Genomic DNA, 282767 nt, shown 5'->3' with positions numbered 1-282767 from the left:
TAAATATCACCTTCCCTATTCACAAGGGCAGATTGCCAATTTCCTTTGTAAGTGATAACAATGGTAGGACATGATGTACTAGTACATTAAGGGATTTTAATTTTTTTGTGGGGGGAGGGTGGGGTTGCGGGGCAAATGTGGGGAGGGGAACAGGGTCTCACTTTGTTACTCTGGCTGGAGCTTAGTAGTGTAATGTCGGCTCACTGCAGCCTCAACCTCCTGGGCTCAAGGGATTCTCCCACCTCAGTCCCCCTCCAAGTAGCTGGGACTACGGTCACAAGCCACCCTGCCTGACTAATTTTTTCCTATTTTTTTGTAGAGGTGGGGTTTTGGCATGTTACCCAGTCTGGTCTCAAACTCCTGAGCTCAAGCAATCTGCCTGCCTCCGCCTCCCAAAGCACTAGGATTACAGGAATGCACACCATGCCCAGCCTAGGAACTTCAATTTCAAGTGTTCATCTTCAATGTTAACTTCATTTATGGAAATACTAAGCTTGATATCACTACCTACAGCTTTTCCTGGCACATAGAGAGTGCTCAATTATCTGTCGACATCAGCAGATGATATGAAATGAAAGATGTCAGCACATTTCTTACTCGATTTTTCTCATTTCTAACTGCTATAATCCTTTCTAAGGTCGGCATTAAATGACGTGGCATATCAGAATGCTATATTATGTGCTATGAAAGTAGAACCAAAATAGAGGACTAATAGCCTTTATTTTTTATTTGTCCTCAGACATGCCATGCGTTAGACTTAGAAGGTTAAAAAAATCATAATGAGTGGCAAATTCTGGATTTGGAGAGATCTGTTTGACATCAATCATGAGGTGTTAATCATTGTGTTATATTATTTTCTAAATGATCTTATATAGGTAAAAATTTAAAAAAAAAAAACCTATGAAAACCTATGGGATCTGCCTTCACAGCAAACCAGTAAACCAGTGTCCAATCATTCCCATCATAGGCATAGACAGACAAATCTCAGTGCGGCATCTTAGCAGGAATTAAGTCAGGGAAGGAAGCCAACAATTTCTATTAAACATTCCTGGAAGTCAAGAATATTGTTTTTCATTCACTACCCACTCTTTTGGGATCATCAATATTTTCTAAATCAATAAAGTATATACTTGAATATTTTAAGGAAGGAGACACTTATAAAAGTCATGTAACCAATGGTTTGCACATCAAAAAGTCCTTGATGGAAAAATTAGTAAAATCTCCAAGAGAATCACCATATATCTCTAGCTGAGACCAAGGTTGCTGCTGCCCAGATCACTGGGGAGGAAGGGAAAGTTTGTCTATTTCCAGCCCATTGATCCAATATTGGAAACAAGCTCCAAGTTCGTTATACATTAATATATCAAGCTTAATATGATGAATGTGTTTAAAATGTGAAAAGAAATATCTTAGTCTTATACCCTTAGGGGAGAATAATTAAAATTGATTTAATATTTTATAACAGCTCAAGCTAAAGTGACTTATGGTTAGTATAATAGAAAAGACTATTTTAGCTCAAAAGCAAGCCCACTTGAAAGTAAACTTTACATGTAAACAGAATTAGGAGAAAACAGTTGTTTTTCTAGCCTAGTGATCAACACAAATCTTTTTATCTATGAAACATGAAGTAGAGAAATATGAATTTTAGAATCTCCCTTGGTTTCATACAAATTTGACTCTGGCAACATGTTTTTATCAAGTAGAGATTAATAATCTTGCCACTTGGGAGTCATGACCACAGTGACACTGTGACAAAAGTTAAAAGGAACACAAAGGTAGATTACAGTTTCCTACTTAAATATCCTTTTCTTCATGATTGTATCAGAAACTTCACATTTCAAAGATCAACTGGTATACTTGTTTGTAATGTAGCTCTACTGATTTTATTTTCCATGGAGTAAAAATCCCTATGCTATAACCAGAAACCATAATAGCATATAATTTATAAGATGAAGATGGAAGATTTCACTAATCTAAATAACAGTATGAATCCAAATGGCAATTTTTTTAAATCAGAGTTAAGCCAGGTTTTTTTTTTAGCCTCATGATAATTGAAACACAGGTTTAATGTACTTCTATATTATTGTAAGAACATAAAACTTACAGTGAATCTGGGGAAAAATCTGCAGATTTATGAATTCTTATCTCATCTAGAATTCCAGCACTGCTTCGCAATCACCAATCCTTTATTATATCTCCCTTTCTGATATGCAAGAGTGGACAGATCTCTGGAATTCTTCCCTTGAATTTAACATTACCTTTGTTTTTGCTCTTCTCCTTTAGATTGTTTTTCAGTCTCTCTTACTAGATCTTCTTTTATATCCTGAGTTTTCCACTTTTCATTTCTTATTATTCTGGAATTGGGACTATTTTCTTCTTCTGCACGTTCTTCCCAAAGTATACCGAGGTAGTGGCTTCACTTAACCTCCCAAATCTATATTGGCACATCAGCCTCTCTATTACATACCATCTTTAATTATTTATTTTAATTAATTAATTTATTTTTTTGAGATGGAGTCTTACTGCGTCATCCAGGCTGGAGTGCAGTGGCACGATCTCGACTCACTGCAACCTCCACCTACTGGGTTCAAGCGATTCTCCTGCCTCAGCCTCCCGAGTAGCCCGGACCACAGGCGTGCTCCACCACCCCCGGCTAAATTTTGTATTTTTAGTAGAGACGGCGTTTCACCATGTTGGCCAGGCTGATCTTGAACTCCTGACCTCAGATGATCCACCCACCTCGACCTCCCAAAGTGTTGGGATTACAGACGTGAGCCACCACACCCAGACCATCTTTATTTTTTTAATAGTAATTGTAGCTAACATTTCTTGGGCACTTATACTCTGTGCCAAACCTACGTGGAACGTTTGACATGCATTAACTCATTTAATCTTTCTGTGTATCTATGCATTTATTTATTATTTGTACAAACGTATGGGATACATGTCAAATTTTGTTAAAATATATAATGTCTAGTGATCAAATCAGCATATTTAGAGTGCCTATCTCCTGAATACAATATATTTTTGTTAAACTACCATCACCCTACTCTGTTATCAAACATTGAATTTATTCCATCTTACTGCATGTTTGTACCTTTTAACCTACTTATCTTCTTCCCTCCTTCCCCTAACTCACCCTTCCCAGTCTCTTTTCTCCATCTTTCCACTTTCTGCCTCCATGTGATCAGATTTTTTAGCGCTCACAAATAAGTGAGAAAATGTGGTATTTGTCTTTTTGTGCCTGGTTTATTTCACTTAAAATAATGATCTTCAGTTACATTTATGTTGCCACAGATGACATAATTTCATTCTTTCTTATGACTGAAGAGTATTCTAATATGTACACGTAAATTTTCTTTATTGATTCATCTCTTTCTGGGAACTTATAATTGAAACACAGGTTTAATGTGAAAGATGTGATTCCACATCTTTCCTATTGTGAATAGTGCTGCAATAAACATATGAGTGCCAGTATTCTTTAATATATTAATTTGTTTTTCTTTGGATGGATAACCACTAGTGGGATTGCTGGATTTAATTGTAGTTCTATTTTTAGCTTTTTGAGTAATCTCTATACTGTTTTCACTAGTGGTTGTACTAGTTTACATTCCCACTACAGCCTGGCCAACATAGTTAAACCCTGTCTCTAAAAAATAAAAATAAAACAAACAACAATAAAGAGATAACTAAGAAAAGCTCTAAACTGTAACTTCCCTTCACAATTTTTAACTTTGTTGCTTTTATTTATCTTATTACACTATGCCTTAAAAAGTTGTTATAGTTAATGTTTTTGATAGGTTCATATTTTAGTCTTTTTATTCAAGACACATGTAGTTTGCATACAACAATTACAGTATCATTGTATTGTGTTTTTCTGTGTACTTACTATTACCAGTGGGTTTTACACCTTTAGATGTTTTTTTCTTTTCTCATTAATATCCTCTTCTTTCAGATCTGAGAGCTCTCTAGCATTTCTTGCATAAAATGTCTGGAGTTGAAATTTCTCAGCTTTTGTTTTCTGCAAAAGTCATTATTTCTCATTCATGTTTGAAGGATACTTATGTTGGATATAATATTCCAGGATAAAAGTTTTTTCTTTTCTTTTGTCATTTTAAATATATCATGCCACTCTCTCCTAGCTGTAAGATTCCCACTGAGAAATCTGCTTTCAACTGTATAGGAGCCCCTTTATATGCTATTTTTTTCTTCAGCTGCATTTGGGGCTCTTCGTTTATTCTTGACCTTCTGGATTTGATTATTAAATGTTTTGAGGTAGTTTTATTTTTATTTTTTGAGATGGAGTTTCGCTTTTGTTGCCCAGGCTGGAGTGCAATGGTGCTATCTCGGCTCACCAAATCCTCTGCCTCCCAGGTTTAAGTGATTCTCCTGCCTCAGCCTCCTGGGACTACAGGCGCACGCCACTGCACCCAGCTAATTTTTTGTATTTTTAGTAGAGATGGGGTTTCACCGTGTTGGCCAGGCTGGTCTTGAACTCCTGACCTCAGGTAATCCACCCACCTCAGCCTCCCAAAGTGCTAGGATTACAGATGTGAGCCACCGCGCCCGGCCTGAGGTAGTTTTATTTATGTTAAATCTGCTTGGTGTTCTATATCCTTCTTGTATTTGAATATTAATATCTTTCAGTAAGTTCAGAAAATTACCAGTTATCTCTTTGGATAAACTTTCTACCCTGATCTCTGTCTCTACATCCTCTTTAAGGCCAATAGCTTTTAGATTAGTTCTTTTGAGGCTATTTTCTAGATTCTGTAAGCATGCCTTGTTATTTTTTATTCTTTTTCTTTTGACTCCTTGCATATTTTCAAACAACCTGTTTTCAAGCTCACTAATTCCTTCTTCTGATTAATTCTGCTATTGAGAGACTCTGAAGAATACTTTAGTCTGTCAATTAAATTTTTCAGCTCCAGAATTTCTCCTTCATTCTTTTTAATTATTTCAGTCTCTTTGTTAAATTTATCTGATAGGAATCTGAATTATTTCTTTGTGTTACCTTGTATTTCATTAAGCTTCCTCAAAACAGCTATTTTGAATTCTTTATCTGAAAGATCATGTATATCTCTGTCACTCTGGAATTGGTCATTAATGCCTTATTTAGTTTTTTTGGTGAAGTCATATTTTCCTGGATGGTCTTGATGCTAGTGGATATTTGTCGATGTCTGGCATTGAAGAGTTAAGTATGTATTCTAATATTTACAGTCTGAGCCTATTTGTACCCATCCTTCTTGAGAAGTCTTTCCAAGTATTCAGAGAAAATTGAGCATCGTGATCTAAGCATTTGGCCACTGCAGCTATATGTGCTTTATGGGGAACCACAAGCCCTGGAACACTGTGACTCTTGCAGAGTTGTAGTTGTGCCATTTTGGTGGTCTTGGATAACACCTAGGAAATTTCCCTGAGTTGCCAGGCAGAGTTTCTTGTTCTCTTCCCCCAAACAAATAGAGTCTCTCTTTTTGTGCTGAGCTGCCTGCAGTTGGGGGAGGCATGATGAAAGCACTCCCATGACCAGCACAGCTGGGACTGTGCTGGGTCACCCCTGAAGCCAAAACAGGTGGTCTCACCCAACAGCTGTGATGACTATTTCCTAGTTAATACTGATGTTTATTCAAGACCCAAGGGCTTTTTAGTCAGCAGGTGATAAATCCTGCCAGGACTGAGTCTTTCTCTTCAGTGCAACAGGTTTCCTTTTGGCCCAGGGTGGGGTCTAAAAATGCCATCCAGTAACTAGAGCCTGGGACCAGGGTCTTTAGGAGTCTGCTTGGTGCTTTATTTTACTGGGACTGAGCTGGTACCCAGGTGGCAAGACAAAGTCATTTTTACTTTTTCTTCTCCTTTCCTCAAGCAGAAGGAGTCTCTGCCTTTGGCCACCATCACCCCTAGGCCTGTGGAGACTCCAGGCTGGCGACCGCTGATGTTTATTCAAAGCACAAGGGCTCATTAGTCCGCAAGTGGTGACTCCTGCCAGGCCTGGGTATCTCCCTTCAGGGCAACAGGTTCCATTCTGGCCCAGGGTGGGTCTAGCAATGCCCTTCAGGAGATAAGACCTGAAATCAGGGACTTTAGGAATCTACTTGGTGCTTTATTTTGCTGTGGCAGAGCGGGGACCCAAGTTGCAAGACGAAGTCCTTTTTACTCTTCCCTCTCCTTTCCTTAAGCAGAAGGAGTCTCTCTCCATGACTACCACAGCTGGGAATGTGTTGGGTCACACCTGAAGCCAACACAATATTGGGTCTTGCCCAAGGCCCATGGCAACTGCTGCCTGGCTACCACTGATGTTCATTGAAGGCCCAAGGGGTCGTTAGTCAGCAGATGGTAAATTCTGCCAGGATTGGGCTCTTCTCGTCAGGGCAATGTGTTTCCTTCAGGCTCAGGGTGAGTCTATGTCAGGAGCTATGGCCTGGAAAGAGGGCTTCAGGACTATGCTTGGTGCTTTATTTTACTGTAGCTGAGCTGGTATCCAAGTTGCAGGACAAAGTCCTCTTTTCTCTTCCCTCTCCTGGAGCTATGAGCTCCACTGCCCGGAGTTGGGAGATGGGTGATGTAAGCACTCCCTGGGCTTCCCCAGATGGTGTTTATCTCACTGGGTCACATGCACCCCAAGTCCACTGATTCTGAGCCCAGCACAGCACCAGGACTTGCCCAGGAATTGTAATCCTTGTGGCCCAGACTGTCTTTCAAGTTGATTTAGGACCCCAGAGAATTTTAGCCTGTGGTGGTAGGGCTAGCTGGAATGCAGACTCCTAACTTCTGGGATAAAAAATTCTCATCTGGGTAGGGATGTTCTAAATGTTCCCTTTATTGGCACCAACTGAGTTCTGCCCTGCGTTGCTTTCTGCTGTGACAGGATAGCACCAAGTTTCAATGCAAAGTCTCACAATTGCTTTGCTCTCCCTCTCCTGAGCACAGAAATTCTCTCTCTGAGCCATGTTGTTCTGCTGAAGCATGAAGGAGGGGTCATGTAGGCGATTCAAGACTGTCTTTCCTACCCTCTAAAGTGCCTCTTTTCTTTATATGATGTTAAAACAAGGTACTGTGATTGCTCATCTGATTTCTTCTTCTTATGTAGGTGATTTCTTGTGTGAATGGTTGTTCAATTTGGTGTTCCTGTTGGGGGAAAATTGCTGGAGGATTCAATTCTGTCCTCTTCCTCCCAGTGAACAAACCTATTTTTATTTTTAAATATCAATACTTACACAGTTGTCCCATGAATATCTAAAACTAAATATATTGAAAACGATTCACCTCTTTGAAATGCAAATTTCCTGGCTCAGTTACCACATGATGCAGTTGACCAAGCTGTAAATTTCAGAGTTATCTTTGACTCCAAAATCCCAACTATCCAGTCAGAGATAACTGATTCTGAATCCAAAACATCTTTGAGGTATGTCTTTATCTCTATTCTCACTGTATAGGATAAACCTTTCCTGTATACGATTGTCTAGTTTATTCCTCACTGTCTTCCTATTTCTCATTCACTATTTTATTTTTATGAGTTGATGCTAAAGTTATATTTTTGAAATTGAAATCTAAGTATAGGACACACTGAGATCTTAGAAATCATCTGTTATATTATTTTTATAAGTTCAGTGATTTTCCAAAGAAAGTGCCCTTGGGCCATGTGGTCTTCCCTGGAGCATGGTGATGGACAATTAAAACTTCAACTTAGGTTGCAGTTTGGACAAGAAATAGGGAAAAATGACCTTAATGCATGTAGATCACAATATATGAGGTGTGCGTCTGAATAAAACCAATCAAATTTGCAATGCTCTTGAGTGAATTTAAGATAACCCATGGGAGTAATATCAAGAGTATGTGATTCAAGTGAGGCATTTCAGGGTAAGAGTTTATGCTTGTATTAGTTTCTTGTTGTTGCTATAACAAATAACCACAAATTATTAGTATAAAACAACACAAATTTATTAACTTACAGTTCTGGAGGTCAGAATCAGATAGACTGGACTAAAATCAAGGTGGTGGAGGGCTGATTCCTTCTGGAGATTTGAGAGTGGAACACATTGCCTCATCTTTTTCAGCTTGTAGGGACTGCCTGTATTCCTAAACTTGTGGCTGATTCTCCACCTTCAAAGCATATCCTCTAATCTCTGTTTCCATCATCACATCCCTTTCTCCTTTTATATAGATACATTTCCTTGTTTCCTTTTTATCTAGACACTTGTGATCACATTTAGGTCCCATTCAGATAATCCAGGATAATTTATCTCAAAATCTTTAATCACTCCTGCAAAGACCCTTTTCCTGAAGAAGGTAATACTCAGGTGCTAGGGATTAGGGCCTGGATAATATGGGAGTCCCATTATTCAGCTTACCACAATGTTCCAGCCCCCAACATAGCTTTCCACATACACAAAATATGTGACTATAAAGAAAAAAACCTGTGTACCCTTTAGTTTTACTAACCTTGCCAAATTACTACTCAATCTTCAAAACTAAGCTGAAGGATCACCTCCTCCATGAGATTTCTTATGCCCTTCACTGCATTACAGACAGACAGTCCCTTCATGTCATCCTATTGAACTTTGTATATATTTCAGTGATATGACTTGCTGGTATATATCTCTTGCTGAACTCTAGGCTTCTTGCTCTTTTTCATCTTTGCAACCTTAACGATGAGCACAATGAATTACCCAAGATACAATAATACAGTAAGATGTAGCAAAGCTTTGCCATAATCAATAAAGAAAAACATAAAGTGATTTCTAGAATTTCACAAACCCTGTAGAGGTATGCAGAACCCAGGTAAGAACTTCTGAATTAAAAGAAGATAAAGCACAGCTGGATGGTTTAATATACTGCTTTTACCAGTAATATTAGATGTCAAAAAATACTTTGAAAAAAAAAAACCTTAACCCAAAAGAGTAAATAACTGTTGATAAATTTTACATGCTATTTTTCTAAGTCATGTTTTACAATTTTCCACCATAAAGAGAAACTAATAACAAAAGCAGCTGAACATTTTTACTTTCTATAAACCTAATATGAAGTTAATCTCGGCTGGGCATGGTGGCTCAAGTCTGTAATGCTAGCACTTCGGAAGGCTGAGGCTGGTGGATCACCTGAGGTCAGGAGTTCGAGACCAGCCTGGCCAACATGGTGAAACCCCATCTCTACTAAAAATACAAAAATTAGGCAGGTGTGGTGGTGGGCACCTGTAATCCCAGCTACGTGGGAGGCTGAGGCAGGAGAATCATTGGAACCTGGCAGGCAGAGGCGGAGGCTGCAGTGAGCTGAAATCACGCCACTGCACTCCAGCCTGGACAACAGAGTGAGACTCCCTCTCAAAAAAAAAAGAGGACGTTAATCTCTTCCTCAAAACCATTTTTATTAGTGTGAAAGTTATTTGTATGTATGAAGGTATTTGTAGGGGTATTTCCCTTAGAGTCACTGTAGTCTCATTTACTATACTTTTCATGCTCACTCTGAAGTCCTCAAAGTTGCATTAATTGACTGAAAGAGTTAAGCACTTGATGTGCTACCAGCAAGGGATATTTATAAAACAAAGATTCTAACTTATTATACACAATTCTTTCTAATCTTTGGTTTGTAGTATTACAAATTATCCATTCACAATATCATTTGTCAACATACTATTATAATAAAGAGACTTGGTAATATATCATACTTTCAAATTATGTCAGTGTTTTAAAGCAAAACAAAAACTTCAGTTGTTTCCACAAACATTTATCATCTTTCTGTTCCTGAATATTTTCTTCATGAATAATGGTTAGATATAAAAGAAACTGTATAATCACACAGGCTTGCATTTTACTTGTATATAATAATTGATAAGAATAGCATAATGTCTTAGATGAGGCATATTTTTTAAACAGTGTTTATTCATTCGCTCGTCATGTTAAATATTGCTAGGAGCTCTATTTCTAACACATCTGTGTAACTAATCAACAGCCGTAAGGCTAAAGCAACTAGTACACAATGTCTCCTCTATTGAAAAGTGGCAAACTCCCTTGTGTTAATGATTAAAAATGTTTTCTCACTTCTTCTGTGAGAGAATAATCTTGATGTCTTGAAAGTTATTAGTCATCTCATTCGGAAAGTAGGATGGAATGAGCACCTAGACACTACATTTTTGTTGTTGTTGGTGGTGGTGTTGTTGTATAAATATTTATCAGGGAATAGTAACAAAAACAACAAAAATTCAAAAAACATAGTCCATACAATTCTAATTTTAAAGTATACCCTATCAGTGCCTAAAATGGAACCAATCAAGATTACATGCTGAAAAAAATATTAACGAAAGAAAATATTTCTCAAATACTAATTGCTTCAAGCTTTTAGCTCAGTTGGAAACAATGGGTGTTAATTAGCTTTTGATCCCCATAAGGGTAAATTAAATTTATACAAAGAAATCTCGGATCCCTAGGCACAGATTACACCCTAATATCTCAGCTGGTGATCCAGTAAATGCATTCAATTGATCACCAAGGGATTCAGTGTGGGAAGTTGGATGCTTATTGTAAATTCATTACTAACAATGTAAAAATAACTTGAAAAGACTTCCAACTCACAGTGGGTAAATCATATCATTTTCATATACAGAAGAACAAGTTGAAGAATATGTTTGGCAAAATACAGCAATCAAAGTAACAGACTTTGCTTCTGAGTAACCACAATAAAAATCATGTATGACAACAGATCAATAGCCTATTCAGAGACCCTACAAAACAAATTTGTTTTCAATTTCAAAAAATATCAAATTACATCTATCGTGAATATTAAATGACTGTTATGAACCTACATTGGAACTTATAGATATGCATGTGCAAGCAAACAGTTACTTTTTAGTTGCGTACAATGTGGATACATAATGATGCATGCTGAGAATATGGGCTTTCTTCACTGAACACAATTAAAATTTCACATGTATGCAAAAGAAAGGAATGAAAAATAAGCAGATAATTGGGGTGAATTAATGAGCACCTTATTAATTTCAATGTACTCTTTTAACCTTAAAATCATTGGGTACTTCAGATTTTTTTTATATTATACTAAAATGTCACTTAAAATCAAGTGCTATTTTTTAAATATAATGATCTGCGTTCTTCTTAGGCATATAACGGTTTTCACCTCAACTGAATAGCTTCTCTTAATCTATAAGAATTTACTCACCAATTAAGTTAAGAAGTTTAATAGCTTCTAACTTTTACTCATGATAGAAAAGTCAAGGTCCTGATTAAGCAAATATGGAGCTGTAATTTGATTCTTCAATTTTCAAAAGAGAAAATAGATTCAGAAAGTTATGTAGCATGCCCCACATGTAACCACCCAACAGGTTCACGTTGCCTGCTGCCTAGACAGAGCTGATTTATCAAGACAGGGGAATTGAAATCGAGAAAAAGTAATTCACACACAACCATCTGTGCGGAAGACTGGAGTTTTATTATTGCTCATATCAGTTTCTCCTATCCAATATCAAAGTCTTTAAAGATCATTTTGTAGTAAGGTCTCCGGAAGTGGGGAGTGCCGATTGGTCAGGTTGGAGATAGAATCATAGGGAGTCGAAGTAAGATTTTCTTGCTGTTTTCTGTTCCTGGGTGGGATCACGGAACTGGTTGAGACAGATTACTGTTCTGGGTGATGTTAGCTGATTCATGGAGTGCAGGGTCTGCAAAAGACCTCATGCACTGATCTTAGGCTTTATAATAGTGATGTTATCCCCAGGAGCAATTTGGGGAGATTCAGACTCCTGCAGCCAGAGGCTGCATGACCCCTAGATTTCTAATCTTGTGGTTAATTTCTTTGTCCTACAAAGGTAGACTGGTCCCGAGGCAAGAAGTGGGTCTTTTTGGGAAAGGGCTATTATCAATTTCATTTCAGAGTCAAACCATAAACTAAACTCCTTCACTAGGTTAGTTTGACATACACCCAGGAATTAACAAGGGCAGCTTAAAGGTTAGAAGCAAGATGGAGTTGGTTAGGTCTGATCTCTTTCACTGTCATAATTTCCTCAGTTATAATTTTTGCAAAAGCGGTTTCACAAATACTCAGTTATTAGGTGAAGGCGAGATTCAATCAATGAGTGACCATAACAAATTTTTTTTTCTAGTATACCTATCTGCCTTCTAAAGGGCCTTCTTGTCCCTGTATCTCTCCTCCTCTCTCTCTAGCATTGAGGCAAGCAGTTATCCATGTGGGTTCTGCGTGAGGCATAAAGATCTAGGTAGAATCCCATATCCATTGCTCAGCAGCTGTGTGACTTTGAAGAAGTTACTTATTTCCCTCAGTTTTGTTATGAGCCAAATAGAAATGGTAATAATGGTTATCTCACAGAGTTGTGGGAAGGATTAAAATTACATAGTTCCTGTAAAGTATGTAGCACAGTGGCTATCACATATTAAGTACATGATAATGCTAGCTGTAGCTATCATGTAAGTAGGCAATAATGCTAGCTGTAACTATAAACACCCGTGTGAGTTTGGGCAAATTATTTTACCTCTCTCTAGACTTTGATGTCCTCATTAATAAACAAAATTAGAGTAATGTTCTCTTCCATAAGCCTATTACTTTTGCTGTAAAAATAATAGCAAGCAATAACGTAATTATAATTAAGTAAATTAACATTTTAACAATTCTTCATGGAACTATATTCAGTACAAAACAATCAGTTTTGTGTCCCCAACTAAGGGGCTGATTCTTACATTTCAAAATGAACTTAGCCATTGAAAAGAACATTGGAGAAGAAAGCAGCTGAGGTATTTCTGTAAGTATTACATAATATATTCTGTAAGAGAAATAAGACCTTAGTATGCAATTATTTTAAAGGCTATGTGTGATTAATAGAGTTGTACGTACTAGAGAGAAGCCCTATTCCTATCCTAGAGACTCATAAAATATTTGATGAGAAAAAAACATATACAATATGCAGAATATTATAACAATGATTAGTTAATCAATGAATTGATGGTATTAATTACTCAATATATGAAGTCTTTGCCTTGTGATCACTCTGTCCCACCCACATTGCAAAGATGCTTTCCTAGAAGATGCTGAACAAGCTCCTGCAGTAAGGCCTTTGAATGTGGAATTCTCTGCTTGATTAAGTCTTGCTCCCTATTTTCTACAAGTCTTTGCTGAAAATAAAGCTCTCAAAGTTCTTCTCTGATTAACATACGTAAACTTCTTCCCCAATGAGGTACTCCCTTATCCCCTTTTTCTTTCAACACCTTGATCTCCTTAAGAATATTTTTAAAATCTGTACCTCTTGTCACTGTTTAACATATCATGTATTTTACTTATTTATTGTGTTTATTGCCTCTTTCCTTCTCTTGAAATGTAATTTTTTAAAGATTTTTTCTGTCTTTTATTTCCACTGCAATAAACCAGTGCTTAGAACATTGCCTATCTTATAATAAATAGGCACCCAGTAAATATGTTAGAAGAGTAAATAAAATAGCTCCAAAATATTGCAAAATAAATAAAAATAAAAAGAGGCAGTAGTTATCACCAAGCAGTGTTACTAGAAAGCTGTGGTATAAACATGGAAGAAAAATATACTCTTAACTTTATTTACTTTTCTACTTTTTGAATCAACAAATTCAATTGCATGCATTCATATTCAAAAGTAAATATTTTAGAAAAAAGGGTGTCTCGCAGAAACTCTAAATATTGGATATAATTAAGAGAAATAAGTTGGCTGACCTCAGATTAATCTTCCACCTATCTTTAAATCACCACCAGATTTTTCTAAATGTTTATAACACAAGTAATTTTATTTCCTTTATTTTTATGGTTTTTATATTTTTGTGAGTGGCTGTTTCTCAAATAATAAACATAAAGAAAATTGTTTATTTTAACTCTTTTGGGTTCTTGAAAAAATCAATTCCTGTGAAATTCCATCTGCGTGTTTTGGCAGACTTTTTGATATCAACATTTTACTTTTTATTCCCCAAGAGAGTTGGGAAAATGAGCTTTTGTTCACACCTACATTTTTTTCTCAAGATAAGTTTTCCCTTATACCAAAAAAAATCTCTTTCAATTACATCCAGGCCACAAGATACAAGAAATAGCAAGTTCATGCCAAAGGTATCAAAAGTACATTGCAGTGGGAACTTAAAAGTCTTTTTCTGAATCCCTGTGAAGTGGCACTATGCAGGTGATACTAGCCATATGCAGCTATTTAAATTAAAACCCAATAAAATAAAAGATCAAGTTTTAGTTGTACTAGCCACATTCCAAATATTCAATAGCCACATGTGGCAGATGACTACCATATTGGAGAGTATATCACTACAGCACTGCAAGAATGGTTTTCCTGTCCTACCTGAGGCTATGGCAAGAAAAGAAGATTAGAAATCTAGAAAATATAAATATGTAAACACATATGGAATTGGCTTTTTCAAAGCAAGAAGTAATCTTTTTAACTGCATCCTGGCCATTCTTTGGTCAAATACTAGAGGATAAAACGCTGATAAGAGCCTCCAGTAGAGTGCTTGCACACATTGTACTTCCTAGGTTTTCAATAAATACATGCTGAAAGAATTAACTGATTATTATTTTATGACGGTTTTTCATGTGCAAAACACTGTTTAAGACCTTTGCAAGAATACACACACACACACACATACACACACACACATCCTCCCAGAAATTATGACTTTAAAGCAATTATTTTATTCTCTGTTTTTGAGTCATGTTAATTAAAATTTGTAGAAGGCCATTGTTTTGGACTGAGCTCCTGCACTAGATCCCAATAGACCAAACTAAAGCAGAGCGAACTGAACTGTAAGGAAGTAGGAAAATCCTCGGACAGACAAGTTTTTGTCTGAAAACAGGAGCTTCAACAACCAATTGGAAAGAACTCAGTCAACTTCTGCTGAAATAATAAGGAAGTCACTGCTTTAACTCTTACGAGTAAAATAACATGAAGTACCTGGTATTAACCAATTTGCTCTTTTGACTTTCTTGTTCCTACCTTACGAAACCCAACTGTTCGCCTATGTCCAACATAGCACCTCTCTATTTTTATATGAGATGCTACCTGATTCACGAATCTCAACTAAAAATCAATAAGATCAATGAACTAAATTTGTCATACTTTGGTTTTTGGATAGTCATCACTTGGAAAAAATATTGAGTCAGAATTGTCTGACTCAATTTCACTACATAACTATTTAAAATGAAGAGAAAATTCTACTGTTGGTTTTAATTCAGGGCACAGGAACATAAGCACACCAAATTTTTTTGGTCATACCAAATTCTTTCATTTCTTCATATATGTCTTCCTAGCAGGCTTTGTGCCTGCCCTAAATCTTCTCAGATACTTCACTCTTATTCCTTCTTTAGAATTTAAATCAATTGCCATCCTTCTAGGTAAGCAAGTATCTCCTGGCCTTCTCAGCTCTATGAGACTCATTTAAAATTATTTCATAGCATTGTGTACTTTGCCTTTACATTTGAGTTTGCACTTAAAAATTTAATTTTGTTGTTTGACAAAAAGCCTACTTTTTTTCACTAGAAAATGGGCTTCAGGAAGGCTTGGACTATGACTATTTTTGCTCACCAATGTATTTCCAATAATTGGTAGAAGGTTTACATACAGAACACTATAAAAAAAAAAAGAATGAAAAAATGAATGCTACCCCCACCCCTTCATGACAGCCATCTCTTTCTACACTCCTGGTTTACTGAAATTTACTTAGGCTGTAGTAATAATTCAAGTGTGTGGGTGGCAAAAGAGACTCATTTTGGATCATTGCCTTAAATGCTTCCTTTCTCACAGCAGATTTCAATCTCCTCCTGTTTAAAGATTAATACCACACTGTCAACATAGTGTAGTGGAAAGTATAAAACTGTAGAAATCAGAATACTTCTGTTCTCCCTTATGTTATTTACCTGCTTCATGACCCTAGGAACTGAGCTTCTGTTTTCTAATCTGTGAAATGGGAATAGAACCACCTGTCTTACTTCACTCATACTTAAATAGTTTGTGTAAGGGTCATATAATACAACTGTGTAAAAATATTTTTTGATATCCAAATTATTATACAGAACTAGAGAAGACACTGAAGCTTCTGAGTGATATAATTCTTATGTTTTCCTCACTCTCTGCCAAATTTAATTTTTCCTCTTCAGTGACTTTCTTTTTATCTGCCTTCAAACACGGAGAACTCTCCTTCACCTCTCTTGCTGTATTTGGTTCTCCATCTGTCTATCATCCCATTACTGTTCTCTCTTTTACTGCCAACTTTTTGCTTTATTTTCTCATCAGATGAGTTATCTGTAAAATCCTATAGTCTTGCCCCTTTCCTTATCACTTTACCAAATCCGTACTTAAATGGCCTTTTTCATGCCATATGCTATAGCCATTTTATTATGTTGGTACTAACTAAAGCCGAATTCATGCATTCAGTAGCTTCTCCCAATTGCTGAACATATAATGACAGTGCTTATACAGTTAATCTACAGTCTAATCTCAGTATTGTTTCTAAGTTTCTATTTAAAATCCACATTAAAATAATTAGTTTTTTTGTGTATAAAATGATGTACACTAACATTTGACAATAAATTATGAAGTAAATGATTAGCGCACTTTGAGATAGCTCTTGAGTCACCGGAATGATTTAAGTGAATTGCTAGTTTTGTTTTTTTTGTAATAGGAAAAAAGCCACCGCCACCATCACTACAAAGAATAACAAAAGCTGATCAAAAACTAAGTCTTAAAATCAATATAAATCAATATAAAATCAACATGGTCTATTACTCCCCTAAGCAAACTTGCCTCTTCTATAGATGGGTTGCTAAATATAATATGATACCTATTCAATTGATGAATATATATGCATATATATATAATTTTTTTCTTAGAAATAGATTTTGTGGGGGGGGGGGCGGTAGCCACAGCACTACTTTTGTGGTCTTTAAGCAAGTCAGTCGCTTATTAAAAACAATATTTTTTGACCTCCTAATGTATAACAGTCACTGTTAAAAATGTTTATATCCACTGATGGAGTAAAAGGCACAAGTCTATCTTCTTACAGTTTATCTGCTTAGAGAGATAATAAACAAGAAAATATACCCATAAAATTTAACATAAATATTCATATAAAAATTCATGGTAGTTGCTACAAAGAATACACACAAAATGCAATGATAAAAAATATCATGGGTTAGGTACCCACTAGAATCATATAAGTGGGATATTAACAAGGAGGCTCCTGGAGGAGACCAGACATAAGACGGTGGTCATGTGTTCAAGAAAGAGGCCAGTAAAATTGGGGAGTAACTGGCCTATTTGAAATATAGTTAGGAAGCAGAAACAATGGGTCTTACAGAAAGAGTAGGAATATGGGGTAAAGGAAAGGTAAGAATTAAGGATAGAATAGACGTTGCTTAAAAGAAGACATTCAAATAGCCAACAGGTATATGAAAAATTCTCAACTCCTCTAATGATCAGAGAAATGCAAATTTCCACAATGAGATGAGAAGTCAAATAAGATGAAGACTGAAACATGGTCACTGGATTTGTTTACCTGAAAATAGTTTGTGTAATAAACAACAACAGCAACAACCCCCCACACCCCCCATCTATTTGAATGGTTGAAGCAAATGTTAGATTGTAATGGGATTTTGTGTAAATGCTGAGTGCAAAAAAAAAAAAAAAAAAATCCCTAAAACCAAAGCCAAACAAAGCCAAACAAAAAAAATAAACAGCATGCATAGACAAATTTACAAGTCTGTGAAAAGTTTGTGAAGATGAGTAAATTAAAGAAGATCTTTAAAGAAATCTTTTTTGAAAGTGATGCAATTTCACATATTTCTACCCCAAGAGTGGCACAAAGTAATTAGGATAATTTTAGGTGGGAAATATTTCAACAATTATATACCTCATAGGGAAATATTTCTGTAATATTAAAAGACTTTCATGGGGAGAAAATAAATATGGTTAATTATTATCCAATTAGCCCGAAGTATTTTCGTGGGAAAAACAATATATGTGTAAAATAATTCATTTATATGTAGGTCCTTAATATCAATTACAAAAGTGTAATACTGTATACTTTATTTACATAATCAAACTATCAGCATTATTGTTTTTCATGAAAAAATAAAACTTCAGACCTTTAAAATCTTAATTCATTAAGAGGAACTTGGCTTCTTCTCAGTTTTCTGTCATCCTTAACATTAGAGAATATGGTTCTGCCACACAATTGCTTCCTTGGTAACCAGGATAGAATATCAGGGCTAATTTATGATAGGACAAAAATAAAGTAAGTTGTTTTAATATTCAAATGGTGATCGTCATTTGCTCTACTATGTATTTAAATTCTTTCTGCTGTAATTCAGCCTATTTCTTTCTCTCCTAACATGGTTAAAAATATCGTTTCTAGTCATCAAACCCATGGTTAAAGGCTTAGGCAGGATAACTTTTGCTGCATTTCAGATCTTCAAAGCAGGGCCTCTGTCTCTTTGAGATGCATATTAATTAGAGAGACTAAACGTTGTTACTTTAAAATGCTCTAAGACTCTTTATCCTCAAAATTAGATTCCCTTGCCACCTCTTCCATGCTCCTTCCATGGCAGTCCAAGGAAATACAACTTACAACTTTTTCTATCATAATATAAGGCATTGACTTGTTGCACTTCATATCAGAATAGACTTTCTGAACATAGAAACTTTACTTTTGCTATTTAGCCCCTAAAATCAACGATTTTGAAGTGGGTGCAGCCTGGAAATGTTACTCAGCTACACCTGTTAATGGCGGTCTTTCTGTTCTATGGAATAAATAAATCCTCTTTCTTAGCATACTCACAGCCTTCTTAGGTGAAGACAACATTTTTCCAATTATTTCCTTTTTCATGACTGACCATTATTTTTCAGATTTTTCTGTATTCTCTTTCAGCCTGAAATCTGACTTTGTTTAGTTAAATCGGAATCTTGAGGGGCAAGATCCAGTCTTTGGCATTTTTGAAAATTCCTGAAGTAATTCCATTTTGGGAACCTCTGGTTAAGGTCATTTTTGATAATTATAACCTCTTTAAGTAATATTGATTGAATATGCCATGTATAAAACATATTTTCACAATGAACCTAAAATATAAGATATTATTAAATACATTTTGCTATTATAGAAATGCAATTAGAAGTTAAATGCTTGAAAAAACCACCAAATATTGGTTGAACAGAGATCAGACCCTATCCCAGCTGTGGTTCCCAAGCCTGCACACTCTCCATCCTTCCAGCTGCCCTGTGGCAGGAGCATGAAACTGTTTGCATGTCGTCTTATCTTTAAAATCAAGTTTTCTCAGATCTCAATGTCTTGTCAACTTTATGCGCCTACACCCACACAGCCTCCCATTCATTTACTTTTCAGAATTTGACTCCACATCACCATCTCCAAAACCTCCTATTACTTATTAGACTGAGTAAAGTACACTCATGTAACAACTTGTCCTTTAGACTTATCATTTTAAGTTATAAAAATGCTGATTGACTTATCTCTCTACCTCAGCTAGCTGTGAGATTCTTAAGAGTATAAGGGGGTTACATTCGTTTCTGGATCTCCAGGGAGTAACAATCAATGAATATTTATCAAATGAACAGCAGTGTGGCAAAGCCACTGTCTCAAATTTAGAGGCAGAGGCATTCTAAAATCTTTCATTTCTTGAACATTTTTCTTTTATAAATCCGTGTAAAAATTATGTAAGTATATAATTAATGAGGGTTTAAACATGTGTGTGTTTGTACATGTGCATTTTCTGGGCTTCTAAAACATCTTGCAATCACTAGATTTTGCTAGATCATAAGGAGTGAAAGCATAGTCCTGATTCTATTAGCTAGATTCTTGCTGCCCAGGAGTGCAAAATTGGGTCACTGCAAGAGGTTTGTGACCTATTTCAATGTAGCAAATTTAGAGTGCTCTATTCTAATACACATTCGGCCAGCACAGGTATCTATTTATCACACTTGGTAATAATATAGAGCTTTGTTTATAGATAGTTATTTTGCAACGTACATTTCCATAAAGATTTGCCCTTAGTGGATCAGTTTCCTGCAAACAGACACTGTGAAAACCTTGCTGATGTACATCAACTTGTAAACATTCTTCTCCTGCCCATTCTTTTTCCAGCCCTTTATGAGTCTGATACTAGCAACCCCTTTTAAGCAGTGTCAGATTGCATGTTGACTCTGTGATGCTCAATCAAAGAAGCATTAACACATTTATTTTCCTTTCTACTCTGATGTTCTACCATTGGAACCTAAGTCTCTAGAGATGAGGTATATTCCATCTTTTCCTTCTCTTTTGATTAGGGTGATAGGCAATACATAAGATACAAATCCTTGCTAGCCAGTGCAGCTTCTAAAATGCCTCCCATATTAAATTATCAGATAAACCAATAGCTTTCTATCCTCAAGAAGTAAAGGTTTGAACCTTAACATGCAGCTTGCAGGCCACTCAACAAAGTCATTATATAATAGATTTCACTCAAATAGAATTGCTTCCAGAACCCAAGCTGCTAGTTAGCAGATATAATACTCAGCATCCCTCAAGAATATGCTTCAATCAAAACAATGTTAAAAATGAGCGAAGTAAATGAAGATATATTTTATCATTGGGCAGTATCAAAACAAATGGGGGAGCTACTGCTCATTGTGCAATTCATGAGACTGATGCCTTAACTGTTGATTTCCTACTCACTGTCATTGTAAGACGGCATTTTATTTTTGCCTATGTCATAAATCCGACTTTAAACAGTGTAAGAAGCTTTTAGCAAGAAAATTTTACATCTGTTTATGCCTGAAATTAAAACCACCAGAATTGAAAGGAAGAAAAAATAACCAAGGGGGTTTTCAAAAATTTAAAACTCCATCATGCATAAATGGAGCTCATCAAAGAAAGTAATTTCCCTGCAGAAAACACTCCATCTTTTGTTTTATGTAAGTTATCAGCATGAATATTTTATTCTCAATGAAACTGCCTTTTCCCCTTTGTGTTTCAAAGTTTTCACATGGTGTCTCAAATAAATAGGCTTCCTTCCTTCCAGCCCACTCTATTAGCCAGGTCAGTTGCGATAAAATATCTTCCTTGCTTACTGTAAGTAGTAATTATAGATTAAGCTTTACTAATTCAGTATTTTTTATTCTTAGTATTGTTATGTTTTGGAAACTAGAAACACTGACCACTTGAATTTTCCTGCAGTAACAGAAAATCATTTGTTTTTTCCAGATTGGAGCACATTATCTAGTGTACCTATCAAATTGGAAAGTATATCTTAGTTTATTTTCATTCTTGATCCAAACTATGGCATAACGCCTCCATGGAATGACAACTCTAGTTGTGCAATTTACTGCAGCCAGTCCAATCAGCCTAACTGGACGCTATAATCATTGAGTCTCATTTGCCTAGTACTGCACTTTAATGGATGGTTTTTCTGCCTCCTCACCTACTGACTTAACATTCAAGTCACTTACTGTTTCTGCTTGCTCTGACTATACCTGGGGTAACTACATCGTGGTGTATGCAACATCAATTTTTTTATTTGTAGATATATCAAAATAATATTTTATTGTTGTTTACATTAAAGTTTCCAGTCAGAATTAAAATGTACTGATAACCATTGACTGAAAAACTAAAGCAAAGATAGCTATTATTCCTATCATCTGTGAGTCTAAGAGATAAAATTAAAAAATTAATTTTAACCCAGAATGAAAATATGTTTATAATTTTAAGCTTTTGAATGGTAATATATAAGTTCGCTCCCTATGTTTTCAGATACTCAGCTAAATAAGAAGTTGTTGGTTAGGTTGAAATTCCTATAGTTCAACTTAGAAATAATCTTACTTATAAAAGTTTCAAGTTATCAAGCCCTCATAATTTATAAGCAGAAATGTTTTTCACATTGGCGATAATTTCCTTATATACCAGACCATAACATTCAAATCTTCACACAACCATTTAACATCTCAATTGCATAACTGAAGAGAGTATTCATAATTTATTTGATATTAAAAATTACTCTGATTATAGTGGATGCTGGTAGAACCCAAGCTGAATATTTGCAAAGTAATTCTTTTCAAAGGAGAATAATGAAAACGGAAAGCACTATGCATTCTTTAACTTCTGCATAACTTTATATAGCTTGCATCTTATAGCCATCTAACCAAAAAATGAAACACTGAAAAATAATAAATAGGCAAACATCAGTCATATTTGTTCTTGCTAGATTAGCTTACTCTTAAATAAAGCCCTATAAACAGGGCAAATAGTCAATGATCATAAACTATGTCAAGGCTGAGTTTTTGACAAATATGACTTTCAGCTTCCTTCAGTCTCTGGTTTCAGTATAGCATTGCCCTTTAAAAATGCAACCATAAATCAGTAGCATTACTTCACTGTAATGTAAAAAATGACAAAAACTATAGCATAACTCACATAAATAGAATGTTATGCTAATACTCAAATCCCTCACTCAAGGCAATAGAATTTAATTTTGAAGTAAGGCAGTCATTCATCCTTTCCATTAAGTACATTCCAAAAAAAAAAAAAAAGTGATTAAGGCATATTGTCCCTATTTTATCCTGATGATCTACCATTATAAATATTTTTCACCACCTCTTAGCTCTATCATTCACAATATAAATATAACAGCAGCTACTGTGAAGACATAATTTCACAAGTAACTAGATTTTTTCCTAATGTTATATTTAGGGCTATTCAATAAATTATAACTATGAAACCCCATCTTTACTCAATCCTTAAATGTAAGTTATACATTGGAGACATTTCAATTTAATTTTTCTTAGTAACATCTACCATGTGGTTTCTTTTAAGGATAAGAGCAGTGATTTATTAAAATGTTTAAAGCAGAATAAAAATTTAAGAGCTTTATAAAATTTGCTTTTGAATCATTAAAGACAGTTCAAATTAGTTATAAGGTGTATCATCTATAACGGGTTTTACTAAGAGAAAATGGTTTGGAAAGCTAAGGTATTCTCACCAAAAAATGAAAACATCTTAAAACTATGGGAGAAATAGTATTCCTTATCAACATTTGCTTCATTAGGATGACTTAAATTTCAGCAAATACATTTTAAATGATACAATTTAATCAGACATAAGGGGTTATAAAATCATCTAATAAGTTTAGCTTAATTCTTAGTTGGGCTACTAATAAGTACTCATGCAAGTCTGGCTATGAATAAAGTACTCAAGCATAATAGGTCAATAAAATTAAATGTAAGCAAAACATTTTTATTTGAAAATCTCCATAGCTGTCTTTAGTCTTCAGACATGTATATTTATTGGGTTCCAAACAGATTAAACAATTTTTAAAAAACATAAAAATGTGCTATTCCCTGTGATCAATTGTTTCTAAGTAGATTTAAGTTTGGGAAATTCAAAACTAAGCTCAGATGCAATAATTAACATTTTTTGTGTTATTTGTAGTTTAGCTATAGCTCCTCACTCTCATATTCATTACTTTTAAATTTATCATCCTTTAAATATGAACTTTAATTTATATATTTTAAAGAAATATTTAACTTCAGCATCCACCAAAGGATATATATAAACTTTACCATATAAACATAGCTTTAGCACTCATATCTCTTATAAATTTTTTCAAATATTTAATGTTTCACAAAATACAAATATTTTTTCTCATGCAAATTCAAGTGTACCACCAAACAAATGTTAGAATATTCATAAAATTTGCATTATATTTGTTTATATACAATAGTACAAAAAATGAAGAAGTGAGGCAACTGTTAAAGTAATTAACAGTTTGGCCTAAAGTAATTTAGGCCAAAACACACATACTTTCATTTAAAATAAGTGTCAGATTTGAAAAATTTCGGTTTAGTTATTTTTTTTTTAATTCTGCATGGAAGGTGTGCAGAGTGTTCTAAAATAACTAAAGAAAAATAATCACAAAGACTTTTGAAAACATAACCTATAAAAGTTTAAATTAGCACAATTTGCAACAGATTATTATAATTGATAATGTGCAATTATTACTTGTGATAAATAGGAGGCTGTTGCTCTCCCATTAAGGGTTTATATTTTACAAGAAAATAGTATTAAAAAAGATGAGGCCAACAGTAATTAAAAGTGATATTATTGACATAATGATGAAGTATCAGGAGCCAACATTAATAGTTTATATCTATATTGACCTACAATTAAGCATGGATATTTGCTAAGTACATTTTAACATTTAATGAACTGTTCTACACCTAAATTTCTGTAGATTTCATCATGACTTTCTACGCCAATTGCTGATATCTTACTCTATTTCTATGTGTGTTGCCTTATAGTTGAAGTATTACATTGTTTTAATCAGGTCTTTTTTGTTAAAGATAGGATAATTGTTGGAAAGAACTAAGAATTCTGAGTGAATAAGGCCTAAAACTCATTGTAAGTGGAAATATAGAATAAATACGTTTTTGTCAGTGCTAGAACAAGCTGTCACTGACATTCTCCTTGCATAAAAGATAGCGTGAAGAATCACTAGTTTTTTGTTTGTTTGTTTGTTTGTTGGTTGGTTGGTTGGTTGTTTTTGAGACTGAGTCTTACTCTGTCACCCAGACTGGAGTGCAGTGGCATGAGCTCAGCTCACTGCAACCTCCGCCTCCCGGGTTCAAGCAATTCTCCTGCCTCAGCCTCTGGAGTAGCTGGGATTGCAGGCTCCCACCATCGTGCCCAGCTAATTTTTTGTATTTTTAGTAGAGACGGGGTTTCACCGTGTTAGCCAGGATGGTCTCAAACTTCTGGCCTCATGATTTGCCCACCTCGGCCTCCCAAAATATGGGGATTACAGGCGTGAGCCACCGTGCCTGGCCGGAATCACGAGATTTTTATATTCTGTGTCACCAGCCCTGGTAGACCCAGTATTGGGCCTATGCAAAAATGAATAAGCCAACTAAGTATATAACTTTACTTTGGGGAAAATGTCTAGAAATATTCCACATATCCACCACAACTAGTTACCAAATCTTTTTAATTCAACTGGAATTAAATTAGTAATTTCATTGAAAGCATCACTTTGACAGAGCCAGTAAACTAGAAGTCATTGCCTCATTTGCAGAGTAAGCCGAAAAACCCATAAAAACTAAAAATGAAACAACAAGTACATTTATCTCATGGAAAAAATAAGAATTGATGATTTAGTAGAGTAAGTATCTTCTCTATTTTTTTTTCCATCTGATGGGTTATCAGATTAATCACTGTTAGCTTAGAAACATGAAAAGCAAAACCTAGAAAGACTGAGATATAGAAAGAAAAAAGATAGTGAAGAAGATGATTCCCAGAAGATACCAGGATAGAGATCAGATGTGGTAGAAGCAGGTTATATACCCTCTTTAATTCTGAAAACGATGCCACACCTAAGGAAGAGAGTCACCCTGTTAATGATGATAAAAATTAATATTTTGGCACAATGATTTTAAACAATTGTCTCTGGAACCTCTGCCATCACTGTCACAGACACTGTTATCAAATAAATTAATTTTCAAATGAATGTAACCAACATTGAATACATACATACTTTAAGTAGATTGGCACCTATTACATCAACAAAACTAAGTCATGCTATAATATTTGATAGTATGATTCTTATCTTAATTCAATTATCAATTCAGATTTAATATAAGAATTTCTTGCAAGATGCTTAATAAAAATATTTTAAGAGACATTCACGGTTGGGCATGGTGGCTCATGTGTGTAAATCCAGCACTGTGGGAGGCCTAGGTCAGTGCGTCACTTGAACCCAGGAGTTTGAGACCAGCCTGGGCAACATGGTGAGACCACGTCTTCACTAAAAATATAAAAATTAGCCTGGCATGGTGGTACATGCCTGTAGTCCCAGCTACTTGGGAGGCTGAGGTGGGAGGATCACCTGAGCACAGGAAGTCAAGGCTGCAGTGAGCCAAGATTGCACCAGTGTACTCCAGCCTGGACAACTGGAGTGACATCCTGTCTCAAAAAAAAATCACAAATATTTGCTGTTTTTGACCTTTCTTTCAGGAAAACAGGAAGAGAACAGGTAAGAGTCTCTGCAGCTCAAGCCTCTGCAGCTACACTGTTGGGAAAAAATGGAAAAGGAAATCTGATAGTGGTAATGAAAGATACAGTCAGGGAAAGGATGTACCAAAAAAGTAAGAGCAGTGCTGAAGCATAACAACAAATAACATCAACCAGGACCTGTTTCATGGGCAGAGACCTACGCATTGCACAAGGCCTCACACTTACAAAGGTTCCACACTTGGTTCTGCTGCTGCCATCATGAAATTATGAATAATTTTTGAACAAAGAGTCGATATTTTTATTTTTCACTCAGCCCCAGTCCTAGAACTGGCTTAAGTAAAATGTGTTTCCTAAGCAAAGAGAACAGGCAAGTTGAGAAGTCAAGAAGAGCTCAGAAACCACAACAGGAAGCCTTCCAGAAAGGGAAGAAGGCTATTTAGAGATCAAGGCACAAAGACGGGGGTTGGTTCATGGTATTTGCCGAAAATGGTTGTTCTGAAGATTAAAATTTTAGATAAGTGCCAGGATTCATGGATAGGAATATGAACAGAAACTATCAATAGGAAATATGTAGGTGAAGAGATGATTATTGGTACTCCTCAAAATTTTAAGGGAGATTTTTAAAGAAGTGTCATTTCAAAGAATAACAGGTGCAACACATGGCAGTAATACTAATTACAGAGTAACACTAATTAACAGAAGCACACCATTTCAATGAGCAAATAATGTTTTATCAAATATAATGAAAGTATACCCAGTTGTTTGATAGATTTTTGGCATTTAACATTCAGAATGGAGCCTCGGAATAGATAGAGTCTACTTTAAAATTTCAAGGGGAGTTCCAAGGTAGTGTCTTCAGTTTTTCTTTGACTTTGTGTAAATCAAACATGACTATAAGATTTTAGTAATTTCTTTGAAAATAGAATTCTTACTTACATTCTATGTTAATATATGCTTTTTATTTCTGATAAGCTTTTATAAAAATTCTATAGAGGATCATCTCAAAAAATAATAGTTCTTGCAGCATCTCCCATTTTCACAAAAACATTTCTATGTAAACTTCTCTACTTGGAGATTTATTTATGGGAAACAAAAAGTAGACTAACACATGTCAAAATTATGTTTATGAACAATTTTTGTCTTAAAATTACTCAGTGCTGTAGTCTAAAAGAATTTTCTGTCAAGTATCAGAACATGTTGGAAATGAAGATGATTATAATTTTATTCTAAACAATAAATAGACTGACATTACATTAAGGCAAAGTGCCAATGTAATAGAGGCTAATATAGTTGTATCAGAAAAGAAATTTCATTTACAAATACATAATATACAGGCTAAACCTCCGGTTCGATAAAAACCTAAGGGAAAAAAATGAGGTAGCATAAGAAATAACCCCACATGTTAAACCTAATGATCGACCTGTTTGCATGAATGTATGTGTTGGTTAATTGTTAAATATGAAAATCCTACAGAAGATGTAACACTTCCTATTTTGCTTCATCCTTGTCCAAAATATACAACCTGGTTTACCAGTAAAAATAACTGGTAAAAATAAGACAGAAATCCAAGTAATCATTTATTTTGTTACTCTCTACCAAAAGTGCAATTACTAATGGCAAATTGAATAAATTATTTTCTCACTAAAAATATTGTGTTCTGGATCGATGGGTGGACGGATGGTAGGCCTGTAAGAGCAAGGAACCTCCTTGAAGGCCACAGGTTTTGAAACTGAACACATACTTGAAATGTACCTGGAACATCCTCAATTCCTGCTTTATGTTGGAAATCTATATATCATCTCCAAGTCTCAGATTTCATACCTATAAAACAGGGTTCATAAGCTCAGATTATTGCAAGAAATAAGATTACCTGGAACATAATAAATGTTGAATAAAAATAAATCTACATTGGCTTATAAATATAAATCTACATTGGGTCTGATTGCAACAGACCCCATACCTGAAATGGAATTTTATAAGAAAAAATCTAAATGATGGCATTTAAAAATCTAGAATTAATTTCAATTTGATATGTGAAGAAATATAGGGTTATGAAAGAAGTAGAATATCCAGGAGAAATAGTCTGATTTTATATGAATATTTGAATTATTCTAAAGTAAGTGAAAACTGGGATACTTTAGACAAAATTTTAGACATAAGTAAACTCCACATGTTTCGACTTAGATAAATAATCACAAATAACTATGATGGCTAGAGCTTGTGTTCATTTCCCCATGCAAAATCAGAATAGTCCTTGCCCTTATCTCTGTCATAAGAATATTATCATAAAACATGCTTGAAAGCACTTTGAACTATTTGAAAGGTTAGACACATGTGTTTGTGTACATAAGCTCCTCTTCCTCCTGAGGGGCTATGGTATTATTTGGATTATTTCTTCAAGTGGTGTTCCGGGATGGGCTCTCTTGGACTCTTTACCATCACTCTAATAACTTTGTTGCTGAAAATTACTTCTTGTGTCTGGTTCTCCAGCAGTAATGATTAAATAGCTCACATAATTCAGAATCATGAATTCCAATGTTTTATTTGGACTCTATCCATGCACAGAAACTTAAATGAGTGGGACCAAAAATATCTTTATTTATACTATAATAAATTGCTTTACCCAGTAAGGTCAAATTACTCTCCTTGTGGCATTACCTTGAATACACTTAAAGAATTAAATAAATCACAGATGACCTTTTTTTTTTCCTTTCCTCCACTTATCTGATTAAAGTCACACCTCATTTAAAAAAAATCATACTTTGGAAGTTTTATGAACTCATCTGAGTATGTCAAATACAGATTTTGCCAAAGTCAAAAGACCCTTGTTAACAAGCATGGAAGTCTAGGATATTGATGATGACTTCAACAAGCAGTAATCAAATTCCAACAGAGTATAAAACAATGTAAACTCTCTTGATGTTAAAATCCCTGAAATGCCTCCCTTCCTCTTGATTTGGACCATGTTATAAGACCAAAATTTTCTTTTTAAGGCACTGAAAGCTCTTAGGTGCTTTACAATGGGGTATATAAAAGTATCATTTCCTCAAATACATAAGAAATAATTCAGATGATCACAAACACTAGCAACTTTTCTTTTATTATAGCCATGATAACCAGATCATTGTCTCAAAAGAATTGCAATGACATTCATTTTTTTGCATGGTTTTTGTTCCAGAAAATAGTATCCAGAGAAATCCCTGGTATTATTTGCCATCATCTTGACATATTACTACTTCTACACATAGAAATATTTGCATCATTGACATATACCTCCATAGACTTGCTAGCTTATTTCGTTTGACATTGTAACATCATATCCATGGGTTTATATTATAAGAATCTCATGAGAATGTCAATGACATAAAATTCCATTATGTTGGAGGGCAATTAGTGATTTTAGAAAAATATTGTGAAAAATGACTGGATATTTCATTTCTGGGAAACTTGCTTTATTAAAATGAAAAGGCTCATTATTTAAACTAATTTCTATATGATTTTCTCTTTTAAAAATATTGTATTTTCATGTTAAAAGATAAACTTAAAGTAGCAAAATGCGTTGGCTAAAATAATTGGGCATTTTTTTGTCTTGGTATCTTAATTTATTTGACAATTTTAATGACAATGTTACTCAGACCAGAAAAGGCAGGGAGGGAGGTTGTCTTCACTTGTCACTTGCTGCTCCAGAGTACAGCTCCACAGCATGAGTACAGAAAAATCTGGTAGGGATTAAGGCAGAGTATTGAAATCTTAAGCCAAATACTATTTCTGTTACTAATAAATTAGAATTCACTAGGTTGATTTAAAAGCCATCTGGGGATAAAACTCAAGTACTTCAAATTTCACAGTAGATAAAAGGGCCCTTTTTTAATTTATATTTTTATCTTATTTTATTTTAATTCCATTTTGAAGTATGACATCCTGTCTCATCCCTTGGTTACACCATGGGGCAAGTTATTTAGTGACAGCTACAGGAATAGCCTCCACTGCAGTTACTTTCATTCATAGCATGAAGGAAAATGAGTTGGATGCTTTTCAGCTGACAGGGCAGAACTATGAATCTTTCAGATGTTCCCAATTTTTTATGCTGCTAGCCAAATCATTTTTATTCTCCTTACTGATATGGATATTAATGTGTAAGGTTCCCTAGAGTCTCTTGCTTTTATGCAAAAGAAGGGCTGGGTGTTTTGCAAAAGTGGGATCCTATATGAGTTTTCTTTCTGACTTTATGGAGTTTAGGAGTACCTCACATCATTTATAGCTCAGCTGACAGGGGCACAATGCACATTACTAGTCATCTGCTCGGTGATTTAAAATCACCTATTGGCGACTATTGCTGATATTAGCTCAATTATTTTGTTAGATGTATTGCTTATAACATATATGTATGATGAAGACAAAAACCTTTTGTAGATTTCTAATCTTGAATCTTTTTTAAAAACTGGAAAATTTCCATTTAAGGACAAGTTCAGTTCTCAGTAGTTAAATGATGGATGTGCTATTTTGATAACAAATCATTGTTATTTGGGCCTTCCGGGTGGAAAGTGAACAGCTTTTGTAATCAGGCAGAAATGACAGGGAATTGTAGTCCTCTATTTATTAGCTGGGAGACATCAAACAATGGAAGGAATGGAATCAGTTTTTAGGATAACTTTGAGAATTAAATGAAATAGTTCCTATACAGCTGTGATGGTTAATTTTATACATCAACTTGACTGGGCCTGGGGATGCCCAGACAGCTGGTTAAACATTATTTCTGGGTGTTTCTATGAGGGTGTTTCCAGAAGAGATCAGCCAGTGAATTGGTGGACTGATAAGCATCATCCAGTCCAGTAAGGACCTGAGTAGAACAAAAAGGAGGAGGAAGGTTGAATTCACTTTCTACCTTAATGCTTGAAGTGGGACATCAACCTCCTGCCCTCAGTGCTTCTAGACTTCAGACTCTCTACATCATTGGCTCTCTGGCTCTCAGGCTTCAAACTTCACCACTGGTTTCACTGGATCTTCAGCTTGCAGATGGTGGGACTTAGCTTCCACAAACACGTGAGCCAGTATCATGTGTGTATATGTATATGTGTGTATATACATATTTCATACACACACACACACACACACACACACACACACACACACACATCTTTTATTGGCTCTGTTTGTTTGCAGAACCCTAATACAACAGTACCTAGCAGGGGCCTGCCAGACATGTACAAAAGTATCTCCATTCATGAACATTTGGATTACCTTTTTCACAATAGTTTCAAGAAGAACAAGTGTTCATTTTTGCAAATAACAGTTTTCTCAGTAATTAAAAAAAAAAGCTTCCTACTTTAAAGCATCTAGATGGTCTAGATATTATAGTCCAAGTCTATTGTGACTCAGAATTTGAGTGAGACTCAAGCATCAGTATCAAAATTTTAGATGCATTTTAAAGATTCATTTATTCACGCTTGTCTTCTAATTGCTCTTCTAACCTCTTCTTTTGGCATTCCTAAAACTTTGTCCCCATTGAAGAGGAAGCATGTGTTTCCAAGAGTTGTCTATTTTTATTACCTATAAGTTTGCAGAAAAGATGGAACAAGAGTGAGACATAGAAAAATACTTTCTCAGCCTACGTATATGGTGAGAGAGGTGGTGTTCACAAGGTTTACTTTATTTTATGTTAGCCATTTTACCCAAAATATTTTCTTAGACACTATTTTTCTTTCCTACTTATTGATTTGAAATACATTTTACATGATTAATGTTTTTTATAAAATAATGTTTGCTTTGTTCATAAATATTTGCCTTATGAATTATGTGAAAATGGATCTAATTTTTGGAGGACTGAGAGAAATTATATTTTTCACCTAAATCAATAAAGACATTTTAATAAACACATTCTACTTTAAAATTAATGATGGTGTTAAGTGGCAAGGATAAGTAGTATATAAAGTACTCAAAGGAGAAAAATATATTTTATTGGCTCATTGCTGCCATCTGCTAATGAGCCAAAGAGTTTGTGTGAAAACATACTTTTCTGTCTCTGCTTACAGCTCTTCCATCTCTAGGAGTCAACCTGAGAAGAGATTTAATAGATTACATCAAACTCAGACGCCTGCGTTATTTGATTTAACATATAAAATATTAAATATATATACACATATATTTTATATTACACATATTAGATGTACATATATAATATACAATTATCTTATATATAATACGTATAATATATTCTTTCAGTTATAATGAACTGTTGAAGTAAAGCCTAGAATTTAATTTGAAGTCTTTTTATATCAGTCATTATAAGTTTTATATTGCAATAACCAATAATTTTCTGTATTTTAGTAATAGAGTGACACATAACATCATCCCTTCTCACACTAAATGCCCACCAGGTATACACTGTAGGCTCTTTGTATTGTCATTGTCTTCACTCTCAGAATCAGGCTGACAGAATAGCCCCACCTGGAGCATTTCAGTGGTAGAGAGAAAAAGATGCTGACTAATCACGTAATGACAAATACTCAACCTAAGGTGACACTTGTCCTTGAAACTTATTGGACAGAACTAGTCACACACATTAGACAAAGACAAGGAAGATAGGAAGTGAAATTCTTACATACACCCAGCAGAACTGGACCATTTGGAAAATGGCTCTAGTTACTATTAAACTATAAACTAAGTTGTTACTGGCAGCAAGAGCATCTTGAACACATGTATTTACTCAACAGCTGCCACAGAGCTTGGCACTAACAAGGTGCCCAGAAAATGGATACCGAGTGAAGAAGATTATTGTTAAAAACAAAATTGAATGTCAATAATTTTTAAAAGCTATCCTCTCAGTAACCTTAAACTACCTGTTGAGGAAAGATGGAGATTTGCATTACATAGACTCAAATCAAATTGGCTTGTGCTTCATGGCAAGTTGTAATCAATAACCTCTAATTCCTTATTTTTAAAATGCAAATGAAACCACCTGCCCTAGGGTAGAATGCAGAAGTACTTTTTAAACTGCAATATGCTTATAATATTAAATAGATCTCATTTCTGCCATACAGAGATGAAGCCATGCAAGAAAATCCAGCTGGGATAGGTTTATAATCCAAATAAAAAATCAAAATTGCAATTATAAGCACAGATGGAAATATACAGCTCTGGATAGTGTCAGTAAGTATAAATCCAGGAACAATTTTGAAGCAAAAAAAATATTGATTAGGGAACACAGATTTCCTCAATTGGACAATCTGGAATGCCTGCCCAAATTCCCTTGATTTTTCCCATGCCTTGCCTGCCAGCATTACATGTCATCTTGTAGTCAGTTCACTGACACCCTGTAGCTCAGCTGAATAAATAAATCAGTAAACAAAGAAAAATATGCTGAGGCATGCTGTCACTTAAGAAATAAATGTAGTTGAGTAGAATTATAGAGAAAGGAAGCAGGGTATAGAAGTATAAAAAGAAAGAATGTGTAAGTGATTAAATGTGAGGTCATGCACAGGGAACTGTAAGACAAGTGAAGGAAGAATTATTACAATGGAGACGTTTAGACTAAGATGGACAAGGTCTGTGTTCAAAGTACAAATGTGTATAATTTTTTTAAAGCAACCTTTGTTTTAGGTAACCCATTAGGTTCTATAAAGCTAATGACTAACCAACTCCAAAATATAAACTATTAGAGAATCCACATATAGGAGCTTTGAGGTTCAGCCATACTACTGCTATGCTGAGGACTAGCAATATTCCTTGGATAATTGGATTGCATTGCCTGCTGCTTTTATATCTCATCTCACTTGGGCATGTATTTGATATTCAGAGAAAATTTAGGGTAACTAATGAATACTGCAAGCACAAATGAATATTATTTTCATGCAGATTTTTTGGCAACTGCGTAAAACATTTGGAGAGAGCAACCCAACATCAGAAGCATGGATGGAGGATGGAGGCTTTGCATTCTAATCATATGCCCGCCTCTAGCTCCATACTTAATCTCCTTGGGTCTTCCCTCCGTCTCCTGGCTGCACCATCTGGCTAACTGAACTGAGAGTTCTCATTGTATATGTTATCTGACAATAGAATAGTGATCATTTAAAATTCAAATAAAGAACTGTCAAAGAATTGAGTCATAAATCAAAGTCCCTGTTTTTGTCTTATAAACATTCTGAACTTCTAAGTAGCTGTTGGGCATTTCATTTACTTTCTAGATCCCTTTAGAAGGCAGAAAGATATAGCTAAAATACACAGAGAATTTGAAGCCAGAAAGTATTAGGCTTTGTTCTAACAATTACTAGCAGAACTAGAATGAATCACTTCATGTCTCTTAATGAGCGGTAGTTACATCAAATTTTAAAAGAGTACAGCAAAGTATTCTTTGCTGTCTGTGGGATTATATGAGTCATTCACTTAAACATTTTATGTATTGTACAGCAATATACAAGCATAAGAAAATGCAAACTTTAGCACACGGTTTCAAAGAAATAATTCTAGAAAATCATAAAAATGCCCAAATATAGTAATATTTTTAATATTTCCAAATCAGTAGAAATCTCACATTTATCTAAAATATGGATGCATGATCATTGCATAACAAATGCTTTGACAAATACACTGATGGTTGAGTTCATTAAGGAAGGTGAATCTTGATGTTAAAATGGTTGGAAATCAGTGGTGTAGGGAGTCCTTGTTGTATATACCTTAACATTGTGAAAGTTGATCATACAATTTGGTTTATTCTTGTCATACTCAACTAAAAAGAGAGTTGAGGCTGGGTGCAGTGGCTCACGCCTGTAATCCCAGCATATTGGATGGCTGAGGCGGGTGGATCACTTGACTTGAGGTCAGGAGTTGAAAACCAGCCTGGGCAATAAGGTGAAACCCCGTCTCTACCAAAAATACAAAAAAATTAGCTGGGCGTGGTGGCACATGTCTGTAGTTCCAGCTACTCAGGAAGCTGAGGCAGGAGGGTTGCTTGAGCCTAGGAGACGGACGTTGCAGTGAGCAGAGATTGCACCACTGCAGTCCAGCCTGGGTGACAGAGTGAGACTCCATCTCAAAAAAAAAAAAATAACAATAAATAAATAATTAAAAATATAAAAATAAAAATAGAGTTGAGAAGCCACTGGTGAAAAGCATCAGGGCACAAAACATTGCTTCAAATATGTAATTCTATAAACCTAGCTGCTGAAACTGCCTGCTGTAACCTGAAACCAGTTTTAACCAATAGCTAATGAAACAACCAGCTGCAACTCTAAGAACAGTTCTGTCCACCACCATCACTTACCAATGAGAGCTTGCTGGCTCCTCAAAACCTTGCTAGTGCCAAGACAATTTCTCAAAGAGTAATAAATAACATTTCTCCTTTTTTGTAAAATGTCTAATCTTCTCTTTGTCCTTCAGACATACCAAAGACCACCTGGTTTGTATGTATGCCCCAAATTGTAATTATTTCTCCCTAAACAAAATATTTTAATTTTAGAGATTTATCTCTATATTTTACTTGACTTTGACAACTCTAACATCTTATTGAAAAATATGAACAATCTATGAGATAGCAGGAGAGTAACTTTTATATGCCTCCTAATGTTTATGCCCTTTTTTTGAAAAGTGTTTAATTTCCTGGCATAAAACTTTTAGGTTCATATTCCATTTCAAAGATAGTTTATCTTGTGTTAACTATAACAGTATTTAATATTTGTCTCAATAATGGAAACATCCACAGAGATAAACTAGTTTTTGTGTAAGCTCCTTCATAAGGAAAACCATAGCTAACATTTATTACATTCTTCCTATGTCCCATGTACAGAATAAAGACTGTGTGTGTGTATGTGTGTGTATAGTTTTATTTGAATAAGAGTTATGTAATGAGGTAAGCAGAGACTTGTTCAAGGTCACTCAATGCAGATGTTTTGTCTCCAGTGCCTTATTCAGTTGACTAAGAAACTCCGTACATAACACAGTACTTTGGTGGCTAGCCAGCAGGATATTGGCATATGTCACAGATTTAAAGAAAAGAAAAAGAAAGAATGGTTTTTCATATGTTATGGTATGCCTCAAATAAACCACAATAAAGTGCCAAACAGAAGGTGAATGTTCACTTTGTGGAATGGATTTTATACAGAGGACAAAGGGACTCAATTCATATTCAAAGCAAAGCACACATTTTAGGAACAGTTAAATGCTGATTACTTTTCTGCAATTCTGTTTTAATTAAATACTACCATTAAGCACCACACTAAATAATGTGCTAACATTTCAGTTTGCAGATAAGATATTAATCTGAGGTTCACCACCACAAAAGTGTTAGAAGATTGGACTTAGAAGTCTAGTGGTTTTCACAGGACTGTCCCACTACAACTTTGTGTTTATAGAGACATCTGCACCTAAATTGTGTTCACCTACAACTGTGATGAGCCAGCCTCTTTCAGTGCTGCATATACACAAATTCAAATGAAGAACACGAGTGATTAGAATTATGTAAATGGAAACATGAGTTCTGTTATTCTTTTGGCTCTGACACTACCGGTTTTGAAACATAATATGCTATAAACGATGACACTGCAGAAGAACAGAAAGTTTATAAGAAACCCCTCATTTGACAGATTATAAACTGAAGTTTGGAGAATTGAAGGTGTTTTCAAAAGATCACACAGATAGTTGGTGGCACAATAAGATGACATCCCAGCTTTGAGCAATTCATGTTATTTTTACGGATATTAATTCATTCTGGAAAACAAAAACTTCAACAAGAATACTACTTAGCTACATCTCACACAAAGGGCTGTAGGTATTGTTTAAAGTTTCAAATGAAAATTATATGTATACAGGAAACAATAATCCAAGAGACTTAGACTTCACAGTTAAGCGACCCAATCTCTCAGAGCTGTGGTTTCCTCATATTACACAACTGTGTGTGTGCGTGTGTGTGTGCACACATGTGAAAGTTCATAGAATATAAAGTTGGTGGAGGTATCTTTTGATCAGCATTTCAAGAGATCTTTGATTGTATAAACTTAATATTCTTCATATATACTATTTGTTTAGAAGACACTGATATAGTCAGTTAAAATATAAAACTTTACAGAGACAAGAAGTCAAATTCTTTTTATTACCTTGCTTTAGAATAAGTAGTCATCAGAATTTTACGGTATGGCAGACTTTAAGGGAAGATTAAAGTCTTCATTTGCTTATTTATCACATGAGTGCCCAGCAAGCATAAACATAATCACAAATTATGTATTAATCTATAAAATTAGAATGCTAGCCTCCTATTAATTAGTCACTTAGTGCATTAAGCAATTATTAGATCTATGAAAGAGTCAGTTTCTTCATCTGTAAAACTGAAATATTAAAACCTCTGTTAGGACTTCCTGAGAGGCTAACCAGAAACAGTATATATAAAATACTCAGGATAATGCCTTCTGCAGAGTAAACAGCAATAAATGTAAATGTTATTACTACTTTCATCAATAACTATACATTGAAATATTATATGTTCAATTTGTTTTACTGTAACTTGAGTGAAATGTAAGCTTGATGTCTCTTTTGCAATTAAGCCCTAAATCCATAATAGGAACATAGAGATTAAAAAGCAGCAGTATTGGAAAAAAAGTATTTCAGAAAGAATAATGAGAATCAAAAATATACACACTCTTATGAGGCAGATGATATACTTTGGAAAGAATGATGAAGAGCAAAAACATAAGAATAAAGAAAAAGTTGTATGGAAGAAGTTATTTATTATTAGGTTGGTGTACAAGTATGTGTGGGTTTTGCTACTAAAAGTAATAATAACTATTTTGTATTTCCTTCAAAAATAAAAAAGAATTTTTTGCTCTAGGAATGTCGGACCTCAAAGTTTTCTTCCCGTTTCTAAATTTAAAACCATCATTGTGTGCAATGACAGACTCGCTCCCCAAAGTCTGTATTATCATCATTATTATTGCCAATAACATCTTCTAAATATCTGGAGAAAGCAAAAACAACATAAACTGTAGCTCTATAAAGATGCTCTTTGCATATCTGTACTCAAGTTTAAGCAGTATAAATGACAGTCATATTAAAACAAAGCAAAACAACCAAGGGTAGAAAAATAAAGACACTTGTGTCCCAAAACTGAAAAGAGAGAGATTTTTTTGAAGGGTTCATAATTTAGTATTGCTGAAGGGGTTAACCATTAAGATCCACGTCATAAAAAAATCCATTTCAATATTGCCTTTTCAATTCCATTTGGCTGAAAATAAATAAATGAAAACTGCTGTTTGTTAAGAATGTCCATTACTTCAATATACGTGTAAATTGAATGTTGGGAAAAAGCTTGCAGTAGGGTTTCAAGAATTGAGTAATTTGCATTCTTATATTTCAGGGAAAGTTGGTTTAAGCAAAATATTAATGTGACAAGTAACTATGAGCTTGGAGGTAGAAAAGCATATTAATGTACAGATCTTATTTCACTGAAGGAATATGACACTTCTGGACAGCTCAAGAGATTGGCTGCAGTATATGGAAGGAAAGAAAGGTGATCACTGAAGCCACACTGTGCTGCTTTATGACACTCAAGTCATAGCAGACATTAATAAGTCACTAGCTATTTTCATATGCTTGTCATAACCTTCGTGTCACAATTTCAGTGAAGAGGCAATATAAGACAAAGAACTTCAGGGAGAGAAAGTTAAAGCAAGCCTGTCGAGGATCAGCAGGCCCAAATTTGATCTGCCTTCTGTTTTTCTCACTGTTCCCTGAGAAGCTTGTGTCAATCTCACTTGGCCAAATTTTCGAACATGGCACCTAATTTGGGAAGTGTCTGAACACAATCAAGTTGTCACAGCCCATCTTGTGGGCATTCTGACTTTCTGGTAATGATACTAATTTGGAAAACAAAATTTAGAGTATTATGCTTTTATTAGCCTCTATGAAATTAGAATTGATATTTTGCCTTTTAAAGTTGTAAACATAACATATCTTAAGAAGTGCTCTGAAATTAGTAAGACCCTTAAAGTAATATCAGTTCTTGTGTATGACTTTGTGATGCTCTCAAAACAACTGATGGGAGGTTTATCCACAGACTCTTTAGTCACATATAAATAATGAATAGGAGATTAAAAGCAAAAAGCCTAGGACACTGTGTAACATTTTTGGGATAAAGACATTTTAATTAAATAACTATTACTATGAATATCATAGTAATTTCTGCATAGCAAATGCTATGCAGAAATCAATATGTATCAACCACTAAGAAATTTTAAAAATATTAAATAGGGTATCCTTTCCCCATTGCTTGTTTTTCTCAGGTTTGTCAAAGATCAGATAGTTGTAGAAATGCAGCGTTATTTCTGAGGGCTCTGTTCTGTTTCATTGATCTATGTCTCTGTTTTGGTACCAGTACCATGCTGTTTTGGTTACTGTAGCCTTGTAGTATAGTTTGAAGTCAGGTAGTGTGATGCCTCCAGCTTTGTTCTTTTGGCTTAGGATTGCCTTGGTGATGCGGGCTCTTTTTTGGTTCCATATGAACTTTAAAGTAGTTTTTTCCAATTCTGTGAAGAAAGGCATTGGTAGCTTTATGGGGATGGCATTGAATCTGTAAATTACCTTGGGCAGTATGGCCATTTTCACGATATTGATTCTTCCTACCCATGAGCATGGAATGTTCTTCCATTTGTTTGTATCCTCTTTTATTTCCTTGAGCAGTGGTTTGTAGTTCTCCTTGAAGAGGTCCTTCACGTCCCTTGTAAGTTGGATTCCTAGGTATTTTATTCTCTTTGAAGCAATTGTGAATGGGAGTTCACTCATGATTTGGCTCTCTGTTTGTCTGTTGTTGGTGTATAAGAATGCTTGTGATTTTTGTACATTGATTTTTATCCTGAGACTTTGCTGAAGTTGCTTATCAGCTTAAGGAGATTTTGGGCTGAGACAATGGGGTTTTCTAGATATACAATCATGTCGTCTGCAAACAGGGACAATTTGACTTCCTCTTTTCCTAATTGAATACCCTTTATGTCCTTCTCCTGCCTAATTGCCCTGGCCAGGACTTCCAACACTATGTTGAATAGGAGTGGTGAGAGAGGGCATCCCTGTCTTGTGCCAGTTTTCAAAGGGAATGCTTCCAGTTTTTGCCCATTCAGTATGATATTGGCTGTGGGTTTGTCATAGATAGCTCTTATTATTTTGAAATACGTCCCATCAATACCTAATTTATTGAGAGTTTTTAGCATGAAGGGTTGTTGAATTTTGTCAAAGGCTTTTTCTGCATCTATTGAGATAATCATGTGGTTTTTGTCTTTGGCTCTGTTTATATGCTGGATTACATTTATTGATTTGTGTATATTGAACCAGCCTTGCATCCCAGGGATGAAGCCCACTTGATCATGGTGGATAAGCTTTTTGATGTGCTGCTGGATTCGTTTTGCCAGTATTTTATTGAGGACTTTTGCATCAATGTTCATCAATGATATTGGTCTAAAATTCTCTTTTTTGGTTGTGTCTCTGCCAGGCTTTGGTATCAGAATGATGCTGGCCTCATAAAATGAGTTAGGGAGGATTCCCTCTTTTTCTATTGATTGGAATAGTTTCAGAAGGAATGGTACCAGTTCCTCCTTGTACCTCTGATAGAATTCAGCTGTGAATCCATCTGATCCTGGACTCTTTTTGGTTGGTAAGCTATTGATTATTGCCACAATTTCAGAGCCTGTTATTGGTCTATTCAGAGATTCAACTTCTTCCTGGTTTAGTCTTGGTAGGGTGTATGTGTCCAGGAATTTATCCATTTCTTCTAGATTTTCTAGTTTATTTGCATAGAGGTGTTTGTAGTATTCTCTGATGGTAGTTTATATTTCTGTGGGATCAGTGGTAATATCCCGTTTATCATTTTTTATTGCGTCTATTTGATTCTTCTCTCTTTTTTTCTTTATTAGTCTTGCTAGTGGTCTATCTATTTTGTTGATCCTTTCAAAAAACCAGCTCCTGGATTCATTAATTTTTTGAAGGGTTTTTTGTGTCTCTATTTCCTTCAGTTCTGCTCTGATTTTAGTTATTTCTTGCCTTCTGCTAGCTTTTGAATGTGTTTCCTCTTGCTTTTCTAGTTCTTTTAATTGTGATGTTAGGGTGTCAATTTTGGATCTTTCCTGCTTTCTCTTGTGGGCATTTAGTGCTATAAATTTCCCTCTACACACTGCTTTGAATGCATCCCAGAGATTCTGGTATGTTGTGTCTTTGTTCTCATTGGTTTCAAAGAACATCTTTATTTCTGCCTTCATTTCGTTACGTACCCAGTAGTCATTCAGGAGCAGGTTGTTCAGTTTCCATGTAGTTGAGCGGTTTTGAGTGAGATTCTTAATCCTGAGTTCTAGTTTGATTGCACTGTGGTCTGAGAGTTAGTTTGTTATAATTTCTGTTCTTTTACATTTGCTGAGGAGAGCTTTACTTCCAAGTATGTGGTCAGTTTTGGAATAGGTGTGGTGTGGTGCTGAAAAAATGTATATTCTGTTGATTTGGGGTGGAGAGTTCTGTAGATGTCTATCAGGTCCGCCTGGTGCAGAGCTGAGTTCAATTCCTGGGTATCCTTGTTGACTTTCTGTCTCATTGATCTGTCTAATGTTGACAGTGGGGTGTCCTATTTAATAAATGGTGCTGGGAAAACTGGCTAGCCATATGTAGAAAGCTGAAACTGGATCCCTTCCTTACACCTTATACAAAAATCAATTCGAGATGGATTAAAGACTTAAACATTAGACCTAAAACCATAAAAACCCTAGAAGAAAACCTAGGCATTACCATTCACGACATAGGCATGGGCAAGGACATCATGTCTAAAACACCAAAAGCAATGGCAACAAAAGCCAAAATTGACAAATGGGATCTAATTAAACTAAAGAGCTTCTGCACAGCAAAAGAAACTACCATCAGAGTGAACAGGCAACCTACAAAATGGGAGAAAATTTTCGCAACCTACTCATCTGACAAAGGGCTAATATACAGAATCTACGATGCACTCAAACAAATTTACAAGAAAAAAACAAACAATCCCATCAAAAAGTGGGCAAAGGACATGAACAGACACTTCTGAAAAGAAGACATTTATGCAGCCAAAAAACACATGAAAAAATGCTCATCATCACTGGCCATCAGAGAAATGCAAATCAAAACCACTATGAGATACCATCTCGCACCAGTTAGAATGGCAATCATTAAAAAGTCAGGAAACAACAGGTGCTGGAGAGGATGTGGAGAAATAGGAACACTTTTACACTGTTGGTGGAACTGTAAACTAGTTCAACCATTGTGGAAGTCAGTGTGGCGATTCCTCAGGGATCTAGAACTAGAAATACCATTTGACCCAACCATCCCATTACTGGGTATATACCCAAAGGACTATAAATCATGCTGCTATAAAGACACATGCACACGTATGTTTATTGTGGCATTATTCACAATAGCAAAGACTTGGAACCAACCCAAATGTCCAACAATGATAGACTGGATTAAGAAAATGTGGCACATATACACCATGGAATACTATGCAGCCATAAAAAATGATGAGTTCATGTCCTTTGTAGGGACATGGATGAAATTGGAAATCATCATTCTCAGTAAACTATCGCAAGAACAAAAAACCAAACACCACATATTCTCACTCATAGGCGGGAATTGAACAATGAGATCACATGGACACAGGAAGGGGAACATCACACTCTGAGGACTGTTATGGGGTGGGGGGAGCGGGGAGGGATAGCATTGGGAGATATACGTAATGCTAGATGATGAGTTTGTGGGTGCAGCACACCAGCATGGCACATGTATACATATGTAACTAACCTGCACAATGTGCACATGTACCCTAAAACTTAAAGTATAATAATAAAAGAAAAAAAAGACTTTCTGCAAAAAAAAAAAAAAGAAATTTTAAAAATATTAAGAGAAAGAAATTAGGTAAGTCCTGTGTATATTTATGATACTAATACTGCTTATTTTTTATTTGCAGATCTGAACTTACTGCTGAAATTTGCATTAATGTTACTAAGCACCTAGATCATCTTCATGCCTTTAATAAAAGTTTTAATCGAAGTCTAGAAAGAGATTAAAGGTTACTTCATTAAGCCTAGGCATGTAGAAAATAGCTACACAACACTGTGTAAAGAGAGAACAGTGAACACACATTTACAGTTAGTAATTTTTAATCTATTTATGTTTTCTACAACAGAATAGTTTATATTAAAACATTTTCTACCAAAAAAGAAAAATAAATTTGGAATTAATTTTTAAATAATTATATCTGTTTTTCTTCCTAATTGCATCACGTATTTTTGTTAAAATTGCAAGGATTTCTTTCGCCTTTCATTGAACACAAAACATATTAACTAAACTAGTATCAGTAGATTTTAAATGTATATGCATACATATCATGAGGATTTATATTTTAATTGTATTTTTAATAATTTTTATGAAATAGATACAAAAACACATGCACCCTTCAAATTGTATTCTCCTTATGTTTCAGTTCCAGTTTAGGTTTGTCATCTGCATAAATGTATTAAGGACCCAGGTTTCTTTTGACTGTTTTTACTCTATAACCCCATTGTTCCCATCTAGTTGTTTGAAGCTGCTTATTCTACCAACCCCAAGAAAGGAGAAAGAGAAGAAATAAAGAGGAAGCAATAGTCTGTTAAGGAGTTGGCATCGGATTTGTCTGTTTGGCAGCTGCTTATATTTTTTAATACTAAGCATAACTTTAAAATTCATATAATAATTCTCTGAGATGATTTTTTAAATACTGATTCTCTTTTCTGCTTGTTTGATTTTTGTGTCCAACTTTTAGGTTCAAGGGGCACATATTCACGTTTGTTAACACAAGTAAACTAATGCTGTAGGGTGCTGGTGTACAGATTATTTTGTCACCCAAGTAATGAGCATATTACCCAACAGGTAGTTTTTCAATCCTCACTCTCCACCGACCCTCCACCATCAAGTAGGATCTTATGTCTATTGTTCCCTTCTTTGTGTCCATGTATAATCGATGTTTAGCTCCAGCTTACAAAATGGAATATGCAGTATTTGGTTTTCTGTCACTGTGTTAATTTGCTTAGGATAATGGCTTCCAACTTCATCCACGTTGCTGCAAAGGACACGATTTTGACTTTTTTTTGTGGCTTCCTAGTATTTCATGGTGTATGTGTACCACATTTTCTTTATCTAGTCCACCATTAATGGGCATCTAGGTTGATTTCATGTCTTTGCTATTATGAACAGTGCTGTGATGAATATATGCATGCATGTGTCTTTTTGGTAGAATGATTTATATGAACAACTTCAATAAAGCTTCAGGATACAAAATTAATGTACCAAAAATGTAACATTTCTATACACCAATAACATCCAAGCTGAGAGCCGAATCAAGGATGTAATCACATTCACAACAGCCACAAAAAGAAAAAATACTTGGGAATACAGCTAACCAGGGAGTGAAAGATCTCTACAACAAGAATTGTAAGACATTGTTGAAAGAAATTAGAGACAACACAAACAAATGGAAAAACATTTCATTGTCACAGACAGGAATAATTAATGTTGTTAAAATGGCCATACTGCCCAAAACAATTCATGGATTCAGTGATATTTCTTTCAAAGTACCAATGATATTTTTCACAGAAATAAAAAAAAACTATGCTACAATTCATATGTAACAAGAACAAAAAAGCCCAAATAGTCAAAGCAATCCTAAGCAAAAAGAACAAAGCTAGAGGAATCACACTGCCTGACTTCAAACTATACTACAAGGCTACAACAACCACAACAGCATGGTACAGGTAGAAAAACAGACACATGGACCAATAGAACATAATAGAGAACTGAGACATAAAGCTGCACAACTATAACCATCTGATCTTCAACAAAGCTGACAATAACAAGCAATGGGGAAAGAATTCTGCCAAGTCTGTCCTGCAGACTCTGGCCGAGCGACAGATGAAAGCAGTACTCAGACACAGGTATCCAGTGAAAGAGCAGGCTAGGGGACTGCCAGCACTGGGGGCTGAAGAGAGTTAGCAGCCCCCCATGGCAGTGATGCTTGCATTTATTTAGTAGAGATTTAATGACAAAGGCCTGGAGCAAACACAGTTTTTGGGTAATTAACAGTGTCGACCCCTGAGTAGAGAGCAGTCCTGCATGTGATTGATCACAGGTTGGTTTCTGGAGACCAGAATAAACAAATTTATCTAGATAAGTTCCTTTACATTCCCTTGTTATCTACCCTTTGCTTTCAGGCTCCTGATAAGAGAATCTGGCTGCCTTCAGCCAAATCCTCTTTCGAAGCTTTTGCAAAACCTCCCAGCCTTCCAAGAAGGTTCACATCTTTCCTTTTTTCTTACAATTTCTCCTACCACCCTGACCGATCTCTCACAGGACTCCATTTTGAACAAATGGTGCTGGGATAACTGGCTAGCCACATTAAGAAGATTGACTCTGTATGCCTTCCTTACACCATACACAAAAGTCAACTCAAGGTAAGTTAAAGACTTAAATGTAAAACCTAAAACTATAAAAACTCTCGAAAAAACTTAGGAAATACTATTCTGGTCAAAGGCCTTGCAAAGATGTTATGACAAAGCCTCCAAAAGCAATATTAACAAAAACGAAAATTGACAAGTGGGACCTAATTCAACTGAAGAGCTTCCACACAGCAAAAGAAATTATCAACAGAAAACGTAAAACCTAAAACTATAAAAACTCTTGAAGAAAACCTAAGAAATACTATTCTGGTCAAAGGCCTTGCAAAGATGTTATGACAAAGACTCCAAAAGCAATTTTAACAAAAACAAAAATTGACAAGTGGGACCTAATTCAACTGAAGAGCTTCCACACGGCAAAATAAATTATCAACAGAGTAAATAAACAACCTACAGAATGGGAGAAAAATATTTGCATACTATGCACCTGACAAAGGTCTAATATCCAGAATCTATGAGGATCTTAAACAAATTATCAAGCTAAAAACAGACAACCCTATTTAAAAATGGGCAGAAGACATAAGCAGATACATCTCAAGAGAAGACATTCATATGACCAACAAGTATAGGAAACAAAATGCTCAACATCACTAATTATTAGATAAATGCAAATCAAAATCTCAGTGAGATATCATCTGACACCAATCAGAATGGCTATTACTAAAATGTCAAAATGACAGATGCTTGTGAGGTTTCTGAGAAAGGGAACATTTATACACTGCTGGTGGGAATGTAAATTGGTTCAGCCACTGTAGAAAGCAGTTTAGATATTTCTCAAAGAACTTAAAATAGAACTACCATGCTACCCTGCAATCCCATTGCTGGGTATATACCCAAAGGAATACAGATTGCTCTACCATAAAGACAGATGCTTATTTTCTATTAGTGAGAAGTTAGTAACATGTGAATAGACAAGGAAAGCCAGGAAATATAGTCTCCACCCGGATTCCCATGGATCATGCTAAAACAAGATTGGAAAGGGGTGGTGTGAGAATAGGTACTAGGGCAAGTTAGCAAGCTTTGCTGTATTGATGCATTTTCTTTTTTATTTCAATTTATTTTTTATTTGACAAATAAAAATTGTATATATCGTGTAGAATATGTTTTGAAATACATATACATGGTAAAATGACTAAAGCTAATTTACATATGTATTACCTCACATACTTCTTTTGTGGTAAACAAACACTTAAAGGCTACTGTCTTATCAATTTTTAAGAATATAATACATTGTCATTAACTATAGTTACCATGTTGTACAATAGAGGTCTTGAATTTAGTCCTCTTCTCTAACTGAAACTATGTAACCTTTGATCTACATCTCCCCAAACCCCGATAACCTCCAGTCCCTGGTAACCATAATTCTACTCTCTACTTCTGAATTCAACATTTTTAGATTCCACATATGAGTATGGTATAGTCATGCATTGCTTAACAACAGGGTTATATTCTAAGAAATGTGTCCTTAGATGATTTCCTTGTTATACAAACATTATCATCTACTTACACAAATCTAGGTGATATAGCTTACTACGCTCCTAAGCTGTATAGAATGGCCTACTGTTCCTGGGCTGCAAATCTGTATAGAATGCTACTGTACTGAAGACTGTAAAGAATTGTAACAGTGTAAGTATCTGTGTATCTAAACATAGAAAAGGCCCAATAAAATATGATATAAAACATTAAAAAAATGGCCTAACTACATAGGGTATTTATCATGAATGAAGTTTTCAGGACTGTTGTTGCTCTGGATAAGTCAGTGAGTGAGTGGCGCGTGAATATGAAGGCCTAGAACATTATTATATGACACTTTGCAAACGCAAACACTGTACACCTAGGCTACACTGAATTGATAAAAAATATTTTCTTTCTTAAATAATTAACCTTAATTTACTGTAACTTTTTTTTTTTTTTTTTTTGAGACGGAGTCTCGCTCTGTCGCCCAGGCTGGAGTGCAGTGGCGTGATCTCGGCTCACTGCAAGCTCCGCCTCACAGTTTCATGCCATTCTCCTGCCTCAGCCTCCCAAGTAGCTGGAACTACAGGCACCTGCCACCACGCCTGGCTAATTTTTTGTATTTTTAGTAGAGACAGGGTTTCACTATGTTAGCCAGGATGGTCTTGATCTCCTGACCTTGTGATCTGCCTGCCTCAGCCTCCCAATTTATTGTAACATTTATTTCCACTTTAGAAACTGTTATTTTTTTTAAAAAATTTGATTCTTGTAATAACACCTTAAAACACAAATACATTGTACAGCAGTAAAAATATTTTCCTTCTTTATATTTTTAGTCTATATGCTTTTTCATATTATTTATTTATTTATTTTACTTTTCAAATTTTTTTGTCAAAAACTAAGAAACAAACGCACCCATTAACTTAGGCCTACACAGGGGCAGAATCATTATCACTGTCTTCCACCAGTATATCCTGTCCTACTGGAAGGTCTTTAAAGGAAATAACATGAACGTGGTTGTCATCTCCTAGGATAACAATGCCTTCTTCTGGAATTCCTCCTGAAGGACCTGCCTAAGCCTGTTTTACAGTTTGCTATTCTTTTAATATGTAGAAGGAGTATGCTCTAAAATATTGATAAAAAGAATAGTATATTAAATATATAAACCAGTAATATAGTCATTTATCTTTATTATATTATGTATTGCACATAACTATATGTGCTACTGTTTATACTGCTGGTAGCCCAGCAGGTTTGTTTACACCAGCATCACCACAAATACGAGAATAATGTGCTGCACTGCAGTGTTAGGGTGGTGACTATGAAGTCACTAAGGAATAGAGATTTTTCAGCTTCATTTTCATCTTATTGGAACTCATCCCATATGTGTCCATCATTGACTAAAAGATTATGTGGTACATGACTATATTTGTTTTCTGTCCCTGGCTTATTTAACATAACATCCTTCCTATTCATACATGTTATATTAGTCCATTCTCACACTGCTATGAAGAAATACCCAAGACTAGATAATTTATAAAGAAAAGACATTTAAGTGACTCACAGTTCCACATGGCTGGAGAGTCCTCAGGAAACTTAGAATCATGGTGGAAGGAAAAGTAAACATGTTCGTCTTCACACAGTGGCAGGAGAGAGAAGTGCCAGCAGGGAAGATGCCAGATGCTTATAAAACCATCAGATCTCACTCACTCACTATCACAAGAACAGCATGGGGGAAACCTTCCCCATGATCCGATCACTTCCCATTGGGTCTCTCCCATGACATGTGGGAATTATAGAAACTACAATTCAAGATGAGATTCGGGTGGGGGTACAGCCAAACTATATCATATGTTAACACAAATGGCAGGATTTCCTTCTTTTGTGGCTGAATATTATCCCACTCTGTGTATACACACCACATTTTCTTTATCCCTTCATATGTGGAAGGACATTTAGATTGTTTTTGTATCTCGGCTGTTGTGAATAGTGATGTAGTGAACATGGGCATACCTTTGAGATGCTGATTTTGTCCCCTTCCAATATCTACCCAGTAGTTGGATTGCTGGATCATATGGTTTTTCTATTTTTAATTTTTTGAGGACCCTCCATACTATTTCCATAATGGCTGTACTAATTTAAATTCCCACCAACAGGGTGTGAGGTTCTCCTTTCTCCACATCTTCTCTAACACTTTCTGATTAGAAAATTTTAAAATATCCATCTTTTCAAGTAAATCCATAAGTACTTTGAAGTTGAGAGTTCCTAGGCATTATTACTCTTTTAAGTTAGTACTGCTTAAAACTTAATCTGGTGAAAAATCCTTCCTCTCTGTGGCCTCTTGCTTTATCAGAATTAAAGCAGTTATGAGCTCAGATCCATTGCATGTGTTACACAGTCCATGATGGTAACGGTAATAAGTGGCAATATTGCACACCTTTTTGAAAGGAACTGGTCAGTGACACTCCCCTTTCTGAACATTACATGGCAAACAAAGAATTCCAAATGATTTATAAATAGCAGTAGATTGTAGCATGGTAACAGAATGGAGATTAGAATGCAGAATATATTTGACAAGATCACAGAAAATATCAAATCATAATCCCATAATAAGAAAATATGAATTCTTATTTAATTCACAACACAGCAATATCCCCATACAGTGCAATTAAAACTTTCATATGTAATCATTCTGACTTGTCTTGGATGCAAGTGTCTTACGTGGATCTGCTGTCGTAAAAAAAAATAAGTGGAATTAGTGTGGGTTATAAAGGTATAACTTCAATTTATGAGATTAAAAAGTTTGTAATTTGGTTTCTAAAATCTTTAGGTTCTAGATTGGCATGTCCCATTCAATTTATTTTTATAAATTTTTAAAATATTTGGCAAATAATTGTTAAAGGCTTAGTTTAACTATTGAGGAAATACAATTTGCTTACTTGAGAAGGGTCCCAAATTTGTGAAAATCACTATTTACAGTTGACAGAATGGCAGGATCAAAGGACGAACACTAATTACCCCAAAGTAAAGAACTTGGATATAAATAGGTTAATGTATATTTGTCCACAAAGCAGATGGCTTTATGGTTCAAGAAATGGATAGTATAGTGGACAAATTGTCAAGGATCAAAACGGTATTCAATTACTCAATTGCTTCTTGCATGCATTATTTGTTCCTCTGACAGAAACAAAGAATTTAGCAGAGGGAATAAAATAGTCTATTCCTCCATGAAATTTAAATCCTAGAGAGAAATATCAAGACAATAAACAAATAATTACAATTTTGATGAATGTCATGAAGGGAGATACAGAGAAATTATTAACTGAGGCACCCTATCTACTCAGGGGAGATTCACAAAAAAAAAGTGAGATCTTAGTTAATACACAAAGGATGATGTAAACCTACCTATGTGTAGAGGTAGTGGTGGTGAACAGGAGTCCTAGGAAGAAGGATTTCCTGTTTTAATGTCTCAGTATGAAAAAAAGTAATTCCATTTGCTTGAAGCATAAGTAAGAGAGTAGAGAGGGGTGAGAGATGAACTTCAACATGTGTAGAGACAAAATTTTGTAGGATATCTTTTTTCCATACTAAGAACTTGGTACACCTAAAAAATGGCAAAGGGAAATTATTAAAGGGTTTTTGGTAAGGTGAAGGTGTAATTAGACTTGCATTTCTAAACAATGACTCTGTAACAGGGAAAAGTGTAGATTAAAGAAAGATTGGATCTGAACTATAAAGAAGGCCAAGGGGCTCTATCCCTAGTTTGGGCAGTAAAGGGCAGTGGGTGTCTGGCTTACAGCAACGGCAATGGAGGTGAAAAGAAGTTGACAAAATGATGGAGAGGGTGTGGATCATTAACATTTGGTGAGTAACTAGTAAGTTAAATTTTTTATTAACACAAAATAATAACATTTGTTGAAGGAAGAGTAAGGAAAAGAGAAGAGTCAAGGATGATTCCAAAACTGCTGGCTTCAACAACTTGGTGTATATAATTATCATTTAATATGTTTTAAAACAGCAGAGGAAGGATAGTTGGGAAGGTGGGGGAGGGTTATGAAACCATTAGTTTAAATTGTGTTTAAGACATAAAAGTAGAACTATCTAGTAAGGCATTAGACATATAATTTGTAGTTCAAGACAAGTTCTAGATTGAAGATAAAAATTCAAGGGTTCTCATCCTATCTTTGGCAGCTGAATCAATGACAGTGGATGAGATTACTTAGGGAGAATATTAATGGACAACAAGTACACATTAAGAAAAGTTAAATCAAGACACAGAATTAAGTGAATGATATTCTTTCACTTTACTAAACAAAGGGCTTATACAAAGTTATTCACATACTTCTCCATTATTAGCATATAACTAGGATCAACAAAAAAAGTAATGATTTTTAAATAATAATTACTGGTTTCAAAGACAAAATCAGCTAATTTAAAAGTTTGAAGAATTATAAAATATAACAATTAAATAATATAAAATTACTTAGTAATATAAATAAGTTAATTAAAATAAAAATGCCCTAAAGAAGACATTGAATATAACATTCTAGGACTATAAAAATGATTATGTGTCCTAGTAACAGACTGTCTAGTTAATGACACTAAATGCCCCTTATTAGATAATATATTAAAAATTATTTACCTAAAACCCAGTTGTTATTCTGCATGTGACTGTCTAGAGATGCTCAAGAAAAGTTCAGGTGAAAATCTGAAACAAAGTTTCAGGTTGTATTGAAGTGTTTTATTGGGCACAATAGTTCTCATAATAAGAAAATAAGAAGGCACATGTGTACATTTTTGTAGGAATTAACTTTCTCTCTTTAAGACTCATCTTTACTCCTCTTGCTAATACTTAGAGATACTTTAGTTATTAAGTTTATGATCCTAAAAAAGTTGGTAACTTTGCCTTAAAAATTAATGTGAAGTAATCTTGGGAGAGGAGAAAAGGATACTAGAGTTACAAGACCTACATTTACATCCTGACTTTACCATTTACTTAAATTTTATGAACTTCAGTGATTTCATATGAAAAAGTTATAAAAGATACTTCTATTACTGTGCAAACCAATTTGTGAAGAATAAAAAAAGATGAGATAAGTGATTTTATTACAATATTCAAGGCGGCTTAATTGCTACTTGGAATTGGATCATATAAATAAGGAGAACTATTATCACAAGTTTCAAGGAGAAAAATAAAAAGGAATCTATCTGTGACATAATAAATTTATTCCGGGGCACTCAGGAGTAAAGAAGAAAAGTCCCAGCTACTAAGCCACTGATAATACTTCTTGAAGACAGCCACACTGACATCAAAGAATAGTATTCTCCTCCATTTTTTACACCTCCACGAAGGGGAAAAAAACATGAAGTAAGGCATAACAGTGGGAGCATAGTACACTTGCATAATTGAAAAGTAAATATTAAAATATTATATGAATGTCCTTGAAATGTTGAAACTCTTTGAAGATCTAGGAAGTATCATTTTAGGCAAATGTTAGCTTTGGAAATCTTACATACAATGTAATAGTTGAAGAATCAGTTAAATATCCATAAGTCAATGTTTTAAATTAAATTAGTCTTTTATTTTTATAAAATTTGTTAATCTAATAAGTAGAACTGACTTGGTTTTCTAGGAAGATGACTTATTAATATAATCAGCAATTTCTAAGTTAATTTTTCCCACTTGACTAGTCATTGCTCACACTGGCATTTTTTTCTATGCAATATTCCTTTGGCTTTTTCAGATTGGAAGTCACAGAGTTTAAAAGTTTAAGTAACTAGTTGTCCTGAAACTTTTGCTATAATTTTATATCAATATTTAACTCGACACTACAGACAAGTACCCTTACAAGAGCTATATGCAATGTGTGACAAGTGTCTGCAGTATATGGCAAACACAAGTGAAATTAGCTTTCATTTCTCAAAGAAGTCATTAAATAGTAGATGTGAACAATATAAATTACTTCCTATCATCTTTTACATTTGATCAGTTGAAAGATCCTTTCTAAAATGTGGGGAAGAGGAAAGATACTGGAAGTGTGACACCCCTTTATGTTCAATTTGAAGATTTGTTCAGTTTTATATTCACACTACTTTCTGATGGTCTGTCTTTTCAAAATGGGATTCTTTTGATAGTCAAGCATCTTATATCTTATTCCTCCAGGCTAAGATCTCTATTTTCACTGCTTCCTTTGGAAAATTAGAATTTCTGTCTTCCACAATATTAAGTAGAGACTTTTTAAAAGTGCTTATGACTGGACAAAAAATGCATTAGCTGTGAAAACTGACAAGAATTTGTGCTTGTGGAGACAGCAAGAAGCAGCAAAGCCTCTATTACTAACATATTGCTTTTTATTATAAAATATGAGTCCCATTAGTTTTGGGCTACAGCCAAATCTCTTCTCATAGTTTAAAAAGGAGTTACCTTGACAAGATTCAACTTAAATCACATCTTGATCTATATTATGAACACAAAAGAATCCTTTCTGCATTAAAGTGACAATAAGAGTCTGATTTATAATCCTAAAGCAAAGAAATTTGAAGTAAATCAAATGACTTAGCACTTGTTCCTAGGGTTTTGTTTTTTTTTCCAAGGGTGTGAAATCTAAGAGGAAAAAAAGAATAAATGTTACACCAAGCATTCCGTCTGTATACTCAAGGTATTATGTGGGTATATTAAACGTGCATTTTCAGTTTAGCGAATTTCAAAGAGATAATTCGAAGTTAGATAACTGTCTTTTCAGAACTACAATGTAATTTGTGGTGTTTCTGTAATTTTGAGTGTGCCTTCTTCTTCCTTTTTTCCTTTCCCTTCCCTTCCTCCCTCCCTCCTTCTGTCTTTTCCTTCCTTCTTTCCTTCTTTCCTTCCTTCGTTCCTTCCTTCCTTCCTTCCTTCCTTCCTTTCTTTCTTCCCTTTTCTAGAAGCATATTGTGGAAATACATGCTTCATAATCTTAAATACTCTCCAGAAAATTTATTTCTGGTTAACTTAGGTTAACCACCTAGTATTTCCCTACGCATCTAAGCATAATAACCGCATGTAAAAGAAAGTATCTCTCCAGAACAAAAAAAGAGACAAACATTTATTTATTTAAAAAATATTCAATCAGTATCAAAAACTGTTCTGAATGCTGGCAAATGAGATGAAATCCATGCCCTCATGGAACTTACATTAAGGGTGAGTCTGCCATAAACATGACAATTATATAATATTTATCTCCTGTGTAGGAGGGTAGATCAGAGAATGGAAGAAAAAGATGGGGCCATGATATTGGGGGAAAACTTTTGAAAGAAAAATTATTAAACTGTGCTTTTGGGGTATACTGGGGGCAAAATACGCTCTAAGCTGAAGAAATGCCATGAATAAAAGCCTGTCTTGAGGAAGTATGAAAAAAGAGCAGCTCAGGAAAGATGGTGAAGAGACGTTATGGCATATTAAGCTAGGCATTTGAGATATCTAGGGTAAGTGCTACTTAGACATAGTTTTGAAACCATAATTCAAGACTTAGGATGACATTCTCTGTAAAAATACAAACCATCTGAAAAATGATGAGTATGGACAGTAAGAATATCTTCATTCTTCCTCAGACACCACATTTCACAGGCAAGAGGAGAAGTGAAACTTCATTCACTTTTTTTTCTTTATTTTGGTCCTCGGACATCCCCCAATCTCTCTAATACGCACATGGATAAATGCTCTCTAAATACTGACTTAGTAGAAATAACTAAAAATAATACAGTAAACTAAATTCAATACTCTTAATATTTAATAGATTGATATGCAAAAAATTTTACATACTAGTAAAATCTGTAAATATTTTTGCAAAATTTTGGTAATACTATAAGTTTTTTTGTTATTATTTTTTTTTTCTTAGAAATGTTTAGAGGATGATTTCTTGGTCAGCACTCTGCTAAAAGTCATATTACAATTTGAAAGTGCTTAAATAGTTTCATAAGCAATATAATATGTTTTTAAATTATTAATGCTGCTTCTATGTCTTATTAAAATTAACAAAACAAAAGTTAGTATTTGAATTAAACTGCCAACACTGTTCTGCAGTGGTACTACAACTATTTTGCTTGTGAAAAATCTAATATGATACCTTTATTCTAAATTACTATGATATATATAGAGTTCCACATATTTACTTACATCAAAGTGAAATATGAGACCTTTACTTTGCTACTATATAGTTTTTTATCATGGAAATATTATGTTAAAGTTAACGAAAAGAAATACAAAGAAAGTAAATTATGAATAACTGTGTTTTGTCATTATTTTTAATGGAAAAAACTGCAATTACTTTTGCACCAAACTAACAGCAGTCCTTCTTACTACTACCAATACAAGTGTATATTCTAATGAACATAAAACACAGGAACTAATTAGGATTGGACCCAAATTCTCAATACAAGGATTAGGACTAACTTTTGTTTTACTTGTTTTTAAACAATAAACAGGGAGCCTTTGTCATGTTTATATAAAATCAATAGATTTTACTCAAGCAAACAAGTCTACAGTGAAAGAACTGTTGAAGTAGAAGATAATTTTTAGGTGATGAAACTCCACACTTTTCAGGAAGCATGTTTTATAGATTGAGAAGCTAAGATTCCCCCATAATTTGTTAGTGCCAGAGCTGAGACCCCATCCAGCTCTTACCTATAGTGCAGGGGTTTATCCACCACATCACACTGAATGATATACCTTGGGACTGCAGAGTTCGTGTTTAACACTGTGATGATGACTATAATAACATAGCTTTTACCAAGGACAGCCCAAAATGATAAACCATATCTCTGCCATGAACATTTTTAACGCAACTCAGTGAAGGATTCTCTCCTTACCTTTGAAGGATTCTGCCTTATGTTATGCTACTAGATGACGTAGGTATTATGAAGAGAAAACCTGAAGAAATATACAAATATAAAAAATATACAATGAAATTATTTCCCTCAAACACATAATAATAACTGTAATATCATAATTATAATAAACTATATTTTAGTAAGAAATTATCTAGTATTATACAAGCAGATGAAGGAGACTCAATTGGATTCAAGACTGCTTTTGACTGTTAGTTTAACACTGCTACAACTGCGTCTACAAGCCACCAGCTTAATTGATTAATAGTCAATCATGTGTCAAATAGTTTAACCAAAATTGTTGCTTGACTTAGTGTATGAAATAGTTGATTGAGGGAGAATAATTAAAGTTGTCAAAGGATATAATCAATTACTTTTCCATAAAAAATATACATATCCCCAAGTATTTTTAGTAACTGTAAAGTAATACAAATAAGAATAGGCTCGAAAGTATAAGGTAAGGTTGAACCCAAGTTCTATCAATTCCCAGTTAAATGTCTTAAGCTAGGCTGTTAAATTGTTTGTCAAGTGCAGTCAGCCTTACCTGATTTATACGCCACAAGTTTAAGAGATTAATATGATAACATATTCTAAGTTGCTTATAAACAAAAACATAGTATATTTGCATTGGAGGCTATATGAATTGGTTGAAGAAATTGAAATAATCAAGGGGCTGGCAAAATGACTGAATAGGAACAGACCCAGTCTACAGCTTCCAGTGAGACCAATGCAGAAGGTGGGTAATTTCTGCATTTCCAACTGAGGTACCCAGTTTGTCTCATTGGGATTGCTTAGACAGTGGATGCAGCCCACGGAGGGCAAGCAGGGGCAGGGTAGGGTGTTGCTTCACCTGGGAAGTGCAAGTGGTCTGGGAATTCCCTCCACTAGCCAGGGGAAGCCATGCGGGACTGTGCCATTAGAGACAGTGCTATCTGGCCCAGATGCTATGCTTTTTCCAAGGTTTTCACAACCTGCAGACCAGGAGATTCCCTCAGGTGCATACACTACCAGGGCCCTGGGTTTCAAGCATAAAACTAGGCAGCCATTTTGGCAGACACCAAGCTAGCTGCAGGAGTTTCTTTTTTCTTTCTTTCTTTTTTTTTTTTTGTACACCAGTTGCCCTGGAACACCAGTGAGACAGAACGATTTACTCCCCTAGAAAGAGGGCCAAAGCCAGGGAGCCGAGTGGTCTCGCTCAGCAGATCCCACCCTGATGGAGCCCAACAAGTTAAGAACCACTGGTTTGGAATTCTCACTGCCAGCACAGAAGTCTGAAGTCAACCTAGAATGCTCCAACCTGGTGGGGGAAGGGGTGTCTGCCGTTACTGAGGCTTGAGTAGGCAGTTTTCCCCTCACAGTGTAAAGAAAGCCGCCAGGAAGTTCGAACTGGGTAGAACCCTCCACAGCATGGCAAAGCTGCTGTAGCCAGACTGCCTCTCTAGATTCCTCCTCTCTGGGCAGGGCATCTCTGAAAGAAAAGCACCAGCCCCAGTCAGGGGCTTATAGATGAAACTTCCATCTCCCTGAGACAGATCACCTGGGGGAAGGTGCGGCTGTGGGCGCAGCTTCAGCAGACTTAAACGTTCCTGCCTGTCAGCTCTGAAGAGAGCAGTGGATCACCAAGCACAGCACTTGAGCTCTGCTAAGGGATAGACTGACTCCTCAGGTGGGTCACTGACACCTATGCCTCCTGACTGGGAGACACCTCCCAGCAGGGGTAGACAGACACCTCATATAGGAGAGCTCCAGCTGGCATCTGGCGGGTTCCCCTCTGGGACGAAGCTTCCAGGGGAAGGAGCAGGCAGGAATCTTTGCCATTCTGCAACCTCTGCTGGTGATACCCAGGCAAACAGGGTCTGGAGTGGACCTCCAGCAAACTCCAGCACACCTGCAGAAGAGGGGCCTGACTGTTAGAAAGAAAACTAACAAACAGAAAACAATAGCATCAACATCAACAGAAAAGACACCCATGCAAAAACCCTATCTGGACGTCACCAACATCAAAGATCAAAGGTAGATAAATCCACAAAGATGAGGAAAAGCCAACAAAACAGGCTGAAAATTCCAAAAACCAGAATGCCTCTTCTCCTACAAAGGATCACAACTCCTTACCAGCAAGGGAACAAAAATGGATGGAAAATGAGTTTCATGAATTGACAGAAGTAGGCTTCAGAAGGTGGATAACAACAAACTCCTCCGAGCTAAAGGAGCATGTTCTAACCTAAGGAAAGGAAGCAAAGAGCCGGGCCTTGATAAATGTTACAGGAACTGCTAACTAGAATAACCAGTTTAAAGAAGAACATAAATGACTTGATGGAGCTGAAAAACACAACACAAGAACTTCATGAAGCATACACAAGTATCAATAGTCGAATAGATCAAGCAGAAGAAAGGATATCAGAGATTGAAGATCAACTTAATGAAATAAAAGGTGAAGACAAGATTAGAGAAAAAAGAATAAAAGGAACGAACAAAGCTTCCAAGAAATATAAGACTACATGTAAAGACCAAACCTACATTTGATTGGTGTACTTAAAAGTGACAGGGAGAATGGAACCAAGTTGGAAAACACACTTTAGGATATTATCCAGGAGAACATCCCCGACCTAGCAAGGCAGGCCAACATTCAAATTCAGGAAATACAGAGAACACCACAAAGATACTCCTCGAGAAGAGCAACCCAAAGACACATAATCGTCAGATTCACCAAGGTTGAAATGAAGAAAAATATGTTAAGGGCAGCCATAGAGAAAGGTCGGCTTACTCACACAAAGGGAAGTCCATCAGACTAACAGCAGATCTCTCTGCAGAAACCTTACAAGCCAGAAGAGAGTAGGGGCCAATATTCAACATTCTTAAAGAAAAGAATTTTCAACCCAGAATTTCATATCCAGCCAAACAAAGCTTCGTAAGCGAAGGAGAAATAAAATTCTTTACAGACAAGCAAATGTTGAGGGATTTTGTCAACACCAGGCCTGCTTTATAAGAGCTCCTGAAGGAAGCACTAAGTATGAAAAGGAAAAACCAGTACCAGCCACTGTAAAAACATATCAATCTGTAAAGACCATGGACACTATGAGGAAACTGCATCAACTAATGGGCAAAATAAGCAGCTAGCATCGTAATGACAGGATCAAATTCACACATAACAATATTAACCTTAAATGTAAATGGGCTAAATGCCCCAATTAAAAGAACAGACTGCCAAATTGGATAACGAGTCATGCCCCCTCTGTGTGCTGTATTCAGGAGACCCATCTCATGTGCAAAGACACACATAGGCTCAAAATAAAGGAATGCAGGAATATTTACCAAGCAAATGGAAAGCAAAAAAAAAAAAGCAGGGGTTGCCATCTTAGTCTCTTATAAAACAGAATTTAAACCAACAAAGATCTAAAAAAGACAAAGAAAGGCACTACATAATGGTGTAGAGATCAATGAAACAAGAAGAGTTAACCATGCCAAATATATATGCACCCAATACAGGAGCACCTAGGTTTATAAAACAAGTTCTTAGAGACCTACAAAGAGACTTAGAGTCCCACATAATAATAGTGGGAGAGTTTAACACTGCATTGCCGATATTAGACAGACCAACGAGAAAGAAAATTAACAAGGATATTCAGGACTTGAACTCAGCTCTGGACCAAGCAGACCCAATAGACATCCACAGAACTCTCCACTACAAACCAACATAATATACATTCTTCTCAGCACCACATAGCACTTATTCTAAAATCAACCACATAATTGGAAGTAAAGCACTCCTCAGCAAATGCAAATGAATGGAAATCATAACAAACAGTCTCTCAGACCACAGTGCAATCAAATAGAACTCAGGATTAAGAAACTCATTCAAAACAGCATAACTACAGGGAATATGAACAACCTGATCCTGAATGACTACTGGGTAAATAATAAAATTAAGGCAGAAATAAATAAGTTCTTTGAAACCAATGAGAACAAAGACACGCTGTACCAGAATCTCTGGGACACAGATAAAGCGCTGCTTACAGGGAAATTTATAGCACTAAATGCCCACATGAGAAAGCAGGAAAAATCTAAAATTGACACCCTAAAATCACAACTAAAAGAACTAGAGAAGCAAGAGCAAACAAATTCAAAAGCTAGCAGAAGAGAAAATATAACTAAGATCAGAGCAGAACTGAAGGAGATAGAGAACTAAAAAACCCTTCAAAAAATCAGTGAATCCAGGAGCTGATTTTTTTAAAAACATTAACAAAATACATAGGCCACTAGCCAGACTAATAAAGAAGAAAGGAGAGAAGAATCAAATAGACACAATAAAAATAATAGAAGGGATATCACCACTGATCCCACAGAAATACAAACTACCATCAGAGACTATTATAAGCACTTCTTTGCAAATAAACTAGACAATCTAGAAGAAATGGATAAATTCCTGGACACATGCACCCTCCCAAGACTAAACCAGGAAGAAGTCAAATCTCTGAATAGACCAATAACAAGTTCTGAAATTGAGGCAGTAATTAATAGCCTACCAACCAAAAGAAGCCCAGGAGCAGATGGATTCACAGCCACATTCTACAAGAGGTACAAAGGGGAGCTGGTACCATTCCTTTTGAAATTATTCAAAACAATAGAAAAAGAGAGACTCCTCCCTTATTCATTTTATGAGGCCAGCCTTATCCTGATATCAAAACCTGGGAGAGACACAACAAAAAAAGAAAATTTCAGGCCAATATCCCTGATGAACATCACTGCAAAAATCCTCAATAAAATACTGGCAACGAATCCAGCAGCACATTAAAAAGCTTATCCACCACAATCAAGTTAGCTTCATCCTTGGGATGCAAGGCTGGTTCAACATGTGCAAATCAATAAACGTAATCCATCACATAAACAGGGTCAATGACAAAAACCACATAATTATCTCAATAGAGGCAGAAAAGGCCTTCAATAAAATTCAACAGACTTTCATGCTAAAAACACTCAGTAAACTAGGTATGGATGGAATGTATCTCAAAATAACAAGAGCTATTTATGACAAACCCACAGCCAATATCATACTGAATGGGCAAAAGCTGGAAGCATTCCCTTTGAAAACTGACACAAGACAAGAATATTCTCTCTCACCACTCCTATTCAATATAGTATTGAACATTCTGGCCAGGTAAATCAGACAAGAGAAAGGAACAAAGGGTATTCAAATAGGAAAAGAGGAAGTCAAATTATCTCTGTTTGAAGATGACATGATTGTATATTTATAAAACCCCATCGTCTCAGCCCAAAATCTCCTTAGGCTGATAAGCAACTTCAGCAAAGTCTCAGGATACAAAATCAATGTGCAAACATCACAAGCATTCCTATACAACAATAATAGACAAACAGAGAGCCAAATCATGAGTGAACTCCCATTCGTGATTGCTACAAAGAGAATAAGATACCTAGGAATACAACTTACAGGGATGTGAAGACCTCTTCAAGGAGAACTACAAACCACAGCTCAGGGAAATAAGAAAGGACACAAACAAATGGAGAAACATTCCATGTTCATCGTGGGAAGAATCAATATCGTGAAAATGGCCATAATGCCCAAAGCAATTGATAGATTCAATGTTATTCCCATCAAGCTACCATTGACTTTCTTCACAGAATTAGAAAAATCTACTTTAAATTTATATGGAATCAAAAAAGAGCCTATATAGTCAAGACAATTCTAAGCCGAAAGAACAAATCTGGAGGCATCACGCTACCTGACTTCAAACTATGCTACAAGGCTACAGTAACCAAAACAGCATGGTACTGGTACCAAAACAGATATATAGACCAATGGAACAGAACAGAGGCCTCAGAAATAGTGCCATACATCTACAGCCATCTGATCTTTGACAAACCTGACAAAAACAAGCAACGGGGAAAATATTCCTTATTTAATAAATGATGTTGGGAAAACTGGCTAGCTATATGCAGAAAACTGAAACTGGACCCCTTCCTTACGCCTTATGCAAAAATTTAACTCAAGATGGATTAAAGACTTAAACATAAGACCTAAAACCATAAAAACCTTAGAAGCAGTCCACAATATTTCTTGACAAGATGTCACCAACAATGTTTCACCAATCTTTGATGCTAATTCTGTGAGATTAGAAAGCCAAAATAAGGATAATGGAAAGATCAACATGAAAATCTTAGCTGTAGATTACAGTAAAACCAAATAGCAGCCAGGAGATATGTTCTGGAGAAACTGAAACTACCTGAAATTTCCATTTCTCCACTGTATTAGGAATTTGAGGACAGAGGTCAAAATTTTGGGGAAATAAAAATAAATAGTAACATGAATTCCACAGTGCTGATTCCATAGTCACTTGTATTTCTATGAGAAATACAATGCATGGGTTTTTTTTTTATTAGGATTGATCTTTATTTTTATTTTTACTTGTTTGAATGTGATATAGTAAATAGATGATCACATTAGGTAATGATTTTGAGGAAGTAATGTTCCCAGCACCTAAACTATTCCTGGATCTTGGGAAATTGTGATTGCATTTCTTCATTTTTAGATTACAATGAACCAAGTTACTTAAAAACAGAATATATGCTTTGAAATGTTTTGTACACAAGAGTGGGCACTGATGGTTATAGGTACAAATCACAGTTCCATGTTTAATGTTAGTCACTATTTGAAATTATCTAAATTCTCAAACCAAATCTCAACATATGCTTTTCTTACACAACAAACCAGAATTTGATTTTCATCTCATTTATCAAAATTTTACTCCATTGCCTCTATGTTTTGCAAGCCAAATATCAGGGAGGTGGGGAGTTACGCATTTAGCTTTTAAAACTAAATGTTAAAATAATCTCAAAGCATTTGATTGGATTATAAGCAATAACTCCCAAACTGAGTCAATCTAAATTATTAAAAATAATAGCTTTCATTTGCTTTTCTACTTAAAACAATGTGGTGTTAGAGAATGGAAATGTAGTATCAAGTCTGAAGAAGGCAACTTTTGAAAACAGAGGTGCTCCATCTATAGAAAAATCTTTTCAATTAAATCTGAACTATTTTATGGATGCTGAGAGTTTTCAGAACAATATAAGTTAATGGCTTAAAATTAGGACTTTAACAATATAATAACATACCATGACTAATCATTTTTTTATTCTTGTAAATAAATCATCTTGTAACTCATGAAAGTAACAGATATTGAAATGGCAACTAGGGAAATAATTTAAATTCCTTAAATTATATACATATATTAGCAAAGTGACTCAAGATTGGATTATTGGGCTACAAATGTAATTGATAAACTAAATCCATGTGGGAAGCTATTGCTCATTTGATATAAATTATTTTATTCCATGATATTTTTAGATAAGAGCCAAAAGAATTTATTAAAATTTGAATTCTACTGCTAACCATGTTTTCCTTTCAGATACACTATTTTTATCAATCTAAATTAAATTTTAGGTAAAGAAAATATTGTAAAACTTGATTGAGGGTTTTAAATGACAGGAACAAATTATTTCTATGAATAAACACTTGGTATAAAAAAATATGTAATCTTTTAGTTCATGTGTAAGCGAAGTACATTGTTAACAATAATGATTTGGGTGGTGTTTAATTTTTAATGTAGTTTCTCTGTTTACATAAATAAAAATTGTTTCATCTTATTTAAATTTCTTGGTCGTGAAATCGTGTTTTTAATATGTTTATGTGATAGTTTAAAAGAATTTGTCAAATTCACATAGTTTCTATGTGATTGACATTAAAGCTTTTATTGCTAGTACTTAATGAGAGCTTTGGATTAGATGTGTCAGAAGTACCTTCTAATTAAACAATAAAATAGAAGAGTTGATTGTAGCTGAATGGATTTTGTTAAAATACTTAAGATTTTGCTTTCAAAGAGTTATATGAAGACTTACATAATTTAGTAAGTGTAGTTCTAGTACAAGGAAGAAAGGAATAGAGAATAGAAAAAATATTTTCTTACCCTACATAAAGTTACAAATATTCTCACTGCCATATGTTATATTTCTTTTGCTTGTTTGAAGTGTCTGTACCTCTTCCTCTAAACTGTACTTGTATAGTGTCGCTTCAACCGAGAATGCATTTTTATTGACAATATGTCACAAAATGTCATTACATTCATCTTGGTATCACAATACTTTGCTGAGTGAAGCATTATAAAGAGAAGGAGAAGGGAGCTTAGAATGCAGTGTAGACAGTATCCATTGGTTTATATAGATTACCTGATGTACTTACTCAACTGAAGAAGAAAGTATTTTCTTGGGGATCTTTTTATTCCAAAATTTTTAGGACAATTTTAAAAAGTGATAGACTCTTCTTCTCTAGTTTTTAATTAAAACAGTAAATTCTCAGTAGCTTTCTATTCATTCATCTGCTCATTCATTTCAAAAATATTATTGAGTACCTATTTCAAAAAGGCATTTTCCAAGATACTTATGATAAGAGAAATGAAAGGAGCTTTCATATTTCTGGTCCCCATTGCGCAGGTAGATGGTAGTGACATTAATCCAGGTAGGGGATGCAAGAAGGGGAATAAGAATTTTTTAGCAATATTTTTCTTTGACCTCTTACTCTATTTATAACAGTTTGCTTGAGAGCCAAAAAAGTATAATAAATTAAACTTGTTAAATTAGCTTGGAAGGTCTAAAATTATATTTTTCTTGAGTTTATTTCATAAAGCTTTAATTATCAAGATATTTATGGATTTCCTCTCTCTTTGTTACTTGTAAATTTCTGTAGTTTTGAATGAGCCTGAAACTCCAAAATGAAAATCCGTATGTAACCAGCAAAAGAGTCTGACCGCTCACCACTTTTAGAAAGAAGCCAAAATAATAATAGATGTGATTAAAAAAAAAAAAAAAAAAAAAAAAAAAGAGAGAGATCAAGACTTTTTATTTGTGCCAGCAAGGGGAAGAGCAGAAAACAACTCCATTCTTCAACTTGTAGAGGGAATGCAGAGGTTTTTAGAGAAAGGGTCGCAGGTAGGTACTACGAGGTGCCAAGTGGTGTGACTCGCTCAGATGGCTCATCTTGCGTTATTGTTCCATCTGGTGAAAGGGCTGGCACCATCATGGTCCTACCAGGTTATAAATTAATTATAGTCAATCTTTCATTTATTTTTTTTTTTATTTTGTTGTTGTTGTTGAGATGGACCCAGGCTGGAGTACAGTGGCGTGATCTCGGCTCACTGCAATCTCCGCCTCCTGCGTTCAAGCGATTCTCCTGTCTCAGCCTCCCGAGTAGCTGGGATTACAGGCATGAACCACCACGCTCGGCTAATTTTTTGTATTTAGTAGAGAAGGTTTCACCATGTTGGCCAGGCTGGTCTCGAACTCCTGACCTCAGGTGATCCACCTGCCTCAGGCTCCCACAGTGCTGGGATCACAAGCGTGAGTCACAGTGTCCCGCCAATCATAGCTAATATTGTAATCAATCTTCAGCTGGGAGTTGGTTCCTGCATTGAAGTAATCTTTTGTTGGAGAGAGAATTCAGCGGTGTCTTGTCCATATCAGGATCTGACCCTTGAAGCTTCTAAGGAAATAGATGACTATATAAGTGAGTATGGTGTGTGCTTAAAAAAAATCTAGGTAAATAAATGTGCATAAGTCATGGGGGCATAAAGTGGAAAAGGGAAGGGAAAGAAAACATTTCGGGGTTGTAAGGTTTATCTCAGAGCTACATCTTGAAACTGGGTTAGGGTTAGGTGGAAAGGGGAAAGGAAAAAAAAGTTTGAAAATGCAGTTTGAGGCTAAGTTGCTAAGCTTTTCAGTTACACATATATTAAAGGAAAATATTTTACCTGACCCTATTCCAAAAAAATTAAAGACACACTAAGAAAAGTATTTTTCCCTGCAGATACTTTTAATTTGCTCTCCCATCTTATTTAATTTTCTTTGGTAGTGTCAGATTCTAGATCTTAGGAAAAAGTTATTTAATCTCTTCAGGCTTAGATATTTTTTCTTTCAACTTTAGCAAGACATATAATATTTACAATTACAGTAGTACACAATTTCGTGAAATTGTTTAAATGTAGTAGTAATGCTCATAATATACGGTAGATTTGCATTAAACTAAACACATCTCCCTTTTATTTCACATGGTTACTAGAGTTGTAAGTAAGGGACACATCTAGAATAACTGAACTTGATCATACCATAAAATGTGCCTCCACAGTGTCTTGTGCATATAAAACCGTAAAATAATTTATTTTTCTTTCAATTTGTGATATACTTTAACACATAGATGGTGCTTAATCCCTCTGACTCTCTCATCAATCAAAGAATATGGATCAAGGGCACTATGAGGCCACAGTACTGGAAGACAGACACTTTAGATACAAATGAAGATTAAATCTTCCTATATTCACATAACGGGACCAATTTTAATTCCCTCTTTTAAACTGTGCTTTATAGCTGATACAGGAAGAAGGAGAACAAGAAAGATCAGGAGAAAGAGATGGAGGCACAGGAGGAACAGGTGGAAGAAAAAGGGGAGGAGGAGAAGGAGAAGGAGAAGAAAAAAAAGAAAAAGAAAAAAGCACTTGTAATGGGCTAAGTAATTTTCAGGCATCACTAAATTATATTTAATCCTCATTAGAAAATGATATTATTATTGTAACTTAAAATGATAATTAGTGTTGTAATATTCACTATATGCTAGAAATGTTCTAAGGAATTTACATGTGTTAATTGAATGTAATTTTGCAATAATAAGTAGGTACTATTGTTATTCTCAATGCTGTAGTCATCATAATGCTATATTGCACAGTATTCATTAAAAGTGTAGACTCTGAACTTCCTCCATAGGACGAGAGAAATAAGCAGGCATTCCCAGGTATGACTTTTCTTTCTATTATGTAATCTTATCTTTCTTATTGTCTCAATCTTTGCAGGGGTCACTGCTCATTTATTCCCCAAAATGTAAAAACCCAAAGACTGTGTGACTGCATCAGACTTATTGAATTGTTGAGCTACCAAAAGAGAAATAAAACATGGAATGGCAATGTTTTATGCTAATGAACATAATGTTCATATTAATGGCTATTAATATGACTGTCTTGGGGAACAACTGAAAGGGAAAAAAGTAGATCTTTAAAACAGATGCACTTACATATACATTAATTTCTAGCCCTTTGTAATGTCTTTAGCTATGCCACCTATGGAAATACTGCCTCCTTCTTCAAAATTCCTTAGCATTGAATCTTTACCTGTCTTTAAAGAAACCCCTAGGGTTGTTGCAGTTCAAGCTCACCCTTAGGCATGAATGTATATGCTGCAGCTTATTCTGTTATTCAACTTAAGCCCTTCAAGTATAGCTCTCTGAATTTTCTCTGCCAAAAAAAGTAGATATGCAGGCTCATTCTTTTTGACTGTAAGTTAACTAGGACTTAACACAAAGCAAGTAAACACATGTGCATGTGTACACACATTTCTAAAGGAAAAATATAATTCTCAGAAATAGGACTATGACAACTCATTAAAAAAATTCTTTCTGTATTGTATACATTTAAGGTGTATAACATCGTCTTTTGATATTCTTAACATACACATACATAATGAAGTGATTACTACAGTCAGGCAAATTAATATATTAATCATCTCATACAGTTACCCTTCTTACAGTGGAGTACCTAAAATCTACTCTCTTACCAAATTACCAGCACATAACAGTATATATTAATTATGGTCCTCATGTTGTACATTAGGTCTCTAGACATATTTACCACCATAACTGCAACTTCATAGCTTTTAACCTATGTCTTCCTATTTCTCGCTGCCTTTCACCACCTCCCAACCACTACTTTACTCTCTGCTTCTATGTATTCAATCTTTCTCTTTTTTCTTTAATTCCACATGTAAGCGAGATCATGTATCATTTTTTCTTTCATCCTTTCCTTTGTGTCTGGCTTATTTCACTTATAAAAAAGTCTTCTAGGTTCATGCATGCTGTTAAAAATGGGAGGATTTCCTTTTTTAAGGCAGAATAATATTCTGTTATTTACATAACATTTTCTTTATCCATTTATTCCTTGATGGGCACTTAGTTTGTTTTCTTATCTTGGCTTTACAAGGTGTCTTTACAAGATGTCTTTACAAGGTGCTGATTTAATATCCTTTTGTATATATTCAGCAGACGGATTGCTGGGTCACATGATAGTTCTACTTTAAATGTATTTACAGACCTCCATACTGTATTCCATTGTGGCTGCACCAATGTACATTCTCACCAACGGTGTACAGGATTCCCTTTTATCTACACCTTCACCATCACTTGTTATTTTTTGTATTTTTTATAAAAGCCATAAAGGAAAGTATTTTCTAACTGCAATGTAGTCTGCCCAGTTTCTCCTGCCCACTGCTGAGATAGAATTTTATGTTTTATAATAGTAATAATTATTATTAGCAATGGAAGCTTATTTCCGTTCATCTTTCTTTCTTTACATTGAGATTTTTAGGTACATTAGAATATATCAAAAATCAAAACACTAGAGATATCTACCCTTTGATAACAACCCCTTAGTTATACAAATATTTAAAATTATTTTTTAACTTTTTGGGCCATTTCGATTTCTCTGAGAAAGACTTCCGTGGTAAACTTAGTTTATGGGAATTAAACACTGTGAATATCCACTATATTTTCATTCAAGAAGCCCACAGGTATTATGGGAGAATTTTCTTTCACATACGTAGTTTTACAAGGCATGTATCCTATAGAGCTATTTGTTGTTGTTGTTGATTGATTCATTCATTGGAGTGCTGGTTAAAGTAGATGGTCTAATTTAGTGATGCTAAGCTAATTCTGACAAGGCGAGAAATTCTGCCTTACCTTTCTTTGAATGCTTCAAAATAGCTGGCATGTTGCTTTGCATATAGTAGAATTTTAATGACTACTTATTCATTGAAGGATGACCCATTGCCAGAATTTTGCTCTCTGAGGTGTCAATGTGAGTTGTTGATGACTGTGAGGATAATGAAGAGATTGTAGGTAGGGATCCTTAGAGGCAGCTCTTACACTCTTGCAATAATCCAGACAATAAACTACTTAGCCCTGTGTTAAGTGAAGCAATGTCAACAAGAGTGAGAAGAAATGAGGGAAAGAAACAAGGAGATAGAATTGAGTGTACTCATCAGCTGAGTGGATATGGACCCAAAGAAAGAAGAGAGACCACAAGCAATATGAAAGTTTTAAAAATGAGTGCCTGGTAGGGTGGTGATGCCTGTAACCAGAATGGACCCTGAGAGGACGTTTAAGAATTGGGGAAGATGAAGCACGTCAAGTGTTGGGTATGCTGAGTTTAAGGTGTCAACTATCACCCATATAGAAATGCCTAGCATATAAAAGTGCTCACCAGGCCAGGTGTGGTGCCTCATGGCTGTAATCCCAACACTTTGGGAGCCGAGGCAGGTGGATCACTTGAGACCAGGAGTCCAAGACCAGCCCGAGTGACATGGTAAAATCCCATCTCTATTAAAAATTAAAAAAAAATTATCTGGGTGTGGTGGCATGTGCCTGTAATCCCAGCTACTCAGGAGGCTGAGGCAAGATAATCTCTTGAACCCCAGAAGTGGAGGCTGCATTGAGCTGAGATTGCACCACTGCACGCCATCCTGGGCGACAGAGTGAGTCTGTCTCAAAAACAAAACAAAACAAGTGCTCACCTGAATTTTGTTTAAATGGGTGATAATAGAACATAGAGTTGGATTCAGTCCTTGTATCATTCACTTATTGGCAGTGTGATTTCAAACAAAGCAATTGTTTTATTGGCCATATGTTTTTGTGTTAAAAAGGCAGTATTGAAGTGCATGAGTTCTAAGTACGTTTCAGCCTTAATATTTGCTTTTCTATATGACCTTCACAGCAAATTGATAGTGCACAAATAATTTAAGATATGCAACTTCAGAACAGAGGATTTTAAAATCTCACCTTGGTTTAAATAACACAAGTCCCAGTTCTATATCCAAAACTCTTGGGGCTAGATATGTTAATAATTCTAAATTTGTCAAGTTTTATAAGGTTAATTTGATGCATATATTGTGTATTGTGTAATTCTCACAGTAGGATCAGCACTTCACATAGTAATCAAACCTTAATATATATGCAGCAAAATGTATGCATATCACTCTAAGCTAGATAAACACTATAAATAGCAATACATTTATTCAGGAAAGGTAGGTTATGTTAAAAAAAAAAGTAGTTTTCCAAAAGATTTGTGATTTTGATGCTTTTTGGATTTCAGAGTTGTGGATGATAGACTGTGTACTTGTAGTGTAGATTCATGATACATTTAATAAAATATTGTTTTCAAAGATCTTAGTTCTGTGCAAAATCTTAGTTAATTTTCTCAAATTTTACCGTTAAAATATGTTAGCATTAGATACCAGTAAGAGAGAATGTTTTCTGTTCACCTATATAAACGTGCATTAGCAAAATGCAGAATGGAAGCTATAAAAATATCTTATAATCCACATACAATGACCTTTAAAATGAATATTAGGTTGGTGCAAAACTAATTGCATTTTGCTATTCTTTTGGTTAAAACCACGATAACTTTTGGAACAACCTAATAATATAAATTGTGAAAGTAATAATGAAATCATAGTGTAAATATTAGCTGTGGAATGCATATCTGGTTAAGATATGAATATCAATAATATTATGACATTTAAACACATGAATAGATTTTAAAATCTATGCTCATTTTAGACACAGAAATTCCCAAGCCCACAGTTTTCCTCTCTTACTTAAAGTGTTCTATTCCTGAACTTCCTTGTTTACCATGCAGCTGCTACTATCCCCTTGTACATTATTAATCAATTATTTTCTATCAGGACAAATACCTGTATATAAGGACCTTTTTATGCAACTTTAAAAAAGGATACAGCCATGTTTAAGTATTCCTAAACTTTGGGCGTAATAGACACCTGGCCATTGCTAATAAATACCAATTGTTACCGTAAATACATATGAAATGAAACAATTAAATATATAAAATTGTTTAAAAACCCACCCTGTGGAGTACTGTGGAAATCACTGCAAACTCAGGAACAAATACCACTGGATCTAAATAATAATCCCCACAATGGTTCTTGGAGTTCACAACACACAAAACTACTAATAATTTTTTCATTTGAGCAATCCAATTTTCTCTTTATTTTGCCACAATTTCTATGGAAGTAAGTTAGATCTAAATAAACAATTATTTATCCAGTTATTGCATGTTGATGACGCATAAAACTAAGTTGTCCTCCAAAGAGAAATAGTATCAGAACATAAAATTTAGTTGAAGATGTTACAGAAAAAGAGTGATTTTATTATTGTTCTGGCTATAAATCAGAGTAAGAGTAATTTTTAAATATATGAAATCTTATAACAATGATAAATTTAAAAGTGCTGGTTATAAAATAAATAGATCTAGCTGAACAAATAAAAAATGTTTGCTGCCAAATAATATCTTAATTTACAGAACTTAAAACTATACACCTAAGCTCTGGAGTATTTTAGTTTTTTAAAAAAAAATTTAATGAGGCAAATACTAGTTTTTTGTTTGTGTTTTTAGTAAAAGACCCTTTAAGTCACAAAAAACAAGCTAAAAAGCTTAAATGAATTTCTGAGAAATGCAATATATATTTACCTGAACATGATTAGAAACCAAGATATTATTTTGACATATATGTGTACTTAAAGCTAATTTAAGCATATCTTCCAAAGAGTAAAATCATAAGAAAAAAAGTATTTATTCAAATAGGAAAGCCAGAAATTGAGGGTCATAACTTAACTGTCCTAGATGTCATCAAAAAAGCTGTCAGAAAACTCTACTCATCTAAGATAAAATATTTTCTTCAGTAAATGTTTTAGTTGTGTAGCCACATTTTTTTAGATTCAGGGTTTTTATACTGTAAAACAATTGTTGTATATTAAAAATATTCTTGGAATTATTTTTGCATATCTGAGATAGTGTAGTCCTGACTGAAGGAAGAAATCAACTAAAAGTTTCTTAGCATGCTTTCAACTCTGGAGGATTACAATTCCATTTAGCCTTCAGATATTTCCTCCTCAGTATGACATAAAAGCTACATCTAAAAATCTAAGTAAGTAAATCAGAATAAATATATTGAGAAGTCAAGAAGCTTTTATTTTCAATGGTATAACCTAACAGTCTTTTATCTAGCGTCTGAATAGTACCTGGCATAATACTTAGAATAGTATAGACATCAATGAAGTCTGATTGCATGCAGAAAATATACTTGGTCTCAATCAGAGTTTAAATGTCAATCTCCAAAATGTAATGAGTTTCACAATCGATTCATCATGGAATTGTCCAGAAACAATAAGTGTATAGAAAATTTGCTGTATACTGTCCCTCAAACAAGGGAGTTAATATATGTTTCATGCAAGTTGATTCTTTTCCTTTAACTTCAGAGATTTTTTGTAAGCTAACATCTCTTCTGAAGACAGATTGATAATAACTTATGACTTTGAGGTCTTAGGCCAGTCTATGATATTATTGCCAGTTCAGAGAAAATTGTCTTTTGAATGACGTGCAATCTAACCTTCAACACTAATCATTTAGTAGGCCTAGCTAGTGTGGAGTTCAGATATTAAGAATACCCAGATTATAGATGCTATTCTTTTAACTCCCTCTTCTTGAAAAACCAAATCTATGCTTTAAGATTCATATCGAAACTCTATTAAAAAAATGAAGGGCGAGTCAATGAACTTTCATGTTTCTGTATAGAATTTATACCCCAAATACAGCAAGAATAAAACTTAGAAAAATATTATGAATGTTTTATGGTCATTCAAAATCTATTTAATATAGTAAAAAATTGCCTATGTTTTTACAAGGTGGAAATATTGTCATTTATACAGCAAAAATATATTTTTGTGTTTTAGTCAGTGTTTAAGAAAATCTTGCAAAATTGAAGATGTATAACCTTCCATCTAGACACTTGATTTAAAAATAATATTAAAGTATCACTTCACAGAACAAGTTTTCTCACTTGCATACGCATGTGATGATGGCAGATGGAGAAATGTCTAATGAAACTACTGATTAAAGACCAACTTCAAGGATATTTGAAAGAAAGATACTTTAAAATATATAGATCTTAATTATTTTAATGTCTACTTCCAAAAGAAATCCAAAAGTCTCTGTCTTCTCATGTTTTCCTTGAAGAGAAAGTTCTATTTTAATAGGAAATATGCATAAATCCTTTTTAATGGTTAGTATAATTTTCTTCACAAATGGAATGATAGAATTCTGACTAGTATTATATTTGCTTTACATTTCTTTTTAACACCCGTTTAACCACAAATATCGGCAAACAAAGCTATTCAGATTAACTAAAACATTTCATCTACAACTTCAAATATTTTTTAGGTGAAAATTCATCTAAAGGGTTTGCTTCCTTATTTTAAAAAGTATTAACATTTCCCTGTTAGCTTATTTCTTTATATCTTGCTTGATTGCTTTATTTTCAAGAAAGTGTCATACTACAAAGAGTACAATTACCTTCAATAAAGAATAAAACATCATGAGGATAAATTGCAACTGTATCAATAGGAATTGGTAACTAGTATAGAAATATGATTCTTGCCCAGGGGAATAGTTAAAGTTGAATTGAGTTGATAGGAAGAAAATCCAAAGCAAGAAAAGCAAATCTGAATTCTCGTTAAATATTTTTTGGAAATAGAATTGAAAACAAAATTTTATCCCAGTTCAGAAATCCTCTGCAGAAAGGTAGTAGAGAAAGAAAACCTTTTTTATCGTTGTATATGTAAACATTACACTAGACTGTAATGAGCATCACAGGCAATCTGCTAGGAGATTATAAAAACAGAAATCTCACTCTTTATTAATAGATAGCCAAGAAGATACAACCCATTACCTATATGTTTTCAAGATACACAATAACTAGCTCTCAAATAAGAGGACTTGAAAACATCATTTGTCATACATAACCCACCTTAACTTTACGTGGTAATTAAAATGTCTGCCTGTGTTAGCTAAATAGTTTTACCTGAAAACGTACATACATACACACACACACACACACACACACACACACACACACACACACACACACCATTTTCTTATGACAGTAGGTAGTTTTGCAACTTGGGGCAAGGTGATCTCCATGAAAGCTAGGTTCCTATCCATCCGCAGAAACTGGCAGATAGGGGTGCTATCTTCCTGGATGGTTGTATATTAAAGAAATTGCTCCCAGGCTCTTGAGAAAGACATTATTGGGTCATGAAAGGCCAACAAAGGCCTATGTAGTCTTCAAAAGGATTTATATGCATTTCAAAGAGTTGAGAAAATACACATTTTTTTTCAAGCTAAAATGCTCTGAAAAAACAAAGAAGAGATAAAAATCTTTCATTTCTAACAGGAAAAAATCAAACCTCTTATTTTTAGTATGCATTTGTCCTAACAATACAAACTACTAAGATTTATTGAAAATAAATCATTAAAAGAGAAGTACTGATTTTTTAAGAATTATTAAAATCAAACTTAAAAAGCAAGTTTACTATGTCCCTTAATTCTTAAATATAAGCAAATTTGAAATTATATTCATTATTTCCACAAGAGATGCTGTAACCGCCCAAGGGGTTCACCTTGCCTGCTGCCTAGAAAAAGCCGATTCATCAAGACAGGAGAAAGGCAATGGCGAAAGAGTAATTCACGCAGAGCCAGCTATGCCGGAGACCGGAGTTTTATTATTACTCAAATCAGTCTCCTGGAGCATTTGGGGACCAGAGTTTTTAAGGATAATTCGGCGGGTGTGGGCTCCGAAAGTGGGGAGTGCTGACTGGTGGGGTTGAAGATGAAATCATAGGGGGTCGAAGTGAGTTCTTGCTGAGTTCTGGGTGGGATCGCAGAACTGGTTGAGCCAGATTATCAGTCTGAGTGGTGTCATCTGCTGCATCGGAATGCAGGGTCTGCAAAATATCTCAAGCACTGATCTTAGGTTTTGCAATAGTGATGTTACTCCTAGGAGGAATTTGGGGAGTTCTAGACTCTTGCAGCCAGGGGCTGCATGGCCCCCAACCCGTGAGATATCCAGTCTTTTAGCTAACTTGTTAGTCCTACAAAGGCAGACTGCTCCCCAGGCAAGATGGGATTTTTCGGGAAAGAGCTATTATCCGTTTTGTTTCAGAGTTTAAACTATAAACGAAATTCCTTCCCTAGACCAGTTTGGCCTACACCCAGGAATGAACAGAAAGTTTAGAGGTTAAAAGGAAGATGGGGTCGGTTAGGTCTGATCTCTTTCACTGACATAATTTCCTCAGTTATAATTTTGCAAATGTGGTTTCAATGCTATTCTTAATTTAAACACTGTCAAAGTTATTCTGTTACGGATCCAAGGATCCTTTGCAGTTTATGAATTTTCCTTTACCATATTCAAGACTTAAGCTAAGGAATTATGGGGGGAAAAAGAAGCCACCCTTGTAATTATTGATTTCTGAGATTTGAACTGATGAGTAGTTCATTTGGGGAGAAATCTAATCAAGTCTTAGAGATTCTGAACTGAATAGGATCCCCAGGATTTATCTTTTTTTTAGGTACCTTACTGATCAAAGTGAGGTGAGGCCTTTGGTTGCTAAGGAAAACTGAAGAAATATTAGATATCTATGAGTTAATTTCATTCTTCTTACAGATAAAATGGCAACCCAGATTATTTAATGGACTTTTTGTAGATGAAACTATGACTAGTACCTACATTTCTTAACTGAATAATGTTTCCTCATTATACCACATTGCCCCTTCATAGACTCTCATTCCTGATAATACACTCATCCCCATTATCAAGTGATAGGGTCTAAGGCCCCCTAGTGGATGCCTGAAACCCCCTGTAGTACCGAATCCTGTATATACTATGTTTTTTCCTATACACACAAACCTATAATGAAATTTAATTTATAAATTAGGCACAATAAGTGATTAACCATAATAATAAAATAGAACAATTATAGCAATATAGTAAAATAAAAGTTATGTGATATGGTCTCTCCCTCTGTCAAAATAATGTGCTGTACTTAGACTCTTCTTCTTCCTGAATCTGTGTAGGCTTTCCCTACTTCCAATAACTAGGTTGGTGTCACTCATTTCAGGGAATTCTTTGCTGATGTCTGTGTACATTCAGTGCTTTCTGGAAGAACACCTTGCCACCAATTGGAACACGTTGTCTGTTCATGTCTTCTCCCCACAAATTTAATGCCCATTCCATCTTTAATCACTTATCATGCACTTTTGTTTAACATTTGCAGTTTGAAGTGTGACAGCAAAACTAGCAAAAATTTTTTTATTCTTCTTCACAATTTTATAGATAGAAGATTCTTACCAAGGTTCTTAGCAACCTCTGCACAGGATTTTTTTTTTTTTTCTTTCTTTCTTTCTTTATTAAGTCAAGAAGTTTTGGACAGGCGTGGTGGCTCATGCCTGTAATCCCAGCACTTTGGGAGGCTCAGGCGGGCAGATCACCTGTGGTCGGGAGGGCAAGACCAGCCTGGTCAACATGATGAAACCCCATCTCTATAAAAAACAAAAATGCAAAAATTAGCCGGGCGTGGTGTTCCACATCTGTAATCCCAGCTACTTGGGAGGCTAGGCATAAGAATCGCTTGGACCTGGGAGGCAGAAGTTGCAGTGAGTCAAAATCACACCACTGCACTCCAGCCTGGGCAACAGAGCAAGACTCCATCTCAAAAAAAAAAAAAAAAAAAGAGAAAAAAAAGAAAAAAATTCAGCTTTTTACCTAAAGGAAGCACTTTAAATATTCTCTTCAGCACTCCAAATTGCCAGCATCATCACTCTTGCACTTTGGGGCCATTATTAAGTACAATATAGGTTACTTGACACCAACACTGCAATACCACCACAGTAGACCTAATCATCAAAAGGGCTACTAAGTGGCAAATGAGTTGGGAGCATGCACATGTGGCTACACTGGACAAAGTGTTGATTCGTATCCTGGGCAAGACAGAGTGGGACAGCACGAGATTTCATCACACTACTCAGAAAGGTGTGCAAAGTAAAATGTATGAATTCCTTATTTCTGGAAATTTTCATTTAATATTTTTAGACTGTAGCTGACCATGAGTAACTGAAGCAGTCGGAAGCAAAACCACACATAAGGCGGAATTACTGTGTATCTCTTAACTCCTCGCATAACCCAAAATGGAATCACAAGTTTAAGGTTCAATACATTGAAATAATTCTGTAGAACTGAATAATATCTTAGTATATTCTGTGAGAATTTATTCAAGAGTTTTAACATATTTTTTCATTCTCAGAATTTTCCCATTAGTTAAAATTCTTAGAATTTCTCTCCAGAATTTATTATTCCTTTTTAGTTTTTATACTGTGCAATGAGTTCAGAAGCCATGGCCTTTGAAGTATATGAAGACTGCCTAGGATGCTTTAAATTTTAAGGCATATTTAATATTATATGTTATTATATATGCATGTGTATTTACATAACACATCACTAGAAACATCAAAGGTTATTTATTTGGAGAAGGGTGGAAGGATAAAAGAAAGAGTGAAAACATACCAAAATAACTTTTCTCAATGCAACAGCATTCCTCTGGGTCTGTATTAATAGTGCAGCACCACTGGGCCATAGCTGGCTGCAGTGCTTAAGTGAGGGTATGATGTGGATTTGCTAAAAGTACTTCAGTTTGAAATGGAGGTTCTGCAATTCCTAGTTATTGATGGTATAGTTTGTAACATTATTTTTATTCAACCCTGACCAATGGAAAATTAAAACAACTTTGATCACTTTGGAAATTCTAGGCTTGGCTTTTCATTTGTAACTATCAATTATTTAAAGAATAGTTTAAAAGGGCTCTTGGAGCTCTTTTTTTGGGGAAAATTACAGTAATTTAGGTAGCAAATGTGAATGATCTCAAGTTTGTAGTTCCATATGGAATAAAAATGCCTTATAAAACAGTCACATTGCCATCTACTGACAGCTTTTTATAAAAGAACCAACTTTTTCTTGTTAGCCCAGCTGTCTGACTATGCACTTAAATGATCTATTACTTGACATGTGGCAGTATAAAAAAGGGGAAGCATAGTTATCCTTTACTCAATACATCTACTTGAAATAATCTCACCATTCACAGCAACCATTTCAAGCTATTCAATGTTTCACTTTTATATACTGCAATTAGATACATTTATTAATGGCATTATTGCATAGTATTTCATAGCTGGTAAAACTGTTTTTGGGAAAGTGACTACAGAGGGTATGTTAATAAATCGGCCCTGCATGTACAGTACATAGGGACTTGCTAATAGGATTTTCATAATAACAGCATTTATCTCACAGCACATTTTATAATACCAATCACTATGTAACAGCAGTGTTGTTATTACATTATGCGAAAAATAGGATGTGTGTTAAGGACATGCATTATAACCTGAAACACAAAAGAACAATGGTACTTGAAGTACTTGTGGATCAAACCATTTTCATTCACATCTTTTTTTTTTGGAAATTTTTTTGCTTCTGCTAGAGTTGATATAAGAAACACATCTAGTGCTGTTATAAAAAGATCAAAAATTTACATCAGTACTCCCAATGAACTAGTAGCTCTAGAGGGTAGCATCCTGATAAACAGTAACTATCATCCTATGGATGGTAATAACCAAGTCTTCCCATAGGTAGTAGTAATCGTCTCGCATACCAAATGCATTTCACTTCCCAATTTAATTCTGTAGAAGTATGTTATTAATTTATCTTTCTTCCATTTTCTAAGATGTGGAGCTTACAATTAAAATTTAACTTTAAAGTACAGTATTATCTTTCTACAAAAGTCTTGAGTACTTATATCAGTTTTTCAGATAACCACATGCTGTGCATGTTTTACAAATTGAAAAAAAAAAGAAAAAAAGAACATACACACATTTTGGCCATTCATAATAATAGCTGGCAAAATAATTAATACACAAAAGCTGAGCTATGACCCTTTTGTAACAATAACTATGTAACTCAGTTGCTCATAGTCTTCGCAAACAGCAGACTTTTTTTAACCTAAAATTGCTTAGAATAGCTTAAATATATTTAAAATTGATTCAGGAGATATATAGTTAGCTTATTGTTTTACTTGTTTTTACTTGAAATAAATCAATGAATGGAGAACATACATTACAGCAGAATTGAAAGCCATCCACTATTAAAGTAGGGCACACCATCATGTATTTTGTCATAACTGGCTCTACCTGGATTTATTATGAAATAGAGTGAGTTAAAGGTTTCCTTGACTGAGGATCCAAGAAAGCAGAACATTCTGCTCTGAGAACTCCAGCTGAGTTTGAATAAGAAATCATTCAAGAATAGATGAAAGGCCTAGATTTTGCTGCCTTTCAACTAGTTCTAAATTAATGTTAAAGATTTTTGCTACATTTCCTGACCTTGCAAAATAGAGTATTTTCAAATGATAATGTGGTTATAGCCACTATTCAAAAAATCAAGATAGAAAGATATTTAGGTCTTCCTTTCCCCCCATGCAATTCACTTAAAATAATGCAAAGAAATATGTGTAGATTGTAGAACAACTCCATTAAAAGAACTATGATTTCGTTTCATAGAAACTGTATAATGAATTTTTGTGCTTAAACTGTATTTTTTTACTTTATACTGTTTATTTCATAGTAAAACTAGTATAATTGGAATAAAAAGTATTATTTTAAATTTAACATGACAGTTAACCATAGAAGTAAAAATACAAAGCAAATCAAAACAACTGGAAATACAGAAAATTTTGCGGTGACAGAGAGAAGTTTGAACTGGTAAGAGTGAGGGGGTGGCTTTGATTGGGCAGAAGTCAGCCCATAAAAAATAGAAAGGATCTATGGGAGCTCTGCTTCTGTTTCTCTCCTGAAACTACATTAAAACAAAAGGTTCCTGTCCTCACCTATGACTATTCAGAGCTCTGATACAAGTATCTTCAAGAACAAAATCGGAACAACACAGAAATCCTGTGCTTATGGGGGAGCTGACAAAATGGGGAATAAATTTGGAAAGCTACTTTCCTATACCTTCTCCTTCAAACTCCCTGATTGGTGGATTCGTATCTATTGCAGAGATCCTCGATTCTAAAGCTAATTCTTCTTGGGAGTCAAAGCGTGAAACCATTTACCTAAGGATTTGTTTAATGGGGTCAGCCATTATTAATGGCTTATTGATAATTGGGGTTTTCCCCTCTGGGGCTCATCCATCCACATTTCCCCCAAAATTCCTTTAGCGTATTGGAGTTGACACTTGATTTCTGACTTTCCTCCATAAGCATTGACAGAGTCGCTTTTATTCCTAAGGGAAAATAAACTCCTAGATATAAATAACAAGACACTTGAGAAAGACGCTACTGGTTTTGTCAGAAGTAGAGTTATTAAAACATATTTATCAAGATTTAAAACTGGTCAAATAATAAACTAAAAAAGAAATGGAAAGATAATATAAAAATGCAGCAAGAGTAGGAAAAAATACTAAATAAAGAGAATATATCATATACAATAGATAAATAAAATAGGTAGAATTAAGTTATATGGTTAGAGATGAGAAATGTATTAGTAAATGGGAAGATCAGCTCAAGAAAACTTCTCAGAAAAAGAAATAATTTTAAAAATGTAAAAGATTAAAAGATAAGCTAAGAGATAGGGATATTAGAAACCAAAGTGCTAATATTTAGATAACATATTTATTTCAAAAACATAAGAAATAAAAATGAAGAGTAATAAATACTCAAAGTAATAATGAATATACATTTTCCAGATTATTTGATGTCCCAGTTTGAAAGGGCCCTGAAAGTTCTAAAGAGAAATGATAAAGAAAAACCCATACTTACATTTTGTAGGGGAATTATAGAATATCAGAAAGTGAAGAAGGCTTAAATAGAAAGATTGCAGGATAAGCAAGCCTCAGAGCGTGAATGACATCAGAACCACAAACAAGGTGCCAAGAGTTAGGGCTGAAAATTGTGTAAAGAAAAATTATGAAAAACAAAAAAAATAAGGTCAAGAGAGTACGGAAACATTGTTTATTAAGCTCACTCAAAGATTATTTAATCATGTAGGGGAATGCATTTCTGTTTGAATTTTACCATTAATTAAAGAGTTCAGACTTTCAAAGTTATACATTAACTTCTTATTGTTTGATAAAGATGTAAGGAATATTCATTTTAAAAAGATTATCTCCAACATATAGTTTTTACTGTTCTGTCAGACCTTAACCAATTCTATATTTAAACTTTAAAATCCCTGTAAATTCTGAGTTCCTCAAAATACTTTCGGAAACAACTTTACCCTGTTCCATGCTGAAATAAAACCAGACATGATTTTTGCTTAGTAATTTCACATCAGTTACGGTTACATATTTTACCATTTCCATTGTATTCTCAGTATTAAAGCAGTTTTTAGAAGTGGCAATAGTGTAATTTTTGAATATCCATTTAATTACACATATATGCATTCAATCATTAATGAGTTAATAAATCTTTGAGAAACATCCATTTTATATTTGTATTTTGGTTTTGTATTTGTACAAAACATCCATTTTGTATTTGTATTTCTAACTTGTGAAAATTATGCTTTGACACCTGGAATCTGGAAGTAATATTTTGTAAGAAAAGATATTTACAGAGACCAGGCACAGTGGCTCACGCCTGTAATCCCAGCACTTTGGGAGGCCGAGGCAGGTGGATCACAAGGTCAGGAGATCGAGACCATCCTGGCCAACACGGTGAAACCCTGTCTCTACCAAAAAATTACAAAACTTAGCCGTGCGTGGTGGCGCATTCCTGTAGTCCCAGCTACTCAGGAGGCTGAGGCAAGGGAATCACTTGAACATGGGAGGAGGAGGTTGCATTGAGCCAAGATTGTACCACTGCACTCCAGTCTGGTGACAGAGTGAGACTCCGTATCAAAAAAAAAAAAAAAAAAAAACTAGAAAAGACATTTACAGAATCTTTTGTATGTCCACATCTTCCATAGCCCAGAATATTTTTCTTGAAAACAAGATCTATGGGATGATATTTGTACCCTCTACATGAATTTGTAGAGATTAAATAAAATAATACATATAGAGCACTTACCACAATACATGGCTGAATAAGCACACAATAAATATCAGTTCTTGTAACTTTCACTCTTAAAAATAACCAAAAGAAATATGTAACTTAGCCTAAAAACCATTTATGTAACAACATAGACTTGGAAAAATTCAGACACTTGTAGCCAGAAAGAAAGCACATGGTTTTAAAAACCTCTGTGGCATATTTATGTTTTTTTTCTGCACCTATGTATACTTTGATATCTAATAAAAATAATATTGAGTGTGAATTGTTTATTTATAGTTGAACACTTTGAAATTATCCAGTTAAATATCTGTCAGGCACCAAAAGGAACGTGATATCTGTTGTCTTCTTTATTTTCTATTGACGTTTAAAGGTATTAAGTAATTTCTCTGGCTGTTCCAGAAGAGTTCTCATTCCTTTGGTTTGCAAATTAGAAAGTTGGGAATTTTAAAGGCTTATTCTTTACAAAAAAAGAAGAATTCAAGTTTTCAGAAAATATGAAGAAATCAGAATTGCAGCTAAAAAAAATACAGAGTTAAAGATTGCATTAGCTTTAGGAAACTTACCAGGTAGATATCAGAGTCAAAAGGACAAACTAAAGAAAGAAGGTTCGCTTCACATGTTTTTATTTTTTGAAGAATATTTGAATCCTTCGCTTCTCAGATAACATAACTATTGTGTTTATTCAAACGTATTTTTTTCCATTCAGGATAAAATGTATTAAGGCATATATGTGTAATTAAATGGATATTCAAAAATTACACTATTGTCACTTCTAAAAACTGCTTTAATACTGAGAATACACTGGAAATGGTACAATATGTAACCGTAACTGATGTGAAATTACTAAACAAAACTCCTGTCTGGTTTTATTTCAGCATGGAACAGTGGAAATTTTTAGTGACTAAACATTAAACACTGATAAAACCAGGAAGGAACTCAAAGAACAGAGGAATAGAATATAATCCTACTTTTAGATGAATAGATTATATGATTATACATTGACATAGGTAACACATGCATATAGATGTGTATATATGTATATATACATAGATAATATATGTATATTTATGTCTACTATTTGTTCATTAATAGATACAAGATGGAATAAGATAATTAGGGTTGCTAGCCTTTTCAAGCATGTTCTTCCATACTTCTACTCTCATCAGGTGAAAGTCTACTTTGATTTAGATAAAATATTGAATGAAAGTCTGAGGAAAAGTAATTGTCTCTATGATGCAATGAAATTTTTTGACAAACTAGGTGAAAACATTGGTCAGCAACATTGGGCCACATTTCAGAATAAGCAACAAGAAAACAGAACCAAGATACAGGCATATCTTGGTGACATTACTGTTTGGTTCCAGGCCACTGTAATAAAGCAAATATTGCAGTAAAGTGAGTCAAACAATTTTTTTTGGCTTTTCAATGCATATAAATTTTATGTTTACTTATAATACAGCTTATTAAGTGTGCAATAGCATTGTCTCTAAGATAATGTATATACATTAATTTAAAAATACTTTATTACCAGCAAATGTTATTGGGTATCTGAGCTTTCAGCAAATAAACTTTTTTGCCAGTGAAGCATCTTGCCTTAATGTTGACGGCTATAAATGACTGATCAAGGCAGTGGTTGCTAAAGACTGGGGTGGCTGTGACAGTTTTTTAAAATAAGACAACAGTGAAGTTTGCCTCACTGATGGACTTTTTCTTTCACAGAAGATTTCTCTGTAGCATGTGCTGCTGTTTGATTCATTTAACACACAGTAGAACTTCTTTCAGAATTGGAGTTCTTTCAAATCTTGATGCTGCTTTATCAACCAAGTGTATGTAATATTCTAAATCCTTTGTTTTCATTTCAACGAAGTTCACAGCACTGTTACCAGGAATAGATTCCATCTCAAAAAACCACTTCCTTGCTAATCTATAAAAAGCAACTCCTCATTCCTTAGTTTTATCATGAGAATGTAGCAATTTAGACACATCTTCAGGCACCACTTCTCTTAATAATAATTATCTTGCTATTTCCACCACATCTGCAGTTACTGTCTCCACTGAAGTCTTGAACCCCTCAAAGTCGTTCACCAGAGTTGGAATCAACTTTTTCCAAACTCCTCTTAATGTTAATATTTTGACCTTTTTCCATGAATCACAAATATTCTTAATGATTCCTAGAATGGCGAATAATTTCCAGAACATCTTCAATTTACTTTGCCCAGGTCCATGAAAAATGACCATCTATGGTAGTTATAGCTTTATAAAAGGCTATTATTTTTTAAATAATAAAACTTGAAAGCTGAAATTACTTCTTGATCCATAGGCTGCAGAAAGGATATTATGTTAGCAAGCATGAAAACAATATTACTGTCCTTGCACATCTCCATCAGAGTTCTTGGGTGACCAGATACATTGTCACTGAGCAGGAATATTTTGAAAGAAATCTTTTTTTTTTTCTGAGTAGTAGATCTTGACAGCAGGTTTATAATATTCAGTAAAACATGCCTTAAGACATATGCTGTCATCCAGTCTTTGTTGTTCCATTTATAGAGCACAGGCATAATTGATTCAGTATAATTTTGAAGAGCCCTAGGATTTTTGCAATGGTTAATGAACATTGGTTTCAATTCCAAGTCACCAGCTGAATTAATCTCTAATGAGAGAGTCAGCCTTTTCTTTGCAGCTTTAAAGCCAAGCATTGACTTCTCCTTTTTAGTTAGGAAAGTTTGGATGACATCTTCTTTCAATAGAAAGCTGTTTCTTCTACATCAAAAAACTGTTTAGTGTAATTACCTTCCTCAATGATCCATCCTAGATATTCTGGATAACTTGCTGCAGCTTCTACGTCAAAACTTACTGCTTCACCTTGCACTTCTATGTCACAGAGATGGACTTCTTTCCTTAAACATTATGAACCAACCTCTGCTAGCTTCCAACTTTTCTCCTGCAGCTTCTTCACCTCTCTTAGCCTTCATAGAATTGAAGAGTTAGGACCTTGCTATGGATTAGGCTTTTACTCAAAGGAATATTGTGGTTGGTTTAATCTACCATAATCACTAAAACTGTTGATATCAGTAATAAAGCTGTTTCACTTTATCATTCATGCATATGCTGGAGTAGCATTTTTAATTTCCTTCCAACTTTTTTTTCTTTGCATTCACAAATTGGCTAACTGTTAAGAGGCCTAGACTTTGGCCTACTTTGGTTTTTGATATGCCTTCCTCACTAAGCTTAATCATTTATACCTTTTGATTTAAAGTGGGAGATATGTAACTCTTTCTTTCATTTGAACACTTAGAGGCCATTGTAGGGTTATTAATAGACTGATTTCAATATTGCTATATATCAGGAAATAAGGAAGCCCAAGGAAATGGAGAGAGATAGGGGAACGACCACTCAGTGTAGCAGTCAGAACACACAAAACATTTATCGATTAAGTTTAGTGACGTACGAGCATTGTTCACGGCACCCCAAAGCAATTACAATAGTAACATCAAATATCACTGATATGGTATGGATATTTGTCCCCTCCAAATCTCATGTTGAAATGTGATCCCCACTGTTGGGAGTGGGGCCTAGTGAGAGGTGTTTTGGTCATGGGAGCGAATCCCTCATGAATGGCTTGGTGTCCTCCCTGCCGTAACGAGTTTACATGAGATCTGTTTGTTAAAAAGAGTCTGGCTCTCTCTACTCTCTATCTTGCTTCTTCTGTCACCCCATGACATGCCTGCTCCCTCTTTGCCCTCTACCATGAGTGCAAGCTTCCTGAGGGCCTCACCAGAAGCACATGCTGGTGCCACGCTTTTTGTGCAGCTTGCAGAACTGTGCGCCAAATCAACATCTTTTCCTTATAAATTACTATATTAGTCCATTCTCATGCTGCTATGAAGAAATACCTGAGACTGGGTAATTTATAAAGGAAAGAGGCTTAATTGACTCACAGTTCCGCGGGGCCAGGAAGGCCTCACGGTGGAAATGGAAGCAAACACATCCTTCTTCACATGGTGGCAGCAAGAAGTGCCAAGCAAAAGGGAAAAAAAGCCCCTTATAAAACCATGTGATCTCGTGAGAAATCACTCACTATCATGAGAACAGCATGGAAGTAACTGCCACCCACCGGGTCCCACCAGGTCCCTCCCACAATACGTGGGGATTATGGGAACTACACTTCAAGATGAGATTTGAGTGGGAACACAGCCAAACCATATCAATTACCCAGCCTCAGATATTCCTTCATACTGCAAAATAAGTTAACATAATTACTGATCCCAGATCATCATAACAGATATGTTAATAAGAAACTATCTAAAATATGGTGAGAATTACCAAAATGTGACAGAGGCACATAGTGAAAACATGCTGTTGGAAAAATGGCACCTATGGACTTATTAGATGCAAGGTTGCCACAAACCTTTAATTGTAAAACATGCAGTATCTGTAAAGTAGAAAAAAAGGAAACAGCAATAAAGGAAGTATGCCTGAATCTTTTCAACATTATAGTTATGACATCACTTGTGTATGGTGACCAGATTTAACTCAACTAAAACCTCACATGGCAACTGTTAAAGTGACAGAGAAAGTAACTGCTGCCAATTGTAGTCAATCCTAGAAGAACATTTTTGTGAAGGTCATAAATATGCTTCACATTCTATTTCAATAACTTATATTTATATTGTTATTGTATTTGAATTATAATTCATTTGCATGTCCTCCATTGTCAAAATGAATTTCAGATTTTAGATAGGAAAAAAGGAAATTACTTGCTGTGGAAAAAATAAATCTTTAGTATTTAATTGGATATATAATGATAATATCTGTAAAACTAACAGCAAAATTCAAATATGCTTTTATTGAAAAGTTCTTTAGCACTCGCTCTTATCATGTCTCATTTTCTCTGACATACTAGACCTAAATTGCCACTTATAATGTGTGATGAACATACAGAAACTTACATGTTGCCTTTTGTTTTATCTAGAAGCAAGTAGATTGTACAAATAGGCTTGATTGCTCTGTGATAGAAAATGTGACCATCTGTAACAATTCATATTGTGAACTTATTACATAGATAATTATTATGATTAGTGTTACAATTCAGCAATCAGAAATCTGTACAGGATCCAAAGGAACACAGCAGGATAATACTCTATCTAAATGGGCTCAGGAAAAATGCAATTTATTTGACACACTCCACAAGAGAGGCAGAATCAATTGGACATATAACGTAATCATTTTTCTCTCCCTCAGCAGGTTGGCACAGGAGCCAGCATCATGCATGGAAGGGAGTTTGCCATACAGAACCACCGTTATTGCATCTGCATGAGAATAGATGAACCCTTGGGTACACTCAAAATATTGCTGGAGTTCCCTTTATTCAGACAGGACAGGCTTCCCTAAAGACACTCTCCTTTTATATCACACAGGACACATATTTCACCTTCAAGTGCTATTTTTATGTCACTCACTTAGAAAATTAAACCTTGTCATCTCTCTAATTCTACTTGGTTTCAAGTGCAGCAATAACATTTAGGCTAAACTATATATTTTGCAAGAAAAATCCATCCTCCCTCCTTATATTCTTTTTGGCTGGCCTGTGAAGTATTCTTTGAAAACCAGTGAATCATATTCTGAGAATTATAAGCTTATTTAAACATTTTTAACACTGAATGGTCTTCTGAGCTTGAAAGACATGATAGCTTTTTACTACCATGCTGATAAAATATGTAATTGTTCAATTTCTAAAAAGCTGTTGTATTGTCTCTAGTTACTCCACATCTGCTACATTAAATAAGACATGACAGAAGGGAACTTGGTGGGAGGGAGAGAGGGGGAAGGCAAAGGAGTCCTAAAGACATGCAGGTGGAAAGTTGTTATCCCAAACATCTGGACCTATTTACTAGGTAGTTGCTACCCTGGGATAGATACATGCTCTATTTACAAAGTCCCTTGGTAGAATACAAAATTTTTTAAAAAGGAATGTCTTACTGCATAAATACCCAAATATGAAAATATTAACTTTCAGAAATAATCAAATATGTAATCATTAAGATGGAGCATCATTTGTTTCCAGTTAATGGAAAATTGAAAGGATATGTAAGTGTTCAGTACAAGTTTTTGAAGAGATATTAATTTCAATATTTTTTATTTCTAAGCTATGTATTCATAAACAAATGACATTAAAATAAACAGAACTTCATTATATACCATTCTTTTCAAGACATTTTATACATATTTATTGTCTATTTTGTGCCACATATTCCAGGCATCATTTTATTAAAATTATTTATGTACTTAAAGAGTGAGTGATTATATATCATGACAGTTCTTGGTTTTCCTTTTTTCTTTATAGAGCATATTAATTTTGAATGCACATCATGGCACACTTTTTATAGGTATAAAAAGAACTGACAAATGCAAAACATGACTGCTTCCATAGCCATTTCCTTTCTCCATTTGGAGGATGCTAAATATAAATGTGTCTTTTGTTTTCAGAAATATTCTATCTATTCAATTTTCTTTGGTTTTCATTTCTATAAAAAACATACTACTGTTGTTGAAAATAGTATAAATCTTGCATCAAAGCAATTTTCTTGTTTTTCCATATTCCAGATTGTCAGTCTCCAGAGTTAACCAAATTCAACATTTCTACCTGTTTCTTCTTTTACTTTTGTATTTTCTAAATCACATGTGTATTCTTTCTTTAAGTATTTAGTCCTACATAATATCTATGGACCTCCTAAAGTGGAAAATAGGAGAGAAAAATTGGCCTTTTGTATCCTGCCCTCTTCGCGCCAAAGCACATATACATAAACACATGCATAAACCTATGCATATGCATACACATACATTCATACATGCTTTCTTCCAATAGAATTATATAAGGGCTTGATTAAGTTAATAGTTAATGTTTGCATTATGTGACCATGTAAATATTATTTGTAGCTAAGCTAAGTAAAATATTCCATATAGTATCACTACATTATCATTACATTTTATATTTTGCTCAACTCTTTATTGCCCTGGAGTTAATTTTTTCATTTGGTTATTTTCCAGCGTGGCCATCAGTAGTTCATTCTCAATCAATCTCTAAATACCTTTTCAATGAATCGAAACACATTCACATAACTCTTCAGTTTAACCTTTTCTTTGAGACACTCCTCCTGAAGTCTTCTGCACTCCAGCTTTAATCTGAACTATGTGCTTTCTAGAATCATTGCTCACTGGTCAACCTGGGACTTCTTCCCTTGACCATCAAATCAGGAATTCCTTTCATTCTTCTTCTGTGGGAAGGCCTTCTTTCCAGGGTCCTCATTCTTTCTCTTTCTTGCTTTTCTCATGCTACTAAACAGAGCACATACTCCAGTAGCTTCCTGAGAATGTGCGTGTGCATCAAAACCTTGAGGACATGAAAATCTTTTTCTTCAACCTTCACAAATCTTTCATAGTCTGGCTAAATATACACCATCTTGCCTTAGAATTTTTAAGACACTATTTCACATTCTTCTAGCTTCTAGTAAGAAGTCTGAGGACATTTTATCATAAGATTTTTTGTAGGTGACATGTTTTCTTTCTTCCCTCTTTAAGAATTTAGGAAATTTATACCTATGGTGAATTTTTAAGATGACTGTTTTTGGAGGTGTTTTTAAAAATCATCGCTCATAATAATCTTCGTATCCTTCTGAAAACTATTATTCAGTTATGAAACATTTGCTTAAATTTAAAATATAAATTTACTTCTTTTTTGTTTATTTTTCTGGAATTCATGTTATTAGATGTTGGTACTACTGGATGGATACTTTTGATTTGGATATATTTTTTCTAGTGTATTTCCTTATCTTTTGCTGTTTTAGTTTCCTGAAAAATTTCCTCAATTTTTATCTTTATACACATACACAAAGATACTTTATCTATATAGCATTCTCTGTAAATTTTATTTCCTCTGAATTCATTTATTTTTTTCTTTGTTAAGACTTCTTTTATGTAAACGCTTTCATCAAATATCTTATGATTCTTGTTCATTTGTATATATGTAAGAGGGAGGGACTAAAAGGACTTTTCAACTACCCTTATTTACAAATTCTGAAACTAAATGAAATGAACATATTTTGGACTACCTAATCCACATTTTGCCTTTTGTAAGCTTTCATAGTAAATACATAACTCAATGTATTTTCTGACATGAAGAAATAACTCTAGTGGAGAAAAAAGAAGCATGCATGATTAAACACCACACAAGATGAGATGAAATAAATAAAATTTTCATTTTGCTTTCTTTTTGTTTCTTATCAGTTGGAAGCGATTAGGTGCTAATCTGGAGTGCAAGTTTTCCTGTTGCATCTGAATATAAAAAATAGACATCAAAAGGACTATTTTTATATTAAGATTTATGCGTAAGATGACCCTTCTTTATATGAGAATAATAAAACAGTGCACAGTTAGAGTGATTTCTGTGATTGACTTTCTACACTATGCTAACTGACTTATCTCTGCCAATATGGCAATCTTATTCCCCTTGGCAGTGACTTGTTTAGCAGTGAGCATACAAAGGAACAAAAGTCCTGTGTGAAGTTTCAATTCTTAGATAACATGAGATGAGATTGTCTCTTCATCTGGATATTTTCATATTTTGATATTTTATCTCAATCTGCAGTCTTCCTGCATCCATAAGGACAAAGCCAAATCAACATGGTAGAGAAGATAGGTGAAAAGAACCTCATATTTTTGAGTACATCATTGGACCAATGTGTCAAGAGTCCTGGATTAATTGTACATTACTATTGTATTAGATAATAAATATTCTTTTATTGAATGAATTTGGGTCATGCATTCAGCTACAGGCATTTCAGCTAACACAATAAATTGTTTTATATTTAATATAAAGAATGTATTCTCAAAGGACAACTTACTATAAGATTAAAAAATACAGGAAGAAATTAAAATACTTGTACTAATAAGTAGAAATCCCATGCTTGCTTTCAATGTAAAAAGCAAAGGTTTATTCACACTTTGTGATACAATAAAACTAATTTAGTTAATTGAAGAGGTGGCTATGAGAGTATTTCAGGTTACAACAATGTTTCAGATTGTAAATAAATATGAAAATAAACAATTGAATGAGCTTTCTTTCAAAAAGTTTTAAAAATGCAATCCTGTATATAAAATTTTAGAGGAAAGATTTTTAGATAGCAGGATTATTATAAAAGTAGTACATTTTGTTAATGTTTTAAAAATAGAGCCATTTTATTTTGTCTTATTTAGTGCCATATAACTAGCTTTAAGACCGTATTGAAACATGGATTATTTTTGTCAATACTTAAAGTGATTGCATTACTGCGATTTTAAATTAATACAAATGTAAAAATTAAAACTAATTTTATTTTTAAATTTTTCAAATGATGCTTATGAATATTATTATACTTAATCTCAAAAACATTCTACAATGAAATAAGAACATATTATTATGATTGATATTATATAGATCAAAAAAATTATGCAGGAATAAATTAAAATACTTGTACTAAGAAGAAGAAATCCCTTGTCTCAAGCCAGGTTATCTGGGGATCATCTATTTCAAACTTGATAAGCTTCTATGATGGCTTCAGCACATTACAATTATTATGACTAAAATACTCTTTTCAAAATAAATCTTCATATTAAGGACATTATTCTGCCCTCTGTTTGCTTCCCCATTCTCTTTTCAGGTTTAGATTAATTTTGAGAGAGAATCTGAAGGTGGATTAGATAGTAATCCAGCAAAAACTATTTAGAATGGCACTGGTTTTGATTACAGTAAATAGATTACTTTAAACAAAAACCCTATATTACTCTTAGTAACAAAATCACAGAGATTAGCATAGTAGAAATACTGATTCTGTATCCAGGAACCCGCCATCTTGAGGGATTTAACCATGATAAAATGTAATGCCAACCAATTTGGAGTTTTACTTAATATCTTCTTCCTATCAAGTGGAAAATACAGTTTTGTGGGGGAAATGACACTATGTCTTTGTATAATGCAATATACACTCTATCCATAATGCTTTTATTTGAACCACAGGATATTGCCAATATATAATCATCCTGAGCCTACAAATGGCAATTTCATCTGATCCAATCTGATATTTTTTGATATTTATTTTTACTAAAAAAACCTGAGAAAAAGAATAAGATCAAATTATCAGCTTTACACGCATTACAGTTTTAAAAATAATTCTTATGTACACAATGACTAATTTTAATTTGAAATATTTAATTTATATATGTCTCACTAAAGGAAGACTCATGCCATAGAATCATAACCATAAGTTTAAAAAAGCTACTTAAGTACATTTTTTTGTATGGATGACAAGGTCCCTATTAGAATGTCACATCAAAAGAGTATTTTGCAAAATTTAATATGTAACAGTAACATGACAATGTAACAATGCAAATATTTACTTTATGCTATAACATCATCAAATCCACAAATAACATCTTTTTAAAGAATTAAATGACTCATAGTGAAAAGAATCCAGGACAATGACAAAAATAAATTCAGAAAACCTTTCAATTATGGTCTAGATATTAAATTTTTTCTAATATTGAAGGCAAAACTTTTTCCTACTGTTCAATGCATTCCTAATCTTCTCCCAGTGCCTGTGCTTTCTATTTGATAGGCACTTTATAGTGTTCTTATGTTTTATATCACAATACGATTATTCTCTTAGTGACTCATGGTTAAAGGAACTCAGGGAGGGAAAAGCCTACATAACCAATACAGATTTTAACAGTACATTTGAAACTTTACAAATTATAAACTTATACCCTTTTATTTTACTATAATAATGACATTCATTTTATACTGCTTTATGTTTTACGAGGACTTTGATTTATATTACAGTGTCTCATTTAGTGTTTTTTGTTTTTGTTTTGTAGTTGTTGTTTGTTTTTTTGTGAGACTGGGTCTCACACTGTCACCCAGGTTGGAATGCAGTGGCATGATCATAGCTCACTGCCTCCTCAAATTCCTGGGCTCGAGGAATCCTCCCACATCAGCCTCCTGAGCAGATGAAACTACAGACACATATCACCACACCCAGATAATTAATTTATTTATTTTTGTGTATAGGCAGGGTCTTGCCATCTTACCTATGCTAGTCTTGAACTCCTGGGTCTTTCTATGCTTTTATTTTAAGGTTTTACATTACACTTGACTGAGAACTATAATAAATAAAAGAATATTTTATAATAATTTTATAATATTATAAAAATTATTTTATAATAAAAATAATAAGTTTTAAGAAACTATTCAAAATTCTACACGGGAAAAAAAAGGAAAGAATTTTCCTTTACTATTTATAAACTTAAGCACAAAACAAAACCTGTAAATAAAATAAATATAATTTCATGTTTATATGTAAAACAACATTAAAGATACTCCTAGTTTTAAACATTTTAATTACACCTTTATTAAGATTAATTCACATACTATAAAAGTTACCCTTTTAAAGAGTACAATTTAGTGGTTCGTTGTATATTCATAGAGTTGTGTAACTATCATCAATATCTAACTTCAGAATTTTTTAACACCTCAGAAAGAAATTCTGTGCTCATTAGCAGTGGATGTTTGTAATATTTTTTAAAGAAAAAAACAAATTACACACATTTTGTTTTAAAAACAGAACCAAAATGAAAACTTAGATGTTTTTTTTTTCCCTTGGATGTGCTTCTACAAAACTATACCCAGCAATTTTGACTTCATGCTTGGGAAAAGACTTCCAAGGGATAATATTATCATAATAAATTCTCTGAAATGTTTTATATGATCTGGACTTGAGATGTCCACCCTAAAACTGTCTTCCTTCCATGTATACAATGAATGTGTAATTAAATGCATGAATGTCTCCAATTCCTTACCCTTTCTACATCCAGGGGTTTTTGCCATACAAATGTGTAGTGCCCTCCCACTCAGGCCTCTCAAGTACCATGAACTTGAGTCAGTCAGTCATTCTATTCATTCACTTATGAATTAATTCATGCTGTACATATCGCCTGAGTACCATAATATATGTCTACTATCATAAATAATGTGCTGCTCATGGCCAGGCAAAGTGGCTCATGCCTATAATCCCAGCACTTTGGGAGGCCGAGGAGGGCGGATCACAAGGTCAGGAGTTTGAGACCAGTCTGGTCAACATAGTGAAACCCCGTCTCTACTAAAAATACAAAAAAGTAGCCAGGTGTGGTGGTGTCCACCTGTGATCCCAGCTACTTGGGAGGCTGAGGCAGGAGAATTGCGTGAACCTGGGAGGCGGAGGTTGCAGTGAGCCGAGATCACACAATTGCACTCCAGTCCAGGCAACAGTGCGAGACTCTGTCTCAAAAAAAAAATAGTAAAATAATAAATAAATAAATAATGTGCTGCTCATATTCTAGAATTGAGAATATCATTGTTCTGAAAGTATATTCTAGTTGAAAGACCAATAATACTAAAAGATAACAAAAATAAAAATTGGTAAGTGTTATAAAGAAAAATACAATCAACCTAAGCAGGGAGGTAGTTGGGAAAATTCAATTTTAAACATGTTGATCTAGGAAGGCTTCTCTGAAAAAGTAATAATTTGACATAAATCGGAAGGAAGCATAACAATGAGGGAGGTGACATCTAGGGAAACAATCTGAAGAAGCAGTAAGCACAAAGAACCTGATCAGGAATGAACGTGGTTCCTTTGTGGAATTGGCAAGAAAACCAAAAAGGTATTAAGTGCCCAAGAATATGTTGAAATTTCCAAGCTTTCTAAACACAATTTCCTACTTTGAAAGAAAAAATGACTGGATAACAGAGAGTTTCAAACATTAAAGCAAATAGTCAATTTGAAGTTACTTGTCCTTTTTAAAAAAATTTCTGTTTAATTCTTTAAGAGTGCCAATCTCCTAACAAGTATCTCAACATTCAGATCCCATCTTTCACTACACTGATTCTACTGCCAATCTCATTTAAGATATTTGACCACCCAACATTTTAGGCAAAGCAATCTTGAATGCCATGTTTACAAAAGAAAAGTTAATTACTTTATCAATATAAATTTTAGACTTTTGAGCAATAATTAATTATTAATACAGCATGTTCCTGTGTGTTTTGATGTATACATACTAACTTTTTTTAACTTTTACATTCAGAGGTGCAAATGAAGGTTTGTTATATAGGTGAACTTGTGTCATGGGAGTTTGTTGTACAGATTATTTTATCACCCAGGTATTAAGCCTAGGACCCATTATTTATTTTTTGGTCCTCTTCCTCCTCCCACCCTCCAGCCTCTGAAAGCCCCAATGTGTATTGTTCCCCTCTATGTATCCATGTGTTCTCATCATTTACCTCCCACTTTTAATTAAGAACATGCGGTATTTGGCTTTCTCATTCTGTGTTTGTTTGCTAAGGATAATGCCCTCTAGCTCTGTCCATGTCCCTGCAAAGGACATCATCTCATTCTTTTTTATGGCTGCATAGTATTCCACAGTGTATATTTACCACATTTCCTTTATCCAGTCTATCCAGGCTTATCAAAATTATGTCTATTTTCCTAATATAACCAATTCCAAATTCCTCCCAAATTTATGGAGGTAGCACTAAAGGCAAAACCTCAGAAAACTACTATCTACTAAGGCAACAATCAATCTATTTCTAAAATCAAAGGAGAACTTTTAACTATAACAAGTATAGATTTGAAAGAGATAATAATTCAAAGTTAACATATTTTGCCACAAGAAATACAACACTCCTATGGAAAGCAGGGTAAATATCTTCTTTCCTACCTCCCTACCCTTTCAAAACCATCAAAATAGAGTTTCATATTCTTTCATCTTCCCTCTGGGCCAAAGTTTCAGGGACTACACTAATCAAAACTCTATGCCACAGTGTTCTCAGCCATGTGGCTAACGTTTTCCAAATGGCCAATGAACAAGTCTAAATAACCATTCATACCCTCATATATCAATTTGAATGCATTGATTCTTATAATACCACATAAAGAAGTGGGCTTGTGTTGTAATCTTAGGAGGTAAAATCTCAACAATTAAAGTTCTATAGATAGAAAAGTAAAAGGGACCCTGAAAGACTTTTTGACATTAACAAAACTTCAAATTGTCAGAAAACCAGTATATGCCTTTTTGCTTTGTTCTATCTCACCTCAAACTTTAAAAATAATACATTAATTTATTTCTGTTAGACTATGTACATTGATCTATGAATTATGCAGGGCAATCTGACCTCAAATACAGATTTGGGAAGAAGAGTAGGTATGAGTAAAAGACTATTGTGAGTGCTGTCAAGATAGTCAACTTACCTATTGGTATATGTCTGGTATGTAATCTCCTCTCTTCTAATAATGAATAGAGGGAAACAAATGCATTTGCCTAAAGAAATGAAGAACAAAAGTAAGAAATATTACCTTGAGAATGGGCTTACTTCTGGAAATTATTTGCCATAGGAGTCTAAGGAATATTAGAATGGACTACCAATTTTAATGCTACAATATAGTGCCACTTCTAGGACTTGTGGCCAGACATCTTTAAGATATGCTGGAATGGGAAGAATTCTGGGTGAGAGGTAAGGCAGAAGGCAGGAGAGCAGAAACAACAGAAGTGACGCTTACATTGTAGGCAGTGAAAGGCAGAGCTGACACTGGATATTCTGAAGAGAAGTTTCAGGGACACTTTAGAACAACCTCAAAACCGTTCTTTGAACACAGTCAAAAACTAAAACCAAAAGTAGAGTATGTCTATAGACGGCAAACAAAATAAATCCAAACCAAAAATAACTTGTGCTCTTTGCCACATGACTTGGTCAACGAGAACAAAAGCAATAATCACACTCATACTTCAGGAAAACCTTCTTAACCCAAAGAAAAGAAATGAAATTTTCTAGGTTAAAATGGCTCATATTAGATCACTCAAATTAATTTTCATTTTGGTTAAATGTGATGGACTAAGCACGAGTTTCTACTTCTCTTCACAAACAAAGGGACATTGAAATAATAGACAACTGGACAAGAACAAAAGAGAGAATGAAATTATCGTGCTGGAAGTTGGAAAAAGGAAGTTGCTTTTGTCCTTTCAGACAGCTATAGCAAAATAATGGGTAATTTATAAACAATAGAAATTTATTGTTCACAGTTCTGCAGGCTGGAAAATCCAAGATCAAGATGCCAGCAGATTCTCTGTCTGGTGAGGGCCTGGTTTTCATAGATGGTGTCTTCTATGTGTCCTTACATGGGAAAAGGGGTGAACAAGCTCTGTTGAGCTTCTTTTGTAAGGACACTGCGCCTTATGAGCTGAGCCAACCAAATTACCTCCTAAGGCCCCACCTCTTAATATCATCACCTATGGGGTTAGGTTTCAAAATAGAATTTGGGGGAGGCACAAATATTAAGACCATAGCATCATCCATCACACATTTTAGATTTACTTGGAAAGCAGAATAGATTGAATAGTTGGAGAATGAGCTGAGGAAACCAAGATAATACTTCTAATGATCCTCCCAGGCAAATCCCAGAGAAGTAAAACATCTAAAACAGCCACATAGCAGAGATTCCTTTTTTCCTCAGTTTTCCAGTGGATCACATATTGTCTAGATTATTTGCTTTAAACTAAAAATTTCTCACCATAAATTAAGAAAATGTTCGGGACTTCATACCTTGAAAATTATTTTTTAGTAGTTCTAGAATGGGGTCCAGTTAAGTGTATGCATCTAGAGTTCTCAGGTGACTTTGAAGGACATTCTGGCTATGAACTGTTACCTTCAAAAGTGGTGGTGGCTCTTACTGACAAACTCCTATTCTGAGGTAAGCCAAATAGTGATTCTCTGCATATTATGCAAGTTTAGGTAATAGCATGGGCGAAATGTTTTATTTAATAAATCACTTTTATGTTGTTCATAGTTTAGAAAAATATTTAAGTATGGAGTTTAAAATAGTTGGTGTTCAAAGGCTTTTCATAAGAAAATGCTCATTATATTTTTGTAGGAGTAGTGGGCAAACATATTTATTTTTCATCCTTAGTTTTTCTCTATTCCTCTCTCTATATAATATAAAATATATATAATTTATATTTTATATATAATAAATTTATACATAAAATATGGTATAGTGATCTCTAAATACAAAAATTATATATAGATATATGAATTACATGTTAAATACAACTGACTGATATTACACATATAATTGTATATATATATACACACACACACACACACACACACACGCAAACACACACATGCACAGTACATATAATTCCTGTAGAGCTCACTATACCAGATTTTCTGGAGAAGAATTTGGTGGTATATGTCTATAAATCTATATCTATATGTATATCTTATGTGAGAACTTTACTTTCTCAAATTATATAATTGATCCAAAAATTAAATATCAAATCTGCAGAGTTAGTGATCTATATATCCAAAAAACCGTAGTTTATTTAGACATTTTTTCAAATGAAAAACTAAAGGAGAAGCTCAGTTGAACCTACTTTTTTAAGTTTTAAAATAATTTGCCATATTAATGAATTAGTATAAGATACATAATATCATAATACAAAGATTGATGGAGGTAGGTATTGATAGGATTGTAAGTTAATAACAGCTTTAGCTTTCTTCATACACAGCAAAAAAGAAAAAAAATAGAGTTTAAACTCCTCCTTCTTCCCTGTCATTCTTCATAAAACCCGCACATACCCACAAAATATACATCAACAACAAAAACATAGATCCGAGGTGAGCAATCCATTTCAAACTATAAAGGAGGATTGGACCATTAAATTGTATAATTGGAATTATGGTTAAGACATAAAGTCCTATGCATTGTTATTTTCTATTCATTATTAGTATGAATTAAGAATCCTCCTAATCAACAGAAATTTGAATTTCATTTTGATGTTTGGAATTCTTTATCTTCCTTTAACTGCTGTTCGCAGGACTCAATCAAGGATATGTCTTTGCAATGATGTTACCGATATATATTTCATAGTTGAGTGGAAAATTCTAAAATAGCCAATACATCATTTTGCTCTAGATTTGGAAGCTAATAAGACATGGCTACAAATGAATAATTAAAAAACCAAATTACCAAATCATATCCCTAAAGGTTTCTTTCAGTTCCCCAGACGGTTCCCCTACAATTGGCTTCTTGTGTATGAGTAATGAAAACCAAGATTTGCGTTTACTTCACTGACCCTGAAAACAAAAACTCTTATATTTATTTTGAAAGTATTATAGACATTTGGTTTTATGGAAACATTCTTCAATGTTTCAGATTTGGGAAGTACTACAGTGCTATCTTTAACAGTAGGTTTTCCTCAGCAATGTTGGTTTAGGACAATACTTTTCTATCTTTAACATGGATAAGAATCACTTGGAAGGCTAGTTTAAAACAAGATTGCTAGCCTAGACCTGTGAGTTTCTAATTGACTAGCTCTAGAATGGGGCCCATAAATTTGCAAACGTTGAGGACCACTGATTTAGGATATGTGTCCATTAATTTATCAGCTGAAATTACATATATATAACTAATAATAATAAAAAACAATATTTATTATAATATAATTTATTATCATTGAATAATAATAAATTAAATAATAATAAATAATATATATTTTATATATATAACTAATGAAAAACAACTTGTGCTGATTTGAACTGTGTTTATGTCTCTGAAAAGTCAGTTTCAGAAAATGTCAACATATGGTTCCATATATTCATATTTAAAATAACAAATTTTATTTCTAGTAGCAACTTTATGTTATTAATGCCTCTTGCTTAAAATGAAGTGAAACTGTGAATATTACCAATGCTATTACACTGAGAAGTAAGAAAGTATTTTAGAAGAGCAAATTGCTAGTTTTTAACTTTCTTTTTATATATATATACTTTTTTTATTATACTTTAAGGTCTAGGATACACCTAATGTAAATGACGAGTTAATAGTTTTTAACTTTCTGTGCATTTTTTGGCTTCAAATAAAATCTTAACAACAATAGTCTCCTTGGGCTTTTCATTGACATCTTTTAAAGTAATTCACAGGCTGAGGAGTGCAGAAGTTAATCATTTTGACTAATTTGTAATTAGCTCTACCTGTATTCCAGAGGAAATGATCAATATTACCATTTGAAGAGGCCAGGCTTAGATCCAGCAACACTTCTAGAACATCCGCAGTTAATTTTTGACATTCAGTGCTTGTTCCTCACTGGAAAAGCTAAAATTCTCTCATTCAGTCACAATTTATTAGAAAGTTTTTTTAAAAATGGAGAAAATAAACATCTCTTTTTAACTTTTTAAAAAATTTGGGTGAAAAAGGTGTTTAAAAACACATAAGTCAGTTATTATTGTTAAAATTATTACTGAATTAGTGAAAGATAATTCCTGTCATATGTGTTCAATTTTAAGAAAATAAAAAAATTTCCCTTGCAGATTAGTTTTCTAACACATTTGACATACTTAAAGTAGAGCTGAAATGTTTTGAAATGTGAAATCAATTAACCTTTAAACAACTTTTAATTTGATTTTCCTGGCAATTCAGAACACCTGTTTTGGGATCTGGTTATACCAAACACTATTTCAGAGACTGAGGAAAACATCAGAAAAACAAGAGAATTTCATTCCTGGGGAAGGGGTGTATATTTTAGTAAGAAAAAGAAATTCAACTTAGGAAAATATGATATTTCCTCAAATCTTCAACATGGAGTATGAGATCCCATAAATAGACTCCTGTTGACCATCCCTATTTTATTTTATTATTTAGTTTAGTTTAGTTTTTCAGTGTTCATTTTCCTTTAATGACTCCCATCACCCTGAAGGGCAGATGCAGGCAGGTAGAAGATGGCAAGAGATACTCACTTGACGATCTCGCCCTGATTGAAGGCTTTGCCCATATTCTGGAAACCCTCCTCCCAGGAAAACTACGCTCCAACCAGGGTCTGGGGCTCGTCGCTGCCCGGAGCCGGTTTTTGCCATGTGTATGACTGGTAGTCCATCTGCCAATCTGGACTCAGCAGAAAGGCAAGCTCCTGGCCTCAGAAGCCTCAGACTCCAGAAATAGAGCTACTGTTGTTGGTTCCAAAGAGGATGACACTGGCAAAGGCATCTTCCTCAGCTTGTCCAGTCGCTTGAACATTCCAGTGATGAGATTGCAAGTCATAAAGGTCTGAGTGAGTTCTTTAGGAAAGCGATATTGTGAGTACCACAGGGACCAGCCATCCTTATCAAAGTGCTCCCAGAAATAGGGCAGCACCACAGAGAGCGTGTTCTCGTTGGAGTACTTGCACTTAAATTCATCCAACACAAAGGTACTCTTGAGCAAGTGAGCGAAGAGGTCTTTGACCTTGAGCTCAGCAGCCAGCACCTGCTCACATTCGTCCATCTCCTCAGGAGCAGGGGCAGCTGCCTTTTTCTCCTCCTTCCGCTCAGCCTGGGGCTACTGCTTATTTTCCCGTGAACCTTTCCCTTTCCATGGGGTGTCTTTTTCAGGCTGGCCTTCTGCAAGCTTTTTAGCATCAAACCGGGTCATGTTCACAGACAGTTTCACCTTCCCTAAGACAGCCCGGAATTGGGGCCGGTTAATGCAGGTGAGGAACCAGCAGTTGGTATTGGGAAAGGCCTGGCAGGAAGAAGGCTCCAGAACCTGCTTATAGAGCCACAACAGGGTGCAGAAAACTACTATGTCAGCCAGACGAAGAGTCCTCGTCTTCAAGTGAGCATCCAGCAGCCCCAAAATTCGCCTCACCTCTGCCTTTGCATTCTCAGTAGCCTGTTTGTTGTGGTGCATGATGCCCAAGGTGGGAAACACTGAGACACTGGCTGGGGACACTGCATTGCTATCAAGAGAGCTCACCCACTGCACCACCTGGGCTGCTGCCTATGGAGTCCTTCCCCACCGTTCCTCATTGCTCACATAGTAGCAATGGCATCGCTTTCAAACACACAAAATCCATCGTCACTCTCAAGTGCTGGAACCTTGCTGGCAAGAAATTTGCGAATAAATTTGGGGCTGCTATTGCGAATAAACACAGGGGCCTGGATGGCCTCTGAGCCCCATCAGTCATCTCTTTCTGCTTTCTCAGTTCCGTCAGCTTCCTCACAGTTGAGGAACAGAGTTAGGGGCATTTGCCATTGCTGTGCTCCCAAACTGGGTTGCTGGTTGTGGGATGACCCTTCTACATGAGGAAGAGAGAGGCAATCCATTTCCAATGCCCCACTTATTTGCAGTAAATAAGAGATGGTTGAGGAGGCTTTTGGCAGTTCTGGCTGATATGCCCTGGCTGATTACAGCAATAGCAGATAGTGAACTCCTTTGTGCCCATAAGGCTCCACGCTGATGGCTGGCCAGGAGCCCTTAATACGGGCAGAGAGTTTGCAATGGCAGCAGCCAGGTAGTGAGCCGCCACTCATCTCTTTCTCGATCTTTTCTATCCCATTCAGACTGTGATATTTCCTCCCATTATTAAAGACCTTGAAGAACCACATCCAGCAAGATGGGAAATGGTGTTTGTGGTCTTTGGTCTAGTTTCTGGAGTTTGTGTCTAATATTTGGAGATGCCTGGCTGATAAAACAAACAAACAAACAAACAAACAAAAACACTCAAAATAGCTAGGCTTTCTGGCTTTTGGGGTCCACATTAGTATATTTTCTCTTGGCTCCAGCCAGCTTGGAGTGAAATAGAGCTAGGTTTTCATTTGACCTCTGTGTTACCTCTCTTAGTTCGGCTTAGTTGACCAGTTTTATGGCAGCCTTTTTCATGCCTTCAGTTAAACAAGTAATTATAGGATTATGGCATTCCCTGCCAGTGTTTCTCTCTTGGTAGGTCCATCTAGAATCAACATCAGGAACTGCTGTTCTCCCCAGGCCAGAATCCTAAGGGCTCTGGTCATGAACTTCATCTTTCCACCATTGAGCTAGAGACAAAATGTGGGACCTTTCCTCATGAGTACAACAGTTGGTAAAGATAATATAAACGTCCAGACAAATGAGATCAGAGGAAACAAAACTTACTCTGAATTCTTTTATGAAGTGAGAAGAGTCCTGGCCTTGGTCCTAAAGGAGCTAAGTTTACCTTGTATCTGATAGAAGTCCAAAATGGGAAAGGAACATGGACTCTGATTGTTTTTAGAAGTGGTTTGCCACTTCTCAGAGTGACAAAACTTTTCCTGGGGCTGAAGTGGGATAATAAATGGCTCCCAATCCAGTATGTGAGGGGAGAAAAAGGTTCCAGGTAGGGGAGAGGCAGAGAGAAGGAGGTAGAAGGTGGAGTGGAAGGAGGGAAAGGCATAGGAATAGATACACTGTTGGGGAGGAGGAAGAGGAGGAAGGTGGGGAGGATCTTGACCATGGGAGCATGAAAGAGGGTTCATCTGAAATGTCTGGAGTCAGGAGAGGTAAGAACTTTGCTAGGTAAATTCAACAGTTTCCTTGAAGGTCTGGGTCCCAACCCCAGGGACATAAAAGCCTGGATAAAAGGAACCTCAGGCCATTTGGAGGAATTTTGACAACACAGATTGAGTTGCAAAAAGTATTAAAATCCAAAGTCCCATTCAGAGTCTAGGCTAATCGATCTGAGAGTTTATCAACAGGCTAAACCACATTACACAAGAAAATTAGGCAATTCTTCTTGAGAGTCTGAGGGTGAAATTTGTCCCAATGTTTTAGGATGCAACACAGAGGTGAGTTGGAAGGAATACACAAAGTTTGCCCCATGCTGGGACTGGAAAATGATGAGCCACTGGAGGCTGATATCTGCTGGGGACATGAAGCATACTTTCTCTCAAGGCATCCTGACAGGGGAAAGGATACCATTCAAGTCCACTGGGGTACTTCTGAGATGTCCTTCCTAGAGGGGTATTGCACCTATTTGGAAAGACCTCCCAGCACTGGGGACAATACCGCTGGGACCTTACACTAGATGGCTTGTCCAGGCAGGAGGTATGAAGGTGAAGGGAGAACTCAGCCTGGAACCAGCCCCAGGAGAAGGGATGGGAATGGGGAGATTCATCACTCTGAGGCCACTGGCGATCACCTGATTTGGGAACATTTGGAGCTGGAGGTCTGGCTACCTTTATGTGAGAATTAGAGTAAGAGGAAGAGAGAGTTTATGTCACCCAAAATGTGTGTGGATTTGCCCTAGAGGAGCCGCTGCTGCTAATTCTGCAACATGCAGGGATTGGAGACCTCTGACCAGAAAGGATAGGAAACAACCTTTTTCCCTTCTGGAAGGCAGCCAGATGTTTGCCCTTTGGCCTTCAGGCAACACCAGGGAGCTGCCCTGGACAGATACCACTAGTTACCAGAGCACTACTAGAGGTCGGCTGCTGGAAGTCTGAAAAAAGAAAATGAACTTAGGTCCCTCACCTGAGTGGATGGTGGTAGTCAGACACTTCCATGCAGACACCTTTCAGTTTCACCAGAGTATAGCCCTGGCCATAGACTGTCAGTTGTTTCCATCTTGGGTGCTGTCCACAGAGGATCCTGAGTGGGAAGACAGAAAGGAAGAGGGGAGAGAGTCTCCTGTAGAGAGGTTCCCTGTACAGGCTACCAAAATGTCATGGTCAATGACTGCCTGAGGCCAGCATGGGCGGTAAAAGAATTTACCAAGACAGTCATAAGTTTAGAAAGGCAGATATATTAGAGAAAGGGGAGATATATTGCAAGAGAGCAATGGGCAAAACAGCAGAGGGAAGGTCTGCGACGAAGTGGAGACTAGAGGAGTTTTTAAAGGGTCATGCTGCTTGGGCTAAATGCTTGAAACAGGATGCTTGGGTGCAGGTGTGTGGGGGATCAGTCAGAGTGGTGGGAGAAGCTATAGGGAAAGGAGCAGGCCTTCTGAAAGATTGGAAGACTCTGCATAGCTTTGGGGGAGAATAAGCTGAAGGCAGCTATTCTCCTACCCTGAGGCAGAGGGTGAGGAATAGGTACAACGGAGTGTAGGGGGATTTATCTTAAATAGGCTTGTTTACTTTTGTTGTCCAGGAAATGACCTTTGATCATCCACGTGTGTGACTGCTCTCTGAAAGGGGCAACAATAATGTTAATTACCCACAGATTGTGTTTGCTCCAGGCTTTCAGCATTATGTGTGTATTGAATAAGCAGCTCCAGCTGTTCGAGACTGCTCTTTTCTTCAGCCACTAGTGCCAGCAGCCCCCTAGCTGCTGTTACACTGCATACCTGTGTCTGAGTACTCCTTTCATCCTTCTCTCCACCAGGGTCTGCAGGACGGACCCGGCACAGGTGGGCCATGAGCTGAGCACTTGGGTTTAATGTTTGGTTGCAAGTGAGCCATTTACAGTTGGCCCAGTTTCTCAGAACATTCGCTGTCCTCTATCCCTGTTTCTGTTCCTGCCAGCTAAGCCCATTTTTAATTTTCTTTTAACCCTTAGGGTGCCACAATTACTAATAATTTAACCAAAGAGTTAAATTTTTGGTTCTCATTAACAAAATACATAAATGCTAAGTGATAAAGCACTTAAACTTCTTTGAAAACTTCAAATATAGAAAAAATGGTCTGTCTTTATATAATGGTACTTCCACTATGTTGACTAAAATAGTTTCCTCAGCCACCTGACAAAACTAGAACTGATATATCCACTCTGTTGAATGTTAGGCCACGGTACAGTTGGGTTGGTAATAAATTTGTATTGTGTAAAATTCCCCTCTGAAGCTTTTTATGAGCCAGTGGATGGGCCTTTTTGAATGTAGAAATTGACAGAGCCACTGCTTTCCTGATCAGATGTGCCTTTATTATAATTCTCTCCTAGTGACTCCTTAGATATAATGTAACTTTTATCTCATATCCTTTGCATTGCTGGGATTAGATTTTTTTTTTTCTGTTTTGAGGAATCTCTGTGTACTTTACTCAAGGCTGCAGTTGATATCTAGTTAATTGATACCACCTTACAGGATAGAGGTCAGGGCCTCACCTTCTACCCACTGATCAATATTGCCTTTCCATCCATCAAAATATATCCTTAAGAGACAACGAATAATTCAAGTTGCTGTAGCCATGCATACTAAATGTGGCTTCATAAAATCTACCTCTTTTATTATCATATCTGTATGCTATCTCTGATTTATAACTTATTTTTAAAAACAGTTTTACTGGTTAAGTAATGGACTCTGTTTCTCTAAAGTTTTCAAAACACTCAAAAGGAAGTTTTGTATAACTTCTGAGTGGAGTAATTTCAATTTTGTTAATATCATAGAAGCCAAGAGAGAAAATATAAGGGCAAAGTGCATAATAACAATACCAATCAGATTATTGATCTCAATCATTAGAAGTCCATCAGCCAGCACCTTTCTAATAGTACAACACATACTATAGATTTAATGAGTCTATATTTTCCAATATCCTTTATTGTTTGAACCATTCCTCACTCTGGTCTACTCCTTATATCTTACAAAATAAATGTATAAAAATATCTAGCCTTTTTCTTCTTAATAATAGATATGTTGAATCTGTGACTTATACCTCAAATCAACAAAAATGATGAGTTAATGGGCCTCCCATGTGGTTCCACTGTTATCTTGGTTTTATATTTTGCATGAGTGTAAATCTTTCTCCCATTATAGTTTTTACCATTGCTACTCATGTTTGACATATTGCATCTTGTCAGCCACTTCTACTCTCATTCAAAGATCAAAGTCCTATACACCTTTGGAAAACTTTTTGAAATATTAGTCAGAAGCATTTGGTACCTTATACACTTTGGATATTTTTCCCCTCCAAATCACATGTTGAAATTTGATCCCCAATATTGGAGGTGGGGCCTGGTGGGAGGTATTTGAATCAAGAGGGTGGATCCCTCATGAATGGCTTGGTGCCCCCCTTGTGGTAATTAGTTCTCTTTAGTGAGATTTTATTCTTTTAGTTACCAGGAGATTTAACTCTTAAAGAGTCTGGCACCTCCTCCCTGTTGCTCCTGCTCCCTCTCTCACCATGTGACACGACTGCCCCCTGTTCATCTTCTGCCATGAGTAAAAGCTTACTGAGGCCTCACCAGAAACTAAGCAGATGCTGGTGCCATGCTTATACAGCCTGCAGAACCATGAGCCAAATAAACTTCTTTTCCTTATAAATTACCCAGCCTCTGATATTCCTTTACACATTAAGTTGTTCCACTAGGAAAACTTTCTAACTTGTATACTCATGTTGAATACTTTTAGGGTGGACAAGTTGTTCCTCACTGTCAGTTCATAAACCAGTGTGATGAAAGGAGCACATATATTGCATCAGAAAACTGAACTGCAGTTAATTTTCAAAAATTCATATCTTAATAGGGCATTGCAATTTGCAAATTTCCTATTTCCAGAAGTCCAGAAGACTATGGTAGGTTGACTTCAGTCTTCACAGGAATATATACCATCACACTTTCTGAGCACATCCTATGAGTGCACGCTTAAAGCCAGTAATAAGCTGCAGAAAACTACTGCTAATGATGTTGTTATCTTAGCTGAAACTTCCATGGAGACTGCTGCTGCTTTAGTCTTCTCTTGATTCTGCAAAGTGGCATGATCCTGAGCATATGCTTCCAGTTTATCAGCTAAGTCTGTTTCTGAGGAACTCTTGCTTTCTTTGATGGCGGCTTACCTGTTATCTGAAGTCAGGCCAAAACTCTTTGGAATTTGATGAATACATTCTTGAACATGAAACACTGCAAGAATATTTTGTTTTAGAGTAGAAAACATCCTGTAAACCAACTATTTCATGCATAGTGCCAGCAGCATTGCCAGATTTGCCATCTGTGTAGCAAAAGTTTGTCTATTCATGTTTTATAATTTGAAGATTAAAAGATAAAGGAGCGATTTCTCACTTTCTTTCACCAGAGCCTGAGCTATGACTTGGGTCCTCACTATAGCCACCATATAATTGTCAACCCTCCTAAGTGAATCTCTTCTTTTCAGATCCTTTCAGTTACTTGTCAAGACTGGAGAGAAGATGGTTGCTTTTGGTGAAAGTTTTAATTTAGATGACTTTTAACATCTTTATGACTCAAATCCTTTATGATTTCCAACAGAACCTCAAGGATAGTTTGTCCATGCTTCCAGGACCACCAAGTCCTTTTTCTATCCCAAGTCTGACTTCTCAGGAAGGCACAACTCCAGCAAAGCTCTGCTGGATCATTCTCCATCCTTTCTATTTTAAAAAACAGTTTAATCACATGGATATGCTATTTATATTAGAAAGTTATGGCATTAGTTCTCTTCTGATACACAAAAATTTATCCTAAAACTTAGCTTAAAAAACATTCATTACCTCACACAGATTCTGCAGGTCAGGAATTTGGAAGAAGCTTAGCTACTTGTCTCTAGTGGTAGGTCTCTTATAAAGCTGCAAACAAGCTATCTGCTGGAGCTGCCATTATCAAAAGGCTTAACTAGAATCATGGTATCTTCTCCCAAGCCCTCACATGTAGCTGTTGGCAGTAGGCCTCAGTTTCTACTGATACATAAGCCTAGAACATATAGATATGTTGCATATATGGATATAAATGTGATGACATGAAAGTATTAATAAAGTTGATGTGGAGAAAAATTAATGAATTTTGTTTTGACAATGTTAAGTTTCAGATAACCATGAAGAACACAGTTATAGTAGATATTTAGAGATTTTACACTGTTTTAGATGGGAGAATTCAGAGATTGGGATGAAGATTTTGGTATTTTTATAGTCATGAACTACACAGGGCAGGGAATATAGTCTCAAAACAAGAGGTGGGAACTGAGTAGTGCAGGAACAGAAAAATATATATATAAGCAAAAAGAAAAAAAAAAGACCTTTCATGAATGAAAGGAAAAAAGATAAATCATTGCATTATGGCTCATGAAATTATGGGAAGAAAGTGAGTTCCAAGAACAGGTTCACAAACATCAAGAAGATGAACACACACACACACACACATACACACCTTCAAATAAGAAAACTGGTTCCTTCTCAAGCCAAGATTTTGTGATTTAAGTACTATCCTCCTCTGGGAACATCCCTACAATACCATTAACTGGGATTAATTTTTATGAGGCTTTTACTACCAGCTTTTTTAAAACTAATTTATCCAAATTTTTAGAGCATTAAACACCAAACTTAAGCAGACACCGGATCGTGTAGTATTCACCTTCTTTCAGCATGTCACTGTCTTTAGCTACAAAGCTGATTGACATGATTCCAAATGGAAAAAGGTATGGGAAACTGAATATAAAGGAAAAACATTTGACTGTAGATTCAAAACATATGAGAGGAGAAAATATCTGAATAAATACACTTCTGCTTAACATTTATTGAAACAAGCTAAGATACTAACAACATTTTTATTTAAATGTCATGTGTCTTTTTATGCTAGAAGAAACTGCTATTTACTTGATCATTTTCTTACACAAAGTCACCTTGCAGAGGCATGTTGTGAAGTTCTCTCTCCTTCCGCCCATGATACCAGTCAGTGGTGGAGTGTCTCAATCACCCATTTCTCCTCACACCCAGACTCTCAGGGGATTACAGGTTTGGGAGGATGGGGTGAGGAGTTCCAGTCCAGGAAAGGGACTAGGAATCTGAGCAGTTGATGCCTCCTCAGCTGGAGAAGGAGCAAATGAGGAAGAAAATCATCCAATGTCTCAAGCTGACCAGATATCTCAGATGTGTCAGAGTACATTACCCCAAACGTGGCCATGTGAATGTGAGTCGAGAGACATGAAGAGAAGAAATACAAGAAACAGTGCAGTGAGGGTAAGCAAGCACTGCAGCAGCTTGCTTGATGGCAGAGCCAGGACATTACATGGCACCACAAGCCAGGGGACCCGAGTGAGAGCAAAAAAGAGGATGGGAATTGTGAAAAGCTCAAAGGATTTCCATTAACCCCTCACTCCCAACAGCATCCCCTCCCCTTAGGCCAGGATTCAAAGGGCTGTGACTCCAGCCTTTTATTTACTGCTTTATTTTTCTGAAATTGATGTGGCTATAGCAAATGGTTATTTACAAATAGTAATAGCAATAGTAAACTGGATCAATTAGGAGTTAAATCCTGATTCAGGCTCTCATTGGCAGCGTGGCTGGGATAGGCTCTTGACTTCCAAATCTTAGTTTCCTTAACTGCAATACATAAAGTTGATCCTATATGTAACTATCTTTTGGAATTGTAAACTGTAAGTGAAATAATTGCCTTTTATTGAATAATTTCTAAGTGCTTTATAAGCCTCATCATATATTAATCTGTGCAACACCCCATGAGTGGGTTGCTTATAGAAAGTGGAACTAACAGGGAAGATGGCTAAGATTTCTGATACTACAAAACTAGAAAATTACAGAGCTGCTCTCAAACTCAGGTATACTTGGTTTTGAAGTAAATATTTTTGACCCCTGCCTGTCAAAAGGTAAACATTTAAATGTTTCCTGCTATCATTATTAATATTAAAAAATGAAAACTGGAAAAATACAAAATGACTAATGATAAAAATAATTACTATTATCACTGTTCTAATAACAATACATATTTATTGAGTACCAGCATACGGTCAGAGCCTTTGCATATATCATCTCATTCAATTGTGAAACATCTTTTATTTACTTATTTTTTTTGAGATGGAGTCTGTCACTCTGACGCCAGGCCAGAGTGCAGTGGCATAATCTCTGCTCACTGCAACCTCCGCCTCCCAGGTTCAAGCGATTCTCCTGCTTCAGCCTCCTGAGTAGCTGGTACTACAGGTGCGTGCCACCACACCCAGTTAATTTTTGTATTTTTAGTGGAGACGGGGTTTCACCATGTTGGCCAGGATCGTCTCGATCTCTTGACCTCGTGATCCACCTTCCTCGGCCTCCCAAAGTGCTGAGATTACAGTCGTGAGGCACCGTGCCCAGCCATGAAACATCTTTATGAGGCTAGGAGCATTATTATTCCATATTCAAAGATGAGCATACTGAGGTACAGAATGTTGCAATAACTTGCTCATGATTACATAGGTAGTAAATGGAGGAGTGAAAATCCAGACCATGTCAATGTGACTGGAGAATCTGCAGAAATGAGCACTCATCTATACTGCCTGCCCCCACTTAATCCAACTTCTCTTTCTTAACCAGGTTCTTACATTATTCTGTTTCTGTGTGTGTGTGTGTGTGTGCATTTCAATTGTAGTATTCATATTAAAATATTCAAAAGTTGTATTCATAATGTATTTCACATTTTACGCTGCTTTTTTCTTCCAGCGTTCTCTCATGAGTTTTTCCTATATTCCTTTTCAGTTGCCATAATTATATTTATTTTATTCATGAATAACATTATATACAGTAATGTTCTAAAATTGTGGAGGTATTCTTCTATGATTGGGCATTTTATTTAGCTTGTATTTGATTTTTACCTAACATAAATAACTGTACAATTTATTTTTATAGATATGAGCTTTTAGTTATCAAATTATTTCTAAGCTAAATTTTCAGAAGATAAATTATTACATTAAAGTATATGAAACTGTTTATGACTTCTTATACATAATATCCAATACTTCACTGAACTGTCACCACATTCTCCAATAATAGCATCAAAAGAGAATATCAAGAAAATAACTGTAAAAAGAAGAAATCTCTTTTTTGTTTACATGTGTATATATATATATATAGAGAGAGAGAGAGAGAGAGAGCCAAATGATGCTTCAATAGCCACTGGAATGTGCACGGCATGAGAGCGTGCATACAGCAGAAATGATGAGTTATGGAGTTCCCAAAATCATTTCTGTACCCTGAGCCCCAGCAACACATGTAAACAGCTTGCCAAGGCTTTCTTGGATTCAGAGGCCACTGAATAGCACACCTAACCCATCCCAAAGTCAATAGGGAACACTCAACCTTGGGCTCATTAACATTGTGCCATAACCTATAGAGCTAATTTTCCAACAAATGCCTCACAGCAGGTACTTAATAAGTTCTTGTTTCCCATCTTTTGCTCAGTCTCATATGCCCACATTCTCTCCTGCTCCTCAGAGTTCCCAATAGCCTCAAACTTCAAACTTTACAAACCATTTTTCATTTTCCATAATAGCTTCACAAAAATCTGACTCTTTTAAAGATCTTTTCATTTGGAGAATATGGGAAAGGATTTTATCAACATTTTCTGAGCCATTATTTCTCTGGATCTATCAACTTTTTGTGTCATTCTACCTTATCTCTCTCTTTTTAAAAATTATTTTTAAATAATTGTATGTATTTTAGAAGTTTAACATGACGTTTTAATATACATTCATATACATAGTGAAATGATTACTACAGTCATGAAAATTAACATATCCATCTCCTCACATAGTTACCATTTTCTTTCTTTTTTTGTGGCAAGAGCACATGAAATCTCCTTTTTTTTTTTTTTTTTTTTTTGAGACGGAGTCTCACTCTGTCTCCCAGGCTGGAGTGCTGTGGCACGATCTTGGCTCACTGCAAGCTCCACCACCCGGGTTCACACCATTCTCCTGCCTCAGCCTCCCAAGTAGCTGAGACTACAAGCGCCCGCCACCACGCCTGGCTAATTTTTTTTTTTTTTTTGTATTTTTAGTACAGACTGGGTTTCACCGTGTTAGCCAGGATGGTCTCGATCTCCTGAGCTCGTAATCTGCCCGCCTCGGCCTCCCGAAGTGCTGGGATTACAGGCGTGAGCCACCGTGCCCGGCCAAAATCTACTTTCTTAGCAAATTTCTAATGTGCAATACAGAATTTATTACTGACTGTAGTCATCATGTTGTACATTGAATCTCTACACTTCATCCTACGTAACTGCATTTGTGCCCTTTGCCCATCTCTCAATTTTTTTCCCACCTCCTTGCCTCTGGTAACTACAGTTCTACACTCGCATCTATGTCTTTGACTTTTTTAGATGCCACATTTAAGTGGGATGATGCAGTACTCTTTTGTGTGTCTAGCTTATTGCACTTAGCCCAATGTCCATCAGTTTCATCCATGTTATTGCAAATGGCAGGATTTTTTTCATCTGTCTTGAATTTCTGAATTTACAGTTTATCTTGAATACTACAATCTTGGTCAACATTTTATATAGTGAGCATATGCAATAAGTGTGTACTTTGACAACTGAGTTTTTGTATCAGTCTTATAACGGTTATTTTCTGAGGTATTTTTTTTCCTTAGTTGAGGCTTTGATCTTTTGGAGCACAAGGAAGCTGCTTTCTTGATTAGATGTTGTGGTCCACTGGTAACATCGGTAACCTAGCTATTTTGCTCAGGTTCCCTACAAATGATGTAAAAATACAAAACATGCTCCTATAGCGGCATCTGTTTTATTTAGAGCTTTGTAGAATCCATTAAAATATTACCAATGGCTAACTTCAATTTATAAATTCTGTCATATTAGTGAAATATGACTGCATTTTTAAAGAAAACTAAATGCTAAAGTAAGCTTCATGTCTTAATATGAGAGCATTGCTTTAAGTTGTTTTTATATTCTAAGGTAAACATATGTAACGGTTTAAGTGAAAGAAAAACATATCCCAGAGTAAATGTTATCTGATTAGTCCATTTACAACTTCTTTTAGGCTTTACATATGACAAAATTACTCACAAGACTATTCTATCTTGTCCATGGCACAGCTATTTTAAAACACCCCATTATCAAAGGGTTTATTATTATTATTATTTCAGTTGTTTAAGCATTTCTTAAGGCACTATTGTGAGGCTATAATTTGTTCTAGGGGCTAATGAAACAAGGATAAATAAGACAGTGTCCTTCCTTTAGAGGTTTACAGTACAGTAAGAAAAACAAAATATAAGCATACCACCACAGTTCAATGTAACAATTGCTAAGCTGGAGGTATGCACAAAATGGTAACACTTGTGAAACCTTTATTTGCTTTTGATGGCACTAACGTTTGCTGCTATTTTGTTCAGTGTGTGAAATAATGTTGTCTCTCACTTTTCTATTTTTTATTTTACAAGGTCCTCTTGCTTTTCAAGGTAAGCATATAAGGGCCCATATTAAATTTTTACTTCCCTATAATGATGTTGAGATGATAATATTTACTAACTTTCTTTGAATTACAGCAAAAAATAAGAGTTTTTAAAAGGCATTGCTTTTGATCTAGCACCTTGACACTTTGATCTGTCCTTACTTTGAAGATGATTCTAAAAGGAAATTTCAGATATACTCAGGTAAAAAGATTTACATAAAAGACCCCAAACTCTCAGCTGAAAGATATATCATTCTACTATAGAAAAATATGTTTTAAACTTACTCATGCTTTGCCAGACAGTGATGACAATACAAACTTTAGTCTTCCCAAAGGTATACAGATTCCCTTTTTGATATGTAATTTATTATTGCTTAGCAATTCGTTAAGCTTCCAAACAGCTCTTTAAAACTGAGTCAAGAGGCAATACTTACATATATTTGCACACTTGATAGTTTGTTATCTAAACTGATAACTTGGTTTTGAGATATTTTGATATATTAAGAATATAGAGTTCTAACTGTTAATTGAAATTCTCCCTCATCTAATCTATACAAAATAAATTTGATGAAATACTGTTTATTGCTTTCAGAAAGGTAACAATATTGTTCTTACCATATACTTTAAGTGTACACATTTTTGAAATATGATAAACCTGCCCTTACACATCAAGCAGATTCTCTAAGTATTAGCCGGTTAGCTACCTGTTGAAGAAGCTTCTTAGATAGCATTCCCTAAAATGAAATCCCAAACACAGAAAATAAAGATCTTTTAGCTTTACATATTTACATATTTTGTTAATGGCCCTTATTTGGAAGTGTGTAATAAGTTTTGGTTTACATGGCAGTTCATCCCACTAAACTATGGCCTCAGTACCATACAAAACACTCTAGTAATCATATTAATCATATTAGCGAATGAACACGTGATCATCCTCAGATATTAAAAAACAGATATAACAAAATTAAATGTAGAAACTTTCTTCATGCCCTGTTTATTGCTTTTATGTAAAATGTAGTGTTGAATTGAGAAAAGGGTTTTTAAATGTAATTGGAATAAGAGAAGTCACATTTTTAAAAAAGAAGGAAGAGGGTCCCTTAATGCTTACTGTGTTGCCATTAAATTACAAGATAAACCAACAGGCATAAAAAAAGTTTTAGGATTTTTTTCATTAGATTTGCCATGCTCATTAGTCTTTGAGTTAAGACTTTGCTTCTGTCTGTTTTACGAAGATTTAGTTACAGTTTATAGAAGTGAAGAGGAAGTAGGAAATGATGTGGGAAATTGCCTTGCTAAGAACCCTGGTTTATAGTGGTGATAAACATAAGTCAAAGAGTCCAACAATCTTGAAATTGATTTTTATGCAATGAACAGATGGCGAGCCACATAAAAAATACTTAAAGAGTAAATACTGTAATATGGAGAAATACTTATGCTACTGTGTTAATTGCAAAAGGAAAATATACACTTTTACAACAATTAGTTCTGTATGAACAAATATTTATTGATCCTACTATATGCACAGTACTTTGTTAGTTGCTAGAAATACAGTAATGGTTAAGACAGAGAGTTCTTGCTTTTTTAGAGCCTACAACCTAGTTAGGTTTGTGTGGGAGTGGGAGGCTGCATGCAGGCAATTAAACAGCTATTTAATGGAAATGTTTTAAGTCCTAGAAGGGGGAAGTTGCAAGCTGCCTTGGAAACTACTGTGTGAAAACAATTTTAAATCAAAGAACCTAGGAAGGCTTCTAGGAGGAAAATCTCATAAAATGCATTTCAATTAAATTTTAAAAATAGATGGGATGTCAAGCTACTACCTGTGATTATGTCTAGGAATAAAACTATATACAGCAGATCTCACTTTTTTTTCTATTTTTCTCTATGTTTCAAATTGGTACTATTTAGTGGAGATAGCTTCTATAATGGGAAAAATAAATTATAGATTAAGATGACAAAACAACAATAAAAGGATATAAGTTAACTTAGGTACAAAGATGTTAAAGAAAATAAAGAACAGGAACTTGCATAGGAAGAATTTCCAACAGATCTAAATTATGTACTGGTTAAATGTGTACACCTATATGCTCATTTTAGGCAGTAGGCCAAGGTGCAACAAGACACTTAGATATAATAGAATGTTAAAATAACTCCAAGATGGAGAAAATCAAGAAGCCAACTGCCCCTCTTCATAGCTGTTCTCAATCAGCCTCTCAGTCCCTCTCTTTCTCTGTCAACATATTTAGTATCTACTATCCACATGATTCCTTTTCATCCTTCTCTGAAGAGTGAAGTTATGTGCCAATTTTGTTTATTTATTTATAATGGAACTTTTTAAATAACTCATTTTTATGACATATTTGTGATATTTAGTATAGAATAATGTGCATAACTTTTTAGAATATTAAAATTTTCCCCAAATACTGGATGTACTTAAAGATCTCAAGGATTAATTTATACTTCAAATGGTACAATAAACAAAATAAACAATAACTTTACAAATGAGAATTGTATGATGACAAAATATTCTGTATCTATACCACATTTTGTGCCTAATATATAGTAGATTCAGTAAATTAGTCTTAATGACTGATGAAACAAATGAATAAATTAAAATATTGCTACATATAGACTAATACTTTCAGCCAGACAAAAATTTACTCCTTTAACTTCAAAATACTCATGAGTCTGTTGTTATTAGTTCACTCAATAAAATTGATCATAAGGATGTGAGTACACTTATGTTCATTGTCTATAATTATGTAAAAGATGTCTTGTTGTATTACTTTTAAAACACTGAAAAGATATTTAGGTGAAAACTTTATTTGCTTTGAAATCATAAAAGCATACAGAAAATAATCAACAATTTATTTAATAATTTTAGAAATGTTACTTTATTTGCACATGAAGTAATGAAATTATCTTCGAAACCAGCAAATGGGTGAGTTCCTCCTTGTGGTGCATAAAATTCACTTGAGCTATGGTCATGTACTTTATAAGTATGTGTTTACCTTTTCATTTGATCCTCTGAGAAATGAATGGCTAATATGAATCTCGAAGTCAAGATAGTATCAGTAAAATTAAAGTCAAGAATAAAACACTAACTAGATTAGTGGGGTAAAGAACTCAGAAAAGAGAAGAACCAGATATACCTAATATTGGTATGATGAGTTAATGGGTGCGGCACACCAGCATGGCACATGTATACATATGTAACTAACCTGCACATTGTGCACATGTACCCTAAAACTTAAAGTATAATAATAAAAAAAAAAAAGAAAAGAGAAGAACCTTAGTTATTTAACACTCTAATGGGTGGTTAACTTATCATCATAGAGAAGTCAAGCAAATCTTTGGTAAAATTAGAACCATCATCATAGTAAAAATGAAATGGGTTTTTATATTACCAAAGAGCATTAACAAAGGATGCTCATATTTTATTAATTTTGGAAACTCATATAGTCAATACTAATTCTTTAAGGCATTATTAATATTTGGAAACAATGTGATTTACTCTCTCTGTGCATGTAAATATATATATATATGTACATGGTTATTTAGATAACAGAATTTTTTTCTAATTTGAAGTGTTCATTTGAGCAATATAGTAATCAAATTCAACAATACTTCAGAGTTGTGTTTTAGATCTAAATTCAAATATTAAACTATACCATTGCAGTATCACACAAGAATATGAGGAGACTTCAAAAAGTTTGTGGAAAATAAAATTTAAAGATAAAAATACAAACATAAACTGAATTTCTCAGCATAAGCTCTATCAAGTTTAAGACACTTTTGTAAGCAATGATATCAGTCATTTAGTTCAACCTTAAAAAACTGAGGGTCTTAGGAATGTAACCATGTCAATGCAGTTTTTTTACATTATTAACTGAAGAAAAATGAGTGCCTTTCAAAGATTTTTTGATTAGGAAATATAAACAAGTCAGAATGAGCCAGATCAGGACTGTACAGGGAATGCCTAATGATTTTCTACAGAAACTCACAAAATTGCCCTTGTTAGATGAAAGGAATGAGCAGGAGTGCTATGATGGTGGAGAACTCCTCTCTGGTGAAGCTTTCCCAGGCATCTCTTTATTAAAGCTTTGGCTATCAAGACACTCTCATAATAAGCAACTTTTATTACTCTTTGGCCCTCCAGAAAGTCATCAAACAATATTCCTTGCATATTCCAAAAAACTGTTGCATGATATTTGCTCTTGACTGGTTCACTTTTGCTTTAACTGAACCACTTTTACCTCTTGATAGCCACTGCTCTGATTGTGCTTTGACTTCAGGATCATACTGGTAAAGCCATGTTTCATCTTCTATTATAGTTCTTCCAAGAAATTCTTCAGGACCTGGATCTCACTTGTTTACCATTTCCCTTGAAAGCTCTGCTCTCATCTGCAGCTGATCTGGACGTGATGATTTGGCAACTATTGAGTAGAAAATGTGCTCAACTTTAATTTTTCAGTCAGGATTGTATAAACTGAACCAATTAAGGTGTCTACAGTGTTGGCTATTGTTTCCCCTGTTAATCATTAGTCCTCTTCAATCAGGACATAAACAAGATGAATTTTTTTCTCACAAGTTGATGTTAGATGGTCTACCATTAGCGGCTTAATCATCAACATTGTCTTGTCCCTTCTTCAAAAGTTCTCCATTTGTAAACTGCTAATTCTTTAGAGCTTTGATCCCATAAACTTTTCATAAAGCATCAATTATTTCACCATTCTTTCACCCAAGCTTCATCATAAATTTAATGTTTGTTCTTCAGTTTTATCAAAATTTATGTTGCTCTGATAGGGGACTCTTCAAACTGATGTATTATCTATCTTAGTGCTTCAAAGTCGATCAGGTTCAGACATGATATAACAAGTTAATATGAACTTATTTTGGTGTAAAAAAATTAACATCCGTGCATCATTTTTCCATAATATGTATTTTCCATAAACTTTTTGAGGAACCTTAATATTGAGCCAGTAATATAAAATGGAAACTATATAAAAATGCTGGTTTCACAGTCAAAATTAGTTGAACATTATTATTTTTATATGACATGATATAACATTTTAAATTAATAGACTCACATAACAAATGTGCACTTGTACCCCCAAATCTAAAATAAAGTTGAAATTATGCAAAAAGGCTTAATAGACTCATTTTAAGAATTATTTTGAATTTGCAGAAACTGTGCGCAGATAATATAGTCTCCATATACTCCCTACCACATACACACAATTTCCCCTCTTACTAACATCCTGTATTAGTGTGGTACATAGTCACAGTTAATGAACATATTGATATATTGATACATTATTATGAAGTATAGTTCATAATTTATACTAAGGTTCACCTTTTGTTGTACACTTCTATGTTTTTCACAAATGCATGTTGTGTATCCACCATTACAATCTCATACAGAATATTTCACTGCCCTAGAAAACCTCTGTGCTTAATCTATTCACCCCACTCTCTCTCTTTCAAAACCCGGGCAACCACTGACCTTTTTAACCTTATCTACAGTATTGTCTTTTCCAGAATGTCACAGTCAGAATCATATTATATACAGCCTTTTCAGACTGATTTTTTTTCTTTTACTTAGCAATATGCTTTTAAGGTTCTTCAATGTCTTTTTGTGGCTTAATAGATCATCTCTCCTTATTGTCAAATAATACTCCGTTTCATGTAATATATAGGGTATTTGTTAATCCATTCAACCTACTGAAAGGTATCTTGGTTGCTTCTTTCTAGTTTTTGGCAATTGTGAATAAAGCTGCTATATGCATTCATGTGCATGTTTATATGCAGATATAAATTTTCAAACTCATTAGGTAAATACCTAAGAATGGGACTGCTGCATCATATGGTAAGACTGTTTAGCTTTGTAAGAAATCGCCAAACTGTCTTCCAGTATCACTATACCATTTTGCACTCCCACCAGCGATGAATAACTTTTTCTTTTCCCTCTGGTATTCCTGTTACATGCATTTATACCTTTTGTAATTGTCCCACAGTTCAGGATATTGTGTTTTAATTTTTTGTCTTTATTTTTCTTTTGTCTTCGCATTTCAGTTTGGGAAGTATTTATGAACATATCTTGAAGCTCACTGATTTTTTTTAATTGGTGGTGCACACTCTAGCTAGGAGTCCATCAAAGGCATCTGCCATTTCTATTACAGTAGTTTTGATTTCTTGCATTTCCTTTTAATTCTCTTTCAGAGTTTTCATTTCTCTACAATGTTCATCTATTCTTGCATGTTGTCTACTTTTTCTATTAGAGCCCTTAACATTTTAATCATTATTTAAATTCATTTTCTGCTAATTACAGAATTAATGTTATATTCACATTGGGTTCTGATTCTTGCTTTGCTTCTCCAGATTTTTTTTTCCCTCTTACCATGTTTTTAAATGTTTTGTTGAAAGCCACACAGGATGTATTGGGTAACAGGAACTGAAATAATTAGGCTTTTAGTATGAGGACCTATGTTAATCTTGCTAAGAACAATGCCATACAAGGTGTAGTTGCCAGATGCATCAGTTTCTTCTAGTTCCCTCTCTGTTTCTTCTCCTATTGTCTTTGGATTTCACTAAGAACTCCTTCAATAGTTTGTGTGTCTTCCAGCTCTCTCAGTTGTAATCCACTGTTCTTATAACAGAGCACTGTTGATGTGATGGTAAAATGTTAGGGACAGGAAGCATTCTGTAATTTTATGATTAAATCTCAGTGTTTAGTCAGTCTCTCTAAGCTGTGATGTTCAGCATTTCTTAGCCTTTATTCTCTCTCCTTACAGGAGACAGGAATGCTAGAGTTGGCTAATCGTTTTTCCTTCCAAGTCATATAAAGCTCTGGTAAAGTAGTTTCATTTAGAGAGCAGGCCTTTATTATGGAGAATGCTCTGGGCACTTTAGTTACTTTTCCTTTCGCTAGACCTGCATAAGACTTGGCCCCCAAAGGCCACTCCACCCTGTAATCTAGTGGTTAGGGTTTGGTACTTCCAACACTGTGGCCGAGGTTCAATTCTCAGTCAGGGGATCAGTCCCCTGGAGATCTAAATTCTTTAACTCAAAAGGAAAAGAAGTGGGGAGACTGGGCTCCCAGAAATTTCTAATTCTCAAACTATATGCAACCAGGCTGTGTATTCAAACTAGTTTACTAGAGGCTGCATGTAAACTGGTTTGAGTTTACAAGCAGCCTCTAGCAAATCATCAAAACTACTATTTAAGTGTTCCTACCAGTCACTGGGTCCAGTGGCTTCTGCTTCAGGTAAGCTGACCTTGGCTGTGATTCTCTCTATTGACCTGTCTCTCCATATTTCAGAGTGACAATTTGCCCTGGGACTTCAATTTTAAGATGGCTCTAAGAAAATTCATGTTAATTTGCTTATCTTTTTACTTGTGGGGACAAGAGTGACAGCTTTTTGTATGTCAGAGCTGAAACTGAAAATATAACATAACTTTTTAAGGAAAACATTGCCCAATAGTAAAAGCTCCCATGCAATTTTAATATAATGGAGGGAAAAATAAAAACTTCCATCAAATTATTCATTTGGCTTTCCATTAATTCACTAAACAGCATTTATCGCAGTATTCTAATTTTGGACATATGATTTTCTCATCATACATAATTTTCACAAAAGTGTCACAAAATAATCCCAAACCCCTAAAATGTCAATCATCTAGGACAGTTATTTACAGGCCATTGTTGCTACAGCTTTTTTCAGTTACACAGTTTTACAGTGCTAAGGTTCAAATGGCCCACGGATCACACTTTTTTTCACCAAAAAATATCATGAGCAGTCTCCTAGATAAATTTCAGATATTTATTTAAATTTAGGGACAGTGCTAATTACTATTAAACTTTCTCTATCATTGAACAAAATTTATATTTCCTCTTGAGTAGTGTCATTGCTAATTTCTTTGTCTATTTCACATTTCATAGTTCCCAGCACTTATTTTATGTATACCACAATCTCATGAACAAAACTCTTTTGCCATGTTTTTTAGATCTGTATATTCATGTGTTTCATCACCTCTGAAAATTCCTAGTCATTATTCCTAAGTGTATTTCCCCTCTTCTACATTCTCTATTCTTGCTCTCTGGAACTCAAATTAGATCTTCTAGTTGTAGTTTTCTTTAATTTCTCTTTCATATTTTCTGGAAGCTATCTTATCTGTGCTGAATCCTAGGTAATTCCTTCAGCTATATCTTCGGAATAATTCTGCATTCAGCTATGTAGAAACCCTTTACATTTCTGCACTGAGGTTTTTATGTATGTTTTTGTTGCTGTTGTTGTTTTAGTCTTCATGTTTTTCATATCTGAAAGTTCTATTGTTTCTTTTTCAAATGTGCCTGCTCATCCCTAAAAATCACTTATTTAATGCCTTTAAAAAACATTTTTTATGGTTGCATAGTATTCCATGTGTATATGTACCATATTTTCTTTATCCAGTCTATCATTGATGGGCATTTAGGTTGATTCCATGTCTTTGCTATTGTGAATACTGTTGCAATGAAAATACCTGTGCATGTGTCCTTATAATAGAATGATTTATATTCCTTTGGGTATATACTCAGTATTAAGATTGCTGGGTTATATTGAATTTCACTAGATCTGGTAGTAGTAATTGCACCAAGATGAGCTGAATCTTTAGAATACGTTGCAAGACGAAATGCAACTAATATATCTGCCAAATTGTTTTTCTCATGAATGACATCCACTTTCAGTTTTGTTTCAGAATGATATTCCCTAAACTGGAAAAAAAAATTTTGTTTTTAACCATTATATAGCCTATATCTGAGAGTTCTTGCAGTTTGTGATGGGTGGTGGAGTGACTAACTATGTTAATTGTTACAGCTGACACAACTTGCTTGTGGTTTCACTCATTATATGCTTGTTTACCTCTGTAAACTCATTGCTTGATTTTAATTGTAGAAATCTTATAAATGTATTGATAATGGTTTCTTTTAGGGAAGTTTTACACCTTCTAGGAGAGGCAAAAGTTGCCAATGATCTGGAACTGTTTAACTCCAACGAAAGCCCCAGATCCACGTGAGAGCTCCAGGCTCAGCTTAGAAACCTGGCTGTTGGCCTGAGAATCAGTGCTCTATTGCAATACTTCTTTTGGTATCTGTCTCCAGGACAACTTCATTCCTTCATGTACCTCATTACTTTCTGTTTTAGCTCAGACACAAGCTCACAGGTAATAAAGATGAGGAGGAGGCAGAACAGGAGAAGAACGAAGAAGAATTTGAATTTTCAGTATCAATGGAAAACTTGCTTACATTTGCAAGTTGTGCTTAGATCAAAAATCTGTGTTATTTTGGACCTAGTTTTCTGATATAGGAAGTTCTATCAGAACATGTAGTTTACCAGAGGCAGATACTCCAAAGGACTTTCTTTTTAGAATCCACGATGCATTGCTATCTCATATTCAATCTATTGGTCAACTAATTACTCTTAGTAATTTAATATAGCATGCTATTAATTCTTGCATATTGCATATATTGACAATAGAATTTTAACTATAAATGTAATACTTTACATTTCAATTAATATTAAATTGAATTTCACTGTTTCAATCCAGCAAATATATATTATTTTAATCTTAACTGTTGCACTGAATAAATTTCTGATTCTTCTTTGCATTAGGTTATCTGCAAATCTGATACACTAATAAAAGAAGGAGCAAATTAGTCTAGGCTGATGACTCCCTTCCATAACCCAGCTCTAGAAATGCTATGGAATTAAAAAGAAACTCTGAAAAACTAGAAAGACTACAGAAAATCCTTGGGGGACAGTTGAGACAAAGCGCTCCCAGGCAGTGGAGGGCAGATTAGCTTGAGAGAGTGAGAAAGAGGATTTAAATTATATTTTTATTTTTTTGCCACATTGCCTTTGGTGGATGATTTCCCGTGTTTATAACACTAATATAGGATGCCACTAGAAAAAATGGAATCCCTTAATGTATTAAAAATGACACATTTTGAGTAAGTGTTTTTCAGGAAGGCAATAAAAATTCTATATAATCAACATACTTCATCATGTAAAGACCCTGCTCTAAAGATCCAAAATTGACACACTAACATCATAATTAAAAGAACTAGAAAAGCAAGACCATACACATTCAAAAGCTAGCAGAGGGCAAGAAATAACTAAAATCAGAGCAGAACTGAAGGAAATACAGACACAAAAAACCCTTCAAAAAATTAACGAATCCAGGAGCTGGTTTTTTGAAAGGATCAACAAAATTGATAGACTGCTACCAAGACTAATAAAGAAGAAAAGAGAGAAGAATCAAATAGACGCAATAAAAAATGATAAAGGGGATATCACCACCGATCCCACAGAAATACAAACTACCATCAGAGAATACTACAAACACCTCTATGCAAATAAACTAGAAAATCTAGAAGAAATGGATAAATTCCTCGACACATACACCCTCCCAAGACTAAACCAGGAAGAAGTTGAATCTCTGAATAGACCAATAACAGGCTCTGAAATTGTGGCAATAATCAATAGCTTACCAACCAAAAAGAGTCCAGGACCAGAAGGATTCACAGCTGAATTCTACCAGAGGTACAAGGAGGAACTGGTACCATATCTTCTGAAACTATTCCAATCAATAGAAAGAGAGGGAATCCTCCCTAACTCATTTTATGAGGCCAGCATCATCCTGATACCAAAGCCTGGCAGAGACACTACAAAAAAAGAGAATTTTAGACCAATATCTTTGATGAACATTAATGCAAAAATCCTCAATAAAATACTGGCAAACCGAATCCAGCAGCACATCAAAAAGCTTATCCACCATGATCAAGTGGGCTTCATCCCTGGGATGCAAGGCTGGTTCAATATATGCAAATCAATAATTGTAATCCAGCATATAAACAGAACCAAAGACAAAACCCACATGATTATCTCAATAGATGCAGAAAAGGCCTTTGACAAAATTCAACAACCATTCATGCTAAAAACTCTCAATAAATTAGGTATTGATGGGACGTATCTCAAAATAATAAGAGCTATCTATGACAAACCCACAGCCAATATCATACTGAGTGGGCAAAAACTGGAAGCATTCCCTTTGAAAACTGGCACAAGACAGGGATGCCCTCTCTCACCACTCCTATTCAACATAGTTTTGGAAGTTCTGGCCAGGGCAATTAGGAAGGAGGAGCAAATAAAGAGTATTCAATTAGGAAAAGAGGAAGTCAAACTGTCCCTGTTTGCAGATAACATGATTTTATATCTAGAAAACCCCATTGTCTCAGCCCAAAATCTCCTTAAGCTGATAAGCAACTTCAGCAAAGTCTCAGGATACAAAATCAATGTACAAAAATCACAAGCATTCTTATACACCAATAACAGACAAACAGAGAGCCAAATCATGAGTGAACTCCCATTCACAACTGCTTCAAAGAGAATAAAAGACCTAGGAATCAACTTACAAGTGACGTGAAGGACCTCTTCAAGGAGAACTACAAACCACTGCTCAATGAAATAAAAGAGGATACAAACAAATGGAATAACATTCCATGCTCATGGGTAGGAAGAATCAATATCATGAAAATGGCCATATTGCCCAAGGTAATTTATAGATTCAATGCCATCTGCATCAAGCTACCAATGACTTTCTTCACAGAATTGGAAAAAACTACTTTAAAGTTCATATGGAATCAAAAAAGAGCCCGCATTGCCAAGTCAATCCTAAGCCAAAAGAACAAAGCTGGAGGCATCACACTACCTGACTTCAAACTATACTACAAGGCTACAGTAACCAAAACAGGATGGTACTGCTACCAAAACAGAGATATAGATCAATGGAACAGAACAGAGCCCTCAGAAATAATGTCGCATATCTACAACTATCTGATCTATGACAAATCTGAGAAAAACAAGCAATGGAGAAAGGATTCCCTATTTAATAAATGGTGCTGGGAAAACTGGCTAGCCATATGTAGAAAGCTGAAACTGGATCCCTTCCTTACACCTTATACAAAAATTAATTCAAAATGGATTAAAGACTTAAATGTTAGACCTAAAACCATAAAAACCCTAGAAGAAAACCTAGGCATTACCATTCAGGACATAGGCATGGGCAAGGACTTCATGTCTAAAACACCAAAAGCAATGGCAACAAAAGCCAAAATTGACAAATGGGATCTAATTAAACTAAAGAGCTTCTGCACAGCAAAAGAAACTACCATCAGAGTGAACAGGCAACCTACAAAATGGGAGAAAATTTTCGCAACCTACTCATCTGACAAAGGGCTAATATCCAGAATCTACAATGAACTCCAACAAATTTACAAGAAAAAAACAAACAACCCCATCAAAAAGTGGGCGAAGGACATGAGCAGACACTTCTCAAAAGAAGACATTTATGCAGCCAAAAAACACATGAAAAAATGCTCACCATCACTGGCCATCAGAGAAATGCAAATCAAAACCACAATGAGATACCATCTCACACCAGTTAGAATGGCAATCATTAAAAAGTCAGGAAACAACAGGTGCTGGAGAGGATGTGGAGAAATAGGAACACTTTGGCACTGTTGGTGGGACTGTAAACTAGTTCAATCATTGTGGATGTCAGTTTGGCAATTCCTCAGGTATCTAGAACTAGAAATACCATTTGAACCAGCCATCCCATTACTGGGTATATATCCAAAGGACTATAAATCATGCTGCAGACACATGCACACGTATGTTTATTGAGGCACTATTCACAATAGCAAAGACTTGGAACCAAGCCAAATGTCCAACAATGATAGACTGGATTAAGAAAACGTGGCACATATACACCATGGAATACTATGCAGCCATAAAAGAAGATGAGCTCATGTCCTTTGTAGGGACATGGATGAAATTGGAAATCATCATTCTCAGTAAACTATTGCAAGGACAAAAAAACCAAACACTGCGTGTTCTCACTCATAGGTGGGAATTGAACAATGAGAACACATGGACGCAGAAAAGGGAACATCACACTCTGGGGACTGTTGTGGGGTGGGGGGAGGGGGGAGGGATAGCTTTAGGAGATATACCTAATGCTAAATGACGAGTTAATGGGTGCAGCACACCAGCATGGCACATGAATACATATGTAACTAACCTGCCCATTGTGCACATGTACCCTAAAACTTAAAGTATAATAAAGAGTGATAACACAAAACAAAACAAAACAAAACAAAAACAAAAAAAAAGACACTGCTCTAGGCACTGAGATTAAAGCAAAAAATAAATAAACAGAAATCTTGCCCTCATGGAATTTATATTTTGATAGATAAAATAATACTGACACATCATAGTGCCTCCTATAACATGTTAGACCTGGTTCTAAGTGCTTTTATTTACCTTTGCTCATAGAACTTTTACAGCACCCATATGAATTCAGTGCTAGTGTTATTAATATTTCCCTTTACTCATGAGATCTGAAGGGCAGAGGAATTATGAAAGTTACCTGAAGTCCCATAGTTTGTGAGTGTGGTGGAGCCCAGGTTCCAACTGTGCAGTCTCCTATGGAACTATGCATGGAACTAGAAAATAAGTTGATGAGTTATCACTTATTCCCATTAGAATAACAAAAATTAAAGAGGGGATGTCATCGCATGTTTCCTAAGAAGTAGAAAAGATGATAACTCTAGACTGATTAAACTGGTTCAGCCATTTTGGAAAGTCATATTGGAAGTTTTAGAAAAGTTTAAGAAATGTGGTCTGTGACCCAGTGCTTGCACTCCAAATTTCATGCATGGTTCTTCCATGATGTTTATCATAGTGTTGTAGGGTGGTGCAAAAAGTTGAAGAAACCCTGCCTAAACCTAATGTAATGATGAATACAATGAAATAAATTCTGTTAAAAGCAACAAACTGGAGGTACATTCAGCAATAATAAACACACCTCAAATTCACAGTGTTGAGTAAGTAGAGTAGAAACAGAATAAAGCATTCTTTAGTTAGCTTAAAATACTTACAGACACATAGATATTTAAGGGATTCATAAATATTTAAGGGTGTATTTCAAACATCTCATAGAGGGTGAATGGAATGAAAATGTAGATGAGGGAAGGAGATATAAGTAAAAAAAAACCACAGAATGGATTTTCACAGATTGAGAACAAAAAGCTGTGGGCCAAAAAATGTGACTAGCTCTATTTTATATGTGAAGAATAAAGATTCAATCAATTGATATAGTCATATGGGGAGCCAAGATGGCCGAATAGGAACAGCTCCAGTCTACAGCTCCCAGAGTGACCGACGCAGAAGACGAATGATTTCTGCATTTCCAATTGAGGTACCAGGTTCATCTCACTGGGGATTGTCAGACAGTGGGTTCAGGAGAGTGGGTGCAGCGCACCAAGTGTAAGCCCAAGCAGGGCAAGGCAATGCCACACCCGGGAAGCACAAGGGGTCAGGGAATTCCCTTTCCTAGCCAAGGAAAGGGGTGACAGATGGCACCTGGAAAATCGGGTCACTCGCACCCTAATACTGCACTTTTCCAATGGTCTTAGCAAACGGCACACCAGGAGATTATATCCCATGCCTGGCTCAGAGGGTCCTACACCCACGGAGCTTCACTCATTGCTAGCACAGCAGTCAGATCAAACTGTAAGGTGGCAGCGAGGGTGGGGGAGGGGCGCCTGCCATTGCCAAGGCTTGAGTAGGTAAACAAAGCAGCTGGGAAGCTTGAACTGGGTGAAGCCCACCACAGTTCAAGGAGGCCTGCCTGCCTCAGTTGACTCCACCTCTAGGGGCAGGGTATAGCCAAACAAAAGGCAGCAGAAACCTCTGCAGACTTAAATGTCCCTGTCTGACAGCTTTGAAGAGAGTAGTGATTCTCCCAGCACGCAGCTTGAGATCTGAGAATGGATAGACTGCCTCCTCAAGTGAGTCCCTGACCCCCAAGTAGCCTAACTAGGAGGCACACCCCAGTAGAGGCAGACTGACACCTCACACAGCCGGGTACTCTTCTGAGACAAAACTTCCAGAGGAATGATCAGGCAGCAACATTTGCTGTTCACCAGTATCTGCTGTTCTGCAGCCTCTGCTGCTGATACCCAGGCAAACAGGATCTGGAGTGGACCTCCAGGAAACTCCAACAGATCTGCAGCTGAGGGTCCTGACTGTTAGAAGGAAAACTAACAAACAGAAAGGACATCCACACCAAAACCCCATCTGTACATCACCATCATCAAAGACCAAAGGTAGATAAAACCACAAAGATGGGGAGAAAACAGAGCAGAAAAACTGAAAATTCTAAAAATCAGAGCACCTCTCCTCCTCCAAAGGAACGCAGCTCCTCGCCAACAATGGAACAAAGCTGGACGGGGAATGACTTTGATGAGTTGAGAGAAGAAGGCTTCAGACAATCAAACTTCTCCGAGCTAAAGGAGGAAGTTCAAACTCATGGCAAAGAAGTTAAAAACCTTGAAAAAAGATTAGACGAATGGCTAACTAGAATAACCAATGCAGAGAAGTTGTTAAAGGACCTGAAGGAGCTGAAAACCATGTCACAAGAACTATGTGACGAATGCACAAGCCTCAGTAGCCGATTCGATCAACTGGAAGAAAGGGTATCAGTGATGCAAAATCAAATGAATGAAATGCAGCAAGAAGAGAAGTTTAGAGAAAAAAGAATAAAAAGAAATGAACAAAGCCTCCAAGAAATATGGGACTATGTGAAAAGACCAAATCTACATCTGATTGGTGTACCTGAAAGTGACGGGGAGAATGGAACCAAGTTGGAAAACACTCTGCAGGATATTATCCAGGAGAACTTCCCCAACCTAGAAAGGTAGGCCAACATTCAGATTCAGGAAATACAGAGAACACCACAAAGATACTTCTCGAGAAGAGCAACTTCAAGACACATAATTGTCAGATTCACCAAAGTTGAAATGAAGGAAAAAATGTCAAGGGCAGCCAGAGAGAAAGGTCAGGTTACCCACAAAGTGAAGCCCATCAGACTAACAGCTGATCTCTCAGCAGAAACTCTACAAGCCAGAAAAGAGTAGGGGCCAATATTCAACATTCTTAAAGAACAGAATTTTCAACCCAGAATTTCATATCCAGCCAAACTGAGCTTCATAAGTGAAGGAGAAATAAAATCCTTTACAGACAAGCAAATGCTGAGAGATTTTGTCACCACCAGGCCTGCCCTACAAGAGCTCCTGAAGGAAGCACTAAACATGGAAAGGAACAACCAGTACCAGCCACAGCAAAAATATGCCAAATTGTAAAGACTATTGAGGCTAGGAAGAAACTGCATCAACTAATGAGCAAAATAACCAGCGAACATCATAATGACAGAATCAAATTCACACATAACAATATTAACCTTAAATGTAAATGGGCTAAATGCTCCAATTAAAAGACACAGACTGGCAAATCAGATAGTCAAGACCCATCAGTGTGCTGTATTCAGGAAACCCATCTCACATGCAGAGACACACATATGCTCAAAATAAAGGGATGGAGGAAGATCTACCAAGCAAATGGAAAACAAAAAAGGCAGGGGTTGCAATCCTAGTCTCTGATAAAACAGACTTTAAACCAACAAAAATCAAAAGAGACAAAGAAGGCCATTACATAATGGTAAAGGGATCAATTCAACAAGAAGAGCTAACTGTCCTAAATATATATGTACCCATTACAGGAGCACCCAGATTCGTAAAGCAAGTCCTTAGAGACCTACAAAGAGACTTAGACTCCCACACAATAATAATGGGAGACTTTAACACCCCACTGTCAACATTAGACAGATCAACGAGACAGAAAGTCAAGAAGGATATCCAGGAATTGAACTCAGCTCTGCATCAAGCAGACCTAATAGACATCTACAGAACTCTCCACCCCAAATCAACAGAATATACATTCTTCTCAGCAGCACACTGCACTTATTCCAAAATTGACCACATAGTTGGAAATAAAGCATGCCTCAGCAAATGTAAAAGAACAGAAATTATAACAAACTGTCTCTCAGACCACAGTGCAATCAAACTAGAACTCAGGATTAAGAAACTCACTCAAAACTGCTCAACTACATGGAAACTGAACAACCTGCTCCTGAATGACTACCGGGTATGTAATAAAATGAAGGCAGAAATAAACATGTTCTTTGAAACAAACAAGAACAAAGACACAACGTACCAGAATCTCTGGGACACATTCAAAGCAGTGTGTAGAGGGAAATTTATAGCACTAAATGTCCACAAGAGAAAGCAGGAAAGATCTAAAATTGACACCCTAACATCACAATTAAAAGAACTAGAGAAGCAAGAGCAAACACATTCAAAAACTAGCAGAAGGCACCAAATAACTAAGATCAGAGTAGAAGTGAAGGAAATAGAGACACAAAAAACCCTTCAAAAAGTCAATGAATCCAGGAGCTGGTTTTTTGAAAAGATCAACAAAATTGATAGACTGCTAGCAAGACTAATAAAGAAGAAAATAGAGAAGAATCAAATCGATGCAATACAAAATGATAAAGGGGATATCACCACTGATCCCACAGAAATACAAACTGCCATCAGAGAATAGTATGAACACCTCTATGCAAATAAAATAGAAAATCTGGAAGAAATGGATAAATTCCTCAACACATGTGCCCTCCCAAGACTAAACCAGGAAGAAATTGAATCTCTGAATAGACCAATAACAGGCTCTGAAATTGAGGCAATAATTCATAGCTTACCAACCAAAAAAAGTGGAGGACCAGATGGATTCACAGGCAAATGCTACCAGAGGTACAAGGAGGAGCTGGTACCATTCCTTCTAAAACTATTCCAATCAATAGAAAAAGAGGGAATCCTCCCTAACTCATTTTATGAGGGCAGAATCATCCTGATACCAAAGCCTGGCAGATACACTACAAAAAAAGAGAATTTTAGACCAATATCCCTGAAGAACATCGATGCAAAAATCCTCAGTAAAATACTGGCAAACCGAATCCACCAGCACATCAAAAAGCTTATCCACCATGATCAAGTGGGCTTCATCCCTGGGATGCAAGGCTGGTTCAACATATGCAAATCAATAAACGTAATCCAGCATATAAACAGAACCAACGACAAAAACCATATGATTATCTCAATAGATGAAGAAAAGGCCTTTGACAAAATTCAACAATGCTTCATGCTAAAAACTCTCAATAAATTAGGTATTGATGGGATGTATCTCAAAATAATAAGAGCTATCTATGACAAACCCACAGCCAATATCATAGTGAATGGGCAAAAACTGGAAGCATTCCCTTTGAAAACTGGCACAAGAGAGGGATGCCCTCTCTCACCACTCCTATTCAACATGGTGTTGGAAGTTCTGGCCAGGGCAATCAGGCAGGAGAAGGAAATAAAGTGTATTCAGTCAGGAAAAGAGGAAGTCAAATTGTCCCTGTTTGCAGATGACATGATTGTATATTTAGAAAACCCCATCGTCTCAGCCCAAAATCTTCTTAAGCTGATAAGCAACTTCAGCAAACTCTCAGGATACAAAATCAATGTGCAAAAATCACAAGTATTCTTATACACCAATAACAGACAAACAGAGAGCCAAATCATGAGTGAACTCCCGTTCACAATTGCTTCAAAGAGAATAAAATACCTAGGAATCCAACTTACAAGGGATGTGAAGGACCTCTTCAAGGAGAACTACAAACCACTGCTCAGTGAAATAAAAGAGGATACAAAGAAATGGAAGAACATTCCATGCTCATGGGTAGGAAGAATCAATATCGTGAAAATGGCCATACTGCCCAGGGTAATTTATAGATTCAATGCCATCCCCATCAAGCTACCAATGACTTTCTCCACAGAATTGGAAAAAACTACTTTAAAGTTCATATGGAACCAAAAAAGAGCCTGCATCGCCAAGTCAATCCCAAGCCAAAAGAACAAAACCAGAGGCATCACACTACGCTACTTCAAACTATACTACAAGGCTACAGTAACCAAAACAGGATGGTACTGGTACCAAAACAGACATATAGACCAGTGGAACAGAACAGAGCCCTCAGAAATAATGCCACATATCTACAACTATCTGATCTTTGAAAAACCTGACAAAAACAAGAAATGGGGAAATGATTCCTTATTTAATAAATGGTGCTGGGAAAACTGGCTAGCCATATGTAGAAAGCTGAAACTGCATCCCTTCCTTACACCTTATACAAAAATTAATTCAAGATGAATTAAAGACTTAAATGTTAGACCTAAAACCATAAAAACCCTAGAAGAAAACCTAGGCAATACCATTCAGGACATAGGCATGGGCAAGGACTTCATGACTAAAAACACCAAAAGCGATGGCAACAAAAGCCAAAATTGACAAATGGGATCTAGTTAAACTAAAGAGCTTCTGCACAGCAAAAGAAACTACCATCAGAGTGAACAGGCAACCTACAAAATGGGAGAAAATTGTTGCAATCTACTCATCTGACAAAGGGCTAATATCCAGAATCTACAATGAACTCCAACAAATTTACAAGAAAAAAACAAACAACCCCATCAATATGTGGGCAAAGGATATGAACAGACATTTCTCAAAAGAAGACATTTATGCAGCCAAAAGACACATGAAGAAATGCTCATCATCACTGGCCATCAGAGAAATGCAAATCAAAACCACAAAGAGATACCATCTCACACCAGTTAGAATGGCAATCATTAAAAAGTCAGGAAACAACAGGTGCTGGAGAGGATGTGGAGAAATAGGAACACTTGGACACTGTTGGTGGGACTGTAAACTAGTTCAAACATTGTGGAAGTCAGTGTGGCGATTCCTCAGGGATCTAGAACTAGAAATACCATTTGACCCAGCCATCCCATTACTGGGTATATACCCAAAGGATTATAAATCATGCTGCTATAAAGACACATGCAGACGTATGTTTATTGCGGCACTATTCACAATAGCAAAGACTTGGAACCAACCCAAATGTCCAACAATGACAGACTGGATTAAGAAAATGTGGCACATATACACCATGGAATACTATGCAGCCATAAAAAATGATGAGTTCATGTCTTTTGTAGGGACATGGATGAAGCTGGAAACCATCATTCTCAGCAAACTATCGCAAGGAAAAAAAACCAAACACCACATGTTCTCACTCATAGGTGGGAATTGAACAATGAGAACACATGGACACAGGAAGGGGAACATCACACACCAGGGCCTGTTGTGGGGTGGAGGGAGTGGGGAGGGATAGCATTAGGAGATATACCTAATGTTAAATGACAAGTTAATTGGTGCAGCACACCAACATGGCACATGTATGCATATGTAACAAACCTGCACGTTGTGCACATGTACCCTAAAACTTGAAGTATAATAATAACAAAAGAATCAATCAATTCATCAAGAAAACCAAATAATTTTAGTGAGAATGAAATAGAAAATAAGTATCTATTTTTCCCCAAAATTTTACTGTGAATATAATGTTTTTTTATTTGTCATAATTCTTTTTGCCTCTAGTTCCACTTCCATATTTTTAATCCATCCTAAAAAGCTGCAAGGGTTAACTGAATAACTAGAAAAAATTTACAGAGAAAGTGTAATTGAAATTATTTAAAAAACCAGCCGGCATCACTCTGAACATTTTTATGGCAATGTAAATTCTCTTCATTCAGAAAGCATCTTTTAATATTTTAATTAGGATACTGTGTTATGTGAAAGGAACATCCGATTTTAGAAATGCAAATGAGGGTATGCTATGAAACAAAAATGCAGAATTAAAAAGGTAATATGTAGTTAAGCAACCAGCTATGAAGAGAGAGAATGCTGAGACGAATCAAGGAAATAACCTGATTTTTGAAATGAAAATTGTACTCTTATTTTTCAAATTTAGCACTTTGACAAGGTTAGTGACAGTTTTAATAATTTTTAACTTACAAATGCAATAATTATCTTTGTCTAATAAACTTGATATCGATCAACCAGCATGCGTTTATTGACAGTAACTAGAAGCAGTCACTGCCCCTGTGTCTGTTCCCTACAGCACCTCCAGGCAGCTGAGTAGGTGAAAACACTGTATTAAGTTACTGTCTCCACTTCCATCTTTCCCCCATTTTCCCTTTTGCTCATTGCTACAAAACAAAAAAGACTTTCATTGCAGCTATATGAAATATAGCTGGATTTTACAGTTTTCCCATTTTAAACATGAAGGAATTAAGTATCTAAAAGATTAAAGAACTTGGCCAGTGACTGAGGTGGGACTGAAATCAGTCAAAGCCCATAATCTCAACAACTAGACCACACTGGCTTGGGACTGTGGGCTTGGGGGACTTCCTTCTTCCTAGAAGATAATTTTGACCACATCTTTTTTTTTTTTTTTCCAAAATTAATGTTTTGTTGTTTCTTTGTTGTTGACAGGAAAATAAACCTAGCTAGAAGAAAAACTTCAGAAGAGCCATAAGCCTTTCCTCAATCAGGTGAATAACTGTGAGAACACATTTTTCAGGAGAGAAATCTTATGAAACAGGGAAGATAGAAGAGGAAGAAGCCATACAAGTAACATAGCAGGTGAATAGAGAGCTAGGTGGCCCAAGACAGAAAATGTTCCCTGGAATGGGCTCATATTGCCAGCAAGTGTTGGCCCTGCAGTTCCCCATATCTGGAGATATGTGGCTGTGTTCACTCATCAATGAAAGTGTTCATAGCCAACCCTATGACCACTATCCAGGCCTCATTGACTGAGGAGGACAAGAAATATTAGAACGTAACAATGAAAATATACATTGCAACTTGAAGAGAGATGGACCCAAATAAGGGATTAAAGAACAACATGTTTAACAAGAAAACTATTTATCATCCCAAGTTTCAGGTTCAAATTCTGAATTGTGTTCTCTCAGGTCTACTGCTAAAATCCATGGTTAAACTCTATATTGCATTTTGGATTAGGCAATAAGAAACAAACAACTGACTTACAGAGGAGCTACTCGTAAATATGGTGAAGTCTTAACGTGTAATATATGGTTTATGATGAAACTGAATAGTGTAGCAAGTTATATCTGCCCTTTAGGGTCATATAGACCTTGTCAAATTACAGAGCCCTGGGAACTCATATTATTTATTTGTGAAATAATATTTACAACATACCTTTCATAGAATATTTTGAAGGTTAATTTACATGTTGCAGATAAATAAAGTGCTTTTCACAATACTTGGCCCATATATAGCAAATGGCCAGTGAGCATTGCTATTAATAGCAGTAGTAGTAGTGGTAATAGCATTAAGTATATGAAGTAAGGGGAAGAAATCACACAGTGTATTTTCTGATTCAAAGGTCTTTCACCAATAGTAAGAGATAAGATATGTGTAAAAAAATTGAATTAATTCACATGGCATTATCGTTGAAGTCTTTAGAATGAAGGAGTTCCTCAAGTGAGAAAGGCTGGAAAGAAGACTGAGTACATCTTGGGTATTGCTCAAAGTTTGAAAGGAGGGGACCAAAACAGAAAGAAGTTTTAGAAAGAAGGTTTTAAGCAGAGGTAAAAAACAACAAACCACAGCTAGATGGAAAGGACTGAGAAATAAAAAAAGCACCAATGTTTTTTAAAGTAGCTGGTAATTTCATTTGTAATTAACTTGTATAGAATATTTTTGTAAGCGGGATACAAGTTAGGAATTTAAAAATACTAGGTTTTAGGAATATTTTAGACTATGAAGCTAAATAATAAAAAGGAACTGTCTTTGCCACGTACATAGCTGGATAAAACATGCAGGGTAAACTCTGAAAGAAGACAGTTTAGTATGTGTATTAGTCAGTGTTCTCTAGAGGGACAGAACTAATAGGGTAGATGTATATATAAAGGGGAGTTTATTAATGAGTATTGACTCACACAATCACAAAGTGAAGTCTCACAATAGGCTTTCTGCAAGCTGAGGAGCAAGGAAGCCAGTCCAAGTCCCAAAACTTCAAAAGTGGGAAAGCCCACAGTGCCGCCTTTTGTCTGTGGGCAAGGTCTGAGAGCCCCTGGCAAACCACTGGGGTAAGTCCAAGAGTCCAAAAGCTGAAGAGCTTGGAGTCCAATGTTCGAGGGCAGGAAGCATCCAGTACAGGAGAAAGATGAAGTCTGGAAGACTTAGCCAGTCTAGTTTTTCCATGTTCCTCTGCCTCCTTTTATCCTAGCTTCACTGGCAGATGATTAATTTGTGCCCACCCAGATTGAGGGTGGGTCGCCTCTCCCAGTCCGCTGACTCAAGTGTTAATCTCCTTTAGCAACACCCTCACAGACACACCCAGGATCAATACTTTGCATTCTTCAATTCAATCAAGTTGACACTCAATATTAACCACCACAGTATGGTTTATAGAATATTAACTTTCCTTAGAAAGTAATTCATTACAATAGAATTTGTGGTAATATAAACTGAAAAAAATCAACATTTCACAATAGATAAATGAACAGATGCATTAGAGTATATCTAACATCAGCCTATTATGCAGACATTCATGTAATTTTGTTACAATTAATGGCACGGGGCATTTCCAGTAACAATATAACATAAAAATGCAAGATTCAAATGCGCGCGTGTGTGTGTGTGTGTATACACCTCCCACTGTCCAACACCTTATATGTTGAAATGCAAGATTCAATGCATGCATATACGATCATGCACATGCAAGCAAAAAGAGTGGCAAAAAATACATTAAAATGTTGTCAACATGTTTCAAGATTATGGAGAAATGTTGTTTCGTTCTACGCATTTGTAAACATTTTCCAAGTTTCTAAATCCATGCCTTACTTTTATAATATTTTAAAAAAAAGAGTATTTAAAAAATAATTAAATTCTATGTATACAGCATGATGCCACTGGAAATGGCTATATGGAAATTATGAGCCAAGGGCAGTGGCTCATGCCTGTAATATCAACACTTTGGGAGGCCAAGGCAGGAGAATTGCCCTCTTGGAGTTTGAGGCTGCGGTGAGCTATTATCAAGCCACTGAACTCCAGCCTGAGTGACAGAAAGAGAGATCCTATCGCAAAAAAAAAGAAATTATGTTTTTCAAATTTCTGCTACTGTGACTAACATTGAATAATGTTGGGCAAAACCAGTTCTTTACAGGCAATATGACCAATAGCTTCAAAATCCCCTGTACTAAGCAATGCTAAATGACCTACACAGTCAGTACAAGGGTAGCTTTTTAAAAGCAAAGATGTAGGGTGATTCCCTGAAAAGCAGATCCCATATATAAATGGGGTGTTTAGCCTCACCACTGGCGTGAATGTAGTATAGACAGAAGTTGCTTCCAGCTGGGCGCGGTGGCTGCACCTGTAATCCCAGTACTTTGGGAGGCCGAGGTGGGTGAATCACCTGAGGTCAGGAGTTCGAGACCAGCCTGGCCAACATGGCGAAACCCCGTCTCTATTACAAATACAAAAAATTATCAGGCATGGTGGTGGATGCCTGTAATTCCAGCTACTTGGGAGGCTGAGGCAGGAGAATCACTTGAACCCGGAAGGCGGAGGTTGCAGTGAGCCGAGATTGCGCCATTGCATTCCAGCCTGGGCAACAAGAGGGAAACTCCATCTCAAAAAAAAAAAAAAAAAAAAAAAAGTTGTTTCCTGTTACTCAGCATACCTGTCCACACACTTCCCACTCACGCATGACAATCAGCAAAGTCCTTTATATGATGGAGGTGCAGAGATGCATATTCTATTGAAACCACCACTACAATATTCCCAAAGTAACAATTTGGAACTCAATCCTATTAATTTTTACTTCAATTATTTAGCTTTATGTGTATCTTCCACATTGAAAGGGAAAATAAATTACTCTGGGCCCGAATTTTATCACAATAAGAACAATTAAATATCTTATAAGCTCAGTCTTCTCTAGTGAGTTATAAACAAGTTCCTCTTTCTGAGAAGAAAATTAAATTCTTATTGCATCTGGAAACTCTTGCTAAAATATTTTATTGCTGCTGTTAGGAGGTTTAGAATAATGAAGGCAGAGGTAAAGTAAATATACTATCTCCATTTACTGTCTCTTTAATTGTTGAATTGTCCATTTTAGCACTAGTTTCATAGTTTATTTAATGTCAGTTCATGAAACAGAAGCTGGGGGTAGTGTGTGCTATTGGAATCACACAACCCAAAAAGCAACTAAGAAAATATGAGATCATCTCAAATGAACCACATTTATTTTTAATTTCATAGCAGACATGCTTACAAGATTCAGCAAATGTTCAACTCTAGCTATCATGGGAGAAGCAGTAGAACTTGGTTTAGACTGGGTAATAAAGGGAAATAGAAAACAGCAAATGCAGAGAATACTTAGCTAAAGAATTATAGGGCATATGAATTGCATATTTTCCTGTTTTTTTCCTATTAATTGAAATTTTACTGAATTTGAAGACAAATTAGAATGCCTCATTCAATTTCACTGAAAATATGTCATTTTCAATACGAATAGTCATTCAAATTAATTCATTCAAATTGTGTGTAACATCCACTTTGTGGATGGCATTTACACTAAGGCTGTTAGTGGCAGGAGCTTCTGATCCAATAGTCTAGGTCTTGAGTGAAAAGAACCTGCAGTATTTTTAGCAGTCACTTTATCCTAATAGAGGGCATTAACGTCGTTCCCAGCTTAGGGGAAAAATGTTTTCCAATAAATCAAAGCAAAAGAATATTAATAGTTATTTGTGAGCATTTGTGTTCCCTGGTAGTGATGTGGCCCTAAGTAATTCTTCAGCTGCATCACCATTGGAAGAAAAATAACTGATAGACAGATAGGTAAGCAGCTAGACAGACAGATAGGTAAGCAGCTACCTAGCTAGCTAGATAGATGATAGATAGATAGATAGATAGATAGATAGATAGATAGATAGATAATTTCCCTTTTTGCTGGAAAATAAATTATAAATCCATAGAGCCTAAGTAGAATCACTGATAAAATTTAGTAAGTATTTAATGTTCATCTTTTTCATGTGAGTTATAGCCTGGAATAGAAAGATGAGTAACTCACCATCCTTGGCATCAGAGTGCTCAATTATATATCTGGTGGGGGAAAATGAGGGAATAAACATAAAATTGATTACATTTTTGAAAAGATTAATCATGGGTGACACGATTCCTGTTACTCAGTATACCTGTCCACACACTTCCCACTCACACAACAATCAGCAAAGCCCTTTATATGATGGAGGTGCAGAGATGCATATTCTATTGAATGTATTAAAGTATTTCAGGGAAAACTTTACAAAGAAATTCACATGATCAAGAGACTATATATACATATATATATACAGTTATGTGTATATATATGTATATATATAGTCATGACACTGGAAAAAGTTCTAATAGAGTTAACGGCATTTGAAGTGGACCCCAAAGGTAGAGTAGCAGAGAGGCTGCACCTTAAAAACACTAATCAGAAGTGGGGTACTGTTGACAAATTAAGAGACAGGAGAAATAAACCTGAGAATTAATTACATTTGGAAGGACTTTACAAAGAAAGAATTAAGAGGCTCTGGATTAGAGGAAGTGGTCTAAAGATGGAAATATAAGTATAAAATATTGATATAGAAATAGAATTTGCATTGTTAAATATAAAAAAGTAAAGGAGGGATAATAGTCAAGTTCAAAAATCTAGATCTATATTAAGAAATAAAAAAAGTCTAGAGGAAATGAATGTTTTGGGAAATATTGAGGTATGAAAATGAATTTGTTTTTTCACCTGCCAAGTTTCAGCTCCATGCAGATATCCAAAGCTCATTGTCAAGGAGACTGAAACGCTGGTCTAGAGATAAACTTTCAGGATTCATTCATACTTAAAGCATGGAAATAGATGAAATTTTTGAGAAAGAAAGTCCCACAGAAAGGGTAGGTTTAATGAGAGAAGAAAGATCTTTGAAAAGTAAACCTAAGGAACAATATCTGTTAAAGGATATTAAACTATGATAATGTGAATCAATGTGATTCCCATTTCTGCTGTCCAGCAGTTACCAATAAAATTGTAGTTTTATTGATATTCAACTCAGTATGAGACAATTCAATGAGGTTTGCCGTTTTATTGAGAATTTCATAGCCTGTGGAATGTCCCTTATGTGATGAAAAGTATTGGAATACAATTTTGTATTACTGATGGGGCAGCTTTTATTTTCTTCTAACTAGATAGCAATAAATAAATTCTAGCACTTATGTAGCATATTATGGAAACATAAAAACTTGAGATTGCCAAGCAAATTTTTGTACATCAGGCAAATTCTTATCCAAATGACAGTAATTTTTTATTGATTGGATAAGCTATTCTTCATTCTTGTTTTCTTAGGATAGATCTAATTTTGTTTCCTATATCATAGCCTAGGCAAAGTGGAGCTGGGCGATTGTATCCCTTTCATGAACAAAAGAATTGTCAAAGTTCGTCATCTTGTCTCATCAATGAAGTTAAAACACTAATATATGAATAATAGTGGTAATAAATAATAACAATAATAATAATAATAATATAAGCCAGAATGCCTTCAAACACACTAGTTTGGACACAAACAGACTGAAGTGGCAGTAAAAATTCTTCCTTGAATTTTCCTCTCCAGTAAGATGTCTGTGTACGTTACTAAATCCAGTTCTCTCACTGTGGGTTCTGCTAGTTTTCTCCTCCCTCCATCTATCGTGTTAAGTCATCACATCTCAACAGTGGGGATCACCTACTGTTATCTATGGTTGCTGAACCATAAGCCTCCACCGCTTTTAATTAACTTGCAGACTGTTCCTGTTTCATTCTCAGGCTGCTGGGTTTTAGGAGTGTCTAAAAAGTGGAAAGAAGGAACCCTCATTCCCAGTGTGACACACTCTTATTATCTAAGCAACAAAATACTGCAGCCTGTAGTTTTAGTTTTTTTAAAAAATGCCTCTTCTAAATTTACACAATTGAGACTACAGTCCTCTCTCCCTAATACTCAAGCTGATTGGAGCTAGGCAGGATGTTAATTTGGGTGTCACATTTTCAAAGCTAATTTCTACATTCTGTACGCTGTTTCACAGTAACACATCATCTCCAATGCATGCCTCTCTTCACTCACAAGGAATTTCTTTTCCTCCTTATTAAAGTGCTCTTAAATGGCTCATGGAGAAAAAAAAAATTATTTCTGTAAGGCCATCTTACTAGGCCTTTAAATTAAGGGTAAAAATCTCAGGGTGAATAAAGCTTAATGTTAAAAGCTGCGGAAAAGAAAACTTGTTTACATCATCATCATCATCACTATTACTATTCTTACTGTCATTATTGATAACTGTGGTAAAATGGATTAAGGTTCTCTGCTCTTCACTACCCCTACCCACTCACTGTAATAGGATTACATCCAAACCTTTTGTCTCATGACTCTTGCAGGGCCTTGCAGTAGAGTAGGTGGAATATTTATTCTTATGCAGATAACTTGCTTTGGTTGGCGGGATGTTATTTAATGGGATGAAGATAGAGGCAATGAATATGCTTGAATGATCTGTCTTGGCTCCTTGTGTCTTTGTCATCTGTGGTGAGAAGAATATGTTGGGTAGAGCCATTGGTTCTGGAATAAGAACAAACACTGAGCTTTAACCAATGAGAAGAAACACTGAGCTTTAACTTGCAGCCTGGATCCAAGCCTAGCTAATTCCATCTGAGCTCAGCATTGCCAGAGCTGGCCTGTAAAAATGCATGAGCAAGAAATAGTGAGGTAAGACACTGAGATTTTAGAATTGTTTACAATGCAGCAACACCGTAAAGAAAAGTATACTTTAAAAAAACAACAAACAATTGAACACTGCTGCCTAGCTTTTCAAAACCAGACCATAGGTCTTAGATCAATAAGTAAGTAAATAACACAGAGAAAAATTATAAAATACATATCACAGAATGAAAAACCTTTCTGCTTCATTACAATGAGTTGAGTTGAAAGGCTGGAGTTGTGACTGGGACACTTCTAGAAAGAGAAGATGGAGAAAGTTCTTTCCCTTTCCATCCCCCCCGCAAAAAAAAAAAAAAAAAAAAAACCAATTAATTTGTGTGCACATTTTGTTGGTTTGCCTGGAGACTGAAGATAGACATTGCATGCATGATCCTCAGAGAGCACAGGACGATGTAAAGTATGAAATAGATGTGCCACACCCCACACAGTGTATGGGGAGTCTGGAGCCAGACTAATTGGGTTTATATATTAGCTCGTCTACTTATTAGCATGTGTGATCTAGCCATGCTGCTTTAGACCTCAGGAAGAGAGAATCACAGAAATGTAGGGAAATAACCATTCTCCTCACCTCTATCCCTGATCATGGGATAGCTTTGGCATCGTGAAAGGATTAGGTGACCACCATTGGAGGATGTCATTGCCTTGTGGAGGCACATATTCAAATGAAGGGTGCGGAAGGCAGAGAGACAAATAGATCTCCTTGACTGAGAGCAAAACAACACAAGGTGATATGTCCTTGAGCACATGGGAGACCACCTGCTTTATAGTCTCGGAATTAACAGAGTTTTTAGGTAAAGGGCAGGTGCTGCTACCGAGTAAGTAGAACCTCAGAGCTTGTGAAATTCATGAATTGATATTAATGTGGTGAAGCCTTGAAAAGATGTGGTACACTATATTTATCCTTGAATAAATTTAATTCATTTCAACAAATATTTATCAAGCATTTACTATGGGTGAAGTGTTATTTACGAATAAGAATGAAAGTAGCAGGCCTAAAGCAGTATGAATTATTAGTTTAAGCTTTTTAAAATAAATTTCAGATGACTTGAGATTGGAAAGCATATTTATTTCTTATTTCTTCATTCTTGGTTTCAGTCTTGATCGACAGAGCCCTGGATTAGCAGCACATGAGAGGCTCGTGTTCTGGTGATGATCAGTCTTAATTGGTTATCCTAACACTAGTCACCTATTGGTTCCACCTGTACAACCTCAATTTTCTTGACTGGAAAATGAAACAATTATCCTAAACTACCCTTGAATTATTATTTTCCCTTGATTTAAAATTTCATAGTTGAACTCTAGGATCTCAATTCCTTAGCTTTATGCTTGTATTTCAAATACCATTGGAATTTTTAAATGCCATAAGGCCAGTGTAAAGAATGCAAAATGGTAGTTTTGAAAAGTAGGTAGACTGAGATTTATCAGTTATAGTAATCCAAATGTTAATGCATTTATAAAAATTATCATGTTGGATTATCATAATTCTACATAGGATTAGTGGAGAGAAGGATCTCAAATAAATTAGCAAGTATATCACTTGCACCTTTGCATTGTGTTACATGTACCCAAGGATCAAAGTGATAGCCAAGAAATGTGCTCAGTGAAGAGTTAAGTTTGAGTTTTCACTATAAAGTGAAACAGCCATTAAAGCAGGTCTCAAATTTGATTTTCTTGATTTTGTTAATGATTTTTTGTTTCCCAAACAGCACAGCAGACACTGGAATGGAAAAAAACTTAAAAAAACCAAACCAAAACAAAACAAAAAACTAAAACTTAAAAACACTCCTTAGCATACCTTGAATGTGACTTAGGCAAAGTAGGACTTACTAGCAGTGTATAGGTAGCCTGAATCTAATGCCACCAGAAGGTCAGAAGGTGTTTAACTATAGGAAAGCTCTAGTTGGTCTCAGTTGGTCAGAGCACTTTGGGTTATTGTTAACCTGATTTAACGTAGTCTCCCCCAACAACCATGCTTGACTCGTTTTGTTTGTTTGTTTGTTTTAAATAAAGCTCTACATTAGTGTCAGAATAAAAGCATCTTTACTTACATGAACTAAACCTGTGGCATTTTTACTTGATCTACCCAGGTCCTGAATCGGACTTATTATTTTTGTATTACTACTAAGAGATGAGATTGAAAATAGAAAATCCCCCCATAATCCTGTTATTACTAAAACTGTCAGCTGTTGTAAATATAATGAAAATAAATAATTTATATTCAAAGTAAAACTTCATCTATTCTAAGCTTAACATATTGAACAGAATACATCAGAATAAAATAATCACTGTTACGTAATCGGTTTTTCCTTCTGGAAAGAATATGGCCTTTTTTTTTTTTTTTAAAGTCACACGAGTTTTTATTAAAGTCATATACTTACATTTTTAAAGCAAATATATTGACTAGTTCTTCTGAAAAATTGCTTGCAAAATGTAATTTCTTTTTTTTTCTTTTTTTACTCCACCAAATATTCTAGTTAATTTTTTTCTTTATTATACTTTAAGTTTTAGGGTACATGTGCACATTGTGCAGGTTAGTTACATATGTATACATGTGCCATGCTGGTGCGCTGCACCCACTAACTCGTCATCTAGCATTAGGTATATCTCCCAATGCTATCCCTCTCCCCTCCCCTCACCCCACAACAGTCCTCAGAGTGTGATGTTCCCTTTCCTGTGTCCATGTGTTCTCATTGTTCAATTCCCACTTATGAGTGAGAATATGTGGTGTTTGGTTTTTTGTTCTTGCGATAGATTACTGAGAATGATGATTTCCAATTTCATCCATGTCCCTACAAAGGACATGAACTCATCATTTTTTATGGCTGCATAGTATTCCATGGTGTATATGTGCCACATTTTCTTAATCCAGTCTATCATTGTTGGACATTTGGGTTGGTTCCAAGTCTTTGCTATTGTGAATAATGCCGCAATAAACATACGTGTGCATGTGTCTTTATAGAAGCATGATTTATACTCCTTTGGGTATATACCCAGTAATGGGATGGCTGGGTCAAATGGTATTTCTAGTTCTAGATCCCTGAGGAATCGCCACACTGACTTCCACAATGTTTGAACTAGTTTACAGTCCCACCAACAGTGTCCAAGTGTTCCTATTTCTCCACATCCTCTCCAGCACCTGTTGTTTCCTGACTTTTTAATGATTGCCATTCTAACTGGTGTGAGATGGTATCTCATTGTGGTTTTGATTTGCATTTCTCTGATGGCCAGTGATGATGAGCATTTTTTCATGTGTTTTTTGGCTGCATAAATGTCTTCTTCTCAGAAGTGTCTGTTCATGTCCTTCACCCACTTTTTGATGGGGTTGTTTTTTTCTTGTAAATTTGTTTGTGTTCATTGTAGATTCTGGATATTAGCCCTTTGTCAGATGAGTAGGTTGCAACAATTTTCTCCCATTTTGTAGGTTGCCTGTTCACTCTGATGGTAGTTTCTTTTGCTGTGCAGAAGCTCTTTAGTTTAATTAGATCCCATTTGTCAATTTTGGCTTTTGTTGCCATTGCTTTTGGTGTTTTGGACATGAAGTCCTTGCCCATGCCTATGTCCTGAATGGTAATGCCTAGGTTTTCTTCTAGGGTTTTTATGGTTTTAGGTCTAATGTTTAAGTCTTTAATCCATCTTGAATTGATTTTTGTATAAGGTGTAAGGAAGGGATCCAGTTTCAGCTTTCTACATATGGCTAGCTAGTTTTCGCAGCACCATTTATTAAATAGGGAATCCTTTCCCCATTGCTTGTTTTTCTCAGGTTTGTCAAAGATCAGATAGTTGTAGATATGCGGCGTTATTTCTGAGGGCTCTGTTCTGTTCCATTGATCTATATCTCTGTTTTGGTACCAGTACCATGCTGTTTTGGTACCAGTACCATGCTGTTTTGGTTACTGTAGCCTTGTAGTATAGTTTGAAGTCAGGTAGTGTGATGCCTCCAGCTTTGTTCTTTTGGCTTAGGATTGCCTTGGCGATGCAGGCTCTTTTTTGGTTCCATATGAACTTTAAAGTAGTTTTTTCCAATTCTGTCAAGAAAGTCATTGGTAGCTTTATGGGGATGGCATTGAATCTGTAAATTACCCTGGGCAGTATGGCCATTTTCATGATATTGATTCTTCCTACCCATGAGCATGGAATGTTATTCCATTTCTTTGTATCCTCTTTTATTTCCTTGAGCACTGGTTTGTAGTTCTCCTTGAAGAGGTCCTTCACGTCACTTGTAAGTTGATTCCTAGGTCTTTTATTCTCTTTGAAGCAGTTGTGAATGGGAGTTCACTCATGATTTGGCTCTCTGTTTGTCTGTTTTTGGTGTATAAGAATGCTTGTGATTTTTGCACATTGATTTTGTATCCTGAGACTTTGCTGAAGTTGCTTATCAGCCTAAGGAGATTTTGGGCTGAGACAATGGGGTTTTCTAGATACACAATCATGTCGTCTGCAAACAGGGACAATTTGACTTCCTCTTTTTCTAATTGAATACACTTTGTTTCCTTCTCCTGCCTAATTGCCCTGGCCAGAACTTCCAACACTATGTTGAATAGGAGTGGTGAGAGAGGGCATCCCTGTCTTGTGCCAGTTTTCAAAGGGAATGCTTCCAGTTTTTGCCCATACAGTATGATATTGGCTGTGGGTTTGTCCTAGATAGCTCTTATTATTTTGAAATACGTCCCATCAATACCTAATTTATTGAGAGTTTTTAGCATGAAAGGTTGTTGAATTTTGTGAAGGCTTTTTCTGCATCTATTGAGATAATCATGTGGTTTTTGTCTTTGGCTCTGTTTATATGCTGGATTACAATTATTGATTTGCATATATTGAACCAGCCTTGCATCCCAGGGATGAAGCCCACTTGATCATGGTGGATAAGCTTTTTGATGTGCTGCTGGATTCGGTTTGCCAGTATTTTATTGAGGATTTTTGCATCAATGTTCATCAAAGATATTGGTCTAAAATTCTCTTTTTTTGTAGTGTCTCTGCCAGGCTTTGGTATCAGGATGATGCTGGCCTCATAAAATGAGTTAGGGAGGATTCCCTTTCTTTCTATTGATTGGAATAGTTTCAGAATATATGGTACCAGTTCCTCCTTGTACCTCTGGTAGAATTCAGCTGTGAATCCTTCTGGTCCTGGACTCTTTTTGGTTGGTAAGCTATTGATTATTGCCACAATTTCAGAGCCTGGTATTGGTCTATTCAGAGATTCAACTTCTTCCTGGTTTAGTCTTGGGAGGGTGTATGTGTCGAGGAATTTATCCATTTTTTCTAGATTTTCTAGTTTATTTGCATAGAGATGTTTGTAGTATTCTCTGATGGTAGTTTGTATTTCTGTGGGATCGGTGGTGATATCCCCTTTATCATTTTTTATTGCGTCTATTTGATGCTTCTTTTTTTCTTTATTAGTCTTGCTAGCAGTCTATCAATTTTGTTGATCCTTTCAAAAAACCTACTCCTGGATTCATTAATTTTTTGAAGGGTTTTTTGTGTCTCTATTTCCTTCTTAGTTATTTCTTGCCTTCTGCTAGCTTTTGAGTGTGTTTGCTCTTGCTTTTCTAGTCCTTTCAGTTGTGATGTTAGGGTGTCAATTTTGGATCTTTCCTGCTTTCTCTTGTGGGCATTTAGTACTATAAATTTCCCTCTACACACTGCTTTGAATGCGTCCCAGAGATTCTGGTATGTTGTATCTTTGTTCTCGTTGGTTTCAAAGAACATCTTTATTTCTGCCTTCATTTTGTTATGTATCCAGTAGTCATTCAGGAGCAGGTTGTTCAGTTTCCATGTAGTTGAGCGGTTTTGAGTGAGATTCTTAATCCTGAGTTCTAGTTTGATTGCACTGTGGTCTGAGAGATAGTTTGTTATAATCTCTGTTCTATTACATTTGCTGAGGAGAGCTTTACTTCCAAGTATGTGGTCAATTTTGGAATAGGTGTGGTGTGGTGCTGAAAAAAATGTATATTCTGTTCATTTGGGGTGGAGAGTTCTGTAGATGTCTATTAGGTCCGCTTGGTGCAGAGCTGAGTTCAATTCCTGGGTATCCTTGTTGACTTTCTGTCTCGTTGATCTGTCTAATGTTGACAGTGGGGTGTCAAAGTCTCCCGTTATTAATGTGTGGGAGTCTAAGTCTCTTTGTAGGTCACTCAGGACTTGTTTTATGAATCTGGGTGCTCCTGTATTGGGTGCATATATATTTAGGATAGTTAGCTCCTCTTGTTGAATTGATCCCTTTACCATTATGTAATGGCCTTCTTTGTCTCTTTTGATCTTTGTTGGTTTAAAGTCTGTTTTATCGGAGACTAGGATTGCAACCCCTGCCTTTTTTTGCTTTCCATTTGCTTGGTAGATTTTCCTCCATCCTTTTATTTTGAGCCTATATGTGTCTCTGCAGGTGAGATGGGTTTCCTGAATACAGCACATTGATGGGTCTTGACTCTTTATCCAATTTGCCAGTCTGTGTCTTTTAATTGGAGCATTTAGTCCATTTACATTTAAAGTTAATATTGTTATGTGTGAATTTGATCCTGTCATTATGATGTTAGCTGGTGATTTTGCTCGTTAGTTGATGCAGTTTCTTCCTAGTCTCGATGGTCTTTACATTTTGGCATGATTTTGCAGCGGCTGGTACCGGTTGTTCCTTTCCATGTTTAGCACTTCCTTCAGGAGCTCTTTTAGGGCAGGCCTGGTGGTGACAGAATCTCTCAGCATTTGCTTGTTGGTAAGTATTTTATTTCTCCTTCACTTATGAAGCTCAGTTTGGCTGGATATGAAATTCTGGGTTGAAAATTCTTTTCTTTAAGAATGTTGAATATTGGCCCCCACTCTCTTCTGGCTTGTAGGGTTTCTGCCGAGAGATCCGCTGTTAGTCTGATGGGCTTCCCTTTGAGGGTAACCCGACCTTTCTCTCTGGCTGCCCTTAACATTTTTTCCTTCATTTCAACTTTGGTGAATCCGACAATTATGTGTCTTGGAGTTGCTCTTCTCGAGGAGTATCTTTGTGGCGTTCTCTGTATTTCCTGAATCTGAACGTTGGCCTGCCTTGCTAGATTGGGGAAGTTCTCCTGGATAATATCCTGCAGAGTGTTTTCCAACTTGGTTCCATTCTCCCCATCACTTTCAGGTACACCAATCAGACGTAGATTTGGTCTTTTCACGTAGTCCCATATTTCTTGGAGGCTTTGCTCATTTCTTTTTATTCTTTTTTCTCTAAACTTCCCTTCTCACTTCATTTCATTCATTTCATCTTCCATTGCTGATACCCTTTCTTCCAGTTGATCACATCGGCTCCTGAGGCTTCTGCATTCTTCAAGTAGCTCTCGAGCCTTGGTTTTCAGCTCCATCAGCTCCTTTAAGCACTTCTCTGTATTGGTTATTCTAGTTATACATTCTTCTAAATTTTTTTCAAAGTTTTCAACTTCTTTGCCTTTGGTTTGAATGTCCTCCCGTAGCTCAGAGTAATTTGATCGTCTGAAGCCTTCTTCTCTCAGCTCATCAAAGTCATTCTCCATCCAGCTTTGTTCCATTGCTGGTGAGGAACTGCGTTCCTTTGGAGGAGGAGAGGCGCTCTGCTTTTTAGAGTTTCCAGTTTTTCTGTTCTGTTTTTTCCCTATCTTTGTGGTTTTATCTACTTTTGGTCTTTGATGATGGTGATGTACAGATGGGTTTTTGGTGTGGATGTCCTTTCTGTTTGTTAGTTTTCCTTCTAACAGACAGGACCCTCAGCTGCAGGTCTGTTGGAATACCCTGCCGTGTGAGGTGTCAGTGTGCCCCTGCTGGGGGGTGCCTCCCAGTTAGGCTGCTCGGGGGTCAGGGGTCAGGGACCCACTTGAGGAGGCAGTCTGCCCATTCTCAGATCTCCAGCTGTGTGCTGGGAGAACCACTGCTCTCTTCAAAGCTGTCAGACAGGGACATTTAAGTCTGCAGAGGTTACTGCTGTCTTTTTGTTTGTGTGTGCCCTGCCCCCAGAGGTGGAGCCTACAGAAGCAGGCAGGCCTCCTTGAGCTGTGATGGGCTCCACCCAGTTCGAGCTTCCTGGCTGCTTTGTTTACCTAATCAAGCCTGGGCAATGGCGGGCGCCCCTCCCCCAGCCTCGTTGCCGCCTTGCAGTTTGATCTCAGACTGCTGTGTTAGCAATCAGCGAGACTCCGTGGGCATAGGAACCTCCGAGCCAGGTGCGGGATGTAATCTCGTGGTGCACCGTTTTTTAAGCCAGTCCGAAAAGCGCAATATTCGGGTGGGAGTGACCCAATTTTCCAGGTGCGTCCGTCACCCCTTTCTTTGACTCGGAAAGGGAACTCCCTGACCCCTTGCGCTTCCCAAGTGAGGCAATGCCTCTCCCTGCTTCGGCTCGCACACGGTGCGCGCACCCACTGACCTGTGCCCACTGTCTGGCACTCCCTAGTGAGATGAACCCGGTACCTCAGATGGAAATGCAGAAATCACCTGTCTTCTGCGTCACTCAAGCTGGGAGCTGTAGACCGGAGCTGTTCCTATGCGGCCATCTTGGCTCCTCCCCAGAATATGGCCTTTTTAAGGTAAGTCATTTCTAATCTATATATAGGCAGTGATTTAAAATTTTAATTTTTACCTAAACAAAGATGTTAATTGTACCTGATTTTAATTATATTGGGAGTCACTTAGACATGCATTCTCTGTGAAAGAAAAAATCAATAATTTGGGAAACATTTTCATTTCTGTAGTTTCTATCATGTAAGTGGAGGATCCCAGTAAGTTTGGAGGACCAAAAGTATCTTCTCATGTTCCCTGTAATTCAGTCTTATTTTCTTTCTCATCATTTGTTTGGTTTCTGGTTTTTTTTTTTTCTTTTAGCCTTGTTGATTGACAATTTATTTTCTTTTAATTTCTTGACACTTCTGTGGCATTGCAGGAAAAAGATTGTGTGTGTGTGTGTGTGTGTGTGTGTGTGTGTGTGTGTGTGTGGTGTGTCTGTTTCCCAGTAATCATATCACTCATAATATTTGGCACAAGTGTCCTAAAGGACACATGCTTTATAGCAAGCCAAAGTAGTTTTTATTTTAACAGAAAACATTCAAACAAAACTGGACAAAATATCTCAATCTTACATGTCCCTTGTCAGTTGAAGGACCAATATGTTTCCCTGAGGCATTTTTACTCCATTGTTTCAGGTTAGGGCTAAAATCCAATGGCACATTTCATACTATGTGGAAGATACTAGTCTCATAACATCTATATGATTTTGATTAATATTGTTAAGAAAAAATGACTAAGGACTTTCACAGAGTAAATATTTAGTAACCTTTTAAACAGATGACTAAAGGTACCATGCTGTAAATACAGAAAGAGCCATTCTAAATATTGCATTTTATTTACTTATCATACACAGACTAGAAGAACCAATACCAAAAATATATAGGTTTGCCAAAAGTATTTCATTTCTTCATTTCTTATGGATGTTTTTGGATAAAAGTACTAAGAGAATCAAAACACATTTCACGCCAGTCTCCATTTAAGGATAAAACTATTTCAAAAAAGGTGATAGGAAACAAGACATAAAATCTCTAAAAGCATTTATCAACATTGAGGCTACAAAATACAGAGAAGGGGATTTTTATAGTTGGTAGTTGGTACATTCATGAGTCCTACCCCAGTACCCTTAAGAACGAGGGATGGGGGTTGCTTCATTATTTGCCATTTGGAGAACTTAAAATACGCTCCTTGCAGTTTGGAGATGCAGTGGCCTGGCTACTGACTTTTGCCTGAAAAGCTGATACGGCAAATGTGGGCTGGTTTCTTGCTTTGAAGCTGCACAAAAAGAGGTGCAGCTGTGGGGCAGCAGAGTCCACAAGGGCAAAGAGTATATAAATGTTTTCCATGCACAAGACTGTAGGGCCAGGGTCATCTTACATCCTGTTTGAGATGGTTCCTTGAAAGGGAAACAAAAACAAAAACAAAAACCTCGAGAAAAAATAAAGAAGTTGAGGGATGGACAAGATGAGAAAAAAAGTCACTGTCCTGAAGAGATATTCATTTGCTTTGTCCAGGGAACTGCAGCAGAGAAAACCTCAGGGATAGGGTGAGAAAGAGCCATTCCCCCTGGGTCATCACACTAACATCGATGAATTCAGACTTTTTGCACCCTCTCCTTATCCATTCTTTTGGCCCATACTTCACATTTAGAGGAGGTCAGAAAATACCCATGAGGGAATGTCTAAAAAAGTAGAGGGGATAAATGAAGGAGGAAAATACAAACTGGAACTCACATTTGAAATTTTTATTCTACATAGGACTGGACATTTTAAATTTTGAATTGTGACTCAAATTCAAAGTACTAGAGGACTTTTACCATCTTAAGAATGATGATCAACTCATGGAATCTGGGTGAGTTTTCATCCAAAAGGAAGGGACTAAAATAACTCCACATAGTGTATTTTAAGTACAAAAGGAAATAGAAATAAAATTGCTTGTGATTTCCCCTACAAGTACAACCAGTTCAATTACATTGAGAATTCAAGAGCTGATGCACTTATTAGTAACCAATAAGTCAAAATTAAAAACAGAATTGGTAGTGACTCATCAGGTAACAAAGAACTAAAGAGGAAGTTTTAGCTACAATTACTTGAAGGGTTTTTTTTCCCTTTCTCCCATTCATTTTTCTTTCTCTTCATAGTTTATTTCTATCTCGGAAGAGGAATATTCTGCTTTATGTCAGTCAACAATACATTTCAGAGAATCAGATGTTCTGTGCCAAAATGTTAACTGGGTACCTATTTCGTAATGTGTAAAAAAAAAAAAAAAAAAAAAAAGATTACGATACATTACATGTCAATTCCAAATTCCAAAAGTTGATTTATCATAAAATTGATGAAACTTAACCTTCAAAGTCCTTCACTTGCAGGAACCCCTTCCAAGATCCTGGGAAGAAACTAGTAATGCATATTTGTAATGTTCATAAATGTAAGATAATTTTATATTATTTTAGTTAAAGGAGACCCCCTCAAATATTACAAGCTGCAGCTCCTACAAAACCTAGACTCATTCTAATAGAACAATCAACTTATTTCCTACATGTAAATAAAATATGGAAAACCCCTATATAGAAGGATGCTTGGATGTGAAATGATTAAACGTTGTTTCCTGATTGTCAAACAATTCATATAATTAGTGCAACAGTTGTTTTTGTGTATAGAAATATCTATTCTACTATTTTTTTCGTTTACTTGTTTTCTTATTCATAATTTCCTTAATACTTTCTTTTTAAAAAAAAAAACTTTTACTTCATGTTCAGTGGTACATATGCAGCTTTGCCTTATAGGTAAACTGCATGTCTCAGGGGTTTGGTGTACAGATTATTTCATCACCCAGGTAATAAGCATAGTGCCCAATAGGTAGCTTTTTGATACTCTCCCTCCTTCCATCCTTCACCCTCAAGTAGACCCTAGTGTCTGTTTTTCCTTCTTTGTGTCTATGTGTTATTGTTTATGTCCCACTTATAAGTGAGAAGATGTGGTATTTGTTTTTCACTTCCTGAATTAGTTTGCTTAGGATAATGGCCTTCAGCTCCAGCCAAGTTCCTGGAAAAGACATGGTCTTATTCTTTTTATGGCTGCATAGTATTCCATGGTGTATATGTACCACATTTTCTTTATCCAGTCTACCGCTGATGGGCATTTAGGTTGATTGCATGTGTGACTAGTGCTGCAATAAACATATGTGTGCATGTGTCTTTATGATAGAATGATTTATATTCCTGTGGGTATATACTCAATAATGAAATTGCTGGGTCAAATGATAATTCTGTTTTAAGTGCTTTGAGAAATCTTCACACTACTTTATATAATGGCTGAACTAATTACATTCCCACCAGCAGTGTATAAGCATTCCCTTTCCTCTGTCACCTCGCCAGCATCTGCTCTTTGACAAGGTCAACAAAAACACGCAATGTAGAAAGGACTCCCTATTTAACAAACGGTGCTGGGATAACTGGCAAGCCATATGCAGACGATTGAAATTGGACCCCTACCTTTCCCCATACAATCAACACAAGATGCATTAATTTCTAAATGTAAAACCTAAAACTATTAAAACCCTAGAAGATAACCCAGAAAATACCATTCTACACATTAGACCTGGCTAAGATTTCATAACAATAATGCCAAAGGCAATTGCAACAAAAAAGAAAGTGGACAATTGGTACCTAATTAAACTAAGAAGCATCTGCACAGCCAAAGAAACTATCAGTAGAGTAAACAGGCTACATAATGGGAGAAAATATTTGCAAACTATGCATCCAACAAAGGTGTAATATCCAGAATCTGTAAGGAACTTAAACAAATTTACAAGCACAAAATAACCCAGTTAAAAAGTAGGCAAAGGACATGAACAGACACTTTTCAAAAGAAGACACACATGTGGCCAGCAAGCATGAAAAAATGCTCACATCACTAGCCATTAGAGAATTGGCAATCAAAACCACAATGAGGTATCATCTCACACCAGTCAGAAAGGCTATTATTATTATTATTATTTTTATTAGAGATGGAGTCTTGCTCTATCGCTCAGGCTGGAGTGCAGTGGCTCGATCTCAGCTCATTGCAACCTCCACCTCCCAGGTTCAAGATATTCTCCTGCCTCAGTCTCTCAAGCAGGTGGGATTACAAGTGCATGCCACCCATGGCCCAGCTTATTTTTGTATTTTTAGTAGAGATGGGGTTTTGCCATGTTGCCCAGGCTGGCCTCGAACTCCTGACCTCAAGTGATCTGCCTGCCTCAGCCTCCCAAAGTGCTGGGATTACAGATGGGAGCCACCACGCCCAGCCAGCTATTATTAAAAAGTCAAAATAATACTTTCTTGATTTGAGGAGGGTGTTTATTGTATAATACTCGGTTAAACTTTGAAAGGCATTCTGGAAACACCTCGGGACAAGTGCACTAGGCACAGAATAGCTCACAATGAGTATGACACTGCGATGGCTCTTAGAACCAGAAATATCCCCAGTACATGTCTCCTTTGTTGATGCATGCTGCTTTTTTCAAAATAGCTACATGTGATTGTCATGTCTTACTAATTATAATTAAAATGTATCTTGAGTACTTACTGTACACTGTTTTCTCAAAAATGATTGTGTTTTGGCCTGGCACAGTGGCTCATGCCTGTAATCCCAGTACATTGGGAGGCCTAGGCAGGAGGATTGCCTGAAGCTAGGAGTTCAAGACCAGCATGAACAACAATGTGAGACCCCATCTCTACTAAAAATATTTAAAATTAGCTGGGTATGTTGGTGCAGGCCCATAGTCCCAACTACTCAGGAGGCTGAGGCAGGAGGATTGCTTGAGCCCAAGAGTTCAAGGCTGCAGTGAGCAATGATCACACTACTGCACTACAGCCTGAGTGACCCTGCCTTTAAAAAAAAAAATGATTGCATTTTGTTTTCCAAATGCAAATATAAAATTTCCTATGTAAACATCAGCTATAAATGTATTGACAGTTAATGCATCATATAAAGTTTAAATAAGAACAAAAAAACACTCTACTGGGAACAGTGTAATGGAGAGATAGATGTTGGGAGAATTTACCTTACTTTTCAAAATTGCCTTGCAGTTGAACCTCTAAGGCATCACTAAATAACAATAGTGACAACAATAAAAATAATAACAATAATAGCCAATGTTTGGCTTAACTAAACCTTCTCAAGCACGATTTCATTTAATCTTTTAAACAATCCAATAAAATAAGTATCATTATATCTATTTTAGAGATGAAAGAACTAAGAGGTTCAGTAATTTATTCAAGGTGACACAGCTCATATGTGACAGAGTCAGAAGTCCACTGCATTTAGTTCAATTTTTCAACAACTATTTAGAGAGCATCTCCTCGACACAAGACATGCCAGTTTGTTTTGCTTAAATTTTATATCATACAACATTCACTACAGAGATTTACTTCTCTGTCTTACAAAATTTGCACATAAGTTTTGTGTCAAAAACTTTTTCTTTGTAAATAATAGGTTGTTGGCATCGACCTTGCATTTCTGATGGTAGCAAAAACCATCACAAACTTTCTGCAGAACAGTATGAGAATATTTGGTGAAATTAAGCATGTGAATACCACATGATACAAAACTCATGCTCTTGGCTATACATAATGGGAACTATGTATCACTTAGAATAAATGAACTAGTTATATACACAACTATATGAATACATCAAAACTTAGTATTGAGTAAAGCAATAAAGAAAGCAAAGATTACAGCACAATATCACATATATAATTACACATAAAACTGGAAGAAAATATTAACTTCAGAAACACTGGACATTTTTCAAGAATATGCACAAATTCAAAGAACTTAAACTGACCTCATTATATGGTTACAAAAGAAGGGATGGGAAATAGGTACTGGGATAAAATAAGGAAGAAATTGTACATGATGTGGTGATGACAATGTTTCACAAATTAAGAAATATTAATAATTCAAATAATTGACCTGAGTTCCTGGGAATTTTGATTCAATGTTATGATCCAGAAAGTCCATGCCTGAGATCAAACACCACTCAAGAGTTGGAATACAAAGCAAAATAAATTCAGCATTGCATCCTCAGAGCAATGAATCACCAAAGACAGTCCCCTCCAGTCAGTAGTCATCACTGAGCTCACTTTATCAAGTTATTTATTCAAGTAAGAACATTTAATTAAATTCTCACTAGAATAGCTAGAAGTCATAAAAAACAAAGGTGTACTCATAACAAACCAGTGTATTGAAGTATAGCTTGCCTATCCTTATAATTTAGTTAAAATAGAATTTCTCAATGTGGCTTGCTATAAAGCAGAATTCAAGAGGTCTCCTGTAGTATTAATGTCTGATAAACAGTGTGTGATTCTCTTCCTCAATATTTCTTTCTTTCTGTCTCTTTGTTTCGGTCTCTGTATATATATTACTGATTTTAATTAAAATATAAACATTCTTAAAAAATAATTATTTGATTATCTTCCATTAATAATTAATGATAGAGAATGTTTACAATTGCCACATGCCAGATGTTGCTGTGTGCCCTATTAAGGAGTTTAAATGAGATACTTAATTCTCAGTTTACTCAGGTTGATACTATTTTCATCACCAGATATCACATACCAGCACAGACTTCCCTGGTAGGTGATACATGGCATATTTAAAAAACTTATATTCTAGAAGTTGATAATATAGTTACATGAACCAAGTGCTGAAATCATCTCATATTGATGATTCAACCCATTTTCTCTGTATATGGCTTCTTTGTTAATTTTTCTTCTATTGTATTGACCAGGTCTCTCTCCTTTATCTCCCTGTATTTCCCGGTGCAATACCACCAACATCATATTCACCTCTACACTGCATTGTATTTTTCTGTTTATGCCTGTCTTTACCATTAGACTGTGGGGTTATCTGAGATGGAAACTATCTCTTGAATACCTTTATCGTGAAGAAAAATAATGTAGTAAGCTCTTGTCTACTATATTTTTTAAAAGTAAGAAGGGGGATACAATTGATATCTTCAAGATACATTCTCATCTAGAATGTATCTAAATAAGTAGCTAGTGCATCAACTAGGTGAAATAGACCTTAACTTTATTTTCATTCACCTGAGGATATGTGAATGCACAAAACCTCATATATTTATAGAAGTCTATTAGAAAAACACATTTCAGTAGCAGCATTTTAGTTCAAATTGGTTTCTTTAGATGCAAATTATCAGGGGCCGGCAGTCTCATCATAGCTGAGTATTAGTGCTTGGTGAGTTTGTATGCTCTCACTTTTGGAAAGGGAATACTTTTCAGGTATGAAAACCCTATTTCCAAAAGCCCAAGTGGATTGGTTGTGTGAAAGAGATAACCCTGCAGCTGCTTAGTCAGTGGTAATGCAGCCATCATTCCTCTCAAAATGCAAGGTATAATAAAAAGCTGCAAATGTAGAGTGTAATATTCAGCCAAGGCTTCATGAAACACAATTCCTACTGCATTAATATCCAAGCCCAGTTTTCTATCGGGAACTTGGTGCTATGAAGAGTGCCAATTCATTTCCTATTAAGAAAGGCATCATGGATACAGCCAAACAATAGCTTGTTTAAGTCTCCTTCAGGACTAGCAATTACCTGTATCCTTGAAAAATAGAAGGAACGGCATGTGGAGGGTCAGCAAGAGTGGACAGCTGGTCAATCCTCTGGGCTGGAACTACATAAAGGCTCAGCACTGCTGTTTAAATGTGGAGTGTCATTAAATTGGCATTTAATTGAACACTATAAGCAATGTCACTAGTACAACTATGTTGTTAATGATTAACCCTAAAGTAATCAGATGCTGTCTTCTGGTGACTTCTTAAAATGTCACTTACCCAAGGGCTGTCCAGGGGGAACTAAAGAAGATACCAATGCTACAAAGGAAGAAAATCTACCTGTATAAACTTACAACCTTACTTCTTACTTGTCTCACTTGTAACGGCATTGGTACAGAGTCTACATAATTTCACTTTCAACGACTTGCTAAATCAGTAATTAAAATACAAATAAAATCCAAAGATATTTGAAATTCTACAATTATTTACTTTGAATTTGATTTATCTTTGATAAAAATACATTGATGATTTGAGATACCCGTTAAATTTTAAAGTAACCTTGAATGGCAGCTACAGACTTTGGGCTATCTCTGCCTGCAATGCCTACTCCCTAATCACTCACAATCCCTTCTATAGCTGCTAACCCTGAGGTTACATATGTGTTTCCCAAAATATACACGCATTTGCATCAATAATTTTGCTTTATATTTGTTTGTCCATTTGTTAAATAGGGGGGTTTTATGTGAAATGTTTGATGACCCCAATTTTGACCAGAAAACAAAACAGTATTCAGAGAAAAGGTTTCGATCCATGTGGATGTGGGTGTGTGAGCAAGAGGAAAGTGTGATGAGTCAGAAGGTGAAAGCCAAGGATAAGGGGAATTAAAAGCAAGAGAAAGATGGCTTAAAGACAGGCTGAATATCTCTGGGGAGCTGGTTCAGGAAAATTTCTGAGTGAATGAGAAACACACTGTAGACATTTAAGATAGGCAGAATGTCTCCAAAGAGCCAGATCAGGAGAATTTCTGATTGAGGGAGACACAGTAATCAGCTTAATATATCAGACAACCTTCTGGTTATTTCAGGAAAAGACCAAATTTTATGTCTAGAAAACCGTCTAAAATTGATGTTGCCATGTCCTTTTTATCCAAGAGAACTGAGAAAGATTGCTGTGGAGTGATGTCAATCACTTTCAACTTATCGAGTAAATACTGATTGCTTACTTTGTGCCAAGTATTGGACTAAACACTAGAGGTACAATTATGGACATTGTCCTTAAGGAGCTTATACTTTGTTGAAAGAAGCAGGTGATGGCAAGACCTTTTGCACATTTTTAAATAAGAAAAAAATAAGCACAGGGTGCTTGGGGGCACAAGGGAGGAATGTCTGTGTTAGTCTAAAGAGAACAATTCTTCTTATGGGAGTGACATCCAAAGGGAGACTAGAAGGAGGAATCAGGAATCTGCCAGCTGGCAGGGAATGGGATAGAGATGAGGGGCAGAAGAGTTTTCTAATCAAAGCCCTAGAGACAAAGACACTAGTGATAAAATACAGAAGACCAGAGGGTGAGAATAAGAGTCAGTGAGTGAGCAAGAGAGAGAGAGATCAAGAAAGGTTCTGGACATTTCTACTAAGCAAAATAAGGTAGAATGAAAATATGTTAAACAGAAATGCTACATTTGTGCATTAGAAAAGTGACATCAGCTACAGTGTGGGGAAAACTAGACATGTGGATAAGACAGATAGCAGGGAGACCAGTTAGGAAAGTAGCTATTGCAACATTCCAGAAAAGGGATGATGGTGTCCTGAGCAAAAGTGGTGGTAATGGGAACAAGGAGAAATAGAAGCATTTGAGACATACTTAGGAGGCAGGAGTGGTAGACCAAGACTGTGCTTAGTGTCAAAACGGGACTAAGTTGGTAGAGAAGCAAATAAACTAAATCTGGGAATACCCTATACTGTGTAATTATTTTTGTAGTCATTTTATACAGTTTTGCCCAGTTTCTTCCAATAATATATTCAAAGACATTTTCAATTATAAGAAACAGTAAAAGAGAATATTGCTGGAATTATAAAAGTGTAGGGATCCAGTGTAAGAGAATATGATTCGTTTTTCAGGCTTGATGTTGGCAGAATTTATAAGCAATGAAATAAGAAGCCTTATATGTAGTTGATCTTGACAATTTGCCCTGTGCTTAAAATATTTTTATTGGAATCATTGCATACTATTCTTACCTATTTCAAGTCAGAAAATATCACAGTCTTATTAGATGTGCATCACAGCCTACAACTAAATCCAGAGAAGATTTCTGACAAGTCACTTGAAGTACAAGACCTGAGACATCCTTCTGGCAGAAGAGTGTGTTCCATATAGTGGTAGAATTATCGTTCTGTCCCTGGCCAACTCAGCTAATGGACCCATTAGCTAACTTTTCTGCAGTCCTGGAGGTGAAATCCTGGCTTCGCAGTGTGATGTGTAAACCACAAATTACTCTTCCTCTCAAAAACCATTCCTCTTTAAGATTCAAACCAGCTCTAACATCCTCTACAGATATCTTAGCTGGGAAAACTGAGACTTTACTCTTGACAGCCTCACATTCCCCAAGATTCACATGTCTCACTCTAACTAAACATGAACCCAATTTCTTCTTGGACCACAGAAAAAAATCTCACTCTGAAAAACTGTCATTTTGGTTTCTCTTCGTTATGCATCTTGGATGATTGTTCTCTTGAGCCATACTCCCTTAGTATCCTCAACCCCTTCCTCCTCTGTGATCTTCTCATAGTTTGTGGTTTTCTGAGGGCTGGTGGGAAAAAACAAGTCAATGGGAAATCTCTGACCAAACCTTTGCCACTCACTGAACATCTCTTTCACAGCCCTCAATCCACTGAACCGTCTGCTATGCCAGTCATAGAGAATACTCAACGTATTAGGGATCTGAAATTTGAAAAGTTATTTATGAACAACTGAGCTTTTATGAATGTTTTATTGCTCTTTGGATAGTTAGATCTATGCAGTCATCTTGAAAAGAGAAATTTCCAAAGGCTCCAAAAAAGGAGAGGAAGAGGGGATTGGCGACTTATATAAAAGTTAGTTTCCAACTTCTCATTCCCTGACAAAGGTGTTTGCTGAACCCAAAGATGGTATCCAAGCAGAAGACTCAGCAATAACAACAAAACTTGAAGTTAAACTTGTGTTTGGCAGAGAAGCATCATTTATAAATTATAAATGAAGACTTACTTGTATGTTTACATAAATAATGGCAAGCTGAAAATGAGCAGAACTGCATTGCCATAACACAAAAAGTCAGCCCACTTGCTTCATTCGCATCATCTGTTGTTCTGCACTTGCTGGCTACTGGGCTGCAATTAATATTTAAAGATCATTTAGGTAATATAAAATAAATAATTATAAAGTTGTATGTGTTCTACAATATTGTAAGAAACAATTACTCCACTAAGTTTTACAGCAATGAATTCCATGACTTAACCAAGTAGTGAGTTCCTTTAAAAAAAAATACCTCACAAGGACAAAAAACCAAACGCCTCATGCTCTCACTCATAGGTGGGAATTGAACAATGAGAACACTTGGACACAGGAAGGGGAACATCACACACTGGGGCCTGTTGTGGGGTGGGGGGAGGGGGGAGGGATAGCATTAGGAGATATACCTAATGCTAAATGACGAGTTACTGGGTGCAGCACACCAACATGGCACATGTATACATATGTAACTAACCTGCACGACGTGCACATGTACCCTAAAACTTTAAGTATAATAAAAAATAAATAAATAAATAAAAATACCTCTTCTAAAAGAAAACAAAGCAATGCTTCTTTCCATGAGATACATGAACACATAAACATACCTTCTCATTTAAAGATAATTAACACTGCCTTTATTTCTCTATCCTTTTGTCTTATAATTCACAGACACTCTTGACAGAGTTTGCCCTAGTAATGGCTGACTGTTCTTTTTGATATAATCACTCTTTTCTCCTACGGACAGGCCAATATCTTCTGTGATTAGCAAGGGATAGCCCTGTCTATCTCGATTAGTCATGGATGCTTAGCAGTTCACTACATGCATCACCACTAATTGCAGAAAAAGTATTCATCTGGGCTCCTTTCCTTTTTATGTTTTCTTTTATCCCCAAACGAAATAGGCAAGTAACCCTATCCCTATGAGATGAACTGGCATTCGTAAAATACACTATGCTTCCTCATAATTATTATTTGAAAAAATATTACTTTGAATAATCTTGGCTGTTTTTAATGAAAATCAGGCCACAAATTTAGTAGCTCATGTAGTCCCTAAATTTTAGCTGCTAGTGTTCTTTTAAGGTAGTGGCTACAGGAATGAGTTGAGGAATAATACCATGTCACGGGTGAGGGTGGATGTTTAAATAAGTGTTTCAATATTTTTACTCTGAATCTGTATCCAAAATCTTATTTGCCAGTTAAACATTTACAATGAAAGTAGGAACTAGAGTGCAAATTAACAGAATACATTTAACGATAATAACACATATTAAATCAAGTACTTATTATAACTCATAGAGATACTACCCCATAAAGCTCAATAAAGCATTTATTTTCAGGTTCTTTTATCATATTTTTGGCCAATATTATACTTTCTAGTATAATAAGGACAGTTATGAAACTTTAAATATTAGCAATTCAGGAACTAATACAATTTATAAAATATAGGTGATGTTTTTTGAAGATTTGCTCAATCAATATTATCAATCTTATCTCAATTTCTAACTTCATTTTCTATTATTTGAACAAATAGATTGTGAATAATAACTCTGGAACATTAAATGTTGGAAGTTCAGAATGAAATGTTTTATTGCTACATCTGAAAAAAAAGAAAATAACAAAAAGATAAGATCAGAACTGTGAGCCTCACAAAGGTCAACCTCACCTTGTGGTTAATAAAATAATTAGCACAGGTAAATGCAGAATAGCAAGTTATTGTAAGAACTAAGAACATTTTATATAGCTATAAGTCAGCCCCAAATCAGGAAGGGTGACCTTTGAAATAACTGACAGTGGATGATTGAAAATGCCAGAGATGGGGGTCAGGGTTGGGATAGTTGGGAAAAGTACAGCATTAAGCACAGGGAACTAGTACTTACTGTCTAGTCACTCTCCTTAGACTCAAAACCACAGTGTAATTTAACTATTATTAGTCCTATGTGATGCATAAGCCTCAGCATAATCACCTATGTTCACAACTAAGCAGTAGTGAAATTAGGCTTATTCTCACTTCTTTGTGAGTCCAAAGTCCTTGTCCTTTTTACTGCACTAGGATGTCTCCCAGCTCAGGATGGGTGCTAGGCTGGAGACAAACTATGGTTAAGGAGAAAACAGATAAAGTCAAGTAAAAAATGAAGTCAAAATTAGAACTGAAGCTGTGGAAATTGATTCTAAAAATGAAAACCAAGCAATGAGGAAAAAAGAATTTGGAAAACCAAGATTTGGAAATTATTTTTTCCAGAATTTTAACTTTAAGTAAGTTCTCTTATGAAATCAGGTAATCGGAAAAAAATAAAAACAAAAAACAAAAAACACTCCTTTCCAGATATACTGTTTAAACAAGTTGCAAGGATAACAGTTAGTTTGAAACTCTCAAAACAAATTTTAATAGTCAACAAAAAGAGCAATGTAGTCCTCTGTGGAAAAACAGAGTTAATTTTAAACACATGTAGATGTGATACAGATAAAATCGAGAAAGGAAAACAGAAATGTTTTTAATGAGCTACATTGAAAAATATCTGGTGGAAAATTTAGTAAGTGAATAAATACAAATGTGGTGTTGCCAGGGCAATTGTCACCACCTGGTTTGCAGTCTCTGTCTTCTTCAGCCACATGAAAAATCCTATTAATTCATTTTTCTGTAAAAGGGAAGAAAGAAGAGCTTCATAATTAAAACCTCGCTCAAACTACAAAAATCAAATTATGACCTTTTGCATGTTTAAAACCCTAAAACAAATGGACACTTGAAAGAAAATTGACCACCACATTTTACTTTAAAGGGAAAGTCTAAAAATATATATACAACCAACAATCACATAATTAACTTCCTACAAGTTTAAGGACCTATTCTCTCTGACAAGATATAAACTAATTATATTTAATCAGACTATATTATAGGATTATACTATATAAAATCATGCTTTATAAAATAAAGAAGAAGTAGCATGGGAAGACCCTATGAGCATAAGATATAACTGCCCAAGGGTGACAAGGATAGAAAACAAAGGGGAAAAATGACAATATCCACTAAAATTAGTTTAGCTCCTTTCTCATTCCATTGTAGAAACCTGAATTGCTTATTGGTATGTGCACAATGATGAAAACAAAAATAGATTAAGCAGCCTGGAATAATGCCAATCACGTATTCTCATGAAGTAGCAGTTCTAGCATTTCATAGCACACAGATGACTCGCTGGAGACTGCAGAGGTAGCTCTTTCACGGAGACAGAAAGAATAAGTATATCCAGTATGGTTCTGCCACATCAGCAAAACTCTGAGCTTGAATCATGAAGCTGCATATGCATACTGAGAGAAAAGTTAAATACTGGCTAATAAAGTGGCTTTGAATCCAGACAATTAAGAATTGAAATTCCAACTCTGCTATCTTTAAATAAATGTTACTGAGATGACTTTTGTGCAATCATCTGCACCCATTTAAAGTGTACAACTCAATACATTTTGGTAGATACACCTGTGAAACCACCTGTACAATCAAGATACAAAACAATTTCATCATTTCCAAAGATAGATCATGTCTTTTCGTGGTCCATTCTTCCTTCTGTCCATATCCAAAGTCAACAACAGATCAACATCAACTTTTTGTCTTTCTAAATATCCTTGTATTCCCTTTGCTTGTGTATATATGGAAGCATATGGTATGTACTCCTTTGTGTTTGCTTCTCTCACTCAGCATAGTGAATTTTAGATTTATCTCTGTTGTTGCCATTGGCAGTATCTTGATCCTGCTTATTGCAGAGTGGTATTTCAGTGTTTACTTATGCCACTTGTGTTTCACCTGTTGATGGACCATCGAGTTATTCATACTTTTTGGCTATTATTAGTAAAACTGCTGTCATCATCTGTATATGAGTCTTTTTATAGACACATGTCCATTTGTCTTGGATAAAGATCTAAGAATTTGATAGCTCATTTCTCTAGTAAATGTCTATTTCACCATTTAAAGAAACGCCAGTTTTCTATAGTTTTTTTTTTTTCGCTTTTGTTTTTGTTTTTTTCCACCAGCAACAGTGTATGAGCATTCTGGTTGCTCTACATCTTCACAGGACTTGAATTTTTTCAACCTTTTTAAGTTTGACCATTATAATGTGTGTAGAGTAGTTTCTTCTTGTAAGTTTAATTTGCACTTTTTCTGATGAATAAAGATGTTGAGCTTCTTTCATGTGCTTGTTGAGTATTAGTATATCTTCTCATTTGAAGTGTCCACTCAAAAATTCAAGTCATTCTATGGACTTGTTTTCCTGTTGTTGAGACAGAAATACAATTTGACCCAGCAATCCCATTACTGGGTATATATCCAAAGGAATATAAATCATTCTACCATAAGGATACCTGCATGCATATGTTCATTGAAGAGCTGTTCACAATGGCAAAGACATGGAATCAACCTAAATGTCAATCAGTGATAGACTGGATAAAGAAAATGTGGAATATATACACCATGGAATACTATACAGCCATAAAAAAGAATGAAATCATGTCCTTTGCAGGAAGCTGGATGGAGCTCAAGACCATTATCCTTAGCAAACTAACACAGGAACAGAAAACCAAATACTACATGTTCTCCTATAAATGGGAGCTAAATGATAAGAGCACATGGAAACAAAGAGAGAAACAACAAACACTGGGGCCTTTCAGAGGATGAAGGCTGGGAAAAGGGAGAGGATCGGGAAAAATAACTAGAGGGTACTAGGCTTAATAACTGGGTGATGAAATAATCCCTACAACAAACCCCCATGACACATGTTTACTTATGTAACAAACCTGCACATGTACCCCTGAACTTTAAAGTTCTTTTTAAAAAGAATTCTTTTAAGTATTCTAGAAACAAATCCTTTGTCAGCTGTATGTTTTAAGATTATTTTCTCTCAGTAGATGGCTTTCCTTTTAGTTTTCGCTATATTATTATTCAAAGAACAAAAGATGTAAATTTTGATGAAGTCCAATGTGTCTGTTGCCTTTTATTGTTCATGTTTTCTGCTCCTTATTAAATAAATCATGGCCTACTCCAAGGACAAAGATTTTCTTCCACATTTTATTCTAGAATTTTTATAGTTTAGCTTTTATGTTTAGGTCTGTATTCCCTTTAAGTTATTTCCTTGTGTATGATGTGAGGTGAGCATTAACGTTTATCTACTGCTTCTCCTAATCTCTCCCCACTGTGCCCAGTTGTTTTAGCACTATTGCCTGGAAAGAGTTTTATTTAACCATTGACTTTTCTTGACATCTTTGTCAAAAATCAATTTGTCCTATACAGTGAGTCTTTTCCTAAAGTCCCTATCCTGTTTCATTGATCTGTTTGTCAGTCTTTATACCAATACTATGCTGTCTTGGGTTGTTCTCTGAGTGCTGTAATAGCATTGGTAAAGTGATTTACTATTTTTGCACGATTATCTACATTTTATTCTAATTTGTGTATTTTGAAGCTTTTTTATTAGGCCCATAAACATTTAAAGTTGTTATGTTTTATCACGCATGACACTGTGTTTTAATTGGTAGAAACTGATCTTTGTCCTATAAAGAATCTTGTTAGACGCCCAGTTAGTTTGTCAAATATAGGTGGGCAGGCCTATTTTCCTGGAAGAAGAATTTAGTATAATCTTTAGTTTGGCTGTTTGTTTGTAGTGGATTTGCCAAAGTTATTTTTACCTCTTAGAATGTAGAGCTGGCCATGGCGGAGAATGTGGGGTGACTTCTAGCTCCCCTAGAAGAAAAGAAACGGAGATGTATCCAACCCTTCTTTCTGAAATGCAGCAATGGAGAGATCATTTGCCATGTAATAGACTGGCCATATATTAAGGCCCAGATCAAGGAAGAGCAAAAACAAAGAGAACCATTTAGCTCATTCTAGAACTGAGTCAAAAGGAAGAGAAATATATGTTTATGTGACCCATCTTGCTTGGGGTTAACTTGCATTCTGGGAACTGACTAAAGTTGTAAACTTATACAACTGATCACTAAGCATGTTGTGCAACCTTTGGGTCTAAAGCCTATCAAATTAGAGATTCTAGGCCCCAACTAGGCACACGATGTATTCAAGTTACTGTATTACACTCTATTAAAAGTATTTCATGTCTTAAGAGACAAATCTGATTTTCAGATAAATCACCCCTTGAGCCCAAATTCACTTATTTGTCAAATAGTCACTCAGCTGGAGATACTCAACTACCACTAAACCCTTGATTCAACCCACTTCAGAAACAGCATGTGGCTGATATCAGTGTTCTACTGAAACCTGAATCTCCACAAGCTTATACTGACTCTAGCTCAGGTTCTTTGTTAGTCATCCTAGAGGGGCCTAATACCTCAGGAGGTAACTGAACCAGAAAATCGAAATTATTTTAGCCTAAATATCCCTGGCCATGGCCAAAGTCCCCTTTATTGAGTCTAATATGGAAAAAGAGTCTACTTACCTTCCAAGGCTTATGACCACTTGTACAATATGTCACCCCTGAACCTGTGACTTCTACTTTAGCAAACATGCCTCCTCAGCTGGTATGCTTTATACATGAAATGCTCAATTTAAAACAGCAGCCAGCCTGACATTGCTATAGGCAATCAATGGAGATAGACTCAGGCAAGAATAGATGCTTTGAGCTGAAGACAGGTTGTCTCAGTAAGAGAGGAAATTCTTAGATTTCTAAATGGAAAGTGGAAAGAGCCAATGTGAAGCACAGGATAGACTCTTAGACCAAATCAGCTTTTACCTTGGATGAATAGTTTGATGGTTATATTCTGTAAGCTGATCAGGACTATTTATGTATACCTTAAATCATGAAGTAGAACACTCCTGTTACAAAGATACATAAATACATGCACAATTTCTCCAACTATGAGATTTATATAACTTAGAAAAAGTAATATGATTGACAGAATTTGTTGTTTATAAAATTAGTGACACTGAAAATAGGGTTCTGTGGAAAAAGTGGTAAAAATAGATTTAAATAATGTTTTTAACTATAATAAATAAGTCTTCCAAAAAACATCTGCTTCTAAAACAAACCAAATTTATCTCCATTAAAAACCTGCTTAGGCAAGTAAGTCTTATCCTGAATCCCTTTCTTTAATTGTTCAGGGAATATTGCTTTGCTATCTATCTGCTCATCTAGTGATATGTTTATTCAAACTATACTACTTTTTAAAGTTTGCACACTACATATACTGGTTTAAAATTTAATACCTTGTTCATTTACATTTGGTTTCTCTTTTTTTTTTTTCAAATCACAAGAAATGCTTATGCTACCACTTGGCCCTTTCACAAATTATAGAAAATATAAGGTCATGTTATTAGGGTTTGGTAGCTTGTTCTAATACTAAGAGGGGAGAGTGCAGATGGGTTTGCTTTTGCTGCACTACCCAAATAAATGCATTCATGTAGTCTATGGACAGGAAGCAATAATTTTTGTTAAATTATTAAATGTTATTTTATTTTTTAACTTAGTTTAATGAATCAAAGATATTCATTGAGTATTTAAAATATGTATTTGGCTTCTTCTATGAGCCAGGCACTGGGCTATGTGTTAGGAACATATTAATGAATAGAGATACATGGTAGTCCATTTAGGATCACATTCTTATGGTGGTAGACAGATTATAACAAAAATCCCCAGATACTAAAATATAATAGAACAACTGTAGTCAGGGATGACTTCCATCATGAGGTAACCCCAGATCTCAGACTTAAAAGGTAAGAAGCAGCAAGTCCTAAAAAGAGAAGAGGAAATATTCTAACCAACAGCAATAGTGGGAGCAAAGCCAGGAAGCAGGAAGAGCTCAAAATGTTAACGGAAGCAAGGGGAGACAATGTGCCTTGAGTATATTGAGTAAGTGCATAAGATGGGGTCAGAGACGTAGGAGGGACAGGATCATTCAAGCCTTGTAGTAAATGAAATGAAGTTCAAGGAGCATTTAAAGTAGCAGTGAAACATCATCTGTTTCTCTAAAATAAAGAATCATTAAGAAGAATAGATTCTATGAGTTGGGAGGCAGGGCTTAGAAGACAGTGCTCTGGGTAATAAGATCATATGATGGTGATGCATATGAAGACAAGTGAATAGTTTAGGCTTATTTTAGTAAGTAAATGGATACTTTTAAAGGGCATAAATAGATAAAGAAAGGGGGCAAAACTAAGATTTATTCCTAGGTTTTTGGCATAAGCTACTGGAGGGATGGTAGAAAACTTTAATGGGATGGCTGTGTCCCCATTCATATCTCATCTTGAATTATAGCTCCCACAATTCCCATGTGTTGCGGAAGGGACTTGGTGGGAGGTAATTGAATCATGGGGGCGGGTCTTTCTCTGTGCTATTCTCGTGATAGTGAATAAGTCCCATGAGATCTGATGGTTTTATAAGGAGAGTTACCCTGCACAAGCTCTCTTCTCTTGTCTGCTGCCATGTGAGACATGCCTTTCACCTTCTGCCATGATTTTGAGGCCTCCCCAGTCACGTGGAACTATGAGTCTATTAAACTTCTTTATTTTGTAAATTGTCCAGTCTTTGGTATGTCTTTATCAGCAATGTGAAAACAGACTAATACATGAGATTTGAACAGTATAATAAGCAAAGGGCTGTGAGGTGTCAGGTAAAGAAGAGCTAGTTTGGAACATATTAAGTTAGAAAAATGTATACTGTATATCCATGTGGAGATAGCAAGAAAGTATTTAGTTTTTTGAGGTGGGGACTAGACATGAACATTTGGGAGTTTTAGTTTATAGATAATATTTAAGCCATGGAACTGGAGGATATTACCCATGGAGAAAGTTGATTTGGTAGAGCAAAGACTGCCCAGGAACAATATTTGGCGAACTCTAACATTCAGATCATCTATTGCTAGATGAACCAAGAGTAACCAGCAGCACCTTTGCTGAAAAATAAATAAAAATCATTAATCAACCACACATTTACATGGTCTAATCTTCAATAGCATGTCAATTGAAATATATATCTTAATCTTTTTTCTTTTGAATGTGAATTATTATCTCCATTTTTAAGGAATATTTAAATCCTGCTTTGGACACTCTAGCCTTAGATATTGGAAAATAATATAAGTACAAGCCTATACATAAAGAATTTCCCTATAAATTCTTTTTTACACCCCATTAAAAGAAAAACAACAGTGATAGTGACAGGTTTGGGGATAGTAAATACTAAAAGGGACAACAAACTAGAGATATCTATTCAGCTCAGTACGATCTTGGATAATAAAAAGTTTTCATTTCTATTACTAAATGTGTATTTCTAAATCAGGTAAAGAGATCTATTACTAAATGTGTATTTCTAAATCAAGTGAAGAGAAATTAGACTTCATATTCACCAATTGTTGAGAATTTATTCCTCCTTCAATCCCTCCATTCTGATGGGAGAGCCTTGAGTGAAGAAAGCCAATGAAAAGCTGTCTTGCTCCAGAGACAATATAAGCATTAGAAGGAGTACTAGTAGAGGCTGGGTTTCTAATCAGGGAGTGGCCTGCTATAGGATTCATCATCATTTTCAGATGAAAAATTCAACTTAACCTCCTAGGATATGCAGGGAAGGTTTGTCTGTGCCACTGTTGTTTAGTCCTTTTGTACCAGGGTAATTATTAATAGCATCACTTTCACATGTGTCTGGGTTTCAATGATAAATTATATGGTCACCCAACAAACATCCCCACTTAAGAACAAGCCAAACCAGACAACAAGGTGTGCATCACAGCCAACTGCTGATAAAGAAGTCTTTAACATCACCTCCACTGCTAATAATATTCATTTAGAAGATTAACTCTTTCTCTTCTTTTGGCCACTGTGTCTCCTCCTCCAAAGGAAAAATTGGCTTATAGTGTTTGCATGGTGCTAAATTCTTGTTCTTTAGATATAGTAGGGAAGATGTAAAAGATGGTGATTGAAAATCACATAAGCCAGCCCAGAAGTCCTTGTACCATGGCACTGAACTGATGGGAAAACTGAAGGTTTACGTTAACTTACCTTATGTAATACAACTGTGGAAAAGTTACAGTGTGAACGTAATTGTGATTCCCAAACCTGTGCTTCCAATCACCCCACTCTTCAGTTATCTAGTTTACAGTCAGATGGGGAGTAGAGAGGCTGACTGTAGCACTACTTTAATGCCATCTGTAACACCAGACATCTATCTATAACAGAAGTACAAAGTGAACTCCCCGAAAGTTGAGTTCTGACTAGGGGATTCAAAAAAATCATCTCAAGTAGTTGATCATTAGTTCACTAGTTATGGACAGAAGGAAGTGACAGAAGAAAAGGAACATTTCAAACTAGGGAAATTACATTATTATATTTGTGGAGGCATGAAAGTGCAAGTCAGGTTGAGATTATAGTAACTAAGTGTTGATAAAACTTATGATGCAAGATACATTAAAAAGGAACCTGGAGGAATAGGATAAAGAGATCTTGCTTACCATATAAAAAACATTTTATTTTATTGGACACTTTTGAGATTTTTGTAATGATTATTTTGGTAGCATTCTGAAGGGTGATTTGGAGAGATGGATTATCAAGTAGTAAATTAAAAAGCTGTTGTACAAAGGTTGGATAGCACCTAACCTAGGGGTTAGATAGAGCTAAACACATTTGAGACCTTTTTTAATGTCACCTAAAAATAAAATAAAATAAAATCAGCAAGCACTGAATTAAATGATTGGTATAAGCATTCTGTTTGGACAAAGTTCTACCGAAGAACTGACCCTGTTCAAATATTTTTGAAAAGACAGATGCCCTCTAGGGGAAAAGTAGGCTTGAGCTACTTGGAAAGTCGAATCTACCACCTACAGAAAGAAAAGAAGGTAATGGAGTCAACCCTTGATCTTCATAACAGAAAATTCTGAAACCTTTCTCCCTAAATGTGTTAACTCCTTTACTTTCCTGGTCCTTGTTGCTTTCTCTTTACATCCTACCTAGCACAGGTATTTATCTCTTGTTTCAGGATCATATTCTACCAGGAAAAGGTTTTTTTCACTTAGCAAGAAGTGGTGCATACTTGGAGAGAAGCAGAGGATGTAGAGCTGGGTTGAGTGTGGATACTGGCTGTCCACTGGGCACATTCACAATCTGAAAGGCTCTTTGATCTTGATGGGAACTTCTATTTGCCGCTCTGCAGCAAATCTTTTTCTTCCATATACTAGGACCTCAAATTTTTCTTAGTTTCCCCCCCCCCAGTGTGTGTTTTGAATGATTTACCTCAACTCCAATTTCCAAGTAAGGGCTATGATTGTGTACATCAATCTGCATATCAAACCTTTTGACCACATACATTTGGATTCAGCATTGAGGATACGACCCAATTCTGAGAGATGTTAACAATCTCTTAGGTTTAGCTGGGAATGTAAGACCTTTTCTCTGGCTTTTGATGAGTATGTGACTGTAAGAACTGCTATAAACCACACCAGAAATGTCTAGAGTTGCTTTATGCAGCCCAAGCATGGAACCATCTTGAGGAAGGCAACAAGATAAATGGCTGAAATGATTTACATAAATCGATATACAAATGTTTTTAAAGGAAGCAAAAAGCTAGTACGTGAGTGCAGGTAATGTCTTCAGAAGCTGTGCTATCATCTACCATGCAATAATGCTTTTCTAAGGCATGTTTCGTGATTTTTTTCATGTCTAGATAGGCGAAAAGACAAAAACTGGCATATATCAAAGATTCCGGAAAGAAGATTTGGAATTGGAGAAGTCACAGCTTATCTTAGTTGGGTTTTCTGTTTATAAGACTTGCAAACTTCCAGCAAAAAATTTTTGTCTCAAGATGTAAAAATTACTATATGTCATGAGCATCTGAGTGACTCCTAAATGAGTGAAACCTCATATATTAAAACCAATAATACTACTATTTATTGCACAAGGGATGTAATAACTATACACCTGAGGTCAATAACTGTTTCTCCTTTTGTCTAGCTTATGTTTCTGATTTGGACTCCCCCATAGTACAAAAAAAGTAAATATTATTTAAGTAAAAAATGTCTATGCAATTATTTTACAAGGTAGTAAGTAAAGAGTTTTTGCTTTGGGAAATTTGTGCCCTCCCACTCTATAGCCAATCATCAAAGGAATGGATCCCCAGAGAAGAGAGTGGAGAGTAGTCTACTCTGTTTTTAAAAGGATATAAAGAAGTTGAAATAATTACATCTTGACAGGTAGGAGACTAAGCTCCTGGAGCTGACTTAGTTCTCAAAAAGGTTTGGAGAGCTTACAAATGGAAAAAACAATCATAACTTCAAAATTCCAGACAACCCAGTAGAAAATTATTTCTACTCCCTTCTCAGCATTTGCAAGAAACTTAACCTAGAGATCCTAGAAAAAAGCCTTTAAATGTATAGATTTAGATGTATATATGTATTGACACTAAACTTCTTTCAACAAAATGTATAATTATTTGTAGGGAAGTGAACATTTCCAAAGAAGATCACAGGTTCACAATACTTAAAAACAGGGACATCTATCTACACTTTGGGTGTGGAACTTTATATTATACATGGTATAACAATCTGTATGAATGCAATGTATTTCATATTGTAAAATAGTACATATAATATACAACAGTTCATCTGTCAAAGTTACTCATAATCAAAAAAGCAACCCACTTGTTTAAAGTAAATTGTTACGCTGGAAAGTTGCTTTAATGTAATAATATTAATAAAAAAGAAATAGGACTGCGAATTCCACTAAGAAAAATTCAGCATTTATTGAGTCATTTTAATATACTAATCATAGGTCTAAGCGTTTTCTGAGTATTACTTCCTTGGATCCTTATTCCAACCCTACAAGTTAGATATTGTTATCATCCCCATTTTACAGAGGAAACAACTAAGATAGAGTGGGGTTAAGGAATCTGTTTAAAGCCACATAGTTAAGAAGCAAACAGAACGTGAATCTCTTCCTCAGAGCCTGTACTATTTCTCATCATGCTATAATGTTTTGTTGAGAAGGAGTCTGACTATTTTTTTCACTTCTAAATAGGTAAGACAAGACCTGGCATATATAATAGATCCAGCTAAGAGGGTTTGGAGTTTGACAAGTCTCAGTGTTAACAGGAATACCACTATAAAAGTGTTGAATTTGGGCTGCTCCCTTACTGCCTAGCTGGATAACGTAATGCTGCAATATAGGTGACCTTTATCTAACAGATGGTGACAGATTTTGAGACAAGCTTGAAGGAAATTAAAAGCCAGCAGGTAAATGTTGTTCCTACTAATGATAAAAAATGTTAAGGTCATCTAAAAAAGGCTTCTGTCTTTATTAAAAACTGACGCTGATTTAAGTGGCCCTACCACTGACTCCCTTGGCTTCTATAAAAGAAAGTGTGCATTGTGTTTTCATTTTCTGTCTTCTCACTTTCTTTCGTCAGAATGGTTCTGAAACTTCAGTATGTATCAGAATCACCTGGAGCACTTGCTAAATCACAGATTTCCAGGTTCCATTCCTGGAGTTCATGATTTAATAATATGAGAATTTCTTTTCATAATAAATTCCCAATTTATGCTGACAGGGAGTTTCTTGTCTATAGACCATACTTTGCAAACCACTGCCCCACTCCACTGTACTTCAAAATCCTTCAAAGAAGTTTAGAAGGTGCTCATCAATGTATCTACAATTGCTCTTAGCACAATGCCTGACATACATGTATCAAAACAAGCAAGTAAAAAACAAAAAAAACTTGTGAACAGGTTGGTACAAAAGTAATTGCGGTTTTTGCCGTTACTTTTAATAGCAAAGACAGCAATTGGTTTTGCACCAACATAATAACAGTATTTTCAAATATAAACTTTGTGAGAAAAGGTACTTCTTATTCCTTTCTTTAACAAAAAGTAATTTTGACATAGTGACTCACAACATAAAGTGTTTTAAGAGATTTAGATAAATATTCTTAGCAATGTGATTCATAATAACCAATAACTGGAAACAAAGTGAATACATTGTGATATAATCACATAACAAATATTCTACCGTAATAAAAATAAACTACTGCCACACATACAAGAAGGATGAATCTTATAAACATACTGTTGAGCCAATGAATCCAGACATAAAATATTACATTCATCTAAAATTCAAAAATAAACAGGGCAAGATAGTGGTTAACTTTGGGAAGAGATGAGTGTAGCAATTTGGAGGGGATATGATAGGAGATTCTGGAGTTCAGGTAATAATCTATTTCTTGTCAAGAGCATGTTTGTTTTTGATAATGCATTGAGCTGTACACTTATTATTTTTGGTTTTTCTGTACATATGTAATATTTTAATATGGTGTTTTATTAGTAGAAAATGTTTAAGCTTGAAAAATAGATCAAAGCTACTGATTTTCCATTAGTGGACAGAAAATATTCATTCATTGGATATTTTCCAGGTATTATGGGCTAAATTGCATCTCTATCTTCCAACTTATATGTTGAAGTTCTGACCCCCAGTACCTCAGAATATGACTGCATTTGGAAATAAGGCTTTTGTAAAAGTAATTAAGATAAAATAAAGTTATATGGGTGGGCCCTAATCTAATATGATTGGTGTCCTTATAAACAGAGGCAATTAGGATGCAAATAACACACAAACCTCGAGAGGAGCAACTATGTGAGAGCACAATGAGAAGACAGCCATTGCAAGGCAAGAAGAGAGTTCTCAAAAGAAACCTACTCTGTGGACACCTTGGTCTTAGACTTATGGTCTTCAGAATTGGGGAAAATAATTTTTTGTTATTAATGCCATCCAGTCTGTGGTACAATGTCATGCAAGCCCCAACAAATCAACATACGAAAATAACTTTCATATCTATTACCATTGTATATGTTTGGGATAACAAAGGACATGAAAAATGATAATCCTGAATAATGTCTATGTAGTCCTGAAAAATGAAGGAGAAAACTTTTTCAAGCTCTTATTTGTGCCCTGTGTTTATGAAATTGTGCATTGATCCATCAAGATAGAATTGTGAGTTAAAATTCATTTCCAAATATTCCTTCTTCCTCAAACATAATAAATGTTATGCCTCCATTTTCCCAACTTGAAAATGAGGCAGAGGAATTCAATTTGCCTGTGCTTGAATAGAAATTTTATTTACCAGTGTTCCTGATAAATACCCTTCCTGATATCATTTATGTCATTTCAGAATGTGATAGTTACTTTTATGTCACCACTGCTAGTCCACAGTGCCCAGTTATTTGGTCCCACACTAGTCTGGATGTTGCTGTGAAAGTAATTTTTAAATGTGATTAACATTTTCATTAATGGACTTTGAATAAAACAGATCACCTTCCATATTGTGAGTGGGCCTTATCCAATCAGTTGAGGGCCTCAAAAGAAAGGCTGAGGTCTCCTGAAGAGGAAACGATTCTCCTCTAGTCTGTCTTCAGACTTCAGGTTGGAACATCAACTCTTACTGGAATTTCTAGGTGCCTGTCCTGCAAATGTCATATCACCAGCTCCCCAAAATCACAATTCCTTGAAATAAACCTCGTAATAGATAGATAGACAGATAGATAGACAGATGATAGACATAGATAGATAGATAGATAGATAGATAGATAGATAGATAGATAGATAACTTTGTTTCTCTGAAAAACCCTGACTAATACTAACATACAGAGTAATTTTTAATTCTTAAATAAATCTCAACTTTTGTACTTTTCTTTCCTTTTGTCCCCTTTCCAGCTTTTCTTCCTTTCCTTATATTTGATTATTGGTGAAGATAGAAAAAAAATACTGATTCAACATTAAAGTTCAAGCTTCAGACTTATTCTAAGAGAATTGTCTATCCTTCGGGTCGACAAACTCTATCTGTAAAGGGCCAGGTAGGAACTACTTCGGGCTTTGAGGTCCATCCATGTGGTATCTGCAGCAATTACACAACTCTGCTGTTGGAGTGTAAAGGCCACTGCGGAAAATGCAGAAATGAATGGTCATGGCTGTGTTTCCACACAGTGTATACATTTACTTAGGGACATGGATATTTTGAGCTTCATGTAATTTTCACACATCACAGAATATTATTCTACTTTTGATTTTTTTAGCCATTTAAAAATGTGAAAATAGCTTCTTCTCCAAGAAAACACCAAATGGCTGATGATGCTGGTGGTGGGGACAAAGACCCCAGAGGCCCTGGGATATAATTCTTTTAAAAAAATACAAAAATTAAAAGAACATATAAAAATAAAATTATTTTTAGCACAAGTACCTTAAAGAAACAGGCGGTAGGCCAGATTTGGTCCACTGGTCATAGTTTGCTGATCCCTGATCTAGTCAGTGCCCTCGGTTTCCAACTAGGAAAAGTATTTTTGTTATGTCTGATGTTTTGCTTCATGGTGAGGGATTTCTTATAGAAACTAGATTTTAACGAAGAACAACACAGTCCATATGCCTAGAGGACAACCAGGCTTTTCAAGGATGTTGCTAATTAATGACATTTTGAGTCATAGAGAAGAAAGGTCACTATTTCATTTTCAACACATTCTTGAGAACACTGCCAAGAGCATCCACTTATCAAAGATTGTACCCACCAATCATGACCTTCCATCTTTTCTTTTTGGTTTGCTTTGTTTTCTGCATGTATATTCAGTTGATTTTCTGGGAACATAAGCTACTGAAATCAATTTAGTGATCAACCATTATTATCTCCTTTACTCTTCCTGCCATCTTACAGCTCTCTGCTTTCCTGCAAGCAAGATGTCAGGACATTTTTATTGTATTGCTATTTACTCTTCAGCTCAATAGTTTTTTCAAAGCAGACACATCATTGACATTTAGCAGTATTAATCTCTGCCAGTGCAATATGCCTAATTGGTTTTAATGAAATAAAGAAGGAGAACTTTGTGGGAAAATTGGAAAAAAGCTGCAAAGAACTAAGATCTCTGTTTTCAGATATTTTCTAAAGTCAATGGCATTGACTAACAGAAAATAATGTGCCGCTAAATAGCATTTAGTCCTCTACAAATTGTCAAGGTTGTATGTTACTGAAAACAGGGGTGAGAGTCATTTCTATTATGAAATTTGTTTATTTGGAAAGGATTTGAATATCAAGCACAGACTTAGGGTAATAGAAAAGTAAGCATTCTATTAATAACTTTGCTAATAAAAACCTCTTACATCAACATAAAGATAATCACTGACTCCAAATGCAGACACACAAAAAGTCTGCATAGGCTGAAGAAAATCCGACGGTGATCCTATTGAAAAATCAGACTACAAACCTTCAAGTTATGTACATAGAATATCTTATCCAATGTTTTCTTTCTTTGTCATGAGATTTATTTTATAAGCTACTGCTAAGTATATATTTAGTAGATTTTTATTACATTGTTAAAATTATCTGTATAAAAAATGAAAGTTTAGAGACTGGAAGGTTATGTCCACATAACTCACCTTTATAGGCTTGGTTGACAGCTGTTTGAAATACCTCTAAGACACTAGGACAGATTCAGAACTACCTCAAAAGCAACATGGCTCAGTGAACCAAGCAATTGAGTGTAACTCTCGGGAATCTGTATTCTAACACTGATTTTTCTATTGCCTAATTTAATCTAATTTTAGCCTTTTCACATATGGAGCAGACTGATGTGGGGCAAATAATCATACCACCAGAATTGCAGAAAAAATAATGCAATTTACCAAGTACAACTTACCTTTCATCACCCTCCAGATCCTAACTCCTCAGCCATGCACATAGTGCAAAGGCTGCCACCCTCATGCCAAAAATGCATGCTTCAACAAAGCCTAGAATGATGACCTAGAAAAGCTAAGAACAAGTAGTTTGATTATTGAGAGAGAGGAAAATGGTCCTGCTCCCATACAAGTAATTGGGAGCAGGATTCAAAGCAATTTTTGAAATAAATTACCTCATCTATAAAATGTATTCTTTATTCTAATTCTTTATTATATTTTACTTGTCTTACTTTTCCCTTATAAGGTATGCATTTTTTTTAAGACTCAATATTTATTAGACTGGTAGATTCACTGATTTACTGAACATTTATATTAACGTACTCATCATAAGCAACAATTAGTTGTACCCTTATTATATTTTCTCTCATCACAATAGAATGCTCTCAAACCTACTCAATACCAGAATGCTCATTTTTCTTGGCATTCTCAAGACTTGGATCTTCACAAAAAAAGGTACCAGAGATTAACTGAGAAACATTATGAGCTCCTTTACAGATTGACCTGGAGAGAATAGAATGTTGCTATAGGCAGCCTACATGCCTTACGGTGCAAGCTAATAAATCTATGGATTGCAGGTTATCACATTGACTCAACCACTCTCAGTCATAACACTGCTGAAGAGGGCCTTTTCTTTAGCTGACTTGGTCTCTGCCATTGACAGTGCTATCCCTTTTTCTTTCTAGGGTAACTCTTCCAAATTCCCATTCCATCATTCTTACAGTACAAGTGCAATCTCTACTTCTACCCCATTATACTCTTGCTAGCTCAGGGATTTCATTATCCTACATAGAGGGCTAATACTTCAGCAAGAAGTGGACTAGAAAATCCATGAAGCCTTCCACCACAAAAATTATTTAGCTTTGCAATTTTTTAACCCAGTTGAACATGTTAGTAAAATCAGAAGCTGTGAAGCATGGAATTCTAAATTGAGACTACTGAAAAGTATCACAAGAACAAAAATAAGAGTATGATGTCACTCTGGCTTTTTAAAATATCTAGAAATAATTTACATGCTTTCAGTAACTATATCATACATAATTTTAATATGACTTTATATTTAAATAGCACTTTATAATTTTAAAATATCACATATATTATTTGATTTCTATAACTGCTTCTATTGCATTTCTTCCTGTAAGAGAGATGTCTTCAAACATTATAAAGGTTTTAATCAAATGGTAACAATATGCTAAGAATCTCTAATGAAATCTATTGTGAATGTGAATATAAATGCATTTGACAATTGCAAAATCAGTTGGTTCTCTAAAATATAATTTACATTTCCCAGGCTTTTTTGCATCTTAGAATTTCTAATCCCCCAAGAGTATCATTCTTTTATAAAAATGACCAGAACCTTCATGCCAACAACACTTAAATCTATACCTCAATGCCTAAACTAAAAATAAATATGCATTTTGAGAGAAATAAAATGATCATTAACTGTTTAGTGTAAATATCCCAAAATGACTCATTTTGTTCACTTAAGAATCCTATTACTCATGGTACTGTTAATTCCAGAATTTTTTTGAACATTTGGGCTGTTTGTGAGCTAGAATAAAACTGTGAGTGCTTGAAGAAGCCATGGAGATTATTTCACGCTAACCATTCATTTAGCAGAAAGGGAAAGGGAGAGATCAGGTGACTTGCCAGAACTAAAATACTCATCAAGTGATAGAGTTTAGATCTGAATGCAGAACTTATGACTCCCAAGACCCCAGTCAGCTTCTATGGCAGAATTTTCACTTGGAGCCTGCTATAATAACTCTAGATGAGCCACATGACAACTTTGTTTTCCAGAAAAAAAGTTAAAACATCATCATTGTTATTGTTTATCTAGTTACTTTCGTATGTTGTATCTAACCTTTAAAATTAAAGAAGACTGTTTTCTTCTTTATTCTACCCTGAACTACTTCAGAAATTTGGGAAGTATACATAACTTCTGTGAATTATCCATTATTACCTTCTTCATTATGGAACTTAGTTAAGTTTCTAAACATTTTGCCATGCTGATATTTTGGAGTACAGAAGCCAGACAAGACAAGGGTCCTGTCTCTGCAAAAACTTATCAAGCCAGAACACCATGGGTTCCATGGAAATGACTCAGATGCCCCAAGAGGATTAAGAGGTTGGAGCAATCTCTCTTCCTTCTTTTAACCCTCTAACCTCCAAGTACCTCCACTATATTAACAAAACAGAAGAAAATTTTAAAATGTAGAGAAATTCTGTTCTATTTTCATCAGCTCCTACTTTCTTGAGACAGGAAGGTAAAGTGACCAGTGCCTTTCACTTGGAAAATAGAAACAAAAAGATCATATAACTTTGGGCAATTATCCTAAAATGTTTGGAATCACTTCATTACATAGGCTTAGTATGCCATATTCTGTGAACGAGTTTGAGATTCCCATGTAGCTTCTGAGCTGCAGCATTCCTCACTTTATCTTGACTTGTTGAACCAGTGTTACATTTGAGTTTCTGACTCAGGCCCTCTACCAACAAAGTATCCCTCTGATGCAAGGATCCCTATGCTGGCATCAGGCCATCTGGCTGGATCAGCTTACCCTTATCAAGAATCCTGTTTTTCCAGGTGTCAGCTGGGATCCCACTGTGAATGGAGCTGACTATCCAGAAAAAAATTGTGTCACCCTTTTTCCTTTCTGCCGTAACCTCTCAGCAATACTGAATGTCCTCATACCCACATTTGTCTTCACCATACCTTGGTTTACTGTGCCTTTCGAGCATTGTTGGTGGGACCACTTGAATAACTACAAGGGCAGCCACTCATAGAACACATACTTTCTTGGCTGGATTTCCCTGAAAGCAGAGTCTCAGATAAGAACTTGAGTGCAGGTAGTTTATTTGATAGATGATCTCAAGAAACAGGAGAAAAGGAGGGGTAGACTGAGACACAGAAGAATAAAAAAGCTAACAAAAAATTGTATTGAGGTCACAACTATGAGGCAGATTGGCTTGAACTTTTGAAATCTTCTCAGAGCATGAAAAATAAAATAATCTAGAATTGTTCCTCTAAAAGATGGTGGGGTAGACTACATATGTTCTTGTGGTATCAGAGAACCTCTAAGCAGAAAATGGAAATATGTATTGCCAGCTCTGTATGGGTCAGCATAAGGTGAATTGGAGCTTAAAGAAACTGTCTACTAAAACTACAGCTAAAATCAGATCTGTGCAAGGGAATGTGAGGCAGGCACCCAAGCCCTCTGCTGCATCATCTTTCCTTGTCCCAGTTTCCTTTTCCTGTCCAGGGAGTACATGTGCCAAAGGGCCCACAAAACCTTAAATACAAGTCATGTTATGACACCAGAGAAATCTAGCACATGTTATGACACCAGAGAAATTTAACACATACTCAACTATTTTTACACATATAACTAAGGTAAACAAGTGATGCTAATTGTGAGAGATTCTACCAAATGCCTGTGAGAATGATCATTTGAAACTAAGAGAGAAATCATGGCTATCGATTTTATTTTTACATCTGGAAAACACAGATCAAGCAGGAATAACCTGTATCAGAATGATAGGAGATATCAAATATCTATCTTAGGCTGCTAGTTAACAAGCTAACAAGTTTACAACAGAATGGTCAGTATATTTTTTTTATATCTCAAATAACCAAAGCTACAGGTCACAGGGGGTGGCGAGGAGACTTGTAATAATTGCAGCTGTGAAACAATAGCCTTAGTCCAAAAATTTTAAATTATTCTGAGATGGAGAAAGGTTGATTTGAGGAATTTAAAAAATGACAGTTGTATAAAACTAGTATTGTAAAACATTAAATAGCTGTTATTATAACTGCTTACAATTAAGGCCATTAAGCTTTGGAAACAGAAAGGTAATATGATACACCCAATGGGACAGAGGCAAAATTTGGCAGAGTCAGATGTTTCAGTCCAGGTTTGTCAGCTTTTAAAGCCAATGCTCTTTCTTTTTATTTTTAATTTTTTTAAAAAATTTTCAGTTCAGGGATATATGTGAAGGTCTGTTACATGGATATATTGGGTGATGCTGACATTTGGGCTTCAGTTGAACCTGTCACCCAAATAGTGAACATAGTACCCGATAGGTAGTTTTTCACCTCTTCCCTCTCCTACTGGTGTCTACTGTTTCCACATTTATTTTCATGTGTCACCAGTGTTTGGCTCCTATTTATAAACTAGAACATGTGATATATGGCTTTCTGTTTCTGTGTTAATTCTCTTAGGATAATAGCCTCCAGATGCATCCATGTTGCTGCAAAGCACATAATTTCAGTCTTTTTTCTGGCTGCACAGTATTTCATGGTGTATATATACCATATTTTCTTTATCCAATCCCAGTTTATAGACACCTAGGTTGATTCTACGTCTTTGTAATTGTGAATGGTGGTGCAACATGCAATTGCATGTGTCCTTTTGGTAGAATGATTTATTTTTCTCTGAGTATATACTCAGTAATGGGATTGCTGGGTTAAATGGTAATTCTATTTTTAGTTCTTTGAGAAATCTCTAAACTGCTTTCTATAGAGACTGAACTGCTTTCTATACAGACTGAACTAATCCTACAAACAATGTATAAGCATGCCCTTTTCTCCACAGCCTCACCAACATCTGTTATTTTTTTATTTTTCAAAAATATCCATTCTGACTGCTGTGAGATGATATTTCATTGTGGTTTTGATTTGCATTTCTCTGACAGTTAGTGATGATGAGCATTTTTTCATGTTTGTGGCCATTTGTCCAACTTCTTTTGAGAAGTGTCCATTCATGTCCTTTGCCTACTATTTTTATAATATGTATTATTTTATTTTATATCTTTATATGTTTGTTTCAGCTAGAATTTATTTTGCCGTAGGTGTCTAGTAATCCAGCTTTATTTTTTCCCATATGGTAGGCCAGTACTCTTTTTTTTTTAAGCAAATTCAATTATGTTATATGTGTACATTTATGGGGTACAAGTCTTTGCCTATTTTTTAATGTTTTTTTTTCTTGTTGATTTGTTTTGGTTCTTCATAGATTCTGGATATTAGTCCTTTGACAGATGCATAGTTTGCAGATATTTTCTGCCATTCTTTAGATTGTCTGTTTACTCTGTTGATAGTTTGTTTTGCTCTGCAGAATCTTTAGTTTAGGTCAAAGTTGTCAATTTTTGTTTTTGTCATAAATTATTTACCTAGATCAATTTCCAGAGAGTATTTCCTAGGGTTTCTTGTAGGATTTGTATAGTTTAAGGTCTTACATTTAAGTCTTTAACCCATTTTGAGTTAATTTTTGCATACGGTAAAAGGTAGGAAATAAAAAAAAGCCTGAATAGCCAAAGCAATTTTAAGCAAAAAGAACAAAACCAGAGGCATCACATTACCTGACTTCAAATTATACTACAAAGCTACATTAACCAAAATAGCATGGTACTGGCACAAAAAAATAGACATAGGTCAATGTCAATGGAACCAAATAGAAAATGCAGAAATAAAGCTACACACCTACAACCAACTAATGTCTTACAATGTCGACAGAAATAATAGAGAAAGGACATCCCATTCAATGAATGGTTCTGAGAATGCTGGAAAACCATATACAGAGGAGTGAAACTTGACCCTACCAATGTTCTTTCTACTCTTCTAGAGAGCAGCTCAAGCCTTCTAATGATTGCACATGTTACAATGCACTCTCCGGTTATGGGAAATATGACATTTTTAAAAAATATACAACAGAAAATAGTTCAAATTGTTTCAAAATTATTGGATAATTTCATTATTTTACATATGAAATTCAAAGTTTTCAGTTTTATGTAAAGTAACTGTAAAGGCAGAAATTCAATTATGCCCTGGTGATACACAAATTTTCCCTTTGTCAAACCTATATGAGGTACAATTTTAGGGACACAAAACTCAGATTTATATAAACTGGGTATATAAATATTCTAAAAATATATGAAAACTTACACATTATTAACAGTTTTAGCCATACTATTTCTAAAAATAAGTACTTGAGTTTAAACTCTAGTATTTGTAATATATGTTATGTTTGACACATTTTCTTGGTCTTACAACACTAGAAAGGAATATCAAGATGAGGACAACTTCAAAGTTGAAATAAACCCTGAATGAAGAGAAAAACTGGGAGGCTTTATGAGGTGGATCAAAGTGTAAAAGGAAATAAGTCAGAACGAGAGCTATGATCATCTGTAAGAGAAGTTTCTGCCAACAGTCTGAATATTTAAGAGTATAAAACAGTTAATGGTGGAAGAAAAAGAAATGACAAGTACTATGATGTTCACTTAAAAGCTAGCATTGATATCTAGAGGCAAAAACAAACTCTGAGAAAGGAACTTAATTATCCAAAATACAGACAGAGATCTATGACTGTTTCAACTCTTGCTAATCAAAGAGGTGGGCTTGTCTACATCACTAGTAGTAAGTTCTTGAGCAACGTACTGCCATCCCAAATATGTTTAATTAAATAATCTGTAAGGATATAATGAATATACTAGACATCCCAACTTGGACAAAGTAGGAATTCAGATATGTTTGAGCATGTCTCCTGAACTAATGATTGAGAAAAAAGGAGCCAATTTGCATGGCTGATTTTAGCTACAGACAGAAGATAGTTTTATTCAAGTAATTTCTGTGGGTTAGGGGAAAATATATTACCCTGTCAATGTTCAATACCTTTCCTCTTCCTGACCTTATAGATTTGTATCCGAATCTAGAGATGCAGCTGAAGTTAAACAAACTTTTCTCTCCAAAATATGCTGAGATTCAGAAGCACAGATTGGGAAGGAGCTCTCTCTAAGGAACATACTTGGCTTTGCTGCAGTCATGACTGCAGAGCATGTACTCATGGGTCTAAAGCTTTGGCAGTTAAAATACTTTGAATACAGTGTGTTAGGAAGAGTTTTAATTGCAAGTAATAGAAAACAGAAAAACAATGAATCAGACAAATTTATCTTACACAGTAAAAAGTACAAGAAGGTAAGCCATTAGGAGTGGCAGTTCTCCTGCTCAGAAATCATCCGTACGTAGGATCGTTGCATACTTTTGCTTCATCATGCCCAGTGCATGACTTTTCATCTCCATGTTTATTGCTACATGATCGCAGAGATGGTGCTGCAACTCCAGGTATCACATCTATGCTCAGCATCATTTGATCATTTTATAAGGAAAGAAAAAGACATTCCAGAAACCCCTAATCCATATCACCACCAAATGACTTTCTTCCCCAGTGGGGACAGAACTGTGCCACAGGCCCAGCCCAAGATCTCAAGAAGGTTTTCCACCCTCTGTGGTGGAAAGTGGTAAGAGAGAAGGCTTCATCCACATAAATTAATAACTCACTCAATACTTTTTATTATTGAATGTGTGGCAGGATTTAAATGTTTGTATTGTTTTAACATTAAAAGCTGCTGTTTTATTTTCTTTCTTTCATTTATCATACAAGAATGAATTGAGAATGCTTTTTCTCTCTCCCTGAAGTTAAACTTTAAAGTCTCAAAGAAAGGCAAAGTCATTTTCAATATGATTCAGATCTGGGTTATATGAGCCTTCAAGACTATCACAAAAGAACTAGAGGACAGTTGCATTTGAGAAGAAATGAATGTGAGGGTGCCTCTGAAGGAAACCAGAAAAGAGGGGAAGGATCCTCTAAAAATAAGAGAAGGGCAGAGGAGTTAAGGAGGAGCTGAGGTTTGAAGTGGGACCCCACAAGTGATCTTGGAGAGTTTCCTAGAAGGGAAAGGGCCTAAGCCTGGAAAGTAATGGGTGGGTAGATACAGAAAAGGTCCTCCAGTTCCCAGTAGCCATTTGGAGATTGAGTCACCCAGGGAATGCCCAGTGTTCACTTTGGAAATTATTTCACAGGATTATTACTCATCAAATAAAAACGTGAAAATAAAAATCAGTGTTAAAGGAAGAAAATCAGTGTTTTTAAAAAATCAAATAAGAAGCCAAAGATAGGCTTAGAATAAGACAACAGAGAGCTCAATAAAGAAGGAATAATTATCAAAAACTGTCCAGAAGAAAACAGACTAAAATGAATTTTCTCATTTGTTACAAATTACTTTGTTTGATATGGAATTAGAAGAAAGAAAACAGTACAAAATTCAAGAAAAATAATTACTTGGAAAATTAGCTCTTATTTGAGGCTTTCGGTAAAGGGTCAGGACTCCTTTCTCTATAGTTAAGGTTTCTATTCTTTTCTAATTAGGGTTACAATGGCTCTTCTGAATTTACAATATACTTTTACAAACTACGGAGTTTCAAGATTGTCAGGTATTGAGCTTCTCTTTATCCCTCTCCCAAAGGCTGCTTCCTCTCATTTGTTCCTTTAGTGGTGACATATAAAGTAAATTGAATTTATGCTAAAACCTGAGTAGCAAGAACTGGCATTTCTTTCAAATAATATTCTCATCTACAGACATTCAGACGTGTATTTTTATAACCCTTTGAGACCTTTAAGTCTTTTACTCATTTACCCTTGTCTGCTTCTACTTGCTCCTCAAGACTGTTTTATGATTATGGGATGACCATGTTCCCACCCACAGAGTCTGAGCCCACTTCTCCTTAAAGCTTCATTTTCCTTATCCTCCAATGACTTTTGAGTTTGGGCAGGTGAACGTGGGGTTGTTACTGGAGCTTAACAATATTCAATGATTGATTGCTATTTTTTATCTTCATTATATGGGAAATGTTTATGCCTTACTCCATTACATTTTTTTAAGCAAATGCTGGAAAAGAGCAGTTGCTTTCTTCCCTTAATCCTGTAGTCTTATAGATCTCACCACATCATTGAGTCTGCTACTTCTATTTTTACACTTTTCATTTAGCACTCAACCTTCTGTTGCCTGATTTTCAATGCTGATGCTCAGCATCACAAAATAGACAGAGTGGTAAGAAGGCAGGAATGGCATATGTGTGCATGCACGTGTGCACATAGACACATACTCGCTCACACACTCACACCAGAATCTCTTGAAAAGAGCCAATTTTAACAATAAAACTGGAAAAGGCACACAGGAGAATTCTCAATTTGCAGTATCTGGTCCATTTGCTGGTCAGGCAATAATATCTAAACTTTTTGAATATTTCTACTGGTGAAGACTTAACTTTTATTTTTTGCTACTTTATAAGTATTTCTCCTGGCACATCAATATCTGAAATCTAATATTTTTGCATGTTGATTATTTCCCCACTTTCAGTTGCAAGACCTCTTTGCTTCTCTAAAATTGTTCCATTATTAATGATGTTAAAGTACTCAGTTTCAAAAGGTTAAAATAATGACTCATTTATTTTAACCTTTTCTTCTTCAGATTTTTTTTGTGTCTAGGCATTTATTTTTTACTCCTGCAATCATAGATCTCGTTTCACTTGTAAACACTCTGTGATTGAACTGTAGCTGGAGCTATTGGACTATAGTCAACTTCTCCCACTGATTTACATGTTGCAACCAATTTATTCATTTTGGCTTCTACACTGACTCTAACTTATCTTTCAAACTAAACTGAAATTCCTAATCATAAATAGTAAGTTAATTACGTCCTAATATCCCTCAAGTATAACCTTGTACTTACATATTTTCTATATTGTGATTTTTTTTTCTCCTACAAGTACCATAGATGGGGCATCACAAATCCTGAGCCAAATAAATCAAATTTTGAATCCCAACTCATGTGTAGAGAGCTGCTCTTCTATTTTTCCACTGGATTTTCTTACCCGGTTTTAAAAAGTCACTTCTTTCATAAAGCTTTCTCAAATTAATGCTGACTTTAGATAGTTAATCTAACTATCTAACAAATTCCATTGTTGTGGTGACCAGGATAATTGGTTGTCATAAACTGGAGCTAAAGACAATACTTACAAATATACAGAGAACAATGGTTTATCTCATCATGAATTGTAAATCTTTTCATACTGTATCCACAAAATCATTTCATTAACTGAGGAGCTATGCTGATTATAGACATTGAATGTGTCTTCATATATCTGTGCAAATGTTAAAATTTCAGAAATCTTGCATTTCACATCAGGAGGCAGGCTCAACAGATGCTTCCATATGCTAACACCCCTTGTTAAGGCAGAAGGTGTTAATTAAACAAATAATTTATAATAATGCATATGATTTAAAATATCAAAATGAATTCATCTGTTGTGTTCTCTCTGTGGTGGCTGCTAGCCAGGATGGGGCTTTTATTCACAATAAATACGTTTGCAGACCTGGTGTCACATGTATGAATGTGTACAGGTAAAAGAGTTAATATATTATAAATATTCTCATTACAGAGAGATTGCAAACTTGCCACAAAGAAACATTTCATGGAAAATTGACCGGAGATATTTAAAGTAGGCATAGCCTAGGGCCACACAATGTCTAATTAAGCCCTGGTATTATGGTAAATTGTTCTAGAGCCTTAAATGTGTGTGGTAGAAGTAAACCCATAGGACTTTGAAACTTACAAGAGGTGGGGCAAAGAGAGATGCTTCAAAATCTACTCTGACACTCAATGAGACCTTTGAGGGAAAGGATCAATTTTCTTGTTGAAACATCTCTTCCACTCCATTTCAAGTGTCCTGGCCAAATCCAGGGTTCTGTGCTCAGACTCACATTGGGATTCATAGGCTATAAAACTGGTACAAATGTGGGAAAGAATGAGCTATGGCTTTAGGAAATCAAATTTGTGTTTTAGGGGAATAAAGTCTACAATACCAAGAAACAGTGCCAGTTGCCATGAATAAGCATGGCATCAAAAGTGGCAGTCTGCAAAAATAGCACAGAGCAAGTGGCTTTAGTGGGTAGCAATTGGAAGGGATTCCCTGAGATAAGAGATAAATAGAATGTTTTTGAGGAGTTCATGTGACTCAGTTACTAAGTGGAGTCATGGGTGTGGAGGTGGAACTGATCAGGGTGAGTAAAAACTTGTCCTAGTTCAGATCCTCAGCACCTCAATACAGAAGTCAAAAACTCAATTTTTCCAGTTTCCTTCAATTCTCCCCTCCCTCCCTCCCTCTCTTTCTTTTCTTCCTTCCTTCCTTCTTTCCTTCTTTCCTTCCTTCCTTCTTTCCTTCCTTCCTTCCTTCCTTCCTTCCTTCCTTCCTTCCTTCCTTCCTTCCTTCCTTCTTTCTTTCGACAGGATCTCACTCTGTCACCCAGGTTGGAGTGCAGTGACACTACCTCGGCTCACTGCAACCTCTGACTCCAAAGTTCAAGCGATTCTCCTGCCTCAGCATCCTAAGTAGCTGGGATTACAGGTGCCTGCCACCCAGCTAATTTTTGTATTTTTAGTAGAGATGGGGTTTCACCATGTTGGCCAGGCTGGTCTCGAACTCCTGGCATCAAGTGATCCGCCCACCTCGGCCTCCCAAATTGCTCCAATTACAAGCATGACCCACCGCGCCTGGCCCATACATTCCCCTTTTCTAACTGATTCTATAATTACCTTTCTTAAATATGTGGCTTGAAATTTGATCCCCAATGTTGGAAGTGAGGCCTAATGGGAAGTGTTTTGATTTTGGGGACAGATTCCTCATAAATGGATTAATTCCCTCCCTGGGGTTGGGGGATTGTGATTAGTTCCCTTGAGAAGTGGTTGTTAAAAAGAGTCTGGCATCTCTATCCTCTCTCTCCTATTTACTCTCTCACCATGTAATCTCTGCACACACCAGCTCCCCTTCACCTTCCACCATGAGGGGAAGCAGCCTGAGGCTCTCACCAGCTGCAGATGGCCAATCTTGAACTTTTCCAGACTTCCAAACTGCGAACCAAATAAACCTTTTTTAAATATAAATTACCCAGCCTCAGGCATTCCTTTATAGCAATACTAAACAGACTAAGTCAGTTGTAAATGTGACAGTTTTTTCAGCTAGATTTTGAGATTTTGTGGGCAGAGATCAAGGGTTTTCATTTGGTATTTCTATCACCTGACCCAGTCTCTTTCACATAGCCAGGGCTTAGAAATATTTAAGGATATGCATTGGACATAATTTTTTTAATGAAGTTTCCAAATCTGTGCAGTTAGAGAAACACAAAACGGATGTTGATTAATTAATCACTGTCAGCTGAAAGAAATGTCTCTACTTAAATACCACAAGATTCTGTATTCACTTTGTTTCATCAACATTATGATCCATTCACAAAGAAAAAGAATAGTTAATATACCAGATGGTAGAATTAATGTGAATAAAAAATATAATAAATTAGAATAAATGACTCAAAACAAAGCAAAACAAAAACAAATCAATGTAACATGGCTAAACTTGAGAGTTTTTTCTTAATTACATTTGAGAGAAAGATTTAACTTCAAATAAGTTAACAGAAAAAATGTATTGGAAAATTTTAGTTGAACACAAGCTGTACAAGTCTCTCTTTTAATCTCATTACAAAGAGGCTATATAATCTGAGGGGCATGATAAGGTGCTTAAAACAATAAGATAAATGACTATTATATTAATTAGTGGTTTCTTGCCTCCAGAATCATCTTTGAGACAAATGCACACTGAAGAGATTTTCAACTTAAAACTTTTCTCATAAGAATCCAGAATCTACTTTGAGCAGGATCTTTATATTTTTATAGATTGTTATTAGTAGTAATAGCATTGTCATTGATATAAAACTTTTAATAGTAGCATTTGGGGTGCCAGTCTTATTACATTAACTTTAATACATACCTAAAATAGATGTCTGCAGGTTCATCTTGATTTATACCACAGTGTAATAGGTTTTCTATAGAAACTTTGCTTCTCTCTAATGTCAGTATTGTTTGTTTTCTTAGAAATAATGTAAGAAATAATAAGTTTTAACTTAATAATGCATATTGTTTTCATAGAATATCATACTACACAAAAATTTAGAAACCATTTAGAACATTAGATTCAAAGTCTGGAAATGGCTTCTAAACCAAAATTAAGCTATTAAACGGTTATTTTCTTAGGAGGTATTTGCACATATAATCAAGGATGAAATCTAATTACAGATTCTAAATGAGCTTTACTGATAGTATTCCATTATTAAATCAGTCTTCTGTGGTTATTGGAGTTTTTCATTCAACCATCTGTTGTGAAAATACAAACAAAACAGAATAATACTTCATTTGTGATTTCTGTTTATTTATTCTGCATATGTTCTTGCCCTCTAGTACTAGCACTTATTGATTTCACTTTTTCATTTTATAATGCTACACTGCCCACCAGGTGACCCATGGACTAGACTATGAGTCAGCTTCATTTACTGAAGTATATCCAGTTTTAGTGCAATAACAGGCACATAAACATGGGTGAGTTTTCATTGACTGAATTTTGAAAGGGAAGTAATAAGAGATGTCTTCTATCAGGTATTCCAAATTTACCCCCAACCCCCTTAGTACCTTGCTTTTTGACCTGGTACCCTCTGGCTTTGGGGTCAGTCGATCAAGACATCTTAGAAGAGATCTGGGGAAGAAAGGGGAGCAATTAAAGCAAATTTATTCTCCTGGCTTCCCCCTGAAAGCTCATCTCTGTCTGGCTGTGTCCTTTACTAGTCTTCTCAAAACAATGAGATCTACACAACTTTCTCTTCTTGGCATTCTGACTTTTTTAATTAGAAATTCATGGTCTAGATGTAATGGCATTTGCTATTTACATCAATCCCATCACATTTATTTTCACTTAGATGCATAGATGTGAAAAAAATTGGAAAATAAACTAAAAAGACTTAAATATTATAATCCTGGGTTTGGAGACAGCAAAGATATTATGCTAGGCACCTTTATTATATGCAAATATAACAGCATACTAGGATAAAACTGGCTTGACACTGAAATTGTCACTGTGAGTTGCTATATAGGGGGATTTTCTGTATACCTGTATCCCCTAGAAATTAAGGTGAGCATTGGCAGGAGATACCTGATCTGGGACTTTGGATATTGGCCATCTTCTTGTCTCAGTAACGCAACTAACATCTGGCAAAATTTGGCAGAAATGAAGTGAGTATATGCACAGGGGACAATTGATACTGGTTGTGCGGGAGGAATAAGCTAACAAAGAAACCTCAAACAGCAAGAACAGATGTACTTCCCAATGGCCATATCCCCTATGGAGAAAGCAAACTCCCTGCACTAAGAGACATTCTAGTTTGGTGTCTTTAGTTAGTAAGAAAATGGAAGTGATTGAAAAATGGATCAAAGACTTTGGTAAGAGAAATCTAAGCATGATATGATGCAAAAATGCTTAATGGTCTTATCAAATATTAATGGTAGACATGACTTTATATAATTCATGCTTATCTCATTTTTCAATTGGAATGAGTAACTTGCAGGTTATTACCCTAAGCCAGAGTGTTTTAGTCCATTTTCATGCTGGCAATAAAGATGTACCAGAGACTGGGCAATTTACAAAACAAAGAGGTTTAATGGACTTACAGTTCCACATGGCTGGGGAGGCCTCACAATTATGGTGGGAAGCAAGGAGGTGCAAATCACATCTTACGTGGATGGTGACAGGCAAAGAGAAAGAATTTGTGTAGGGAAACTGCCTCTTATAAGACCATCAGATCTTCTGAGACTTGTTCAGTATCACGAAAACAGAACAGGAAAGACCTGCCCCCACGATTCAATTACCTCCCGTTGGGTCCCTCCCACAACACATAGGAATTCAAAATGAGATTTGGGTGGGGACACAGCCAAACCATACCACAGGAGTAATTAAACTTTTTCTATAAAGGGCTAGTTACTAACTATGTTAGATTTTAGACTTTGCAGGTCAAGAGACAAAATTCAGAAAACTCTAGGTACTTACATAACAAAAAAATAAAAACAGATATCCACAAAATTTTAATTGAAAAAATTCAAAATATAATAATAATAAAAATTGAGTATAATTTCTGTAATACACACCTACTAATTATAATAGAATTCTTTTGGGGGGAAGATAACATTTTTGATTAATTAGGATTTAAAGTTAATTCCCTATCATCATGGTAGAATCATGGTCTCATTCTACAAAGTCTTTCCTTGCTTCGATAAAGCAAGTGCTCTTCATTCTGAATTATATCAGAATATGTTTCCTGCTTCTCTCTTGTTCAAACTTAATAGATTGCCATCACAATCTTTCTTTCACGTAAGAAAGCAAGTTAAAACCATAGCTTCTGTGGAACCCTCCTTGGGTTTCAGTTCCAGCTGACTGACTTGTAATCTTTGACTACTTACTTAACCTATATAGAAGTCTCAGTTTTTTCATCTAAAAATTACTGATAGTATCTACTTCACAGGTTCATGGTAAGGCTTAAGTGAGTTAACAAATGCAAAAGTTTAGAACAGTCAGTGCATGGCTATTGTCAAAACAGTGAATATAAATAAGTATTCTTCTTTTGATATTTTTTCAACCATATAAAAATATAAAACTATTCTTAATTCATGGTTCTCACAAAAACAGCCATAGGACAAGATTTGGCTCACAGTCTATGGTTTGTGGACTTCTCCTCTAACTGATCATAAGCATCACAGTATCCTCACTTCCTACTTTTTAGACATAGAGACTTACTTAACTTTCATCCTTTTAATGCAATTGAGATTCATCAGCAGGTGATAATTGCTACGTATCCACCTACATGGAAGGTTGTGTCAATGCTTTTATCAGAGTAATTTTAAACTAAATTCTATTCAGAAACTTTGAATTGAGAAATTCCCTTTGTTCTCCTGTCATCTATTGCCATTCACCAGGTATAACTCTCTCTTAATATCTTTCTTCTATATTACTTTCATTTCAGCCTTTGTCCATACATCTAGCTCCTTGGTTTATTTCTCCATCTTAATTTGAACTCTCTTTCTATATTCAGAAGTCAATACCATATCTTCTTCCTAGTGGCAGTTTATTGCTGTTTCTAGCTCATTGCATCACACACTTCTTCAAAATTCATTCCTTCTAATGCAAATCAAAACCACAATGTGATAACACCTTACTCCTCCAAGAATGGACATAATCAAAAAATCAAAAAATAACAGATGTTGGCATGGATGCAGTGAAAAGGGAACAATTTACACTGTTGGTGGGAATGTAAACAACCACTTTGGAAACAGTGTGGAGATTCCTTGAAGAACTAAAAGTAGATCTATCATTTGATCCAGCAATCCCATTACTGGGTATCTACCCAGAGGAAAAGAAGTCATTATATGAAAAAGATACCTGCACACAAAAATATGGAACCAGTCCAAATGTCCAGCAATTAACAAGTGAATAAAGAAAATGTGGTATGTGTGTGTATATATAATGGAATACTACTCAGCCATAAAAAGGAATGAAATAATGGCATTTGCAGATTTGCAGCAACTGGAAGAAATTGGAGACTATTATTCTAAGTGAAGTAACTCAAGAATGGAAAACCAAACACTGTGTGTTCTCACTCATGTGTGAGATCTAGGCTATGAGGGCACAAAGGCATAAGAATGATACATTGGACTTTGGGGACTCAGGGAAAGGTAGGGGGTGGAGAGGGTAAAAGACTACACATTGGGTACAGTGTACACTGCTTGGGTGATGGGTGCACCAAAATCTCAGAAATCACCAATAAAGAATTTATTCATGTAACCAAACACCACCTGTTCCCCAAAAACCTATTGAAATAAAAAAATTAAGCAGCCAAGGACAACACATTAAAAAAATTTCTTCTTTAATGTCCTCATAATTAGTCTAATGTTCCTCTCCATTGAATTCCTACGCATTCATTACAGAGTTTTGTACCTAGTTTACCCTATTGGTCACGCCTTCAGGGCTTGCTATTATCTTGCAGTTCTTTAATTTCCTTGTATTTGACACATGTAACAAACCAACCTCACAGATCCTGGACCTCTTAAGTTCTAATTACCTTTCCCTCCATTCAACTTTTTCCTTTCACCTATGACCATCCCACTGCAGAAACATAACACTCCAACTTTATAGTCTCACATTATTCCCTGTTAAGAGTATTTATTCAGTGATACAACAACATGATTTAGAGCATGATGTAAACTTATGACTAGGGTATTACTGTAGTCTGGAGTGATCACAAACACTTCCCTAAGGAAGTGATACCTAAGCTGGCTTCAGAAACATTACAGTTATTTGTGTTAAGAGGTGGGAGAAGAGAAAGAGCATTTCGGAAAGTGAGAAAAGCACATGGTGAAGTTGCTGAAGCAAGAAGAGAGACCAGTACACCCAAATTAAAGAAATTACTTGTATGGAGGGCAGAGTCACTGGTGTGAGATTTGGTTTGAGAAGGTGGCAGAGATCAAAGTTTAAAAACCATGATTAACGATTTCAGGTGTGTCTAGTTAAGTATTGAAACATTTTTTAGTTTCACTGTGAAGTGTGAATTGGAGAGCAGGAGAGAAGGAAGGCAAGACTGGGAGATTAGTTAAAATGATATTTCACAAGAATTTTTGGGAGTGGGAATAAAAAGTAGTAGATTTGAGAAATATTTTTAAGAAAAATGTACAGAGCTACATAGTTATTGGATATGGGAAATAAAGAAGAATGATATTTAAGCCTGAAAAACAGGTTTATAGCTGGAGCTAAGGCAAATGATGATGGCGTGTGTAAGGTACATCCAAAGGGGAGCACCTCTGGCAGCAAGAGAACCATGGGGCACAATGTGCTGAAGTAGATATTAGAAATGAAAATGGCAAATTTAGAGGAATGGGCTGAAGAAATAATTAAATGGCCCCCAGCATATAGATGAGAATTGAAAGAAATGTGAGGGTCTTACCAGACATCATCCTAAATCCTTTTTTCTTTTTACCTAGCATTTCATATTCAATCAGTTAAGTCCAGTCAACTCCATTTTCTAAATCTCTTTCCTATCCATGCTTCTGCTTCCATCAGACTTCAGGTGCACTGGTTTCGACATTTATCATCTCTTTACTGGGCTATTGGAGTCACACCTCACCCCTCAGTCTCACCCCTGTTCAAGTTATTTATCCACACTGCCATCAGAGAAATCAAACTTACAATTAAATGTACTATATTCCTCAACTGCTCAAAATTCTTGAATTGCCTTGCACTTCTATGAAGAGTGAAATTTGTATTTATTTTCATGGCATGCACTGCCCTATAAGATCTAGACCTCACTACTCAGCCAGCTCTTTACCCTCAATTCTTCCCTCTGTGGCACTTAATTCTTCAACAATCTGAACTGTAGTACTCAAACATTCCAAGTTTCTTCAAGGTTCTGTAATTGTGGGTTTGTTATTTATTTGGTCTCTTTTGCCTGGAAGATATTTTCCTATTATTCAAGTCTCAACAAGTAAAAGGAATTTTCTCTGTAAACAAACCTGTTCCTTTTATGGTCCCATTGCCTTTTGCATTTTTCCATATTTAGTGCTTATGTTTGCTTTTCAGGCCACCCACTATGCAGTAAATAATTTGAGGGCAAAGTCTGTGTCCTAGGATTTTTGGATCCACAATAACCAGTATAGCCTGAGAGGAAGCATTAAAAAAAATTCGGTTTTAAATGAATGGAAATTCACATTTAGCATTTAATTTGTTTTATTGCACATCAATACATTGGAACACAGCAAGTTATTTTGTGAGATTCTCCATTTCTGGAAAATTATCATAAACCCTATTTGAAATTTTGTTTATAAGAGTTAAAACATAATGACCTCATTTATATTAAATCTGTGAATTCCATAAGACCTTTATTATGGGCTAACTTTAGATGACATACTTTCTATTGAAATAGAATATTGTGTAACTTCTCTAAATTGCTGAAACACATGCCTTGAGAAGAGGCATGGAAGAAAAATGCTGCAGAAAAACATGATATGGAGGGATTTCAAAAGAAAAACCACAGTTGAGTGCAGGTAAAAATCTCATATCATACAACTGTGAATAAATTTCACAGTCTACAGTCTAATTACATTGTGCATTTCACTAATGGCTCTGTCCCCAGAGGGCCTCTTGGGAATCAACTGGCAGATTTTACTGGGCCCAGAGTGAATTTTAATGTGGTGAAAAGGTAGTACCTTCACAGTCTTACCTATTGAGAGATAAGATAGAGAGAAAAAATACATCAGTCTCCCCTAATAAACATTAGGCACTATTTTGAGATGTCACCTTTACAGGTAAGTAATTCAATCTTCAATTGCGTTTGTCCTTCACCATCAACATGCACTTTCAAATAGAACTTGTTTGAAGAAATGCTTAGTTCACTAACAAAGGTTTTGTGGGTCTTCTCCTCTGATTTTTAAGGAAGAATGTGTTACAGAAATATACATGTGTTAGTCATCCTTTCATGAGGAAAGGCTGTTTGAACCATGGTCCTTGTGTCGAGAGAAACCATTATTAAAGTGAATTTGAAATCCGCTTTAATCTCAAGGAGAGACAGTTGAATCATATGAAATTGCTGATTGTTGACCATTTTTGAACTACAAAATGGAAATTTGATATGGTTCAACCCAAATGTTTCTAGAGAAAATTTACAAGAGTGATCTCATTAGTTTATACGGCCTACCAACTCATATTAAGAATAATATTTATAGCTCATATTACTAAAACAGCATAAAATCAAGTGCCTATTTTAACAAGAGACAACTTTGATGTTTGTGAGGAATACCAAATATTTTCAACCATTCAAATTTAATCTAAAGGCAAATCATCTTCCATTAACTAAAAAGTGTGATTTCATATGTTTTGTGGAACATCAAACACTATATTCCTGAACCTCAATATATTTTAGTGGCAAATACTATGAATTTAACAAACCTTTGAGAGTTATTCCATATTTAGGGGAGTTTTGACAAACTGGGGTACAAATACTTCCTCCTTTCAGCATTTGTATAAAAACAGCATGAATGAAAATAGATGCATGCATGACATATTGTCGCAATCTCATGGGCAAGATTAACTAAAAATGAGATAAAATACTTTCTTCTTTCTTGGTGGTCCATTTCAAAAGAAAGCAAAGGTCAAGTTCAATCAACTGGTCACTTAAAATATTTTCACTTGACTCACTTTACATATTGCAGGCTTAGCAGAACTATTCAATAGATTGAAATATTAGAATGAGATTCCCCTAAATCTAATTTGTTAGCATCCTCTATCAAAATATTTTTGTGGTTTGTCGATTTTGTTAACTCTGTAACTGTCTATACAGCAGTGAGGATAGTTGTGCCAAGAAAACTGGCATACACATTTTCAAAGGAGGAAGATCTGAAACAGAATTGGATTGTTCTGTGTTTCTGTCACAGAAGATTTGAATTACTATCTCTATTAATTGACACAATTATGCATGTATTTTCTTGTGTAATAACAGGATGAGAGAACTTCAGGCTAATTGTAGGGTAAGCAAATTTCATTTTCTTTTCAAATAAATGTTAGCATCAAGATCACATGAATTTTTATAGAAGTTTCATGTACGCATTGTCTTGGGAACAGCACCAGCCCATCCAACAACTGGTATTGCTGACTCCGTGAGGCAGGGCCCATTTCTAAGTCATCGGCAAACTTCCATAATAGTACTGAACAAAGACACAGCCCCAAATAATAACCACACACCGAGTGAAAGGAAAGGGGAAAAAACTGTAAAAATAAATCCTAAAATCAACGGCTCCCAGTGCTTCCGTTTCACTGATTTTAGGTGGGACTTGGGAAGGGTGGTTTAGGTTTTTTTTTTCTCCCTGCCTTTACAGTTCTACAATCACAATGGCCCTCTAGTGGGATGTTAAATTAAGAGGCATTTTGTTTGTATTGTTAGCAACTAGATCGAAACAGTCACAGAGAAATGTTTTATTATGGTGAGGAAAGGACTCTTAATAAGGCTCTTAGGAGACTGAGTTTTAATGATGCTTAACACAATGTTTTAAACCACACACCACATCTACATGTTATTTCTTGTTAAATGCTGGTTATTAAACAGCAGGCTGGCTCCAGATCGCCTGCAGAGGGTAGCTAGGGTTAGTTGATACATCTCTGACAATTTGAATAGTTGATGGAGTGACAAGTGCTGTTTGCATTTAAAGGATTTCACATTTTAACGTATGCACAGTGAAACAGTATATGTTATTACCCAATGTACTTCTACACAATATGTTGAAGGGTTAAAGCCAATTAAGCACAATTGTAAGTTTCGATTTCTTCTAGATTTCTGTGCCTTCATCCAAACTTAACATGCTTAAGGTAGAATGATTTCCCTCACTACTTAACCCAGGGATCTCTGTGGTGAATTGTTGTATAAAACTGCAGACCAGAGAACAAGTAAGCAAAATGAACAGAATATGCCCCAAGGAAAGACATAAGCTATAAAGGAAGACATGCTTATAACTAGCATTTTTTTAACCATTTAAATGCTTAGAATGTTTTCATTAAAAAGCAAAGAGAACATTGTTTGCAATGTCTCTGTTTTTACCACTGTTAATTTTACAACTTTCTTGCTCTAATCTACTTCAACCCCTAGGAGAACAAGTTATCATTTGGGTCAAGCAGAAAACTTGATGTCAAGGAACTAAGGTATCCAGTTTTTAGATGCTAATTATCAGCATTAAATGTGCTTTCCTCCATGTAGCCTGCTTTCTCTTTACATTTTTTATTTTGGTATCCTGCTTCAAAAGTGTTTAATTCTCTTTTGAATTACAAATTCCCTGAAATCAGTGTGCAAGGACCCTGAAATCGGTGTGCAAGGAGAAAAAAGCTGTCTGCAGCTTGGAAGAGATCTTTATCTTGGGGATGCTTACAGGTGAAATCAATGGGTTTAGTCATCTCTTTGGTAAGTTTTGGAGAAAATCTATTATTTTACTTGTCTCTTTTCTCCTTTAGGTTTTTATTCCTTGCCTCTTCTCACCATTGCCATGTTAAGATGAAAGAAATAGGAATATGTTGTGAGCCCAGATGCAAAGGAAGTCTGCATGTAGCATGGGTCAGTGATTTCCAGTGGGAGGTTTAGTGGCAGCTCTTTTCATAATTTCCAGGATCAGAGGGAGAAAAGTCCTGTCTTTAAGAAAGCCTTGAGCGTTTAGGTTTATCAAAAGAGGAAACAGGCTTAAGAATTAGAGCAACAGAGTCTGGGAAGAGTACAGAGTATTAGGGGATGAAGACAGGTTGGTTAATGGGCACAAAAATACAGTTAGATAAAGGAAATAAGTTCTAGTGTTTGCTAGCATGGTAGGGCAACTATTAATAACAATAATTTATTGTATATTTCAAAATAGCTGGAAGAAAATATTTAGAATATTCCCACCTACTCGGGAGGCTGAGGCAGTAGGATAGCTTGAGGCCAGTTTGAGACCAGCCTGGGCAATATAAAAAGACCTCATCTCTAAAAAAATAAAAATAAATAAAAATAAATTAGCCAGGCATGGTGGCACATGCCTGTAGTCCCAACTACTCAGGAGGGTGAGGCAGGAGGATCATTTGAGTCCAGGAGTATGAGGCTGCAGTGAGCTATGATTGTGCCCTTGCATTCCAGACTAGGTGACAGAGCAAGAACTCCTCCCTACAAAAAATAAAGAGAGAGAGAGAGAAAAAATATTATTAACAGAAAGAAATGAATAAATGATGAATGTTTGAGGTGGTGGATATTCCAATTACCCTGATTTGATAATTACATATTGTATCCATATGTCAAAATATCACAGGTACTCTATAAATCTGTACAACTATTATGTATCAGTAAAATTTAAAAAAATAAAATCCTCAACCACAATGAGTGAACTTTAAAATCTGAATATGGTCATGCAAATGGCATGAGTACAAATGTGATGCATTACTGGAAAGAAATTGTGAGAACCACTGGCTTAAGTTTAAAGCAGGCTAAAATAAGTTGAATGTTTGCCCACAGTCCAGGCCACTCCAAGGCTACGAGATTCATAGGGTTTGGGATCAAACCTAGGCTCTGCATACTTAATCATTTCTTTTCACTCAGAATACTCCATAGCACATTTAAATTACATGTAATCGTACTGCTGCCACATGGACATATTAGATTCAGACAGAACTCTCAATTCTAATGTTATATCTAAAGTCCTTGGAATGAACGACAGTATGAACTAAAGAAACTCTAGTTACAATCCCATTTCTGCCACTGATTTTCAGGTTGATATTGAACAAGTCACTTAACCTATTTGAGGACAAGTAGATTCACTTCTGAAGGCAGAATAATAATGTCTGTACTATATTCATCGTAGAGTTAATGTGAGACTTAAAATCAAACTGATATAAAGTATAAGAATGTGCTTAGTAAAGCAAAGTAAAATACTATATAAAAGTATGAATTGTAATTATTGATATAACCAAATTATGACAAAAGGTCCAAAACACACAAGAATCTCCCCTTTCCTTGAGAGTGATATGGCCTGAGATAATGCACTGTTTATTCAGTTTCTTCACTTGGATTAAAAAAAATACACTTTCATTGCATGATTTGATCTATTGGAGACACTAACAAGGGGCTAAATGGTAAACAAAAGGAGGCCAAATAAGTTACACATAAGTCTATTCTGCTATAAGCAGCCTATATCAAATTTTAATATATAAATATTTTCTAATTAATTTTTATGACCATCTCCTGATCATATTAGAAGATTGAAGTCCTTGCCCTTTGCATGTTCAATAGACATATAAGCATTACCATAATACTTGAACTTTTATTTCCATAGTCTTCTCCATTTATACAATTCTATTTAAAAGCATGATTGTTAAGAAATTACAAATGTTCAATTCCTGGCTGTGCTACTTACTACTGGTTACATGATATACTGGATAGTTATTAACTTATCTATTCCTCAGTTTTCTATCTGGAAAATGGGAATAATAACAATGCTATTCAATAGTGTTAATTTGAGTCATTTGAAATTCAAATGAGTCTGTATATATTTGTATTAAGTGCTTCGTAAATATCAGCATTCAATGCTAATATCTCAGTAAGAGGCACACAATTCTTCAGAAAAAAAAAAATAAGGAGCTAGTCCTAGTTCTCTTTCCTTCATACTTGACAGCTATGGGCTCTTTCTTCAATGTATATCCTAAATCTCACCACCCTCACATCTAATATTTCCTTAATTATTACCAAGCTTAACTTTCTAATTTATTTTTGATCATACTACAATCCACCCACCACAACCACCACTGCCAGAATAATTGCTTCCTACTTCAAATCATCCAGTGGTTATATCTTTCCCAGGGTTAAGTCTCAATTTCATATTATGTCCTAATAGGTAATAAATCATACAAATGTCTAAGCATATTTATATCATGAGGATGTAAGAATACAAAGTTAATGTTTCTTTAACATAGATATTTGATATTGCACTGTTCTTGAAATGTTACAAGGAAAGATTATTTAAAATATCAAGATAAACTTTCAGTTATAAAATGAATAAGCTCTGAGAATCTAATGTACAGCATGGTGACTGTAGTTAGTATTATATTATTTACTCGAAATTTCTTAAGAGAGTAGTTCTTAAGTGTCCACACCACATATACACAAATGGTAACTGTGTGAGGTAATGGATGTGATAATTAATTTGACTGTGGTAATCATTTCACAATGTATACACATATAAATCATCATGTTGTACACCTTAAATATATATAATTTTTATTTGTAAGTTATAACTCAACAAAGTGGAAATATAATGAAATAAAATATGAAGGCATTGGATATACTATGTACATAATAACTGTCCTTAATGATCCACTTTAAAGGATGAGGAAATTCTTCTTAGATTTCCACAGATTTCTTCTATCCTCATTGCCATTTTATTTTTATGTTATCGTTTTCATTCTATCTAGGTTTTACAGCCTTTATATAACTAACCCCAGCTGTCGTTCATATGTATGTTCTTTATTTAAATATTCCAATGCTCAGAAAATTCCTCACTTTCAATAAAATTTCTCTGAGTTTTATATATTTTGTTTTATCTCTTGGTTGACTGGTTTTCGCCATCATGAAAAAAGAAGATCATTTTACAAAAGAAGATCTTGAAGATTCTTGCCTGCTTAAGCACAATTGCGTGTTGTTTTCATGGTCAAATGTCAACTTGAAAAGTTATAATATCCTTGAATCACAGAATTCCTATTCATGGCCCAGCATCCTGTGGATGAAATACAAATTACCTCAACCCTATATAATATGTAACAGTGGGGCAATTAGAATAAATATTATAAAAGCTTTCATTTGAAAAATGGGATATGGGCAACAGCACAGTAGCCATTTGCCTAGTACATCTACACCTTGTTGGGCCATGATACCTTGGCAGAGGTGGGATTCTTTAGGCAGCCAAATTGCTGACCTCGGATCCAGCCCTGCAGTAGGATCTCCCTTGTTCATTGTCCTCTGTAGTAAGACCTGTAATTGGCAATATAGGAGTTTATCTCTTTGGGAAATGTTCAGTTTTGTCAACTCTCCTCCTGTGGTATAAATTTTGTAGTCTGGGTATTGCTTTAGGATTTAACAGTCATAGAAATTTTCAACTAGGCTATATCTTTAGCAGAAACTCTTCTAAAATACCCTGTTTAGCTCTCAGTATATTTTCTTTACCTCATTTCCACAGCCAGATATATTGCCTAGAGTCTCGTTGAATCTAGGGGTATCTGGCTCTTGGCATTGTACTTCTTTACCTCTGCTATCATTTTAATGGCCTCTGTACTGAAGTGGACTCTACTAGCTCTGAATGAGAAGGGAATGATTATCTTCCCCTTGCACCTTGCTTTGTATCAGTTCAGTCTTCACAATGAGAGAAGTCTTCTTCAGCCAGGGACAGCTTAACAGGAATGCTTGCAGGTGGGCTCACATTAAGGGAGATAATGCTATGTTAAATCATATCTCCTGCTAACACCCCCAACACAGACCCTGATCACATTAACTCTTGAGGCATAAAATTGTGTCTCTCTTGGCATTTAACAAAGTTATAATTTGTTCATTTTCTTCTTTCAGACATAAAGCTCAATTCTCTTCACCTTCAGCATAAATTTGTCCCTTTCCTCTGGGATTTTAATGAATGCTATGAAAAGTAGACAACACAGGCCTATGTCATGATCTAAGTATCTGCATAAAATAAGCCTTAATTTAACTAACTTTTTAGGAAAAGCATAATGAATACTGAGACTTCTAAACCTGAAAGAGCAAGGTTCTCAGTATTCTCTCTGCTCTATATCCTCAGTTCAACAGGGTACATATTTTGAAATCTGTTGCTTTCAGGATACCATATAATACAGACTTCCAATCTTTCTCTAACATTAAAATATCTCAGTCTTTTGCTACTGTGAAGTATCAGGTTTTTTGAAGAAAAGTATAACTTGGCTGTATTTATAGAAGGATCTTTCAGTGAAGATGAGATAGAATTTGGGGAAAGTCTATCTCAAAATAACTTAACATTGATTTTGGTTCATGTATCTTACAGAGCAATGAAGAGTAACGGTGAGAGGAAGACAGTGAGAAAGAGAACTTTTGTATACAGTCTCAGCATTTATCAGGACACTGTTCATATTCAAATGGTCAGATAGACCAAGAAAAGAAAATGAACTGGGCAATCAGAAATGGATTAGGCTATCAAAAAAAGAAACCCAATATTTGTCTTTCTAAGTGAATATGATGTATCAGGATTCAGAATGAACAGTAACACAAGATCTGCCAAAATACTTAGAACACTAAGTTTAGTTCTGTGTCACTTAGGAATGCCTTTTCTTCCAATAATCAAAGAGCTGATCACAGTAGTTAAACAAATTTCATCTCCCATTGCAAGAGGTCCTGAGCAGGTGGTACGGACACTAGTTCAGCAGTATCACATGGCCTAGCTACTATGTTTGCTAGTTTTCTCTTCGAAGTAACAAGGCTGTTTCAGCTATGACAATCACATGCATTTTTAGTAGGACGAAAAAAGAAAAGAGAAATAAAACAGATCTCATTAACAGAAAGCAATGACTGGGAAAAATCACAGTCGACTTCCATTTATATCCCATGGGTCGAAATTGTGTGATACGGCCACTTCTGTGCAAAAGACAAGGATAAATATTAGGTATTGACTACCAAGGATAAACATTAAGTCTTGCCTTAAAGAAAACTTCAAGAAATATGACCTCCAAAATGTCACACAAAAATGCATAATAAGTATCAATGGCCTTAGTTGAAGTGGAGTAGGATAAAATATTTAACATAATACACATGGCATTTTAAATAAAGTTTCACTACCCTGAACCCCATACAGTCTGCCATACAAATTAGCATCATGTCTATGCTTAAATGGAATCATATTAGGCATAATATAAGCCTACAATGGCCTAAAGGATATATAATATAATCTGTTTCTCTTAATTTTGACTTATAATTTTGATAAAATTTTATCTTTGTATAAAGAATGAATACAACATATATTTGTAAACATATTATTTTTATGGAAAGATAAGGCCTACTTTTTAATTTATGCATCCTTCCCACATGCTAGCATACATTATCTCATCACATTTTATTCTACTAATTATTAAATATTTATTTTCTTAGACGAAAAAAATCAGAGACTCAGAACAGTTTGCCTAAAGTCACAGTATAAGATGAAGAACTTGAAATCAATGAAAACCCCTGCTGTGCCGTGACACCACAACACACTCTAATATCTTGCTGTATGAGAGAAAATGAACACCAAGCTCACCTCTTCCTTTATACTGAAGATTATGTTCCACTTACAACACACTGCTGGAACGACACTTAAATGTCACCCTCCCCACCCAATTCTCTTTTTTGTTTCCAAGCTTGAGAAAAGGTGTCCTCTGCCTCTGAGACATAAAAGCAGCCCCTTTTACCAAAAAATCAACATTCTAGATCACAGTTCAGCAAACACTCATTTCCCCCCAGGCTTTTGGCCATGTTTGCACTGTCTAGTGTTAGTTATGCATATCTTTCACTCGAGCGCAAGTTATTTTGTGTGCAAGAACTATCTTGCTTGTTCTTTCTTCCTGAAAATTTCTGTCTTTCTGGTTCTTTCTTCCTGAAAATTTTTATGTCTTTCTCTTACCTTTTTACCCACTATAATAAGCTCCCCTCTATTTATGAATTATATTTGCTAACCTTGCCTGAAAGGGAGGCCTATCTAGTTAGCCCAGTAGAACAGAATGTAGGTGAGGCTAAAGATTAAATGCTATAAGCTTTTCTAAGGTCAAGTAAGAGGACATGCACAAAATTTATCACAGTGCATATCCTCATATATGTGCAGAGTGCATATCACTCATAACAGAGTGAGTTATACAGAGCCAGTATATACTATTGAGGCAAATGTTTTGAGATGTGATTTGTGATAAACCAGAAATCAAAGAGGATGGGAATGGGACATTGTTTTGATTAATCAGACATTGGTCCAGTAACTCTCAGTACAGCTCATTACTTCAAGCAATTGTTTCCCTGGGTAGATTGATATCATTTAAAAGGACTAAAAGATAATAAATTTATATTGAATATATGTTTAAAAAGTATGTCAATAGAAATCATGTGCAACCTGATCTTTCCAGTCATATATTTCAGTCATTCAACATAAAAAGGCTATTGATTTTTCTCCCACTTTTTAAATGATGTAGCTTTTTGCCTTTTTCAGCATTATTCCACTATAATATTCCTCTGCTCTTTTGATGTTTCATATCCCTCCCCAACAATCTATTATCCCTTTTATTCAAGATATTGAACCACCCCCATGCTCTTGTCTTAGATGTTTCTATTGAGCTTCCATCCACCTATAATTCTTCACCCCTATACTTCCCCCATCCTCCTCTCTCCTGTTGACATTTCATCCTTTTCATCACTTGGTTACTTGGTGGGAAGGATAAAAATCAACTCAGGGTACATTGAACAACTGGAAGACAATCTAATCTTTCAATCTGGCCATGTTTTCTCAATCATTTAAGCCTTATGAATATTGAGTGCGATCAGTTTCTAAATAAAAATCTTTTTTTTCAGAAAAAAAGCATTAGAATGAATAACTTTTTCATACTTAGGTTTTGCTTATTAGTAGTTTTCTATCACTTTTGAACATTAATCAAAAGATAAAATAAAGGTGATTTTGTTTCATTTAGAATCAATGAATAGTTTTAAAAACCATTTGATATTACTTTCAAAGAACTCTATCTTCTAGCAAACTGACTCTCTTTACTTTAAAGGTTCCATTTTCATAAGTCAAGCAGCACTGTGAAAACTGGCTAGGATCAAAACAGTCTCCTAATCGGTCTTTCCACTTCATCTCTTTCAAATCTCATCTCACAGATTTTCTCTGCACATCAGTGCCAGAATTGTCTTTCTGAAATAGAGCCATATCTGGCCTCCTTCTGCAATAGACTGCATTCATAGTTCCTATGCAGTAGGTTTAGGCTCCTAGACTGGCATCAAATTTTTCTATCATAAGATCCATGACCCTTTTAATATACTTCATTCCAGTCATGCTAGCTAATGATTCCTTTTAATCAGTGTCCAAAACTGTTGAGCTTCTGTGCTTTTGATCACACCTTTACTCCTGGGCCGTGGCTCCACTTAAAAATGCCCTTCCTACTCTTTTCTTCTTAGTGACAACTTTCTCATCTTTCACAATTCAACCCAAGCTTTTTCACCTCCACAAAGTCTCTGCTTTAATCTTAGGCATAATTTTCTACTCTTTTCTTTGTTTTCTAGTTCTAATATTTACAGAAAATGTCAACTACAGTACTACTTCATTATTTTTTAATTGTTAACTTCCAAGGAAGTTTCTCTTAGGCTATAAATTTCTTGAGGGCAGGAGGTATGTCAGATGTACCTTTGAATATAGCATTGATTATTATACTTAGTGCATTTAATAAACTTATTAGAAAGTTGCATAATGAATATAAGACAAGTAAAAAACAAATTGTGAAAATTTTTTAAAAAGAGAGGCCGGGCGCGGTGGCTCACGCCTGTAATCCCAGCACTTTGGGAGGCCGAGGCGGGTGGATCATGAGGTCAGGAGATCGAGACCATCCTGGCTAACAAGGTGAAACCCCGTCTCTACTAAAAATACAAAAAATTAGCCTGGCGCGGTGGCAGGCGCCTGTAGTCCCAGCTACTCGGGAGGCTGAGGCAGGAGAATGGCGTGAACCCGGGAAGCGGAGCTTGTAGTGAGCCGAGATTGCGCCACTGCAGTCCGCAGTCCGGCCTGGGCGACAGAGCGAGACTCCGTCTCAAAAAAAAAAAAAAAAAAAAAAAAAAAAGAGAGTACAGAAATTAAGTGGAGATTAAGAAAAATGTCACCAATAAATAGAGATAAATGTACTATGAAGCTAGTCCTCCCTTCCCCACCTTGCATAGCACCTGAGAGAGGGAACATTTTGTGGCTATTTTCAAATATATTTATTTGAAAATAAATATAAATTGCACCCTGCGCTGTGCAGGGTACAATTGGCAAGCTCTTCTATTTAAGCATTCATGATAGATTGCCTAAGGGATCAGAAACTCTAAGCCTAATTTGTTATAACTTTTCTTTTTTAAAATATTCACTTTCAAAACTAATTTTACATTAATAAATTTGTTTTTTTCCTTAATGAGAATCTCCAAATTTTATAATCTTCAAACTCCAAAAAACAATTCCATTCAGTCTCACCAATCAGATAGGAAAACATGATAATGGGAACAAAACAAGACAAAAAAAAGTAAGTAATTCATTCATAAATTTCGCCTTATACAAAAATGGCGTACTAGCCTCAGTAGCATAAAATTTTTGAGATAAGACAGATTGTAGGATAAGAAAATTTAGTTTATAACTCAGGAATGTTTTATGAGTTAATTCCATACAATGTCTTTGGTATTATTTTCATTTGTCCCTTAACTTTATTCTTAAATACCTACTTTTCGTAATAATCTGGTGAAATCCCGCAAGGAAAGGCCATTTGCCATTTTTCTTTTTATTTAAGGGCAATATCCAGAATGTAAAACTTGGTACGGTAATATAAAGTTAGAGTTGACCCTTGAACAACATGTGGTTAGGATGCCAAGATCTCATGTAGTCAGAAATCAGCAGATAACTTTTGCCTTCCTCAAAACTTAACTTAGCTATCAATAGCCTACTGTTGACTGGAAGCCTTACGGATAACTTTAACACTGGATTAACTCATATTTTATATGTTATAGGTATACTGTATTTTTACAATAAAGTTAGCTAAAGGAAAGAAAATGTTATTAAGAAAATCAAAAGAAAAATATATTTACCATTCATTAATAGAATAGTAAATATGATTAGTGGAAGTGGATCATTATAAGGGTTTTCATCCTCATCATCTTCACGTTGAGTAAGCTGAGAAGGACGAGAAAGAGGAGGGGTTGGTCTTGCTGTCTCAGAGGTGGCAGAAGAGGAAGAAATTCCAATTATAAGTGACTCACATAGTTCCAACCAGTGTTCTTCAAGGGTCAACAATACATATAAGTCAAAAGCTTTAAAACTGTGTTCTCTTTCATTTTCTAAATAAAATTAAACTATATTACCAAATACTGTCAAAGTGATATGAGTTATAGTACTAATTTTTATTACATTATTCTAATTATTTTCAAAACATTTGGATTTTAAGAAATTGTTGGTATCAGATTTGTTTGAAATGGCTGTCATAGTTAGGATTTGACATTAGAAAAAATATAAAAATTTCCAAAACTTCTTCACAAATTTGATAGATATTAAGTTATTTGTAGTTTCCATTTCTCTTAATATCAGTAATATTATTCATAGCTCCAAAGCTTCATTTGTTTTTTGTGGAAAAATTGCAATTATATAAAGAATTTTATACTTATAGTAATATCTGCTATTTTAATATATTCAATATATCTTTTATTGAAGGTATTTGTCATGTTTTACTGCAATAATGTTACAAACCAAGGACCCCAAAACTCAATGTTGTACGAAAATAAGCATTTTACTCTTTTGCTTCTGGTTCTGCAGTCCCATTATGACTGTGGCTGATCTAAGTCAATTCATCTGGGCACCTTGGTTTTGAGCTGCATATTATCTGGGCTTGGCTTCAAGCTAAAGGTTAGGTTTAGATCTGCTACATGTGTCAAACATTACTCCGGAACCAGTAGTTACCCAGGAAATATTTTCATTGCAATGACAGAGCAGCACAAGAAAGCAGCAAATGGCAATGCCTGAAAGGCCTCTATTGGAAACATAACACTGCCACCTCCACCTACATTTCATTGACCAAAGCAAGTCACACTGCTAAGTCTAACTTTAAAAGGGCTGAGAAATATATTCCACTCCTACTAGACACTACTGAAACTCACATATCAAAAAGTAAGGAGGAATAAAGACTTTGAAATAATGTGGTATACATCATCAACCAAACTTCAAAAATTTTTAAGGCAAACCGATTTTGTTAGGCCAGATGAGAGGAGGTATTTTGTGGAGCGGTATCATATTATTAATGTCAGGAGTGCAGATCCCGTTGCCTAACTTCCTGGAATCAAATCCTCACTCCCCCATGTAAGCTTTAGATGCTATCTCAGTGCCTCAGTTTCCTCATTTGTAAAATAGGGATGATTATAGTTAATCTATTGCTGAAATTAGTTAAAAATATATCTAATAAAATAGTTATAAACAGACCACAGATTATAAATAGTTATAAACAGTTATAATAAAAAAGTTATAAACAGACCTCAGATTAAGTGCTTTATAATATGCATCAACTCTCTTTTTAATCAGTCACGAAGATGAATATTGCTAATGAAATATCCAGCAGACCTTAGGTTCATTTTAATGATCATTTACTACTAAATAAAGGGAAATTTCAACCAGTTGGCGGAAAGTGGAATGCAAATCTTAGGAATGACATGTCCTTAATCATGCATCGAGATCTCACCATTCTCCCCAAATTGTGTAACACAAGTTTCAGAAATGCTTGTGCAGCTGAGAACATCATATCAGATCCTGAGAGGTTTCCATTCAGACTGAGGCTATGAGTAGGAAAAAAACCTCCCTGCCTTCTGGGATTTTCTCTGGAACTCAGAGACGAAGAGCTGCAACAACTACAGTTTCCACGAGTGACCACATAAGAGCAACTGAAAGATGGAGGAGGGGAAATGAAAAACCATGAGCCAGTGGAAGGCTGTCTGGATATATGGAGCCAGATAGTCAAGAGACAGTGGTCTCCTTATATGCCAGCACGGGTAATAGGGTTGTGGTGTGGCTGGCTCTGGCCAGGGGCTCGTGTGTAGAGCTGTGGCATGCTCAAAGGGAAGCTGCAAGGGTGGCCCAGTGACATCCAGAATGAGAGTTTCAGGCAGGGCACCACTTAGCCTTGTAAATTGGCTATTCCCTATTAAAGGTGGCAGGGAGGCAAGATTTATGAAAGCGATTACTTAACTGCATGGACAGAATCTATTTTCAGAGTTGCAGTAGAATCATGTGAGCCACCTGAGCCAGATGTAAAACCTCAGTGGCTTGACCACCCTAAAGGTGGATCCAAAATAGGGCCTAAAAGGAAACATTTCAATATTTAAATGAATGATACAGGGTCACGGGAACATACCAGTGGTGTCTCAGCCCTGTTTAAATCCCCAGTATCCGGAGTAATGCCTGGTGCATTGAATGTATGCTGTGACTGCATGTTAAATTGTGTCAGTTTGGAAGAGTGCAATGAAATCCCTCAAACCACAAATAACTTTATTTTTAAAGTTGAAACAATTATACCTGCCTTATAGGCTTAATAGAGTTATTGTGAGTAAAAATTGAGTGAATGAAGTCGAAAGAGGACCACAGAAAATAAAGTAAGGTATACATGTACACTTGGAGAGAGAGAGAGAGAGAGAGAGAGAGAGAGGAACTAAAGCATCCAGCCTGTAATCAAGTCACACACATTACCAGACTGACCTTCTTTATTTCAGAGAAGGAAAGAAAACAAGTGACCTTGTTTAATCTCCTTGTCACCTGCACCTGTAGGTAAAGACAAAAATAATATTTTCTAGAAGAAATAGTCCTTTTATATAGAATGCCATTAGCAAAATATTTCTGATTGAGGGTTATTTTTAGTAAATAAAATCAAGATCTACAGATTGGAGGCTTGGCTTCCTAGAGAATGTCATGCAAGCTATACAACTCCCTGGTGTACAGAATGGAAATAATATTCCTCATGCTTATAATACATAATTTAAATACTCTTTCTGCAATGCGACATAATAACTCTAAAAAACCTGACTTATGTATCTCCTCTATTATTCTGGGCAAAGATGTGTGTCTGGTGTGAGAAGGAAAGAACAGAGGAAAGGCTCTTCCTGTCCCATAGCCCTCTTTTCTTCATCTGAACCTCCTTATTGTCTGTATCCTTGAAATCCTTAGTAATGTTCAATACAGGATATAATATTGGATTTGCTTGAGCAGGATTTATTAATCCAATTCTAGAACCAATGGTATATCAAAAGTGCCCTTTCCCCCATTTTCCCTACGCTCACAGAAACACATGGGATAGGAAAATGGTTAAAATGGAAACTAAGCTCTGTCAGTTCCTCTGTGCCTACTGGGGGTGAATTTTGCAATACTGTCTTAGGATTAACAAAGTCCATTAATATGTATGAATACATATTTAGATATTAAAAAGTCAACTGACAAAAAGTAAATGGTAGAAAGAAGAACTTTCTTAAAAAACAAAGTAATAAATTGAGTTTGCTGGAATGGAGGTGCCTGGAGAAGGAGAGAAATAAATTGGGAGTGCAGCATAGTTGGCATAATATATTTACCTCACCAAACCTTCATTAGAGTCTGAAACACATAAAACGCTTTCTGTAGACAATTTCAATGGGAAATAGTGATAATAGTAAAAAAGCTATACTTTATATCTGTCTGAAATGGTCCCCAGAAGAATGGTAAGATGATCCAACATGAACTAACTGGTTGGAATTAGGAGTTTATAAACGAAGATGTAAAGAAAAGAATGGAGAAGGAAAAGTCACCATTATTCTTCCACAGAAACTTCACAAAGACTGCAGAAATTCAGGGGTTTAACAGTCTGTGTGATGGACTTTCAATTTACAAGGATAGAAAATTTCAGCTGATACCTATGACAGTTGTAACAGGCAATTCACGTGTAATGTCACATTGCATGTTTTCTAAATACAAAAGTTTGAGACAATGGTTTAGAACCTGTACCTTTAAAAAGACACACCTGATTCGCCCATCAGGATGGTGAAAAAACACAAATATTATGATAGATTTATCTATATAATTACATAAAGTTAAGAACTTCTTCAGAAGAATGTGTTACTGTGTCATACAATTTTATAGTTTCTATTTCTTCAGGTATCATATTTGCTTTTTTACTTTACTAATCCTAAATTGAACATATCCTAATTCTTAAAATTAATTCTAAAAGTAATGAAATTAGTCATATTTAGTAGCCTACCTATCTACTACTTTAAGAAAATATCCCAAAATTTAGTGGTTTGGAATAACTACCTTCTAATATATTTTATAATTTTGTGAAATAGCAAATAATGCAGGCTCATTCTGGACAATTATTAGCTCCATATTACATGACATGAATACTTGGTAGTAGCCATAGATAGCTGAGGTGGTCTGCTGGATCCAAGACAGCTTTATTCCCATGTTTGGGATCTTGGCAGAGCTGGATTCTACTGGGCTCACTATTTTATTTTGTAATCTCAGGGCCTCTCCACCACGTGGTTTATTCAGGAGGATAGTTGGACTCATACTACAGCTTAGGGCCTTAAGAGCAAGGGTCATAACAGACAAAAAGTGGATGCTATTAGCCTCTTAATGCTGTGGCCCAGAAACTGGCATGGAATTATTGCAGCTATATTCATAAGGCACTCACAGAGCTCACCAAGATTCAAGTGAAGAGGAACTTGAACTCTTCTCTCAATTGAATGAATATTAAACCTTTGTGATCATTATTAATCTACCGCATAATTCAATCTAAAATTGTAATAGTGCAGTCCATTTAATTTGTAATGATTAGTTTTATATGTATAGTATTTTAATGTTTTATTATTCCATCCTATAATAACTGATTGAAAGAGGTTCATCTATAAGATAAAACAAATCTATTCTTATTTATCTTCTTAACTCTCTTAACTCAGGCAATGCATAATCTTTTAAAAAGTGTTCTCTTTTTCTTTAAAAAATACCTAAGCATTTCTATGAGATGAAAGTTGACACGTCTATAGTTCTTTGTTTGGATTTTGAGTTGCATAGGGAAGAATAAGGCACATTTTCTTTTGTCAGGTAAAAGCTGCAGAAGATGAATTATGTTGATTCATAATAGACATGTCATTTCTAACCTTCCAGTCTTTGCAATCTGAAAAACACATTCCACTAGTCATGAACATCCTCTTGACTGTACATATGCTCCACCTTAACCTTGTATCTCCTCCAGGTATTTCCATGCTGATTTGTTCTGGTCTGACATCTCCTTTGTGTGCCAGGATTTAAGTTAACCTTTTATGCTTTTATAACAGATGCTATATACGCTGTAGTCAGGCATTTGGTTAATTGCTTCTCTGATGGAGAGACCATCTTCAGTTGCAAAGGATTTAAAAAGATTCAGGAAATCAACAATAGGTAAATTATGAGAGGATCAGAGAGTCTTCCCTGCTAGAAAAAAAAAAAAGTAAATGTTAAAAGCTTGATCTGATCCTCATGCTCATGCATATTTCTGAAATAAGATTTGTCAACGGCAAATGCAACGTAGCTCAAATTTGATATTAGTGACTTTGTCTATTTTGTATGCTGAAGCCCTAAAGCAGCAGAACTGACTGCCAAGTATTGATGTAAGTGTATTGACAAAACAGAAGGCTTCACAGTGAGGACATTCTCTCATAAGGCTCCACACAGTGACTCTGTAATTACAGCTTCAGTCTCTGCGTATCACATCTCTGGTCCACTGAACTGTTGGACTTGATTTCACCTCTCACCCCCTTCTAACAATGAACAACCATCAAAAAAATGACAGAGGGAGGAAAATGACCTAAGTACTATAGCTAATAACAAATTACCTAAAACAAATATTCTTTCTGAGATGTGGAAGTTAAGGTTTATCAAAGAATCAGAAATAATAGATACCCTGTGCATCGTATCTTTTGCTAAATTCCACTTTAGTAGTGTGTACAACTCTGCTGTGATTTCTTAGAAAATAACATACTACAGAGGGAATCTCCTCTCAATAATGCATTAGAAAAAATAAACCTTGTTCCTAAGTGAACTGTGAATTATTTCACACCAGAAGAAATACTGATCATCATAACAGATTCACAGTTTTTATGACCTGCTGAAGAGGCTAAAATCAACACTGAGATTTTTGTCATATTTGCGTAACCAATATGCATGCCCTATAGGAGATGGTGTTGGTAACATAGAACAGTGCTCTCTATGGTAGGGTCTATTTGTCCTGTGGGCTGAACTAGACAACCATTTGAGATACAAGCAGGAAACATTAGCACTTCTAATTACAATTATTTTTAATTCATACTTTTAAAGTTTTATGTATATTTCATAATATACATAGTATTTTTTTATTTTTATAGAATTGTACACATACATATTTTATAAAGTAGATTTTAAGTATATATATGATGCAAGAGCATGCTCAAAATATTTTTAACCCATGTGGTACATGATATAAAATGTTTTGTGAACACTAGTCTCTAATAGTGAAATTATTCACAGGGTAATCATGGTTTTTTGATATTAGCAAGAATACCATAAGGAGTAGTAGAATAGTAAGAATGTAATCTTTGAAAATTAGCCAGTCTAGAATAAGAATTCCATTTACATCTTTTTAAAGAAAATATGATCTTAAACCAGTTGTAATATATCTAAAAATCAAGATAATAATAAACCTCAAAGAGATGTTGTCAGGATAAAATAAAACCAAACAAATGGTATTAATTAGTACAATGATTAATATACACAAGTGCTCTATAAATGTTAGTTCTGCTCTACCTCTTCCCTCTCCTAGCTTCCTTTGGCCTTTGTGTATCATTTTGTATTCATGGCTATATTCTATGTTATAAGGCTCCACACAGTGGAACCTTAATCTCTCTCACTACTAAATAGAGATATCCTGTAGGTTTATTTCGTTAGTTGTTTTATATGTAATTTAACCTTTATTTAAACAGAAATAGATTATGCCAAGAAAAACTTTTAATATTTTAAGGCAACTAATGTTGGATGAAGTAGAAAAATGGTATTATTTTTCTCTTGACCATCATTTCTTTCTTAACTCTCTCTTGTTTCCACTCAGCCACATTCTGCTTTCCACCTAATAGATGAGTTCCCCTCCACCTGGAAAGAAGGGTACAATACTAGACCTCATTCCTCATCATTTCTCAGTTTTGCCCTCTTTCTGGTGGGAAACTCCTGCCTTGCTCCACTTCTCACCTTGTGAGAGAGTTCATATTGGCTTAAGCCCCAAACATCTCTCTCACTGGGGCAGAATTTTTTTCTCAATCACTTCACCTCAAATCTTACCTTGAAAACGTTACCTTTTTATATTAAAAAAATCAAACAAAAACCCTCTTTTAACATGGGATTGTGCTTTCCACTTATTTCATTTTATTTATCCCCAGGATTTGGATCCTTCCTCTAATCTTCCCATCCAAACAACCCCTTGCTAACACACACAAACTAGTAGCAATAACAAACATGAAGGCTCAGTTTTAAACTATGCCCCAAAGATTTAAATATGAGCAGCAACATAAAACTATTTTCTTTCCTTCATGCTGCTGAGTTATCATCTCATTATTATTGCTTGAAAAACAAACACATGAGCCCTACAGCAAGACATATAACAAGTAAGAAAGCATAATCAATGAGATTCTAACATGTACTTTATCAAATTATAATAGAAAACCAAAATGGAGAATACAAGAAAGGGGAAATAAACCAAGACATGCTGCAAATAAAACCTGAGAGGATGGAGATCCAAGAAATGGACACCTTTTGAGTCTCATCCAGGAAAAAGTTTTATTATCTGCAAAGATGAGAAAATCAGTCGTCTCCAAAATGGTAGATGTTGGAAGGTCATATGGATGAAGCCATAATTAACTAATTTATTATTCTAAAATATATTTCTCTCATTGGAGATAGTCAAGTAATTGACTCAAGTTAATGTTTCTACTTTCAGTGCCTCTTTTTTATGTGTCTTTACATAAAGTCATATTAAATAGTAGAAATAAAATAATTATGCAAATAATTCATTGATAAAAATCCTTCATTGGTGCACACTAAATTAGGAGGAGCTGAATGATCCAATTTTAGCTATACATATTGGTAAGGTCCACCCCAAGCTGGTAATATTTTACCTTGTGTAATTTCATAGCTAAATACGAGACTGCTTATCCTTCTCCAGTGTCTAAATTGTAACAGGTGGGTATGGTCCAGTGCAGGGAATGACAAAATGCTATGAGCTATGCAGAATTTCAGATAGGTGGGAAAATAAGGGGTAAATCCCTATTCAGTTTTTTCTCTGTCACTTAGGTCTAGCTGCCTGAGACACATATTTAGCCTCATCAGTGATAATAATAATAAAAGAAGGCCACCACAATGTGTTCAATTCTAATGGCATAAGTTTGGAGCTGTTCTCATACCATAAATCTACCATTGTAGTGTAGTTTGGTGATTAAGACTGCAGGCTCTGGAGATCGACCGTGGGCCTTTCTAGCTCTGTGACATAATGAAACTAACTTCTCTCAGGAATTTGTATGGAGTTTAAGTGGATTAATACAGTGGAACACTTAGAACAGTGTCATCTATGTTCAGAAAATTGCTATTCTTTTTATACTATCTTGTACTAAAGATGGCACTATTTATAGGACACTTCTGTCTAAAAACCCAGAAGCTACCACATCCCAGGACTGATGCCCTCACATTGATGCGGTGGATTCAAAATAAATATTAGGTTACAAGTACATTGAGTTTAGATAATCAGGCATAGGGTGATGAGAAGTTCCAAAATATTCTTAGGACCTATTAAATAAATTAGAAAATAACACTTTAAAATCAGTTTAACATTCTTAGAAATCATCACTCAATAAAAAGGCTTGTAATATTATAATAGGATGATGATATATCTGTGCCTACCCCAGGATGACTAAGATGCTTCAAGGAGATAGTCATGATCTATAGAATATAGGTGCACCAAGGTGAGCTATGAAGTTATTAGTTATAATCTCCTTAAAACAGAAAGTTTCTATAACGTACAAAATATAGAAGAAAGGAGACTAAGCAAAATAATTTTTCAGTTTACTTTGCACTTGTTCCAGTGAGAAGGGTTCCCTGAGCAGCAAGTAGGAATATTCCCAAGCACTTAGCCATTACATCTCCATTTTTTATGATTAAGATTATTTCACTATCTTTACTCTGTCTAGTCATGCATATACACCAAGAAATCCATCTAGGAGATTGTGAAATAATCTTTTTGAAATGTCAATTTAATCCTGACATTGTTCCTCTTAAATTGTTTACTATGTCCCCAAGTTGATGGTTTCAAAAATGAGGATCACACATTCCTCAGGGACAGAAAAGAGAAGAACTAAGAAAGAAAAGTAGGATAAGTAGGGAAAAAAGAGGGTGAGAATCAGGATTGACCAACAGCACTACATTAGAAGACGGGACAAAGCAAGACCAGCAGGGTAGATGAAGAAGGAGAAACCAGGGAGGAAAAAGAAAACGAATGTTCTGTCCTTGAAGCCAAAATAAGAAAGAGTATTAAAGAGGAGGGGTAGGTAAATATGCCTCCTTCTGCTGAGAGTTTGAATGGGATAAGAATAGTGACATGGCCACTGGTTTTGACACACGGAGATTGTTATGACATCAAGAGTAGGGTGAAGGGATTTGAGTAGATAAGAAAAGAATGACAGAAGAAACAGTAGAAATGGTTGTAGAAGTATGAACAAGTTTAGTGGAGAGATGGAAGAGTAGGCTGGGCACGCTTGTAATCCTAGCACTTTGGGAGGCCGAGGCGGGTGGATCATCTAAGGTCAGGAGTTCGAGACCAGCTTGGCCAACATGGTCAAACCCAGTCTCTACTAAAAACACAAAAATTAGCTGCGCGTGGTGGGGGGCACCTGTAATCCCAGCTAGTAGGGAGGCTGAGGCAGGAGAATTGCTTGAACCCAGGAGGCAGAGATTGCAGTTAGCCATGATGGCACCATTGCTCTCCAGCCTGGGAGACAAAGGGAGACTCTGAAAGAAAAAGAAAGAAAAATAAAAGAAATGGGAGAGTACTTGAAGAAGTACATGGGTCAACGGAGGGTATTTTGACATCAATTCTAAGCTCTATGGATTTTTATTTTGTTCACTACTTAATACCCAGTGCCTAGTACAGTGTGTGGCACACACAGTTGCATAATGATGGATGGAATCCAGAGCAGAGAGAAATTTATAGCCAGAGAGCTGAGCAACAGCTCTCCACAGCCATACCCATCATGCAGGGATCTCTTGCCTTGAATGAGTGCCATGCCATTGCACAGGTACAGAAACCAGAGAGTACAGGATTGCCTAATTCTTTTCTTCAACTAGCTAATTCTACTTACTTTTGATCCCACTTTGTTTCACCCCCTCAGGGAAGCTTTTCCAGATCCCTATTCAGATTTGGAATTGTCTTCTCTTCACACCGCTATAATTGTTATTTTTATTTGGCTGTCTTTCCAACTAGTCAATAAGCTCTTTGACGGTGGAGACTATTCCCTGTTTGATTTTTCATCTCAGTGTCTGGCACAATGTCTGGTATAAATCAGACGTCAATACACATTTGATGAATAAATAATACATGACATTCCTACTGGGAATACAACGTGCTTTTCAGTCAGCACAGATATCTAGTCTTCTTGGTATTTCTTTTCTATTTCTCATTACACAGTAATCCATGACTGTATATTCATACGCAGGTTTATTAGTTTCTTGTGAGTTGGTGAGCAAGATCCAATTCCTTATAGCCTTTTAAAAGGACTAATTTGCTTTTTGTGATTATGCCAATTTAGGAAGTAAGAGCTTAATCCTTAAGAGGCAGAGGGCTAGTTGCCTTCACTCTGCATCAACTTAACTAGTGTAAATAAGAAAAGAAATAATGATGGTGTCATCATACAAGTATTGTGTGATAATTTTTTCTATTTTCTTATGAGTGACTTGGCCCCTTAGAATTAAAATATTAAATTACATTCTGATTACATTGCATATTGTCACATAGTCTTCCTTTTAGCTACCATAAAAAAAAACAAACCATGAGACAATAGGCACTGTCACAATTTTTACTTAACTATTTTTTTATTTAATGTCCAGATTAGACTTTTCCTAATTGAATAATAATAAAAAGCCTTTGATGGTGAATTCTCATCTTTATTCTTTATTGTTATAGAAATTATCACTATACGAATTAACTATAATTTCTTTTAACTTTTATTCTAATATCCCATGGCTTCAAGAAGCTACCCTGTTTTGAAATATTAATGCTTTTGGTAACTATATTTCTCCAGTCTTTCATTTCTATTAATATTCAACATGAAGTAGGATGCCTTTAAATACCAATAACTGTCCCAGTTCATCCATAATTCATAAATCCCTTTTTAACATGTAATTCATAGATATGGGTATTGCCCACTGACTCTGGAATTAAAGTGAGATAGAACACTGGCAAGCATCACTGGAAAAATAACTGTCAGTTTCTGCAACCTTATAAAAATCAGCTGGTTAGTTGAAGTTCAAATTAGCTCCTTGTCAAGGAGGAAAAGCTATTAGAGGCACCCCATGGATCCAAATTTTATTTTATTTATTTTATTTACATTTTAACAACATTTGATGAGATAAAGCTCTTCAAAAATACTGTATCATTTGCAAGATGAGTTGCTGAATCTTGACAAGGAAGTAGTCCTAACCACGACAAATGCCATTCTCAAAAATGAATTTTAAAAATATTTACAACTGTCAATCAAAAAATATGGCTCTGTTTATACAAATAAGACTATATTTTAAAGTGGAGAAACAATGCATGAGTGAAATATTATGCCTTCTATTGAATTAATCAATGAATAGTGAAAAAGATAACAGATTTATCTTTAAGGGCTTTGATGATTTAATTTAAGGTCTAAGATGTTTTATAAAGCTTTATTTAATTATACTAATAATGAACAAAGTTTTATTACAATGCATATTTTAAAAACATTTTACTCCTAGAGATGCCTCAAATAATTTAATCTGCCTTCCGTATTGCACAATACAATGGCCCCAGGTCCTGATGCAGAGCTACAAAATCTTATGGGTGATGGGAGCATCTTTTTTTAAATGAAGCAACTCTTGACAGCCTACTGGATAGTTTCAGGATGGAGATTTGTCACCAGTAAGACCAAGCCATGATTAGAAGTTTAGAACTTTTAACCCCACCCCCATCTTCCAGGAAGGGAAGAGGAGCTGGAGATTGAGTTGATAATCAATCATGTCTATATGATGATAAAAACCACTAAAAGATGGTTTGGGAAACTTCCAGGCTTGTGAACACATCCATGTGCTGAGAGGGTGGTGCACCACAACCCCATTGGGAGAGGGGTTCCTGCATGTAGGACCCTTCCAAACTCTGCCCTGTGTGGCTCCTCATCTGGCTATTCTTCTGGATCCTTTGTAATATCCTTTATAATAAACTGGTAAATGTAGGTAAGTGTTTCCCTGAGTTCTGTGAGCCATTCTAGCAAAATGATCAACCTGAGGAGTGGGTTGTGAGAACATCTGATTCATAGTCAGATGGTCAGATAAACTGGTGACAACGTGGACTTGTGACTTGTGTCTGAAGTAGGGTGCAGCTTTGAGGAACTGAGCCCTTAACCTGAGGGGTCTGTACAAAGTCCAGGTAGATGGTGTCAGAAGGAAATTGAGTTACAGGGCCTCCAGCTGGTTTTGGAGAATTGGTTGGTATGGAACTACTACTCACCACCTCCCTGCTCGCCCCCACCCTGCCACATCTGGCATCAGAAGTAAAGTGTTCTGGAAGTATTGAATACTGTAAGAACATAGAAGATGACAGCAATTATTTTTTTCTACACAGTTATTGGCTATCTATGTTCTAATGTACTTACCCTTCTCACAATGACTACCACGCTGCCCAACAGGCAAACATGGTAACCTTTAAAATTGAGCTCCAGCATCACCTCCTATTTGAAGGTATTTTTATGTATTGCTGCTGTCCCCACAAGAGAGCTATGCAGCTTGTCCTCTGTTGGTCCTCTGTACTCTGTTCAAACTCTGTCATAGTGTTTTCACCACTGCCCCATCCTGAATTTGTTTACCTTTCTGTCTTGACCAGTTAAGTGGGAATTTCTTGATAGCAAAGATGACTCTTTTACATTGAAATAGGGGAATTTTGGAGAGAATGTTAATTTTTAAATGAGAGATGGATTTAGAGTAATCAGGTTGATTTTGAGAATGAAAAGGGAAGTGCAAAATCTATAAGAATGCTATCTCTGAAAACTAAAGTTCCAACAGAGTTACAGCCATAATATACAATTATATCCAAGTTATATAGAATAAAATATCTTGATTTAAGTTACATAAATATAAAATTAATGGCTAAATTTTTGACATAGAATCAGGTTACATTAAAAACATATATACCAGACATATCCCAAAGTAATCTTAAGGTTTCCATTTGAATTTCAAGAATGCATTCTTCCCTTAGATTCTGTCATACAGGTAACATTAACAAATAATAACCTAGTAATTAACTCATCAAATTGTGAATATTGAAAGTTGTATGACTTAAGAAACTGATCAAAAGTGGTAGAAAAAAAATTTATCAACCCAAAACCTCAACTAATGGTTTACAATGTATGCTCTGTATACCTATAAAAAATGTACAAAAGTTTTGAATATTTTAGCAATGATCTTCTCTTCCCCATCCCAAGCCTGTGCTGTAATTAATACATATTGAGGTTAAATCATATCATCAATACCGAAGTCCTTGAACATAATTGATAGGACAGCATTGAAGTAATGTTCACCCAGTACAAAATTTCTGGTCCAGTAGAGGGCATTGAAAGAATAATAATGACATGCCCAGATCATGGAAAGGAAGAGAGCCAAAATTAGGTAATTGAGAAGAGGTCGAAATCAATATTGAAATTTACTCTTAAGAAATGTGGCACAAAGGTGAGAGGAAACCTTGCCACAATTTGCAGCATCACTTGTCACATACACACACACCACTGGATTTGTGTATTTATGAGTTATACAGATATTTTTCAAAAGCATATGAACAAGTTAATGTAGTCAAAGAAAAGCCAGATGCCTACCCACTGAGAGACTTCACAGAGTGACATTAACTTGGTAATTTTACCATGTCCAGAGGTTGATTGTGAATTTTGCTGAAACTAGAGCTCCAGTGTCCCTAAAGCTGAGTTTAACTCTTGAAAATTATACTCACACATGACAGAAGATAGATGGAACACTAGCTGATCTCAACTGCTAGACCAGTGTACACGCCTTTCAGGTAGTCTTCTCTTAGGAGTGCATCCTGAAAATAAAGGAATCAAAATAAAGTTAGTTATATAATTCAGATGTTCTGTTACATTATCTTCTATGATATGTGAGGATATGTGATATGTGATGTGCTTATCCTTCTCACAATGACTACCATGTGAGCTGTGAGTTGGTACATCTGACTCCACTACAAGGATATGCAAGTGGACACAAGACCTCATTAATTAACTAGGCGTTTTTTCTCTCTCTACTTGAGAACTTATTTTTGCCCTTTTCCCTCTTTGATTAAGACTTATCTCTAACATGAGAACCATTCTGCCTCTGCTCTTATTCAACCTGAGTTTTCCTCTTCCAAGTTTTTGGAGAAAAGAGGACAGGTGGAACTTACCATTACACATGTTCCACCTATGTTTCATAATGTTCCTTACTCTTAAGTCAGGCCACTTTCAGATTCATGATTGGTGTTGGTAAACAGAAACAGAGGGAAATTTTGCAGTCTTCTCTACAGCGTTTTGGGAACCTCTACGTTTCTACTGCTATTGCCAAAGATAGTCTGAACATCCTTATATATGACATTGATCTGATTAGTTTTCTGTATTTTTTAAATATGATTACGAGGGGCAGGAGAAATGGGAAGTTGTTGTTTAATGGGTACAGAGTTTCTGTTTGAAATCATGAAAAATTCTGGAAGTGGAGAGTGGTACTGGTTGTACAAAATTATGAATGTACTTATTTAATGTCACTAAATTGTACATTTAAAAATGATTGAAAGGTCTGTTGGACAAGAAGTTGTTGTAAAAAGAAAAAAAATTTTTGGTAATGATTGCAAGGCACACACACACACACACACACACACACACACACACACACACACACACAATGTAAGTGGTTTGTTACCAGCCCAGATTGGTTCCACTAAAGTATCTTCTGGCCAGATGTGGTGGCTCACACCTGTAATCCTATTGCTTTGGGAGTCCAAGTCAGGAGGATCACTAAGGCCAGGAGTTTGAGACCAGGCTGGGCAACATAGCAAGACCCCCATTTCTACAAACAATTTTTGTGTTTTAGAGACAAGGTCTCACTCTGTCACTCAGGCTGGAGTGCAGTGGTATGACATGGCTCATTGCAGCCTCAATTTCCTGGGTCAAGCAGTCCTCCCACCTCAGCCCCCTAAGTAGCTGGGACTACATGCACACAACCTATGGTATTGGTATTGGTATGGTATATGGTATTGGTATTGGTATATGGTATATGGTATTATGGTATAATATCATACATATATAGTATTATAAGGCCAATGTTGCCAGCAGAATCAAAACCTCAAACAGGTAATAAATGAGAACAACATCTACAATAAAATCCATGTTCTGAGCTCAGTTCTGTGTTTTTCAAAGTGGCTGCAGGTCACAGTGAGACTTGCTCTTCATGAGCAAAAGGTATTATTATCTGTCTGCCCTTTCAGACCAAGGCTTGCAGTATGAAAAGTAAATAACGGCCTGATACTTTTCATGAAGCTTCTGCAACTCTTCCCCAAAGCAACTGATAATGACTTCTTGTCAAAAGAAATCTAGGAAACATTTTTTCAATTCCTGTGAAAGTAGTTCTACATTTATTTTAGAGATGTACTCATGCACCTGGCCAAGTTGGCAAGGGGACACACAGTGCCCTCCAGCTCTCCAAAGCAAATCAGAGGCTTAAATGACAATGGCAGCCAAAACACTCCCTTGGACTCTACAGATTTTCTAGCACTATATCACAATTGCAGTAATAAATAGATTTCGTCGGCACAAATTCGGTCTATTAAACTCAAATTATATGCAAAAAAAGTATCACTTATAACTTAACAGTAAGTTGCTTCATAATATGTATAAACTTATATGTATTTTCTGTTGTCAATTTGGTTTCTTTGGGAAAAGCCACAGTCTATGGAAACTTTTCATTCTATCTATGACATCAAATGAAATCAATTTAGATTTTCTGAATTTTCCATGTAATTGGCTAAAAATAGATTTGTGCAAACCTAGATGCAGATTCTGGCCACTCCATTGACTTGCTATGTGAATTTGGAAGCATTACTTCCTGTTTCTAAGTCTCAGCATCTTGCTTTGCAAAATGGAAGTAATGATAACACCCATTTTGTAGATTTATTAAAGGATGTAATCCACATCAACCCTTTTAGTGTCAGGCATATAGAATATACTCAGTACATGTTAGCTTTTATGGTAATTTAGTTTTATTATTGATAAATATCTCAAGTACATTTTAGCAATTATGATTTGTAAGAGAATCTTGTTCCCCTAAACAATTTTTATTTTTACTCTTGCTGTTTATTGATTTTTATCTGCTTGTTTTTTTCTTTTTGGAGACAGGGCAGGGTCACTCATATTTCAAGTAGGTAATTTCCATGTAAGTTGCTTTGGAGAACAAAAGAATTGTTAAAATAATTGATAAAAGTTACTTTGACATATAGGTTTACCCTTTAGGATTAAAATAAATGAGGAAAGCTCAAAGCTGTTAGTGTCTTTGCAGTAATATAAATAATTCATAATTGTCAGTATAAAAACAAACATTTTGAAACATCATAAAATTATATTTATAACATCAACAGTAAATTTCTTTCTTCTAATCATATTTTCCCTGTGAAACATTTGATTTTCAGTCAAGATAATGATTATTGCTCTTTTGGGTAGCTAAAATATTCTCTTCATCTAGGCTATCACCACTTCCAAGTAGTCATTAGAATGAGTAACGGTTCTCAGGAGTCTTCCCCAGCCTGACTGGCTGTCACCCATCCTAAGATAACTGACAAAGGAGTCTAGAACTACCACTTTGTGTAGGTCTCAGCCTCTGTGCCTTCCTGTGGAGATGGGCCAGAGTGGCTATAGACCGAGTTCTGCATTATGTTCCAGTTGCAGAAAGACTCTTCTCATGGCCTAGACACACATGTTCAATGTGATAGCCACTATCTGGGTGCACGATTTAAAGTTTCCATTAATTTAAATTAAATAAAATGTAACATGCATTTCTTTGGTTGCTCTTACCACATTTTATATGTTCAATAGCCACAAGTGGCTAGCAGGCATCATTTTGAACAACAAAGATATGAAAGATTTCTCTCACTGTAGAAAGTTCTATTGGACAGCACTGGCCTAGACCATGGGTGAACAAAAAGACAAGCAAAGCCTGAAGCCAAGTGTCACATGGCCGGGGTACAAGGTGGTAAACATTGATATCTCTTGTTCTTATATTCATTCATATCATTTCTTTTCCAAATTAGTCCTGATTTCTTATTTTTGTGTTTTCACCTGTAACTTTATGAACGTAAGCTAGTAAATATTTTTTCTAATTCTGGAAAAATAAAATAAATGTGTTCCATATATGGATTGATGGAGAAACTCTCCCTATTATGTATTTGTATACACTGTGGCTCCTCAAAACTCCAATGACTGAATTTTATTCCACTTGAAAATAATTTAAGATGGTATCACTATATTAAACTGCCTATTTAAAATTTCGGAGGGCTTCCCTGAAATGTCCCACTCACAGGTTCATAAGATTTCATTCACAATGCTTAATATTAATATCTTGTCCTTGTCATGTCTCTTGTTATTATAGTTATCAAGAGAATCCATGAGCTGTAAAACTCTAGAGAATAGTACATTTGAAACATGCCAAGCAACTGTGCTTCCCTAAATTCTGATGATGAAAGGTATCCTAGAGGAAGGGCTGCATTAAATGTTCAGGTGATATTCTGCTCGCCAAAGAGAGCCAGCTGTTTATATTTGGCGGCATAATGCAACAGAATTATCTGATTTGCAAATCTTGGGATATGGAGATGCAGATAAATGTTAGCAGTATAAACCAGCAAATGTAGAATGGGGCTATATTCTTACTATTTGGAGGAAGACTTTGTATTTCATATTTGTGCATATGGAGCTTTGAAAACTTATTCATAAACATGCCTTCTGAGCAATATGGCACATAAGGCATTTTTTTTTTTTAATATGGCCAAATCTGTATTAGGATATTTCTTTGCAGAATGCTATATAAACAAATATTTTGAAATTCCACTTACATAAAACATGAATAAGAAAGGTGTTTAGCCATGAAATAAAAGTGTGTCTGGTGCATTTTAAATAATAAAATGTGTGTTTCTGCTGCCAATCAAATGTCTTGTATAAAGATATTACTCTTTGTTAGATGCAAAAGTCCCTCAATTAGCAAATGACATGTTAGAATTTCTTTGATAAATTCACTCAGTTAATACATTCACGTCTTAGCCTTCACAAAAAATTCTGCACTCAAGAGGAAAAAGTGTATTCATAGGAAATTTGTTTATGACTCTGAAAATGAATAAAGACCTTTTATCATAGTAAAACAAAAAGTATTACTTTTCCTTGAAAGAAAGGAAGTTTAGCCATCACTACTAGTAGCTAAGCAAGGAAAATCTATTCTTTTCCCTTCAGTTGAAGAGAACCTATTTAAGCCCTGTTAATCAATTCATTCCTCTAACTATAGTCAGAATGATCTTTTAAAAATACAAACATGATCACATGGAATTCTTAATTAAAACATCACAATGACTTTCATTGTTCCTAGGAAAAACATCCAAACTTTTAACCTTTAACATGGCTTACAAAGTACTGCTGTATTGAGCTTTCCTGCCTCTCTACCTGCCATGGCACTGCCACAAGGCCTTACAGAGTCCCTAGTACACAGAGGCATTAAAGGAATATTGAATGAATAGGTAAACAAACATTGTAACTTTTTTTCTCAGACAAGAAGCATCCAGAGAAAAGTAACAGACGGGGTGTGAACATTTCCCTGACCACCAGTTACAAAATCACACCTTCCTCCCTGCAGTCTCCATTTTCTAATAGTGTTTTATTTTTCTTAGAGGACAAATACTTGGCATATATTCATTTATATAAATAAACTCTATGATGGCAAAGATATGGTCTGGTTTGTTCACTGCTATATCTGCTAATGACTTGAGTAGTCTTTGATATAGAGTAGGTAAACAATACATTTCTGTTGAATGAATGAATGAATGAATGAACACTCTGCTCCCAAAGCATGCACTTGGCTCATCAGTTAATTGTCCTGAAAGCATTTTCAGAGGCTGCTTTGTCTTAAGTCATTATCCTCTTCCCCACCTACAATTCTACTCCCCAAGTTACCATTTGAGGAACTCATTTATTCATTATGAAGCCCAGTTTTTCTTCCCTCACTTAAAGAGTTTCATTGGCACCCCTTGCCTTCAGCATAAGTTCAAAATACTTAGCATAGATACATGACATGGCCCTTGCTAATATCGCCAGCACTAACTCTCACCTTCACCCCCTACTTTCTGTGTTATAGTCAAGCTAATCATTTCTCAGTTCTACATGTTCACCGTCTTCTTCCTCATTCATGGGTAAGTCTTTGCATAAACTGGTTCCCCTGTCTGGGACACTCTTCCCACAAATCCCTTTCACTCTTAATTTTTCTGCAGGTTTGTGCTTTAGAAGTAGTTTCTGCTGGGAAGGTGTCTTCAGAATGCAAATACTGGGGGAGTATTTTGTGTTCCCCCGGTACTTTGTACTATCATACAGTACTTGACCTCCCATAATTTTCATTGCTTATTTCTATGTATTTCCCCCAGATGGTAAGACCTTTGATGGCAAAGGTGATCATTGTTTACACACAGTAGCTGTGCATAAAAAGAGCATTTGTTGAATCTGAAAATGAGGAAAATAGCTCAGAATTCTAAGTCAGCTGCAAATCTCAGGCAGTTACTTTTTAGATTACACTAGGTATTTTTCTGCTGGGACCTAAATCATACTGGGGGTATGATAAAGTCTTACAGGTTACCACAAAGAGAGAAAGCATGATGGTTGATTGTCTGATGTGGATATAACATGCTTAAAGGAGTTCAGCTCAGTTGAAAGACAAACTGACACTGTCCAGAGAGGAACTGTCCTCATCTCCAGCAAATTGCTCAGAAAGACCAACTCTTTTTTTATCCCAAAATTTCACACCCGACTCGCTGCAGTAAATTCATCTAAGCTCTATATAACTTTTCGTAAATCTGCAAAAGCTGCAAAAAAACTGCCATGAAAAGCAAGCAAATGTAGGAAATATTCTGGAAAATATAGCATAATGCTGTGTGACATTAATTTATTGATTAGTCTTTGATTTTCTAGACAGTACTACCTTTGGGATAAGCTCTTAGATTTCACCATAAGTCCCATTACATTGACATATGATATTGTCTCTGAGATTGTAACATTATATTGCTACATGTGTAGAATAGGTAAGACTGGAATCTTAGCATAGCAAAATCTGTTCTTAAGCAGCAAAAGACAAGGCTAAATTCTACCTCCTCTTTTAAGATTATTTGGACAATCTAATACTTCATTGAGAGGAGCTGCATATATTTTCTCTGCCACAGCAGCAACAGGAAGACAAGTTGCTTCTTCTAATATAACAAACAGCTTACTAACTTCATTGTAAATGAGGAAGTAGGTCCCTGTTGTGGAGTCTGCAAGGATCACTCCAACAAAGCTGTGAAAATTACCCTTGGAGAGGCATATGAGATTAAAGGGTGAAGCGTATGAGGTTAAAGGTCCCAGACAGGGAGGCACTGCATGGCCTGTAATCCACACCAGTCACCCAAAAGCCTGAAGTTTGGTCATGGTAGACAAGGAGAAATCAGAGCAAGGACCCATGAGCCAATGCCTTTATGGAGTGTCATGGGTCGGGCAACTTGTGGCAGGCAGGAAGGATCCTCACTGGGTAATTTCAATGTAATTGAGTCAACATGGAAAGGAGGAAGAGCTAGAATGGGGAAGTCATTAGGCTTAGGGCTTGAATATACAAGTTGGGGACGGGTACCCAAATACAGGCAAAAACTAGGTAAAAGTTTAAAAATAAGCAGGGCAGGTGCCAGCATGAAGGGAGTCATTGAGGCGACAAATAACAGCTTTAAATTACGTTATCATAAATCAAGAACTGCCTTAGAAAGTAACTGGAAATATTGATCAATTGCTAGGAGAAAGAACAGTTCAGCATCAACTGAGTCAAAGCTCAAACATACACTGTGAGATAGATGCACATATGTATTCATGTAGACACCACTGGATATAATTCTCTATGATAAGCCCAATGTGATGGCTCATGCCTGTAATCCCAGAACTTTGGGAGGCTGAGGTGAGCAGATCACCTGAGGTCAGGAGTTCGAGACCAGCCTGGCCAAGATGGTGAAACCCCACCTCTATCAAAAATTCAAAAATTAGGTGTGGTAGTGTGTGCCTGTAATCCCAGCTACTTGGGAGGCTGAGGCAGGAGAATTGCTTGAACCCAGGAGATGGAGGTTGCAGTGAGCCGAGATAATGCCATTGCACTTCAGCCTGGGCAACACAGTGGGACTCTGTCTCCAAATAATAATAATAATAATAATAATAATAATAATAATAATTTTCTAACAATTTTTTTAGGTTTTTGAAAAATCCCTTGCTTCTCTTTCTTTGCCTTAGTTTCTTCATAAAAATGAGGATGATAGTATCTGCTTCACTGATTTGTTGTGGAGATTTGATTAGACAGGACACATAAAGTACTTTTCACATTATTGGTACACAGTAGCTCATCAAAAGTTGATTGATATGCCATGTAGGTGCTTTTTGTGGTTTCCAAATGAAGCATGATAATTTAATTTTAAAATGACCCTTGATTTTTCCCTGCTTGGTTCTAGCTGTCTGGGAAGGGAGGAGGGGGAGAGACCAATAAAAAAAAAAGGAGTATGTGGCGTGAAGGTGGAGGAATTATGGGGAGCTCAAAATGACTTTTTTACATTCAAGATGTTTCACTGATCAATCAGGCTGAAAACGCAAAAGCTTGCCTTTAAGCAGGTGACAATAGAAAGGGCAACCTTCCGAGGCAGGCAGATCACCTGAGGTCAGGAGTTCGAGACCAGCCTGGCCAACATGGTGAAACTCCATCTGTACTAAAAATACAAAAAATTAGCCGGGCGTGGTGGCGGGCGCCTGTAATCCCAGCTACTTGGGAGGCTGAGGCAGGAGAATGAATGAAGCCTGAAGTTTGGTCATGGTAGACAAGGAGAATCCAGGAGGCAGAGGTTGCAGTGAGCCAAGATCATGCCATTGCACTCCAGCCTGGGCAACAAGAAGGAAAAGAAAGAAAGAATAAAGGGCAAACTTTAAAAAAAAAATTGTCAGGGATTAAGCTAACTCATTATGTAAAGAGCTCACTATTCTTGAAATGGGTCATTTTCTGAGAGTTATCAAAAGAACCAGCTCCATTTGGCTAACACAATATCTTCTAGAAGTTTTAATTAAGACTAAATTAGATTACATACCAAGATGCTGTGTTAGCTAGACTCCAAAGATGGTGCTCCAGTGAGCCATGGTTCCTGATAGTCACACCCTATGCAGTCTCCTCTCCTTGACTGTAAACTAATTGTGACTCACTTTTGACCCACAGAATGCAGTGGAGGTGATACTATGGTCATAATGACCAGGGGCTGGGTCAGAAGAACTTCAGATTGAGCCTCTTGAAACATTTGCTCTTGGAATTCTCCCTCTCAGGAAACTAACAGCCTGCTATGAAGCCCAAGCCACAAAGAGAGGCCAAGGTAGGTACTCCAGTTAAAATCCTCAGCTGACTTTTAAGCCAATAGCCAGTGTCAACCACCAGCACTGTAAATGAGCAACCTTGGAAGTCCAGCCTTATTTGAGCCTTAATTTGACAGTGTGTAGCTCCAGCCAGCATTTGACTGTAACTGTGTGAGACATCTCAAGTGAGAATTGCCCAGCTAAGCCCAATCAATTCACAGAACAAAGTAAAATAATAATAAATTACTGCTTAAAGATCCTGTTTTGGGGTAGTGTTTTGGGGTTTTGTTGTTGTTGTTGTTGCTTTTAATTCAGCAAAAGATAGTAAGAACAGATGCCTATCAAAACTCTTGGCACAGAGTATAGAATGTAAATAAAATAAATTTGATTGAATCAGACATTTATTAGAGAGTTTAATGTTTAATCTGCTATTCAACTGATGTCAAAACAAACTTAGTAGAGAGAAGTAATATGGTATTTCAACAATCTCAAGATGAACATATTTTAATTTCCCTAAAATTAAAATTCATCCTATACTTAGACTGTATAATTGACACTATTTAGTTTTCTTTTTTAGAAATACTTAAGGATCCATATTATAATTGGTGGCATCTTAGATCATGAAATATAACATATTTATTAGAGGGATAGTCTAGAAGACTCCTCCTTTGAACAACTTCCTCAGAATTTCCTGGAGAATTAGTTTAAATAGCTTCCTGGTCCTCACTAAATCAAAATATAGTACCAAAATATAGTATCAAAATATAGTGTATTTGGAGCTAGACAAATTTCTGGGTAATACTTATGTTTAATGATGTCTGAGAAACATTGACTCAGGTAGCTAAATCTCTGTACTAAGTTAAAAAATTAGGTGACCAGGCCTATACTACTTTAACTCTTCATTGATATATGTACATTAAGTTGTAATTGGCATTATGCTTTTGCATTTGTAAAGACTTGCGTTGAGTAATTCAGTAAAGAGATTTAAAAATACTCTTACTTTAAAACTCCATAAATTGCAATCTCTATTATATTGTCAGTGGAAAACTCATTTTAAAGATTACATGAATCTCTTCCTTGTTACATATCTTTTGATCTGTTATTGTTACTTCAGTGATTTAATCGCCTATATTTCATCTATTCTAAGTCATCTCACATATGTATGTTACATTAAATCCCAACATTGCCAACAATTTAAAAATATTTAGATATTATAATGAAGAATGGCATCTGTTAATTATATATCCCTGGATAAAACATAAAAATAATTTTCAAATTGAGATGTACAGTACTCTAAAAGCTGGTTTAAATCTGTACAGAACATGCTTTCTAAATATTTAAATTTTTCTTTCAATGTTTGAATTGCATGGGGAAGTGTACTTGTTTTGCAAACATGAAACAGATTACCTTCAGACTTACAAAAAGTGCCTATTGCTTAGCTCTTAAACTCTTTTTCTAGAAATTCAGAAATTGTTGAGTGAATTAAATTTGACATTTAACACCCTTTAGTCATGTTGCTATTTATTTGTGGCTTCTTTCTGTGCACTGAAGTACAGCTTGGAGGCAAATACACTATGAAGATGCTGTAGTCTTTGGCAGCCTTGGTAGTGAAACTTTCCATTTGATGAATAATTAAAGCTATTGCAATAGCTTTATAGTATTGCAGTCATCTCCATCCATCTCATGAAAAACCTTTTTTCCATGATTTTATTTTTGGAATCTTTTGTTTAAATTCTAACTTTGAGAAAATAGGGACAAAAAGACACGTTAATAAAATTGTAGAGAGTGAATTCTGCTTCTTCTGGTGGCAGAAAAGAAGGGCAGATTGTGTAACAATCATCTTTACCTTGAGGCACTATACACAGAACTGCGTTTTGTATAGCAATTCAGATTTAAAAGTTATGCAACAAATGTTTATAGAATGAATTCTGCAATAGAATCAAATTCCATGTGGCTATGGAAATCCTATGTAGGTATGGTTCTCTCTACAGTAGAGAGAATTAACTTGTGGCAATAATATTTTGAAAGTTGAAAAATATGTAATTTATTTTTAATTAGAACCAATTTCAATAGGAAACAAAGGGGGTAAGTTCACATTAGATATATCCAGGGATTAAAGTTCATCTGGGATTACACACTCAAATATACATGGAATGTTTGTGATTTTTTAAATAAGAATTAACATAATATTTATCCTAAATATGTCTTTTTCTGATTGTGAATTTGAATAATAGTGTTCCTTCCAAAAGTGTTTGTATTTAAGCAGTGTATTAGAGTTGAAATTTTCCCATTCAACTGCATTTGGGCAAAATAAACTTTTTCTACATTATTTTACATTACAAGAAATATAGTAGCCATTAAACTAATGCCATTCCAAATCAAAAGAATTCATTTTGATGATAACCAACATTAAATACCACTTGAACTATCATAATCAAAAAAGTATCCACTGGGAATACTGAGCTAGGGAAATGAAAATGTTTCCAAAGTGGGATTTATGATTAGCAATGTCTAATAAAAGAACATCTCAATCTTTTTAATTATATCAGTGTAATATAAGGAACACTAAATAATGCCTTCTATCATAAAGCTATTGATGTTCATCAGTTATTTATTTATTTTGCATTCTGTAGTATTACTTTTCTCTCTTTCTTCTAGTCTAAGTAGTAGTGGAGTACTGGTACTTAAAAGAGTAGTGGTTGTACTAGTTATCCTAGTTGTACTCATTGTACTAGTTATAAGAATAATCATAGGAAGAACTTTCATTTGCTGAGCATTTACTATATTCCTAGCACTGGTGTAAATGCATTAGCCCATCTAAGAGATTAAGAAAATTACTTAAGATTCTGCAGCTATTAAGTGAGACAGTGGGGATATGAACTCCCAGTATGTCCTGTGCCACACTGTGAGCCTTTACCAAAATTTTTGTAAGTATCATGATTTTGTCTATAACCTTTGTTTTAAAAAGTGTCACCAAAGCAAACATGAGTTTTATTAAAATGTAATAGGATATTATTATTTACATAGAACAATAAATTGTATGATATGAGTATTCATTTTGTCAATAACTTAATAGTGATCCAGAGATGCAAATGAAGTAGTCTCCACTTTTTACTCATTATTTTAAATTTCTAGTTTTCAGGCCAGGTGCGGTGGCTCACACCTGTAATCCCAGCACTTTGGGAGGCTGAGGCAGGCAGATCATGAGGTCAGGAGTTCGAGACCAGCCTGACCAACATGGTGAAACCCTGTCTCTACTAAAAAAAAATACAAAAATTAGCCGGGCCTGATGGTGCATGCCTGTAATCCCAGCTACTCAGGAGGCTGAGGCAGGAGAATCGCTTGAACCTGGGAGGCGGAGGTTGCAGTGAGCCGAGATTGCGCCATTGCACTCCAGCCTGGGTGACAGAGCAAGATTCCATCTCAGAAAAATAATAATAATAATAATAATAATTCTAGTTTTCAGTATTGTCAGCATGAATCAGGTCACTGTAGAAATTAATACATTCTTAGAATGGAAACTGATAAGCAGAGATTATCAAGCTAGAAAAAGAGTAAGAAATTATGTGATTCACAGTCAAGTGAATCCGGAATGCAAAAGTCAGACTCAAGCTTCCGAGAATGAGTCTAGGTTATCTAGAAAAAGCATCTGAAATATTAGTAATCAAATTTTTAGGAAGTCAGATTCTCAGCCAATTAACTATATAAACTCTACATGATTACTTTGGTTAATTGAACAGATATCTAATAGATGAGTGTGGTCCACAAATATGATTACCTGCCAAAGATCTAGCAAACATCTGATCAAGAATAGTAGAAGCCAAGCAAAACCAAAACAGGGTCAGGTAAAGCAGGGAACCAAGATTATGACTTTTTGCAAACGCTTGACTGACTCACAAGGTAATATATTTTTCAACTCAAAAAATATGATTCAGTAAGGTGTGTCCAAACAAGCTAAATTATTAAAGAGAACTGCAAAGTCTGCATATGAAAAGATGCACATGAACCTTGAAAATGCTTTTGTTGCATTATTTAGAATAGTTATAAATGTCAGGTTACTGCTAGCCATACTTCTCTTAAGAGTGGCATTTGCAAAATAATATTTGCCAAAGTTCATGTGACTATTTTTGTGAAAACCATAGAAAAACTTCCTTTTACAAAAAGTTATGTGTACCCTTAACAAAGATACTAGAACAGATGCTGGTGTAACTATTATTTTTGTCATTCTTACCTAATAGACTTGAATTAGTATATCCCTAGGATGTCTTCAATACATATTTCAGATTTTTATGAGCAATGTGATTGCCTCATAAGGAAATTACTTTAATTAAAATTGTTTGACAAACTATCAAAAGTCACTGCAAGTGTTCATGGATTATCCATTAAACATTCAAAAAGGTCATTTGTTCAAAGTATTTTAATTTTGTTTTCATATTGAAAAATGCTTTAGGCATTTATATAATTATACATTATATTTTAATTTATGTATATATTTAATGTAAATATAATAATACATTATATTTTCCTTATTCTACTATTCATGGACAAAATAATTTGTAGTGACTCAGATTGTTCCTGCTTTTATTAGTTTGTAGTTTATATTGGAATTCAGAAATTTCATAAAATTTTTTCTAGAGAAGCATACACTTAACAACATTCTGGCTTTGAAAAGTAATGTTGAGAAATAAAATTCTGCATAAAATTAATTTATATTGTTGGGAGGAATTGGAAAAGTGAAACAATATTTAATACATAAATGAGTGGGTTCAAATAGGCAGAAAATAGTGGTGCCAAATTAAACAATGTTCATTAGTAAAATACATGCTGAAATAAACACAACATTACACAAATTATTTTTAAAAACTAGCATTTTAGCACTCATGAAATGGAGTACTTCTAAAGAAGTAACATTATACAGCATATTAATCTTATAAATTTTGTTTTTTAATCAAACTTTTAAATTTTGTGAAAATTATAAATCCCATGCAGTTGTAAGAAATAATACAGAGATCCCATTTACCATTTATCCATTTGTACTAAATGGCAACATCTTGTGAGATTGTAGTATAATATTATAACCAAGATATCGACATTGAAACAGTCAAAATACAGAACATTTCCATTACACAAAGATCTCTCATGTTGCCCTTTTATAGCCACACACATTTCTCTCTCACCAGGCACCAGCCCCACCTCACCCCACCTCCTTAACTCTTGACAGACACTGATCTATTCTTCGTTTCTCTAATTTGACATTGTAAGACGTAGTTACTCTGTACATAACGTTTTGAGATTGGTTTTTTTCTTTCATCAAAATTATCTGAAGATTTACTGAAGCTGTAGTATACATCAATAGTTTGTTCCTGTTTCTTGCTGAGGAATATTCCAGGCATGGATGTATTGTGGTCTGATTATTCACTCATTAGAGGACATCCAGGTTGTTTCCAGCCATTGGCTACTATGAATAAAGCTAGTATAAATGTTTGTTCGGGGTTTTTTTGTGTGTGTGTGAGACAGTAAGTTTTTATTTATCTGAGATAAATGTCCAGAAGTGCAATTGCTGAGTTATATGGAAGTTGCACGATTCATTTTTAAGGAAACTACCTAGCCATTTTCCAGAGTAGCTGCTCAATTTTTATATTCCCACCAGCAATGTTGAATGATTCCGTTTCTCCACGTCCTCATCAGTATTTGGTGTTGTCATTATTTTTTCTTTCAGCCATTCAGATAGGTGTGTAGTGGTATCTCGTTGTAGCTTTAAATTGCATCCCTAATGGCTAAGGATGTTGAAGATCTTCTATCATGTTAGCTTGCCATCTGCATGTCTTCTTCGCTGAAATGTTTATACCTCTGCCAATTTTCTAATTGGATTGTTTAATTTTTAACTGTTGAGTTTGAGAGTTCCTTATATATTCTAGATACTAGTCTGTCTTAATTCATTCAGGCTCCTGTAATAAAATACCATAAGCTGAGTAGCTTATAAACAACAGAAATTTATTTCTCACAGTTCTTGGGGCTAGGAGGTCAAAGACCAAGGTGCCAGCAGATTCAGTGTCTGGTAAGGGCCCCTTTGCCTGGTTCATAGATGTTGCCTCCTCACGATGTCCTCACATGTTAAAAGAGTTTCATGTGAGGACACAGTGTGGTGTCTTCTATAAGGACAGTAACTCCGTCTACAAGGACTCTGCCTTCATGATCTAATCATCTCCCAAAGGTTCCACCTCCAAATACCATAAACTTGAGTGGTGGGGGATGATTTAAACATATAAATTTTGGGGTGAGCCAAACATTCAGACCATAGCAGTTGGATTTTCATTCAGTTTAATGTGTTTTTGAATTTTCCTTGAGATGTCATCTTTGAACCACAGACTATTTAGAAATGTGTTGTTTAGTTTCCAAGTGTATGGAGATTTTCCTATTATCTACCTGTTAGATTTTTTTTTTTAATACAGAGTCTCGCTCTGTCACCAGGCTGGAGTGCAGTGACATGATCTTGGCTTACTGCAACCTCCGTCTCCCAGGTTCAAGTGATTCTCCTGCCTCAGTCTCCTGAGTAGCTGGGACTACAGGCGTGTGCCACCATACCCAGCTAATTTTTGTATTTTTAGTAGAGACAGGGTTTCACTATTTTGGCCAGGATGGTCTTGATCTCTTGACTTTGTGATCCGCCCGCCTTGGCCTCTCAAAGTGCTGGGATTACAGGTTTGAGCCACCGTGCCTGGCCTACCTATTAGATTTCTAATTTGATTTAATTGTGGTCAGAAAGGACCCTCTGCATGATTTCAATAATATTAAATTTGTTGAAGTTTGTTTTATGGCTCCCAGAGAAGTCTATTTTGGAATATGTTCATTGAAACTTAAAAAAGAATGTGTATTCTGCTGTTGTCTGGTGTTTTATAAATGTTATTCAGACCTTGTTGGTGGATGATTGCAATGGTTTGGATTTGTGTCCCCACCCAAATCTCATGTTCAATTGTAATCCCCAATGTTGGAGGTGGGGCCTGGTGGGAGGTGATTGAATCATGTGAGAGGTTTCTTGTGAATGGTTTAGCACCATCCCCTCTGTGCTGTTTGTGTGATAGTGAGTGAGTGAGTTATGGAGAGGTCTAGTTGTTTAAAAGTGTGTAGCACCTCTCCTCTCTTGCTCTTCCTCCTGCTCTGGCCATGTAAACACCTCTTTGCCTTCCTCCATGATTGTATGTTCCCTGAGGCCTCCCCAGAAGCTGATGACACCATGCTTCCTATACAGTCTGCAGAACCCTGAGATAATTAAGCCTCTTTTCTTTATAAATTACTCAGTCTCATATATTTCTTTGTAGCAAGTGAGAACAGACTAATACAATGATGTTGTTTAGTTTTTTTAACATACATGCTGATTTTCTGTTTAGTTGTTCTGTTAGTTGTTGACAGTGCCCAGAAAGATATCAGGAGGAAATAGAAACTGTCCAGAGTTAGAACTCATTCAAAGGTCATTTTGATGTTAGACAGAACCATTCTAAGTGTCATATATATTTTGACCATTCATATATTCCATAGCATAAAATTAAAGATATACTGAATTATCTGGTAAGCTTAATGTATCTTGTCAGGCTTTACCCACAGAAATAGAACCAGCAGGAGATATGTATGAAGAGATTTATTATAAGCTATTGGATTATTGTGAGACCTAGTTAGGCAAGTTCAAATACTCAGGGCATGCCATCAGGAAGGGAACACTGAATCTCTCAGCACCAGGTGAAGCTGCTATCCACAGGTAGAATGTCTTAATCTTTAGGGAAATCTCATCTCTACTCTTAAAGCTTTTCAACTGGTTGGATCAGGTTAACCTACATTATCTAGCATCACCACCCTTAGAGTTAACTAATTATGGACTTTAATCCATCTATAAAACACCATCACAGTAACACCTAGATTAGTGTGTGATTGTATAACTGGGGGTGGTAGCCTAGCCTAGTTGACATGTTGAACTGACCATCACACCTGCTTTCATTGATCAAACTGTCTCACCTTCAGATGTCTCCTCAAAGATGTCTCCATTCTATGAGGCTTTCTCCAACACTTTAATTAGAATTGCATTACCTCCCACTCAAAACTCCTTATTCTCCTTTCTTGTTATTTTTTCTTTGCATGAATTGCTGTCTCACAATTTAAGCAATATCTTACTTGCTTAATTTGTTTTTGTTTCCATCACTAAAATATAGGCACCATGAGGGTAGTTGTTTTTGTACAGCCCTTTTTTACATTCTTGATACCTAGAATGGAGGTTGGCATACAGTAGACACTCATTAAATATTTGTTTAATGGATAAACAAAATTATCCAGATAGTTGCCTAATTTCCACAATTATTTATGTTATATAAATGTACATAGAAGGTGGCCGTGGGTAAAATAGCATGAAGCTCTATATTAAGTCATTAAATAACACAGCTTAGTTTGCAAATCCAATAGTCCCCTGAAAAAGATTGTTATTTTTCAGCATTTTAATTGAAAATAGAAATATCTCTTTATCATTAAATTGTAGTATTATTTCTGTGCAGCCAGAAAATAGGTGTGTATCACAAGAAAATAAACACTAAAGCTATCCATGATTTTGAGGAGATAATTTTTTACTTCAAAATGCATTGTTTCATTTACATTATAGATATGAGAAATAACATTCCAAGAACATAGTAACACTAACATATATTAAACTCCACAAAATACTCATCTACATACCAAATTTTAAACTATATACATACTCTTTGACAAATCAATTCCACTTTTAGAATTCCATTCTATCTATATGCTTTAAAAAGTTTGCAAAGACAGTTGTACATGGATGTCCAACACAAAATGAATTAGAATGGCAAAAAGAATAACCTAAATGTTTATCAAGAAAGGACTAGTTAAATAAAATATACACTTATACTATGAATTACTATGCAACAGGTAAAAAGAGAGATAAAAAATTATGAGTAAATAGTTCTGAAGTACATTAAGTGAAAAATTAAGAATACAATAAAGAATATGTATTATGAGCCCTTGTATATAAAAAGAATAAATGTGTTTATTTAAATATGCTTGACTATCACTAAAGAATTGTCAGAAAAAATTTTAAGAACGTAATAGTGTTTATCTCTAATTTATGATGCCAAGTAAAAGCACATTTTTACTTTTCTTTTTTTAACATTTAGGTATTAATTGTTTTCAAAGTGCATTTGTCACTTTATGATTAAAAACTAGGTTACAGTAAATAAATAATATATGCATAAGCTTTGACACAGCAATTTTGTATCTAGTAATTTATCCTAAAGAAATGATTAAGGATGTGCATAAAGATTTATGTATGTAATGTTCATTGCAGCATTGTTTATTACAACAAAAATGGAAAATAGCCCATCCTGCAATATGAGAATGTGGTTAAATAAATTACAATGCATCTATTTTATGAATGCTATGTACTCATTAAAATGATGCTGTGAAAGTTTTATCCTAAATGGTGTATCATCTTTTATTAACAACTTTTAAAAGAGGAAGGAGAGAGTTACAAAACAGCATATATCATATATGCATATTCTCAAGATGTCTATATGTCAAAGTCTTAATTGATTGTTTAGTTGGTTTCTGGATGGTTTTTCTGTTCTTTGTGTATTCATGTACTTTCAAAATTTTTATAATAACTTGAATTACTTTTAGAGACAGAAAACATATTATAAAAAGCAATTAGCATTATATTTACAAGCATGAGAATTTTTCCTGCATAAGAAAATAATAAGTGTGAAGTTTAGAAATTGTGATGCCCTTGTCTCAGATATTTATTACTTACACCAAAAGAGTGATTTGCAGTCCTGAAAGGAGAAAGAATAAACCTGATCAAACACTTGATGTGATAAAGTTAGATAAAATCAGGATCACTGGGAAACACTCAAGAGCCAAGTCTTAATGAAGGCACATACCTATTTTCTAAAGGCACAACAATAATTTAGAATAAAATAATTAATTCTACTTTTATTATTGTTATATCACCTCACTTTGTTTCAAAATAAAAGTAATCATGAAGATTACCATTTGCCAATATCCACTATATGATTTTTATGTGAGTCTTACAAGATAAGTCTACATAATTAGACTTAATACCCACTTTTTGGGGGATTTGTGGCTACTAAATTAAAATGTCAAAGAAGCTTAAAAGTTTGTTAAAATATTTGCAACTAGTAAACAATACAGCTAGAATATAACTAGATTTCCTTGAACCTAAACTCAATACTTTCTATTATCTTCCCAGCCTGCCAAAATATTTTTCTGTTTATGTTCAACAAATCTGATGTCCAGAAACTCTCCAGATAGTGGGACACTTGAAGGAATGAAATCAGATAATGTCTATTTGTCAAAGGAAAGTTGGTTATGAGCCAAAAACAATCATAGAAGAAAGCAGAATTACAGGAAAGAATTTACTGCAGTAGTAAGAGGAGTTGACACAAAACTTCTAGTTTTTTTTATTTTTTTTATTTTTCATTGAGACAGGGTCTCACTCTGTTGCCCAGGCTGGAGTGGAGTGGCATGAGCAGAGAGCACTATAGGCTCCACTTCCTGGGCTCAGGCAATCCTCCTGCCTCAGTCTCTTGAGTAGCTGGGACTACAGGCAGGTGCCATCACTCTTGGTTAATTTTTTAATTTTTTTTCTTTATTTTTAGAAAAAGGGTCTTGCTATGTTGCCCAGGCTGGTCTTGAACTCCTGGGCTCAAGTGTTCCTCCTGCCTTAGCCTCCCAAAGTGCTGGAATTAAAGGCATAAGCCACCACATTTGTCCAAAATGTCCAGTATTTAAAAAGTTACCAAATAATAATTTTTGCTTCTTTTAGGGTCACCTTTTGTCTCAGGCTGAAAATTTTGAGAATGGTATCAAGGGCTTGTTTTGGGCAAATCAATTATTTACCAGTTTCAGCCTTTTCTTACAGAAGGGCAATAGTGAAGAGAATAGAAAAGGTTTGGTGGGGACCCCTGTGTCATGGCTTACAGGAATTTGATATACACCTGGAAGAATCTGATGACAGCATGAATGGCACCTTGACAAATGTAGCAGTAGAATTGACTAAGGCTACAGAAGTAGAATTAGCACTGGTGCTGGATCAACAGTACTGATGAGGTGTTTAGACTAGTGAAGATAGCAGGGAAAGCCCCAGACAGGCTCAGAGGTTGCATGAATGGTTGCCTATAACAGGAGGCAAGAGCCATTCAACTTGTCATTACAAGCAGAGCAAAATGGGAGAGGGATGCAGCCTACAAGATGGGTCTATTCACTGACTAAATCTCAAAGTAAATCCCCTCACCTCAGAAAGGAGTTAAAGCCTTCGAACTGTCATAAAACTCTCCAAAGACCCTGATACTAGCTATGCAGTATATGGAAAAGTGAAGTAATATATATTTCTCATAAGAATAGAAAATATAGATTTTTATTAGTTTTTAAATATATAAATGAATTACAGCTATGAGCATTTTATCATAATCAAGTAATCTCTACTCCATTTGTATTTGGCAAACCTATCTTCAAGAATATGTTTAGTGATGATGAAATGTCATGACTTTGTAATACTTTATATCTTCTTAGAATCTTCTGTGGATTTTCTGTTCTCCCTAGTTATTGTAAATATTTAAAATTGTTGGTTAAAAATAAAACGTTAAACATCTCTTCTCTTTTACCAGTGCAATTATCCAGTTTCTAAACTTAACCAAGAGGTTCCTTTCATGTCTTTCTCTTTGCTCTTTCTGTTCTTTCCCACCATGATCTCTTTCTCTTCTGAGTCAGATTTCCAGGGAAAGATAAAAAGGAATCCTCAGTGTCTTAGAGTTTAGATGTGGAAGAAACAATGCATTAACAATAGTGACTCTGAGCTATGTAATCCTATGTAGAAGGGAGAGAGTAAAAAGTAATCACCTTATGTTTAAATACTGGTAACTCATCAGCAAGCAATACTGAGCAGTTACATTTCAAAAGCAGTAGTATAATAATGGAGATACCCATTTTGGAATAGTGGGTACAGATACGATTTAAAACAGTGAGACTGAATGAAATAATAATAATAATAAAACAAGTATAGATAGGGGAGAAAAGTCCAGGGACAAAGCTCTGGAAACCCAGCAAAGAAGACTGAGAATGAACAGCTAGTAAGATGAGAGAACTAAGAGAAAGAAAGGTTAAGCATTTCAAGGAGAGAGTCATTTACTAAGTCAATTGCTATTGACGGATAAAATAAAACAAAAAGTGAGAATTGGTCATTAGATTTAGCAACACAGACACTAGTAACCTTGATTAAGTACTTTCAGTAGAGTTATGTGGGAAAAAATGCAGATCGGAGGTTCAAGAGAGATAAAGGAAGAAGCAAGATTGGAAAACTCTTTTGAAGAGCTTTGCAGTTAATTGTGGGAGTAAAAGAGTGCATTTGCTGGAGATAAAACTGCAATCAAGCACAGGTTCTTTTCAAATGGGAAAAGTACCATATGTTTGTATGCTAATAGGAAGGATACAACAGAGAGGAAAATCTGAGGATAAGTAGGAGAGGAAAGAATTGTACTTGAGTAGACAAGAGACCAGTATCTAGTGCACAAGAGTACGTGGTCTTAGCAAGAGCACAAGCATCTCATCTGTAGGAGCAAAAGAGATGAATGAACTAATTAGTTTGCTTGTGGTGATCATTTCACAATGTATGCATATATCAAATTATCACATTCTACACCTTAAATATGTACAACCTGTGTTTGTCAATTATATCTCAATAAAGCTCAGGGGAAAGAAAGGTAGAAAATATGGGCATAGATATGATAGATGGGTAGCTAGCTTGATGGAAGTTCTTTTCTGACAGTTTTATGTTCCCAGTGAATTCCAAGGTAAGATCTGAGAGTATGGGGGATGGAGAAAGTATTAGAAAAATTGAAGTGAAAGAAGATAAGAAATAGTTATTCAAGAGAGTAGGAATGGAAAATGACTTGGCAATACAGTATGATTACTGCAAAGCTTTAAGGGCCTCTTAAAGATAAATTATTATGAATTTAAATTGAGACATATGTGTATGTCAGTTGTGCAAGGGCAAGCAGAAAGAAAGCAAAGAGCTGGATCTAACCAGGCAGCAATTTAGCCAAGAGAGCAAAACCAAGTAAGAGAGGGACAAAGGAGTTGATGGTATATGCAAGGAAATAATAATGATTGACCATGGTATTAAATCTAGGTGAGGAGGAAGGGATACAAGGGTAAGGAACAGTGAAAGGCATTGGATAAATGGATCAAAGGTTGTATTAAGCTCCTTGGATTATAGGAATTATAGGAGATGGCTTACTAGAGAGAGTAAACAAAAAAAGCAAAAAGTTGTAGTCACAGAGTGAGACAAAAATAGGTGTTAGTTTATTGAAGATCAGAAGCAATGGAGTAGTGCTTATATTTCTCTCAGCTGATGGTCCTAGCCACAAAAAAAAAGCCCTGCTTTTCATAACACGTGCATTGGAAATTTGAGGCATTTTTAAATTAGTAAATAATCCCATTTGGGAATCTATGAGTATTTTGAGAGAGGAGGTTTCATAAAATGATGTGACGAGATTCAACTATCTAAGCTATAGTAGCATCATATGTTTGCAACTATATAAACAAGCATATTGACCAAAACACTGAGGTATCTTTTCTTAGCTGTCACTATTTGTGTAGCTGAAGTAAGTAAAGGCTTTTCTCTACAGATGAATTTACATCTTGTTAATCTGACATTTAAATGGAATTTAGAAGTTCCTTTGCTATTGAATTGTCATTTAATCTAGCTAATCTAGATATTTTAAAGATATATTCCTTAGCCGTGCATTAGGCTTTGAAATTAATTAGTATACAGATTCCCTGAAGTGTACATTCTCTGTAAATTGAGTGCAAAGAGGATTAGTGTACAGGCAGTGAAAATCGCTTGTGGAAAATACGAGCACTTCCAAGCTCATTGCATTTAAGTACGCCAAGTGTTTTAGTTTGGCTAGTTCTTGATCAACGGGCATTTCAATTTTAATGCTGAACTAACTTGGCCAGACAGGAACAAAATAAGCAAGTACACTTGTCTATCTATATTATTATGACTATATCTAAGGTTGCAGGACTTATGCATAAGAAAGAAGAAAATAATAAATTATATAGATATAAGCACTTCAATGGTCATGATTTGGCAACCTCTGAATTATGAGACAATGAAGTGGTATTCCCTTCAAATTTAGCTATTTTTCTTCAGTTATTCAAAAACAAATAAGGAAAGCTTGAAAATCTATGTTGCCAGATAGCCCCTGGTCTGTGCTAAGTAGTAATTATCTGAAAAAGTTTATTAGAGTTTTGGCCATATTGTTCATGAACGGGAGAACAATGAATATTTCATTCACAAGTTCAACAATATCAGTCTCCTGCAAAAACCCAAGATCAATCTTATGTGACAATCAGTGAATGATATTTAGTCACTAATTGCAGACTACAATTATTGTCTTTGCATCCATTAGGTTAACTTTCCTAGTTCTAACTTACTTCCTGTCAAAAACAAAAAGTCTAGTCTAAGTTGCATAAAACAATAATGATGAGCTAAAAGCAAACAAGATGTGTAATCCGCTACACACTTGTCAGGACTGATGGACCCATATATTTGAGTCTTTTCTTACAGGTTTCTGAAGTATCACTCCCCAATAAAAAATTAATTAGTATTGAAATGCATAGATGAGGAAATGATAAGGTGTATTGGTTCATATACAATAAACTGTAAAACAAGCATATAGCAGAGTAAAAAGTAATAACATATTTTCAATAGCTATTTTTTTGACCAACCTACTACACACAAGCATAAGCTACAGGATATGGAGGCTTTAGAGGAAAGTTGCCAAGGAGGCAAAACACAAATAAATACCTATTATGCAAGGAAAAAAAATGATACTCACTCAATAGAAGTAGAAATAAGTGAATTTGGGAAGGTTTCCTAAGGGTGATTGAAAGGATTTGGACAAACATCAATAGCATAAGGGAAGATAGTGGCAGGGGAAGGAGGAGGGAAAGGTGGGTGGAAAGCTTGCATGCAGGGAGTCTAGAGGCTGTATTTGGAGCAATGGTGATGCTCACTATGGCATGGGGCATAAGACTTACTTATGAAATATCAGGGAATCAAATTACAGAGGTAGATTGGGCTGCATGAACATATAGAAACCAGCAGTTCTCTGACGGGTGCAATGGCTCATGTCTGTAATCCCAGCACTTTGGGAGGCTGAGGTGGGAGGATCCCTTGAGACCAGAGTTCAAGACCTACCTGGGCAACATAGTGAGACTCTGTCTTTACAAAAAGAATTTTAAAAATTAGCTGGGCATGGTGGAACACACCTGTAGTCACAGCTGCTCAGGAGGCTGAGTTGGGAGGATGACTTAAGCCCAGGAGTTCAAGGCTGCAGTGAGCTATGATTGCACCACTGCACTCCAGCCTGGGCAACAGAGCAAGAACCTGTCTCTAAAAAGTATAATATAAACAAACAAACAAACAAACCAGCGGTTCTCAGAGTGTCATCCAGAAACCTCTGGGAGCTCCTGAGACCATTCCAGGAGGTCTGCAAGGACAAAACGATTTTAATAATATTAAGATCTCATTTTTCCCTTTCACTTTCATTCTATCGTGAGGGTAGAGTGGAGTTTTCTAGAGGATATGTGGCACGTGATATCTCAGCAGATTGAATGCCTGTGGGGCAGATATGAGAAAGCAAGTCTTCTATAAAGCCAGACATTAAAGAGATTTGTAAAAAAAAAAGTAGAACAATGTGAGTCTTCACTACTTTTTTGTTTTGGGAAATATAGTTATTTTTCATAAAAATATTGCTGTTGTTAACATGCAATATGCTTTTATTTTAAATGTATTAAGACTATTTAAAATTTACGCTAATTCTTAATATGACAAATATGAATATATTTAAGTTACATTTATGGTGGGGGAGCACTTTGGTATCTTCAATGATTTTAAAGTGTATAAAGGAGTCCTGAGACCAAATGTTTGAGAAATGCTGGTATACATTAAATAATTTGGGCTTTCTCCATTAGGAAGGATTTGAAGGAGGCAGAAGTGGTGATTGGAATTTATTGAATATGATGGGACATAGTCAAAGTTTAGAGCTTCGCCATATTTATCTGCTATTTCAGATTTCACTGAAAACAATGTTTTGCAGCATTTATAAAATTGCCCCTTTCGCTTTTCTAAACAAGTCTCCTTCTATGTTAAAGAGCACACAGCATTTATGTTAGGCGCCTCTTGTGCCCCACTTTTGTAAATTTTATTTTTTATTTTAGATTCAGGGGATACATGTGCAGGTTTGCTACACGGGTATACTGCAATGCTGAGGTTTGACTGTTTATTGATCCCATCACTGAGACAGTGAACATAGTAACAACAGGAAGTCTTGCAGCCCTTGTCCCCCTCCTTCTCTCCCTGTTTTCAGAGCCCCTCGTGTCTGTTGTTCCTATCTTCACATCCATGTGTACCCAAGTTTTAGTTCCTACTTATAAGTGACAACATGTGATATTTGATTTTCTGTTTCTGCATTAATTCCCTTAGGATAATGGCTTCCAGCTTCATCCATGTTGTTGTAAGCGACCTGATTTTGCTCCTTTTTATGGTGATACAGTATTCCATGGTGTATATGTACCACACTTTCTTTATCCAATCCACTGTTGATGGGCACCCAGGGTGATCCTGTCTTTGCTATTGTGAAATAGTGCTGCAATGAACATACAAGTGCGTGTGTCTTTTTGATAGAATGGTTTATATTCCTTCGGATATATACCCAGTAATGGGATTGCTTGGTCAAATGATAGTTCTATTTTTAGTTCTTTGAGATATTTTCAAACTGCTTTTCACAGAGGATGAACTAATTTACATTCCCACCAACAGTGTATAAATGTTCCCTTTTCTCTGCAACCTCACCAACATCTGTTATTTTTTGACGTTTTAATAATAGCCATTCCGACTGGTGTGAGATGAGATTTTATTGTGGTTTTGATTTGCATTTCTCTGATGACTAGGGATGATGAGTATTTTTTCAGATGTTTGTTGGCCACTCCAGCTATTATTGTCATCATCAGTCCTGCATAGGCTTCAACCATTCTGCCCAGGTGCCCTCAGCCTTGACTCAGGCCTGCACCACCTGTGTTACTCTTTGCTCCTGGGATCCTATGGATTATAGTATGAGATGCCCATGGGAACCCACTCTGTGCTCACACATGTACCCCACCCAAAAATGTACAATGCCATTATTGAGCAATGAACAATAAGGACCAATAAATAAACATTTCCAACTTTTCTCTCCCTGAGTCAAAAGTTCTGAGGCACATTTCCTAAGGCTTCTCACAAGGTGCCAAAGGAACAAGCAATATTGTTTATTAGAGTAAACAATTTAATAACCCAGCCTTGTTTGGTTTCTCATCCTTTCCGGTTTTACCTCCAGTCTATCCTTCACTTCTTTTTCTTGAGATGACATTTGCAAAATGCCCTTAAATAACAATGTAAACCAAATAATATATTAATAATAATGTAGTTCAGCAATAAAATGTATCTATTGGTTAAGCCTCTACTGGGTACTACTACTATTACTGCCACTCCCATAATAATAATAATAATAATAATAATAATAATAATAATGACAATAATAAGTAAAAGTACTCAATGAACCAGAAAAATAAAATATTTTAAGCCCTTAAGATCCTTCTCTATATTAAGTCTGAAGAGTAATGGTCAAGTATCTAATTTAACATTTTCCCAGTGCCTCTGAATTTTGAGTAATTTTTCTGTCTTTAACAGAAACATTTCTCCTATGTATTCAATTTCATTCTATCCCCATTATTACCACATAGTGACATCTCATAGGTCACTGTTAACTTCCAAAATTTCCTCTGGCAGAAAGCCCTCTTCTCAGGACTTCCAGTCAAAGTTATGGCCCCAGTTGAGTGTGCTGAGCATACTTACAAGAAATAAACCTATCATGGTTGTATTAATAAGCCAGAGACTGTGACCCTCTCATTTAACACATTCTGCTTAGTAATTATTAAATAACTATGAAGGGAAGCTTAGTGCCCTTTTAGTAACCTACCTCATTCATAGTTTTGGCCTTGTGGTCAAGACTGACATAATCTTAAATATAATAACTATTTCCCTAATAATTATTCCATTTGCTGTTCCACTTGTTCATTACATATAAAGCTGACTACCTATTACTTGAAATATGTAATTATGTGAAACATAATAGAAAATAAGCCTCAAATTTGTCATTTCTAATTATCTGCAAATGTCAATGTTTCTTGAAATATTCTTCCTGTTTAAGTATAGATGTTGTAGATTCCTGGTAAATTTTAAGCCATCGTAAAGAACAGCTCAAATAACATCTCTTCCTAAAAGCTTCCTTGAGCATATCTACCCCACTAGCACAGGTAGATTTAAATACTTCTGTACCCCACTTCAGCATATTAAATGGCACCATATTTTACTATACATACTGATTTACATGCTTGTCTGTCACTTTAAGTACTTCAAGAGCAGATATCATGCCATATACATTTTGCATGTTCAACATATAGCGCGGTACCTAACGAACAGCAGAGAATGTTACATAAATGAATAGATGAATGAATGGATAAGAGAATATGTCAATCAATAAATGAATGACTACATGAATAAAAGAACAAATAAATGAATAATTAAAACAAGTAGGTTCAATAGTGTACCCAGTCAGAACTCCAGAAGTACAATAGAAAATTCCAAACCAATTAAAGAGGGCTTTTTTTTTCTTTTACTTCCAGTTTCCATTGCAGTCTTTAAATTGTTTCTGATTTAGTGGAAATGAAAAGATACTTTTCACTGAGCTAATTTTTCTATTTTAATGTTCTTTCTGACTTTAATTAAATATCTTCTATAAGCTTGTCTTTTTGCCTTCTCTCTCTCTCAGAAGTAAAGCAGTGTGTGCTCAACTCACAGGCTTCACGAAGATTTCACAGCTCTATTTTTAATGCTTGCAGTAACAGTTGAAGACATGAGTTAAGAATTTTTTGTCCTATTATTATTAATTCCAACGAACTGTTACAGAGAAATAATTGTTCTGATCAGAATTATACTAATTAATTTTACATAATCAGTGATTTGCCATCACAGAAGCTTTGTATGCTCTTACAACTTGTTGTTTTCTGCTGGATGCCAAATTTGTACCTTTGTGCTTTTACACATTCAGTAGTAGCATGGTCTACTCTAAAGACTAAGAATTTAGAGCTTTAAAAGCAAGCTGATATAAGTTAACAGGACAATTATAGTTGCTTGATTAACACTGCTGTTTAGAGGTAGTGCAGGATTTTGTTCATCAATCTTGCTTTTGTCTTATATTTTGTTTTCTTTTCTGGAAAGGTCATTTTGTGTATTCTTGGCATGGCATGAGGTATGCTGCAGTGCATGATAGACTTGGTTACATTTGCTTTTTTGTAACTGGACTTAAAAATTTGCTTTTGGTCATTTGTCTGCAACTATTTCACTTTCCTAGCCTAGAGCTTTTAAATCATCAATCATGTGGGGTGTGAGTGTGTGTGCGTGTGTGTGTGTTTGTGTGTGTCTATCAGTTGGAGAGCTAGCTTGACAGTTTTGATGGGCCATTATTGTACTTCAAATTTCATTTGTAGAAGATTTCATTCGACATTTCAGACTTATTATGCTACCTTGAAAGCTGGAGTTCCATAGGGTTCTGTCTTTGATCTCAGGTCATCATTAGTTAATGCCAATGATCCACAGCCTGCCCCTGGTGAGAATAACTCCAAACACTTGTGAAATACCGTTTCACTGTGGCTCTTTCATCAACGGTAATTATTTTGCACAGCTTGGGAATATTCTGTACATATTATAGGAACTCTTCCAATATAATTTCATGAATCATTAAGATAAATAATAATTAGAACTTTCAGTTGTGTTTGATTAAGTATAAATAATAAAATTATAATACAGTGATACTTCCTTTTCATACAAATTGGAAGTAGGAAAAGGAAACTAAGAGTTTCCTCCAACTAAGAGTTTCTGGTTTTGTTTTCTCTTTTGCTGCCACTGGAAAGAATTTCTGGCACTGCATTAAATCAAGACAGAGTGTGATTATAATTAATACTATTATTAAAAAGGTCATGTATAGGTTTACTTTGCTTTCAGCAGAGCTTCTCTAACGGGTCTACCTTAAAAAGAAAAGAATAATTAGGCAAATCTACTTTAAAAAGAAAAAGAAAAATGAGGCAAATTCTCATTTTTAACAATGCATTACAAACAGCATCTTTGTAAAAGAAATTCTGCTTTAATGTTTTGAAAAGATCAAGTGGTTCACAAAAATTATTTATACACTTAGTAATTATATAAAGCATTAAATATGTTATGCTATAGCAAGAAAATATATTTCAAATTGTAGTTTTATATTCTGGCATATAGAAATAATCGTTCCTTGATTTCCCATATTCTTTCATTCTCGAAACTCTGAAGAGCAATTTCATCTAATTAAATAGGAACAAACTGTTTGGGGCTGATAAGGAGGATAATTTCTCGGCAGTACCTGATTCAATGCTACAGCATCACTCGTTTTCTCATGGTGGTATCTTCTAGGTTTTAGAAATATCATTTTTATGCTCTCCAAATACTCTGAAATCACAACATACCTCTGTCATTTCTTTCTTATACCTTGCAAATAATTGTTATTCTATTCACCAATTTATAATGATGCTTATGATTTCCTTAATAATGCCAAATGACTTCCATCAATCACTAATTGATCACTACCTTTTATCCTGAGTAGACTAAATTATCTCTTTCAAGTTACCTTAAGCCTCAGTCAAACCTTTCTTTTGCATCTTTGGACAGAACTGCACTATCAATTTACATTTACATTTTATTTTATTTCCTTATGTATTGGCAATTGAGGTCAGGGACATTTTTCAAAGAACAAAATAAATGACAGAGAGTGGCAGTGAAAAAATAATGCATCAGAGAATTCTCTCTGCTTGGTGTCCAGACAGTAGTATTTGGCTGAGAACATTTGCAGCACAGTATACAAATGCTCACTGGCCTAAAGCATGCAGTTGTCCTGCTGCACTAGCTCTCCTGGGCTGAGAATGTGTGATAGCATTCAACATGTGCATCACAAACATATGTGTGTGTGTGCACACATGCACGTGTGTGTATACACATATATAAACAATGTACCATATTAAGAATATGCATATGTAAAATAATATTTTTATTAATAAATTTTGCAGAAACATTAAAAATCAGAGTGGTACAAATTGATGTTAATCTAGTTATGTGTCTAATACCCAAGTCTGCAGAACTCAAAGGAACTGAAATGGTAAGAAAATAGCACATCCCTTTCTCTCCTTCTGTTCTCAAATACAATTTTTTATGTGCTAATTAGCTACTAGGGGACTATAGTTCTCTTCTATTTTCTTTTGATCATGGGAACTGAGAAGATTTTCAGAAATATATTGACATTAACAGAATCCCATTATAGCAAAACAATAGATGTTACCACATGAGATTGCTTTAAAGCGATTTTTATTTCCATTGTTGTCAGAGTCATCTTTGTATGCAGCTTTAAGATATAAAAGCAGCTTTAGAAAATTTCATCAATAATGTGTATTATAGAAACTACCTGCAGGTGTCATAATGATGATGTACATTTCTGTTTCCATTAACTTCAGGGGAAATAAACAGAGTGTGATTATATGCAAAACCTACAAGAATGAGGACCTCCAAACTCAGTGTACAGAGTGATTTTCTGCTGAAACAATTGGGTATGTTATTTGTTTGCTAATATTAAACTCTAATGAAGACACGTCCTTCCATATTAGCCCAAAATTCCTATTTCAAATATTTACCTTCATGTGCATACTCTTTAACTTCTAAGCAAGATAAAATTTCTGGCTTCCCTTTACACTTTCTTTCACTTTCCTTCTGCTAACTGAACAGTTCTTCCTTGTGAGAAATTCAACTCAGGGTAGTTAGATGAGCCAGTCTCTAGCTATCAGAGAACCCCATCTCTCTGGCCATGTTGGTATAAGAGGTGTAGGGATACCAAGGCAACAGAATCCTCCCTGGAATTTCATTTGAGTGGTTGAAAAAGTGGCTTCTTTTTTTTCTTTTCACTGGGAAAGTTGGTGTAAGAATATTGGAAGCCTGAACCTAGCACTGTCTGCTACTGGCCTGACGTCTTTTCCACAACATGGGAAGAGATTGCCTGGGAAGGAAGCCAACTCTGTGGAAAGCATAAGAAATAACCAAAGAAAGTGAGAGGAATATCCTCATGACACTATTTGAATCCCTAAACCCAGCCTAAGTGAGGTTTACTCCTTGGACAACCCTCCTTCTCCAACCAGTTATATGAGGATAAATGCCCCTTTGGTCCTGTAGCTTGAGTACATTTCTGTCACTCGCAACTTGCAAATTTGTGACCAACATACCTGCACGCATGCACACACACACACACACATTTAACATTTGCCGTATTGGACATACAGGATGGCACATCTTATCTGGACAGTGTTGAAGTGAACTTTTAAAATGAAGTAAATTTTGTTGAATCGTAGCCTGAGACAATGAAGGGGTAATTTAGGGGAAGGTGAGTAACAAGATGCACTATTAACTTAAACAGTGTTTTTTTGGAAGAACCATACATTGCCACTTTTCTGTTCTATCTCAAGCCTTGATTGCCATGCTAAACAAGGTTTCAAACCAGATTCCAACCCCAGGTTTTCCTCGTTGACTCAAGTCCACTCCATAGTTGACTTAACCACACTTCCTTTCTTTTTATCACATGCTCAGCCTAACCAATAAGTGAATGGTAAAGAATCATCATATATAGCTTTCTCCCAATTTGTAAATTGACATAATACTACTCCTTAAAATTAGTTGTTTGGAATTCCCAGAGCTGTGAGTGATACCTTTGCATGCCACCTTACCCTTAGAACCCCTACCTCTAAGTTGCCTTTTTTGACCACATGCTGGAAGCTGGGTGTCGGTTACAAGCTGACTGTAAAAAACGGCAGGAAGGAGAGGGGCTTCTTCTCAGCCTTACCTTTAGGTAAACACATGGTAAAATATCCTTTGGAAAAATGTATGCCTTCTCTTCTTTAAGTAAAAGATGGTTTGATCACTTTTGTTTCAGGAAATCAAAAAAAAACCAAAACTGAATCCTCACTTAGCGGAGGGGAACAAAGAACTCAGATTCTAAGGACAAGGCAGAATCCATTAGGTATAGGGCAGAAGCTAAAAAAAAGGAGAGGACTCTGATTAAAACATAAAACCCAAAAGAGTACTTTTTAGTGTAAGTCTTTTCAGGACTTAAGTCATAACTACCAACCCTTACCATTTTGGTGCCTATTTAAAACACTTCCAACTTCCAGCACCTGTAATTCTTTGCTGAGGGCTTTCTCTGGCCGGTGGAGCCTGTTCTGCCTGTGTTCAGGGCAGGCAGCCAGAAGTTCTGGGGAATTAATGTTTCGAACCTCAGCACTCACAAGCACTGACTGACAGAGGTTGGTATGTAAATTTCCTAGCTTCCTTACATCTAAGGTGGAAACAATCTGAGCTGCATATTCTATGTACTGTTTCTCATAGCTCCTCAGAAGGATTGAATTCCAATTGATCACAGTGGTACCTTAACTGTCAATGCACCCTTTATTGTCCCTCTCACTTTCCTATCTAAATTTGCTACTTCTGTACTGTTGCTCCCTTCAATTAACTCCAAGCCAATTCCAAATCCTTGTCCCAGGGCCTGCTTCTTTGGGATCCTAAAGCAGGGCACTTACTAATGTTAATTGTTATCCTAGTCCCCATCTCATTCATGGCCAATTAAAGACGGCCACAAAATCTTTGACACTCCTGCCATGGACAGGTGGGATCTAAGGCTCTTCTGAACCTGGGCCAAATAATTCATAATTATTATTCTATCCAAACAATATTTGTTTACATAAGGCACTATTATTTCTTGTTTCTTTTTTCACTACTTCTATTTATATCTTAACCCTGCTTTCTGGACACTCAATTTCATTCTTCCTGTAGCATAATAACATTTAGTATATATTTTGTTAAGGATTTGTTTGCACTCACAACTCATGCTGTTTGTTTTTCTAGAATATACTTTATTTCACTACCATTTCCTTAATAAATGTTTATCTGGATATAAAATTTGGCTAAATGACTAGATATAAAATTTTAAGTTGCTAGTTATATTTTCTCAGTGTTTTAATTCTTCTTCACTGTCATCTGTTTCTATTGTTGGTGTTAGCAAATGTGCTAAGTTTCATTTTTTGTAAGTAATATTTTATGTGATTGCTTTTAAACATACTTTTGCTTGAATGTTCTGTATTTGATTAAAGTGTGTCTAGATGCAGAGTTCTTTTTATTCATTCTGTTTAGGATGTGCCATGATTCATGAACATAAGAAATCAAGAATTTCTTCACTCCAGAAAATTTGCAGGAATTATGTTTTCCATGTTGTATCTTTCCTACTCTCTGTATTCACTCTTTATTTTCAATTAGAAAAACACTGGTCTATCTCATCCATTCTTCCATTTCTCCTAAGACTGCTTTCATTATATTTTACACTTTAATTCTCTGTGCTTCATTCTGAATAATTTGTTCAGCTCCTGTTTCCAGTTTGCTCCTTTCAATAGATATACTCAATTTTCTATTTAACCATTCTATTAATGTTTCCATCCTTACATTTTTCACTGCTATAACTTCTTGTTAGTTTATTTTTTGTTCTGATTTTTCACAGCTCTTGTTTCTTAGTTGTGTTTTCAGTCTCTTATTTTTAAGACATTTATACATTTATAATTTCATTATCTGATAATTCTGTGTTTAATTGTGCTGTTTGTTGTCTCTGCTGATTATTTATTATAATTTACATTTAATATATGCATATAATATTGCATTTGCAGTTGTGAATTAATCTACAGGAGCGTTTTCCTGTAAGAACCCCATGCAGCCTGGATTGTGAGTGCTTTGTTTTTAGAAAGCATTTGCATTTGCTTCTTTCAGTGATAGGGCACTAATAATAACAGATAATTAATTTTTTGGCCTTATATGTTCTTGACCTGTCTGGCAGTATAAATGAAAACCTCAACATTTTATTTGGTTACAGACACATACAAGTTTTTGTTGTTTTCCTGAGAGCCAAGGAATAGGTAAGAATGTTCAAGCATTCTAGCTTTATGCAGTGTCACCTAACTCTCTAGCTAGACAAACCCTAATGCTCTGTCTTTGTGGGAATGTGGAAAACCAAGCATCTTGTTGACCTACATCAACAAAAACACCCCCATGCTTTAGTGCCCACTTTTCATGCATATCACAGCTTTCTCTTTGTGGCTTCTTGGCATTTTCCTTACTCTTGTTAATTAAAATATGTATTTAAAAGTATTCATTGTATGTTAGCCAATGTTTCTAGATGTTTTCAAGTGGAAAGGATTTTGTATCTTCTATGAAGTGGAACCATAGGAAATTTCTATTTTCTTTAACAGTCCAAAACAGTTCAACATCATTGACTTCATATAGTTCAACCTAATAATTATGGTTTTTTTTTTTTTTTTTTTTTTGAGGCGGCGTCTTGCTTTGTCGCCCAGGCTGGAGTGCAGTGGCGTGACCTTGGCGCGATCTCCATTCACTGCAAGCTCCGCCTCCCAGGTTCACACCATTCTCCTGTCTCAGCCTCCCGAGTAGCTGGGACTACAGGCCCCCACCACCACGCCCAACTAATTTTTTTTTTTTTTTTGTATTTTTAGTAGAGACGGGGTTTCACTGTGTTAGCCAGGATGGTCTCGATCTCCTGACCTCGTGATCCGCCCGCCTCGGCCTCCCACAATGCTGGGATTACAGGCATCAGCCACTGCACCCGGCATAATTATCTAAATTTCTGAAAATGAATATCTCCATAGTCTTTCATTCTGTTAAATAAATGGCATTTACTGGAAATAGCAGCTAGTTTTTGGTGGTTTTGTCAAACAGTTACCTGATATTTGGATAGAATTTATGGACTATTTCTGAACAAGGACTATTTTCATGTTACATCAGATTCTCAGTTGAAAAATATCACAATCAAATCTTCAGGGTTGAATGATTTAATTTTGAGAGTGTCAAATAAACCCCCAAATAATTCTTAAGTTGCATTTAGTTAGGTATATGTGATTTAACATACATTTTAAAACATGTTGGTTTCTTTCATCAACAAGTGAAGAAAATACATGTTGTGAGGGAACTAAACTCTGAGTAAGCTAACCATTTGCATCATACTTTAAGAAACCTTTATATTTATCCTGAATGTTTAAATTTGACATATGTTGGTCCATCAAGTGATAGATTCTGGCTACCCCAGAAAGAGCAAATTTACTAAATTTATCATTGAGATAAATGTGTAAGATATATGAAATTTCAAAAATGGTCTTTATAATCATTTTCATTGTCATGAATAAGTGATTTTTGTTTGTTTCCTAATTGCATTTCAAAATCATTACACCTTTTACGTTCTCAGTACTGCAGGATAGAAAAGCAAATTCATGACTCAATATGCATTTTTTGAGAGCACACTAAAAGAATGCAGAAAACATGACCATAATTTGGTCTCCTTTACAATTTTCTCTGTTTCATTCAACAGTGAATTAAAATCAGCCAGCATATTTTTGAGTCATAAATATGTGGAGAATTAAAAAGTGCACATACTGGCATTGCATTATAGCCACATCCATTCAGTTCATAAAATAGCCCTTAATTAAATAGAAAACTCTTCACATATATCATGGTGTTTCAGTAATTAAAAAAATATGATAAGAATTTCTGTCTTGTACACATACCATACATAAGGCAAGTTGGTTTACACTTTACATATCAGTGTTTCCTCCACAGATAAGCTACATAAATGACGGCATATTGGATGGTGACAGCGCCTCTAGAGTGTGTACTTCTGATATGCAAAGACATACCATGTCAGTTTACAACTGTATTGTATTTTGTTCTGTTTTCCCTTATGATGATTCACTGGCTGTGAAGCTTTTAAAAAATTGTGTGACTGACCAGCAGCAGTGGCTCACATCTGTAATCCCAGCACTTTGGGAGGCCGAGGTAGGTGGATAACGAGGTCAAGAGATTGAGATCATTGTGGCCAACATGATAAAACCCATCTCTACTAAAAATACAAAAATTAGCTGGGCGTGGTGGTGCGCACCTGTAGACCCAGCTACTCAGGAGGCTGAGGCAGGAGAATCGCTTGAACCTAGGAGGTGGAGGCTACAGTAAGCCGAGGTCACGCCACTGCACTCCAACCTGGGCAGCAGAGTGAGACTCTGTCTCAAAAAAAAAAAAGTATGACTTTTATTATAAAATGAAAATTTGAAATGGTATAACTTTGACGGCTAAGTTTTGCTTTCTTCTCACCTATTTGAACAAAATTAACTAATTTCATACAGAAAATGATAATTTTTATCATGTTCAGGTAAAACTCAGTTACCACAGAGGTCATTACACTTTGTTTGTTTTAAATTGGCACATAAACTGTGAAGCCTCCTTGTAACTATTTGCCAAATGTTCATAACAGTTTAGGCGTTGCAACTCAGCATAAATGATTACCAGTTTAATAAATCTAAAACACCCTTCTTCGAAATTTCCATTTGCAATTTTCTTTTGCTGCTGCCTTTATGAAATCATTACATGCTTAGAGATTTTGTTCTAAGAACAAACAAATTCACATTCTACATTCTACCACAGACCTAATCACTGCTTATATTTATTGCTTTATGTTTTATAGTAGTTATGATCATATTTTATCACTATCTTCATGCTTCAGTGAGTGACTTTTAAGCTATTGATCCTTTTCTGTGAATTGGGGATACAATAAAGCAATATCCCAGTTACAATAAAAATGCAAATTTAGAAAATTTAATTAATAAAATTCAATTTATATGAAAATATCTTAGTCAAGACAAATTAGTCCCTGTTAAATGAATGCTAGCCTAGACCAACTGTCCCACACAGTACTTGTAGTCCATTATTAAAAACTTAATAATAATTATGGATGTAATAGAATTTCTGTGAAAATCGTTAATCTCAAATTTTAAATGTATGAAATATATGTGAACCAAAGGTTTCATCTTTTCATATTCATAGAAAATAGTCAAATCCCTGTTGGATAATTGATAGTCTGCCAGAAACTACACTTTTAAGAAAATGATTCCAGACAATGGAGAGCCATTCTGCAGAGGAGAGACATAATTTTCATAAGCAAAAAGTAGTCCACAGCTTATTTAAAAGGCTCAGATGATAAATAATAGGGCATGAATTAGGGCAGAGGAAATGGTTATGCAGAAAGAGGTAATGCAAAGGAAACAGGAAACGATAAGCAGAAATTTAATGCAGAGCCATTTTTTTGGTATAAAAATTTTCAGTCTCCATTTTACACCTATAGCTTTTCTTTACCCGTTCTAATTAAGCATCTATGGCCATCAGCCTTCTGAAACAGGAAAGTACATCATGTCTATGCACCCCAATACAATGATCAGAGATCTGCTCCAATCCACTTCACTAGATTTATTAACAGCATTGGACTCACATGAAACACTATCCTCTTGGTTTTCATGATATGACACTTCCCTCTTCCCTATGCCTAGAACATTCAGCTGAGCCCCCTGATTCAAAGAGTCAACTACTTACTTAGCATTACCATTTTCATTTCTAATAACTATCTATAAAGTGAACTCTTAATTAATACCCATATCCTTTGCTTTCCTAGTTTTCCTCATTTCAGTAAAACTCACCAATGCTGACCCCATGACACAAGTCATTCTTCATCACCTGCCTATCATTAAAGCATGTCAACTCCAGCTCCAAAACATATCCAAAATTCATCTCCAATGTGACCACTCTAAGCCTAGCCACCATCAACTATCAACTAGGCTGCTTCAAAAGCCTCTTAGCTGCTTTGTTAGCTTGTAGTCCATTCTTTACATCAGAAGCCAGAGTTATCTTTTAGAAACATGAAGGAGATCATGCTACCTCTTTACCTAGAACTCTTCTAAACAAGGAATAAAAGATTTTACATGAATTCAGCCAAGTCTACAACTCAACTTCTTTTACTAACATACCCCCAGCTTGCTAGGCTTTTGTCACACTTACTCTCCTTTTGCCCCAACAAGACAAAAAATCTGGTTCCACCTTAGGGGCTTTTCACTTTGTATTCTCTCCCTAGAATACTCTTGCCTCTGATCTTCATAAGCCTGCCTTTTTGGAACCCTTTGGATCTTCGCTATGAAGTCATCTACTTAATGAAATGTTTTCTGATTAACAAAATTATCATGGCAGTAACTCTCAAATATATTTACCCATCTTAATTTCTTCACAGTGACTTTAATTATCCAAAATTAGCTTCATATATATATATAAATAAAATTTATTAGTTCGTTGTCTGTCTTTTTCCTGCTAGAATGAATGCTGCATGAGTCTAGGAACTTTTTGTTATGTGTTATTACACTGCCAGAACCCAGAAGAGCACCCATCAAAAAGAAAACATTTAAATATTTGTGGCATAGATAGTAAGTTAACAAATGGATAATTTGGTAATCAAAACAATATGAAATATAAGGAGTAACAAAGAATTAACAATGACTGAAGCTGAGAGTCTAAATGACTAAGTAAATACTGATGTCATTAATGTGAATACAAAACCCAGATAGAGGATGGAGTTTAGAAGAGACATCTTGAATGGGCCAAACAGCAGGTACCAGAATATCCACATAGTGGTTTTCAGTAGTTTGAGGCTCAGTGGAGAGACTGGGACAAGATACACAGCACTGGATTCATTTGAATGCAGATAATAGTTATAACTGAAGTAGTTGCATTCACTAAAATAAACCATATGGAAGAGAATGACAAGCTCTGAATATCAAAGAATGAAAAACATTAACAATCAGAAAAAAAGGAGAGAAACCTAAGCGTAGAAAAGCAGATTCAAATTCACGTAAGCCATGGATGAGGTGAGGAGACTCTTACATAGGCAGCAAATAATCAACATCGCCAACCATGAAAAGTGTTCAGTAAATGCTGAGTAGGATGGAACTGAGGAATTTGAACTAGACTAATATAGTGATATCCGAAGTCAGTTTGTAAATATGAGGAGTGAGAGCAAGATGAAGTACTAAAGACAGTGAACTACTCTTCCAAAGTATGGCACTAGATGGTAGAAAAACTATGTAATGCCAATTTGAATATCTTTTTTAAGATAAAAGAAACAAACGAGTCAAGAAAAAATGGTCTTAGAAGTGGGAGGATTAAAGATGAAAGTCAGAGGGATGTTAAGATGTAACCGAGAGGGCAGGCAAAATGAGTGTCAGTATCGTGACTGGGGAGTGAGTGAAGCCACACTCTGAAACCAGTAATGGCATTTATCACCTAAACATCATGGAGGTAATGTGGGTAGATAAATAACATGTCTCATGGACTGAAGCTCTATGAAGATCATGTTAAATAAGAACTTTCAGCAGGACAGCATAAGTGTTATCACTAACAAATTGTCCTTGACAGTTTCACTACTTACATAATCATTGTGAATTCTCTTTTGAGTTCTGCTGCAAATACTTGCTCACCCATCCTAAACAGCCTTATTTCCCACATCCTCTTTAATTCAAAAGGAAAAAGTATGGCTAACAAATAGTTACATAAGAAAATATTTTGGAGCACATTTTTAACCTAGTTTTACTTAAATAATAATAGGATGACAGCATGCCCAAGACAGACCCAGTGTAAATATCAATTGCACCTCTTTTTCGCCTTAAGTGTACTCCAATTTTAGATGACAAATATTATGATTTATAGTATCCTAAAAAAATAATATTATAATATGTAATATTTTAACAAGAACTTATGGTATAGCTAAAATACAAGATCACATTTCAACAATACTTAGTGATTCACAACCAAAAACAAAATGAGTAACAGAATTTATCCAAGTTTGTGACTTTTCAGGTTGTCATGGATAAAATAATATCCACATGTAGTGAACAGAATGTGCCAGGGACTGTTCTACACTGTTAATGTGTGTGGTTTCGTTTACTCTTCACACTAAGCCTAAAAGAGAGGTCTTTTATAATTCCCACCAAGCAAGACTGGGAAATTAACTAACCTGACTAAGGTAATAGCAAACGATGGACCTTATAACCAAAAGAAGACAATTTGTGGAATTTTAAGGTATTGGTGAGTGCAGAAGTAAAATGATTGGGATGTAGTTTAGGAGATAAATGAAGCCAGTGGGAGACTCTGTATTAGGATAATCAAAAAAAGACAAGAGTTGAACATAGGGCAAAACATACGTTCAATAGAAATAAGAGGCTAACTGAGCAGGCAGTTAAAAGGCTGTGGTCAAAGAGGGATTTGAAAATTTGAGGCCATGTCCATAAAACCACATTAAATTTTGACAGACCTGAGGAATAACCAAGCTTGTGAGTGCCTGGACCACATTGGTAAAGCAGAGGAAAGTTTTGGAAATTAATGAAGTCAAGAAATTATAAACCAGGAAGTTAATCTGGAAAATATTGATTCCTAAAAATAATACAGAAGTATTAACATATCACAGAGAGAAGTAGAAAAGAAGAAATGATGCTTTTATGAAACAAACTTTAGGCAAATCTTTATTTCCATATTTCTTTTTAAACACACACATACATGTGCACACACATACAGGCACTTAGTCATATTAAAATTTTTTGAATCTAACAACAGGTATTAAAGAGAAAAATTTAGAAATGTAAAACTGGATGTTTAGCAAATGCATCTTTTCTTGATGATACTACATAAATATTAATATGCTAAGAATAACTTTGTCTAATTACCAATTAGAATGTTTTGAATATAGTTTGAACTTATCAATACAAAAATAGATTAACATTTCCATTAGTTCAAAACTAATTTCCCATAATGGTCAATGTACTCTGGTGTATAAAATCTATATGATCTCTCAAATAAAAGATTCAGTCGCCACTGACCTAATTTTGTAAGGAGAGAGAATTTGCTTTGCTTTTATTCAAAAACTGTTTATTTCTTTCAGATGTCCCTTGATAGAAACAGATTTCATAACTTAAAAAGGAAACTCATTTAATCAACTGATATTGTTCATCCCTTTGTTTGTTCCAATAATTGCTACATTTTTAACACCAAAGGAAAAATTACTGAGCTTGTCCTTAAAAGACTTTCTTTTTCTCATATTAAAACAGGAAAGATTATACTTATGCATAAGTTGAAATAGTGATAAACTCCTGCCACCATTATACAGCAGCCTCATGAAGAAGCAGCACTTGTGGTACTTAGACAGTTTAGAAAAGTAAATTTATCAATGTTCATTTCACCCCCCTCAAAAACAAACAAGCAACACCATTATTTGTTAATAGTAAAGGGCTGTTGAGGAATAAATTTCATTGGATATGAACTCATTTTTCCAGCTCTTCCCATTAGAGTCATCAATTTGGATCAATTTTTAGTAGAATATACTAAACTTTAGTACAATAGGCTAAACTGACTTGCACTGTTTAGCCTATCAAAATTAATTCCTTTTGCATTTAAAATTTTAAAGGCTATTTAGTTGTGTTTCAGAAATCAAAGAACTTAACTTTTACAATTTAGATTTATTGATTAAAAACTAAAGTTGGTTAAGAAGAATCTGAAAATAAACAGAAAATTCTGAAAGTTTAGTGTTAAGATTCAGTAAATGTCATTGAATAACCTTATGCATTCCTAACCCTTCTGTCCTTAAGTGTCTCTACTTCTACTAGTGGAAAAATTTCCTTATTTGCATTGCCTTTTTTTTTTTTTGGTTCTAGACAGCAAAACTCTCTAGAAACTGTCAGTTTCCTATAGTTTGGGGGACACCCTGAAATACTATAGACATTTTTTTTTAACCTCACTTGAAGTTTCAAGATTGCTTTTTGGAAAATTCCAAAATACCTATCACATTTCATATTGAAAGCTATTTACAAAATGGTAGTGCATTTTCCCAGCATCCTTCAGAGGTCACTAAACGCATTTTCATTTTCACTTTTAAACTGTGTCTACATTATGACAAGGCAATCCAATGAAAAGTGAAAAACACACTCAAAAGAATGTTTTCTTTAAACCATAGCAAACACTTTCATTAGAGGGTTTTTCTATCCACCTTTAGTTTTGAAAATATTTATTTCTGGAAATATTAAGCCCTCTTAATCTTTAAGTGATTAATTTTAAGAGTACATTTAAAAACACAGCAAAAACTTAATTTGCAGAATCTTCTATTTTATTCATTTCAAAGTATCTTTCCATAGCACCAGTCAATGTCCAAGTCCAATTCTAACTCCAATGGGAAACCTTCAAAATATAGACTAAATCAGTCCCTTTAACAATAAATATCATTTTCATTATTCTTCATTCTGCTTGCATTTATATCTCTTTCCACTAGCATAAGCTTAAGTATCCCAATGCATGCATTAATATAGAATCAGTCTGAAAAACTATTTTTCTGAGAGTGTTGAAATATTTTAAGGTTATAAACAATACATTCTTAATTATCCATACATCAAATATTCCAGTGTATTAAAGAGTTTTATCTACCACCTACATGAACAGATGCTTTCATCGTTGTATTAAATTGTGCCTTTCTTAGTGACTATAACCAGTCCAGGGTAAGATTATCTCTGTTCTTTGGAAGCACAATATTACAGTAGTTCAGCATATAAACTTTAGTCCCAGGTTGCCCAGGTGAGTCTAGAATCTGACAATCAATATCTATGTGTCCTTGGGTAGGTTATATAACCTCTATTCTTTTCTGTATCTTCATTTATTGGAGATAGTAATAGAACATACCCTGTCAGGTTAGTTTGAGGATTAAAGGAGATAATGTACACATTTTTCTTATTAGGAACCAGAGTTTCCAACACAAAATCGGAGCTCAGGCTTAATAAATCTTATCTGGTTGTGTGTAAATACAAAGATATTCAAACCTGGTTCACACTTGAGAACAGGTTGTATTCAAAAGTGGCTTCATATCTGAGTTCACTCTAATTCTCTTTAAATGAGAGATCCACAATAGTTTGATAATAAGCTTTGTTAATTAAAATGGGCTCAACATTAGAAAATCTATTTAGTAGAAAGTAGAAGTATAAACTGTTTCTGTACATTCTCTCTGTCATTTAAAACCTCAGTACAAATCCATTCCTTGAATGTTACGTAGACAACGTCTTGATAAGTGTCGTATACACCGTTTGGGTTGCTATAACAAAATACCATTGGCTGGTGGCTTAAGCAACAAATATTTAATCCTCAGAGTACTGGAAGCTGAGAAGTCCAAAATCAAAGTATGGGTAGATTCAGTGTCTGGTTAGGGCCACTTCCTGGTTCATACACAGACAACTCCTCATTGTATATTCACATGGCAGAAACCAGAGAGACACAAATTATCTATGTACTTTCATAAAGGCACTAATTTCATTAATAAGGGTTCTGCTCTCATGACTTAATCTCATCTAATCCTAACTACCTTCCAAAGGCCCCACCCCTAAATACCATCATATTGAGGGATAGGGTTTCAGCTTACAAATGGGGGGAGCACAAACATTCAGTCCACAACAATAGGTCCACAGAGTTACTTTTGCATTTTAGCTTATTAATCTCAACCACTTCAAATATTAACAATTTCAACCATTCTGTATGCTATGAAATCAGAATCTCAATCTAAAGAAGCTTCCTCATTCAATATCAAGTTGTAAAAAACAATTATTTCAGTAGGGGAGGTTAAATGAGACAGAATCAGGTCAACACAACAGCAATGTTAACCTTTTATCAGTTTTAGAGATAGAGTTGAGGTTGTTTTATACTATTTTTATAGATATAAATGCATGTTTATAAAATGTACACATCACTGAAAATATCCAACAATTTTATATCCAACATTTGCTTGAAAGCACACTTTTTATTATATATTCTTATCAATATACTAGTACAATGTACATAAAGAATGAAGGCACACACAGTTTTCTTCCCATTACTCCTACCTAGTTCTGAATGCTATAGAATGACATCCATTTGCTCCCAACCAATAGTACAAGTTGTGTTCACTAAATATATTGATTTACTTCATTATAGTAGGCAGAATTCTAAGATGACCTATTGTTACACCCTGAATAATTATCTCTTCATGAATATATGTAGGACCTGTTACTTGCTTCTAACTAATAGCATATGAAATAGGCCTGATGATTAGGTTATGATATATTTATAAGACTCTACCTTGCTAGCACACAAGAGTGACCCTCCTGCTAGCCTTGAAGAGGTAAACTGCTATATGAACTGCCCATGGAGAGGGCCAAGTGGCAAGAGAGTGCAGGCCTGAGAACAGCCTTCAGCAAAAGCCAGAAAGAAACCAGGTTTCTCAGTCACATAACTATAAGGAACTGAATTCTGCCAACAACAGAAATGAGCTTGGAAATAGATTTTTCCAAGTCAAGACTTCAGATGAGCACACAGCCCTGACCAACAACTTTTCATAGCTTTGTGAGAGCCTGAATATAGAACTCAGGTAAGCCATGCCCAGAATTGTGTACTACAGAAACTTTGTGAATAAGTGTATATTGTTTTAAGCCACTAATTTTGTGGTAATTCATTAACAGCAACAGAAAATTAATAAATTCATTGTTCTAACTCACAGTTTGAAAAATCAGGAAATAACAAGAGGGAGTCATCATTTTTACAATTGCCCCAAACGTCCATAGTTGCTTTCCTCTCAAGTCTGGCTAGATTTCTATCAAATCTGGTAGTTTATAATCTCCTTTCTTTATCTCCAGATATCCTTTGGTAAGAGTGTGCACAGTGACTTTTTAAAAAGAAAACAATGTATTATTCTATGTCCCAATTTTCTGCTACCAATCATTTTGCCCATCTCACTGAGCTGTACTAAATTTTACATATAGCAGTTGGGGAGTAATTTAAATAACTCAAAATATTTTAAATAAGAAGGAGATTGATTATGTCAAATGACAGTAAGCTTATCAGTAGAAAAGCCTTTAGGCCCTGAAAACTAAAACTCCAGCTCAGCTTCTCTGTAATTCTTATAACAATTTCTTTTATCAGTTGGTTTTATCCTACAGCAGATTCAGGAACCACATCTAGACACGACATGTTTGGCATTCAAAGAGGCATTGTTCTTTTCATTTTTTCTCCTTTCTATCTCTCCAAAAAATAACTTCCTCAGAAAGCCCCCAGCAGACTTATTCATGTCTCATTGGCCAGAATTAAGTATTGGTCACATCTCTCTCTTAAAATGATCATTGATTGACAAGGCTTAACCAAATCCTTACCCAGAGATAGGGTTGCCTTCCCTGAAGATTAGATAATGTGATCAAAATAGAATTTCATCAGTGGGAACATAGAAATAAGAAAGTAGCTTAGGGAGAGATACTTGAAGAAGTTATACCTGTGTGGATATTAAAGGTCAAGTAAGCAACAGTCTGGCAAAAATTGGCAGGAGAAACTGAAAGTAAAGTTAGGTGCATGAAAGATGATCAGGCCCAGATTAGGATAACTGAGTTTGGATGAAGGGAGTATGAGGAAAGGGAAATGATTTGTGAAGTATTTTGGTGGTAAAATTAGGAAGTTTGAAAAATCTATTATAAAATATTCAACTCCCCCAAACACTGCACAAACCAACTTTCTGCAACCGGTTCACTTACAAAATTTAATTACTTCCAAAGATAATCTGTGAAATCTCAGAAATACACATTATTCATGTTAAAGGTCACAAATGAGTTAATTTCTTCTAACTGATCTGAATATTTCAGACTTGAGAGCAACTAAAAAGTGACCAGTACACTAATTCAAATACCAGAGATAATTGATTCAAAATACAAGAGTCACTTAAGCATGAACAGCCTTCATTTCAAGATAGAAAACCAAAAGCAGCAACTATTAAAGCAAATTGTCCTCTTACAAAAGACCCCTTATATAATTTTAAGTTATCTATTCCTTTAGAAAAAAATCTTCAACTGGCACTGGAAAAAGATTCATGTCATTTAAATATCTAGCATAAGGCTTTAAACTGTTGTGCATGTGAATAATTTTGTAAAGTTCAAAATAATTATATATGACTCCCCATAATTAAAATAAAATAGTTAAATTTAAAAAAGACAATTAAAGCTGGAGTAAAATGATCTGTGTTAAAATCGTAAAATCATCATTGCTCTAATTATTAGCACAACCCATTTTTAATCTATGACATTTACAAAGCAAGAGATTTTACTTATCTAGTCTTATTAGCATAATAATCATTGCACTTTACATGGCTTTAACAATAAATTCTTTCCTTATATTTAAGTTTTGCCCAGACAAACAGATTAAATACGTATTGAACTGAAAGGTTAAAGCCCGTTCATTAATTCTGTTATTGTTTTTCATAAGCCAAATTCTTCATTTGGGTACCTCTTGACTTTGTAGCATTGATTCTAATCATTTTCTAGTAATGAGCCCCAGCCTGACATGAGATAATGCCTTTGGGCAATTTTACTTGTAAGAAACCTCAACCCTTAACCCCTTTCGTTTCCTTTGCGTAATCACTTGCATAGATCTTCCTACATTTGGGATTTGTGTGTGTGTGTGTGTGCGCGTTTGCATTGAATTTCAATTTTATTATATTGAAACTAATTCCTTCTTGATTTTCTTTTGCTCAACATTTTATTTTGTGTCTCCATTCCTATGCCTGCTGCCCTTGAGGTTTTTTCCCAGTGATTGGCCTTCTTTTTTTTTTTTTTTAGACAGAGTCTCGCTCTGTCGCCCAGGCTGGAGTGCAGTGGCGCTACCACGGCTCACTGCAAGCTCCTCCTCCCGGGTTCACACCATTCTCCTGCCTCAGCCTCCCAAGTAGCTGGGACTACAGGGGCCTGCCACCACGCCCTGCTAATTTTTTGTATTAGTAGAGACGGGGTTTCACCGTGTGAGCCAGGATGGTGTCGATCTTCTTGTGATCCGCCCGCCTCGGCCTCCCCAAAGTGCTGGGATTACAAGCGTGAGCCACCGCGCCTGGCTCCCAGTGACTGGCCTTCTTGCCTGCGCTTGTTTGGTCCCTACTTAGAAGAGACACTTAATGATTTTGATGGACTTCCTGATGTGCATGAGCAAACGACTATTCTATTCTTTTTTTTTTTTTACACCATTGTATTCATGATTTGGTATAACCATGGCACTAAAATACAACTGGGAAAGGAGTATGAACCCTTTCTTTTACTGTACACATTCTGTATATTAGGGGTCCCCAACGGACCTGGGCCTTACAGCAGGCGGGGAGTGATGGGTGAGCAAGCAAAGCTTCATCTGTGTTTACAGCTGCTGCCCATCACTGGCATTATTGCCTGAGCTCTGCCTTTTGTCAGATCACATGAGGCATGAGATTCTCATAGAAGAGGGAACCCTTTTGTGAACTGTGCATGCAAGGGATCTAGGTTGTTGCTCCTTATGAGAATCTAATGCCTGATAAACTGTTACTGTCTCCCATCACTCCCAGATGGGACCGTCTAGTTGCAGAAAAACAAGCTCAGTGCTCCCACTGATTCTACATTATGGCAAGTTGTATAATTATTTCATTATATATTACAATGTAATAATAACAGAAATAAAGTGCACAATAAATGTAATGTGCTTGAATCATCCCAAAACTATTCCCCACCACGGCCCCAGCCTCGTCCATTGAAAAATCGTCTTCCACAAAACCGGTCGCTGGAGCCATTGGGGATCACGGCTCTACATTATATTTTCAATTATTATACACAATTTCACTGAAAGAGCTATTACAATGCAATGTAAGGATTCTCCGACTGCACATTATATGGGGATTGGTGCCACATAGTCATCAGTCTCCCTTGAATGTGCACTGGGCTTCTTTTCTTAGAGTCACCCTACTTCAAGTTCATTCTTTCTGTAACTATTCTTTAAAAAACAGAATCCTTCTCATTGGTTCTACCTGTTTTCCCAAGAATTGATTTTTCCCCCAAGAATTAATTTTCTTCATCTCAAACAAAGAATATATAATACTTATCTCTTCCAAACTAAATTCAATTTGATTTGTTACTCCTTTCTTCAGTGATGATTTTAGTAACACAGCACTCTCTTCAGACTTCTTTGAGACTTTCCTTTCCTTCAGACTGGGTTCATTTCCTCAGACCTAGAGTCACATGATTCCAACTGGTTTCATTGCCCATTGATTTTTCTGCTGTTGGTCCAGTATTAATCACATCAACCTTATCACTATCCATATTTGCTCCACACATAGTTTCAAAAAAATATATATATCTATGTATATATATATATATATATATATATATATCTACAATGAGCTGAAACTCTGTGTATTTTAATGTCTGTTTAGAAAACAATGTTAAGTGGTCATATTTTAATATTAACCTAAATTCTATTTGAAATTCTTCATTGATTTTCCATTGAATTTAGAATAAAATGGAAACTTCATCATGGCCTACAGGCCCTGTGACACTTGGCCTCTATTTTCCATCTCCTTTATTTCTTAACACTGATCCTTCCCCCTGTAATGCAGCCTGGAAAGGTCTTATAAGTCATTTAGTGTCTCTCTGCCTCCCCTAGGGTGTTTTCCTCAGATGTTTGCTCATCTCTTTCTGATGTACTTATCTCTTTCAGCTTAAATATCACCTCCCTAGAGAACTTTTCTTGACCACCCTATCTAAAAGACAACCACATGTATTGCCTAACACATCACCCTTGTATTTGCCTTGCATAATTTATAATTGCTTTGCATATTTGTTTGCTTATTTACTGTCATAGAATGGAATGTAAGCTGCCTGAAAGTAGAGACTACCATTGCTTTTTTCACTACTGTATTATTGGCATTTGGCATAACAGCTGGTCTACAGCAGAAACTTATTAAATGTATCCTAAATAAATGGACAAACAGATGCATGTGTATAAACCATGTCAATGCAAAGAATTCACTTCTATTTGCAAGCTGATGTATGTTAAATCTCATTCCCCCAAAATAAGTAATATAGAATTCTTGAAGAAGTAAAAATTTTTCAAAATATGCTTGGAATTAGTAGATATTTCATCCAACTGACAACTTTAAATGGCTTATGTTTCATAGGCTAAAATTTCTAAATTTCCAAATATTCCAAAATATTGCACTTCTTCTTTTCAATGTTTCTTTTAGGCCTAGATTAAATGGAGGGATTAGAAATCAAAGTACCTTGTATTTCCAGGCAATTGAATAAGGCAGTTTTATAGACTGTAAACTCCTTCATGAGACTATGAGCTCCTTGAGGGCATGTCTAACCAAATCTCTGAAACACTATTAATGCCTATAAAATGTTCCCTTGTGAATTCACAGCAACAGTTTACAAATGGTGATGATAAATAGTTTTACAAATTCACTTTGTGGTCTAAACTATTTACAAATGTTAGAATTTACAAAATAATGGTGGATTTTTAATTTTTCAGACTCAAAAAAATGAAATCCATATTAAACACACATTTGCTCAGCATTTCAGGAATATTAAGTGCTGAGGCACTGTCACGTACGTGCTCCACAAGGCATAGTCATGCTGTTGGCTCAGAGGAAACATCTTAAAGCAGCAATGTGTAATGCATTAAATGGCCTGATTATGTCTTAAGGGAAGACTCACCTATAGATTTCACTTAATGGTTAGAAATGATTCAGGAAACCTGAGGAAATTGCCTACAAAGAGGCAAATATAACGAGAGACTCTGGGCATCTTTCATATGATATGAGGAGTATTAAATGAGGAAAAAAGAAAAACCTAACACTTAAGAGCAGGTACTGGGTAATGTTTTACATATCTTTGTTAGAGTAAATATCTTGGAAGCTTAATTTAGAATCAATACACTCTTTGGACTTTGATTTAGAAAGATTCAGAAATGTCAAACCCCTTTCCCATATAACTTTTATAAAGTTATATAAAAGTTTACATTAAACCTTTAAGTTAGTATTCTGTACATTTTGTCTTAAGTGACATTTTGGTGAATTTTCAAGAGGTAGACATTGGGAGACTATTCCCTGAGGTATTAATGGAAGAATGCTCCTTGAGAGTTGAAGTCCCATGATATTTGAATAGAAGACATCTCTCAAAGTAATTTTTATTAAAACAGGCTGAGAAACGCATACCCAATCATACTTAGGCAACAATGCCCTAATAAAATCAGAAACTTTTATCCAGAATGGTTTGTCAGGTGCAAAAGGCAGATCAGAGTACTAAAAGCCATCATGAAATAGCCTGGAAAAGTCCTATAAAGGAGGACTACAGCCCTCAGATGAATGTATCATCCATCTAAGGGGAAAAAGGGGAACATTGATTCATCAGTCTCTTTTCCTCATTGGTCAGTTATTCATCCCCAAAAGTGTTAATGCCTCTGAAGTTGCAAGTTTCACAAGTGCAGAGACTGAGAGGCACAAATCTAAGACTAGGTCAAACCTGCATGAACCTGTTGGAGCCCACACAGAACTGGTCACTGCAATGGTGTCTTATGTATCGTTATCTATCCATATAAGAGATAGATGAGGCCAAGAGGACCTGCAGCAGTAAAAAAAACGGTAACCAATACACGTCCCAAGCAAACTATGGATTTTATCAGCTTGGATTATGAAAAGATTTCCCTCTATATATGTATTTATGTACACATGTGTGTGTCTGTATGCACTAACGATGCTACACTATGAAAAACATTGCTTTTTCTTGTAACTTTGGTAAGAACATTATGCTAGTCAACTTTTTCAATCAAGAAATAAGAGTACTTCTCACAGGTGGACACAATTTCAATGACAGCCAAATGCCATCCAATTCAACCCTCCCCTACCACACACGCATACATACATATACACACAAGAGAGCTGTCAGTTGAAATCAAACATTATGGATTTCATTCTGAAATGAATATGTATTGCTATAGAGTGTTTTATTTGCATAGTCTCATTCTTCCACACTTTCAATCTAAAAACAATAAGGACCTTGAGGATTTACAGTAACAATAAAAAATTACTCCACATTTTAATGGAAACTTAAGATTACATGTCTTAGACCAATGGAGCTGCTGTAACAAAATACCATAAAGTGGGTAGTTTATAAAGAACAAAAATTTATTTCTCACAAATTTGGAGAATGAGAAGTCCAATATCAAGGCACTAGCAGGTTCTGTGCTTGGTAACGGTCTGCTTTCTGGTTTGTAGATGGCAACTGCTCAATGTGCACTCACATGGAGGAAGAGGCAAGGCAGCTCTCTGGGGCCTCTTTTCATAAGGGCACCAATCCCATTAATGAAGGCTGTGCACTCATGATCTAATCACCTTTAAAAGGCCCTACCTCCTAATACTAGCACATTTGTGATTAGATTTCAACATACGAACCGGGGGGTGGGGCACAAACGTTCAGACCATAGCATTACAATTACATATACATGTTGTTTTCCCTGTTTTTCATTGTTCCCACAAGTACCAAGATGCTCCTCTGATTATTGTTATCAAAGCCAAATATGCATATGCATGGTATTTTGTGTTCTCTGAAAAGCTTGGGAAATATGCATATATGTTTATAAGTAAATGTGATGCAAATCTTCGTCAACTTTTTCTAAATAGACATTTGATCACGAGTTTAAAATCTGAATTAGCAGAATTTTTTTTTGGCATGAGCAGACAAAAGCTGCTTTAGGGAGATGTTTTAAAGAATTGGGGAAAATATCCTAAACACAAATAAGTGAAAGATGGATAAAATTATATGGAATTTCTGCTAACAATTCTGTGGCAACAAATCTGAAATCTAAAAGAAAGAAAAATTGTCTGGCAAGATCTAAATTGACAAAATTGACACTTCACAAAGTGAAAACCATGACTTTTCAAAAGCAATTAAACATACGCTATTAGAATAAGTAAGGGAGCCCAGTGGACTCATAGATGAGTTTAATCTAATTTCTAAAGAGCAGATACTTCCAAACTTACTCAAAATATTTCAGACCATGTAAAAAGATAGAAATGTTCACAGATTTTTATAAGGCCAGCATAACAATAATTCCAAAATATGTTAGATAGTTACAAAAGAAATCTGCGAGACTTATTTCATCATTGACTATTAATGAAAATTTTTAAATTATCTATTAGAAAATAGACTCCAATAATGCATGGAAAGAATTATATATTATGACAATTAGGGTTTACTACAGGAATGTAAAGGTGTTTTAATGTTAGAAAAAAAATCTATCAACATACTTCATTGTATCAACACATTAAAGGAGAAAATCCTTATTACAAATCAATTGACACTGAATATTCATTTGATACATTTTAGCAGGTATGTCTAATTAAAATTCCATGTACAATAGGAATGAAAAAACTTAATACAATTACCTATTTATCAAATATAACAGCAAAAATGCTCAATGTTAAAACACTTAGATACCTGTACTAATACAATTATCTATCTATGAAACATAATAGCAAATAGCAAATGTGCTAAATGTTAAAACACTTAGATAATTTCAATTAAAATCCAAAACAACATGGGGTGCTTGTTCCTGCAATTATTTGGTGTTGTCTCAAAAAGAATATATAAAGCTATCACATTTTGCTAATGAAATAATTATATGTCTTGTTTAGCTCAGAAGCTCTAATTTTTAATAACATATATGAATATGTGTGTATGTATTCATATATACACATATATGTATGTGTGTGTATGTGTGTATGCATGTGTATTCAGCAGCTTTCACTTATTCTTGCAAAAAGCACCTACATATAAAAATGAGAGAAGATATCTTATTCATGATAGCAGCACAATTTCAATCACCGTAATAGGAAGAAAAACTAGAAAATACCTAGGAATAAGGTAAGGAAGAAGGCAGAGAGAACCAGTAAAAAGAAAGCTATGAAATATTATTAAAAGAAATTAAATATGAAATCTATCTGAAAAAAGAAATACAAAAACCTGATGTCAGAAGGTATACGTCTCTCTAAAATATGTGTATTAAATACAAATTTAATGTAACATACTATAATTATTTATAGATTTGTATAAAATATTCTTAAAGCATAAATGAAAAAATAACTTCTGGATAAAAGCATGGAAAAGAATAGTGATGGTACCAGATATCAGAACATAACCCAAAGCCATTGGTGATGAGCAGAATAATGGCCTCCAAAGATTATCTACACACTAATCCACAGAGCCTGTGAATATGTTGCACTACATGGCTAAAGGGGCTTTGGAGGTGTGATTAATGTTAAGGACCTCTAGATGGAGAAATTAGTCTGGATTACCCAGGTACGTCCAATCTAATTATTCAAGTTCTTAAAAGCATTCTTTCCTGCTGCAGAAAATAAAAGAGACATCAGTGTGTGAATGACGACTTTCTGTTGCTGACTTGGAAGACAGAGGAATTGGGTCATGAGCCGAGGAAGGTGGGCAGCTTCTAAAAGGCGGAAAAGGTGAGTAAACTGATTTTCCCCTAGAACCTCCAGAAATGGAGACAACTTTGCCAAGACCTTGATTTTACCCCAATGAGACCCATGTCAGACTTTTGTGCTATAAAACTGTGAAATAATACATTTGTGCTGTTTAATTGCCAAGTTTGTGGTAAATTATTACAGCAGCAATAAAACACTAACAAACCATTACAATAAACTAGATGTGTTATTGGAGAAGAAATAGAAAGCAGGTCAGTGAAACATAAGATAATTTAGAAATAGATCCCCATTTATATAAACATTGAGTGTTTGTCAAGGTGGCCATTCTATTCAATGCAGAAGGGGAAATGGGAAATAGGTTATTAATTGAGGTGATACAAGTTCTATCTGGAAGAAAATAAAACAGAATCCTTATCTTGGACAATGAATAAGGAATAACTCCTCATGGATTTTAGCTTTTGTGGAAAAAGTGAGTAAAATCTTAAGAACTAGGAGATGACAGGTGTATCATATATTACAAATTCATAGTAGGGCATTGACACGGTTGTGGGGAGAGACAATATAGGTGAAAGGCAAACAGAGGAGGAAGCCAACTGACAAAAAAAAAGACATCTAAAGAGTACGTATGATATAATATCATATAGATGTACAATTGTATATGATTATATATAAATGTTAATGTAACAAAAACAATTATTTGCACATGAGTCTCTTTCATGTCATTTTCGTGCCTTTCAATTTTTGTAATCTTTAGTGATAAATGAATAATATTTGAACATTTATATAAATTACTGTGAATTACTAACATACTCATATTGCATAGAACACATAGTATAGAGAAAGATGCTTTTAGATACCAAGTTCTTAACTTTTTCAACATGTCCACAAGTTGTTCAGTATTATTAGATGTTCATTCAAACTCTCACTTGCCTGGAGTATCTCTGATCCCTATTTTATCATCCCTCATCTGTTCTGTGCTGACAGCTCTCCAGTTGAATTTTTCTTCTCCTTGCAGTCAAATTTTAACAATCTAGTTATCTTTTTCTCTCTTTATTATTCATCTGTCTTAAACCAAATGAGAGTTTCTTTTTTTTTTCCGGTGGGACTTACTCTCCACACTTTTTAAAAATGAAAGTAAATTTCTTTATTACAGAACTGAATTGAATTCAAATCAAAAAAGGTCTGAACCTCATTTAAAAGATGGTTTTGTAACTGAAGAATTGAAAGGATTTCTTTATGAACTAGCATCATCTTAAGACAAAGGATAAGGACCCTGAAGACAGCATTATAGTGAATCCCAGAGGTGCTCTCCAAAATGGTGCTAATACAGCCAAGAATACAGGTATGAGGAAGGATGTGGAAGGGTACCTTACAGGAGAAAGCACCACTTATCCACCAAGATGGCAGAGGCCTTCTTTTCTGACCCGTGGTACAAAAAGAAAACATTATAAGGAGAGACAATAGGCAAAAAAGAGCACACGAGAAGAAACATAGAATGAAAGAAAAGAGAGGGTCAAAGAGAAGAAAAATAAGATCACATGAAGGTGATAATACAATTTTATATAGAACACGGCAATTTGCAATCCACAAGCTGATCTAATATTTAATGTTTAAGAAATCCAGGCTGTGTAAATAAATTTTGGAAATGAGAACTCTCCAAGAGCAGACTCAAGGTGATCTGGGCTGGATCTTACTCCTTCCATGTCTCAGGTGGCCCCAGGAGGACAACATTGTCAAATAAAGTTTAGCCTAAAGCTGACTCCTTACTTATTTTAAGTTCAGCCTAAAGATTTATCTGTACATCATGAACTATAGCCTAAACGGAAGTATAAACAGGCTACAATCTACTCTTGTGCCAATCACTGAGTTTTGGCCAATCGATTGCGGTCAACAGTTCAAATCATGTTTGAATAAGACAAATGCCGAGCTGTTACCAATCTGGCTGTTTCTGTACCTCACTTCTGTTTTGTGTATGTCACTTTATTTTTTCTGTCCATAAATCCTCTTCCACCACGCAGCTGCGCTGCAGTCTCTGAGCCTACTCTGGCTCTGGAGGCGGCCCGATAGGCGAATTGTTCTTTGCTCAATTAAATTCTTAAATGTAATACGGCTGAAGTTTTTCCTTTAACAGTATACAACTGTGAAGTGGTTTTATCAGGCATCATAGGTGGAGAAATAGTAGACCAGAAGTGCAAGAGGCATATGCAACACCATTCCCTGCTGTACCAGTATTATCCAGTGACACCTTATCTGGTTATTAACCAAAGCTGCTTTGGCATAATTCCAGTGGCTGAAGTGAGAGGAAGCGAGGATATGGCTGACATTCTCCAAGAAGCAGTGACTTCAGAAGATGACTGGCATCTTGAACTTCAGGAAAATGCTTGGCCTTTTTAACTCTGAAAGTCTGTTTGAAACTCAGAAGAAGAAAATTAGGTGAATACAAAACTGCTGCCAAACTTAGAAACTTGGTTAAATATCCTGCAGAAAATATCATGGGCTTTTCAGAGTCCAGTTAAATATCTACAGATTATATTTCCAGTTTCATACCTGGGGCATTAACTCTATTCATTTTACTAGCTTTAGTGAATTTTACTTCTGGAGCATAACATTGCATTGAAAATGTGTCCTCTAACCTATGATATTTATGTATCGTTTAATATGAAATTTATGAGGTTCCATTTCTGATTTCCAAATGGATGCAAATTAGAACACAGGATATTTACATTCTTTCATTTCTAACCCACATACATAAAGTTTGACTTTAAAATGCCACTGTTCGTGTCTGTTTCATAGAAGCTCTAGGTATTTATACGTCCATTGTGTCTCTGGCACACTCTGAATTCCAGTTTTTAATCTAATATTGGGCAGGAATTGGCTATAAAAATACAATGCCATTGAGGACAGAGCTGGATTGCTTTTTTTCTGTTAATTCTTGAGAACTTTATAGTTTCTCAGGGAAGTATAATTTGTAACCACATCATCATCTAACACTTTTCCTGTCTTTTTTGGAGATTGACAGTTGAAAATCTATAAGATCTTTTTGCAACTAAGATCAGGAAAAAGATCACGAGAGGAAATATTTTGGTCAGTTCCTACTTATGTTGTTTAGACAGGATGAACCTGTAGAAAATGTGCCTTATTTGTTGAAAATAGAGAAGTGGTTGTTTTCCGAAATAAGTCGCTTATGTCCCACTTTTTTTTCAACTTTTACTATAGGCTTGCGGGTACAAGTGAAGGTTTGTTTACGTAAGTTAACACATGTCATAGGGGTTTGTTGTACATATTATTTCATCACCCAAGTATTAAGCCCAGTACCCAACAGTTATTTTTTCTGCTCCTCTCTCTCCTCTCACCCTTCCCCCTCGAGTAGACCTCAGTGCGTGTTGTTTCCTTCTTTGTGTTCATAAGTTCTCATCATTTAGCTCCCACTGATAAATGAGAACATGTGATATGAGGTTTTCTGTTCCTGCATTAGTTTGCTAAGGATAATGGCCTCTAACTCCCTCCATGTTTCTGTAAAAGACATGATTTTGTTATTTTTGATGCCTGCATAATATTCCATGGTGTATATGAACACATTTTCTTTATCCAGTCTGTCATTGATGGGCATTTGGGTTGATTCCATGTCTTTGCTATTGTGAATAGTACTGCAATGAACATTTGTGTGCATGTGTCTTTATGGTAAAATGATTTATATTCCTCTGGGTATGTAACCAGTAATGGGATTATTGGGTTGAATGATAATTCTGCTTTTAGTTCTTTGAGGAATCTCCATACTATTTTCCACAACGGTTGAACTAATTTACAGTCCCACCAACAGTATATAAGTGTTCCCTTTTCTCCACAACCTTGACAGACTCTGTTATTTTTTGACTTTGTAATAATAGCCATTCTGACTAGTGTGAAATGGTATCTCATTGTGGTTTTTATCTGCATTTCTCTAATGATCGGTGATATTGAGCTTTTTTTCATATGCCTGTTGGCCGCATGTATGTCTACTTTTGAGAAGTGTCTGTTCATGTTCTTTGCTCACTTTTTAATGAGGTTGTTTTTGTCTTGTAAATATGTTTAAGTTCTTTATAGATGGTGGATATTAGACCTTTGTCAGATGCATAGTTTGTAAATATTTTCTCCCATTCTGTAGACTGTCTATTTACTTTGTTGATAGTTTTCTTTTGCTGCACAGAAGCTCTTAAGTTGATCCCACTTGTCAATTTTGGCTTTTGTTCCGATTGCTTTTGGTGTCTTTGTCATGAAATATTTGCCTGTTCCTATGTCCAGGACAGTATTGCCTAGGTTGTCTTCCAGGGTTTTTATAGTTTCAGGTTTTACACTTAGGTATTTAATCCATCTTGAGTTGATTTTTGTGTATGGTGTAAGGAAGGGGTCCAGCTTCAGTCTTTTGCATGTGGCTAGCCGCTTATCCCAGCACCATTTATTGAATAGGAAGTCTTTTCCCCATTGCTTTTTTTTGTCAGTTTTGTTGAAGATCAGATGGCCATAGATGTGTGGCCTTATTTCTGGACTCTCTACTCTGTTCCATTGGTCTATGTGCCTGTTTTTCTACCAGTACCATGCTGCTTGGTTACAGTAGTCTTGTAGTATGGTTTGAAGTCAGTTAATGTGATGCCTCCAGCTTTGTTCTTTTTGTTTAGGATTGCTTTGGCTATTCAGGCTCTTTTTTGGTTCCATATGAATTTTAAAATAGTTTTTAGTTCCATGAGGAGTGTCATCAGAATAGCATTGAATCTGTTAATTGCTTTGGGCAATATAGCCCATTTCAATG

At 35.5% G+C, this 282767-nt stretch overlaps 2 long non-coding RNA genes and 3 pseudogenes across 2 annotated transcripts, besides 6 other annotated features; 2 read left to right on the top strand and 3 right to left on the bottom strand.

The window, feature by feature from the left end:
- Nucleotides 10255–10424: an enhancer, noted in NCBI's record as "experimental_74277 CRE fragment used in MPRA reporter constructs". NCBI's record gives its function as "activates a minimal promoter by MPRAs in K562 erythroleukemia cells, with activity observed for both the introgressed and non-introgressed 4:130915740 variant alleles {active_cell/tissue: K562}" and the evidence as "EXISTENCE:reporter gene assay evidence [ECO:0000049][PMID:34662402]".
- On the bottom strand, nucleotides 49556–233305 carry LINC02465 (long intergenic non-protein coding RNA 2465). The gene is made up of 17 exons (NR_151713.1): nucleotides 233237–233305; nucleotides 224825–224914; nucleotides 201809–201932; nucleotides 197776–197920; nucleotides 192859–192922; nucleotides 192164–192262; nucleotides 191139–191250; nucleotides 179472–179584; nucleotides 170600–170714; nucleotides 167499–167553; nucleotides 142156–142356; nucleotides 104270–104386; nucleotides 96221–96290; nucleotides 55787–55847; nucleotides 51585–51650; nucleotides 50348–50546; nucleotides 49556–49672 (listed from the first exon to the last, which is right to left on the bottom strand). It is a non-coding gene; the product is annotated as a long intergenic non-protein coding RNA 2465 (long non-coding RNA).
- Nucleotides 51165–51334: an enhancer, noted in NCBI's record as "experimental_74251 CRE fragment used in MPRA reporter constructs". NCBI's record gives its function as "activates a minimal promoter by MPRAs in K562 erythroleukemia cells, with activity observed for the introgressed 4:130874830 variant allele {active_cell/tissue: K562}" and the evidence as "EXISTENCE:reporter gene assay evidence [ECO:0000049][PMID:34662402]".
- Nucleotides 52463–52632: an enhancer, noted in NCBI's record as "experimental_74235 CRE fragment used in MPRA reporter constructs". NCBI's record gives its function as "activates a minimal promoter by MPRAs in K562 erythroleukemia cells, with activity observed for both the introgressed and non-introgressed 4:130873532 variant alleles {active_cell/tissue: K562}" and the evidence as "EXISTENCE:reporter gene assay evidence [ECO:0000049][PMID:34662402]".
- Nucleotides 62697–62866: an enhancer, noted in NCBI's record as "experimental_74204 CRE fragment used in MPRA reporter constructs". NCBI's record gives its function as "activates a minimal promoter by MPRAs in K562 erythroleukemia cells, with activity observed for both the introgressed and non-introgressed 4:130863298 variant alleles {active_cell/tissue: K562}" and the evidence as "EXISTENCE:reporter gene assay evidence [ECO:0000049][PMID:34662402]".
- Nucleotides 100683–101923, bottom strand: EEF1GP8 (eukaryotic translation elongation factor 1 gamma pseudogene 8; annotated as a pseudogene).
- Nucleotides 107023–107778, bottom strand: LOC100128983 (mbt domain containing 1 pseudogene; annotated as a pseudogene).
- On the top strand, nucleotides 144424–144504 carry RNY5P4 (RNY5 pseudogene 4; annotated as a pseudogene).
- Nucleotides 150188–150756: an enhancer, noted in NCBI's record as "NANOG-H3K27ac-H3K4me1 hESC enhancer chr4:130775323-130775891 (GRCh37/hg19 assembly coordinates)". NCBI's record gives its function as "activates a minimal SCP1, AML or CMV promoter by ChIP-STARR-seq in naive H9 embryonic stem cells {active_cell/tissue: H9 hESC(naive)}" and the evidence as "EXISTENCE:reporter gene assay evidence [ECO:0000049][PMID:30033119]".
- Nucleotides 150757–151325: an enhancer, noted in NCBI's record as "NANOG-H3K27ac-H3K4me1 hESC enhancer chr4:130774754-130775322 (GRCh37/hg19 assembly coordinates)". NCBI's record gives its function as "activates a minimal SCP1, AML or CMV promoter by ChIP-STARR-seq in naive H9 embryonic stem cells {active_cell/tissue: H9 hESC(naive)}" and the evidence as "EXISTENCE:reporter gene assay evidence [ECO:0000049][PMID:30033119]".
- Nucleotides 233306–233445: 140 nt separating the features above from the next.
- On the top strand, nucleotides 233446–280753 carry LINC02466 (long intergenic non-protein coding RNA 2466). Its single transcript, NR_110753.1, has 5 exons — nucleotides 233446–233512; nucleotides 255204–255296; nucleotides 260545–260616; nucleotides 277891–278002; nucleotides 279135–280753. It is a non-coding gene; the product is annotated as a long intergenic non-protein coding RNA 2466 (long non-coding RNA).
- Nucleotides 280754–282767: the final 2014 nt, after the last annotated feature.

Source organism: Homo sapiens, chromosome 4 (assembly GCF_000001405.40).
Source record: "Homo sapiens chromosome 4, GRCh38.p14 Primary Assembly".
NCBI classification, from domain to species: domain Eukaryota; kingdom Metazoa; phylum Chordata; class Mammalia; order Primates; family Hominidae; genus Homo; species Homo sapiens.
The sequence above is the reverse complement of the archived record's forward strand: the minus strand, read 5'-3'. Positions and strand labels throughout refer to the sequence as shown.